Source organism: Pleurodeles waltl, chromosome 3_1 (assembly GCF_031143425.1).
Source record: "Pleurodeles waltl isolate 20211129_DDA chromosome 3_1, aPleWal1.hap1.20221129, whole genome shotgun sequence".
Classification (NCBI taxonomy): domain Eukaryota; kingdom Metazoa; phylum Chordata; class Amphibia; order Caudata; family Salamandridae; genus Pleurodeles; species Pleurodeles waltl.
Genome location: NC_090440.1, coordinates 72,447,437 through 72,735,794, shown reverse-complemented (window position 1 = coordinate 72,735,794; position 288,358 = coordinate 72,447,437).

Here is a 288,358-nt window from a genome sequence, read left to right as displayed (position 1 = left end):
ACTGCTTGGGGCACATACAAGCTCATCTTTAGGACTTAAATTGGTGAGTAAGAGGACATCCTACCTACATCTTAGGTCTTCCACTTCCCACAGCTGTGGGCTATCCTGGTAGAGTTTCACTCTAAGGAGGGTCACTGTTGGTGGCCCATCGCTGCCCTTGCCCCGAGAAACTTACCATGTCAAAAAGATTGAGAAAATGAGTGACAATTATTGTGAGATACTACACCCACCAAATCTTTCCAAAGAATCTGGAGACCACCTCAAACAGAGAACCTAGAAAAGTTCCCTGAGGCCCTCATTGACGATCAGTACTGCACAGTAAGTGAGGAGAAGCTCAAAACAAATCTTATCTTTTTCACCCACAGCACCTCTTCTTGGTTGGACATTTTCCTCAGTGAAATCAACTTTTTGCAAGTCGCAATTAGAGACTCGTAAAATGACATGTACAAATGTGTCTCAGACACATTTTGCGATTCCCAATGGGCACAGGCCTACCTCATCAATACTCATTAGGCAGGTCGCAGTTTGTGACCCGATCGGGAATGGCCGCACTCACAGGGATGAAGGCCTGCTGGGAACTGCAGACCACCATGTCTGTGACTGCTTTTAAATAAAACAGTTTTTTTTTTAATGCAGAAGCACTTCAAACAAAAAAAAAGAAAAGTTTTCTTTTAATTTTTCCAGAGTAGGCAGTGGTCCGTGGGACCACTACCTGCTCTGATAAAATATTTACGCATCCATTCACAAAGGGAATTGGGTCCCTCGGGACCCCTTCCCATTTGCAAATGGGTTACCACCAACTCGAAGTTGGTGGTAACTGCGAATGTTTTGCAACTGCATTCACGGTCGCAAAACATTCCTACGTGCCTGTGCATGGAAGGGATGCACTAAACACACCCTTTCGAAATACCGAATCGCAAAAGCAAAATGTGATTTGGTAAACACGTTACCGAGTCGCATTTTGCTTTGGTACATAGAAAAAAGCATTTTTCCGGTCGCAAACGGCCCGCTGGAAAAAAAATGCTTCGTACACCTGGCACTAAGGGCCAGATGTATCAAGGGTTTTTACCCATTCTGTGTCTATGGGAAAAAGTGTTCATACATATGGCCCTAAGTCTCTACACTGATTCTCTTTACTGACCCCCTAGTGCTGCTACTACATCTTACTCACCTAACTCTCATCCACTGATTATGAGTCCTAGACCCAATGTGACGCTCCTCATCAGTGGGCCAACACACCCTCTGAATAACCACCTGAGGACTCACCTCCCCTCAGGCCTCCTAAGATTATTAAGTACATCCCACACACTCTACTAGTCCGCACTGGACCATTTCTATAAGTTTTAATCTTTGTCTCCACCATCTGATGTCACTCATTGGTCAATCTCATGCAAGCCGTTGCCTTCTTTGCATTCCCCTACTCTTCACCCCTCCCCCCATGGTAACCACTCAAGTATCTGTACATCTTTTGAATGTCATCCATCTTTTCATTTATGTACTGCTAAAAAATAGTAAAGAACTAAAGATACAACTCTTTCAAAGAACACCGCATCACACCAAGTAAAAGTGTACTTCCATTCTCAGAAACCCAGCTTCTCCATTTACTTGTTGACTGCATCTTTCCTTTGATGTTGTACAGCACGCCACTAGCTTAACTCTTGGTTTCTCCTACACAAATTGCATTTACGTACACAAACCTGGCAAGCTCCTTCTCCATTTCTCATCAATGGTGTAACTATTTGGAGGTTCTGATGGCGACTGCTTGAAAGGAAAGTGTCCCCTGCATGTCTCTGGAGATCATGCTCCTGGCCCCAGGTTCTCCATAACCAGACCGTGGTGATATTTTACTTTTCAGCATTGTGACTGGAGGGCTGACAGTGGTGGCAGTAGCTGATCATATCGGCAGGACAGGTCTTATTACCTGTTGCCTGCACAGGAAGATTTGCCTGCTGGCCTTTTCAGTTTAAATATTGTCTGTCAGTGCCCTGCATGGAGATCCTTCTCTCTACCCATGTGGGACATGCATGGTGCATGTATGTTTTCACCTATATATGTGTACTAGAATGAGCATGAACCATATGTGCTGTGCTTCACTGTGGTAGGCCGGGAATCAATTCTGTATCTCCTGGGTCCCATTGGTGCTTAAAAGAAGGCTGGAGAAAGCCTATGTCATAACATGTGACTAGGAGGACTCTTCCAAAGGGCACCTGAGGCCATTTGTAGTGGACAAGACCCCAGGGCATGAAGAATAGAAAACCAGGTGGTCCTTTAGGACTATAGGGAGAGCCCTTGCTCCTTCAACTTCTATTCTTTCTTGAGAAGTGGTACGCCCTACAGTTTGAGAAGTAGCTGATTGAGGGAGCCTCTCTCTTTGTGCCTTTCGTCTTGACAGGGAGCTTCTCAGCTGCATCTCTCCTTCCTGCTGACACCAGGAGACAAACACCGTTGCTTGACCAATCTCGGAGGAATACAACAGAGCCTGGACCTGCCTCAAACCAATCTCTAAACTAGACCTGTAGTACACTACACTGCACTAGGAGCATCTCTTCTGACTGGCCTTTGGATGATTGTGAACAGTATCAACAATAGAATCACCTTCAAGCTCCTGACCCACACCTACAAGGCCCTACACGACGCCGGACCAGCCTACCTCAACCACAGTCTCTCCTTCTACACTCCCGCCAGACAACTCCGCTCCGCTGAACAGGCCCTCGCCAACATCCCCCGCATCTGGAAAACCACAGCCAGAGGATGATCCTTCTCCCACATCGCTGCCAAGACCTGGAAGACCCTCCCCATCAACCTTAGGCAGTCCCCCACCCTGTCACACTTCAGTCCCCCACTGATCCCCCACCTCCTACAGCGCTTTGAGACCCTCATGGGTGAGTAGCAGTGCTTTACAAATCACTAATTGATTGATTGGCCACGGAGGACCCTTTTGACCTATTAAGGTTAGACCAAACCAAAGTATGTACGTGACTCCTCCTTGAGGAGAATCTCATCCACAGTCTGAAGTTACTTTAAGTCTAGTAAGTACATCTGAAGGCTTAGTACAATAACAAGATTGTTACCATGATCTGCGGTTACTTCTGGCCTAAACTTGATCACTGCTGTGAGCACAGTTTCTTTGTTTCATTTTGGTTGGAGACTTGTATTTTGTCCCATGGAAGACCCATACAGTAAGTTCTATCCATTCCAAGAGTGAGAGGAGCATGATTCCCTCTTACCTATGCCCAGGCAGCTCTGCCTTCAATTACTGAGTACCTGAGCACATTATTAGAGACCAGAGACATCAGCAGAGCCGGTCTGGGCAAATTCAGAGCAATCTCATGCATGACCACCACACAGCCTGCTGTAGCAGGCCCCACATGAGGGCTAATCGTAGGTAGTACCATAAAAGATTAAGACAATGCAGGGCTTGGTCGGTCCTAAGGTTTGTGGTCCCAGGGCAGAATAGGAACATGCATGACCCCTCTAAGACGTGACATCACATCAAGGGACATCAATTGAACATTAATATTCTGGCTTTGTTAAAGCAAGTTTGCAAGAAACTACGTACATTGTGTGGATATCACTAAAATGGCTAAAAATATAAACAATAATCCTACAAAAATAAGTACATATATTTTAAAGTTATATTACATGGAAATACACTACATTAACCAAACTAGCTGAAAAAGCTAGGCCTAGGTCTGTCAAAAACTGATATGATTGCTACAATGTTCAGTAATTTGTTCCGGATTAGGGCAGATTGTCCTAGAACTATACAGTGGGACTTCAAGTGACTCCCCAGCCCCTCCTTCACGCTAGTGAAGCTCAAGTTAAGGCATATGGTTTTCAGCAGGCAGGGGGATTAACCCAAACAGATATATGCTATATCGGGTGAGTGACCTGCAAGAGCTACACCAAACAGGAAGCACATATTCAGAAAAATAGGAAGAGGAGACAGCGTCAATGTCTGACACAGGTGGGGAGGCTCATATATTGGCAGGCAGAAGCAGCAAAGGCTTGACCACACCTGCACACTGAGCGCCTAAACACAGCAAGGAGTCTCAAACTCCATTTCTAAGAGCAGCAAAAGCCTTCACTCACAAAGGTATACAGAAGAGATGCTAAAAGGGAAAACAGTTTGTGGCCAGGGGAAAAGGCTGCAAAGGTATACTGCAGCCGGCCAGTAAAGAGAAACAAAGCAACAAACAAAAGAGTCTACTATAGTAGACTCTTTGCAGTTTACAGCTATATGGAAATGAAATGTAGCAATGTGGAATAGGCTGATTAGGGAAAGTGGTGCTTTACTTGGAAAATAACACTGAAGTAATACAGTTTAAACAAATTTAATTCATATATCCTTAATATCTGAGAAGACAGTTGCCAAATTACAAAGGGACCAGAACCATGCTGCTCTACTCACATTTAGATTAATAAGTAATAGACAACGTGTGCCTGCCATTAGATAAATCCATTGGATCTTGGTTGAAGAGATAGTTGAATGCAAAACCATTTCCATCATCCACTAATCACTATAATCACTTCCCCGGTACCTAACCAAACATACTTGGTCTTCCAACCTCCAGTGGAAGATCTGCCTCCCAGAACCTATTGGCTACCTATTCGCATAGGCTCAGTGTTTGGCAAATCACTCCTGAGGTTAGGGATTATTTGTTGTGAGAGAAGTCTCAGATCATACTGTGCTTGCCCTGGCTGGTCCATAGTCGTTCTGCATATGACAATGAGCCGACTAGCTTTGTGAGGGATGTATGATGGAACAGCAACATACAATGCATGCCTTTACAATGCGGTAAGTACAATGCATGGCCATTACCATGCATGCATTTACCACAAAATGTTTTTACAATGCATATGCTTTTACCACAAATGTCTTTACCACAAACATTGCATGATAAAAACTAGAGGCAAGTATAACATACTATATATATATATATATATATATATATATATATATATATATATATATATATATATACACACACATACATGTATACAAAATATATATAGATTTCTCTCTATATGTGTGTATATATATATATATATATATATATATATATATATATATATATACACACACACAAACACCTTACCACCCAAAACCTATACCCACCCTAAAACCTAAACAACCCTTACCACCCCAAACTCCATACCCACCCTAAAACCTAAACACCCCTTACCACCCCAAATCCCACACCCACTCATAAACATAAAAATGCCCTTACCACCCCAGAATCCATACCCACACTAAAACCTAAACACCCCTTATGACCCCAAACCCAATACCCACCCTAAAACCTAAAAATACCCTTACCACCTCAAAACCCATGCCCAACCTAAAACCTAAAAAAAACCTTACCACCCCAAACCCATACCCACCCTAAAACCTAAAAATGCCCTTTTTACCTCAAAGGCCAAACCCATCCTAAAACCCAAAAATGCCCTTACCACCCCAAAACCCATACCCACCCTAAAACCTAAAAGTGCCCTTACCACCCCGAAAACCCATACCCACCCCAAAAACCTAAAAATGCCCTTACCACCCCAAAACCCACACTAAAACCTAAAACTAACCTTACCACCCCAAAACCCATGCCCACCCTAAAACCTAAAAATGCCCCTACCACCCCAAAACCCATACCCCCCTAAAACCTAAAAATGCCCTTACCACCTCAAAACCCATGCCCACCCTAAAATCTAAAAATGTCCTTACCACCCCAAAACCCATGCCCACCATAAAACCTAGAAATGCCCTTATCACCCCAAAACCCATACCCACCCTAAAATCTACAAATGCCCTTACCACCCCAAAACCCATACCCACCCTAAAACTTGAAAATGCAATTACCACCAATAACTGTTCTCCACCCTAAACTATATATATATATATATATATATATATATATATATATATATATATATACACACACATACACAGATATATATATATATATATATACACACATATATATCACTCAACCCACGTAATACTTAACTGTACTTACCTTTAAACCCTTTACCATGCATACACCTTTACCATTCATGCCTTTACAACGAAATTCGTTGTAAAGGTATATTCATGGTAAAGTCATGCATGGTAAAGCTATGAGTGGTAAAAACATAAGCGTTGTAAATGCATTGTGGTAAATGCATTTTGTTGCATTCACCGCAATGTAAGTGATGTTTCCCCTTTGACTCTGCTCACCAATCCTAAGACTATAGTGGCGTGTTGGGTTGTACACGAGCAGCCAACCCAACCCAAGCAAGGAGCCCACTTTAACCACGGTAATAAAGAAATCATCTCACAAAATGGCTTGGCCATTGGCCCACCAGTCAACTGCGGATTCTCTGCTTTTCAATACTTGAATCTAGCCCCTTCCTTGGGCCTTGCAACACCTAAGTCTTGCATGGTGAACTACTGTCCGTTATCACTTTGCAGGACACTTTGCACACACACAGATATTGTAAGACGCTTGTTGGGTATTGGGGAACATATTGGGCCATATTTATACTTTTTGACGCAAAACTGCGCTAACGCAGTTTTGCGTCAAAAAAATTAGCGCCGGCTAACGCCATTTCGAAGCGCCGTGCGGGCGTCAAATTTATACTTTGACGCACGGCGGCGCAACCAACAGGTGGGAGTCATTATTTCGTGACGCACACAGCGGCGTCAAGTCGTAAAGAAAACCAACGTTAACGCGACGCAAATGACTGTGGGTCGATTTACGACAGCGCAACCCGGAAAGCGTCGTTTATTTTGACGCAATTGCGTCAAATTTACCCGCGAAAACTGCCCTTTCAGCAGAGGAGAGCCAAAATGGATCCCAGATGGCACTACAGACCCCAGGAAGATGACAGCAGACCAGGAACCAGCCAGGATGATCCATACAGGAACCAGGACATTTTCAGAAAAAAAGAAAGTGTTGCTTCAGTGCAGAGGAGCAGGAAATCCTGGTTAAAGAGGTGACAGAACACCAGCACCAATTGTTCATCACCTCTAAATTGCCTATCAGTAGGAGAGAGGCCATATGGAAACAAATTGTGGACAAGATCAACAGTGTGGCTGAAGAACGCCGGACAGTCACCGAGTGTAAGAAACGCTGGCATGACTGCAAACGTAGGACAAAAGAAAAAATGGCCAGGAACAGGAAGGCAGCAATGCAGACTGGAGGGGGGAGTCCAGCACACCAGGAGGCCCTGGACCACATGGAGGAGATGGTCGCAGCCGTCATCCCTGAGGAGATCGTCACAGGGATTCAAGGACAGGACAGCTCAGACTACCACGAGACAATGCACATGCAGGGTAAGTCGCATGGGGAATTAAAATGCAATAATGATACATGCTACCGGAGGGGGGAATACCTACTACACAATGCATGTAAGTCTGCACATATATGAAGTGGCATGGGTAAAGGGGCACGGCAGGGGGGCATGCCCAGCACAGACTGAATATGGGGCACGACAAAATACAGCACCAACAACAGTCCCATGGGGCCATCCTGTAAGTACAACAATAGAGCCAAGGGAAAGCAGCGACAGGTGTGAAGGCCACTACGTCAAACTCACATCCAGGCACTTGTCTTTCAAAATCTATCCTACATCAACTAGGTTCTTATCAGTAATCCAGTAGCCAAAACAACAACTGCAATGTAACTGCCACAACAGTTGACAATAACACCTCTCATCTCTGTGCAGCTATAGTACCAAATGGCAGGAACCTCCCCATGGAACATAAATGCCTAAATTAGGGGGTGAGGATGACATCTGCAACTATTCATAGAAATAAGACAAAGGCACCAGTACACTCAAATGCCGAATTCCCATACTTGACACATACATAAGCCAAAGTAAACAGCAATAGGAGCCACACAGCACTAAGGACACACACATGCTGCATACGTCAGGGTCTCTCACGTGCCTGGCTAACAAGGCAACATCACTAATGTCATACTGCTCAGACAACAACATTGAGGAGTGGACACAGGCAACTGGTCACTGAAACACACCTGCACAGTCTGACAACCAAATAGGACCTTGATACAATAAACAGGCCAATCCAATTAAACACACATGACCCAACATCATCTCCAAACATCAACAATGTTTACATCCATACCACATCCTAACATTGACATGCATAGGAAATGCCACGTCACATGTACATTTCGGGCAATGTGAATAAGAAGTGTTTGGGGCAGGTCCTGAGAGGCAAGTGTGCTGGCAGGGCAATCACAACACCCACAGTCAGTTAAAGTGTAGTGTTGTAAGTGTAACGTATACTTTGCGCATTAGCTTCAGGCTTTAGGCCTTTGTGCACCTTGCCCTGAATGTACTTTTACGCATTTGCTCACATCTAAGAGCCTCAGAGCACTTTGCACTAAATGCTTTTTATTAGGCTTCCTATCAGTTAATTTAGCAAATACCCAGTCCTACGGTGTTGTTTATTAGTCAAATCACACTGTTTTGCCTACTTCAGCACAGGAGTTTGCCAGAACATATCCACTCTGTGCCCCAGTCAAGGATACAGTCTGGTACATTGCCGATAGACGTGGTAGGGGTTAAGATTTGGCATTCCTGCGTAGGGACACTTTGTCATCACGATGACATATTACTTATAAAATCACTTCCTTGTCCCAAGACACGCAAGAGGGAGTTTCCAAACAGAGAACCACAACTAGACGCTGCCTGCCTTGCTGCAAATGCAGAACCAGATCACAGGCCATTGCTCTGATATGAGGGATGATGTCTCCCCAGTGATTCAGACAGGCAAGCTCGAAGCTTAACATGCTGTGCTATAAATAGAACAAGCAGAGGGATAGTAGAAACAGTTAGGCACCATGATAGCTTTGTACTAATGTTTTACTCTCCTGCTGACTTTTTCAATTCTAACAGTTTGTATTGTTTTGGTTATTGTGGCTCACACCTAAATATCAACAAGTCAGTTGTACAATGAAATCATCATATAAAACAAATACTGTCTTTGTCATTTGTGTATGAGATCATACTGGAAAAGAGAGAATTGTGTAGGATCTGAGTGACCACGACTTCCCTGAGATGTTCCAAAGATGTCATGCGCTCGGATGTCTAATCATTCCTTTGCCGTGGGAGACCAGAGCCACTGCTAGTTAGCCAGAGCAAAAAGAAAGAATCAGGGTGACAGAGTTAATTACAAGTGTGTCAGACTTAGTCCCCCACACCATTAGCTATCCTGCTGCCTAGAAAGCCAGTAATCTCATGTCGGATAATGAGAGCCCACCCAACAAAATGTCTCTCCATAAGAATAGTTAAACACGGAGGGAGGAGTAGGACAAAAATATGCCTATTCGTAAATTTGTACAAAGCAACACCTAGAGGCAAATAGGCAGACAAGTCTGAAAGCTCTAAATCATACATGTGACACACAGGTGGGCCATAGGCCTACAACAATGGCCATATGAAGGACAGCAGATACCAAGACAAAAACAGAGCACAAAGTTAAGGCATCCAAAGGCTTGTATCTTATTGCAAAATTGTCACAACACAGACACACTAATTGTACCCTGTTTCATTGCAGAGGAACATGGATCTCCTGCCGATATGCCTGTCCCTGAGTTCCCTGATGACATGGATGTCGAGCCCATAAACATTCCACAGGAGACCATCCAAATGGTCCTTGAAAGCCTCCAAACCCCACCTTCAGTCACAAGGAGGAGCACAGAAGAAGCAGCCACCACAGTAGAACCACCCGCCACCCCAATTGTAATACCTGCCAGCTCCAACACAGCTGAGGACTCTGACAACACTGGAACCAGCTTCGAAAGAACCGTCGTTGGGGTACAGCGGGAGCTGGCCAAGGAGGTGCGGGTGGGGATGCAAACAATGGCAGCCAGCCTTGAGGGGGTGCGTTCGTGCATGATGTCTTCTGCTGATCAGGCAGCTGCTATGCAAGCCCTAACATCTCTCTTGCAGGAACTTGCCAAAACACAGAAGGAAATCAGCACAGCTGTCATCCAGTTGACACAACACCTCCAACTGCAATCCAGTCAACGTGTGCACGAATGCAACATTGAACCCCTCAGGGCCGACCTGGCTGCCTACCATCGTGATGTGGCTGCCATTCTCAAAAACCAGCAGGCCCTCCTTGCTGCAGTACTGCCCTTAAGAACTCCACAGGGAGCCGCCCCCGGGATGTCTGCCTCCATGTCTTCTAACACTGAGGTGTGTGTTGCCCCTTCACAACCAACAACAACAAGGACAAACCAGGCAACACACACATCAGAAGAAGAAGACATGGAACAGATCACATTCTCACAGAAGAGTACCCGGAAGCACTAGTCCCTGCACCATGGCCTACTTTGACCAAGGTCCTACGTTTTGTCAAATGCCAGTCTCACTACAACTACACTCAATGACTGTTCTGCAATCCACTGTATGACTTGTCCCCGTTGCCAGTGAATGTCTCTCTCCTACTATTTGCCAATTCCTGTCCCTCTGCACTGTCTGTGACATCACCCCAGCATGTCAGGAGCATCATCCACACCCCTTCTGTAGGATCACCATGTAAGAATGCACCAGAACGGACCCAGCAAACATGGTCAATGGACATTTTGCACTACAGCACCTATAAATAAATAGCACTTGCACACCTATTATGTCTCTGTGTTATTTCACACTTCAACTGTGCAGTACCTAACTCCAAAGTGCCTGTGCGGCAACCATGTAGATTGTCAATACTACTGTCCTGATATCATGTATTCTGAAACATCTGTGCAGTGGCCAGGATTGCATCATAGCCTTACCATACTGAGGAAAATAACTGATGAAGGGACTAACCACACACAATCATGCTGTGTTGGACAGAATGATGCACCATCTATAGCTATTCTAGACAACTAATGGGGGCTGAGAAATGTAGGCACCATGCAATACTAAAATAAGAAATTATGCTGCAAAATGTAAGAAAACATTAACAAATTACACTGCATCAATCACCCTTTCGGAGTATACTTCCATGAAGGAAAGTCATGCAGAATTAGTACACACATGATGTAGGTCAGCAATGAAAGCAACAAGACAAGAGTGTGAACAACTCCTCATCTACAAAGATCTCCCTGAACTTCACACTGCAGTCCGACCTATTAATTTACCCACAATAACAAGTCTGGAAGCACTCTTTGTGAAGTAGGATACATACCAACACAAAACCTTGGTGATCAATGCAAACTACCAATGGTGGGTCTCCCAAATGGTGGATACTTACCAAGTTAGCACACGGGTAGCTGGCATGTTAAACCTCAATTTCCTGGGGATGGCGAGCATAGGACACAAATGTCATACTAAAACATTCAGCTACACTGATGTCAAGGCCATGATAAAGTAGCACCTAACGCATCATGTAAAGGGTTAACTATATATTTATTACTATTGAGTAACACAAGAGGCAACTAAGGGAAAGGTAATACCTACACTAATCTAACCTGACTACTACTAACCCAGAACTGTCCCTAACTAACCTAAGCTAAACTTACTCTACACATGTAACGAAACGATCTAAACATCAACCCCCCACCCACCATTATGAGACAGGACACATGCAGGACAACACTTACTAACCTACACATATACTATACTATCCTAAACAATCATATATTTTTTTGGTGAATTGTTTTATATTTTTTATCTTTTTTTTTTTTTTTTTTTTTAATAAAAACAGGAATCCCAACATTGCCCCCCACCCACACAAAAAATAAAGATAGAAAGAATAAGGACCCCCCACCCTCTTCCCTAACACTAACTAAGCTAATTACGTATACTAACCTAATACTAATCCCCAAAACCCAACTATCAGTAGAAAATAGGAAAGAGGAGAGAGGGGAGGGGTAAAAGTTCTACAGGGCAAAAGTCCTACAGGTTCGCCCTCCGTAGGGTCCGCCTGATGGAGCTGACCCTTTTTTTGATATAGGCCACATCCTGGCTCAGGTTGTCCACCTTATTGACCAACTTGTCCAATTTTCTACTCAATGCCAGGAATGCGGCTGGGTCCACAGGAGGGGCTGATGTAGTTTGTGTGCCGGCCGAGGTTAAGCTTGTGCCAGGAGTTGACTGCCCACTGGACTGTCCTGGTTTTAGAACACGGCTGGGTCCAGGTCTGGAGGAAGAGCCAGGGTCCACTGTTCCCGACGTTGCTGGGGCCACTTGGTGAGACCTGGTGGATGTGGTGTTGGTGGCTGTTGTTGGCAATGTAGGCGGACCCTGTGGTGAGGCCCACCATGCCCGGAGGCCTGATCAGATTGATATTTGCGGGCCATCCTCCGGTACCCAGACTGCACCTGCAGGATGTGACTGTAGCGCATGGCACGCCTCTCAAATTGGTGTCGATCTGCGGCACTCATGTTTGCAGCTGTGAAGAGAAAAGGCAAATATTTTCCTTTGGAATTGCATTGGGTGGAATAGCACAATGGGTTATTTGTACATTACTAGAAATGTATTGGTTGCAGCAATTGTCACAACATAGTTCACTGAAAGGCTCAGAGGAAGTACATGTGAAGCCTGCATACATAAGGGCATCTCACACCTAGCATATCCATGTCTCAACATGATGGATGACATCACCCTAAACTACTCATCCAAATTATGCCTAAGGCATCTGACATTATGGCTACACATCTTCCGCATACTGACTTCACTACATATGTCACTCTATGTGATAACTATCACAATCCTCACTCAATGCCATTTGTAATTTGTTGTGTGCTAATATTGAACCCATGGGCCATAACCGAATGTGTACACTAGGGGCCAGATGTAGGAATATGGAAAATAGCGACTTGCAATTTGCTATGCAGAACGGTGTCTCCGACACCGTCTGCGAGTCGCTATGGGGTCGCTAAGACCCACCTCATGAACATCAATGAGGTGGGTCCCAATTTGCGCCCCCTTAGCGACTGTGGGCACTCACGGGGATGGAGGCCTGCTGGGAACAGCATACCTCCATGGCCGTGACTGCTTTTAAATGAAGCTGGTTATTTTTTCCCAAGTGTAGCCCGTTTAGCTGAAAGGAAAACGAGCTGCACTTAGAAAAAAAAACAAAGGCCCATATTTATACTTTTTTAGCGCTGCATTTGCGCCGCTTTTTGACGCAAAAACGGCACAAAACTACAAAATACAGCTGCATTTTGTAGGTTTGCGTGGTGTTTGCGTAAAAAAGCGGCGCAAACACGGCGCTAAAAAAGTATAAATAAGGGCCAAAATCTTTCGTTTTGGATTATTTCAGGGCAGGTAGTGGTACCTTGGACCACTGGCTGTTTTGAAAAATCTTTTTAGGTCCACTCACAAAGGGGAAGGGTTCCAATGGGGACCCCTTCCAGTTAGCAAGTGAGTTACCATCCACTTCAAGTGGATGGTAACTGCGACTCCCTTTGCGACCACGTACTCGGTTGCAAATGGAATTGCATACCACTGCGAGTCGCAAATAGGACGGGAAAACCCCTTCCTATTTGCGAGTCGGAAATGCATTTTGCAAGTATGTTCAGAATCACAAAATACATTTCTGCCTAGCAAACAGACGTTTGCGACTCACAAAGAGCAATTTATGCCCTAGGTTCTAAATCAAGTTGCTAAAGGTCACAAGTACGTGTAACATACTGGTTGCTACAGTCCTAGGTACCCTGTTTCCCATTAACATGGCAGTCTTTGAGGGTGGGGTGGGAAGAACAACCAACAATCCCATGTTCAATGCACACCCAGGAGTGTATAGAAAGGTCAACAAGTATGTGCCTTCACACACAACACCTATGAAGGGCTAGCAACACGTTGGAGTCAGCCAAACATTGTCACATCCAAGGTCCACACATGTCAAAATGCTCAGACTTAGGCCAACATCACATACTATCAGTGAGGCATGTTTTACAACACACACAGAGGAGCTAGAACACCCATTATCATGAGTGGCAGAACACCTAGGCCATTGCACTCAAGTCACACACACTTCTAGTTCACCTTGTGGAAGTACATGCCCCCGGAAGATCCAACCTACAGTGTACACAGTGCATCCTCAACTAGGAAGATGCACATTTCATCAAAGCCATTTGCCAAAGCTATCTGGGAGAATGTCAGTCTGATATGCAGACTCAGTTCAAGCCAAGTCCCAGAGCAAGTCTTACATTAACCAGTGTATTCCACATGACTCATCCCATTCCCCATTGCGGCCCAACTGGAATGACCTACAGCCCCTAAATCTGAGAGATGGCTAAGTATTGGTTTACAGAAACAGAAGTGATATTTGATATCCCACTAAAGCAACAATGCCAATGAACGGCCAGCGCATCAAATCATGAATTCTGTTGAACACACAGTAGTCCATCATGCATCACTAGCAAGCAATAAAAATAGCACTCAGGCCACACTCACTGTAGGTATCGGGGTCCTCAAAATGTGCCACCTCTCCCACGGTGTACGGTGCTGGTCCACCTGTAAAGCATGAAAGGAAGAATATACTCAGACTCGGTGCACTGACAAATAATTGCAGTTACTATGACACTGTGTGAATATGACATGGTAATGATACACTTTCCCACATGCTCATACTGCATGGATGAATTATTATTCAACATTAACATTGGATGAGTCTCCTGCTACAGTTACACACCCTACTACACACATGCAGTGGCCAGGACAGTCAGGTGTTGTCAAAGATACCCCTCCATTAGTATGCCCAAACAATAATGGCTTGCATACATCTCATCATGTGCATCCCAGAGAGACATCCAAAAGCTGGTTACTTGAGGACTGCATGACCCCTCACAATCAAACAGGCTAGGTGGACATTTTCAACACACAGCAACCAGACACAAATGTGACATATGTGTGGACAACATAGCTAACTTCATGTGACGTGAAGGCACCACACATTTATAGCATCATCATGGGTTTCCAATTTTCTGTCTAGCTATGGCGTTAACATATGTAGGTATGTTGTTTCTACATGACTTTCTCACTGGCCAATATGACCTGTAGAGTTCAAATAGAGGCATTAACGTGTCGCTTGTCTGACACAAATGCAACACTACATTACATACAGCTACAGGCATCTGGTATGTGTTGAAAACATGAGCCATCTGACTGCTAGCATTGGTCTTCCTACATATTGTGCAACAAATACACATTAGGGCCCATATTTATACTTTTGTAGCGCCGCATTTGCATCATTTTTTGACGCAGAGACGGCGCAAACTAGCAAAATACAATTCTATTTCGTAAGTTGGCGCCGTTTTTGCGTGAAAATGCAGCGCAAAATCGGGGATAGAAATGTATAAATATGGGCCTAGGTTTCCCTACCATTACACACAGTCAGCTACTTATCTAGCAGATTGGGTAACAATCATCACATGTCCCCACACAGATTTCTATTATTCACATGTAATTGATTTGTACTCACCAACATGGCCACCAATCCTGATTCCCAGGTGGTCGAGCAGGTCCTGCTCCCTGGATATGAGATCAGCCCAGCGGTGCTTTAATTGATGCTCATTCCGCATGCTCCCGTAGACCCGGACCAGGTGATGGCGCACCTTCCCCCACCGGACTTTCCGTGCCCGTGTGATACCCCTATATCACACGGCCTCCAGCCTCCAGCATGAGTGGGAGGAAATGGCAAACTAGCCAAATGAATCCCCCCAATTCCTCCTCACCCATCCTGGCAAGCCGAGGCCTACCTGACATATTAACAGAATTAAATGAGAAAAATGAAAACAAAAAGTAAAAGTGGGAAATGGGGAAAGGTAGAGTAGTGAAGGAAAAAGAAAAATAAGAAAAGTAGCCCAACTAACCCCAAAGTTATACTACCCAGAACAGACTCCCACAGACAATACAAACAAAAACAGGATTGTACAAAACTAGACTAAACTGACTGAGACAATATTAGGCAACAAGACTAGGATCACAAAAAGACAAATTACAAGGTACACAGGACACAAAAGCAGTTAAACACAGGACAACACCTTTCACACAACCACACAGTCTAGATAAATCTGAGACTGCAAAGTGAAAGTGAAAGTTAACTCCCAGTACAGATTTAGTAAACAGGATATCCTATTACATCACTTCCTGCATAAAATGGCCGCCGTTTTTATTTTCCCGTTATGCGCCATATTTTCACGCATACACAATGTGCGTCATTTTTTTTCACGCATAACATTGCACATAATGCAGAGTCAAAATTAATTTCTTCATGGTTCCCTTACATTATTGTGAGGCTGAGTTTACAGTTCTAGTGTAGAATTAATAAATTAATAAGGTACATGACATGTCCACCATATTGTCCATGTTGCGTCAAATTTACCACGCATGCAGCATGGGTGTCATATTTTTTCCACGTACAGTAGTGCACAGAATGCAGAGTCAAAAAATATGATATGAAAATTAATAAATTAATAAGGTACATGACATGTCCACCATATTGCCCATGTTGCGTCAAATTTACCACGCATACAGCATGGGCGTCATATTTTTTCCACGTACAGTAGTGCACAGAATGCAGAGTCAAAAAATAGGATATGAAAATTAATAAATTAATAAGGTACATGACATGTCCACCATATTGTCCATGTTGCGTCAAATTTACCACGCATACAGCATGGGCGTCATATTTCTTCCACGTACAGTAGTGCACAGAATGCAGAGTCAAAAAATATGATATGAAAATTAATAAATTAATAAGGTACATGACATGTCCACCATATTGTCCATGTTGCGTCAAATTTACCACGCATATAGCATGGGCGTCATATTTTTTCCACGTACAGTAGTGCACAGAATGCAGAGTCAAAAAATATTATATGAAAATTAATAAATTAATAAGGTACATGACATGTCCACCATATTGTCCATGTTGCGTCAAATTTACCACGCATACAGCATGGGCGTCATATTTTTTCCACGTACAGTAGTGCACAGAATGCAGAGTCAAAAAATATGATATGAAAATTAATAAATTAATAAGGTACATGACATGTCCACCATATTGTCCATGTTGCGTCAAATTTACCACGCATATAGCATGGGCGTCATATTTTTTCCACGTACAGGAGTGCACAGAATGCAGTCAAAAAATATGATATGAAAATTAATAAATTAATAAGGTACATGACATGTCCACCATATTGTCCATGTTGCGTCAAATTTACCACGCATACAGCATGGGCGTCATATTTTTTCCACGTACAGTAGTGCACAGAATGCAGAGTCAAAAAATATGATATGAAAATTAATAAATTAATAAGGTACATGACATGTCCACCATATTGTCCATGTTGCGTCAAATTTACACGCATATAGCATGGGCGTCATATTTTTTCCACGTACAGGAGTGCACAGAATGCAGTCAAAAAATATGATATGAAAATTAATAAATTAATAAGGTACATGACATGTCCACCATATTGTCCATGTTGCGTCAAATTTACCACGCATACAGCATGGGCGTCATATTTTTTCCACGTACAGTAGTGCACAGAATGCAGAGTCAAAAAATATGATATGAAAATTAATAAATTAATAAGGTACATGACATGTCCACCATATTGTCCATGTTGCGTCAAATTTACCACGCATATAGCATGGGCGTCATATTTTTTCCACGTACAGGAGTGCACAGGATGCAGAGTCAAAAAATATGATATGATAATTATAATTTCATGGCTAAATATGAGAAACATTTATGACAATTTATATTTGACTCTGCATTCTGTGCACTCCTGTACGTGAAAATATTATGACGCCCATGCTGTATGCGTGGAAATTTGAGGCATATTTAAATTATGTCTTCATTTTTTTAAGTTGGGGAAGGAGATTTGTCATGGCCAAACGGTGCTATGTGATACACATTTGTGGTTAGCTATGACACATGTCCCTTATTGGATGTATAGAAGGCATTCACACTGTAATATTTATGATACGTTAAAAATATGTATTAACCATATTTGTACACATATTTTGGGTAATTGCTGATGGCTATTTTGAAATGATGGATGGGATACCATGATGTATTCCTTCTCAAAAATGTGTCCACAAATATGACGGTAATGCTTTTATCTATAGTCCAAACAGGGATTGCAATAGTCACTTACAGTTTTTATGGGGCTAGCCATGTCCTATTATGATTTTGTGTTTCTGATTTTTGTTTTACTTTTGACATGTAGGCCACACATGTGCCTTATGCATGTGTTTAGTTCACAAGTACATGATTCTTGTATATTTGGGGGGCGGAAGAGGTGGACTTAGGCCCTCAGCACCCTAGGGTTTGCCCATCCAGATTAGCTAATGTATCCATGGCTTTTATTTATTCTGTTATGCAAAACCTGCAGCAGCAGGCTAATGTAAGGCCATATGGTATGAATCACTGTTAACCATTCATTCATCTCATTTGCCCATTTGACGTTTGCACTATTGATGATTTGGAGCAATCTGGCATACCATTTTCCAATCACTATGTTTGCAAAATCTCAGCGTTCCTCATGTGCTGATGACAAATAGATTGTTGATGTATGTGGCCCTTTATGCATTACCTGGTTTTGTGGCATGTTACATTCTTCCTGCTAGGTTCAAACTGGGACACTACTGTGATGGGCTGCTTTCAAATATTTGGTTGATTGGATGACATATGTTTATATGTGTGTGCGAATGTGGATCCACTATCACCTGTCTGGGTGTATGTTGTCACTGTAACTTCAAGGTCTCCTCATGAGTCAGTGGCAGCTAATGTTGTTCCAATTGGGTATTGTTCATATCAAAAACTTGAGAGAAGCCATTGAGGACATGGTCACGTACACATGGATGGTCCCACCCTGTCTCTGAACACGTGTGATGACACTTTCAAATGATCTACATTTTTGGGCTGGGTGAGAGACTGTCTCAGGTGTCTGGATCAGGCATGTGTCATTGCCACATTTGTACTCCTGTTGGCCTCTGTGGATGGTAATGTATCATGTAACATCCTACCCTCTGTGCATACATTTGTGATGTGTTTTTTTGGTGTGATGATTGTTATAGCATTCTTGCTCAATGAGACGACATTCTTCTTCAGCACATTCAAACTAAAGGTGGGCAGAAATGCATAGGCCAAAGCATGATGTGGTGTTTGTTATCTGTGTTTATTTACATTTGTGCAATAAGTGTTGTTATAAGAAATTATGAGAAAAAATTATTGACAAGCTGTTGGCGCCTACGCACTCCTGCTGCCGTGTTAGGTTGTTCCCCCTCCTGTTGCAGGCCAGCATCCTCCTCTTCGTCATCCTCAGGCATGTCTGGGTCTGGTTCAAGGAGGGGAATGTTCCTTTTTACACAAATATTGTGCAATATGGCACAAGTGAGTATGATCTTACAGACCATCTCTGGGGAATAGAGTAGGCTACCGCCAGTTATATCAAAGGCAGCGGAACCTTGACTTTAGGATCCCAAAGGTCCGCTCAACTATGCAGCGTGTCCTCTTGTGGGCGTCATTGTATGCCCGCTCTGCAGCAGTATTTGGGTTCCCAAATGGTGTCATTAGCCAAGGCTGGATGTCATACCCCTGATCAGCTGAAAGAAAAACACAGAATGGGATCAATTAGATGTAGGAGGCACTGTTGTACAGATCTTTGATGGCAGTAGTTGTCTTGTGTTGTCTGTGACTCTTTTGTGTACTAATGTGACAACCTATATTTGTAGGTGAGAACTTTTGCATGGAGTTTTTTTCCTTGGCTGAGCAAGTGTTTGTTGGCTAACCGTTTGTCAGCAGTATGTATTTGTTTTTTCAGTACAGTGTGCCCTCCCTAGCATTGTGACTTGTGATACAGGTGTCCGTGTGTCTTCACTGGGGGTGAGATGAGAGTTCCATGCAGAGTTGAAACATGAAAGTGTAGTTAACACGTTCATGTGAAAGTACCCAGGACATCCCATCCCTTAAAACTTATGCAATGTATTAGTGTACAGGTTATTGTGAGACTTCCAATTTGCAAGGTGACATTTAGGCAACCACACTCATTAATGTCTTCACATTAAGCTGTAGAGTAAATTCCAATGTGTGACAGGTTCAATGGTGACTTCAGAAACATGGCTAGTGATGTGAGGGCCTCAGTGTGTTCCTGGCTAGGTGTTGCTATTGTGGTGTATGTGTTGTTTGTCCTAGAGGGTTGCTGTGCAGTGTGTATATAAGTTGGATTTTTGTCCTTACCAACAAGTAGTCCATTGCCATACCGTCCATCCTGGAAGTGTTGGTTGATGGTGCTGTGACGGAAGATGAATGCGTCATGTACACTCCCAGGATATTTAGCCACAATGTTGCTGATCAATCCTTGGTGATCGACTATGGCCTGCACGTTGATGGAATGTGTGTGCTTCCTGTTGCGGTAGAGGTGTTCACTCGCAGCAGGTGGCACAAGGCGTACGTGTGTGCAGTCGATTGCACCAAGGACGTGCGGGAAGCCACTGATGGCGTAGAACCCCTGTTTTGTTTCCTGCTGCTTCTGCAGTGTGTTAGGGAAGCAGATGTGGAGGGGTGTCAGGCGAATGATGGCATCCAGTACTTTTGGCAGGAATGCAGAGAATGATGGTTGGGATATTCCACCAACCAGGGCACCAGTTGTCTAAAACGAGCCACTTGCCAGCAGGTGAAGTACGGCAAGCAGCTTTGTTTCTGTTGGGATAGTGCGGGGTGTCACTAAAGTGGGGGCCAACTGCTGTTCAATATTTGTCAGCAGCTGCTGAATGGCCTGCCAGTTCAACCGGTACCTCTGGATGATGTCCCGTTCCCTGAGGCCATGCAGGGTTGTTCTTGGGCGGAATATCCTCTCCTGTCTTCTGCGCTGCCTTTGGGGTCCCTGCTGTTGTTGTTGTAGCTGCTGTTGTTGCTGCTGGGCTCTGCGTCTGCGTGCACGCTGGTTTAGTATCACCTCCATGTCTCCCTGTTGCTGCTCTGCTGCTCTGCTGTTTGTTCTGTGTGTTCTGATTAAATACAGGTGTGTTTGCCCCATTTTAACGCCTGCCCTGACCCAGGCGTTAAATTTTGACGCTAATAGGGCTTTGCGTCATTTTTTTGCGCCGCCTCCCGCCCGGGAGTAATTTTTGCCCGGAAGCATAAATACGGCGCACGGCTGTGTGCGTCGTTTTTTGGACGGGAACGCCTACCCTGCATGTCATTAACGCAGGGCGGGTTGCCGCATCCAGAAAATGACGCACATAGCGGAATTTTCCCTTGCGCGGGCTCGGGCGTCAGTGTTTAAATATGGGGCAACGTTTGCGCTGATTGTGCGTCAAAATGTTTGACGCGCATTCGGCGCAAACGGAGTATAAATATGCCCCATTGTTTGGTATTTCATTCCATAACCTCTTGATCTAAATCAGTCCTTTTTAAGAGACATTGCTAGGCTGGCTGGATAAGGTGCTAATCTGATATAAATATTGTAACATATGGTATTTGAGCTCCAATAATTTTATCACTTCCTGGAATAAGCTTTGACTGCTCGCTGTTGTCACTTTGGAGAGACATGTTTCTAAATGGAATAACTCTTATACAAATGAAGTGGAAAAGTCAACTCTGAAACAACAGTCGTAGACAACGTAATCCTCCACAGATGCTGACAATTAATCACCTACTGCCCCAATCTCACAATATACTTCTGCTTTTTTCTTTGTACAGAAAAATATTGTGGGACATTGAAAAAAAGGCAATTAAGAGATGTCAGAAGATGCTGAGAAGTTTTGAGCCTGCTGAAGGTTTTTTGAGTAGAGAAACAATTTATTTTTTATTTTTGCATTGGTAGGAATAATGAGGAGTAAGATACTGCAAAGGGAGGCTAGGGCAGGGTCTATGATCTCTAGCGCCCCGGCCAGGACATGTGCAGGAAAGGGACTCATTGGGAGTGAGATTTAATACAAAGGTCAAGAAGTGTAATCGAGTACACAGCAGACACAATGAGGATTGTTCAAGATCACAACCCTTTGTGAAGCATGTTACATGCATTTCAAAACTGAGAAAATATTTTACATGAAAAATAAATAGGGAATTGCAAACTTCGACAGAAGGCTCAGTTGACTTAGCAGCACACACTGGTTCAACATTTTTACCTCTCTCCAGCCACTTACTTTTCTGATGATACTGCCCACTTGCATCCACATCTCTGTCTCCAGTCTCTATTTTCACCACATCTCTTGCCCAGCCTATCACGTACTCTAGCTGGTTCAGCCCCTTCTTATATCCACTTCAGCCCTGCATTATCTCCTCTTCACTTCTCATCTCTCCCCAAGCATCTTTCTTTCCCTCTTTGATTCTGCCATTTTTACATCTTCCCCCTCAATGGTCTAATCCTTTCCGGTGACCTTTCCACCCAGCCTTTCACAATGTCTTGTCTCAACTTTTTTGCTGGTTCTGCCCTCTTAACACCAATTTCTCCTTTTTTCCCAGCGTCTTCTTGCTAGTTCTGCCCCTCCTACATCCACATCATCCCTCCATAAGCAGCTCTTTATCTCTCCTCTTCCTTTAGCCTCTTACCTTATTTAATCTGTTCTATTCCTTTCCATGCATCTCACCCCTTCAACCCTCCCACTCTCTTAATGGTTTTTACATATTTGCACGGGTTCTGCCTCTCCTAACATTAATCTATTTTGCATGCTGTTATAGGAGGGCAGCCCACTGATAACTAGAGCCATAGGCCTGGCTCTGCTCAGCTCAAAGCCCTCTTGGAACTTCGAAACCCAAAATAAGCTAATCTTTCACAAGAGGTGATGTGGCCTAGTAGCTACACCTGCCCATTGTGCATCAAGGGTACATAAGCTTCAATCACAGCTTTGGTTCAGCATAATGTGCATCCAGACAAATATCTCTGCTGGAAAACAAGCACTCTTACGTCTATGGCCAAAGTTCATGCTATGTAAAACTGCCAAAAATACAATGTGAAACGTGCCTTTCACCCAGGCTCTAGTCTCATCCTCTAAGAATTAAAGATGAAGCACTAAACTTTAATGCCAAAAAGAAATATTTGTGTACTGGCTACACTGCACAGTGACAAACTGGAAAATCTAGGATCAATCCTGGCCCCTTGCTTGACTAAATTGTGTGATCCTAGGCAAATGCTTTATTTCACTGTCCTCCATTTTGTTCATGATCACACATCAGAGCTCATTCAAATATGTGCAGTCAGTGTGTGTGCTGTACAACACCTATAGTGTTTGATGTAATAAACTATATAATTTTGCTCTGTGTTTACTTAGAATGTAGCCCATATATAGGGTGCACATGAACCTTAACATCTCTGTTAGGGCCCATGGAAATATTCTATTTTGCCATTGCTGCATCTTCCTCATGCTTATGGGTTTGCCACATTTGCCACATAAACTATCTGCTTCATAACCTGCAGTATTTAAGAAGAAAATTTTGTTTCTAGCTCAAACAGATCAAACTTTACTAAAAATGCAGCAACGCTTGTTGCTGCACAGTGCAAGGCCCTTCACAAAGCTACCTAGTCATCTTTCTGTTGCTTTTAGCTGTGTTTGGATGAATGACAAAATAATGAGGTAATACTATCACAAAATGTGACTCGTTATGCCACAGAATTAGTAAACTCTGCCACCTAATTTTGTCTTTTCTTGCCACATAATTCCAGTGGTCCTGCTCTTAGTTCACTAATACCAGCAATTCTGCAGGTTTTTTTCTGTATTATTATGGATTTGCTGCATTTGTCACTAATCCATCTACTGTATAATCTGCTGAGTCTAACAATTTGTTTTTTGTTTCTAGCTCAAATAGACCAAAGTTACTAAAACCACAGCAACGTGGGCTTGCACGCACTAAAACGCTCTTTGCAAAGGTTAGCTGGTCATCTTTCAGTAGCTTTTTTCTGTATTTGACTGTTAAACTAGTACTAATGTGGTGAAATCTTTACCCAGACAGTATTACTGTGTAAATATTACAGAATAATGAGGTCATAATATTAAAAAATGTACAGCATAATTTGCCTTTTCTTGCCGCACAATTTAGTCACCCCTGCCACATAATTTGGTGCTTGGTAAAATCACATGAACAAAGGTAAAACGCTTCTGTGTGTTGAATGTGCTTTTTTGAATTTTGATGACACCTTGCCCCTTTTCTCCATCCAAAGTGAGTGATGGCCATTGGTGATGGGGTGTGATTTTTAGGTCAAGCATAGTAGTGTGCAAGCGCTGCTCTTCTCTGTATGTTGTCATCTATTCTGTGGGCTTTAACCACACCAATCTCACACCCATCACTTTCATTCGTTCCTGAGCCTGCCTTTCAAAAATCCCTTGATATCATTGGTAAATGCTTTACATTTGTCCCGCTTTGAGGCTGTTTTGTTACCGCCTTGGATACTGATCTTTTACATGGCTTATTGCTCGATAAGCAATGTACCTTAGTATGGCACCCTGTTCTTTCCTTTTGCCTTGCCACTTTGTTCTTTTGGCAGTATGTTGTTTGTTCCTCTTCCTTGTTTTCGGGCATCTCGCTGTTTCTTTGTGATCTCTGCCGGGGTCTTTTTTTTTTTTTTGCAGTTTTATGTAGCGTGAACTGGACACAAAGGTATTGGAGTGCTTTTTTTTTTTTTTGCTGTTTTATAGAGTGCAAACTTGACACAAAGGTATTACTGCGCTTTACAATAGGCACCAGTTACATTACACAAGAACACATTAATTTTGGGTAGCAAGGGGAGATTAAGTGATTTGCCCAGAATCACAGGATGTTGAGCCAGTGCTGAGACTCGAACTGTGTTCCCCAGCCCCAAAGTCGGCAGCTCTGGCCCTTACACTACATCCTGTCCCCTAGGGCTCTTTGTCTGGTGCGTGTTTGTGGCTGTCTGGGAACAATTCATTTTTTTAAATACAGTGCTTGGTAATACAGGTTCTACCATTTCATAGCACTGCAAAGCAGGTGCCATTTTAACAAAATCGCTATCATTCATTTGCATCAACCTTGCAGACATGATGAGGTGAAAAACCTATGTCAGGATTGTAATCTGTGACATTCTTGTTCTGTCATTTCGTATGTACTTTATTTTCAAATATTTTGAACACTGGCTTTTTCTACTTGCTGGAAATGCTTGCTTTCGGGCTGTGTCGTTATTCTCCTCGCTCAGAGAGGGGAGATGTCGGTGACCTCACAAGCTGATAGAGTGAATGGCTCATTTATAGAATGCAAGGTGACACAGGAATCAGTGCACTGCACAGCAGCTTTTTTATTTCATTTTTATGTTGCACTCTTATGTGCAATATACATACTATAGGTATATATTGAGTTTATTAGAACACTTTGTTGCATTTCATTATAGAACACGCATGTCCATTGAAGGACTGGGAAGGCAGGATCCATGCCAGGCTTGCAGGGTAACCACTATATAAATAAGTTCCATATAAATTATTTTTATATAATTTATCTTATTTGGGTATCAAGAAACTCTGACATGGTTCTGTATTCCTAAGAAAAACATACATGTGAATCCTTTTCATAGCCCCAAAAAATGCCAATGAACCAGCCCTGTGGGAGCCTCTCTGGGCACAAGTGGTCTAGGTGAAAAAACACTCTATTGTCCAAACACAGGCTTCTCGCTCTATTCTGAGTCCAGAAGGCAAGGCCAAGGCTTCAGATTTTGAGTAGCCACCCCAACAGAGATAATTCCCACTGAGAAACCATCAGCCAGTGCACAAATGTATGCACCAAAAAGACACTGTCAAGGCCCAGGAGATTCAGATACATGTGTCTGTTCTACAGGGTCCAGTCCTGAGCCGAGGGCTGACATGAGACTATTAACCCAAGGCAGTGCTTTAAATTAATATAAAAAAATTCATATAAAGAACCAGTCTTGTTGTATTTTCATTTAAAAAACTGACTGAAGGTCACAGATGTTGCACCTCTGGAACCCATCCTGTCAGCCCATCTACCACTGAAGCTCTGTTTCCCCAATCTGCACACATTCGAAGCCTCCTGTTCATTTAAGCTGCCTCTTCTGTTATTCTCCTTGTGTACAGTCCATATTCTTAAACGTTAGGTTGGTATTGCCAGTGTAGCGGAATAATTCCTTTAAAAGTGTAACACACAGAAATATATGGATGCCCCCTTTTCTTTTCCCCTAACTCTTTTGACCCCCTCACTCTCTGGGTTAGGTACCACAAAGGTGCCTCTCTGTGGTTTGTTTGGTGCTATGTAAGCAGGGGGAAGATGTGAGCATTCTGCAGCACACGTAGAAAGAGGAAAAGGCCTCTTGGGATAGCTTTTGTGCAGGAAGGTGCACCCTGCACAAAACCAATCCTGCATACAATGCAGGCACCGTTGCACGATGGTGCAAGGGTGCCTGTGTTGGTGCTAGGCCGCCAAAAGGGTGCCAGTGCAGGGGAAAGGACAGGAATGCGCACGTATTGGAGAAATACGGCTCATTCCTGCACTTTCCCTGTGACGCAGGGCAGTGGAGCAAGGTGACTTGCTACGCTGCCCTGTGCCACAAAGCCCATAAATATGGGCCTAAGGGGTTCATCTACAAAGAAATGATGTAGCGTGGCACTGCACGCCAGCTTGCGGTTCTGCGCTGCAGCATTTTGAAAGCGCAGGCATGCGTCGTATTTAGAGAAATACAACATATCCCTGTACTTTCCTCTGCACTGGAACACAAACTGCTGCCTAGCGCCAATGCAGGCACCCTTGCTCAATAGTGCAAGGGTGTCTGCATTGCAGGGATGATTGATTATGTGCAGGAAGGTGTCCCTTCCTGCACATAATCACTGATGGCATTTTCCTCTTTCTATGTGTTCTGCACACATAAAAAGAGGAAAAAACAGGGAGAAATAGTGTTATTTCTCCCTGTACCGCCACTTTAATGCCACCCATGAGGTGGCATAGGAATCTGAAGGGTTCCCAGCCATGTAAATCTGGGAATGGGTAAGGTTCCAGGGGTGTTGCGTGGGAACACCCACAGCAACACCAATGGAACGCCCCTTTCACATAGAGTTATGCATGAAAGGGGTCGAAAGCCACACAAGGTGGCTTTGCGTGGCCTTGTAAATATGTGCAGACACAGTGAGTCAAAAGAATTACCTCTAGGGGCTTGTAAATGAGGCCCTAAATGTGAGAAAAGACTGTTTTACACCTAAGGAACTAAACATTTTATACACTCCATTACAGAACATTGAAAAGACGTGGCTCCTTCGGTGGGCAAAAAGGTTTTCGCAAACATCATCACAAGTTGGAAACAGTTTGGTTTATCGATGTTTATCGATGTCCATGCAGGGATGGCCAAGATCTGATGCTGTGTGTTCAATGGGCTACCAGGATTTTATGCTCCCTGATGAAAGGATACATGTGAACCTGGGTGACTAGGAAAATCCGCCTCTGTCGCTGTGAGGTCTTGCAGCACGTGAGCACACGATCACCCTCTATGTAGGGCTGCTCACGTCTTCCTATATTCATTCAGGCAGTCACAGGTTATATCGGGGATAAATCGTTATCGCAGTGGCCTCAAACTGTGAAGCTGAGGGGATGTGAAGTCAAGGGTGGCAGGAGACTCTGGACAAGAGGAATGCTTAGGCTCCCATTATGAGTGACCTCTAAATTCTGATTGGACAACTAACAGCAGGAACTGGTCCTATTGGAATTGTGGCACATACTTATGGGCTTTTTGGTGCAGGGAAGCGCTGCAAATTCACCTTGCAGCACTGCCCTGCGTCACAGGGAAAGGACAGGAATGCGCCATGTTTATCCCGTACAGCATTCCTGTCCTTTCCCCATGTGCTGGCACCCTTTTGGCAGTCTAGCACCAACATAAGCACCCTTTCACCATGGTGCAAGGGTGCCTGCATTGCATGCAGGATTGTTTTTGTGCAGGAAGGGGCACCTTCCTGCACAAAAGCAATCCCGAGAGGCATTTTCCTCTTTCTATTTGAGCTGCAGAACGCAGCACAAAGAAAGAGGAAAAACCAGGAGAAATAAAGATATTTCTCCTTATTAGGCAGACTTAATATTTTGGCACATCCACAGGTTTACAAGTTCTTGTAAATCTGGGAGTGTATTAAAAACCATGGGAGCTGCGTGGGAGCACCCATGCAATGCCCATGGAACGCCTCTCTTGTGCAGATTAAGGCAACACAGCGATTTTCGTTGCCTTGCCTTATTCCATACTTTTGAAGCCATTCAAAGCCACGCAAAGTAGCTTTGCGTGGCTTCAAAAATACAAGTTGGTGGTTTGCACCACGTGGTGCAAGCATGGCGCAAACTGCTCATAAATCTGCCCCTAAGTTTTTTACTTTCATAAATTGGATTAGGCTGCTGAAAACATCTGAAACCTCTGTGTGAACGTCTGCGTAAAAATGAGAAACTACTGGGAGAATCCGCCACAGACTTAATATTTGCCCGCTGTTTCCTCATTTCCTATTGGATCCTCATCTGGGTCCAATACATAATGGGCAGGTTTTCCCCGACCTCCAAAGTTACCAGTACTCCTAGTATCAGTTACTACAAGGGAAAATCTAGCCCATCATAGGGGCCACTCAAAATAAGGAATGTAGGGCCTGATTTAGAGTTTGGCAGATTGAGTTACTCCATCACAAACGTGACGGAAATCCCGTCTGTCGCATTACAATTCAGTTCTATCCTATGGAAATCGTAATAGGGCGGGCAGGATATCCGTCACGTTTGTGACGGAGTAACCCGTCCGCCACAATGCTGACAAATCATAAGCTGAAAATCAGTGCTGTGATGTAATGAAGTAAAAGAAAGTGTCTGGGAGCCACAGTGAACAATCAGTAATGAATTTTGGCCATCATGTCATGGCTGGAGCCAGTGCTTAATTTGTGCTTGTTGTTTTGGGTGCTGAGCACCGGCACTTATTTTTGAGGGCCGGCACTTAGTCTTCTGCCTCAAGCATTTACTGCGAGCAAAAGACACATATGGGAAAGACGGAGGAAGAGAAAAACGAAAAAGCGTCATGATGAGAGAAAGCAGAAAGCTTCTAGAGTGAGCTGAAGGGGCAGGGAGTGGCTTTGTGTGGATTGAAGAGGCCGGAGATGGTAGCGGGATTATGCTGCCTCAGTATTCAATGTTCGTACATTTAATTGCAGCACCCGTGTGTTTAAAAGGAGGGCTTTGAGCACCGGCACCTTTTTGTTTACAAATTAAGCACTGGGCTGGAAGTAGGTGTGAAAGAAGTTTTGTGAATAGCCCCCAAGAACATCCTCTTCCCCGTATCACACTGTAAACATTGTTAGGATGTGAAGTCTACCAATATTTGTTATTACAGTGACAGCAGTGATGAAAAACTAGTTGCACATCCTATTGCAAGTGTGTGGCATTAGTAAAGAAAAACAAGCATTTGCAATGCAATGGGTCTTGCGTTTGCTCGAGTTAGAGCTATTAGCATTGTAAACTCCTAACCAGACTTTTCTTGCCACACAAATTGAAAATGAAAAATAATAGTTTCACATAAGCGAGCCGATTCGAAGTGCCACGAGAGCAGCATGAAGCAGCACACAAAAGGAAAAAGAAGTTCGCTCACAGTCAAACTTATCGGCAAAAGTGCAATTAGCCATGTAACAGGGGCGATGTCCAAATCGGTAACTAAACCCCCCCAAGGAGGGACAAAGGTAAAGCATTTACCAATGAAAAGAAAGGATTTTTGAAGGGCAAGCCCATGAACGAGTGATAGTGATGGGCGTGAGGTGGGAGTGGTTAAAAGCCCAGATACATAAAAACACGTCGGAAAAGCAGCGCTTGCGCGCTGCTATGCTTAAACTAAAAAACGATATCATAGCTACTGATATTAGATCTGAACTAATAAAGTAGTGGTGCTCTGAATAAACCAAAACACCCTGCTACCTTGGGATATGTGTGTGGGATCCCTAAATATTAAGGGTCCACTCCAAGCATGGGGAAAAGGGTGGCGCACCAATAGAATCAGTTACTAAAGTAATGATGAAGTAATTTGCTGCATCAATTTCAATGTATTTTTCTTCATCACAGTTGGCCACACTTATGTAGTTGTTGTGGAAGATAATACGATCAGGACAGCGACACGTGTTTCGTCCTTCAGACATTAGCAAGACTGCACTGTAGCAAACTGAAAAAAAATATATAGCGTACTCTACATATTTGTTTCTAAAGTAAAAATATAACATAATATTGTGCAACCGGTGTTACACTGATAACATGCCTATAAGGACACAATCATCTATGCCCTGGTTATTATTGATTACGACTGACTCCCTTTGCTATTATTTTTTCGTTTCTGTGAATAAGTGACCATTTACTCACTGTAAAACCTGCAGTTGTGGCTGTTTTACGGTCCTGTATACACATTATGGCATCTTTGCAAGCGTTTAGGTTTAACATTGAAGCAATATCATCACTGTTCTTGTATTTCCAGTGTTTTTTCTGACATGAGCCCTGTGTCCTTTTTTTAGGCACCATATATTCCGATAGCTTACCATGCCTAGCTCTATACGGTACGTCCGATCTTTATCAAAATATTGCCTTTGGACTGGAGCACGTTCACTCATACTCCTTTCAAATACTGCCTACATCATACCATTCCGCTTGGCAGATGAAGAGCCTCCTTTACAAGAATATGATGAATCGGCATCGATGTGTCAGATTTCTTGCACTGCCCTAAGATTCCCTACCGATGCCAGGGATGCAATGTATTTACAATACAGAGCTCTGTGGCTACGTTTCTCAAGATGGGTCAGAAAATCTGATGCATCTGTTGGCACTAAACACATGCATTGCTGGAGTAGCGATGTAAAAATGACGCTATGCCAGCAATACGAGGAGGCCCCTATTAGAAAAAAGCCCTGCGTCAATTTTACGCCTGCTGTAAAATTCAGACGCATTGAAGTCTCAGAATGATGCAGTGAAATGTTGTAAATTTCACTGCATCAGTTCGGCGGGCCTTTTTGCCTCGAAACGCCTACCTGCATACATTATACCTGGCACAGGTATAACATGACGCAGGGCTTTACAAACTGACGCACTGGGCCGAATGTGTTAGTTTGTAAATCTAGAGCAGTGCACTGCTAGCACGACCGCTACATTTAAAAAAATGACACAGCGGTGGTAAATGAGCCCCAAAATATTTAACATTGTACCAGTGTAAGTATATTTAACGTCCTGAAATGTTTTCACAACTATGATACCATTAAAATGGTCCGGAGACAAAAAAACTATTACTACTTCTCTTTTTTTCTGTGCTTCTGGTTTCTACATAAATAAATCAACAATATATATTTGTAACTGATTCTATGTGGGCTACAACCTTTTTCTCTAGTCTATCAATATGTGTTCTATCAGGTATTTCAGAGCACGTTTGAAGGGAAAACTGAAGATAGCTGTAGTGTCTGAACTGTTAAGGTTGTTTATACCTGAGAGTAGTGCATTGTCTTGTGCAACTCCTTCGTCCAGTCCAGGTAGTATAGCCAACAGCGCATTGCAGTTTGGGAGTTGTAGTTTTGCATTTAATATAATAATTGCTGGAAGAAAAATCCCAGCATGTAAAATATTGATCTTGATAAAAAAACATTGGCATGACAAGAGGTCGATTGCCATCTGGGTATTATAATGTGAAAAATTACAGCCAAGAATGGACGTCAATTTATGTCAAAATTCCTGCATGCCCTTTAAAGCCCTGTAGACATTCAGGTTCCTTTGCTTGGAGTTACCTTTAATTTCACATAATTTAGTGGAATAAAAAAAATAACACATTTTATTTTGGACTGTACTTTAAAAATATCAATGTGATCTCACTTGAAATGTTTGGCTTATTTGCTGCTTTGCACTGCATATATTTAGTGAATACATTTCAAATCAGTACCAAAAATCTGTTTTATTTTTGTTTCTTAAAGGAAGGACTCTCCAGCCCAACTAACATTTTTAGCTCGGTTGCAGAATGTAATATTTTGTAGAATATTTTGACAAAATATGTTTGTCATTTTCAGGGGTCCCAGTTTTAAAGCGATCATTGTTTTATGCCGTAAAGTCCATATGATACTAATCAAATAACAAAGGGCATGATTACAAGTTCACGACTAAGCTCCAAACTCGCACACTGATTGAATATTAGACTACACAGTGACCCGAATTACGAACTGTGATAACAGTCACTCCCTCACAATTTTCCCTTGACAGATATTAGCAGGGCAAACACACAGAAACTTATCACAAGGGAAAAGGCCAGAAAAAGGTGAAACATGCAGAATTCGGTTTGTTAAAAGTAGTTCTGCATGCTATGCTTCATTTCTCAGTTGAAACTCAGAGTAGGCGGTATTTACCACACCTGGTAAAAACCTCACTCTCTGGTGATAGTATTTACCTGCTGTGGGTGGCTCATACCTCATCCTGTTCTGGACAAGTCAGAACTAGTGTCTTAGGCCCATATGTATACTTTTTTTGCGTCGCAGTTGCGTCATTTTGTGACGCAAAAGCGGCGCATACTTAAAAAATATAGGTGGTCATTACAACCCTGGCGGTCAGTGTTAAAGCGGCGGTAAAACCGCCAACAGGCCGGTAGAAAAAAAAATAGAATTACGACCGTGGCGGAAACCGCCAACATAGACAGCCACTTTAACACTCCTACCGCCACAGCGGTACAGACAAACACCGCAGCGGTAACCGCCAACAGACAGGCGGAAGACAATGTACTGCCCACAGAATTACAACAGTCCAATCCGCCACCTTTTCCGGGGCGGATTCACTGCGAACAAAAACACGACGGAAACAGGACTTGGATGGGAAAACGCTCACCTCTACACACCCCACGAGGAACCAGGACGCCATGGAACCAGAGCTCCAGATTCTTCCAGCCTTTATCTTCCTCCTCCTCTACCAGGAACAACAAAGACGGCGGCGAAGACCACGGTGAGTACTGCACCTACAACACAGGGGAGGGGGGAGGGAAAAAACAGTGACACACTCGCGCAACACGCAAAACCCCCACCCTCACCCACGACAACACACACACTAATACATCATGATACATTACAGTTACACCCCCCAAACCCTCTTGGAAGAATGCAAAGACAAAAGAAAATTAGTCGAATGATTCTAACATATTCAAATACAGTAATCAAAAATATATACATATATAAAGATATTCACACTATAAACAAATATATACACCAAGAATACAAGTCCAAGGTATTCCACTATCATAGTCCGTGGACCACTGGGCCCAAAAGGCATGGGCAAGGCCCACACAAGATACCCGAACAAGACGGAGAGAACACTGCTGGGGTATCAGATAGAAAAAAACAGGCACCTCAGGGGGAAGGGAAGGAGGGGCACCTCAGCCGGATGAGTTCAAGACGCCAGATCCACGAGGGGGCTCCATGCCCACTGTTCAATCCTGGGGAGTCCAAAGCCACAGTCTCTCAAGTCTCTACAGTGGGTGGTTTGCCCACTGTTCAATCCTGGGGAGTGCAAAGCACCAGTCTCTCAAGTCTCTACAGTGGGTGGTTTGCCCACTGTTCCATCCTGGGGAGTGCAAAGCCACAGCCTCTCAAGTCTCTCCAGTGGGTGGTTTGCCCACTGCTGTATCCTGGGGAGTGCAAAGCCACAGTCTCTCAAGTCTCTCCAGTGGGTGGTTTGCCCACTGATGCATCCTGGGGAGTGCAAAGCCACAGTCTCTCAAGTGGATAACATTCTCCACTGGTTCTGGAGGGGGCTTTGTGCCCAGAGTGCTTCATCCTGCCAAGGACAGAGGTAGTAGATGCCTTTCTCCACTGGTTCTGGAGGGGGCTTTGTGCCCAGTGTGCTTCATCCTGCCAAGGACTGAGGTAGTGGATGTGATACTCCACTGGTTCTGGAGGGGGCTTTGTGCCCAGAGTGCTTCATCCTGCTCGTGGCGGCCTCAGTAGCGTCGGAATCTTTGGCACTCACTGGCCGGCGGTGCTTGTTGCGGCGGTGACCTGGTCAGCGGTGCTTGTGCGGCGGTGTCCTGGGCAGCGGTGCTGGTGGCGGCGGTGTCCTGGGCAGCGGGGCTGGTGGCGGTCTTGTCCGCCGTGCAGATTTTCCCAGACTTGCCGATTTTACTGTGCCCCTTCCCCACCTTGGATGGTGGCGCAGCTGTCTCCACACTCCCAACCGTACCCCTGGGAGCAGCTTTGGTGGCTGATTTCTTTCCTCTCTCCCGCCGGGCACTGGCCAACTTTTTGTGCTTTACAGGTGGGGGACTGTCCGTGCTCTGGCTCCTTGCCACACTGGCTGCCCTGCTGCCTGGCGCACTCCAGAAGCCAGTTACTACTGGCACCGCTGGTCCCGCAGATGTTGTGGCCGAGGTGCTAGGTTGGGACCTGGAGAGGCGGGCCCTAGGAGACTGAAGGGGTGGGGGAGGTGAGGGGAAGAGGTCAAGGTTGGACAGGAAAAGTTTTTGGGGAACACTGGGACGGGTAGATGGAGGGGGTTTGGGAGTGGAGGAAGAGGTAGTGGTTGTAGGAGGTGTACATTTGGTGACTTTGGGTGAAGGTGCATGGGCTGGAGGCTGTCGTGAGGTGGATGGCTGTTGGGTGGGTGTGTGGCTGCGTTTGTTTACCTTGGGAGGTGGGCTCACAGACACACTGGTAAAGGACACAGGGGATGTGTGAATGGTAGTGGGGGTGGTGACTGCACCTGAGCGGGGTGTGGTGGTGTGTGTGCTGGTGATGTAGTGCATGCAGGTGTGAGTGGAGACGAGACAGGGAGGGAGGAGGGAGACGAGGAGGAGCGGGACACAGTGGAGGCAGTGGATGTTGGTGTGTCTGCATGTGTATGATGCTTGCGTGAGTGCCTGTTGGATGTGTGGTGCTTATGTTTGCCAGAGCTTCCCTTGTGTGTTGAGGTGTGTGCATGCAGGTCTGATGGTGTGCTTGGGATAGGCTGAGGTACAGGGGTTTGGGTCTGGGTGGAGGAAGTTGGAGGGGGGAGGCTAGAGACAGGGACAATGGCTGCCATCAGTGCTGAGGCCAGAGTCTGAAAAGCTCACTGATGGGCTGCCTGGCCAGAATGAATGCCCTCCAGGTATGCATTGGTTTGTTGCAACTGCCTCTCTACACCCTGGATGGCATTCAAAATGGTAGACTGCCCAACAGTGAGGGACCTGAGGAGGTCAATGGCCTCCTCACTGAGGGCAGCAGGAGTTACAGGGGCAGGGGCTGAGGTGCCTGGGGCGAAGGAGATGCCCACCCTCCTGGGTGAGCGGGCATGGGACACACGCTGAGGGGCTGCTGGGAGGGCGGTGCTGGTAGGGGGGGTGGCGGCTGTACCTGTAGATGCGGGGGGCACAGATGGGCCCGCCACCGCAAGGGAGCTCCCATCAGAGGAGGAGTCCGTATCGCTGGTCTTAGCTCCTGTCCCCGCCGTGGAGCTCCCCTCGCCCTCCATCCCACTGGTGAATTCAGACTCCATTGTGTTGCCCTCCAGGGCCATGTGGGATGCAGCTCCCTCCTGCTCCGGTGCCACTGCTCCTCCGTCTGATGATGCTAATGCACACAAGAACAGGGAGACCACAAAAAGGGGGGGAGACAGAAGAAAGACATGTTCAGTGCATGCAATACCGCTACCGTTGGCGGACACTACAGACACAGAAGCCCCCTGCACTACGCCGTGCACTTGGAGTTCCCTAATCAATCCCAGAGACATGGGTTACAAGGCTATGCCCGATTGCTGCACACATGGATGTCACAGGAGCCTGACTAGGTGTAGTTGGCACTGTACACAGGTGGGGTGGGGTGCCACAGGGCCTGCCTTAAGAAGGGACCTTGCCTACTAAACTCGCCCTGGCCTAGGGGAACCCACAGCCCACCTCCCCAACCCAGACACCTCCAATACGCGCTGAATCAGCAGAATGAGAGTGTTATCACCCCCTTGTGGCTGCTGTGATGCCCTCAAGTGCCCATCCAACTCCGGGCATGCCACCGCCAGGATCCTGAGCATCTGGGGGGTCATGGTGCTACGGCACCCCTCCCACGTTGGGAGGCCATCCCCAGCTGGGCCTCCGCCGTCTTCTTGCTCCAGCGGCGAACGTCCTCCCATCTTTTCCGGCAGTGGGTGCTCCGTGGGTGCTCCGTCTGTGGTAGACCCCCAGGATGCGGACTTCCTTGGCGATGGCACGCCAAATGTCCTTCTTCTGGTGGGCGCTGACCTACAGGAATAGTACAGGGGAAAAGGAGAAGATATTACCGTCCCTACCCTTGCAATGACGCACATGCACTCACCGTCGTTTCATGCACGCTTCATTCTCACCCCCCCCTATCTTTCATCCACACCACGCCACACAGGCATTGCCCATACAGCATGCTCACAGTGTACTTACCTGTTTGTCTGGAGGACCGTAGAGTAGCGTGTACTGGGGGAGGACCCCATCCACTAGTTTCTCCAACTCCTCCGTGCTGAAGGCAGGGGCCCTTTCCCCAGACACACGAGCCATTGTCTCTTCCAGACTGAGGTCACAGCAGCACTTGCAGTGTAGGTCCTCTCCTGTCGAAGATCAGGTATCAAGAGAGATACCTCTTATATGAACAGAGAGAAAATGGCGGTCACGTCCGCGGCGGTGCGTACCGTCACTGCCGGCGTACATCGTCATTGGCTCCTGGGACCCATAGGGTCCAATGTTAACCAATGCAGGATTGCGCTGCGGTCTTCGACCGCCTACCGCGACGGTGTACAACGCCAGCGCAGTTACCTCATATCCCCTTGTCCCACTTTACAGGTCAGACAGCCGCCATTTCATGGGCCCACATGGCATTATTTTGGACTGCGTCACACATATCTAGGCCTTGCTTAAACACTAATACAGGCATATGTTGATTTGCTAATATTTTCCGATTAAGCTGTGTTTACGTACCTCAGAGTTGGTTGACTCCTCTGCTCGCTGTTCTCCTCCATAGGCACCGTCCGCTGGGGCATGTGAGGAGATGGCGGCATCCTCCGGTGTACAGGCCGCTGGTGGACCTGTTGTCAATGGAGGAGCGACATGTGATCATCACCTACAGACTTGATCGTACCACAATCCTGGAACTGTGTGCCCAGTTGGAGCCAGACCTGATGTCAGCTATCCGCCATCCCACAAGAATCCCCCCTCAAGTGCAGGTGCTATCAGTACTCCATTTCCTAGCAAGTGGGTCTTTTCAAACTACAGTGGCCATAGCATCAGGGATGTCCCAGCCTATGTTTTCCAACGTGTTGTCCAGAGTGTTGTCTGCCCTGTTGAAACACATGCAGAGCTACATCGTTTTCCCTCAGGTGGAGGATTTGCCTACAGTGAAAGGTGATTTCTATGCCCTGGGACATATCCCCAACATCATAGGTGCCATTGATGGGACACATGTGGCCTTGGTCCCCCCGCAGGAGTGAACAGGTATACAGAAACCGGAAGAGTTACCATTCGATGAATGTGCAGATGGTGTGTTTGGCAGACCAGTACATCTCCCATGTGAATGCCAAATTTCCGGTCTCAGTGCATGACGCTTACATTCTGAGGAAAAGCAGCATCCCTTATGTTATGGGGCAACTCCAGAGGCACCGTGTGTGGCTATTAGGTGACGACATGGGCCCAATACAGTGTGACTAGGTGTCTGGGTCTGGGGATGTCCCTATGAGTTAGTGTGTGTCTAACAGTTGTCCCTCGACATTTGCAGGTGACTCTGGTTACCCCAACCTGTCATGGCTACTGACCCCAGTGAGGAATCCCAGGACAAGGGCAGAGGAATGCTACAATGAGGCCCATGGGCGAACTAGGAGGATTATAGAGCGGACCTTCAGCCTCCTGAAGGCCAGGTTCCGGTACCTCCATATGACAGGTGGTTCCCTATTCTACTCACCAAAGAAGGTGTGCCAGATCATCGTGGCCTGCTGTATGCTTCACAACTTGGCTTTGCGATGACAGGTGCCTTTTCTGCTGGAGGATGGTCCAGATGGAGGTGTTGGGGCAGCTGTGGAGCCTGTGGACAGTGAAGACGAGGAAGCAGAAGAAGAGGACATAGACAACAGGAACACGGAGATCCTGCAATACTTCCAGTGAGACACAGGTAAGAAGACAACACTGCCTGCTACATCTGATTTAATTCTACCACCTCTCATCTGTCTGTCATTTTCACCGAGTGTATGGTCACTGAGTTGTCACTTTCCCTTACGATTTCACAGATGTGGGTCCCACTGTGTGACATCTGCTTTGTTTCCGCATGGACTAGAGCTGTGTGACCCAGGTATGTGGACATTACATTTGATATAACATTTTGCTACTGTTATTGCTAATACACACTTTCGAAAGCACAGACAGACTGCTGATTGTTTTGTGATTTCAGGGTGTTTATTTAAGTGCTCAATAGTGGAGGGGGTTGTAAAATGGTCAGGGGTGATGGTGGAGGAATGTCCATGGCAGAGTCCAGTCTATTAGTCTCACATGTGCATTGTCCTAAGGGGCATAGGAAGTGGAGCTAGGGCAGTTTAAGTATGGACAGGGTGACAAAGTGGGACAAAAGGATGACAATCAGGGTGGTCTCATTTCTTGGCGGGGGTCTTGGCATTGTTCTCTGTCTTTGTCCTGGATCTCAGGGACCGCTTCCGGGGTGGTTCTCCATCTGCAGGGGGTGGGGTGCTGGTGTGGTGGTCCTGTGGCGGTGCCTCCTGTCCACTAGCGCCGGCGGATGTGGTGGGCAGTTCATCGTCCAGGCTAGTGTCAGGGGCCCCTTGTTGTGCCACAGTGTCCCTCCTGGTGTTGACGAGTTCCTTCAGCACCCCTACAATGGTGCCCAGGGTGGAATTGATGGATTTGAGTTCCTCCCTGAAGCCCAAATACTGTTCCTCCTGCAGCCGCTGGGTCTCCTGAAACTTGGCCAGTACCGTTGCCATTGTCTCCTGGGAATGGTGGTAGGCTCTCATGATGTTGGAGAGGGCCTCGTGGAGAGTGGGTTCCTGGGCCTGTCCTCCCCCTGTTGCACAGCAGCCCTCCCAGTTCCCCTGTGTTCCTGTGCCTCTGTCCCCTGAACCGTGTGCCCACTGCCACTGCCCCCAGGTCCCTGTTGTTGTTGGGGTGGTGGGTTAGCCTGGGTTCCCTGTAGTGGTGTACACACTGCTGATTGACGTGTCCTGGGGACAGGGGTATGGGCCAGCTGGGTGGGTGCTGTGCTGGTGTTTCCAGAGGGGGGAAGCTGCTCTGTAGTGGCCTGTGCCAGTGTGAGGGGAACCGACTGTCCCGAGGTCCCAGATGGGCCGGGCTGGTCATCTTGATCCAGTTGGACAGAGCTGCTGTCATCACTGTGGGCCTCTTCTGTGGGTGGTGTGGACATATCTGGACCCTCCTGTCTGGTGACGTTGGGTAGGGGTCCTGCAGGGGTGTAAAGGCATGATTATTGCATCTGTGTGTGCCATGGTGTGCAATGGGTGGGTGACCGTGTACCCCAGTGCTTGCATTCCTGTGTAGGACCTTGTGTGATAATGGTTTAGGGGGGTGTATGGGTATGTGCAGTGGCCATGCTTTGGTGATGGGTGTCCATGCTTTGGTGTTACATGCAGGGCTTGGGTTTGGGATGTGTGGTTTGTGATATTGGGACATACGTGAGGAGTTGGAGAGATGGGGGTGAGGGCGAGGGTGGGGTTATGTGATAGCATGCAGGTGGGTGGGGGATGAAGTAGTTAAAGGTTTGACTTATCAGAGTCCATTCCTCCTGCTACTCCTGCGAGGCCCTCAGGATGCAGTATAGCCAAGACCTCCCATGTAGTGAGTTCTGGGGGAGGAGGTGGGGGTCCGCCGCCAGTCCTCTGAACCGCAAGGTGGTGTCTTGAGACCACGGAACGCACCTTCCCCCGTAGGTCGTTCCACCTCTTCCTGATGTCATCCCGTGTTCTTGGGTGCTGTCCCACTGTGTTGACCCTGTCCAAGATTCTTCGCCATAGCTCCATCTTCCTAGCTATGGTGGTGTGCTGCACCTGTGATCCGAATAGCTGTGGTTCTACCCGGATGATTTCCTCCACTATGACCCTGAGCTCCTCCTCAGAGAACCTGGGGTGTCTTTGCGGGGCCATGGGGTGGTGTGGGTGATGTGTGGGGTGGTGTGTGTTGTGATGTGTGGGGTGATATTAAGAGGTGTATTGTGTGAGGTGCTTGGATGTTGTGTGAGTGATGGTGTTGAGTGCCTGTGGATGCTAGTTTGTAGATGGTGGTGTCTCTCTCTCTGGCCTCATGTCGCAATTGTTGACGTAAGGGTTTGTGGGTGATGTGGGTGTGTGTTTTATATTGTATTGGGTGTGTGGGAGTGGAGTGTGTATGTGTCGCAGGTGTGTGTATTTCGATTTGTCCAATGTGGTAGTGTTTTGTAAATGTGTGTGTATTTTGAGTGCGGCGGTGTGTACCGCCAATGGAATACCGCGATTGAAAGACCACTGCGTGGATTCGTGGGTCGTGTTAGTGTGGGCGTATTCCTGTTGGCGTGACGGTGTTGGTTTTGTTATCGCCAGTTTATCACTGACCTTTGGTGTGGCGGACTTGTGTGGGTGTCTGGATTTTGGCGGATTCCGAGCTGTGGGTCATAATGACCGTCGCGGAATTCCGCGGCGGTGTGTTTCCGGTCTTCTGCACAACGGTAAGCGGCTTTTACTGCCAATGTTGTAATGACCCCCATAGTTGAATTTTGTGCGTTTGCGCCGTTTTTGCATCAAAAAATGACGCAAATGCGGCCCAAAAAAAGTATAAATATGGACCTCAGTATCCCCATGTACATTAAGAGCAATTGTGTTATGTATTAAAACTGTATGTATGTTTGTCCCAGATATATGTCTCTGCCCCATCAGCACATTCTGGTTTTTATAATCTGGTTTCAACCAGACTCTACCTCCAGTACTCTATGTTCTGCTGTAATTTGGTTCTACATAACTCTTAACAAATGCCTGAAATAAAATGCGAACATGTAGTCCAAAGTTTGCCAAATGCCTGAAATAAAATGATCTCACGCAGGATTCTTGTGTCACCTTGATGTCCGCACCTTCCCTTCTTCATCTTGGAGTTGGGTATTTGTGGAGTACTGTCCCTATTGTCCCTCTGCAGTTTCTACCCCTTTTTAAACAACAGGTATTACTACCAAAGTAAATGGCATTTAATATACTGTATGGTGATCCTTGGATTGCAGACTCGGCTCCATTGCTGGGTATGGAATTGATATCAGTCGTTTGCCTCTGTGACTGAAGTTACCCCAGCCCTTCTGTTTTTCATCATTAGTCAGCATTTCCGGTCAGGGTATCTTATGGTGTAGAGCAGCAGTGCTGTGCTGCTGGCCAGCAGCCTGATTTATCACTCATATGTTGGTGGTGTTTGAAAGAATGGTGTTTTCTGCTGTGATAGTTCCTATCATGGGCTGGTAATATTTCATGTTTCTGTCACCGGAAGTGGTTTACCAGCCCTGGTGTTTCCCATTCTTGGTGTGGAGTCCACCGCAGTATTAGAGGAAACAAGGCGCCTTGAAAACCCTGCGCCTTTTGTACATACCCTGAAAGAGTGAAAAGCCGCCAATGATATATGTTCAGCCCTGTGCACTGATTTAAAGGAGCGGTACATTCTGCATACCAGCACAGGCCGCCCCACAGAGTGTCTGTCTACAAGACTTGCATGTGGTTCAGTGCTCAGTTCTGGCCACAAGCAACTCCCACGTTCATCTTGTGGGCATCCCAAGGGCAGAACCCACAGCTAAGGAGTTGGATTGAAGAACAGTGGACATGGTCCTTACCTATCACACTGAACCCTGTACCCCCTACCTCTCTTCTGCGCGGTATTTGTGTACCATCCACAGTGCTCTGAACATGTAGATTTCATGATCATTCCTTCACCTTGTGCCTGGGTGAATGATGAAAGGGGAATGTAAGCACACCTAACAGCTCTATGGGCCCCAAACAAACTGCACTCTCCAGGTTTCCGCCTCCTGATCTTACATAGAGAGGTTTTTTCAGACAGACCACTGACTATCGTAACCTCTGAGGCTTTCAAAAAATGGACTGAAAATGTTGTTTCCATAAAAGATAACCCTGAGAGGACTCCTTCAGTTTATGACATATCATTTCTGTTTGTAAAAAACAATTACGTTTAAAAAAAATGTGTGTCGTGCACCGTGATGTTTATTTCACTTTATTGGCACTCACTTCGGCATGAGGGCAAGAGGTGGTCATATGAGCATAAAAAATAAATGTTCATTCAGGACCTGGAAAGAACAGGTTGATGTGATTTCTTTTGATGATGAATTGATATAAAGTTGATTACAGCTAAGATGTCCTGACTCACCAGATTCTGGTTTATCATCGAAAAATCACGGTGATGATTAAATCTGTTAAGACGACCCGGGGCATATTTAAGAGCCCCTTTCGCCACCTTAGCATTGCCATAGTGTCAATAGCTAAGGTAGCCTTTTCCCTGCAAAATATTTACAAATACATTGCGCCACTTTCTAACCCCCATGTGCCACATTATGCCTGTGCCAGGCATAATGTACGCAAGGGGAGTGTTCTGATCCCACGAGGCCCGCAAAAATGGCGCAGTGAAATTTAACAGAATTTCACTGCGCTATTTTTGGCGACACTTTTAATGTGTGGTCAGAGCAGGCGTTAAAATGACGCACCCATAGACACCTATGGGCCTCCTTGCATTTTGCTACACTAGCAACGTGCCACGGTAGTGTCAAAAGTTTTAACACTATTGTGCTAACGCCCACCATGGTGCGCTGTATTATAAATATGGCGCAACCATGGTGTCGTTAGCTGTTGATAGGGGGACAGTAAATATGGCGCATCGGCACTGATGCGTCACTTTTTCATAAATATGGACCATAACCTTATATCAGTTTCACAACTATGGACCGAGTGGAGCCTCTTCCAGGACAAAGCACTGGGCTGCCAGCAGGAAGTATAGTCCTTCACATGCACTTTGAAGAAGACGGTTACCACCCCTGCTGCATGGGCGAGTTGCTCTCAGTGCATTTAACCAGCAGGTTAAGAGGAGTGAGCTATGTCTGCCTACATCAGAGACATCTTAAGGATCTTGGGGGCCCTGGGACAAACGTATTTTGGGGGCCCTGTTCAGAAAAGCTTTGAACTTATGATCCAATTTCAGCTCGTTCACGCCCCCTTTGGAAAGGTCACTGACATTGCACAGGCACACTGGGCCAAATTCTAAATGTGTTTACATTTTATAGTCAGGGGTCCTGGAGTGTGTTTTCAATATTGTAACACAGCAGCAGCTTACTAATATGGCTGCAGATAATCTCTGAGGCATCCTTCAATTTCTCACATGTGAATTCATGTTTTGAACTAAAAGAAACATTTTTCCTCTGCAAAATGTCTGTAATGGACTCTCTTTTTTTTTTTGTTTTTTGTTTTTTATTTAATTTTTTGTTTTTATTTCAGGTTCCACCGAGATCACACAAAACAATACAATTCCATACTTTATCTTAGGTAACTTTTCCAATGATTTCCACAAAGATAGCTCTAAATGAATAGAATCAGGCTAAGTAACCACACAAATTCATTTAGTGATTTAGCCTAAAACAGATTATCCATGGTTCTCTAAAAAACATTTGCCCCAAAATAATTTCTTTTCTCTTTTCTCTTTCTTCTCTAATGAACTCCCACACATCATCCACATTAAAAATAAATTAAAGTGAAATGTGTTTAAAACAAGCTGTTTAGGAATTATTCAAGGTCATCAGTGCAAGATTCTCTGCACACCAGAGCTGGCTCTATCAGGGGGGCCCCTGAAAGGCTGGGGCCCTGGGCCAGAGTCCACTTTACCCATGCCTTAAAACGTCTCTGGTCTACATAGATGTGAGTAGTATGGCAAACTTCTTTCTGTAGGTGGAGACAGCATGGGACATACAGACCCTGAAGGCTGCCAGTGCTGATGCATACACAGAGAGCAGGGCCCTATTTATGTGGGACAGACCGGGAACAGAGTCTGCTCAGCGCCATATGGTTCAAGTGCAGCTTGGAACACTAAGTCCTGGGCCCTGTGCAGTGTCATCTTAAAGATTTTTTTAGATCCACTGAGTAAGACACATTTTGGGGCTCCCTGTTTGCAACAAAATGAAATGTACTCATTTTCACCTCATTCAGCCATCATGATTGGTGAGTTTGAGAGAGTTGAGGGAAAGACAGGGGAGGCATGTACAGAGAAAGAGGGGAGAGAGGTACAGAGAAAGAGGGGAGACAGGTACAGAGAAAGAGGGGAGACAGGTACAGAGAAAGGGGAGACAGGTACAGAGAAAGAGGGTATTCACTCATTTGTGAGGTAGAGAGAGATGAGACACAACAAAACAGAGATAGAGAAACTAGAGAAAGATGAGGTAGAAAGAAAGACGAGAGTTACAGAGAGAGGCACGGTAGGCAGCAGGAGGTACACAGTGGCAGACAGGGAGGTACAGAGGCACAGAGAGGTACGCGACGGGGTGCCCGCGGTCGCCAAGGCTGTTTGCACTGGCTATGGAACCGTGGATGGTGATTATGTGCAAGGACAAATAGGTGGAGTGTGGTGCTGTAAAGATGTAAACATTTAGGGAGCACATTTATCAAAGGTTTCGCATCACCCTTACGCCACACAAGGGGACACAGAGTGACGCCAACCTTAGAATGAGATTTATCAAGCCATACAAGGCCACCTTGCGTGGCCCTGCGTGGCTTGATAAATCTGGAGTAATGCGAGGCTGCACAAGTTGGTGCCCTGCACTACTCTGCCCCAGGGAGGGGTTCCATTGGCGGAGCATGAGTCTTTCCATGCACCCACTCAAGGCATTTGGCGCATTCCCAGATTTATCATGAGTGGTAGACCCGGGAATGCGTCCAAATGCTGCACCTTCCCAGGGGAGGCGTACCGAGGAGAAATATCCTTATTTCCCCTTACTTTTTCCTTTTCCGACAAGTGCACACATAGAAAGAGGAAAAAGCCTCAAAGGGCTGCTTTTCTGCAGGAAGGTGTCTCTTCCTGCACAGAAACAATCCTGCTTGCAATGCAGGCATCCTTGCGCCTTGGTGCGAGGGGGCCTGCGTTGGCACTAGGCAGCACACAGTGCACCCACGCTAGGAGAGGACAGGAATGAGCCATATAATGTCAATTATGAAGCATTCCTGCCCTCTCCCTTTCATGCGGTGCAGTGCGGCAAGGTGTCTTATTGCACTGTGTTGGGTGACATTTTGATAAATCTGCCCCTTAACACCTCTGTATGTGGATGAAGTGCTGGTTTATTTAAATAACCCAACAATAGATGTCAGCAGTTGGAGCAACTCAGACACATAAACAGATTATGTTAATAAAACCAAATCATTCTTGTGTCCCTCACATGAGAATTTATTGGGTGCCCAGAGCCGCAGCTCCCATTGCAATGGGCAAATACATCCTTTGGGTATCCTAGAATACAGGTATTTCTCAGACTCGAATGCACCCTGGAGGTTAACCTGGGGCTAGTGATTACAAATATTGATGGATCCATACAATTTTGGAACAAGCTCCCATTAGCAGAAAGTGGTCTTGTCCAAAATGTTAATCCTGCCCAGGCTCCTGTACCTGGTTGCGAATTGTTGGAATTAATTTGAAGCAGAGATAGGCATAAAATTGCACTCTCTATACTCCTACTGCCTACCTCAGTGGGAAGCTTCAACGTGCCTGAATTTGACAATTACTATGTGGCATGACAGCTGCAGTAGATATCTCGTTGGTATGGAGCTATGGAAGCAATAGCAGTGACCTGCTCCTTTGGAACTATTCTTGACCAACCCCCTGTCCCACTGATGTTGTGTTACAAGAGTCCTCTATGGATGCACTCTCCTCTGATGTTGGCAGCAGGACACTGTTGGAGGTTGTGCCTGCAGTGTGCAAAGGCAACAAGGCCCTCTTCACCTGCTATACCATTATGGTGGTATGATACATTTAAACAAAAAGCAACAAGGGCAAATGTATTGACCTAGTGAGAAGCAGCTCTTCACACCACAAGAACATTGAGGGTCATCAACCTAGGAAATTTGAGGAGATACTTGGATCTGAGGAGCTACCAGTGGGGCAATTCTTAACATATGGAGCCATAATGCATGATCAAAGCACTGAGGTGGTGTGACAGGAAGGAGCCTCCTGTGCACTTGGATCTACAGGGGTTACTAACACAAATAGGAAAGAGGGAAGAACCATGACCATGTTATACAGAGAAGTCATGGCACAACCTTAGATTAGTCTCACTTTGATAACAGATAGGTGGGTGGGACACAGATCTGTGCACATACTTTACTGATGGGAAATGGGAAAAGGTTCTGGAATACCCGGCATCCATTTCTAAGAATTCTAAATTTAATTTGACCCAGCACAAAGTTCTCCACAGAGCCGTAGAGAATGCACAGGATTAATCCAGAATCAAGAGGCATCTGTCCTAGGTCTAGTAGTGCAAACGCAGATTTGCTGCACGTGTTTATGTAAAATCAAGTAGAAATCATAAAAACAAAATTGATCTACTGACTGGAGCCAAGTGGGAAATAGGGGAAGCTATTTAAATATATCTGACAGACAGCAGCAGAGGCAGGGTAGCGTCGCCCCCCACCCACGCCTGGAGAGGCAAAACTTGAAAAATAAAATGATAATAAAACAGGTTTATTATTATTTTATTTTTCTTCATCTGCCCGAGTCTTGGGGTCGGGGTTATCATCCTGATGATAGGCATGGATGAGGAGTGGTGGCACAGGGCATGTGGGTTTGTCCAGCCAAACCGACATGCGCACTGAGATGTCTCCAACCCAGCTGTGTTGCTGAGTTAGAGACAGCAGTCCCCATGGGAGCGCAAATTAATCCCACTCAGGCCAATCCCGGCGCTTCTCTCATGCTGCCAGCAGCATAAAAGCAGCATCTGGATTGGCTGTGGGGGAATCTGTCCGTCTGTGCTGCAGTGGAGCCAGAGGAGCAGAAAAGCTGTGATGCAGCAGGAGGCAGGTAAGATTTGTTTTGGTATTGTTATTGTCACCATCCCCCACACCCGCCCCACCACTTTTCCCTGAAATCGTCCGCTACTGCCGACAGGAAGTGAGCACTCACTATTTCTCCTTAATTTTGGCATTCTGTAATTGACATCACTTAACTGTTTCCTGGAGAAAAAACATTTTCAAAGACCGCCTAAGCTGTGGGCGCCACAATACCGCCAGTGCTGGCGGTATGATTGCCATCCTAGTAGGAGTTTTCCACTGGGCCAGCGGATGAAAACAGCATTTCCGCCCGCTGGCCCAGCAGAAAACTCACCACAACATTGAAGCTGGCTCGTAATCGAGCTGGCAGCAATGTTGAGGTGTGTCGGGTGCAGCAGCACCCGTCGCGCATTTCACTGCCTGTAATTTGAGCAGTGTAATGCGCGATGGGCTGTGCATGGGGAACCCCCATGGGCCCCCCGACACCCTCATTCCGCCAGCCTTTCCATGGTGGTGTTTACCGCCATGGAAAGGCTGGCAGATGGGGACTTGTAATCCCCAGGGCAACACTGCCTGCAGCGCTGCCCTGGCGGATTACAACCACTGGGACCGCCAGGCTGCAGGCTGGCTGCAGCCTGCGGTGTCAGCGGTATGGCCGTGGCAGATCAGCCAGGGTCATAATGGGGCGGTCAGACCGCCCTGTCTGCGGCAGTCCGACAGCCATCGCGAGGCTGGCTTTTTTAAGACCGCTGGCCTCGTAATGAGGGCCTAAGTGATTTGCCTAGAAATGCACAATTTTAGGTAACCTGACGAGCTGGATTCAAAACCAGGTACCCTTTTCTACTTTGGCACTACTCTACATCTTCTTCCTTAGTTGATGTAATAAAAAAGGTTAAGAGTTGAAAATGCTCCCAAAGATCACCTTCGCCAATCCTTGTGAGAACTTAGATTCCTTTGATGTTTCTCCATAGGCATTATTTGCATCCTGATGTCTAGTGAGTAGACTGAATGCAAGTTATTGTGGTATGTAGGTATTATAGAGGGATTACACCTTGATTACTTGTCTCTCATTTAAGGTTCAAAGTATAATGTGATATATAACATAAATATTTATGTAGTTCTAAATAATGTGATGATTTAATTACCCCTTCGCTGCCAGGCCTTTTCTCCCTCAGGTGCCAGGCCTTCTTTTGGCTTCTGGAGCAGTTCACGCTTAGGCCCTCATAAGTTTTTGTCCACATAAGCTACCCACGCCAAATTTGCGTCCTTTTTTTCCAACATCCTAGGGATTCTACAGGTACCCAGAGTTTGTGGGTTTCCCTGGAGGAGACCAAGAAATTAGCCAAAATACAGCAAAAATATTGTTTTTAAAAAAAATGGGAAAAAGGGCTGCAGAAGAAGGCTTGTGTTTTTTTTTCTACTGAAAATGGCATCAACAAAGCGTTTGCGGTGATAAAATCACCATCTTCTCTGCTTTCAGGAACAGACAGACTTGAATCAGAAAACCACATTTTTCAACACAATTTTGGCATTTTACTGGGACATACTCCATTTTTACTATTTTTTGTGCTGTTAGCATCCTTCCAGTTAGTGACAGAAATGGGTGTGAAACCAATGCTGTATCCCAGACAGCTAAACATTTCTGAAAAGTAGATAACATTCTGAATTCACCAAGGGGTCATTTGTGTAGATCCTACAAGGTTTTCCTACAGAAAATAACAGCTGAAATAAAAAAATATTGAAAATGAGGTGAAAAAAAGCCATTTGTCTCCACATTTTACTCTGTAACTTTTTCCTGCCACGTCAGATTTTCAAAAGTAATATACCATTACGTCTGCTGGACTCTTCTGGTTGTGAGGCTATATTAGGCTTGTAGGTTCATCAAGAACATTAGGTTCCCAGAGCCAATAAAGGAGCTGCACCTTCCAATGGGGTTTCCTTATATACCTGGTATACAGCAATTCATTTGGTGAACTATAAAGAGTGAAAAATAGGTATCAAGGAAACCTTTGAAATTCCAAAATGGGCACAAGATAAGGTGTTGAGAAACAGTGGTTATTTGCACATCTTGGAATTCCGGGTGCCCATACTAGCATTTGAATTACGGGGCATTTCTCAAATAGACGTCTTTTTACACACTGTCTTACATTTGGAAGGAAAAAATGTAGGGAAAGACAAGGGGCAATAACACTTATTCTGCTATTCTGCGTTCCCCTAAGTCGCCCAATAAAAATGGTACCTCAATTGCGTGGGTTGTGTGGGTAGGCCTAATGCCCCCAACAGGAAACGCAACATGGACACATCACATTTTTACATTGAAAACTGACGTGTTTTTTGGAAAGTGCCTAGCTGTGGATTTTGATCTCTAGCTCAGCCAGCACGTATGGAAACTTACCAAACCTGTGCATTTTTTAAAACTGGACACCTAGGTGAATCCAAGATGGGGTGACTTGTGGGGCTCTCACTGGGTTATGCTACCCAGAATCCTTTGCAAACCTAAAAATTTGGCCCAAAAAGCACTTTTCCCTCACATTTCGGTGACAGAAAGTTCTAGAATCTGAGAGGAGCCACAAATTTCCTTCCACCCATCGTTCCCCCAAGTTTCCTGATAAAAATGGTGCCTCACTTGTATGGGTAGGCCTAGTACCCGCAACAGGAAATGCCTCAAAACACAACGTGGACACATCACATTTTCCCAAAGAAAACAGAGCAGTTTTTTTGGAAAGTGCCTAGCTGTGGATTTTGGCCTCTAGCTCAGCCGGCACCTACGGAAACCTACCAAACCTGTGCATTTTTTAAAACTACACACCTAGGGAATCCAAGATGGGGTGACTCGTGGGGCTCTCACCAGGTTCTGTTACCCAGAATCTTTTGCAAACCTCAAAAGTTGGCCAAAAAAACACCTTTTCCTCACATTTCGGTGATAGAAAGTTCTGGAATCTGAAAAGAGCCACAAATTTCCTTCCACGCAGCGTTCCCCCAAGTTTCCCGATAAGAATGGTACCTCACTTGTGTGGGTAGGCCTAGTGCCCGCAGCAGGAAATGCCTCAAAACACAACATGGACACATCACATTTTCCCAAGGAAAACAGAGTTGTTTTTTGGAAAGTGTCTAGCTGTTGATTTTGGCCTCAAGCTCAGCTGGCACCTAAGGAAACCTACCAAACCTGTGCATTTTTGAAAACTGGACACTTAACGGAATCCAAGATGGGGTGACTTGTGGGGCTCTCACTAGATTCTGTTACCCAGAATCCTTTGCAAACCTCAGAATTTGGCCAAAAAAACACTTTTCCCTCACATTTCGGTGACAGAAAGTTCTGGAATCTGAGAGGAGCCACAAATTTCCTTCCACCCAGCGTTCCCCCAAGTTTCCCGATAAAAATGGTACCTCACTTGTATGGGTAGGCCTAGTACCCGCAACAGGAAATGCCTCAAAACACAACGTGGACACATCACATTTTCCCAAAGAAAACAGAGCTGTTTTTTGGAAAGTGCCTAGCTGTGGATTTTGGCCTCTTGCTCAGCCGGCACATAAGGAAGCCTACCAAACCTGTGCATTTTTCAAAACTACACACCTAGGGATTCCAAGTTGGGGTGACTTGTGGGGCTCTCACCAGGTTCTGTTACCCAGAATCCTTTGCAAATCTCAAAAGTTGGCCAAAAAAACACCTTTTCCTCACATTTTGGTGATAGAAAGTTCTGGAATCTGAGAGGAGCCACAAATTTCCTTCTACGCAGCGTTCTCCCAAGTTTCCCGATAAAAATGGAACCTCACTTGTGTGGGTAGGCCTAGTGCCCGTAGCAGGAAATGCCTCAAAACACAACGTGGACACATCACATTTTCCCAAGGAAAACAGAGCTGTTTTTTGGAAAGTGCCTAGCTGTTGATTTTGGCCTCTAGCTCAGCCGGCATCTAAGGAAACCTACCAAACCTGGGCATTTTTTAAAACTAGACACTTAACGGAATCCAAGATGGGGTGACTTGTGGGGCTCTCACTAGATTCTGTTACCCAGAATCCTTTGCAAACCTCAGAATTTGCCCAAAAAACACTTTCCCCTCACATTTCGGTGACAGAAAGTTCTGGAATCTGAGAGGAGCCACAAATTTCCTTCCACCCAGCGTTCCCCCAAGTTTCCCGATAAAAATGGTACCTCACTTGTACGGGTAGGCCTAGTACTCGCAACAGGAAATGCCTCAAAACACAACGTGGACATATTACATTTTCCCAAAGAAAACAGAGCTGTTTTTTCGAAAGTGCCTAGCTGTGGATTTTGGCCTCTAGCTCAGCCGGCATCTAAGGAAACCTACCAAACCTGTGCATTTCTGAAAACTACACACCTAGGGAATCTAAGATGGGGTGACTTGTGGGGCTCTCACCAGGTTCTGTTACCCAGAATCTTTTGCAAATCTCAAAAGTTGGCCAAAAAACACCTTTTCCTCACATTTCGGTGATAGAAAGTTCTGGAATCTGAGAGGAGCCACAAATTTCCTTCCACCCAGCGTTCCCCCAAGTTTCCCTATAAAAATGGTACCTCACTTGTGTGGGTAGGCCTAGTGCCCGTAGCAGGAAATGTCTCAAAACACAACGTGGACACATCACATTTTCCCAAGGAAAACAGAGCTGTTTTTTGGAAAGTGCCTAGCTGTTGATTTTGGCCTCTAACTCAGCCGGCACCTAAGGAAACCTACCAAACCTGTGCACTTTTTAAAACTAGACACTTAACGGAATCCAAGATGGGGTGACTTGTGGGGCTCTCACTAGATTCTGTTACCCAGAATCCTTTGCAAACCTCAGAATTTGGCCCAAAAACACTTTTCCCTCACATTTCGGTGACAGAAAGTTTTGGAATCTGAGAGGAGCCACAAATTTCCTTCCACCCAGCGTTCCCCCAACTTTCCCGATAAAAATGGTACCTCACTTGTATGGGTAGGCCTAGTACCCGCAACAGGAAATGCCTCAAAACACAACGTGGACACATCACATTTTCCCAAAGAAAACAGAGCTGTTTTTTGGAAAGTGCCTAGCTGTGGATTTTGGCCTCTTGCTCAGCCGGCACCTAAGGAAGCCTACCAAACCTGTGCATTTTTCAAAACTACACACCTAGGGATTCCAAGATGGGGTGACTTGTGGGGCTCTCACCAGGTTCTGTTACCCAGAATCCTTTGCAAATCTCAAAAGTTGGCCAAAAAAACACCTTTTCCTCACATTTTGGTGATAGAAAGTTCTGGAATCTGAGAGGAGCCACAAATTTCCTTCTACGCAGCGTTCTCCCAAGTTTCCCGATAAAAATGGTACGTCACTTGTGTGGGTAGGCCTAGTGCTCGTAGCAGGAAATGCCTCAAAACACAACGTGGACACATCACATTTTCCCAAGGAAAACAGAGCTGTTTTTTGGAAAGTGCCTAGCTGTTGATTTTGGCCTCTAGCTCAGCCGGCATCTAAGGAAACCTACCAAACCTGGGCATTTTTTAAAACTAGACACTTAACGGAATCCAAGATGGGGTGACTTGTGGGGCTCTCACTAGATTCTGTTACCCAGAATCCTTTGCAAACCTCAGAATTTGGCCCAAAAAACACTTTCCCCTCACATTTCGGTGACAGAAAGTTCTGGAATCTGAGAGGAGCCACAAATTTCCTTCCACCCAGCGTTCCCCCAAGTTTCCCGATAAAAATGGTACCTCACTTGTACGGGTAGGCCTAGTACTCGCAACAGGAAATGCCTCAAAACACAACGTGGACATATCACATTTTCCCAAAGAAAACAGAGCTGTTTTTTTTAAAGTGCATAGCTGTGGATTTTGGCCTCTAGCTCAGCCGGCATCTAAGGAAACCTACCAAACCTGTGCATTTTTGAAAACTACACACCTAGGGAATCCAAGATGGGGTGACTTGTGGGGCTCTCACCAGGTTCTGTTACCCAGAATCTTTTGCAAATCTCAAAAGTTGGCCAAAAAACACCTTTTCCTCACATTTCGGTGATAGAAAGTTCTGGAATCTGAGAGGAGCCACAAATTTCCTTCCACCCAGCGTTCCCCCAAGTTTCCCTATAAAAATGGTACCTCACTTGTGTGGGTAGGCCTAGTGCCCGTAGCAGGAAATGCCTCAAAACACAACGTGGACACATCACATTTTCCCAAGGAAAACAGAGCTGTTTTTTGGAAAGTGCCTAGCTGTTGATTTTGGCCTCTAACTCAGCCGGCACCTAAGGAAACCTACCAAACCTGTGCACTTTTTAAAACTAGACACTTAACGGAATCCAAGATGGGGTGACTTGTGGGGCTCTCACTAGATTCTGTTACCCAGAATCCTTTGCAAACCTCAGAATTTGGCCCAAAAAACACTTTTCCCTCACATTTCGGTGACAGAAAGTTCTGGAATCTGAGAGGAGCCACAAATTTCCTTCCACCCAGCGTTCCCCCAAGTTTCCCGATAAAAATGGTACCTCACTTGTATGGGTAGGCCTAGTACTCGCAACAGGAAATGCCTCAAAACACAACGTGGACACATCACATTTTCCCAGAGAAAACAAAGCTGTTTCTTGGAAAGTGCCTAGCTGTGAATTTTGGCCTCTAGCTCAGCCGGCATCTAAGGAAACCTACCAAACCTGTGCATTTTTGAAAACTACACACCTAGGGAATCCAAGATGGGGTGACTTGTGGGGCTCTCACCAGGTTCTGTTACCCAGAATCTTTTGCAAATCTCAAAAGTTGGCCAAAAAACACCTTTTCCTCACATATCGGTGATAGAAAGTTCTGGAATCTGAGAGGAGCCACAAATGTCCTTCCACACAGCATTCTCCCAAGTTTCCCGATAAAAATGGTACCTCACTTGTGTGGGTAGGCCTAGTGCCCGCAGCAGGAAATGCCTCAAAACACAACATGGACATATCACATTTTCCCAAAGAAAACAGAGCTGTTTTTTGGAAAGTTCCTAGCTGTTGATTTTGGCCTCTAGCTCAGCCGGCACCTAAGGAAACCTACCAACCCTGTGCATTTTTGAAAACTAGACACTTAACGGAATCCAAGATGGGGTGACTTGTGGGGCTCTCACTAGATCCTGTTACCCAGAATCTTTTGCAAACCTCAGAATTTGGCCAAAAAACACTTTTCCCTCACATTTCGGTGACAGAAAGTTCTGGAATCTGAGAGGAGCCACAAATTTCCTTCCACACAGCGTTCCCCCAAGTCTCCTGATAAAAATGGTACCTCACTTGTGTGGGTAGGCCTAGTGCCCATAGCAGGAAATGCCTCAAAACACAACGTGGACACATCACATTTTCCCAAGGAAAACAGAGCTGTTTTTTGGAAAGTGCCTAGCTGTTGATTTTGGCCTCTAGCTCAGCCGGCACCTAAGGAAACCTACCAAACCTGGGCATTTTTTAAAACTAGACACTTAACGGAATCCAAGATGGGGTGACTTGTGGGGCTCTCACTAGATTCTGTTACCCAGAATCCTTTGCAAACCTCAGAATTTGGCCCAAAAAACACTTTCCCCTCACATTTCGGTGACAGAAAGTTCTGGAATCTGAGAGGAGCCACAAATTTCCTTCCACCCAGCGTTCCCCCAAGTTTCCCGATAAAAATGGTACCTCACTTGTACGGGTAGGCCTAGTACTCGCAACAGGAAATGCCTCAAAACACAACGTGGACATATCACATTTTCCCAAAGAAAACAGAGCTGTTTTTTCAAAAGTGCCTAGCTGTGGATTTTGGCCTCTAGCTCAGCCGGCATCTAAGGAAACCTACCAAACCTGTGCATTTTTGAAAACTACACACCTAGGGAATCCAAGATGGGGTGACTTGTGGGGCTCTCACCAGGTTCTGTTACCCAGAATCTTTTGCAAATCTCAAAAGTTGGCCAAAAAACACCTTTTCCTCACATTTCGGTGATAGAAAGTTCTGGAATCTGAGAGGAGCCACAAATTTCCTTCCACCCAGCGTTCCCCCAAGTTTCCCTATAAAAATGGTACCTCACTTGTGTGGGTAGGCCTAGTGCCCGTAGCAGGAAATGCCTCAAAACACAACGTGGACACATCACATTTTCCCAAGGAAAACAGAGCTGTTTTTTGGAAAGGGCCTAGCTGTTGATTTTGGCCTCTAACTCAGCCGGCACCTAAGGAAACCTACCAAACCTGTGCACGTTTTAAAACTAGACACTTAACGGAATCCAAGATGGGGTGACTTGTGGGGCTCTCACTAGATTCTGTTACCCAGAATCCTTTGCAAACCTCAGAATTTGGCTCAAAAAACACTTTTCCCTCACATTTCGGTGACAAAAAGTTCTGGAATCTGAGAGGAGCCACAAATTTCCTTCCACCCAGCGTTCCCCTAAGTTTCCCGATAAAATTGGTACCTCACTTGTACGGGTAGGCCTAGTACTCGCAACAGGAAATGCCTCAAAACACAACGTGGACACATCACATTTTCCCAGAGAAAACAAAGCTGTTTTTTGGAAAGTGCCTAGCTGTGGATTTTGGCCTCTAGCTCAGCCGGCATCTAAGGAAACCTACCAAACCTTTGCATTTTTGAAAACTACACACCTAGGGAATCCAAGATGGGGTGACTTGTGGGGCTCTCACCAGGTTCTGTTACCCAGAATCTTTTGCAAATCTCAAAAGTTGGCCAAAAAACACCTTTTCCTCACATTTCGGTGATAGAAAGTTCTGGAATCTGAGAGGAGCCACAAATGTCCTTCCACGCAGCATTCTCCCAAGTTTCCCGATAAAAATGGTACCTCACTTGTGTGGGTAGGCCTAGTGCCCGCTGCAGGAAATGCCTCAAAACACAACATGGACACATCACATTTTCCCAAGGAAAACAGAGCTGTTTTTTGGAAAGTGCCTAGCTGTTGATTTTGGCCTCTAGCTCAGCCGGCACCTAAGGAAACCTACCAAACCTGGGCATTTTTTAAAACTAGACACTTAACGGAATCCAAGATGGGGTGACTTGTGGGGCTCTCACTAGATTCTGTTACCCAGAATCCTTTGCAAACCTCAGAATTTGGCCCAAAAAACACTTTCCCCTCACATTTCGGTGACAGAAAGTTCTGGAATCTGAGAGGAGCCACAAATTTCCTTCCACCCAGCGTTCCCCCAAGTTTCCCGATAAAAATGGTACCTCACTTGTACGGGTAGGCCTAGTACTCGCAACAGGAAATGCCTCAAAACACAACGTGGACATATCACATTTTCCCAAAGAAAACAGAGCTGTTTTTTCAAAAGTGCCTAGCTGTGGATTTTGGCCTCTAGCTCAGCCGGCATCTAAGGAAACCTACCAAACCTGTGCATTTTTGAAAACTACACACCTAGGGAATCCAAGATGGGGTGACTTGTGGGGCTCTCACCAGGTTCTGTTACCCAGAATCTTTTGCAAATCTCAAAAGTTGGCCAAAAAACACCTTTTCCTCACATTTCGGTGATAGAAAGTTCTGGAATCTGAGAGGAGCCACAAATTTCCTTCCACCCAGCGTTCCCCCAAGTTTCCCTATAAAAATGGTACCTCACTTGTGTGGGTAGGCCTAGTGCCCGTAGCAGGAAATGCCTCAAAACACAACGTGGACACATCACATTTTCCCAAGGAAAACAGAGCTGTTTTTTGGAAAGGGCCTAGCTGTTGATTTTGGCCTCTAACTCAGCCGGCACCTAAGGAAACCTACCAAACCTGTGCACGTTTTAAAACTAGACACTTAACGGAATCCAAGATGGGGTGACTTGTGGGGCTCTCACTAGATTCTGTTACCCAGAATCCTTTGCAAACCTCAGAATTTGGCCCAAAAAACACTTTTCCCTCACATTTCGGTGACAAAAAGTTCTGGAATCTGAGAGGAGCCACAAATTTCCTTCCACCCAGCGTTCCCCTAAGTTTCCCGATAAAATTGGTACCTCACTTGTACGGGTAGGCCTAGTACTCGCAACAGGAAATGCCTCAAAACACAACGTGGACACATCACATTTTCCCAGAGAAAACAAAGCTGTTTTTTGGAAAGTGCCTAGCTGTGGATTTTGGCCTCTAGCTCAGCCGGCATCTAAGGAAACCTACCAAACCTTTGCATTTTTGAAAACTACACACCTAGGGAATCCAAGATGGGGTGACTTGTGGGGCTCTCACCAGGTTCTGTTACCCAGAATCTTTTGCAAATCTCAAAAGTTGGCCAAAAAACACCTTTTCCTCACATTTCGGTGATAGAAAGTTCTGGAATCTGAGAGGAGCCACAAATGTCCTTCCACGCAGCATTCTCCCAAGTTTCCCGATAAAAATGGTACCTCACTTGTGTGGGTAGGCCTAGTGCCCGCTGCAGGAAATGCCTCAAAACACAACATGGACACATCACATTTTCCCAAAGAAAACAGAGCTGTTTTTTGGAAAGTGCCTAGCTGTTGATTTTGGCCTCTAGCTCAGCCGGCACCTAAGGAAACCTACCAACCCTGTGCATTTTTGAAAACTAGACACTTAACGGAATCCAAGATGGGGTGACTTATGGGGCTCTCACTAGATCCTGTTACCCAGAATCTTTTGCAAACCTCAGAATTTGGCCAAAAAACACCTTTTCCTCACATTTCGGGGATAGAAAGTTCTGGAATCTGAGAGGTGCCACAAATGTCCTTCCACGCAGCATTCTCCCAAGTTTCCCGATAAAAATGGTACCTCACTTGTGTGGGTAGGCCTAGTGCCCGCAGCAGGAAATGCCTCAAAACACAACATGGACACATCACATTTTCCCAAAGAAAACAGAGCTGTTTTTTGGAAAGTGCCTAGCTGTTGATTTTGGCCTCTAGCTCAGCCGGCACCTAAGGAAACCTACCAACCCTGTGCATTTTTTAAAACTAGACACTTAACGGAATCCAAGATGGGGTGACTTGTGGGGCTCTCACTAGATCCTGTTACCCAGAATCTTTTGCAAACCTCAGAATTTGGCCAAAAAACACTTTTCCGTCACATTTCGGTGACAGAAAGTTCTAGAATCTGAGAGGAGCCACAAATTTCCTTCCACCCATCGTTCCCCCAAGTTTCCCGATAAAAATGGTGCCTCACTTGTATGGGTAGGCCTAGTACCCGCAACAGGAAATGCCTCAAAACACAACGTGGACACATCACATTTTCCCAAAGAAAACAGAGCTGTTTTTTTGGAAAGTGCCTAGCTGTGGATTTTGGCCTCTAGCTCAGCCGGCACCTACGGAAACCTACCAAACCTGTGCATTTTTCAAAACTACACACCTAGGGAATCCAAGATGGGGTGATTCGTGGGGCTCTCACCAGGTTCTGTTACCCAGAATCTTTTGCAAACCTCAAAAGTTGGCCAAAAAAACACCTTTTCCTCACATTTCGGTGATAGAAAGTTCTGGAATCTGAAAGGAGCCACAAATTTCCTTCCACGCAGCGTTCCCCCAAGTTTCCCGATAAGAATGGTACCTCACTTGTGTGGGTAGGCCTAGTGCCCGCAGCAGGAAATGCCTCAAAACACAACATGGACACATCACATTTTCCCAAGGAAAACAGAGTTGTTTTTTGGAAAGTGTCTAGCTGTTGATTTTGGCCTCAAGCTCAGCCGGCACCTAAGGAAACCTACCAAACCTGTGCATTTTTGAAAACTAGACACTTAACGGAATCCAAGATGGGGTGACTTGTGGGGCTCTCACTAGATTCTGTTACCCAGAATCCTTTGCAAACCTCAGAATTTGGCCCAAAAAACACTTTCCCCTCACATTTCGGTGACAGAAAGTTCTGGAATCTGAGAGGAGCCACAAATTTCCTTCCACCCAGCGTTCCCCCAAGATTCCCGATAAAAATGGTACCTCACTTGTACGGGTAGGCCTAGTACTCGCAACAGGAAATGCCTCAAAACACAATGTGGACATATCACATTTTCCAAAAGAAAACAGAGCTGTTTTTTCGAAAGTGCCTAGCTGTGGATTTTGGCCTCTAGCTCAGCCGGCATCTAAGGAAACCTACCAAACCTGTGCATTTTTGGAAACTACACACCTAGGGAATCCAAGATGGGGTGACTTGTGGGGCTCTCACCAGGTTCTGTTACCCAGAATCTTTTGCAAATCTCAAAAGTTGGCCAAAAAACACCTTTTCCTCACATTTCGGTGATAGAAAGTTCTGGAATCTGAGAGGAGCCACAAATTTCCTTCCACCCAGCGTTCCCCCAAGTTTCCCTATAAAAATGGTACCTCACTTGTGTGGGTAGGCCTAGTGCCCGTAGCAGGAAATGCCTCAAAACACAACGTGGACACATCACATTTTCCCAAGGAAAACAGAGCTGTTTTTTGGAAAGTGCCTAGCTGTTGATTTTGGCCTCTAACTCAGCCGGCACCTAAGGAAACCTACCAAACCTGTGCACTTTTTAAAACTAGACACTTAACGGAATCCAAGATGGGGTGACTTGTGGGGCTCTCACTAGATTCTGTTACCCAGAATCCTTTGCAAACCTCAGAATTTGGCCCAAAAAACACTTTTCCCTCACATTTCGGTGACAGAAAGTTCTGGAATCTGAGAGGAGCCACAAATTTCCTTCCACCCAGCGTTCCCCCAAGTTTCCCGATAAAATTGGTACCTCACTTGTACGGGTAGGCCTAGTACTCGCAACAGGAAATGCCTCAAAACACAACGTGGACACATCACATTTTCCCAGAGAAAACAAAGCTGTTTTTTGGAAAGTGCCTAGCTGTGGATTTTGGCCTCTAGCTCAGCCGGCATCTAAGGAAACCTACCAAACCTGTGCATTTTTGAAAACTACACACCTAGGGAATCCAAGATGGGGTGACTTGTGAGGCTCTCACCAGGTTCTGTTACCCAGAATCTTTTGCAAATCTCAAAAGTTGGCCAAAAACACCTTTTCCTCACATATCGGTGATAGAAAGTTCTGGAATCTGAGAGGAGCCACAAATGTCCTTCCACGCAGCATTCTCCCAAGTTTCCCGATAAAAATGGAACCTCACTTGTGTGGGTAGGCCTAGTGCCCGCAGCAGGAAATGCCTCAAAACACAACATGGACATATCACATTTTCCCAAAGAAAACAGAGCTGTTTTTTGGAAAGTTCCTAGCTGTTGATTTTGGCCTCTAGCTCAGCCGGCACCTAAGGAAACCTACCAACCCTGTGCATTTTTGAAAACTAGACACTTAACGGAATCCAAGATGGGGTGACTTGTGGGGCTCTCACTAGATCCTGTTACCCAGAATCTTTTGCAAACTTCAGAATTTGGCCAAAAAACACTTTTCCCTCACATTTCGGTGACAGAAAGTTCTGGAATCTGAGAGGAGCCACAAATTTCCTTCCACTCAGCGTTCCCCCAAGTCTCCTGATAAAAATGGTACCTCACTTGTGTGGGTAGGCCTAGTGCCCATAGCAGGAAATGCCTCAAAACACAACGTGGACACATCACATTTTCCCAAGGAAAACAGAGCTGTTTTTTGGAAAGTGCCTAGCTGTTGATTTTGGCCTCTAGCTCAGCCGGCACCTAAGGAAACCTACCAAACCTGGGCATTTTTTAAAACTAGACACTTAACGGAATCCAAGATGGGGTGACTTGTGGGGCTCTCACTAGATTCTGTTACCCAGAATCCTTTGCAAACCTCAGAATTTGGCCCAAAAAACACTTTCCCCTCACATTTCGGTGACAGAAAGTTCTGGAATCTGAGAGGAGCCACAAATTTCCTTCCACCCAGCGTTCCCCCAAGTTTCCCGATAAAAATGGTACCTCACTTGTACGGGTAGGCCTAGTACTCGCAACAGGAAATGCCTCAAAACACAACGTGGACATATCACATTTTCCCAAAGAAAACAGAGCTGTTTTTTCAAAAGTGCCTAGCTGTGGATTTTGGCCTCTAGCTCAGCCGGCATCTAAGGAAACCTACCAAACCTGTGCATTTTTGTAAACTACACACCTAGGGAATCCAAGATGGGGTGACTTGTGGGGCTCTCACCAGGTTCTGTTACCCAGAATCTTTTGCAAATCTCAAAAGTTGGCCAAAAAACACCTTTTCCTCACATTTCGGTGATAGAAAGTTCTGGAATCTGAGAGGAGCCACAAATTTCCTTCCACCCAGCGTTCCCCCAAGTTTCCCTATAAAAATGGTACCTCACTTGTGTGGGTAGGCCTAGTGCCCGTAGCAGGAAATGCCTCAAAACACAACGTGGACACATCACATTTTCCCAAGGAAAACAGAGCTGTTTTTTGGAAAGTGTCACGACTCACGTGCTGCTTGCGCCTGGAATTTGCAGATCTGGTGGCGTGAATCTTCAATGTTCGGCTTTGGCCCAAAAAGGGGCGACTCTTTCTGGTAGCCACGGTGCTGTAGGCAATGGAGACACCAAGAACAGACCGTGCCCTTCAGAAAGTAGCGCCAGAGGGAAAAACCCCTTCCAAGGGGAAAAACCTCCAAACAGGAAAAGTCCTGGAGAAAAACAAGAACAACAAACAGGAATCCAAAAGGAGCAAAAATCAGAAAATACAGAATGCTGAGTCCAAAACCAAAAGGCAAGGAAATCAGGAGCGAAGACACCAACTGAGCAGAAAGTGTTGCAGCGCAAGGAAAGAGAAAAAACACAGCCCTTATATACCAACAAACAGGAAGTGACCCACAGGAAGTAAAAGGACACCATCTTAGATAGGGAAACAATATATAGAACAGAATAGTAGAGGAACCATAGAGAATAGGGAACAAGGAATGCTGGGAAAGCACAGGAATCTGGGAAGGAGGAAAAGACATAAAGAAAGGCACACAACAGACTGCAAACAGAAGAAAGGACAAAGAAACGAAGAAAAACAGGTAAGAGGGTTCAGAGACCCCTGGGACAGTGAAAGGCAGAAGGAAGAACGAGGCCCCAAGCAAATCTGGGGCCTCGAAACGCGCAGGAGAGGCTGGGGCCGCGCCGCGTCTTAATAACGCGGTGCGCGGCCCGAGCCGAACGCCCGGTCGAAGTCGAGCTCTCGGCTCGCGCCGCACCGCGCGGCGCAACAGTAGGTCCCCCTCCCGAAGGCCCAGGTTTAAGAGGGAATAAACAGTGAAAGCGTTGAGTCAGGAGAGGAGCGTGAACGGAAGAGGCATCTTCCCATGAACATTCACTGAGAGGATAACCCTTCCAATGAATCAGATACTGAAGTCGTTTATGAAAAAGACGAGAGTCACAGATTTCCTGCACTTCATATTCAGGAGCATCATTCACAAGGACAGGAGGTGGACAAGGAAACTGACGTGAGTAAGGATCAGGCACATAAGGTTTAAGCTGAGAAACATGAAAAACCGGATGGATCTTCCATGTATGGGGTAAGTGAAGACGGACAGTGACAGGATTGACCAACTGGAGAATACGGAAAGGCCCATAGTAACGAGGTGTGAACTTGTTTTGAGAGAGACGTGAGGGCAAGAATTTGGAGGAGAGCCAGACTTTATCTTGCAGATGATAATTTGGATTGGTTGTACGTCTCTTGTCTGCAGCCTTCTTCATATACCTCTTGGTATGTAACAAATTAGATCGAATTAGTTTATGGAGTTGGAGAAGGCGTTTGGAGAAATAGTTAATAGCAGGTAGAGGAGAGTTGGATTGTGGAGAAGTAGGGAAAGAGGTAGGATGAAAACCATAGGAACAGAAAAAGGGAGTGACCTTGGAGGCACTATGGACTGAGTTATTGTAGGAAAATTCAGCTAAAGAGAGGTAAGTGCTCCAGTTACTTTGGGTAGAATTGCAAAAGCATCGAAGATATTGCTCTAGTCCTTGGTTCAGACGCTCAGTCTGTCCGTTGGTCTGAGGATGGAACCCTGAAGACAGGGCTCTATTCATATTCAGTGTTTTACAAAAATGCTTCCAAAATCGGGAGATGTACTGAGGTCCTCTATCAGAGATTATGGTATGTGGAAGTCCATGGAGACGGAAGACATGATCTATGAATATTTGACCTAGTTCTTGGGAAGTAGGCAGCTTTTTTAGGCCAGTGAAATGAGCCATCTTTGTGAAAGAATCCACTGTGACCATGATAACCCGGTTTCCTGCTGATGGTGGGAGCGAACACATAAAATCAGTAGAGATAGTATGCCATGGGGCCGATGGAACAGGCAAAGGTTGTAGTAATCCTGCCGGTCTGGTGTGAGGTATTTTGACTTGGGCACATATGGGACAGGCCTGAACGTATCTTTCCACATCCAGTTTCCAGGTAGGCCACCAAAAAAATCGTGAAAGTAATTCTTGTGTGGCTTTGATGCCTCTGTGACCAGCTACAGGGGAATCATGGCACATTTGTAATGCTTTCTTTTGCACCTTGTTTGTAGGGAGGAATATCAGGTCTTGGTAATAAAAATATCCTTGTTTCTTGTACAATAATGGTCTTAGTTCTTCTATGTCATGGTCCGATTGGTTGGCGTATTCTTGTTGTACTTCTTCCAAGAAAGACTGAGCCACTCCAATGATCTTACTGGGTTCTAGAAGATACTGGGATGAGGAAGGAGAACACTCTGGATATCGGCGAGACAGAGCATCAGCCAGAATGTTTTGGGATCCTGGAATATATGTAATATAAAAATCGTACTGACTGAAGAAAAAGGCCCAGCGGGCCTGACGACTATTCTGGCATACAAAATTTCTTAAACATTGTAAATTACGGTGGTCTGTCCTCACCTCAAATGGTTCGTTGGAACCCATCAGAAACTGCCTCCACTCAAGGCAGGCTGTTTTCAGAGCCAATAATTCCCTTTCAAGTACGGAATAATGTTGTTCAGCTGTGGAAAGGATATGAGACAAATAGAAAACAGGATGTTCAAGGCCATCATCCTCTTGTCGTTGGAGTAAGACAGCTCCGATGGCTCTCTCAGAAGCATCAGTTACTACTATAAATTGCTTGGTGGTATCTGGATGTCTTAAGATGGGGGCTTGGGTGAAGGCTCTCTTTAAGCTTTGAAAGGCTGCTTCAGCAGCCTCAGTCCAGACAAATCCCTTCTTTAAATTGTCCTTCTTTAAGGTGTGAGTTATGTGGCTAGTCTGACTGGCAAAGTCTAGAATGAATTGTCGATAGAAGTTTGCTAAACCTAGGAAACATTGTGTTTCTTTTATGGTAGAAGGAGAAGGCCACTCTAGGATAGCTTGTACCTTTTCTTGGTCCATAGCTATGCCGGTGGGACTTAAATGATAGCCCAGATATTTGACTTCCGTTATGTCGAACTCACATTTCTCTGGTTTGCAAAATAGTTGATGATCACGAAGTCTTTGAAGAACTTGTTTCACATGGGAAGTATGGAGTTCAGGATTTCTAGAATAAATAAGAATGTCATCTAGGTAGATCACGACTGTCTGATTAAGTAGGTCTGAAAACACTGAGTCCATAAATCTCTGGAAGATTGCCGGGGCGTTAGTAAGACCAAACGGCATAACCCTATATTCAAAATGGCCAAATGGGGTCCTGAATGCTGTCTTCCATTCGTCGCCTTCTCTTATGCGTAAAAGGTGGTAGGCTCCTCGTAAATCCAATTTAGTAAAACGTTGGGCCCCTCTGATTGCTTCCAGTATGTCCCTGATGAGAGGCAAAGGATAACGATCTTTAATGGTGATTTTATTCAGACCTCGAAAATCCAGGCACGGACGAAGATCCTTAGTCTTCTTGGGCACAAAAAAGAGAGGGGCCCCAGCCGGAGACGACGATGGAACAATAAGACCACTCTGTATATTTTCGTCCAGATACTCCTTTAGAACTTCCCTTTCGGGTTCCGTGAGGGAGTACATCCTCCCAAAAGGAACAATTGTGCCGGGTTCTAATGGAATTGCACAATCATATTCTCGATGTGGAGGTAGCACAGGTTTTGACGGTTTTTGGAAAATATCCTGAAACTCCAAATAGTGGTCTGGGACCCCTTGGACCGTATTAATGGACATACCAGTGGCACCTTCAGTAGCTAAGGATCTTTTCGGAGACCAATACTTGTCGGAAGTAAAACAGTTCTCGTGACAAAATTGCGAAGACAAAGAGACTGTCCGGGTAACCCAATTTATATATGGGTTATGTCTAATGAGCCACGGAATTCCAAGAATGATGGTATGGTTAGGGGACGTAATAAGATCGAAGGAGATGTGTTCTTGATGGTTTCCCACCTGTAGACTTAACATCAGGGTAGTGGTGTCTACAGGACCAGAGGATATCAAAGATCCATCCACAGTGTGTACCTGTTCGGGTACTTCTTTTGCTTGAGTAGGAACTAGGTTAGCAGCAGCCCATGTCTTGTCCATGTATATACCACTAGCACCACAGTCTAGTAATGCCATAGTCTTTTCTTGACGACCGTCAGGAAGTTGTAACAGGACAGGAAAGATGAACAAGGCAGTTGTATTGTCATTAAAGGAGCTGATGGAAGGTATAGCTGTAGATCCCGTCCCCTCCCTTCTTACAGAGGACGGGAGGTGGCGTTTCCCGAAGGTCTGGACGGACGTACTGGACAGGTACGGAGTATGTGACCAGCAGAACCACAATACAGGCACAACCCTCTCTTGCGTCTGTCTTCTCGTTCACTAGCAGAGAGCGGACCTCGGGTAGTATCCACCTGCATGGGTTCCCCTTCGATGTCTCTAGCAGGAGTGCGAGGTTCCTCGGAACGCTGTAGGTATGCACGGGAGCTACTTGGTTGGGTAAACCCTCTACTCCTTTTCTTTTCCGATCTCCGTTCCTGAAGACGATATTCGATGGACAGTGCTTGATCCATCAGGCCACGAAGATCTTCCGCTCTGGTAGAATGCACTAGTTCATCCTTTATTTCTTCTTTGAGTCCTCTACGAAATAATGTTACCAGAGTACATTCCACCCAAGTGGTCTCTGCCGCCAGCTGACGAAAACGGGTTATATATTGCAGGACGTCTTGGGAGCCTTGTTGGATGTCGCACAAGGCTTCTTCAGCGGAGGCTTCCAATCCAGGACGGCTAAACATTTGTTTGAAGCGACTCACAAAGGCGGAATAGTCTGACAATACAGGGTCGTCGGAGGACACCATCGGGGTTGCCCAGGCCAAGGCTGGGCCGGATAAGGCACTGATAAGATAACCCACCTTGGTCCTGTCGTGGGAGAATTGAGTAGGTCGGAAGGCGAAATACACCGTTAAAGCATCCAAGAACTCGCGAAGCTTGGTTGGTTCACCCGAGAAACAAGGGGTAGAAGCGGAGATTGTCGGAACATCACTGGTGCGGAGGGCCAAAGCCTGTCGTAACGCAGCATTTTCATTACGTAGTTGTTGCAACTCCTGGGCTTGTTGCTGAATCGTGGTTAACAGAGATTGCTCCGGATCTGCAGCAGCCGCCACTGTATTATCCATGGTGTTTGAGGACGTCGGAATGGTTAGGCGCTGCAATCTGTCACGACTCACGTGCTGCTTGCGCCTGGAATTTGCAGATCTGGTGGCGTGAATCTTCAATGTTCGGCTTTGGCCCAAAAAGGGGCGACTCTTTCTGGTAGCCACGGTGCTGTAGGCAATGGAGACACCAAGAACAGACCGTGCCCTTCAGAAAGTAGCGCCAGAGGGAAAAACCCCTTCCAAGGGGAAAAACCTCCAAACAGGAAAAGTCCTGGAGAAAAACAAGAACAACAAACAGGAATCCAAAAGGAGCAAAAATCAGAAAATACAGAATGCTGAGTCCAAAACCAAAAGGCAAGGAAATCAGGAGCGAAGACACCAACTGAGCAGAAAGTGTTGCAGCGCAAGGAAAGAGAAAAAACACAGCCCTTATATACCAACAAACAGGAAGTGACCCACAGGAAGTAAAAGGACACCATCTTAGATAGGGAAACAATATATAGAACAGAATAGTAGAGGAACCATAGAGAATAGGGAACAAGGAATGCTGGGAAAGCACAGGAATCTGGGAAGGAGGAAAAGACATAAAGAAAGGCACACAACAGACTGCAAACAGAAGAAAGGACAAAGAAACGAAGAAAAACAGGTAAGAGGGTTCAGAGACCCCTGGGACAGTGAAAGGCAGAAGGAAGAACGAGGCCCCAAGCAAATCTGGGGCCTCGAAACGCGCAGGAGAGGCTGGGGGCGCGCCGCGTCTTAATAACGCGGTGCGCGGCCCGAGCCGAACGCCCGGTCGAAGTCGAGCTCTCGGCTCGCGCCGCACCGCGCGGCGCGACAGAAAGGGCCTAGCTGTTGATTTTGGCCTCTAACTCAGCCGGCACCTAAGGAAACCTACCAAACCTGTGCACGTTTTAAAACTAGACACTTAACGGAATCCAAGATGGGGTGACTTGTGGGGCTCTCACTAGATTCTGTTACCCAGAATCCTTTGCAAACCTCAGAATTTGGCCCAAAAAACACTTTTCCCTCACATTTCGGTGACAAAAAGTTCTGGAATCTGAGAGGAGCCACAAATTTCCTTCCACCCAGCGTTCCCCTAAGTTTCCCGATAAAATTGGTACCTCACTTGTACGGGTAGGCCTAGTACTCGCAACAGGAAATGCCTCAAAACACAACGTGGACACATCACATTTTCCCAGAGAAAACAAAGCTGTTTTTTGGAAAGTGCCTAGCTGTGGATTTTGGCCTCTAGCTCAGCCGGCATCTAAGGAAACCTACCAAACCTTTGCATTTTTGAAAACTACACACCTAGGGAATCCAAGATGGGGTGACTTGTGGGGCTCTCACCAGGTTCTGTTACCCAGAATCTTTTGCAAATCTCAAAAGTTGGCCAAAAAACACCTTTTCCTCACATTTCGGTGATAGAAAGTTCTGGAATCTGAGAGGAGCCACAAATGTCCTTCCACGCAGCATTCTCCCAAGTTTCCCGATAAAAATGGTACCTCACTTGTGTGGGTAGGCCTAGTGCCCGCAGCAGGAAATGCCTCAAAACACAACATGGACACATCACATTTTCCCAAAGAAAACAGAGCTGTTTTTTGGAAAGTGCCTAGCTGTTGATTTTGGCCTCTAGCTCAGCCGGCACCTAAGGAAACCTACCAACCCTGTGCATTTTTGAAAACTAGACACTTAACGGAATCCAAGATGGGGTGACTTATGGGGCTCTCACTAGATCCTGTTACCCAGAATCTTTTGCAAACCTCAGAATTTGGCCAAAAAACACCTTTTCCTCACATTTCGGTGATAGAAAGTTCTGGAATCTGAGAGGAGCCACAAATGTCCTTCCACGCAGCATTCTCCCAAGTTTCCCGATAAAAATGGTACCTCACTTGTGTGGGTAGGCCTAGTGCCCGCAGCAGGAAATGCCTCAAAACACAACATGGACACATCACATTTTCCCAAAGAAAACAGAGCTGTTTTTTGGAAAGTGCCTAGCTGTTGATTTTGGCCTCTAGCTCAGCCGGCACTTAAGGAAACCTACCAACCCTGTGCATTTTTTAAAACTAGACACTTAACGGAATCCAAGATGGGGTGACTTGTGGGGCTCTCACTAGATCCTGTTACCCAGAATCTTTTGCAAACCTCAGAATTTGGCCAAAAAACACTTTTCCCTCACATTTCGGTGACAGAAAGTTCTAGAATCTGAGAGGAGCCACAAATTTCCTTCCACCCATCGTTCCCCCAAGTTTCCCGATAAAAATGGTGCCTCACTTGTATGGGTAGGCCTAGTACCCGCAACAGGAAATGCCTCAAAACACAACGTGGACACATCACATTTTCCCAAAGAAAACAGAGCTGTTTTTTTGGAAAGTGCCTAGCTGTGGATTTTGGCCTCTAGCTCAGCCGGCACCTACGGAAACCTACCAAACCTGTGCATTTTTCAAAACTACACACCTAGGGAATCCAAGATGGGGTGACTCGTGGGGCTCTCACCAGGTTCTGTTACCCAGAATCTTTTGCAAACCTCAAAAGTTGGCCAAAAAAACACCTTTTCCTCACATTTCGGTGATAGAAAGTTCTGGAATCTGAAAGGAGCCACAAATTTCCTTCCACGCAGTGTTCCCCCAAGTTTCCCGATAAGAATGGTACCTCACTTGTGTGGGTAGGCCTACTGCCCGCAGCAGGAAATGCCTCAAAACACAACATGGACACATCACATTTTCCCAAGGCAAACAGAGTTGTTTTTTGGAAAGTGTCTAGCTGTTGATTTTGGCCTCAAGCTCAGCCGGCACCTAAGGAAACCTACCAAACCTGTGCATTTTTGAAAACTAGACACTTAACGGAATCCAAGATGGGGTGACTTGTGGGGCTCTCACTAGATTCTGTTACCCAGAATCCTTTGCAAACCTCAGAATTTGGCCCAAAAAACACTTTCCCCTCACATTTCGGTGACAGAAAGTTCTGGAATCTGAGAGGAGCCACAAATTTCCTTCCACCCAGCGTTCCCCCAAGATTCCCGATAAAAATGGTACCTCACTTGTACGGGTAGGCCTAGTACTCGCAACAGGAAATGCCTCAAAACACAATGTGGACATATCACATTTTCCAAAAGAAAACAGAGCTGTTTTTTCGAAAGTGCCTAGCTGTGGATTTTGGCCTCTAGCTCAGCCGGCATCTAAGGAAACCTACCAAACCTGTGCATTTTTGAAAACTACACACCTAGGGAATCCAAGATGGGGTGACTTGTGGGGCTCTCACCAGGTTCTGTTACCCAGAATCTTTTGCAAATCTCAAAAGTTGGCCAAAAAACACCTTTTCCTCACATTTCGGTGATAGAAAGTTCTGGAATCTGAGAGGAGCCACAAATTTCCTTCCACCCAGCGTTCCCCCAAGTTTCCCTATAAAAATGGTACCTCACTTGTGTGGGTAGGCCTAGTGCCCGTAGCAGGAAATGCCTCAAAACACAACGTGGACACATCACATTTTCCCAAGGAAAACAGAGCTGTTTTTTGGAAAGTGCCTAGCTGTTGATTTTGGCCTCTAACGCAGCCGGCACCTAAGGAAACCTACCAAACCTGTGCACTTTTTAAAACTAGACACTTAACGGAATCCAAGATGGGGTGACTTGTGGGGCTCTCACTAGATTCTGTTACCCAGAATCCTTTGCAAACCTCAGAATTTGGCCCAAAAAACACTTTTCCCTCACATTTCGGTGACAGAAAGTTCTGGAATCTGAGAGGAGCCACAAATTTCCTTCCACCCAGCGTTCCCCCAAGTTTCCCGATAAAATTGGTACCTCACTTGTACGGGTAGGCCTAGTACTCGCAACAGGAAATGCCTCAAAACACAACGTGGACACATCACATTTTCCCAGAGAAAACAAAGCTGTTTTTTGGAAAGTGCCTAGCTGTGGATTTTGGCCTCTAGCTCAGCCGGCATCTAAGGAAACCTACCAAACCTGTGCATTTTTGAAAACTACACACCTAGGGAATCCAAGATGGGGTGACTTGTGGGGCTCTCACCAGGTTCTGTTACCCAGAATCTTTTGCAAATCTCAAAAGTTGGCCAAAAAACACCTTTTCCTCACATATCGGTGATAGAAAGTTCTGGAATCTGAGAGGAGCCACAAATGTCCTTCCACGCAGCATTCTCCCAAGTTTCCCGATAAAAATGGTACCTCACTTGTGTGGGTAGGCCTAGTGCCCGCAGCAGGAAATGCCTCAAAACACAACATGGACACATCACATTTTCCCAAAGAAAACAGAGCTGTTTTTTGGAAAGTTCCTAGCTGTTGATTTTGGCCTCTAGCTCAGCCGGCACCTAAGGAAACCTACCAACCCTGTGCATTTTTGAAAACTAGACACTTAACGGAATCCAAGATGGGGTGACTTGTGGGGCTCTCACTAGATCCTGTTACCCAGAATCTTTTGCAAACCTCAGAATTTGGCCAAAAAACACTTTTCCCTCACATTTCGGTGACAGAAAGTTCTGGAATCTGAGAGGAGCCACAAATTTCCTTCCACACAGCGTTCCCCCAAGTCTCCTGATAAAAATGGTACCTCACTTGTGTGGGTAGGCCTAGTGCCCGCAAAAGGAAATGCCTCAAAACACTATGTGGACACATCAAAATTATCAAAGTGGGACGATTTTGAGAGTTAGACAAGCTCTCACCGCCCAAATGTAAAACCAAAACCCAAAATAATAAAATGTCCTCTTGCTTGCTGTAGGATAAGATGTTTTAGTGTCCAGGGTAGAGATGAAAGACTATTACCCCCCTTCAGTTGGAGTGGGGGCATAACCATGCCAATACTGGTTGGTAGCCACCATCCCACAATTTTTTTTAATTTTTATTTCCTGGCATCTAGTAGGCTTTCTGCCTCCCTGGGGAGTAGATAGGGGGTAATTGCCCATCTGCCCACCGGTGGGCAGAATAGCTTTGGCCCCATTTATTTGGGGTGGGGGTAAAAAAATCTTCCCTGGTCTCTGGTGGGCTTTCTGCCCCCTTGGGGGCAGATGGGCCTTCCACAAATAGGCCAATCTCCCCCCAAGGGGAGCAGATATGGCCAACAGTAATATGCCCCCATCGGAAGTGAGCCTTGCCCAAGGGGCTGCCCCCCAAACAAAAAACACACACCATTCTTGCCTAAGTGATTTCTGCCCCCCCCCCCCCAGGGCAGATCGGCCTAATAGAAATAGGCCAATCTGCCCCCAAGGGGGGCAGAAATGGCCTAAAATAAATTTGCCCTCAGGGGAGCGACCCTTGACTAAGGGGTCGCTCCCCTGGCGTGAAATTGCAACAACAAAAAAATCCCTGGTACCTAGTGGTTTCTGCCCCCAACAGAAATGGCCTAAAATAAATTTGCCACCCAAATTTGCCTAAGGGGTCACTCCCCTTGCGTGAAATTGACACAAAAAAATACAAATCCCTGGTGTCTAGTGGTTTCTGCCCCCCTTTGGGCAGATTGGCCTAATAAAAATAGTCTGATCTTCCCCCAAGGGGGGCAGAAATTGCCTAAAAAGATTTTTTCCCCCAGGGGAGCGACCCTTGCCTAAGGGGTCGCTCCCCACGTGAAAAGAAAAAAAAAGATCCCTGGTGCCTAGAGGTTTCTGCCTCCCCTCGGGCAGATCGGCCTGGTTAAAATAGGCCGATCTGTCCCCAAGGGGGGGCAGAAGTGGCCTAAAATATATTTGCCCCCCAGGGAAGCGACCCTTGCCTAAGGGGTCACTCCCCTTCAGAGAAACTGCCAAAAAATAAATAAATCCCTGGTGTCTAATGGTTTCTGCCCTAATAAAAATAAGCTGATCTGCCCCCAAGGGGGGGCAGAAATGGCCTAAAAATAATTTGCCCCCCAGGGGAGAGACTCTTGCCTAAGGGGCCACTCCCCTTAGTCAGATATATATTTTAATAAAAACCTCCCTGGCTTTGCGATCGGGCAGCAGAAATGCTGAGAGAGACATCAAAGGAAAGGAAAGGCCTTTCCTTTTCTTTGATTCCTCTCCCGCCCCCACATCCCGGTCGGAAGAGAGATGCAACGCTGTACTTTCAGCGCAATGGGAGGTGACCTCTGATGAGTTAAGCAAGCGATTTGCGTGCTGACGTCATCAGACGTCACTGGGGGAGTGGAGGGCGAAGCGATTAACTTTCCATCCCCGCCCTGGGGCGTGGGTGGGAGGCTAGCACTCCCCTCCACGGGCTGGGTGCAGGACTAGCTGGTCTCGTCCCTGGCACATGGCAACCGTGGAAGGGGACGAGACCAGCTCACCCCAGGCACCCTAGTGATGCATCTCCTTTGTACCCATCAGGATGGAATAGAGATCATGGTCCAGGCACTGAGTACCTTTCATACTGCGGTATTTTCTATCATTTAAAATAGAATACGGAGGGGAGGTGCATCTTTTTTTTTCAGTCTTTGGCCCTACAATCCTTTCTGAAATAGCTATGCAGTTCTCTGACAGAAAAGCATCAATCTTGTAAATTACACCTATAATCCAGTTTCTGTTTGAAAGTTGCAAGTTGCAAGTTATTTCACAACAATACAGGTACCTGCCAAGGCCAGATTTGCACTGTCGCATTTTCTTTTTCTTTGAATGAAAGAGGGTTGGCTAAAGATGCCAACATTTAAATGTGCATATGCTGCACCAGAAATTCATTTCAGTAAATAATGTTGTTCGTCATGTTTATGAAGGAGCAGAAGCTGTGTAACAATTAGATTAAATATTGTTATGTTCAATATCAACAGCACAAGACACTGCTGCAGGATTAGAATGAGTGATATGTGGATAACCAGAGACCTGGGCATATACCCATGTATGTGGGGAGGTGTGAGCATGCCCGTGAACCTGCCGCCCCTCATACTGGAATACTGCATCTCCAGCTAGTTGGCACCACCTGCACCACCACTGAATAAGGAGCTCATGTTCCTCCATCTGAACAGATGACGATGATCTCTCATGGGGATGGAAGGTATAACTAGCAGTCTAGGGGAGTGCTTAGACCCTTTGTCTGCTGAGGGAACCATGACTGGAGACTGAGGCTGCTGAAGGAAATCTATTCTCCTGTATCCTTGAAGTTGACCTCCTCTCACAGGCTTCATGCTTCACACATCCATCCACTTAATTTAGGGTTTGCCTACTGCAATGAAGCCCGAAGAGATGGTAGCAGAAGGACCGACAGTGAACAACAGCTTTCTGCGTGATGTCCTGAAGAAGCAGGACACTGACACAAGTTATATCCAGTGACAGAGGTCCGCAGAGTGAAGGTAGCAGGAACTGACAGTATATTATATGTGCAGCAGATCCACCCCCACACAGTGCTTAGTTTGAAAAAAACATAAGTGCTGTTACTCTATATGTTTCTTTGCACCTGCAGCATTCACAACCAGCAGTACCAACAGTGGCAGTAATACCTACTAGGTCAAATGTGCAGGAATGTTTGCCTTAGCATCATTTCTTGCTGCTTGTTCACACGTCACTCATTCTGCCATCTCACGTTTCCCTAATTTTCTCTCCTATTACCATCTCAGTCACATTTTCCTTTCATTTCTTTTTCCTCTCTTTCGTCCCTCCTTATTGTCTTATATGTTCTCTCTCTTCTCTGTCACTATTCTCTATCTTGTCTCTGGGCTCTTTTTTCACAAATGTTTTCCTCAGTCCCTTCCCTTTCACTCTCACCCTCCCTCCTACCTTCTCCTCCTGACTCCTGATCAGTGAGAGAGGATGTCAGACGCTAACCACTCCCGCAGAGTAGGAGCTGGGGACTGGTATCTAAGTCCCCACAGACGTTCAGCTTTTACATTGCAGAAATGAATGGTGAAAGAGCTGAATTCTGACTGTGAACTGGCTCAACACAATCTATGGACCAACATGACTGTGTGTAGGGGCTCAGCTATGTATACAGGGACTCTGTTCTGGTTCAGTGCAAGAAATAAGCTCTCTGCAAAGAAATTTAACATTATATCTGGAGGAGCTCAGCTCCATCCCTGCACAGCCTCTGCTGTATCTGTTAAGGGCTCTGGACTATGTATGCAGAGACTCCGCTGCATTATTATGGCCAGAGCTGGCAACTTTGGAACTGAGGAACCAGGATCCAGTCTCGGCGCCGGCTCAACATCCCGTGATCCTAGGAAAATCCCTTAATCTGCCGATGCCTACAAACTGCATGTGACCTTGTATAATGTCACTGGTGCTCCTGCAAAGCACTCCATTACCTTCCAGTCGAGCTTGTTCTATATAAAACTGAAAAAGGTCAACTCTACCTGTGAATGTGCTCCACTCTTCAATAAGACAGGGTCTGATTAGGACAGAGACCTACTCTCTCTGCATGTGCAGGAACCATTTTTATTTGTGCAGGAACTCACTGATATGTTATAGAGGCATTCCTGCGCATTTCTGAAAGTGCAAGCAGCTTCAGTTTTGCATTTGTGGGAGCAGGAAAAAAGGAAATGGTATCTGGAGAGTATGGCTACAGGGACAGAGAGTGGTATGGAAGTATAAACAGTGCTGGAGCCCAGGTGACTGCCTATGGACAATGTGGTAAAAGTAAAAATACACTTCAGTACATAGAAAGTTAAAGGTGGACCTGGGCAGAAAAGCAAAAGACAAAGTACTAATGAACTCCATAGGGGAGCCACTGGCATTTAGGCAGGGGCCAGTGGGAGGGTGAGGTTGTGAACAATGACAGTTCTTGTCATCATATGTGAAAATTCAAACTTTCAGCAGGAGCCAGAGATTGGGCAACGAAGCCAGTGAAAACGGGACCACTATAAGGGCAGATGAATTCCGGATTAGGCTCTAATTATTACCCCATGGAGGAGTAGTGGAGCAGCGGTGTGGGTGATACAGTCACTATATTTTGGCTGTCAGTAGCTGCTTCTTAAACATTTTAGGAGATGGTTTAGCACCAAGGGACCAAGATGTGACCAGTTACTGAGGTACATCTTCCAAAGGTGCCATGGTTATCCAATTTTGGGCTGCTCTAGAATGGTTTAGGGTCCAGTTTACTGACTGACCCCAGGGGGCTACCCTGGTATTAGGAGGTGAATGAGTTCACCTTGATGAGTACTAAGTAGGGGTCATACAGGAAATATGGGGGTACCACATCACTATTTTGGGGGATGGAGCTTGAACAGCCAGCCTGATGGGTAACCAAGATTTTGAGAATTTCAGACAGAAAAGTTTATGTCAGGACTTGTATTGAATTAAATGTTCGATTTACATGATGTAAACATTTTGTGAAGTGTGTCAATATCAAGAAATGTTATTTGTGTATCCTTAGAAAAATAAATATGGCCCAAGAATTTTTAATCCTCAAAACCAAGTGTTGTGGCCTCAGGCTACTTCATTGCTTCAGAGAGCCCCTCAGTTGTGTTAATGTGAACTGTTGTTTCTGGATCCAAGCTTCTGCTTTAAAATCCCCTCTTCAGGCGGACATTCAGACAATGGGAGGTATTTGTACTGTGTCTCAGCTGAAGGTGCATTAACGGACAAGACTAATTTGCCAGGTTGAAGTTGGTATAGAGTAGAAGAAGGCAGAGTGAGCACCAGCTGCTGCGGCAGAAAGCTTTGGTAGGCGCAGTGCCAGGTGCTGTCTGTGCAAAGTGCCATGCAGATCCACTTCTTAGTCCATTGCATGTTTATCTAAGAAATACCCAGGGCGAGAGGCACACAGCGTTCTTTGAGGTGGAGTGTCTGAGGTCAGCACCCAGCAGCCCTTGATAAGTCGCAGTGGAATATGGCAAGCCATGTTTGTCCCTACAGTGGTGCACATGTTCCGCCCAACCCAAAGTGAGCTAAACTGCAATCACGAGGTAGAGAAGAACTGGGATGGGCTGCTCTCCTCTGCTGCCTTTGTACGGAGTGTTAGAGTAACTGCATGACTGTTAAAGTAACGGTGTGACATGACATTATTATCAAACCATCACCCTGATGCCAATACTGCCTAGCCGACTCACAGGCAACATCAACGCTTGGGCCATGGCTGGCCTTCCTTCTGGGACACAGCAGGAAGCCAGGCGTGTTTTGCTCAGAGACTGCCCACAGGACCATCTTCTCAAAGTCCCTCACCCCACTAATAAGGGCTGGTGCCACCTACCACCAACAACCAAAACAAAGTAACTGCTGCCCAGACCCATATTTCCCAAAATCACTTTGCATGTCTGGAGACAGTATTTGGAATTTCTAGAAGCAAAAACACAAGTGCCTGAGAATGCAAGATGCTGTTGGTGTAAAATTCTGGAATGCCTGATGGGCACTGAATCACTGCAATACCATTAAAAAAAGAAAAACATGTTCTCCACTTTTATTGCATTTCTATAGTGCTTGTCCCCCCCGTCAAGGGAAGTAAGCGCTATAGAAATTCAATTACATACAATTAGGGCCACTAGAATTATGTGACAAGGGAGGGCCAATTTATGCGGCACGGTTGAGTATATTATACTGCAATAAAATGCAAATTATGCAGCGTAATGTGAAACACTATTTCTTCATTATTTTGTCATTTTACACTTATTAGCTCTGTCTGGGCATTATTTGCACCTCGTTAGTACCAGAATAATACCCAAATAAAGCACTAAGCAACAAATAGGTGACCAGTCAAGGTTTGCAAAGAGTCTTCTACTGCCCAGTAACATGTGTTGCTGCGTATTTAGTAACTTTGAACTCTCTGAGGTAGAAGCAAATTTTATTTTTGTTTAAATCTACAGATTATGCAGCAGACGATGGATTATGTGGTGAATGCAGTACATCTATGGTTATGCAAAAAATGCAGCAGCCACACAATTGCATAATTTTAGCAGCCCTGCATACAATATAATTTGTCATTTGTACCTTCTTTGTCTGGAAGGACTCAGGTTAACAGTCAGGTTGGGAACAGGGTTAGGGCCAGACTGGGAACCCGAGGCAGCTCTGGCACATTTTGTCCGGCCCCCGTAGAGTATATAGCGAGCAAGCTTGGCTATTACAATGGGGCTTCCCCCCCCCCCCGGAAAAGTTGGGAAAAATGACAAAAACTGTGCATTCTAAGACACATTTTTCATTATATATTCAATTGTGTTGGAGCAGTTTACATGACACACACATACAGTGACAATGAATCATACGTTTTATATAGTGCCAACTCGGCCAAAGAGCTTTGGGGAGCTTGACATGAGCACCAGGTTCCATTATACAAGGTCTGATCATTTTTTTCCTGTCAAGGCACGGGCACAGCAAGTGATCTGCCCAGGATCACAGGGTGTTGCATCGCCTTCGGGACTGAAATCTGGTTCCCCAGTTACAAAGTGGTAACTCCAACCACTAGGACACATCTCCTTGGGATCCAGGTTCAAAATCTTGATTGGTCAGTTTAAGCTTTCATCCTTCTGCAGGTCATACAATTAGTGCCTTTGAGATGTGAAATAACAACACCGATTACATCTACTTTCTGGTAGGTGCTATATGCATGCACTGGCACGTGTGCTCCCACCCCCTAATTCTTGCAGTTGAGGAAGGGGAGGAGAACATGGGGCCTGCCTGGGAGAACGCGAGTGCCGGGCTCATTAATTTTTCATATTTCCCGGCTTTGCTTGTTTCTGCAGCTAAATTGCTCTGGGCGGAAATCCACTTCCTCGGCGCTGAGATGCACAGAATTGTGTGACCCTGGGTCACTCCTCCCAGGCTTCACCTGGAAGCACCAATGGAAAGACTGTTAGCAACAGAACTGCTGCTTGCACAAAATTGAATTTGCTTCGGTCAGGCCTTGAAATTGGACATGATTTAAGACTGGAGAAAGCGCTGCACCCAAGCATTTTGTCGGCAGCGCGTGCGCCTTCGTTCAAGTTCATGAAAGTGCTGCCCTCGCGAAAATATCCAGCTGGTCTGCTGAACACACCATAGCAGCTTTATTATTTATATAGCGCCTGACCAGTAAACTTCCTAATATCGAGCTGTCCCCCTTAGGGGGGTTCACCTCAGGCGCGGCGTCTCCGCTATGGCGGAGGAGCGTCGACCCCCCGCCAGTAGCAGCAGCTGCAAAACCTTTACCACAAAACGATAATAAACTAGATTTATCATCATTTTGTAGTAAAAGGCGCGGGCATTGGAGTGACGAGAACTGGGGAGGGGAGTGCACAGAACTCTCCCTCACTGCGCATGTATGTTTGGCCAGCCCGATCAGGCTGGCAAAGCACACTTGCGCACTGTGCTCTCTCCAGCCCGGCACTGTGTTGCCAGGCTGGAGAGAGGAGGCACAGGCTCTCAGTCTGCCTGGGAACACCCTGGCTGGGCGCTCCAAGCCAATCCGAATGCTGCTTTGAGCAGTGTCAGGATTGGCTGCAGGACAGGCTGGGAGCCTGTGCCTGCAGTACAGGAGAGGAGCGGCAAGGCAAGTTAGTCATTTAAAAAAAAAAACGTTTTTTAAAATTAATTCATCCCCTGCACCCTCCCACTGTGCCGCACCTCCCACTCCTTCCCCAACAAAGCCCACGAGCCACTCCTGCTTCATCTATAGGCAGATACAGTCAGGTGAATAGAGAATGCAGAATGGGTTGGGGCAGTGGTTCCCAACCTTTTGACTTCTGTGGACCACCTCTTTATCATTACTGGAACCTAGGGAACTCCAGGAACCCGCACTGAATCACTATTGGAATCCGGAGACCCCCACTAAGTCATTTGAGTTTTACTGAAAGCTGGGGACCTAATCTGTTAATATTATTTAATTCTCTAAGTAGTTGCAGACCCCTTGAGGAAGATTTGTGGATCCCCAGGGGTCCCCGGACCACAGGTTGGGAAACCCTGGGTTGGGGTGTAAGCAGTCACATGTTAAGCATGATTAGCATGCGGGGACATTGTGACTAGATGATGTCTGCATACATGTGCACCTAGGCACTGCAGATTCTGGCTTGGTAATACGTACTTTACTATGTAATATGGAGTGAAGCACGCAAACGTGCTTCACTGGTGCAGTGTAGAAAATAGGGTGGCAATGTCCTTTACCTTGCTATAGGAAAGTTAACATGACTCCACAGCCTATATTTATGAAGACTTTGCGTTGTTCTTACGTCACGCAAAGCAACACATTTATCTTGCCAAGAACAAGCAAAGAGAGCCTTTACAGCTAAATGCACTCTCGGCTTGTTCTTGGTCCAGATTAATTTACTGTGATGTACGGCACCTGAGTTGGAATTCCTTTATCACCTCCTGGAATAGACTTTAACTGCATGCTATTGCTTCCTTGGTCAAGACAAGTTTACAAACTGAGGGGCAGATTTCTGGCGAGTCCTTGTGCTGCATTAGTGTTTGTAACAGTGGGTCAGGTGATAATAAGGACTCTGAGGCTCGAGTGGGGTGATCACGTGAATTTATTTATAGTTCGTTATAGTCTTTAGCCTTATCAAGAGTGTAGAGGTGGTGTCCTTCTTCCTATAAAGTGTCCTTCCTGTCTTTTCCTCCTAGGTCCCCTCTTGACCGGCGAAGATGGTCTGCCGTTCTCCCCTCGCACCGGAAAAAGGAACAAAAGGGAAGGTAAGATAGGGTCATATATGTTACCAGATCCTAGTAGGGAGGGAGGGAGAGAGAGAGAGAGAGAGAGAGAGAGAGAGAGAGAGAGAGAGAGAGAGAGATATTATATTTTCTAGTTACCGTCCTTACTCCTCCTCACCTCCCTGTTCCCTCCTCCAAGCTGCTCTCCCCCTTCCCCCTGCACTGTCCCTCCCCTCTCCCCTTCTGCCGTTACCATCCCTATTTATATATAGGCTGTCCTTTAAAAAGGACCGTACCTTCGTCAGCCACGTCCCTCCTGGGGCGTGGTGGGCTGTAAGTGTGTCACCGGCTTTCTCCTTCCTTCCTTGCTCGGGTACTCCTCTGGGAACCACGCTGTTCCCGTGTCTCCTGTCGGCGTCCGATTTCTCTTCCCGGTCTCCTCTGGTTTCTGCGTTCTCCTCTCTCCCTGGTTCTTCTGCGTCTTCCTCCACCACCCCTCCTTGCAGTCCGTCCTCTCTTTTTGTGTCCCCGGGAACCCGGATGTCCGGGTTCTCGAGGGTGGTTCCGGCCTCGTCGTCCAGGCAATGGGGCAAGCTCGTCTTCTTTGTGGGCGCCGCGCGGGCAGCGCCAATCGAAGGCGCCCTGAGCCGGATTTATCGACAACCGGCTTCAGTGTTTTTTTTTTTACGCTAATGTGACCCAATGAGGCATGCATTGCGCCACTTCGTAACCCTTTGTGCTACAATATGCCTGCATCAGGCATAAAGTTTGCAAAGGGGGTATTCCCCCATTAGGGGAGGCCAAAGAAATGACACATCTAAGAGATTTCTTTGCATCATTTTTTGTCAGCACTTTTAACGCCTGCTTAGAGTAGGCGTTATAAGAAGGCACACCATTGTTTAAAATATTTGACGCTAATCCTGCAAAGCTCTGAACTAGCATCAATAATTTGGACACCTGTTCCCTAACTACCGCCATATCTTAGATACCGCGTACACATGGTGGTATTGGGGGGGGTGCTAAGGGGTGCAAGGAAACTGGCGCTGCACTGGGCGCAGAGACACTTTCCTTAAATCAGGCCCTGAGTAACCTTGTTCATCAAATGACAAATCCCAGTATTTGTCAGTTTATTTAAATGTGTACATTTTGTAGCAAATGCATGGTCGAAATGATTGCAGTAGGTATATTTAGATTTTCAAAGTTAAAATGTACATGTCACTCTGTGACCAGTTGTTTATTCAAATATTCAGGTTTTGCCATGATTCTGTAGTGAAACCCCTTAAAATGGCTCTGCCCTTCACAGCTGATATTAAGGGCCAGATTTACAAGGCCCTTGCGCCCCCGGGCACCACCAGGGTGCTATGGGCCACTACCATAGCACCCTAGTTTGCGCCACCTTGTGAACCCTTTGTGCCACATCATACATAATATATGCATGATGTATGCAAAGGGGGGCGTTCCCTCGTTAGAGGGTCACTAAAAATGGCACCATGGAATCTACAAGATTTCATGGCACAATTCCTAGCGTCATTTTTATCACCTGCTAAAAGCAGGCGCTAAAATGAGGCTCCCATTGATTTCCTTGGGCCTCTTAACACTATACTGGATTAGAGTAATTCTTTTATGCTAATCCAGTATAGCGTTACAATAGCATAACAAAAATGACGCTATTACGCCTAACATGCGCTATGGTGTGCCGTATAGTAAATACGGCGCTACCATGGTGGCGTTAGGGGATGCAAGGGGCCGCAAAAAAAGTGGTGCATCACTAGTGATGTGCCACTTTCTTGTAACTTTGGTTCTAAATGTCATTAATTTTTGCTTGCTTTGTCACACTGAATGTCGCACTGTGAAACATTAAAGCAGATTTAAATTTTCCGGCTGCAGTTCTATCATGGGCTCGGGCGGCAGTGGGTGCCATTTCGTGCCTTTCTGAATAATTACTTGGGGTCCCCTTTGGAAGATTCTTAAAGCTCATGGAAGACAGGCCTGGGCCAAGCAGGGACAAATAAATGAGGAATGATGGGCACTCTTCCATCAGCAAAAGAAGAACAGAACCCACATTGAAACCTAAGGCCAGCCAGTCTACAAGTTAATTTGAAGTTTTTGGGAAAATCCGCTGCCTCTTTCTTATGGTGGAAGTAATCCTGTCACTCAATATGGAATGTTAAAACTTTATTTTATTAACTCCAGGGGCCTCTTCAGTTATTGTTCTCTCTCAAGTCAGCAAACGACTGACCTCAGAGAGAAGCCCCACTGCACCACCCTTTCACACTCTAAAACATGTAAATGGAACTCACTATTTCAAGTAACATGTCCTATATACAACTTAAAATACAACACATCTTAAGATACAAGACTCTTCAAGGCCTGGGACAAGAGCTGGGCGGTGTTTGCTGCAGGTGCGGTGAGCAACACATCCAGAATATTTTATTGTAGACATTCCCCACTCAAGTGTTGGACTTACAAACTATTAGGGCCCCTTTCTGAGATCATCAGCCAAGGCAGCCTCATTGATATCAATATCAGATCCGTATTATAGATCATATTTAAGGCTTCTATTTTTCCGTGTTTACTGATAAAAATCAGATAAATACAATCAGAAAACTATCTAATTTCCTGTCTGCATTTATTTTTAAATATGGATAAAAACGGAAATTAGTTTGCTTTTTGAGTGATTGAAAATGCTGACTGCGAGGCCAAAGATGTGCGGATTGACCTGTAAGGGAGTCAAAAAGGAAAGTTTCCTAATGAGGCTTAAGCAGCTGTATGTTACACGTTTTCACACAAGTGTATTGGTTTCTCATTCTGGGTAGTCTTGTCCTTGAAATCGGTCAGGTGTTTGTGTATGAGTGTACATCTATTGGTTGAATAAATGTGGAAAAATACTCGTTTCTACGTACAATGGTTTTCTCAAATCCCAAAATAAATATGGATAAATACAGCTAAGATTATTAAAAAATAAATAGGGATAAATACAGACAGAAATGTCAAAAAAAGAAATACCATAAAACCGGGAGCCCTAATCATATTTGGAAGCGAACAGAAAGTTTATTGTTGTGGTTTCAGACTTTGCACTGCATTAATCCTCTAACAAAGGAAGCAGTTTTATGTGGAAGAGCTGTCATGTGTGCAGAAAAAGATAAATAGCTCGCGACCCTTGTGTGATCCTGGGCAAATCACTTTGTCTCCTCTTCCCTCAGTTTCTCAGGTCTCCCAAAACAGTGAGCTCTTAGAAACACTATTAACTTAATATAGATTGTTTGTACCATTTTACACAAATAACTAGCTTTTACCTAAAGAAAATGAACAGGTTGGCTAATGGAATGGTCCATTAGTGCCCACAACTGCTTCTACCAGAGCCCCCCATTCTTGACTGAAAAATCTGGGGGGGAAAATCTCATGACACTCTCTGTTATGCATATCAAGGCACATTTGGTGACATCACAACAAAGTTATGCATTGGCACATTAGTTCTATCAATCAAAATAGCTCGTGCTCGAATTGTAATGAAAAGGGCATACATAGGTAAGGCAACAGGAAGAAGCTAGAGGGGGTGTGGATAGTACCTGCATCTGGGGTTGTATCATGAATGGGTGCACTGGTGCAGAGCAGAGCTGGGGCCTGTTTCTAAGACAATGCACTGTCTCTTCCACTTAACTGTGAAATACTCTGTGTTAGTGCATGACAAGAGACAGTAAAGCTCAGAATCTGGGAGAAGCAACCACTGCTCCACATTTCCGAGCTGTTTTGCTATCTACAGTTTATACCCTAACTCAGTGGTTCCCAACCTTTTGACTTCTGTGGACCCCCATTTTATCATTACTGGAATCCAGGGACCCCCACTGAATCATTATTTGAATCTGGGGACCCCTCACTGAGTCATTACTGAAAGCTGGGGGCCTAATCTGTTAATATCATTTAATTTTCTAAGCAGTTGCGGACCCCCTTACGGAGCTTCGAGGACCCTCAGGGGTCCCCAAACCACTAGTTGGGAACCACTGCCCTAACTGTTACTTTCTAACTTAAACGTGCACACTTTTCACTGCAGTGTCTTAAAGACAAGCGCCTGGCCATAGTAGACAATTTAGATTTGTATAAAGGATGTTATGATCAACAATATTGATTGTCGGTGGAAGGACTGGGGGAAATCTCCATTGAGACATACATTCTAGATCAGCAAGTAAGGTCACCAGTCACTCCCTGACATTGGGCGCACCATAAACCAGTCCAGTTTCCCTTAAAGAAGCATTTGTCATCTAGAACTTTAACACTATTGGCTCAAATGAGATGGTGCCTGACTACAAATCCCAGCATGCACTAATGTGCTAAATGAAAGGCTATGACTGGGACAATGTGTCTGGAGTGACCAACCTTCTAATATCACTTTGTAGGACACTCAGCAATCAAAGGCACTTTGCCCGTGCAGATACACCAGCAGATGTCTGTTACGGTGTGAGAGTGACTATGAGTCTTTAATATTTGTGGTTTAATATAGCACAAACTCGACGGTATGGCATCACATTACATGAGCACCAGTTACATTACACAAGAACACATTCATACTTTTTGTAAACCTGGGGGGATTAAGGGATTTGCCCAGAATCTCAGTATCTTGAGATGACGCTGAGACTCAGACCTGGGTTCCCAGCTCACATAACAACTTTGAGCTGCATGGTACATTTTTGGGGTTTCACTACATAACCACCGCCTTTACATCAGGCCCTTTTCAAAGATATGGGGGCATATTTACAAGCGCCATCGGAGCGTCACTTTCTGTGACGATCCGGTGGCACTGTGCATTACGCATATTTACAAGGCGGCGCTAAGCCACTTTTTGTAGCTTAACTCCGCCTTGTAACTATGCCCCAGATGCAGTTTTCTGCTACAGAGGGGCGTGCAATGGGTGTTGCTGTGGTCGTTCCACTGCAACAACCATTGCTTTTGAAGCTGCCACATCTTTACAAGAAACTAACACCATTCTGCAGCACACATAGAACGAGCAAAAGGCCATGAATGGTTGTTTATGTGCAGGAAACTATCCCTTCTTGCACATAAACAATCATTCAAAAATGGCATTTGGTACTTCTATGTTTACTGCATTATACAGCACACATAGAAGTCGCAAATCACCACTGTAGATTGTTTATTGTGCGGGAAGGGACACCTTCCTGCGCATAAACAATCAATCCCCTCAAAGCAGAAACCCTTGCACTATGTGGAAGGATGCCTGCGTTGGGGCTAGGCAGCTAAATTTAACACCAGCGTAGGGGAAACACAGGGGTGCGCAGTACTCTTGTAAAGACGTCCAGACAAATCAACAACTTCACAGAACTGAAAAGACACCAAAACAAGACCCAAATCCAACTGAAATGGACTGTTCCACCCCACAAGACTCACCAATCACACTGCAGCTAAACCTGATCTACAACATACACGACCAAGACCCACACCCAACTGTCTTCAACCGTCTCAACTACCCCTTACCGACGACATTGGACAGTTCCACAACAGCGACAAAAACTAGTCATGATCCTAGTCAAACTCAAGTCCCTCATAATCCATAATCGTCAACGCCCAGCTCACCCACTACCTCGAAGACAACTCCATCCTAGACCCCTCCCAATCCGGATTCAGACGCAATCACAGCACCGAGACTGCGCTCCTCGCCGCCACACATGACATCAGACAGCAAATGGACAATGGCGAAACTTCAGCCCTCATCCTCCTAGACCTCTCCGCTGCCTTCGATACGGTCTGCCACCGCACCCTACTAACTCGGCTCCACGAAGCCGGAATACAAGACAAAGCCCTCAACTGGATCTCCTCATTCCTCTCCGGCAGAACCCAGAGAGTCCGACTCTCACCCTTCCACTCCGAAGCCACCAACCTCATCTGCGGCGTCCCCCAAGGCTCCTCGCTAAGCCCAAAGCTGTTCAACGTCTACATGCCACCCCTCGCACAACTGGCCTATCAGCACAACCTCAGCATCCTCTCCTACGCCAACGACACCCAGCTCATACTCTCCCTCACCAATGACCCACACACCGCCAAAGCCAACCTCCACGAGGGAATGAAATCCATCGCCGAGTGGATGAGAAACAGCCGCCTGAAATTAAACTCCGACAAGACGGAAGTCCTCATCCTCGGACGCACCCCCTCGGCCTGGGACGACTCCTGGTGGCCCACCGCGCTGGAACCCCCCCCTACTCCAGCCCACCACGCACGCAACCTCAGCTTCATCCTCGACTCCGCCCTCACCATGTCCAAACAGGTCAACGCAGTCTCCTCCTCCTGCTTCAACACCCTTCGCATGCTCCGTAGAATCTACAAGTGGATCCCGATGGAAACCAGAAAAACGGTGACCCAGGCCCTCGTCAGTAGCAGACTTGACTACGGCAACGCACTCTACACAGGCATCCCAGCAAAAGACATCCAACGACTCCAACGCATCCAGAACGCATACGCCCGCCTGATCCTCGACATACCCCGCCGATGCCACATCTCCCACTACCTGAAGGACCTCCACTGGCTCCCCGTGGACAAGAGGATCACCTTTAAACTCCTCACCCACGCGCACAAAGCACTGCACAACGCCGGACCCGCCTACCTGAACAGCAAACTCAACTTCTACGTCCCCTCCCGCCAACTCCGCTCTGCCAACCTCTCCCTCGCCATCGTTCCCCGATTCCAACACAAGACCTCCGGCGGCAGATCCTTCTCCTACCTCGCCACCAAGACCTGGAACTCCCTCCCGACCCCCCTGAGCCAGACCCACGACCTCCTCACCTTCAGGAGACTCCTCAAGATCTGGCTCTTCGACCAATAGCAGCTTCCCCCTCCCCCCCAGCGCCTTGAAACCCTAACGGGTACATAGCGCGCTTTATAAATTTAATGATTGATTGATTGATTGAATCCAGACACTACCTCTCTGACATCTCTCCAAATTAACTCATCGACCAATGGAGAGGAGCAAAGATTTGAAAAGATCCTATCAAATGAATCAGATATAACCAAAGGAGCCTAAAAGAACACCCCTCTGGAATTAAGACACTCACTGACTCCCAAATCGGTTTGACCAATACAGCACATAAAACGCCAACCACAACCCTCAGGAAGCCCACCAGTCATACACCTAGATCATTGTGTCAGACGATCTAAGAATTAAACACATCCCAAAGGAATCCCCAGGAAAGGCCCCATACAGTGACCTCAACCATCCACTGAACGGGCATGTAAGATCACATGCAATACGGCGAACACCAGTCTCAGAGAACACGGTATACAAAGATCACACACCCAGATCATTCCAGAGGGGAGACCAACAGACTGAGCCACACTTTATAGAATCCATGAGATGTGACATGCCCACAGATGCAATCTGACCACACACATACTGGCATGCCCAGCTAAGCAAGCTGGAACACAAGACTAAAAAAATTATTAAGGGATTAAATTTAGCAAATATGAACATCAGGGAAATCTCACTAGCTTTTCAAGCGATTAAGACATATGGTCAAGGCACATTAACCCCAAGGGATAACAACCTCTCTCATTCAACCACAAGCTATGTCACTCACCCTTGGCCATTCACAGCTGCCCCTCACAATGTTTTTTGGTCCTAGAAAGCACATAACCATCTAGCCACGACAGACTTCAAAGACTTGCTTCTATACTACAAGCATTCCTCACTGCAAATCTCACCCGACCTACAGCATAACGACTGCCGACATCAAGAAAAGATGCAGGCCACAGGAAAGAGACAAAATACAAACCACAACAACCTAATTGAGATCCCACTAACACTAAATCCTAATCCCTCATGCCTCTCTAAACCAACCCTAAAATACATGCTACCCAGTGCAGATCAGCGATCAAACATGCCACAGACATCGCCAAAACTATCCTCTATACCGAATTGGACATTCTATTTCTGACAGAAACCTTGCTAAATCAATGGTCTGCACCCATGCTTGACAGCCCTATTCCTCCAAACTACACCATTCAGCACCTTGACCTACAGCAAAAACAGGGAGGACGGATTGCAATCATTCGTAAGAATTCCCTACTAGTCAATACTTTAACAGTAGCGAGTCTCACATCCTGTGAAGACATGGGTGCGTAAATGTCCACAGCGAAAAATTCACTAGCCAAAGTACACCTCATTCACCACCTTCCAGGAGACAACAAACTGCTCATTGAATGTATAATGGAAACAATTACAATACACTCCATGCTATATAATGTCATTTTTCTTGGAGGCTTCAAACTTCACTGGAACAACGAGGATGATACGCAGGTCTTTACTCTAAAACATTTCCTCTCTAACTACAACTTTACCCAATCATGCACAAGCCCAACACATAACAAAGGATCAACGCTCACCCTTATCATATCCAGAGAAGGAGTGCTAACAATTGACTCAATCACACCTAGTGTCTGATCATCACCACCTAAATACGCACACACAGAGAACCAAAGGGCAAGAAACCAAACTGAATTGTTGGGTTAGAGACACCAAAAACATGGACAGGGTGGAACTGACCGAACTTTGCAAGAAAAACCTCACTCCTCCAACAGTAACCCAGAATGTTCTCAAATTAAACAAGCACTACAAGCAAACAATATCAAGAATGGATTCAATAGCTCCACTGAGTATCAAAAGACAAAACATAAAATCCTCCCACCCTTGGTACAATCAAAGCCTAAATGAGGAAAGGAGAAACCTTAGACACGCAGTACAAAGGTGGAGACAGGAACCCTCAACATTGCTTCTAATCAAACTACGAGAACGACGGAACAGCTACAATGCCGTACTTCAGATCCCAACTAGGCAAAGCAAGGAATCGCCTAAGGCTTCTGTTCGAAATTGTCAGCCAACAAACCAGGTCAAACAATGTAACCAGGATTAGCAATAACTCAGTGGAAAACTGTGAAGCGTTCTCTGCATTTTTCAATGAAAAAATCTAAAAATTGTGACCGACAAAGAACGATTATGAGCAACTATAGACAACGATCACCATTCCGATGATGAATCTCCATTTCCAGTGGAGAATCATAAAGTAAATCACCCTTCCAAGACCAAAAATCAAGCATTATGGAGTGAATTTGAAACACTAACTGAGGAGGAGATCCACAAGACAAAACAAGGGTCTATCCTGGACTGCCTGAAGACTGGGTAAGTGACATTCCTCTTGAAAAAAGTCTGAGCAGACCCTCGAACCCTGAGCAACTTTTTTCCAGTGTCAAATATTTCCTTTCTGGCCAAAATGTTCGAAAAATGTGTGCTCAATCAACTACATCAGCCATGTTCAATTCAACCTTTTTAACAAATTTCAATCAGAATTTAGACCGGGGCACAGCAGGGAATCAGCCATTGTTCACATAATGGATGACACCCTTAAGATGCTAGACAACAACGATTCCTGCCTACTCATCCTCCTAGACCTCTCATCGGCATTTGACACAGTCAATCGAAACAACCTACTAAAATTGTTAGAAAACAAAATGGGGCTCCTGGTTCGCATCCTCCTTACAAAACCACTTACAATGCCTCAAACTAGGCAACTCATTGTCAGCTACTTAGCAATGAGATGCGGAGTCCCACAGGGATCGACCATTTCCCCCACTCTCTTTAACCTATATATGGAGCCATAAACGGAAATCTTCAAACAATCGAACCTTGCATACCACATGCATGAAGACGACACACAATTATACTTCAAGGTATCCTGCCCAGAGGATGTCCATCTAAATAACACTCTAGTCAAAATCCAGTCCGAGCTATCTCAAAACAACCTCAAGCTGAACTCTCTGAAAACAGAATTACTACTTTTCTCCCCTGATAACAGCTAAACACACATCCAAGATTGGCTTAATTACCTAGACTCCCTCAACTGCAAACCTACCTTTATTGATTCCACTAAATCCCTTGGAAAAACACTAGACAAGAATCTGAACATGCCAGCATACATCGGTGCAGTGCGGTATTTCAACTCAAGCTACTGAAGAAAGTGACATCATTCCTGCCTCCTCCAGACTTCAAACTAGCAGCGCAATCATCAGTGGTCTCCAGACTAGAATATGGATGTGCGACCCTATGAGGTCTTCCCAAGTCGAGAACGGCTCTACTCAAAGTGATCCTCAATGCAGCAGCTAGACTGGTAAGAGGCACTAGACGCTTTGACTTCATTACCCCATCACAAAGGTCTCTCAATTGGCTCCCGCTCGAGGCCAGAACGCAACAGAAAATTGCTTGCCTTATGCATAAAGCCGTACATTATAACAAACCAAAGGTACCTGGCAGAAAAGATATCTCAGGAGATAGTCGCTCCCTCAGAAGCGCAAACTCTTTTAGGCTGGAACCCCCCCAGATTCAGAAAGCAAAAAATGTCCACACGCTCCTTTTCAGGATCGGCTCAGAGGATTTGGAATCAAACCCATCCACCCACATTTTCAAAAAAGAGGTGAAAAATATCCTAATGAACAGATTCCTCTCACAAAGTCCTGGTTAGCCTGTTTCCTTAAGTGCAATGGACGCCACATTGCACAAGCATTGTTTGCATTGGTACCTGAAGTTGAGCTCAGAGCAGACTCAGAAATCCATCTTGGAAAATCTATCCCAGCACTTCATAAATGAATGACAGACGTTTAATAATATTTACGTTGCAACATGCCATACCTTACTTGAAGGTTTTACTTTTGATCTATGTGTTCATTTTTATGTTAAAGTTTCTTTGTTTATGTTTTTCAATCACATGGACAGCACTCTGGTACCCTAGGGTCATGTTGATGCTTTTTTAAACACCCTAAACAAACAAACAAATACATAAATAAATAAAAATCTGTTTACCACCTCCTGAAATATACTTTAACTGCACCCTAGTGATTCCTTTGTCAAGACAGGTTTACAAAATGAGTAACCTGTTTATCAAATGCAATGAAATAGGCTTCACTGAAACATGAATGGGCAGTATATACCACAGAAACTGCCCAGTAATTACCTACTGCCCCCGAACACAGGGTCTTACAATCTACCTGTGGCTTTGACACATTGTATCAAAATGTTGGGGGAGCTTAGAAATAAGCTCAATGCAGGTAGAGACTGCTATAAACACATCTTGCCAGGACCCCTAAAAATGCGCACACTTTACTGGGAAGGGGCAGATAATGCAACTACATGTAGTCCAGTGGACACCTTTTAGTCATAGAACTAGGAAACTTAATGGATATTCCCCACTTTACCACCTTTCCTAAATATACCAGAAATAAGCACAGTTTTTCAATCTGGGCAGCGCCCACAACACATTGATCTTTGCCTGGGAAGGAGAGTCCCTTCGCCCTGCCATCCTATTAATTGCAACCCCAGTAAAGCTGTAGTGGATTTGTTGGAATCTGAGAAGGACACATTGGCCCTCATTCTAACCCTGGCGGTGTAACACCGCCAGGGCAGAGGGCAGAGGAAGCACCACCAACAGGCTGGCGGTGCTTCCTGGGCCATTCTGACCGCGGCGGTAACGGCGCGGTCAGAAAAGGGGAACCGGCGGTTTCCCGCCGGTTTTCCCCTGGCCCAGGGAATTCCGACCCCCTTACCGCCAGCCTGTTCCTGGCGGTTTTCACCGCCAGGAATAGGCTGGCGGTAACGGGTGTCGTGGGGCCCCTGGGGGCCCCTGCACTGCCCATGCCACAGGCATGGGCAGTGCAGGGGCCCCCTAACAGGGCCCCACCATGATTTTCACTGTCTTCTGAGCAGACAGTGAAAATCGCGACGGGTGCCACTGCACCCGTCGCACCCCTGCAACTCCGCCGGCTCCATTCGGAGCCGGCATCCTCGTTGCAGGGGCATTTCTGCTGGGCCGGCGGGCGCTCTTTTGGAGAGCGCCCGCCGGCCCAGCGGAAATGTAAGAATGGCGGCCGCGGTCATTTGTCAGCAGGACTTTGGCCGCCCGCCAAAGTCTGAATTAGGCCCTAAGTCACACTTGCTGCAACAGGGCCCTCTAATCAGCACATATAGCGACACCCTGCCAGGCAACCCCTGGAGACCCACATGGTCGCTCAAATGCAGTTGACGAGCATTTGTCTTGCTTGTCCTGGAAGCAGCAAAATGCTATATAATTTGCAGGCTGCAACGGAAATCAAATAGTGTGATTTTCAACGAGGAGATAGATACTTTTATTCCAACTTATGGGATCCATATTTAAGGGTTAAACAAACATCAATCACCCACTTAAGTGGCATGCTTTATCACTGGGTTCTGATCCTCGTTGGGTAGACCATGGAGTCAATTGTTCACAAGTTCTGATGTGTAGGAAATCTTAGCGGAGATGTTTTAAGGGGCGAGCGCAAAGTGCTCCGTCCCCTGTAGTAATCTCTCCTTTGGCTTCCAACCATGCCCATGTAACGTCAGTCACTTTCATTGGTTCGTGGGCTTGCCTTTTAAAATCCGCTTGCTTTCATACGTCATGCCTTTTCCGGTGTTTAGACCACCTATACAGCATCGGTAAATTACTAAAAACATACGAGGCTCGAACTTTTCAGCATTGTTTCCTGACTACTTTATCTGTTTATTTTCCACGCAGCGCGATCGTGCTGGGGTTTACATAGCGCGATCGCGCTCGTTTTTTCCGTTTTCAATTTCAGCACGATTGTGCTGCATTTTACATAGTGCGATCGCGCTGCATTTTTTTTACTTTTAATTTGTGTGGCAAGAAAAGTCCGGTTAGGAGTTTACAACGCTAATAGCTCTAACTCGAGCAAATGTGAGACCCGTTGCATTGAAAATGCTTGTTTTAAAGGGTATTCCAAAGATTTGGAAGGATACGCTAGCAAGGAAAGGCCCTCAAAAAACTAATAAAGCTACCTGAAGGAATAAATACCTACAAAGAAATAAAACTACCATAATCCAATAGTAATACGGCTAACTGGATATCCGTCAAGTTTGGGACAGAGTAACCCCATCCCCAAACTTGAAATCAGACCCCTTGTTATCTAGTATCCATTTCCATGCATAAATATGAACATGCAAGTGTTCTAGACTATTCTGCCCTCAGAGCCGGTGGCGTCCACGGAGTCTATCATGTATCCACACATGTCAACAAGCCTGTTTCGAGCAGAAGACCCACAGTCAATTTTTAAACCCCAAAATTGCTCTTTCTTAGTGGCCTCCTGCACAATGTAGGCTAGGCTTCAATATAAGTCAATGGACAAAATACATTCCCTCAATTCTTTTCCAGAAGCCCCCACCTTACAATTTTAAAAGGCTGGCATGTATGTGTATACTGTATAAAACACATGCACAAGTTATGTATGCTCAGGACCACTTTATCGTATGCGTATAAAAGACATGCACATGTTATGTATACTCAGGACCTCTTTATTCCATGCGTATAAAAGACACGCACGTGTTATGTATGCTCAGGACCACTTTATTGCATGGTTATAAAAGACATGCATGTGGTATGTATGCTCAGGACCACTTTATTGCAAGCGTATAAAAGACATGCACCTGTTATGTATACTCATAAAAGACATGCACCTGTTATGTATGCTCAGGACCACTTTATTGCATGCGTATAAAAGACATGCACCTGTTATATATGCTCAGGACCACTTCATTGCATGCGTATAAAAGACATGGACGTGGTATGTATGCTCAGGACCACTTTATTGCATGCGTATAAAAGACATGCACCTGTTATGTATGCTCAGGACCACTTTATTGCATGCGTATAAAAGACATGCACGTGGTATGTATGCTCAGGACCACTTTATTGCATGCGTATAAAAGACATGCACCTGTTAGGACCACTTTATTGCATGTGTTTAAAAGGCATGAACCTGTTATGTATGCTCAGGACCACTTTGTTGCATGCGTATAAAAGACACGCACGTGTTATGTGCGCTCAGGACCACTTTATTGCATGTGTATAAAAGACATGCACCTGTTAGGACCACTTTATTGCACGCGTATAAAAGACATGCACCTGTTAGGACCACTTTATTGCATGCGTATAAAAGACATGCACCTGTTATATATGCTCAGGACCACTTTATTGCATGTGTATAAAAGACATGCACCTGTTAGGACCACTTTATTGCACGCGTATAAAAGACATGCACCTGTTAGGACCACTTTATTGCATGCGTATAAAAGACATGCACCTGTTATATATGCTCAGGACCACTTTATTGCATGCGTATAAAAGACATGCACCTGTTATGTATGCTCTGGACCACTTTATTGCATGCGTATAAAAGACATGCACGTGGTATGTATGCTCAGGACCACTTTATTGCATGCGTATAAAAGACATGCACTGTTATGTATGCTCAGGACCACTTTATTGCATGCGTATAAAAGACATGCACCTGTTATGTATGCTCAGGACCACTTTTTTGCATGCGTATAAAAGACATGCACCTGTTATTTATGCTCAGGACCACTTTATTGCATGCGTATAAAAGACATGCACCTGTTATGTATGCGCAGGACCACTTTATTGCATGCGTATAAAAGACATGCACCTGTTATGTATGCTCAGGACCTCTTTATTGCATGCGTCCTTTGTTTATCGTTTTATTGCATTGCACAGTTACGCCGTGGTGTTTGCGTGCCTGTACGTGTCGTCTTGACGTCAGACGCTCCAGCCAAAGTAAGATAAAACAGACTTCCAGAGGACGCCAAGTTGGCTGTTTTATGTCATTCAAGGAGAAGCCAGCTCACTGCTTGGTGTTTGTAAGCTGAAACTGCCTGTTAGGCCTGCTGGATAAAAATAGGCGGCCAGCAAGCCGTGAGTAAGTGCTACGAGGGAATATATTCCATCAAGTCCCAGCTGTTCCGTGCTAAATATAGGCACACGTACCCTGCCGTCTCCAGTTTTGTAACAGGTACAAGAAACGGTGGTGTTGCTATTTTGAGAGCAGGGCCCATGTCATGAATTACCTTCGGATGGGAAATTCTGATGTTCATCTCCATGTGTTTCTTTCAACTCGGAGCCCTGATGTTTTTCCGTTGTATTGTGGAGTTTTATTATTCTTGCCTTCCGTGGATGTGAAATACGGGAGGTCCAGTGGAACAGAACATAGACTCTTCCGTGACAGTGACACCTTCAGGCGTGAAATAGGAAGATGCGTCAGCGCTGACACAAATACAGCTGCTGAGGCAACAAGCACTGGCAAAGCCAGTTTGTGTCGCTTTGCTAATGCTTCTTCAATGTAAATAGCAAAGATGGCCGTTCACTGCTCATTGCTATAGGCTTTGCTGGTCCTTGTACAGTTGTGGTACAAGCATTTGCCAAGCCAATAGTACTCGGCAAATATATTGAGACGATATTATGTATAGTTTGTACTCAGCTGCGAGCGCCGCAAATTTCGGGGTGGGGGAGGATTAAAGGGGAGCAGGGGCAATAAATAATAATTTAAAAAATCAATAATACCCTACTGGCTTGCATTCCTCTTCTGACAGTATCCCAGCATTCCTTGGGACACCAGCACAGGCTCCCCCACGCAATCCTGGTGCTGCTCTCATACTATACCTAGCATGAGAGCAGCGCCAGGACTGGTGTGAGCATCCTCGGCTGCCGCTCAGACACTGCGTTGGAGTCTGTGCAGTTTCTCCAACCCGGCTGTGTAACACAGCCAGGCTGGAGAAACCTAAGTGCGCATGTCAGTTTGGCCAGCCTAAGACAGACGGCCAAACTAACATGCGCACTTAGAACACTAACTCCACTCCCCCTCCACCCTCCTCCCATGGACCAGCCCCGCCCACCCTTCACACGCTGGCTCAGCTGAGCCAGCAGCTGAAAAATATCACAAAATATTGTTTCATTTTTCAGCTTCTGGCTCTTAGCCAGTGGGGCGATGCTCCTTCCCTATTGCGAAGGACCCCCTCCCCCCGTTTGTACTGTTTCAAGATGGCTATCATGTTGCAAAGAGCAGAGGAGTGAAGCATGGAAGAGAGCTGAAGGGGGCTGGGAAGTGGAAGCAAGTTGCAGAGATGATGAATCCTTCTTTCTAGGGAAGTGGTTCCCAACCTTTTGACTCCTGTACATGTTCTTTGCAGCAAGCATATTAACCATCTGCGCTACCTCAGATGAGTCAAAACTGCCACTAGATAAAACTACCATATCTCTCCAGCAGGTACATTAATCACGAGTTATCTTGACGCTCTTGTTTTTGCCAAAAAGTTGCTGGATGTACAATAAATTTTGCAGTGCTTTTGAAATTGCTGCACAAATTAAGTAACAAATATAAAAACACGCATGTGTTTCTCTCGAGAGGGCCCCCGTTGTAGAAGTGCCCTCCTGCCAGCCAAGGCCTGCGGACCCACAGGGAATGTGTCACGGACCCCTGAAGGTCCGCAGTCCACAGTTTGGGAACTGCTGTTCTAGGGTAAAAGATCAAAAACCAGGCACGTCCATCAAATGCACAATGATGTCTAATGCACCAGGAACAGGGTTGCTACCTGGATGTTTTTTTAATGTCCCAGCTGGTACAAAAATAAGCGAAATCACCTAAAGCCAGTATTTCTAAGCCTTATCTGTACTCACTGTAAACAGCAACTATAAATAGAAAACAATTTTAAATGTAATTTAGAGCTGAGTTAACAAACCATGGCTAATAATTCAAGGAAACAAATGCAAAAAGTAATGTTACAAATAAACACATACTTTTTTCTTTAATGCATAATGTAGTAACATGCCTAAGCCTTTGCAGACTCTTAAAAGAACAACAAATGGCTGGTATATTTCTCTTAGAAATTAAGTAGCTCTACTCAGGAAATATGCAAAAGGAAAAATAGTTCTCTGATGTCAACAGTAGAAGGAAACATCCATCCAATCTTACAAGTTTTGGCAAGGCCTATAGGTTTGGCTTTAATGTGCAGCACCATACACTCTCCTAGGTACACCGCTTATCCTACAGTTACGTGGGCAGAGTATTTTACCTCTGGAGTACTGGGAGTAATAGCGAGAACTAAAAACGAGCATCTGCCTGCTCTGGTGTGATGAAACATGGGCATAATCAAGAGTACAAGAGAATATGAGCAAAGTACATGAGTCTGCACATCTGCATGAAGTAGAGAATGGCCGGACAGGTCTTGCAGACCATGAAGAATGTCTTAAAACCGGACATTTGTTGCCTGGTAACCCGTGGAGGCAGTCCAATTGTGATTTATCAGAAGCACACCAAGATTAGATATTTAGGTAAGCTGAGGAGGACTGGATGCATGTAGCTGCCTGGATAACAACCTCCTCCCTTCAAGTAAGAGGAAAGTGAGAATTTTACTTAAGCTTTTTGAAACAAAGTACCAACCATCTTGTGGATATAGACAAAATAACAAATTAAAGCAACCGAAGGATGTAAATAGAGGCAAAAAACTCTACAACGTGCACAGTGATTCTTAATAAAGCAATGTTCAGCGCTTTTACTTTAAAAATAATAAACAGAACCAAACTCTAAACATAAAAGTGCAAATGTGTACAGTGAAAAGGAGACCTCTCTATCACCAACCGAACTGGAGTTCAGTGTCAGAAGGGCCATTATTGTTAAACAATGCATATAACCTCCCTAGTGTGTTCCACAAAGAGTTCACAAAGGGAAGTTGTGGGAATGTTTGGTATCTCCTCTCCTTTCCATTTTCTGTCTTGGTTCGTTCTTGTAGAATATTTATGTCCAAGGTGAAACTGTGAATGTCAGAACACAGGGGATTTCATGGACCGTGGAACTACTCTGTACTGTGGCTGGAGTTTCTCTCCTTAATCAAAGAAGAAGCCGTGTTTTCTATTCCTGCCTTCATTTTGGGTCCAACTTCACAGACGTTTTCCCTGTTGTAGTTTTCATAAGGTGCTCAATTTAATGCCCTTTCCTGTTGCGTTTGTCAAAGACTTCACTGTGTAAAACCTGACTGAGGCACAGCAGTCCTGGGCTGACTCAGGAATGCGTTGTGGACTTGGAACTCAGAGCTGCACAAAAAACACAGACGACACACAACAAATCAATCGCCAACCAAAGCTTTTTCATTAAAAATTAAATGAGCTTTAATACACACCTAACGAAATACTATACTCATAATGACAAATAGGTACAAGATTTATAGTGTAACTGCAAATTGAAACTCCCCCTGGAGAGGGCTTACAGATTTACAAGGGTGTGATCATCACGTACCCTAAGGACAATACACAGGGGGGAGCTTTCCCTGTAATTGTCATCTGCTTCCATCATCTGTGAGGTATTATGTGGCAAGTTGCACACAAGGAGGCTTTAATTCCAAAGTCAGCTATGCTACTATATGTTCCTGCTAGAAACTATGATCTTTTTCACAACCAAAATAGTTAAGACATCTGTATGAAGTAGAGAATGTCAGAACAGGACTTGTGCACCATGAAGAATGTCTTAACTCTGGAACTGTGTATTCCCCGGTAAGCTGTGGAGGCAGTCCAACTGTGATTTAACAGAAGCACACCAAGATTAGATATTTCGGTGAGCCGAGGAAGACTGAGTATGTATAGCTGTCCGGATTATCAACCTTCTCCCTTCAGGTGAGAGTAGAGTAAATATTGTCAAGTCATTAACACTGTAAAATGAGAGGGAGTTGACAATGTAAATCCTTCTACTGTTGTGTCTGTTCGATAGGGACAACTATAAAGCCTCTTCCTATGGGTTATTTGTCCAGAAGTTCACCCTGTTAAACCACTTTTTGTTGCATTACTCAGAGTAATGTAATACCCATTTCTATTTTAATTGCCAAAGATTTAGCAATCGAAAGCCCCTTCCTTTCTCTTGCTTTTTCTTACAAAAATGGATTATGTGCACTTGCATTGTCACGTAGGCTTTCATTATTCTAATGAGACTACTGGATTTTGAGCTGCAAAATCGCCTGCGGTGTGGGAGACTGAGTCTGACCCACTGCAGGTGGCACCTGTCGACCCAATCCGGGTTTTGTTCCGGCCAGCTAGCAGTGCCTCATCTCTACCCAAGGGCAGGGATGACTGGGCAGCCGAGCGCATGACATAATTGATTCCTCAGGGAAACCGTGGTCACTCAGGTCTCATCCTTTTCTCTCGGTTACATTGGTCTCACTTACAAAATGACAAAACAGAGGCAGTCTGTGTTTCAATAAGATTTTAATGAAGCGACTGCATCTTAGATAGCAAAGCATGTGCTGCAAAAACCAGGACGATACAGCCTGACAAGATTAAAATTGTAACAAGGATAGTAAAGCATTGAAATAACGCTACCATATTGTCACTAGAGTCAATAGACTAATTCCTACTTAGGCTATAATAGAGCACAGCGTGTTAAGCTCTAACTCTGCCCTTCAGGTTCCCCTGGGAAGACATCATCCCCCAAACCTGAGCAAAGGCCTGAAGTCTGCATGAGCAGCTGTAGCGAAGTGTTCAGCAGTCAGCATATAGTCGTGGTTCTTTGGCTAGAATCTCCCTCTAACGTGTAAGGGACAGGGAAGTGTTTTTAAAATAAAACAGCTGATGTTCTTAGAAAATGTCCCTACGTAGGGATGTGTGTTTTCTATGAATGTCAGAGACAAAACTTGTACCACGTTCACCGGCAACCTATCTTACTGCAGTCTTGGAAGAAGCACAGAGTGAACAAGAATGTCTTGTTTGAGAATATAGGCCCTCATTACAACCCTGGCGGTCGGCGTAGAAGTGGCGGTAATACTGCAAACAGGCCAGCGGTAAAAAAAATGACATTACAAGCATGGCGGTTACCGCCATGCCAAACCGCCACTTCTACACTCCGACCGCCAGGGTGGTAACGACCGCTGGGTTGGAGACTTCAGTCTCCAGCCCGGCAGCCGTTACTAGACCGCCGGCGGTATCACGACCCCGTATACCGCCATGTATTTCGTAGGGTTCTGTACCGCCACGCAATCCATGGCAGTAGGCACTATCAGTGCCAGGGAATTCGTTCCCTGGCACTGATAGGGGTCAGCCCCACCCTCCTCTCCTCTCCCAAGAGTCCTCCCCCCAAACCCATGACCCCCCTTCCACCCCCAAAAGGTGGCAGGACCCCCCTCCCCAACCCCCCCAACATTGACACACCCCCCCTACACGCACACTCACACAACTACTACACATACACGCTGACATACATGCACACATACACACAACGCCCCCCACCCCCCTCCCCTAACGGACAATCACCTTACCTTGTCCGGTGATCCTCCGGGAGGGAACGGGATCCATGGGGGCTGCTCCGCTGCCAGCTCCCCGTCACCAGAACACCGCCACACTGAATCCTGGGACGTGATTCGTTGGGCAGTGTTCTGATGACGTGGCGGTGGAGGTGGAGCAGCCTCCACTTCACCGCCGACCGCCAGTATGGCTGATTGCGGCTCTCCGTCCGAAAAAGGGCAGAGGGCTGCCAGCAGTCATAATACGCTGGGCTGAAGACCACCTGCACTGGCGGTCTTCAGCCCGGCGGTACCTTGGCGGTCTTGGAAAAAGACCGCCGAGGTCCAAATGAGGGCCATAGTGCTGGCCTAGGCAAAAACAGTTAGATATAAAGAAATAAACAAGACCGTAAAAATGGCTATTGTAACAATAATAAAGCGAAGATGAATAAAATATATCTAGGTTTAAGTGCACAGCGGCAGGCCTAGTGTGCTAAAATAACGTGCATGGAGCTATGACTAAAATGGCTACACAACAGTATCTCTGTCCAGTGCTCAGCTTTCAATGCCACTATGTTATCTACGCTATCCTGTACATCAGAGGGTAACACCTTTTTCACCACATTATAAAATAATACAGCATCTCCTCCTGTTACCTCCCAACCCTGAGCTACTTCTTGGGTCCATTTCTCTTTCATCCTGTTAAGGAACTGAGTGGGATCCTCACTTGGCTGCATTGATTGAGTCATGAGAGATCCAATATTTGGCCTATCAGGATATATTTTCCTCAGCTGAGCCCAAACCACTGTCCTTTCCAAATTAAATGGAGATCTATGATATCTAGTTTCAGTGAGGGCAATGTTTCTAACTCCAGCCTTTTGAAAAACACTGTCTGCTTCATCTCCTATAGGAGAGCTAAGCAGACTCTTTATGTCCCTTGCTGCTAAGCTAATACCTGCAGTTTGTTTTGCAAGAGCTCTAATCCATTTCGCTGCTTACTCTGTAAGCAGTGGTAACAATTTTCAGTGGTTTTCCTTGTCCATTTGTGGCCGTGGAACATAATGAGGTGCCCCAGGCCCCTTGCATATTGGGGCATCTGATGCAGGGGAGTGGTAGAACGCTGGGGATTATGCTGTCTAGCACAATTCTGCCATAAAGTGAACACTTCTGCATGTAGTGATAATCCCACTCTGGATTTCCCTCACCATAAAGAATGCAATCCTCTGCATTCGCCATATCTTGTGGATCAAGGGACCCTTCTTGTGGCCATGGACTCATCTGGGAAGCTAATCGTTCAGTCAAATCTACTGAATTTTCTCCATATAGCACAACATTGTACCAGCTATTTTCTCCTTCACAACTATCTCAAAAGGGGTGAGATCTGTGCTACACAAAACTGATTTGCTTCAGTGGCCTATCCTGTTGTGTTAATTGTCCTGTAGCCTCACCGTATCCCATCCCTGGGTCTGGATGGCCACCTGTCCCCTGAAATCACAATTGCGCAAGCTCTGTAATTCGAGTTTTCCTAACTCTGGAAAACATCTCCTGTTCTCCCTCTACAATTCAATACAATCAGATAATCCCCTTTCGCTTTTTTGTTTGATCCCAATCAATAAGGGGTTTATCTTGAATACCAACATCATAGGTAGAGTGCCTAGCTTTTGTGGGTTGAAGCAGTTCACCCATACTATCCACATGCTTATGTATGGACTCTATCCTATTTGTTATTTTCCCAAAATCTACCTGAATCAGCCCTGAAAAGTCATTGTGACATTCCTCTCTCCTCACTTCCCTTGCATCTCCCCTACTCTCACTTCACGATAAGCACTCTTGAACACTGTTACATTCCCCTTCTCTTTTTGCCAAGGTGATAGACTTCTTGGGATACTGGCCATCGAGCCATACTAGCTGTCCTGACGTGCCATACTAGCTGTCCTGTCCTGTTACTAGGCTAACATCATCTGCATCTCTTTGTTGTTAGGTAGACAGTTGTCCCCTAACTACCTTTCCTGTTGCTTCTCTTCTCTGCAACAAATGCTATGTTTCTGATAAGACATGTGACTAGTCATCATTATCTCCTGAACTTTGTTCTTTGCTTTTGTTCTCTGGGGGAGAGACTGAGTCTAAGTGCAGGCTGAACTGTGCTTCTGGTAGTCCTGAAAACTGGGAGTCACTTAGTTTTGCTGGCTGCCAAGGTCTGCTTGCATGTTTTGGCTTTGGCATTTGTGGAACATTAGGGTTAACTTGTTAAGATCGTGAAAGGGTCTCAGTTTCGAGGTTCTCAAATCCCACTGCGGCTTCTTGTAACTTCACCAGTGGATAAATACTAGCTACCTTAGGAGAGGCATTCATAGGATCATATGGAGGTGAGGAAACAGACGGGATACTAGTGGTATCAATTTTGAGGAGTAGATAGATTTTTCACAAAACATTTGCCATAATGCTAAAGTAGTTTCTTTCTTCTATAATTTGGCTCCTACATAGTTACTCCTAAGGTATGTAACAATATCCTCAATTTTTCTATCATCAAATGTCCCTTCTTTTGGCCACTGATACGTATGTTTTTGGGTGGTTTGAAACCATTCTAAACAATATTGTTGTACTTTTTTCTGATTATTTGGAGAAAAAAAACCTTTTGCATATGTGCTAAGGGAATCTCCATGATTACTTGTCTTTCCAATACTTCTAAATTTAACCTTTTTGTCTATCTGGTCAAATACTACTCCTCTTTTAAAATTTTGCACAAATATTGTTAAAAGCAGGAAAATGTAGCAATTTTTGTCCTTGTCAATTATGCAATGCACATTGTTTTTTATTTTTAAAACCTTTATTTAGTTCTCGAATCAACTTACAATCTTATAGTGTTCGACAATGATATAAATGCGGCAAGATATCAATCTGGTTTTAAAGCTTATACATTTCACCCGGTGGTATCACCAATATACATTCAAATAATAACTTTCAGAGCAAAACATTCTGACATAGGGGGGGTTAACATACCCCAGATTGTCACATCTCAGCTGTGTCCCGCCGGGGTCCAAACTAGTTTTATCCAACAATTCCTTAAGCACAGATCTTAACAATCATACAATTAGGCGACCCTATCTCGGTCCTCTATATAGCCTCGTATATCTCTTTTCTGACATCCTCTAGGTAATTCCGTGGAGTTCTCTTATCCCACTCACTCCTGCGTACCCGCATCAGCCTCCTCCAGTTGCCCGCATCCTCGCCAAGTATGCCTGGTATGGCCCCCATATGTCTTGAGGACGGCTGCTGCTGGGAAGGAGTTCACTATATATATCAGACTGCGTGTTACAGTACGGCATGTCTCGTAACGATGCCTGTACTGTCGGTAGTGGGCCCCTCATTGATCCCATAGCCACACTAAGCTTGGCTAGCAGTAACGCAATGGCTGCCAACTGTCTAATTTTGTTTGGTAATCCTGATCCTATCCCAGTAGCTCCAGCATTGGGTCTGGTTCTAGCTTTTCCCCCACTATGTCGCTAAGCACCTCGAACACTGTCTGACAGTACCTGTCTATTCCTGGACGAGGCCACGCCATATGTAATAACCCAGCATTGAGCTCGGGGAACCTAGGGCATGCAGCGCTGTCTCGGATTCCATACCTATGTAATTTAGCTGGTGTGTGATAAACTCGATTAATGTATTTGAAAAGTAGTAATCTATGACTGCTACTCAGGGATATAGTTTTTGTCACCGAACAGCAGTACCTCCATCTATAAGTGTCCCCAGATTTCCCTGCCTTGCAAGTCAGGCCCTTGTCACGTGTGGTCTGCGTGCTTCTCGGATGCATAAATGTGGATATTGAATGTTGTGGTGCAGACATTTGGATAAGCAAGGTCAGAGCCGGTATGATTGATGGTTCAAGTTTTTCTTCACCCACCAATTCTCTCAATGTGCGTCGTACCCTATAGAAGTAAAAACGCATAAGTGGGGTGACCCGGGACTCACCTGTTGCTATATCCTCCAAGTCCAATAATTTCCCCTCCTTGAAAAGGTCTCCTATTGTAGTGATACCCAGCTCTTTGAGCGCCTTCAGTGCTCCCCATTCCTGCGAGATAGGGAACTATTTACACCGAGACAGGGGTATTTGGGATGTATACAACGGTGATCCCGCTTTTCTATCTAGCGTCTTGCGCCATGCATAAAGCGTAACATTTAGTGAATCTAATACACCATAGTGTCTAGTCGGAGGACCAAACAGAAATCTCTGCAATGTATAGGGGGCTGCAGCTCCTCGTTCTGTTCACACTGTGGCAAATCATGCGCATCATGCACCCAGTAGTGAGCGTATTGTGGCTGTGTGCCACCTTGTAATATGCCTCCAAATCAGGGGCATTAAGGCCTCCCATATCATAAGGAAGGGTTAAGATCTTCTATCCCACACTAGGCTGTGTGTCCGCCCATGCAAAACGTATCATCAGCGCTCTCAGCTTATCGAACACCGCACATGTGAGTATCATCGGAATATTTAAAAAAAGGAACAGGAAGCGTGGCAAGACTACTTTATTCATTATTGCCACTTATCCAGCGAGTAAAAGCTGTAAACAAATCCAATGCTCCACCAGGTCTGCCAAGCGCTGTATTGCCGTGCCACATTGTAGGAAGTTGGCTCTGTATGTACTATTTCAAAGTAAGAAATACCATGCACAGAGTCCAAGGGTTCCTCTTAGAGGTAAGATAGTGGCGAAAAGAGATAATTCTAATGCTCTATTTTGTGGTAGTGTGGTCGAGCAGTAGGCTTATCAGAGGGTAGTGTTAAGCATTTGATGTACACACACAGGCAATAAATGAGGAACCCACACTCAAAGACAATTCCAGGCCAATAGGTTTTTATATAGAAAAATATATTTTCTTAGTTTATTTTAAGAACCACAAGTTCAAGATTTACAAACAATACTTTAAATTAAAGGTATTTCACTCAGGTATCTTAGGAACTTTGAATCTTCACAATAGCATGTACAGTTTTGGCAAAAATTGCAATAAGCTATTTTAAAATTGGACACAGTGCAAAATTCAACAGTTCCTGGGGGAGGTAAGTATTTGTTAGGTTCACAGGTAAGTAAAGCACTTACAAGGTTCAAAGTTGGTTCCAAGGTAGCCCACCGTTGGGGGTTCAGGGCAACCCCAAAGTTACCACACCAGCAGCTCAGGGCCGGTCAGGTGCAGAGGTCAAAGTAGTGCCCAAAACACATAGGCTTCAATGGAAATAGGGGTGCCCTGGTTCCAGTCTGCCAGCAGGTAAGTACCCGCGACTTCGGAGGGCAGACCAGGGGGGTTTTGTAGGGCACCGGAGGGGACACAAGTAGGCACAGAAAGCACACCCTCAGCGGCACAGGGGCGGCCGGGTGCAGAGTGCAAACTGGCGTCGGGTTTGCAATAGAGATCAATGGGAGACCTGGGGTCTCTTCAGCGATGCAGGCAGACAAGGGGGGGGTGGTTCTCGGGGTAGCCACCACCTGGGCTAGGAAGAGGGCTGCCTGGGGGTCGCTCCTGCACTGGAGGTCAGATCCTTCAGGTCCTGGGGGCTGCGGGTGCAGTGTGTTTCCCAGGCGTCGGGTTCTTTGAAGCAGGAAGTCGCGGTCAGGGGGAGCCTCTGGATTCCCTCTGCAGGCGTCGCTGTGGGGGCTCAGGGGGGTCAACTCTGGCTACTCACGGGCTCGCAGTCGCTGGGGAGTCCTCCCTGTAGAGTTAGTTTTCCGCAGGTCGAGCCGGGGGCGTCGGGTGCAGAGTGGAAAGTCTCACGCTTTCGGCCGGAAATGTGTGGTCTTTAAAAGTTGCTTCTTTGTTGCAAAGATGCAGTTCTGTGGAACAGGGCCGCTGTCCTCAGGAGTTTCTTGGTCCTTTTAGATGCAGGGTAGTCCTCTGAGGCTTCAGAGGTCGCTGGACCCTGGGGGACGCGTCGCTGTTGCAGTTTTTCTTGAAGTGGGGAGACAGGCCAGTAGGGCTGGGGCCAAAGCAGTTGGTGTCTCCGTCTTCTCTGCAGGGCTTCAGGTCAGCAGTCCTTCTTCGTCTTCAGGTTGCAGGAATCTAACTTCCTCGGTTCTGGGAGCCCCTAAATACTCAATTTAGGGGTGTGTTTAGGTCTGGGAGGGCAGTAGCCAATGGCTACTGTCCTTGAGGGTGGCTACACCCTCTTTGTGCCTCCTCCCTGAGGGGAGGGGGGCACATCCCTATTCCTATTAGTGGAATCCTCCAAAATCAAGATGGAGGATTTCTAAAGGCAGGAGTCACCTCAGCTCAGGACACCTTAGGGGCTGTCCTGACTGGTGGGTGACTCCTCCTTGTTTTTCTCATTATCTCCCCTGGACTTGCCGCCAAAAGTGGGGGCTGTGTCCAAGGAGCGGGCATCTCCACTAGCTGGAGTGCCCTGAGGCATTGTAACACGAAGCCTGAGCCCTTGAGGCTCACTGCTAGGTGTTACAGTTCCTGCAGGGGGGAGGTGTGAAGCACCTCCACCCAGAGCAGGCTTTTGTTTCTGTCCTCAGAGAGCACAAAGGCCCTCACCACATGGGGTCAGAAACTTGTCTCTCAGCAGCAGGCTGGCACAGTCCTACACTGAACAATTGGGTAAAATACAGGGGGCATCTCTAAGATGCCCTCTGTGTGCATTTTTTAATAAATCCAATACTGGCATCATTATGGGTTTATTATTCTGAGAAGTTTGATACCAAACTTCCCAGTATTCAGTGTAGCCATTATGGAGCTGTGGGGTTCGTTTTTGACAAACTCCCAGACCATGGGGGTGATTCTCACCCTGGCGGGCGGCGGAGGCCGCCCGCCAGAGTACCCCCCTCCAGAATACCGCACCGCGGTCATTAGACCGCTGCGGGTATTCTGGGTTTTACACTGGGCTGGCGGGCGACCGCCAAAAGGCCGCCCGCCAGCCCAGTGTAAAACAACCTTCCCACGAGGACGCCGGCTCCGAATGGAGCCGGCGGAGTGGGAAGGTGCGACGGGTGCAGTGACACTCGTCGCGAATTTCACTGTCTGCAATGCAGACAGTGAAATTCATTGTGGGGCCCTCTTACGGGGGCCCCTGCAGTGCCCATGCCATTGGCATGGGCACTGCAGGGGCCCCCAGGTGCCCCACGACACCCCATACCGCCATCCTGTTCCTGGCGGGCGAACCGCCAGGAACAGGATGGCGGTATGGGGTGTCTGAATCCCCATGGCGGCGCAGCGAGCTGCGCCGCCATGGAGGATTCAGAAGGGCAGCGGAAAACCGGCGGGAGACCGCCGGTTTTCCACTTCTGACCGCGGCCGAACCGCCGCGGTCAGAATGCCCTGCGGGGCACCGCCAGCCTGTTGGCGGTGCCCCCGTCATTTTAGCCCTGGCGGTCGACGACCGCCAGGGTTAGAATGACCCCCCATATACTTAATATGGCCAGAACTGTACTTACAATGTCTAAGAATAGACTTAGAAACTGTAGGGGTATATTGCTCATGCAGCTATGCCCTCACCTGTGGTATAGTGCACCTTGCCTTAGCGCTGTAAGGCCTGCTAGAGGGGTGACTTACCTATGCCACAGGCAGTAATTTGTGTGCATGGCATCCTGAGAGGGATGCCATGTCGACTTTGCCTTTTTCTCCCCACCAACACACACAATCTGCAATGTCAGTGTGCATGTGTTTGGTGAGGGGTCCCTTAGGGTGGCACAACATATGCTGCAGCCCTTAGGGACCTTCCCTGGTCACAGGGCCCTTGGTACCACTGGTACCTTTTACAAGGGACTTATCTGTGTGCTAGGGATGTGCCAATTGTGGAAACAATGGTACATTTTAAGGGAAAGAACACTGGTGCTGGGGCCTAGTTAGCAGGGTCCCAGCACCCTTCTCAGTCAAGTCAGCATCAGTATCAGGCAAAAAGTGGGGAGTAACTGCAACAGGGAGCCATTTCCTTACACACATTTTCCTGAAGAAGTATTGCTGGGTCCGTGTGTACGCGGATCCCTAGATATCGCACAGCGTCCTCTGTCCACTGTAGTGGGTATTCAGTAGGTATTGGCGTTGTAACTGATGTAAGCGGGAACACCATCGACTTGTCCCAATTCATCTGGAGGCCTGCATGTCCCCCAAACAACACTACTTCCCTCAGTACTGGCATCAAGTTGCAATCAGGGTCCCTGACATACAATAAGGTGTCGGCAGCATAAGTTGATATTAGGAGGTTGTAATGCGGGAATCGCACCCCCTGTGGGAGTGATATTCTCTAGTTGCGCATGCCAATGGCTTGGCAACCAAGGCATACAGCAAGGGGGACAGCGGGCATCCCTGTCTAGTCCCCCTTTCTATTTTGACTGAATCAAAGGATTTCTGTGCAACGAGAAAAAATTTCAACGCCTTTGTTTCTTGATCTAGCTGCTGCATGGCCCCAAACAGTGTACGGAGGCTATATGTCAAATTCCACCCTGGTACAAAACCTGCCTGGTCCACACCCACCACTACAGGCTATAAAGGCGCGAGTCGGTTGGCCAGAATTTTTGCATATAATTTCATGTCAACATTCATGAGTGAGAGTGGTCTATAAGAGGAGCATTGCTCTGGTGGTCTTCCCGAATTCAGTAGCACTACCTCTCGCATAGTAGGCGGCATGCAGCCATCTGCTGCCATTCCTTCAAAGAGAGTAGCCAGATGTGGTCTGCGTATATCTTGGTAGGCCTTATAAAAGGCCACAATGAGACCATCGGTACCCAGTGCTCTACCCATTGGCATACAATTTAGGGCTTCTCTAATTTCCCTAGGCTGCAGCGGTGCCATTAATCTCTGCCTGTGCTCTACCGTAAGCCACTTCATAGTGATGGGTCAGGTTATCCATCACCGCCTCCTCTTGGTATTCCAAGTGCAAACTTTACAGATCTGTGTAATGTCTACAAAAGCACTCCACCACCTATCCGGGTTCCCGCAGAATCAGCCCGTTTTCATCCTGGATCTGTAATAAAGTACTGCACTCTCGTTTAGGGCTCATTAGTGCTGCCAACGTAGCCCCCGGGCGCTCGCCCTCACCACTGCATATTTCCCGAGATGTGTCACCTCACTCTGGGCCACCTCCTGGAACTCCCTGATATATGGATTGATACTACTCATGACAGTCATGTCACCCCCAGACTCAAGCTGTCGCTCCAAGCCTGCTCTCTCCTTTCTAAGCTTTGAAGCTGACCACGAAGAGCCTTCAATATCCTGGCGTGTTTTGTTATTGTGACTCCCCTAACATACACTTTAAAGGCCTCCCAAACCATGGCAAATTTGGGGGCTGTACCTATGTTCAACTTGAAGAATCCCACTATATCTTTCCCCAGTTCCTCCCGAAACACAGCATCTAGGAGCGAATTTGCCAGGAAGCGCCAGGGAAATGCAGTTGGAGGCTTTAAGTGCAAACATACTCCATAATGATTAGGGAGAGATCTGAGTACGAGTGCGGCAAAACCTCGCAGCTTTGGACCCGAGGGGCCAAACAGCGTGAGAGCAACCAATAATCTGTTTGTGTGTGTATGTCATAAGCTGAGGAATAGTGCGTATACCCAGGAGCCCCTGGACATTGATGGCGCCACACATCCAGCGGCCCTTCCCGATGCAATATCTCATATATAGCACATGCCGATGCTGAGGGTTTCCTTTGGGGACCCTTAGATCTATTCTGGTCTGGGTTAAGTACACAATTAAGATCTCCACCCCATACCTGTGGCAAGTCGCCCCATTGCTGCAATTTGGAGGCAAGTGTATGATAAACAATTTGGGTCGTTGTGATTTGGCCTGTATACTCCCACTAAAAGTATCTCTAAGTCTTCTATTGTACATTTGGTTATAACAAATCTGCCTCCCGAATCAGCATAGACCCTGTGAAGCCGTACTCCCTACCCTTTCCTAGACCAGACGAGGACTCCCCTGGTGTGTGATGTAAACCCCGCTTCACATACCTGTCCTTGCATCCTGCACTGTGTGAGAACCCCACTACTCAGGGGCAAATGCGTTTCTTGTAGGATAGCTACATCCACTTTATGTCTGTGGAAGTAAACCATCACCTTTCGTAGTTTACTGTTGTCATTAAGACTGCGCACATTCCATGTGAGCAGCCGAAGTGGGTTTGGTCCAGTGGGAGGTGCAGTATGCGTATGCCCCCCATTAGTTTGTGTCTTGTTGTAACCCAGGACTCATAAGGTTAGTTCGAACCAAGTGTACAGTGCAAGTATAGATATCTGCCATCAAACATTGACCGCCCCATTTAGTCTGCTTCCCTCCCTCCACCCACATCATATTCCCCAACTCCCCCCATCTTATCCCTCCCCAATGCTCAGCAAACCTGTTAACAAACCCTCTAAGTTCAGCACAAAAGGGGGCAGAAGTTGCCCAGACTTCCCACTTTCTCACTTGTGCAGTGTCAGCCAAAAAGTTACATTTTACCATATTGTGCATCGAGAGTGTAAAAGCTATACAATATATTGAAGCCTATGCGTCAGCGAAATTAGTTCAGTAGACTGATGTAGAAGCAAGCATAGTGTCTGTCTTAACTCATCTCCATGCAATGTAATCTTAACCCCCCCATAGTCTTTGTTGGTTGTCCTCAGATCCAGTCTTTGCATAGCACCTCAATTTATTCCCCTCACCTTCTCCTTACTGCTTACCACCAGCAAATCGTACAACTTCTGCGCATATGCCAGTACACCATCCGTGAGCCCTCGGCCTTACTTGGACTTCTGCAACTGCGGGCAGTGCGGGAGGGAAGAGTGCTGTTATCAACTGTTACCCCTTCTCCTGCTGCGTCACTCCACGTCGTCCATCTCTGTGTCCCTGTCTTGGTTATCTTTTTTTGGCGATTTCCTCCGAGCTGTAGCTGTCTATCGGTGGGCTATGAATAGTTGGAGCTTCTAGGGGTCGGTAAAGCAGTGTGGTTTCCCATCCAGCATCACCCTTAGCCGGGCGGGGTAAAGCATACTATAGTCTATCCGTAGCTCTCGCAATCTTCGCTTCCCCTGTTGGAATAGACATCGCGCCTCTTGGAACCTGTTGCGTGAAATCCGGGTAGAGTGCTATCGCCGCACCTTCATAGTGCAGGGTGCCCAGTTTCTGTGCCTCCTGCAGTGCCATGTCTGTATCCCTGTAAATAAGGAGTCGTGCCACGATCGGGTGTGGCAGGAAGGGGGAAAGGGCCGGGACCGGTCGCGGTCCCAGCGCGCAGTGTGCCTGTTCGACCACGAACATAGATGAAAACGTTTAACGGCCTAGGGCATAAGTGAGTAGTTGTTCCACATAGCGTTCCATATTGTCTATATTGGTCAACTCCGCAACTCCCACAATCCTTACATTATTACGCTGTGACCAGGCCTCCAAGTCTTCAGCTTTGGCATGTAGTGTGCGCAAAAGTTTGTCCATTTTCCAATGTTCGCCGCTCTACCTGATCAAGGCGCATGCTTGCAAATTAGTTTGGTCATACGATCCATGTGAAAAGTTAAAGCATCGATTTCTCCATCAATTTTTGTCAAACTTTGCTGCACGGACATCAATATCTGTTTTATGTCCGCTTCTGTCTCCATCTCCACACTCCCCTCATCACACACGGGATCCCGCACTGAGGACCCCCATTCTCTGGCCCTGGGGTCTTACTCTGGTCAAATTGGAACTTTGACTGCATTTTATCAATTTTCCCCATATTGACAAAGTCCTATTTCCTCACAGTACCAGGCCCCTGTATTGGTGCTCGTCTCGTTCCAGGTTGCTCTCAGCCTCTGGCCTCCTCTCCATATTCTCTTGACGCAGTCCACACTTGCTTCAGCCAACTGTCAGCGTAGTGCCCAGGGCCACCTCCCTTATTGTTAGTGCCAACTGGGTCCAGCAGAAAAGCCATGCACATGGATCCATAGTCCTAACCTTGCAAAGCAAGGTGTACCCCCAGGTCCCCACGGCCGTGCTCACAGCGCGAAGACCTGTCTCTGTGTTCCCATTAGGACCGCCAGTCCACGCTCTACTTCAATCTTGGCATCTGCCAGGCTGCACAACGTCATATACGCCGCCCGTATTGTAGCCCAGGTTCCGATGATGCTGCGCCTCTCACTATCAGTATCACGGGCCAAAACACAGCAGAACACTTGCCATCCCCAAGGGCAGCTGCTGTGTTACTCAGAGTTGCTGCTCGGCGATGAAGTTCTGTGCCCAGCAGTGCTGCGCCGTCCCAGTGACCAAACTCACCCAGGAAGCTCTGTATCCTGCAGTCCTCGCCCTGCTCTTCACCTGGGAGTCTGCACTCACCACTAGCCACCAGCTCACACAACTCACCGCTGTGCCTCTTCCCCAGAAGAGGGTCAACTCCTCAAGGCGCGGCCTCTGTCTTCGCCCGAGTGGTGCTCGTCATTCCTGCAGGCCGTTTCTCAGACCGAGCCATTGCCGCATCACCTCTTGGTTCTCCACCCGAGTGCCAGAATCTCTTTAGGGGCCACCAGCTCGTGAGTTTCCCCGGCAAGCTCTTCCTGCGGGTCTTCCTGCAGGTCAGGAACAACCCCGCAAGGGCCGTCTGATACTTCCACAGCTTCGGTAGGCCTCCCCTCAGCTCCCAAAGCCGCTGCTGTGGTGCTGAAGCAATTTCTCAGGAGATATTGAGTAGCGGTCGTGCCAGGGGTTCCCGCTAATGTCCCTGGGATTGTGCATGCACGCTTGTGATGCCAGGATTGTGTTGGATTTTTATTTGGCCAAGGAGCTCTCAGCCTACGCAGCCATTTTCAGTTGTGACAAGCTCTGCCCCCGTGCAATGCACATTTAAAGAACACTTTGCAACAACATCATACAGTGGCCACTTTTCATTCATACACACACGCACTCACCATCGGCATTTGAAAAACACTTCAACTACTTCCTAACATATGAATCACCACTTTTTCAATCAATCATTTGTATAGCGTGGCGCTGTCACCCATGGGGTTATCTGGGCGCTGGGCTGCGATGTGTCTTTCGATGAGCCAGGTCTTGAGCCTCTTCTGAAGTCTGCCAGTGAGGGAGATGCTCGGAGGAGGAGGTCATTCCGAGCCTTGGCAGCAATGTAGGAAAAAGAGCAGCCACTGCTGCTGCGCTGGATTCTGTGTGTGTGTGCGAGGGCCGGAGAGGAGGAGCGCAGGTGTCCGGTGGGTTGATGGAAGTGTAGAGGGTGGTTGATGTAGTTCGGTCCTTGATCGTGTAGGGCTTTTTAGGCGTGTGTGAGGAGCTTGAAATGAAATCTCTTCTGGATGGGGTGCCAGTGAAGGTTTCTGAGGAGGGGGTGATGTGGGTGCCCCTGGGAAGGTCCAGGATATTCTGTATTGCCTGGAGTCTCTTTGGGAGCTAGAACAGAGGTCTTCAAACTTTTTGAATGCGGGACCCCCCTCTCAAAACTTTTAGGTGTAAGCACACCCTCCTGACAGAAATTTCTAGAACCTGGTACCCCTCATCATCAACAATCATAAACGTCCCCGATTCCCACAGCAGATAATTTTTATGGTGAGGAAATACTATTAAACAGAGTATAGCAAGCCAAAGGTCAGTGAATGTGGGTGTGTGGCTAAAAACAAAGGTCCTAATTTATGCGGAATTGGCGTAGGGCAGTGCCGCTAGTCTTCTTGCTACACTGCCCTATGCCAATATAAAAGGGCAGGAATGGACTGTATTTATGAAATACAGTGCATTCCTGTCCTTTCCCCCTGCACTGGTGCACAAATTGCTGCCTAGCGCCACCGAAGGCTGGATTGTTTTTGTGCAGGAAGGTGTACCTTCCTGCGCAAAAACAATCCTGAGAGGCATTTTTCTCTTTCTATATGTGTGGCAGAATGCAACACACATGGAAAGAGGAAAAAACTAGGAGAAATTAAAACATTTTTCCTAATTATGCCTTGTGCCGGGTTGAACATCACTGATACGGCACAGCCGTACCCTGGGGGCATCATCAACTCCGGACAGGTTAACGCGGATATAGGTGCCCCGGCAGCTGTAGCGTCGCGCATTAAGCGCTCCCGCGCGGCTACATAAATAAACACGCTTGGAGCCAGGTGCGTGTTAACTACCTTTATTCATCACTCACAGTTCCCGACTGCTTTCCCGCTCTTCTCCTCCTCCCTTTATGCCCTTCCCCTCCCGTCACTGGTGCAGACCACCTTGCCCTCGCTCAGTAGGGGTCTCCCTTCGGACCCCCCTCTCCTATCGCTCGCTTTGGTGTTGACCACATCCGTTGTCAACACTACATCCCTCCCCAACGGGGAAGAGATGAAAATTTTAAACATTTTTTTAAACTAAAAATAATCGTTAGCTGAGACAACTCAAAACCTCTACCATTGTAAGTATGTACGACTCTGATCATAACAGTATGAAACAGTGATCAGTCACATGCGAAGTCCGCATACCGCCGTGAAGGCCCAGGATTGTGCCGTAGTGAGTATCTCTTTGCGCCCGACCGCCCTGATGTCTGTGTTTCTCCTCTGCTTGGTTCGGACGCTTCTGCTTCAGTTGCTTGTGCTTGTCTTTGTTCTGTCGTTGGTCTGTTTCTTGGTTGTTCTTGACCGAGTCCTGGTCCATCTGGGGCGATGCTCCAATCGTTTGGTTCTACGTCTGACTCGGTTCTTGTCTCTCGGCTGGGTGTCTGTGGTGTTAGACGCTTGAAGAAAGCTACGTTCCTGGTTACTTGTTCTTGACCTCTCTGGGCTGTCACCATCGTGCCTTTTATGGTGACCACCGTCCATGGTTTAACTTCGAAAGGTAGTCGGAACTTGCTGGCTGGATGGCGGTCTTTCACTAGCACTGTGTCTCCCACTTGCAACGTTGTGTGCTTGGCTCCTCGTTTCTGGGAGGCATACTTGTTCGTGGCATTCCTCCTAGTTGTTGATTTGCTGGCTGGTTGTGTGCTTGCTGCCCAGGAGGGGTGATGTGGGATGGCATCTACTACTGTCCTGCCGAAACAGAGCCGGCTGGGCGTGACCCCTGTGGTGGCATGTGGTGTTACTCTGTATTCCCTCAGGAACACATATATTGCTCTCTCAATGTCTCTGGCTTCTGCCACGGCTATTCGGATAACTTTATTGAGTGTCCTCACAAACCTCTCTACCTCGCCGTTCGCTTGTGGCCATCGTGGGGTGATGCGCCTGTGTTTTGTGTTTGTGGATTCCAGGAACTGTGCCCACTCGCGGCTGTTGAACGGGGGTCCGTTGTCTGTGCGAATTTCGCTGAAAAAACCGTGGGTGGCCATGATTTTTTCTACTTTGGGAATGACTACTTGTGCTGACGTTGATTTTACTACTTCCACCTCTGGATACCGTGAAAAATCGTCTATCATAATGAGCATGTGCGACCCGTCTGGTAGGTGGCCAAAATCGGCACTCACTCTCTGCCATGGTGCTGTCGGGTCTTGTTCAGTTATGATGGGCGCAGGGGGATCTGGGTTTCCACTGGCTTGGCAGGCCATGCACTTTTGGACTGTGTCTTCCACTAGTTTGTCTATACCTGGAAACCAAACTTTGTTCCTGATGCGGGTTTTGGATTTGACAACCCCTTGATGTGCTTCGTGTGCCAACGATACTACTCTGTCGGTGAGGCTGGATGGTATGACTAGACGGAGTCCCCTGAGCAGGCAGCCTTCGTTGCTTACTGACAGTTCTTGGCGCACGTTGAATAGTGCGTGCAAACAAGCTTGAGCTTGTTGCGTGCGGAATGAGTCTGGTCTTTGGAGGGCTCTCCATTCTCCTGAGCGGGTTGCCGCTATGGCCAGTTGTAGACACTCGTCTTGCTTTGTTGCTTCCACTACCTCTTGGAGCGGTATGGGTGCTGGTCGTGCTCTTTCTACTATCAGCCTCACATATTCTTCTGTGTCTTTGGCTTCCTCTATTTCTTTCGGGGTGGCTGGGCGTGCGTGCCTGGATAGGAAATCCGCTGGGTTCCTCGTTCCGGGCTGATATGTGAGCGCGAAGTCATACTCTTGTAATTGCAGGATCCACTTTTCAATTCGCGGGGGTGGTTTGGATGACGACCCTTTGAATAGTGGAAGTAGTGGTTTGTGGTCTGTCACTACTGAGAATGACTTCCCATAAAGGTACAGGTGGAAGTGTCGGCATCCCCAGTGGATGGCGATGGCTTCCCTTTCGATTTGGGAGTACCTTTGTTCCGTGGGTGTGAGCGTGCGGCTTGCGAACGCGATGGGGGCCCATTCGCCACAGTCTTGTTGTTGTCCCAGCACTGCTCCTAGCCCTGTGGGGCTTGCATCAACTACGAGTTGTGACTGTCGTCGGGGGTCGAAAAATGCTAGAGTGGTGTCCGCTGAGAGCGCTTCTTTGGTGGCCTGGAATGCGGTCTCTTGCTCTTTCTCCCACGCCCACGGGTGTGCGGATTGTGTGAGCTTTCTCAGGGGCGCTGTGATGTCGGCCAGATTTTTCATGAATCTCCCACAATATGTGACCATTCCCAAAAAACTCCTTACCCCTGTGACTGTCGTTGGTGCTGGGGCGTCTTGGATGTCTTTGACCTTCTGTGGGTCCGGTCCGACTCCTTGCTTTGAGAATCGGTATCCGAAGAAGGAGATTTCTTCTTTGAGGAACTCACACTTGTCTCTGTGGAGTGTCAACCCTTTGGTCTGAAGTCTCACGAAAACAGCTCGTAGTCGTTTCATGTGCAGTTCGATGGTCGGGGCATGGACTAAAATGTCGTCACTGACGTTTAATACTCCTGGGAGGCCATGTAGGACATCCTTGATTACTTTCTGGAAGATTTCCGCAGCACTGGATATGCCAAAGTTCAATCTTTTGTAGCGCCATAGGCCGTTGTGTGTGGAAAATGTGGTGATGGGCCTCGAGTCGGGGTGCAGCATGATCTGGTGGTATCCCGATCGGAGGTCCATTTTTGAGAACCAACAGGACCCTGTCAATTCGCTCAGGATGTCATCGATTGTGGGGGTGAGGTGGCGCTCTCGTTTTATTGCGAGATTTGGTACACGCATGTCCACACAAATTCTGACCGCGTCGGGTTGTTTTGCCTTCTTTGCGACCACGATCGGGGACACCCATGGTGTTGGCCCTGTGACCCTTTCGATGATTCCTGCGTGTTCCAGCATGTGAAGTTCTTGTTCCACCTTGGGGCGGAGGTGGAAGGCAACTCGGCGGTGTCTTAGTGCTGTTGGGGTGACCGATTCGTCAATGTGGAGTCGTAGAGGGGGCTCTTTGAGGCACCCAATTCCGTCAAAAAGGGTCTGGAACTCTTTTGTGAGTTGGAGTAAGGTATGTGCATGTATGCTGAAAGCAAAATGTACCAGTTCGAGGTCCTGGGCCGTTTGGCAACCCAGGAGGAACCCTGTCCCGTCTTTTGATACATATATTTTCGTAGGTTTAGTGGCGTCGTTATGGCTGACTTCGGTGGTAAATGTCCCTGCTATGTTTAGCGGTTGGCTGTGTCCGAACGCGAACACTTGGACGTTTGTGGGTCTTAGCGGTGGCCGTGGTTTGGGTAGGGTGTCGTACACATCTGAGGCCATTAGGTTTATTGACGCTCCGGTATCCACCAATGCTGGTACTTGCATGCCTTGGAGTGTGATTGTGCACGTGGGGAGTCGCCGGCCTTTTATGGTGTGTATAATGTGTACCACTTGCGATTCGTTGTCGGTGTCGCTCTCTGAGTCGGGGTCCCAGGTGGTGTTCACCCGTTTGATTGTGGTTTTAGGGGCTGCCGGGTGCTGTTTTGGAGTTGACCTGCACACTTTCGCGAAATGATTCATCTTCCCACACGCACTGCACATTGTCCCCCACGCTGGGCAGGTCGTTGGGTGTGGCGCTGGTCCTCCGCACCATTTGCACTTCCTGCTTTTGGGTTTGTCTTTGTATGTTTCTTTTCGTCGCGTGGACTCCTTTGTCACCGCATTTGCTGTTTCCACGTTCGGTTGGGCTGTTGAGGGCTGTTCCATATGTGCTGCGCGAGCTCGTGCTAGCTCTTGTGATCGTCCTAGCGTTAGTATGTCTTTCATCGTCATATTAGGCTGTTGTAATATGCGTTCTCTGAGTTTTGATGACGAGCAGCCTTGGATGAACTGGGCTCTGACTTCGTCGTTTTCATCAGGCAGTGTGCAGGTGCTCGCCAACTCTTTTAGTCTGGTGTAGAACACGTCCACTGACTCATCAGTAATCTGTCTAGCCTGGCGCAAAAGAAACCTTTCGTAGTCTGCGTTTGCATACGGTTCGAAATGTGCCGTGATTGCTGCCTTTAGAGTGTCGTACGTGCGAGGTGTGGCCTCGGTGACGGTCTTGAAGATTTTGTGAATGTCTGCTCCCCCTATATGGAGAAGGAGTGGTCTTTTTCTTTCTGCCTGTATGCCCAGAGCTTCGAAGTACGTTTCTAGGCGTTCCACCCAGACTTTCCATTTTGCTGCTTGGGTGGGGGGGGCACCTGTGACTTGAAATGGCTCTATGGGTGGTATTCCGGCCATGCTGGCTAGCGGGGTGTTGCAGGGGGTGTTATGCACTGCCTGCTTTATCTTTTGACTTTTGCGCCAGTGTCCTTTTTGTACTGCCAGTGTGAAAGTTCAGGAAAAATTTTCTTTTTTAAAAGAGAGTGAGGAGAAAACGTGCTTTGAGATTCTCCCTTTTTTTTTTTTTTTTTTTTTTTTTGTGGTAGAGATTTATTTCTGCTCGTTTCTGACTTTTTTGCAGAGCAGCGCAGCGGGTGTTTGGGGCTTGGTGTTGCTGTAGGGCTTCCAGGCACGTGCGCGGTGATTTATAGTGCAGAGTTGTGCAGCGGAGCGTTCGAGCGTCGCTCTGAGCGTCTCACCTGGTGTGCTGCCTGTTCACCGATTACGCTCTGGGCCTGCAGGAGGACGTCTCTGCGGCCGGCGCGCGGCTCGTTGTGGGCTGTGAGACGCGTGTTCTTCTGTGCGGCAAATCGCGTCTCTGTTGGCGTCCGGCAGCGCCGTGCCGACGCGTCTCTGCGGCTTCAAGAAAACTCCTCGAACAGCGGCGAAACCCAGCGGGGGAGAGGTTTCTCACGGCGGTGAGAGTTTTCTTTGTTTTTTTTTTTTTTTTTTTTTGTTGATCGCAGTCCCGGAGAACGGAGCTCTTGGTGCGGGCCAAATTCTCCTAGGGTCGAGGCAGGTGGGTATCGTTAGTACCCTCGTCGCCAATTGTAGCATCGCGCATTAAGCGCTCCCGCGCGGCTACATAAATAAACACGCTTGGAGCCAGGTGCGTGTTAACTACCTTTATTCATCGCTCACAGTTCCCGACTGCTTTCCCGCTCTTCTCCTCCTCCCTTTATGCCCTTCCCCTCCCGTCACTGGTGCAGACCACCTTGCCCTCGCTCAGTAGGGGTCTCCCTTCGGACCCCCCTCTCCTATCGCTCGCTTTGGTGTTGACCACATCCGTTGTCAACACTACAGCAGCCAATCCTGTACTGAACCCAGAAGAAGGAGGGGTTTTTAAACCCTTGACGTCCACACCAAAGGGGAGCAACGGATTTCCCCGAGACCGACAGCGGAACGAAGAGGAAGCAACAGCGGAACGGAGAGGAGGAGAAGACGACCGGGACCAACAGCAGAACGGGGAGGAGGAGACGACACGGAAAAATCCAGATGAAGGCGACAGCAGCACCACAACCCTCACGATGCCCGGTGGGACGGACAGGAGGCGACGAGGCGAACAGACCGGCCACGCTTAGGGAAGAGTGTGGCCTAGTCAAGTATGGTCCTTTTAACAGGACGAGGGAGTCGGAAATAACGGGAACATTGGGAGGAGGTTTTTTTTTTCCTTACACTGTATTTGTTTTTAGGGGTTTTTGTTTTCCTTTTGTGTTTCCTGGTGTGTGTAAAGGGGTGTGGGGAAGAAGCGGTGAAGGAGAAAAGAGGGAATGAAATAAATACACTAAGTGAACAATACATATGTTAGTTTAGACCTGTTAAGGTTTTATTTTGGACCCCCCCCCATTCTCACAGGCAACAGGAAGAGCAATTAAACCGAGCAGCATATATATATTTTTGGTAAGGTGGGAAAAACAAACAGAGAGGAGACTGAACGAGAAGCCAGAAAGAGAAACAGGGAAAACAGGAGAGAACCAACGGAGCAGAGAGAGAAAGAGAGGAAAGTCAGCCAAGAAAAACAAAATACTGGAAGGAAATGACAACATAAAAAGGGAAAGAGAAAGCCAGCAAGAAAAGGAGAAAGAAAAGTCAAAAGAGGGGGAGAGCAAGACAGACCAGACAAAAGGGAGAGAAAAGAGAAAACATAGCAGTAGTAATACTTACCAGCCAAGACCAACATTATATTCTTCTTTCCTTCCATGCGCCTCCCGAGTCACCGTCTGGGAACAGAAGAATAAAGAGTGTGAAGACCGCATCAGAACACAGAGAAGAAAAGACAAAAGAAAGAGAACGACGAGAAGAAAAGGAATTGTTGAACTGTGACTCACTTACTTACTTATTTACGTTAAAATTAATAAACCTCATCTACTACAGTGACCCTGTTACATGCCTGCTCTGGAGAGGCATAATATTTTGGCACTGCTCCAGTTTACGTGATTTTGTCTGTCAGGGGCAGCGTCAAAACCCATGGGTGTTGCGTGGGAGCACCCACCACAACGCCCATGGAACGCCTCCTTGACGCAAAGTAAAGCAACACAGCGGCTTGCGCTGCTTTGCCTTGCTCCATATCTATGAGGCCATGCAGAGCCATGCAGGGTGGCTTTGCGTCGCCTCACAGGTATGATTGAGAGGCTAGTGCCGCTGGAGCGTCAAAAAGAGTGAAGCTCCAGGGGGGGCAAGCCTCTAATAAATAAGCCCCAAAATATTCTGTACGTATTTTCATGTCTTTCACCGTCAGGTAGCTACATATAAAATAACAGCGAGCTTAAATGAAAAATAAATAAAAGAAAGTTGTTACTTATTGGGAAATGCACTGTAGTGCATTATGAAACCTCTATTAGTTAATACACTGCAGAGTGACTTGTGTATTTTTAGTGCCATGAGGTCACAGCCTGTGACAGAAAGCACTGTGATTATGTAAGGCATTATTTAATACTTGTATTACACACAGTATAAGATAAGCCACTACAAAAAGGTTTAAGATAAAAGGGTGCTTCCAAATTGTAGATTTAAGTAATGCCAGACATATGCAATACCATTTTTTAATAGCTGTCCCTTCAACACCTCCAGGTGAAGTGAGCACTATGTAAATACAATTACAATTAAAAGCACACACTTTACAGCGCAGTTGTTAACTCTTTACACTACCACTCAAAAATAATAAATGTTTGTCATCACAAAGCTTTGAGTGACTCAATCATTTAAAGCCAGAACCAGCATCTTTTACAGTTACGATTACCCTTTACATTTGCAGATCTACTCGTAGCGCCATATTTGCATTTAATTCAGGAAGCAGGTGCTCTGATCGGACAGACGAAGTGAGGCTGGGGGAATGCAAGACCCCCTGCCCGGGACTCCAGGGCCCCCCGGGGGGTCACGACCCACAGATTGAAGACCTCTGAGCTAGGAGGACATGCTGGGGTAGATAGTTACCGTAGTTGGGGAGGCTGGTGATGAAGTCCAGGGTGACAGTTTTTCTGGTGTTAGCTTTTACCCATCTGAAAATTCTGTGGAGCATGCGGGGGGTATGGAAGCAGGAGGAGGCGTCTGCTTTAATCTGCTGAGTCATAGTGAGTTTACTGTTGAGGATGATGCCACGGTAGCGCACGTGGTCTGTAGGAGTAGGAGTAGGTCCGAGTTTGGCTGTGGGATCTAACGATGTTGGCCAGGGAGGTCATGTAGGTACTGAACAATGTGGGGTAGGGATGAACCTTTGGGCATGGCGCAGATGATGCATTTAGGTGCGGAGGTGACAGAGGGTAGTCGGATGCTGTTACTGCATCCTGTTAGGAAGAAGGTGATCCATTTGAGGGCATCATTTTGTATTCCGATGCTGTGGAGTCTGTTGATGAGGGTGTGGTGGGAGACAGTGTCGAACATGGCTGATAGGTGGAGGAGGATTAGGGCGGCAGTTTCTCCGCGGTTGAGGAGTACTCTGATGTTGTCAGTAGTGGCGATGAGTGCAGTGTTGGTGCTGTGCTTGGAACGAAAACCTGATTGGGAGGTTGTTATTTTCGAAGTAGCTAGTGAGCTGCTGATTAACGGCATTCTCAAATACTGTGGCTGGGTACGGGAGTAGAGAGATGGGTCGGTAATTCTTGAGTTCATTGGGGTTGGCGAGGGTTTTTTCAGGAGGGGTTCGATTTCCGCATGTTTCCATTTGTCCAGAAAAACTGTAAAGGTGATGGAGGTGTTGGGGATGCTGGTGAGGTTGGTTCCCAGGTTGAGCAGGTGGTGGGTTCATGGTTAGGTGGGTGGCCCGGTGTGAATGGGTGACATGATGGCCGAGATGGATTGAGTGGTCAGTGGTGCCCTCTTGGAGATTGTACTATTGGTGTGCACTGGGGGGGTGGAGAGAGCTGAGGTTGTAGAACGTGGGTTGGGGGTTGAAGTAGTTCTAAATGGTGGCAATTTTGCAGTGGAAGTAGAGGGTGTTGCAGAGTTCTTGGGAGAAGTGGCTGGTGTTCTCTGTGGCTGCTGGGTTGAAGTATTCTTGACTATTCTGAAAAGTTGTTTTGTGTGGTTGGATGCTGAGTCGATGCAGGTCATGATGGCTGCTCTCTTGGCCTCCTTGAGTTGTCAGTGGTAGTTGCTGAAGGCTGCTTTGTGGGCGGTTCTATTGGAAGGATTCTTGGTGGATCGTCAATGTTTCTCAAGTTTGTAGCAGCTGTGCTTGGTAGCTCTGAGCTCCGAAGTGTACCAGCTGGTGTTTCTTGGGTTTTTGTTGATTCTGACTAGTTTCAGCGGGGCAACTAAGTTGGTGCATTCGGTGATCCAGGTGGATAAGTTTAGGATGGCCTGGTCAAGGTCGGATGAGGCCTTGGGTTTGGATGAGCCAAGGGCCTGCGTCCACAGTGATTCTGTTACTCTGCTACAGCTGCGGTAGTCGCCTCTGTCGTTCTTGGTGGTGGTGTGTTGAGCCTCAGTGATGGTGAAGTGGACGATGCTGTGGTCAGACCAGGAGAGTTCTGTGATGTGGCTGAGTTGTACTCTGCCGCTGGAGGTGAAGAGAGGATCGAGAGCGTATCCGGTTTTGTGAGTGTGTACGTTGACCAGATGGGTGAGGCCTATATTGCTCATGTTCTCGAGGAGGGTGGTGGAGTTGGCATCAATGGGGTCGTCGATGTGGAAATTGAGATTACCGTGTAGAATGTAGTGGTTGGAGACAATGACTAGTGGTGCGATTATGTTGGGGATGACGTCACAGAAGTCCGGTTAAGCTCCTGGGGTCTGCATACGAGGGTGCATCTTAAGGTAGTTTTGGCATCTGTTTGTGGCTGGAAATTGATGTGTTCCACGAGGAGTGAGGTGTCATTGCTGGTGGCGATGCATCGAATGCTGTTCTTGAAAATTATGGGGATGCCCGCTGTGTTTATTGGTGTGGTCTCAGTGTATGATCTTGTAGCCGTCTGGTGCTACAGTGATAATTTTGGATGGGTTTAGCCAGGTTTCGGTGAAGAAGGCCACAACTGGTGAGAGGGAGGTGATGGTGTCCCAGATTTCCGTGGCCTGTTTGCAGAGGGATCCGGCATTGAGCACGATACATCAGAGTGGTACCAGGTTGGCTATGGCCTTCCGGGTGGGGGTGGTGCAGAGTACTGTGTGGGCTGGTCGCTCAGTGTTGCAGGAGAAGCATCAGCATTGGCAGGTGAAGGGTCCTTTGGTTGCACGAGGGGATGCAGTGCAGCAGTAGTTGTGGTGCCCAGGATTCATGGCTCTGAGCTCCTCGGGGGAGTACTGGTGAGTGGCTGGAGTGCTGGGCGTGGTCCAGGCGCTGACGGACACAGATGGGCTTGCCTTTGGCACGCCTGCTCTGTGCCTGCTGCGCGGCCACGCTGCAGCCTCCATTAAGTAGGTCCTGGGGGAGGGCGGGCGGTGGGTTCTAGGAGTTGAGAGGTGGGAAAAGGCAGGAAGGGGATGGAAGGGGCGGGAGAGTGAGGCAAAAAAAGAGACAATAAAAAGGAAGATAAGAAGAAATAAGAAAAAAGAGGCAGAAACTAGCGCAATAGGCAATAAGGCAGAGGGAGGCACACGGAGCAGCAAAGGGCACAATGAGCAGCAGAAGGGAAAGGGGGCATAGAGGAGAGGAAACTGCATGGAGCACAAGGGGCAACAGAAATGGAAAACGGCATAGAGAGGAGAGGAAAAAAATGAGTGAAAAGAGGCAATAGGGCAAGAGAGCTAAGTGGAGGAGGCGGACGCAGGGTGGCAGTGTCGGGACACCATTCACAAGGGGAGCCGGTGCCAGGACCTGCTCAATGGGGTCGCGCTGCGGCCTCCATTAAGTAGGTCCTGGGGTGAGGGAGGGTTGGTGGGAGGAGGGAAAAGACGGGAAGTGGGCAGGAGGGGAGGGGAAGCAGGAGAGCGAGGTGAAAAAAGAGACAGTAAAGAGATTATAAGAAGAAATGAGGAAAAATAGGCAAAAATGAGCGCAATAGGCAGTAAGGCGGGGAGGCACATGGTGCAGCAAAGGGCACAATGAGCAGCAGAAGGGGGAAAAGGGCACAGAGGGTAGAGTAGAGGAAATGGCATGGAGCAAGGAGCACAAGGGGCATCAGAAATGGAAAACGGCATAGAGAGGAAAAAATTTGTGAAAAGAGGCAATAGGGCAAGAGAGCTAAGTAGAGGAGGCGGGTGCAGGTCGGCAGTGTCAGGAGAACTGTCACAATGAGAGCTGGTGCAAGGACCAGTGCTAACTCGAACTCTCTAACTCTAAACAGTAAATACAATTGGCAACCCTGAGTCACTTACCTCCGTGCTTACAGAGGATAACATTTTCAAACCATGCATCCGCCGGACCATGGAATGAGTTCTACACATTAGGTCCAGGGTAGTAATTTGAGTGTTCACATTGCACTTGGAGGTAAATTTTAGCGACATCAGCCTTTCAGCTGACCCTCTGTGTCAAATACTAGAACACATATTGGCATCCCCTAATTTTGAATTACCCACATTGACTACGCCCAACTCGTCATTGGTAAAACAAGTTAACCGGTTATGCAGCGCTGAACTACTTTTAATTAATCAACGGTAATCTACTCTAAATGGTAAATGCAACTTGTCACCCATGGTAATTTTTCTATGCGCTCAGAGAAGATAACCTTTTCAAACCATGTGTCTCTTAGACCATGGAATAACTTCTGGACATTAGGTCCAGGGTAATAATTTGAGTGTTCAGATCGTATTTGTACCAACATCAGCTTCTCAGCTGTCCCTCTATGACAAACATTGGAACACATATTTGGCGCCTTTCAAACTCAAATTACCCACATTGACCACTTCCAGCTTGTCGCTGGGAATAACAAGCGAACCAGTTATGTAGCGCCTTTCCTGATATTGTGCAACACTTGATACCCTTATGTCTCTTATAACCTTATATCTCCTTATCTGATATATCTACATCTGTGTTTAGCATTGCCAAGGGAAATAAGTCATATAATATATACAAAAATATGGAAAGCAGTCTCCATTGCCCTCATCTTAAAAGACAGAAATCCCCAGAATCTTCCCCAACCCATGTGCACAGGCAGAACTTCAGAAACCACAGCGCCTGCTTAACCCATCAAAGGTGCGCAGTCATCTATGCATCAGAGGATAGGTGGTCTTCTGAAGTCAGCAGTCAGGTGGGAACAAAAGGGACCTCCTTTGCTGGCTCCCCAATCGTTGCAGGACAATTCAAAAACTTAGAAAATGGAAAAAGACAGGCTCCTTTTTGGCAATGTAAAGACAGATCTTTGCTATCACAACAGAGAGCTTGACCCTCCTCACACAGGCAGACAGCTTCTTATTTACAAAACCACAAATGCTTTATTACAGAACGTCAAACAACGAATTACTACATAGTTATACATTAGTAGTGGAAAAACATCATGCCACCTGTGATCCTAAACTTTAACCTAAATAACCCCAAAACCCAATTCTGACCTAATCCCCTAAACATTCTTCATTGTAGTGTTACTAATGCTTGGCATACTAGCCATTCTTTGTTCATGAATGTATGCATACTTGTGGTAAATACAGCTTAAATAACATGTGTGCTTTATCATTGTGAACCTAAGACCTCTGTATAGTCTGAACTGATTAGATTTCCTGCACCCATTGTCTACAATCTATTTAAAAACACAAAGTATGTGCCAGTGAGCCTGTGTGTTAATATCGTAAATTCCTTCATGCTTACTAAACACAAGTTGGCCTTTAACTGCAACCCTTTCAATTTACTTATTCTATTATGCCCTCAAATGAACTCTTCACCTTATTCCAGTCATTATTAGATTTGGGCCTATAATGCTCTTTCACTACGTATAACTGTGTAGCACTTTCTGTCGGCATCTGTTGTAGCGTTATGTTTTCATATTCATATTTCACATTTCCTACAACAGTACTGTAACTAGCACACACCTAAATATCATACTCAAAACTACAAATATTTTAAAGGTTTCAAGTGGATTTGCAACTTAAAACTCTCCTAAAGGTGCCTCCCAGAATGTAAATCATGTGCTTTAAAGAAATATTACAGCTGGGAACTAACATTTAATTGCAAAATGCTTTATTACAACACATAAAGCTGCTCATGATCAATATGATTAGGCCTGCGGGCTTTGTCACGTTATTCCTACTGTGTAATGAAAGGCCTACTTCCCGTCACCACATTTAAAAATGAAGAAATCAAGCCTGTTAGTTTTAACATGAACATAAACATGACCTTGTAGTCTCTGCCTGTAGAGACCCATCAAATATTTTAGGCAAAGCCAAAGTACAGATTAATATGAACATAAAGGGGATGATTAGGCGTTTGGCAGACGGAAATACATATATATATTACCTACTGCCGGTTGCCAGTAGGTAGTTATAGTTAGGGCCTCATTATGAGGTCAGACCGCCAGTGTTGCTCCAGCAGCACCGGAAAGCATGATGGTGTGGTGGAGATCGTAATCCACCAGAGCAGCGCTGCATGTTTCACCGCCACGAAAAGGCTGCCAGGGAACAGGTGCATGGGAGCACATGCACTTGGTATGAGCAGTGCAGGGGTCCCCATGTCCAGAACCTTCGCAATGTTCACTGTCTGGTGTGCAGATAGTGACACTGTGATGGTGCTGGTGCACCCTGTGGGCTACAGCATTGCCGCTGACTCGATTACGAGCCGGAGACAATGCTGTAGCCCGTTGAAACCTAGCCTAACAGGAAACTCTTAATGGGTCCGGTCGGGAGGTAGCCAGTGTGGTGGCAACCTCCCCGTCGGATGTTCGGCAGATGGTGCAAACCGTCTGCCGAACTCCTAATCAGGCCCCTAGTTTCCATAGGAAGAGAATTTTTTGTTTTGCCAATAATTTTGGTGCCGCTTGCCGAATCTTCACAAAATTTTCAAAATGTATACTTTGCTCAGTTCAGCTGCTATCCATTGAGCGGGGGCTGATAAAAAGGGGGGTCCTAAAACGCATTTTCCTCATTCATTGTCCCATAGGGTCTTTAGACATGCCTACAGCCCAAACTACTGAACGGAATTACATCACATTTGGCAGAAAGCTAGATCTTGGTACGCAGATTGCGTGTTTTGTGATTTGGTGTAATTCCGTTCAGTAGTTTCTGAGATATTAGAGTTTTAAAAATATAGATATATAGGGACACAGATCCTCTGCGGATCTGGAGCTGTGGATCCGGATTTGCAGATCCGGAGGTAAAGCAAAGCCCTGACTGGCTATCCGCAACCTGACAGAAAAGTTGCGGCCACCATTCTGTTTGTCGCATCAGCTGGTGGGGTGGGAAAGTATGTGCACAAACACATAAGGGGTCAGGATACACCCACTGCATCTAACCTCATGCTGCGCATGGCTGAACGCCATGCGCAGCTTGGGTCTGTGTGCATGCAGGAGGGTTGCTCGGTGGGTTTGACCATTGGCGCTGATTATATTTACATATGTGCATGCAAAAAAAAACATTAAAATTCACTGAAAAAAACAAAGGTTACCGGGACGTTATAGTTAGGTTCTGAATTTACTCGGACAAAACCATTGAAATTCAGGAGTTATAGTTATGTTAGGTCAAGTAACTATAACTTGCGCCCTTAGGTAACTATAACTTGCTCCTTCGCCATGCACATCTAATTACTCCACATATTACATCATTGATGAAGCCTTCTGTGGCATCTTGATATGACCACTGCAACATTTATAATAACTTTATTGAGGAGAAAACTGTGCATGGCGGGGGCACAAGTTATAGTTACCTTAGAGCGCAAGTTATTGTTACTTGGCTTGACTATTACTGCTGAATTTCAATGGTTTTGTGTGAGTAAATTCAGAACCTAACTACAACGTCTCTGTAACTATATATATATATATAAAATTAATTAACTGAATTATATTTTAATAAAAACTGTTACATTTATGTTTTAATTTAAAAAGGTTTTTAAAATATGTTCAATTAATTTTGTACATATCTTTTAATAATGTTTAATACATAATAAAATATATATTTTTTCTACTTTAGGTGGATTTTTAAAATTTAAACTTTAGAAAAATATTTTAATTCAATATTTACTTTAATATAATACATTAAAAATTATTACATTTTAAATTAGGGTTTTAATACTTTAACATTTTTATATGGTTCTACAACTGAATTATATTTTAGTAAAAACTAATGTTACATTTCTGTTTTAATTTAAAAAGGTTATTAAAATATGTTAAATTAAAATACAAAATGTTTTATATTTAGATAATTTGTTTAATGTTCAATCAGTTGTCTGAGTGTGAGTACATTGCTGTAGTAGCTTTAGAAGTGCTGTATGTGAATAGAAATAGACTTACCCTTGTGGGTTGGTGCACATCCATCCATGAACCCTCTTTGCTCCTCCATTAACTGCTCCCATTTTATAGTGAGAAGTACCCATTTTTCAACCACTTCCCTCTATCCGTCCCACATTTAAAACTAAAACATATACTTACGTGCACGGAGACTCCACAGTTGGGGGTTGACTGCACAGAAAAAGATTGGGGAAGTGGGAGCAGAGCCAACACATGTAGGTTTGTGAATAGCATTTACTAGAACGCTATTGTAGTATTACTAAACGTACTATAAAATAGTTTGTGAATAGGCCCGAGTATATCCATGACACCAGAGGGTCTGACGAACGTAACGGTATAGCATGTTTGTGAATCTGGCAAAAAACTACAGCTCTAGACTTAGGGCCTCATTATGACTTTGGCGGTCGGACCAGCCGACCGCCAAAGCTGCGGGGAGGAGGCTGCTGTCATGCCGGCAGCCTCCCCCCCAGTTGTGTTATGATGTTTCCACCGGGCTGACCTTAACGGAGCCGTGGTCAATGCCGTGGCACAACAGCACCCTCGGAATGCGCACTGTCTACATAGGAGACAGTACACATTCTGAGGGTGCTGGAAGGGGGGCCCCTGCACTGCCCCCCCCGTTGCCCCCAGCACTGGCTTTCCGCCAGACTTTTCATGGCAGGGACCCCGCAATGAAAAGGCTAACAGAAAGAGGACTTGTGATCAGCGCAGCAGCGTTGAACTCAGCACTGCCATGGCTGACCAAAACTCCAACCGCTGCCACCCCATCAGGATCCGTGATCCCTTGGTGGTCCAACCATCAGGGTCGTAATCTGGTGGTCAGACCACATGGTGGTCAGACCACCGCACTGGTGGTGGTGCGACCACCAGGGTTGTAATCTGGCGGTTAGACCACAAGGATGGTCACACTCCTGGCATGGGAAGTGCAGGGGGCCCCTTGCCGTCACCCTCGGAATGCACACTGTGTGCTATCCCTTAAGTAAGCTGAGGCCAATGCTGATTAGTCACCCATTTTTATATATATTTACTTTCTTTCATTACTTTGATTTCAAAGATTAGTTTCCTTGGGTTGGGAAAACCATGAGCATTCTACAAAAATAACCCATTGCTGAATTTTTTATTTAGTCTACTTTTCAGAAATGTGTATCTTTCTTGGTTCACCCATTGGTTTCAAACCTGATTCCACTACAACTGCAAACGGGAAGATACCAAAAAACATAAGAAAATTCAACTACTACTTAGATAAAACTGGTAAAAGATGTGCTTGTCCATGAAAGCTGGGATAATGTTGATTGTGTGTTGATGTCATTTTTAGACTATGCTTCATTGCACAGAACTTTTTTCAATTGAAAACAAATTGCTATATTTTTTCTCTGTTTTCTGGTTTCCTTCCAGGAGAATCCACAAACCCTGGATATCTTCAGAAAAAGGGCATATATTTGGCCTAGACACCTTTTGTAGAACAAATAATATGAAGACTTAGGAATGAAGTGCCCGAATTTCAAAAGAGGGCTCAGCATTGTGGAGGGCAAGGCCGCGGTGGGATGTCGGGAAGCCTCAGCAGTTAAGGGGTTAAAGGCATTTGAATATGTATGTACGTAATAGTATTTGTATAGTTGGAGCATAATTGAACGCTGAGAACTGAGTGTAAGTCCGGAGCACACACTACTAATGTGAACTACATAACTATTTTAGACACTGGAGAGTGACTGCTGCCTTCTCACCACACTATGAGAAGACTCAGTTTGCTGAATGAATAGTCTCCTCAGCCCCTCAAATAAAATGCTTTATCCTCCATAATGGGGTCTCTTCACGTCTCTCTCTATGTATGTTCTTGCACGTGACATGTTGTGTGCTTGTGTTGTGTGTTATATGTTTTGGAGTCTACGTGCACGTAAAAAAGGGTCCTGTGCAAGGACTCAATGACTGCAGCACAAGATGGAAATTTCACTTCGGACTGACTTAGGGCCTCATTACGAGTGGCTTCTTTCTTGAGATGGGGCCAATAACCCCACTTACATGCCCCATCAGAATTATGACATCTGTAGTAAACACTGCAAAGCTCTGCATTTTCACTTAAAAATGCACCCAAAATCTGTGGGTAAAAGTGTGGCCCAAAATGAGGAATAACCAGGGGGGCTCAGACCTGGAATTAGCGAGTCTTCCAATAATCCCTCATTTATTAGTGGACTTTTAGGGTCAAACTCGTAATGAGCCGGATTTTTTCCCGCCCCCAGAAGTACTGGCATCAGAAACTCTAGGAGTTAGACAAATATGGGCCATTTACCAGGGCACTCGTAGTGACGGCCTTAGTGTACATAGAAACCTGTTTAGAGCCCCTCTTCGTCCTGTGTTGACATCTTGGATGGTTGAGGCAATGAAATGTTCATCCCCCCTCCTTCCAGGAGAGATATGCCCAGATATTCAAAGCAACAGCTACTCCGAATACCTGCACTTTATATTTCTGACCCACCTTGCTCTGTACATCAGTGGCCTTCCTTTTTGATGTTGGGCAAGGATCTATCTGGAAACGGAAAAGACGCTGCGGGCCTGATTTAGAAAAGGAACCCAAATCATAATTGTCTGATAACCAGTGGTACATATGGAGGACATTGCAGTACAACTGCTTATTTAGAGACTTAGAAGTTACCACCCTTCTCTACATCAGGCCTGGTGTCCCTTCAGTGCACACACATATTTTAATTGTTAGGTGTTGGCTCCAATCCCTTGACCTGAGGAAGATGTGTCTTGCTTGCCAACATATACAAAAAAACACTAATTAAAGTTTTAATTTGAAAAATGAGAAATATTATCAAGCTTGTCATGAAATGCTAAGGCATGGGTACTCGCAAATATGTTCCCAGGGACCACAGAATTTGATCTGAGGGCCGCATTGCTACCAGCAGGGTGGCAGTCGTGGTTTGGTGGTAAGGTGGGTTTAAGGGAAGTGAGGCATATACATCTAGGGCCTCATTAGAAGTTCGTCGGATGGGAAGACCTGTCCGCCGAACTACCGATGTGGAGGTTGCCGCCTTACTGGCGACTTCCCCGTCTTCCCTATTACAACTTCCCACTGGGTTGATGGGAGGAAACCAAGGTTTTTGCCCGTCAGCCCAGAGGGAAAGTGTCGGCAGCACAGTGCGCATTACGAGGGTGCTGTGCAGGGGCCTCCCTGTGGCTCCCTGCAGCTGTTCTCCACCAGCCTTTTCATGGCAGTGAAACCGACATGAAAAGGCTGCTGGAGAACAAGGTCACCTTCAGCAGGGCGGCGCTGACTTCAGCGTTGCCCTCGACGATTACGACCTGCACCACCGTCAGCCAGTCGGGAACATTGTTCCTGGCAGAGATGGCGATCGTTTGGCATTCCGACCGCCATACTCTTAATTTGGCAGTCGGACCCCCAAATTGGCAGCAGACCTGACCACTACAGTGAGTCTGGCGGTCTGTTGACCGCTAGACTCATGATGAGGCCCCTAGTGCCTGAATTGCACAATGTGAAACCAAAATTTTTGGATTAATCCGGCTTCTCCACTTAACCAAACTCTGTGATCCTAGGCAATTGTTTTATTTCACTTCTTCACAAACAGGGGTAGCTTCAGGGGGGGCATTTGGGGTGTTACATCCCCCAAATAAATGTTTTTTCCAGTAAATAGTTGGGTGCAGTTGCTTTCAGTCGGACACGGTGAGATGTCTGTTGCATTTCACCTGGTATTTTCACGTGCACATGCAGACAAAAGTACACACAGACACACTCTCTCTCCCTCTCCACTCTAATTTGAAGTTATTGAAAAATGTTGGTTATTTAACAAAATATTTTGTTTTCAGTACTGCTAACAATTCACACTGCTCTCCCTTTCACTCCCTATTAAGCCCCCTTCATGTGCTGCGTCTCATATAATGATTAACATGATATGCCAGCGTGTATGCTGGGAAATCTGAAGCACACCCCCCACCCCTCCAGTTTACTGACCAAGCTACGCCCCTGTTCGCATATGAGGACCTTGAAATACGTGGCTTAAGGATGCGTGCTGTACAAAACTTTCTCCTGTGTTTGATTTAATAAACTGTATGTTGTTCATGCATAACCCAGGCCCCAAAGAGAGTATATAACAACTCACTTGCAGGGTTAGTACACTATTGGCATTGTTATCAAGGGGGTGGGGCAAGAATGAATTCTCAATGCATGTTTGTAAACTAACACTCTAAAGAAATACTTCTCAGAGCACTGATAATCTGATGTACTAAGGTGAAACAGCTCTCCATGTTAATGAAATACACTATTTAAATTATTAATAGACTTTATCATACTTTTAAGTGCAGTGGTGCAGGGCATCCTAGTTACTTCCTTTCTTTAATTTCAATTATCGTTTAAATAAATGCTTGTCTGTTTATTAAACATCGTTTTAATGTTAGTGCGGAGTCAGTAAACAGCAGCCCAGTGCTCCTCTTGATCAGGAGGCTGCATGTAAAGGTCAGGAGGGCCGCATTCTGAGTATCACTGTGCTAAGGTATGGAAAACACCAGTAAAAAAGGCAAAAGGTACTCAATCCTGTTACTACTAACGGGTAACATTAGGTTTATCTGAAAGAAACTCCTTTGCTAACTAAAAACTTGGGATAGCTATTGGTCATATATTTCCAATCAGAGCTAGTGTTGCTATAGTTAGAGGGATAAAAGACTGGTTAGTTTGATGTATAGACTCCTCAACTACATGATTAAGATTAATTCTCCCATGATCCTCTGCTGCTCTGCATCTCCTTGGCGTCCTGGTCTGAATGAGTCTGCGTTGCCCTTTATTGGACCTTTCATTTTCCAGGTGTGGGTCAGCGTTTGGTTGTGTAGGTTAGACTGGTGAATCCCAGATAAAGAGCTGAGAATATTAAGTTTCAGTAGGTGAGAAGTAAGGTGGCTGGGTTGGAGAATCAGGAAAACCATCCAGAACAATAAACATTTGTGGTTCAGGTTAACAGGAGGTGTTTTGGGAATTGGGGAGCTAGGCCAGGTTGCTATTTCCATCGTTGACAACTTACCTGACCTTCACTGCTCACCCTTCTTCAGGTGTATGCAGGGGCGAAGCTTCAGGGGGGTGCTTGGGGTGTTACACCCCCCTAATAAATGTATTTTGTGATAAATAGTTGGGTCTGGGTGCTTTTAGTCGAGTATTGTAAGTCATCAGTCGGATTTCAGCAGGTATTTCTACATACACAGAAAGAACACACACACTGTGTGAAAGTCCTCAAAAATATTGGCTATTTTACCAAATATTGTATTTTCTCTCTTAGTACTTCTACTAAACCACATTCCTCTCCCTTTCCACTGCCCCTTAGGCACCACTGTGCACCCTGCTTGTATTTACACATTATATAGCGGGCTGATTGTCGGAAAATTTGAAGATCACCCCCACCCAGCCAACCCCCAGCCCCCAGCCCTAATCTTACTGACCAAGATACGCGCCTGTGCTTATTGGTTAGTTCCTCTTTCTGCACTTGAAGAGCCATATCCTTGATAGGGAATGTTTATCAAAGAAAATCAGTGTTGGTTTGATGCTGTCCCTACACAGGGCTAGGCCTGTATGAAAAGTGGGTGGTATGTGTCAGAGGCAGGCATTCCTGAAAGTGTGTTTATCCCTACAGCCTTGGAGGCACCGTCTCTTGGGTACACCCCTAGTCAGACCCCCCATGATATCACGATTTCGCAATTTAGCAACAAAAAAAAATCGCAAAATGTGTACTTTAGTGGAAATCCTGCGATTTTTACAAAAGTGCCTGCAAAATTTGTGGGTAAAAAAAATAACATGGGGTTGCCCCTCTCTGTACTGGGTCTGAGCTGCCCCTGAGCCAGTAAAGGGAGGGTGGGCAAGAGGCTAGCCGGCAGCAGAGGTGTTAACTTCCTCCGGTGCCTGCCTTTGAAATGCACAGAGCTCCCTCCAGTGCAATTAGCCTGCAGCCCCTATATTTCCATTGTGTGCACCCTGCAGACTCCACAGACCATTGAGAGGCTCTCCTGCTCTCCACCCTCCACTGCAGTCCTCTCCCTAGGAACCACCTCTGGTCTCCTGTTAAACCCTAGCCCCCAACCCCCAGATGTCTTTTTTTTGCATTTGCATTTGCTACATGCTCCCAACTTTCACCCCAGCCCCACACACTGTCTGATGCCAGGAATAGCTGGTTTCGAACTGTAATCCGCTTTCTTTGGCATCGTCGAGGCGCTGTGCCCAAGGTCACAGACCGTGACACAGCACAGTCTCCACCTGTGACACGGTACAGGCCTTCCAGTATTTTTGTGGCAGGTACACTTTTGACCACCAGAAAAATACCGCAACTTTTGAGGTTTTGGGCCGCAAATTTCCTATTTTGGCTGGAAAATGTGCCCTCCAAAACCGCAAAACCAGGGAGGGGGGAGGGGGGGGGACATTGTATGTCGTAGCACCAGTCACAGAACAAAGCTTCGGCGCTCTCTTCTACATGCTCCAGGTCTGATGACAAGTGCTTGGGAGTCTTCTGATTAAACAAAGGCCCATCTGCCAGCACCTCATCAAAACACATCCCCCCACCATGAGACGGAGCTTTAGACCCACTCAAGGCATGGTTTCTGTCGACCTCGGGAGCGCCGCTGCACCCAGGGCCGTGGTAAACAGGAGGTGACCTAAAAAGGTGACCGTGGAGTCTCTCCGCGGAGTGCTTGAGATTAGCGCTGCCAATTAGCGCGCCTTATCCCTTCCGCCTGCGAGAGAGGTCGGCGCGGGCCAGCTGGCAGGGTCGCTTCCCTCTTCGAGCTGTCGAATCATAGATCGCAGGTTACTTTTCTGAGCACCAGGCCTTCCTCCGGATGCAGGACAGCGTGCGTCCATAGCTGCCAAGGCTTTAAACTGCTTATGAGTGACATTTCTCTGGTTTCGGTGTGCGTGAGTGACATTCGGCCGCCAATGCGTGACACTTTCTTGCAAGAAAATTTACGTTCTCTCTCTTTGGCACAGGGGAGATTTTAATAACCATGTACCTCCTTCACTCACTTTCAAATAAAATGGTGAGTGCAGCTGGCGCACGTGGCCATTGATTTGTGCACTCTGCAGATAGGCCAAGGCTTGGATGAGCATGGAGTTTGAATGCCTGTAAAGCTCATTGACAGGCGCTGTGAAAAACGTGCACCTCTTTCAACTCCAACCCTGAAGCTTTAAATCTCAGTCATGTGCAATCACCCACAACCTGAGGTCACCCAGATATCGAGAGGCGATTTAGTTCATATCGTTGGTATAAAGAATTATATGGTATTATGAAAAATATGAAAAGTAAACGGGGACTCAGGCTGAATTGCTGACCTAGGGCCTGATTTAGAACTTGGCGGATAGTTTACTCCCTCACAACGGTGTTGGATGTCCCGTCCGCCGAAATCTCATTGTAACCTATGGGATTTAGATTTCGGTGGACGGGACATCGTCACCGTTGTGACGGAGTAACCCGTCCACTAAATTCTAAATCAGGCCCTTAGATTACCTGAAGGGTTTACTGTCGCTTTTGGAAACCTGAGAGCCTCGCTGGGTAAGTTCCTGCTGCATTCTGGGAGCACTGACCGGGCTTCAGCTCCGTCACTGCTCTCCTCAGTAAGAATTTTATGGGTCCAAACCAGTTACCATGGAATCCTGAGTAAACTCTTCTCTGGGATTGCTTCACATTGTCTCGGGCAGTTTAAACAATCGAGCGCACCAGCACTGGCTTTACACAAGCGGCGCTGAGATCAGAGTGGAGACCTGCCAATTGCCACGCATTTAGGGTTAAGTGCTTCGAGCAATGAAGTGAAGCCGCTAGTGCAGGGGAAATGCACTAAAATGCGTTAAATTAACCCTAGATGCGTGGCACTTGGCAGGGCAGCTTGAGGCAGAGGCAAGGGGGCTGCTAGTGCCTCTGGAGCGACTGTACTGAGGGTAGGCGAGACGTGCAGCAAACCTCACGCAGAACCCCCTTTTGGCAAGGTGCTGGCAAAGGATGTGCCGGGGGGAGCTACTAGTATGACAAGGGTCGAAGTAGTGAAGCATTTGGTGACAACCACTCTCTGCCTGCACAAACCAGTTATGAGTCCAGAACAACCAAAGCAGGTACCTTCCACAGTGGACACCACTAATAATTCTAAAGCCACAACGCTACCATTGGTGTCACCTCCCTCGTGCCCCTCCACCGTCAACAGCCGCAGCCAACAAAACCAGATACTGCCCACTCACCCTGGAAACAGCAATGTTCCTGTTTGCATTCCACGTTTCACTTACTCTTGCATTCCCGAAGAGCAGAGTAACATCGTCAACAAAATTATGCCCAGTCAAACCCAAAAAAGTGTCACACATTTGCAGGTCACACTCTCACACGAAACACTGCTTGGTTAGTTTCAGGGGGTTAATTTTGGGAACCCTTTCTGTTGGATAAAGCCCTGCACAGCTTCCTAGCCAGTAACTTTGGTGAGGACTGAAAACTCCATTGTTGTACCGCATTTCACCTGTTGATATAAACATGCTCATCTTCAGGTGCATGCATGTTCCATCACTCTCGCTCACTCTCATATCCCGGAGTCTTCTCTTTCCTATTCTTAGGTTCTGAAGCTCCTTCTCATTCATGGGGATCCTCAGTGTCCAATGACCTACAGGTCTACAGAGGGTCAAATTCACCCTTAGGTCTAACTTCTAATCTTTTTGAAGGACCTGAGTGCTCTGATCCCCCTAAGACAGTGAGGTTCTTCCACATCATCAGTTATTTCTAAAACTACCCACTCATCCTCAGGACCCTTAAACTCATTTCCACTCTTTGGCCCTCTGAAACTCCTGCTCAGACTCACATCCCTGAGGATACTGCTTATATAAGGAACCCAGTTTCTGCTTACCTTTAGATGTCCTTGCAATCCTGTTCACACCCTGGTGTCTTGGAACCCTGCTCAGCATCAGTTCCTCTTACATCCCTGTTAACCGATAGGCCGAGTGTCTGTTGCTCACTCCTACCTGGAGGCTGGATCAGTTTATGGTGTACACCTACTGTGTAGCACCCTACACTGAGTCCAGGCAACCCTTAGTGATAGCGTTTAGATGTCCAGATAGCAAAAGCTCTCTAGGGGTAGCTGTGGTGAGCAGCTAAAGCTTATCCAGGAGGAGTGCAAAGCACTTGAAATACCACAATAGTCAGTCAGTACACAAGAAAGAACCACACCAGGTGTTGCAAAAATAAAGTATTCTTTATTACAACACTAGGACAATACTGGCATTGGTATATCTCCACTTTGAGATATCAACACACAAAATATACACTTAGAAACAAACAGGAAAGGCATAGAAATGCATGGGACCCTATTGGGTGGGAGGGAAGTGGGGACAAACCATATACTAAGAAAGTGGTATAAGAATGGAGGTGCCCAACGAAGATAAGTGTGTTAGAATCCCAGGGGCTGAGGGAGTAAGAAATTACCCAAGGTAAGTATCAGAAATCCCACGAGTGCAGAGGTGTTATCGAGCCGGATGTCCTATAGGCTAACACAGGACCGCATGGTTGGATTTTTATGGATCCAGGACCCATCCCAGTGGGCCCTGAGTAAACCAGTTGGCACAAAGAAGGTTGGAGAGTGCCCCCCATCTGTGGATACCCAGAAGACCGGAGTACCTATACCAGGGAGCCCAGGTGCATAGGGGTGAAGTGGCGTTGGAAACCCTTGCTGAAGTCAATGGAAGCCTTGATTGTCTAGCTGTTGTCGCGACCCAGGGACCAGGTCGGTGGAACCGAAGGGTGAATTCCAAACATGAAGAACCTGAAAAAGAAGGGGACAGTGTCCAGACCACTCGGAGATGTCCAGGCGGTGCAGGTGGCAACGCTCACCTGTTGGTGGTGAAGTTCCTGCAGGATGGTGAAGGAAGAAGTCCAGCTGCGGAGTCCAGGGGATGGAGGAGATCCTTGGAGTCACCCACAGGCTGTCCCACGTCAGTCGTCGGATTGCAGGAGGGTCAGTGGCCAGCAGGGCCACCAACAAGCCTTGGCAAATGCAAATAGCTCATGCAAGGAAGATTGTAGTTTTTTGGGGACCAGCAAGGTCCTAGTGACTCGAGCCTTGGAGGGTAGTTAGGGCTGGCATTCAGCAGGAAGGAAAGCCAGCCGGAGTCGGAGAAGCTCCCACGAGTGACCCACTGGCAGCAGGCATAGGGAGTTGCAGAGAGCCTCTGCATCACAACAAAACAGGAGTTCCACGTCGCAGGAGCTGCAGAGTGGAAGTTGATCTTTGAGTTGCAGAGTGCTGGAGGCTGGGGCTTCTTGGAGCCTGAAGATCTCCCGGAGGAAGAGTCAGCAAGCCTTGGCAAGAGCAACAGTCACTGTGCACAGGGGTTCCATCCCAGTGGCTACAGCAAGGGCCCGCCGTCTACCAGGTTGGTCAGAAGACAAGGGGGACAAAGAGAGGACCAAAGAACTACCACCTGTAAGCAGAGCCTTTTCATTGTCTGTAGGACAGCAGGACCCACCATCTGGTCGTTGTCATCTTGAGGTGCCTGCGGATGCAGGGGAGTGACTCCTTCACTCTAAGGGAGATTCCTTTTTGATTCTTGGATGCAAACAGAGTCCTTGTGACCCTGGAGGATGCACAGCCATGAATGTTGCAGAAATCTTGCAGGAGCTGGAGAAAAAATGTTGCAGTGGGAGCCCTCCCAACTGGATGCAATCTTGTTCCAATTCCAAAAGCAGACCAGCAGTGGTTCGGAGGCCCAAAGCAGAAGATGTCTTGCAGAGAGTTCCTTGTAGCGTCTTGCTCAACAAATCAGAGGACCCACCCTCAGGAGAGCCCCAAGTAACTCTAAAAGGGGGTTGGTCATTCTCTGTAGTTACTCAGCTACCAGAAGGGGTCAAGGACATCATCTATCTGGCCTAACCAGTCAGATGCTCCCAGGGGCCTCTGCCTACCTTATTTTCAAAATGGCAGAATCAACCGGCCACCTGGCAGAGCTCTGTGCACCTCCCTAGGGGAGGAGCTGGAAGTGAGGGGACTCCTCTGTCCTTTGTGTGGTTTCACACAAGACTGATGCAAACCAGACTATGCAGGGAGGGCACCAAATGTGCCCTTCAAAGCAGTCTGGTTGTTCTCCCCAGCCCAGAGACACCTATTTCAAAGGGAGAGGTGGTCACACCTCCCCCTTGGAGGAAATTTTTTCTTCTGCCTTCCCCTGCTTGAGTTAGGCTCATCAGCAGGAGGGCAGAACAGTGTCTAGGGTCGGCAGCAGTGTGGGCTGGTAGCCAGACCCTGTAAGGCTGCACAGGCAGAACTGGGGGATCCTCTAAGGAACCCCTAGAGTGCATGGGGTCTTGCAGCTAGCACTGGAATTGGTGTATTTGCATGATTCCAACATGTTTGATATCAAACTTGCCTAGGTTCGGAGAAGCCACTATGTAGTTGGACCACTCTTGTTGACCAGTGTCCACTACATACCTTAAGATGGCTTACCCACACTTGCAAAGCCCAGGTAATAGAGTCTGGGGGTTGTAGGGGTACCCTGCTCATGCAGGAGTACCCTCACACTTAGGGACATGCACCCGACCCTTGGGCTGAAGGGGCCTACGAGAGGGGTGACTTACAGAGTCCAAGCCTTATATGAAGTGAAAGATGCATGCACCATTTCATGCAAGCTGCAATGGCAGGCCTGCAGACACAGGCTTCCATGGGTGGCATAATAAACGCTGAAGCCCATGGAAGACCCCTGGTGTACCAACGCCCTTGGTACCTAAGTACCATATACTAGGAACTTAGATGGGTGCACCAGTATGCCAATTGTGGGGTGTAATATTATACCAGCAACCAAAGTTAGAGGAGATAGCACAGACATTGGGGTCCTGATTAGTAGGATCCAAATGTACCACAGTTTTATCACACTGACACAAGGCAAAATAAAATGGGGGTAGCTATGTCAGAAAGATGCTACTTTCCTACACTGATTATCCTCAGGTCAGTGAAGACCATGTTCGCCATAAGATTCCCTGAGGCTTCTGTTTACTTCCAGCATTCCTGGTGTTCTACATAAACACAAATCCTGAGGTTTCCACTCACCACTAGATTTTCAAACCTGCTACTGACCTCTAAACCGAACAGACTTCCTCTCACTCTTTGGTTTTCAATTAAGGTCCAGCTCAATTTAGGTCCCCAAGGCTAAAGCTTATGGTCAGACTCCAAGACTCTGGCCTCAATCTTAGTTCCAAGAGGCTCCTGCTAACTCTTAGTTCCAAGCTCACCCTGATGAACCTCAAGTTCCGTAATACCCATCATTCTAGGCTTCCTGAAGCTTCTGTTCGCATTCAGTCCTTGAGGCGATTGCTCAGCTCAAATACCTTCCCTTTTCTGTCCCTGAAGTTCCTGCTCACATTGTTGATCACTGACCTTCCTGGTCAATCACATGTCTCCAAACTCCATGCTGATCCTTTTTGCTCGAAGACTCTTTGTGGTCTCCAGGTTTACCTTTGCTCACTTCCCAAGTGTTGACTGAAATGTTATCCCGTTGAAAGAGAATACCTTCTACTCATCATCAAATGCAGCAGGACCTCAGGCTGTTTGTTCTCTCTGCAGGGACTAAGAGATCAGATATCTTCTGTCATCTGCCCCTCCTACTTGGCTGCCTGCAATTCGAAGCTTCCCAAGACTCCTTTTGAAATAAATGGAATCACTCTGAGTGGGGGCAAAATCAAGACTGGCTGCTTATCCATTTTGAAGGACTGAAGCCAACTACACAGAAACCACTACTTACAGTCAGACATACTAGAAAGCGAAACAATTGAAAATCAGTACAACATATTACCCAGGGCAGATGGATTACACTCAACAAACGTACAAAAACACTGAATGATATAAGTTTATGTTGCAGAAAGGTCTTTACAAACCTTAGGTCACAGTTTGGACTCTGACAGGGTCAACTCGTCCTTTCAAGACCTAAAAATGTTAGCATTGCACTGGCAATAGAAATATGCAGGTAGTAAAGATTATTGTAGCTAAGCAGCTGTGTGTCATATGTATCCAAGAGTGAAACTCCATTAAACCATATATTTAGAATGCAATGCTCCAGTGGCATAACAGAAAATGATAGGGCCAAGCCCTGCAAAATGTGGTGAGGACCTCTAAATCTTCCATATCCCAGATAGTTATAGTCTTGGACTAAATAAGAGCCCCCTGAAGAGTGGTGCATACCCTCCTACCAGCCCTCGTGTCGCAGGAACTGCAGGGCCCTGCATTACTCCCTTGCATTGCTTTCTTGGTTTAAAAAAAAAGTGCTAATGTGACTTGCATGGCATGGGGACAGCTAGCAGCTATGAAAGAGAGTGAACCCTGACATGACCTCTGGTCATCCCTCTTGCTATGCCTTCAGTCTCTCTTTGAAGTTCTCCATGGCAAGATTCTTCTGAATTATCAAGGTAAGACGTCTCGAGAATGAGGCAGAGAAGCCAGGTCTTGCTAGCCTAAAGAAGCTCTTTCAACAAACAGTATGTTTTGGAAGAAGAGCAAGACATACCTTTTGTCTTTGACCTTGTACAGAGCTCCACTGCCTTTTGGCCAGATTCGAGATACTGAAATAACATATGCATACATACTGACCGTATAATCACTGATTGGTAAGAAAGGGTTAGTTTTCAAATAATGAGGGAGATCTCCATCCACACCGTTGCCTGGCAGGTTGACGTGCGGCACTACAAGGTAATGGGGTTAGTGCACACTGGTCATGTTAGGCATTTCTAATTGTGCTCTTTGTTCCCTATAAACTGAAATGTTGAAATAAAAACTGCACAGAAACTGGGATTACAATAACATTAAGTCCTTCATTTTATAGGGTTCCAACCAGTCCGTCCTAGGATCAACTCATGAAGTGCTGCCGCTTGCATTCCTCCTTAAACAATTTATTTAAAAGCTCAGCTTGGAAAGGGCTTAGTTGTGTCCAGAGAAGTAAGGACACCCAGAGCTCAGGGCCGGTGCACCCCACAGGCTACAGGAACGCTAGCTGGGCTCCTTGACCAAAGCGTAGTGCCTTCAATGCCCCCCACCACTTCCTCTTGCGAAGTGAGCATGAACTTTGCTGCTCAGAAGCGACGTCTCCCAAGGCAAAGCCTTCCTGTCGCTCAGTAGGCCGGGGTAGAAGGCAGTGCAGCAAATGTAACTGCACAGGCTGGCTCATAGTCATTCTGTATGTGACAATGGGCCGGCAGACAGAATGACAATGGGATGGTCGACAGTCTGTTCTTGTGGGGAAGGGGCTGCTGCACGTGAGTTCAGAGGGGCAACACCAGAGAGCCCCAATATTGACAAGTAGGAGGACAAAAATGGCTGACATCTGGCCTCAGCCACTGGGTCACGGGCACCGGCCGAATGCCTGCCTTTCCAATCCGACCCTGCCTAAGAGTATTTGTTTTTTTTTCTGGATGTTGTGTTTCTGTTGTCTTTTGTCTTGCAGCATATTTCTCATTTATAGTGTCTATGCTATGTTATGCAGATTTGTAGAGCGCACTATCATCCGGGAGGGTATTCTGACACTGAGCAGGTGTGAGTCTAGCTAAATCTTGGAACTAGTGGGACTACTAGAAAAGCCGGGTCTTCAGTTTCTAGCAGAGTTGAGGAGGAGCGAGGAGGCGGCTCTGATGTGTAGTGGGAACTCGTTCCACACTTTAAGTGCAATGTATGGGAAGGTTTGACCGGATCTGATTTTACATGTGTGTGGGATGTGTGCAAGTACGAGTCCAGACGAGCAGAGATAGGTTCATGAGAGCGGTGCAATTGTTGAGGTATGCTGGACCAGTGTTATATACTGCCCGGAAATTGCCTTGCATAGTTTGAAGAATAACTCCTGTGTAGCTGTGTGAGATATCCTTGACAGAACAAAGATATCATGTGTACAGAATATCATGTCAAAAATATCAAGGATCAAAATATCAAGAAGGTAAGCGCAAAGAGATAAGTATAGATTTACTACTCCGAACTCCACATGTATGTACCTTGAAGATATTTATATTGTCAAGGTACATGTATGTGGAGTTATGTATAGTAAAAATTTGCTTATGTATAGAAACTTACATTCACATTATTTTTGTTTCTGATATTCTGTCTAAACACCTGTGTGAGTTCAGTTTGTGGGTGGGGCCTGACAGAGCTGTGAAGCTGAGGACCAATGCAGTGCGATTTTCTTGCAGTGCAGTAAAAGGATTTAGAATACCTGCTCATCTAATCCTTACTGCACATGACAAATCCATGTGGCGAAAGGCGGATGACCTGAAAATTTGCATACTCGTCAAGTCACGAGGGGCCTGATTTAGACGTTGGTGGTAACCGTCCTGCCGTCACTTTGTCATTGGATTTCCTGCCCGCTGGCTTGACGGTCCGCTCGCCTTGTTTAGATGCTGGCGGGACCGTCGATGAAAGACCACCACAGTCCCGACGACTCCGCCAGGCTTGGGATCCTGCATCAACAGAGTATTGGGAAACAGTGACTGGTGGCGGGACTGCAAGCAGATCTGCCTTCCTGCCCGGCCGACTGAGGGGAGAATACCTCCAACCCAAAGCTGGTGGACTGGGGAGAAGGGGTGAAAACCCTCCTGCTGTTCTCTCATTTTCTTTTAACTTTTCAACAGGCACATGACTGGAGACTCCTGCCAATGCTGCTGACCCTTGAGCATGAATGACACCGACCCTGTCGTCGCTGAACACGAAGGTGACCGGTACATGGTACATGTACACAAAGGGGTGACGCTTTACTGTCGAACGTGGCCCACCGTTAACATACATGTAAGTATGTTTTTTTGGGGGATGGGGAGTTTGGAATATGTGTTGACATAGGTTGTCGCATACATTGTATTCAACTCACCTAAATCAACACATATCCAGTAGGACACGCCCCCTCCATCTCTAAACTGCCGCCATCACACCGCCGGTACAGCGGGACTTCTAAATCAGGTCGGCGGTACACTGTCAGCCTGACGGCGGTAGAGTCCAGTCTGCCAGCAACGGGTAACCGCCGCCACAGCGGTTTGTTTCTCAACTGCTTGCATCTAAATACTGCGGGCGGGAGACTGCCAACGTGAGTCTTTTCGGGCCCTCCGCGGACATATCTTTTCAGTAATACTGCCAACATCTAAATCAGGCCCAAGATTCTTTACCAGTCGACATGCTCTGCACTACCGTGCAAACATAGAATATTTCCAGGTTCAAATATAGGGAAACATCTACAACTGTTCTCACAAGTCCACTTTCAAACACCTTTCAGTGGCTCCTTGAGTGCCACAGTTTGATACGGCTCAGGGTTCACGTTATGGGAGTACGTAGCAGCTCACATCTGTGAGCTCCTTGGTTTCCACTCAAGGTCAAGGCCACCTGGCACATCCTTGCTCATGTGTAAATGTCTACTTCTGAACGCTTCTTCCTATCTACCCAGAATTTGGTGAACTGGAGCCTTATACCTCATATGCTTAACAACGTGTCAGTATTATTGTAAATTATGCTCACTAAAAAAACCCATAGCAGGTTCCAAGATTTCCCATAAAATAGCAACACGAAGATTAACATGAAGATTAAATGCTCTGCCTCCTCCCAATGATAGACCTGTCTTCCTCTCCACAAGCCTCTCAAGGAACTTCTGGCCACATCCAAGGTTCAAGGATTCCTACACTAATACCTCTCCTCCCACAGTGAGGTTCCTGCCCCCTTCTTGGTCTTTTATGGCCATTGCCACATGACCCTAAAATGCTACATTAGGTATGGTTCAGTGGCAGGGTTGCTTTTGGCCAAACTGTCCCTGTCCAATAGGACGAAAATATTAACAGCTCGGTTAATTAGTGGACTGTGACCTACAACAACTCTGTAGGCACAAATGTACATTTCATCACTATTTAATGGTCACATCTCAGGAGAATCCGCTGCAACCACTCCTGTTTTATCAGCTTATGGCGCTGTGCATATTGTGATGTCCATAAGAAGGGGCCAGTTAGCAGCTATGCTATATGCTCCCTTCTTCTTCAGTGCCTGCTGACAGCTCATTGATGCAACAATAAAGATAATAGCCCCTGGTAAATGAGTAGTGGATTGAGGTGTGTGAAACTGGTAACCCAGTGATACCAACAAGGCAACTGAAACCTTTTTCCTTGACCATTGCTTTCAGAGCTGCTGGCCCTGCAAATAAGGCAGTCTTATCATCTGAAATTGTCTCTATTTTTCTAAATGGGTTTATAATTTTTTTGTTTTGTGTTCTTTACTTTAAAATAGTTGAGATTGCTTGGACTCACTTTACTCTGGGAATTGCCTGCTGTTTGTGCCTTAGTCACCAGGGTTTAATCAAAGATTCTTGCAGACCTGCCTTGTGACCTAACGAGATTATGTTTATTAAGTTGGTAGGGGTTAACCACTCTCAAAGTAATAAACCAGTTTCTGACATCAGAGTAAAATAATTCTTGAACTGAACCAGAATGTGCATAGTTGACAGTAGCAATGCTTTCAAGTCATGCTGTGTTTTTAATGCAGCAGTAAACTCTCAAAAACGACTTAATTATTAATATATTTTGGAGACTATCCGTAAAATCTGGGTTACGAGCAATGGGGGTTATTTAGAGTTTGACCGATGCATTTTGTCAGCCAAAATTGAAGAATGCATGTCTTGAGAAATTGGACATGGTAAGATTTTGTAGAAGCTGCTGCATTAAAATATTCAATATGCTTTTGGTATGAAATAGCCAAACGATTTAGGCATGACTGGCATAACAATTCTTTTGTAGTATATAGAGATCCTAAAGAAGTGGTTAATCACTTCAGTTGTGTAAAGTTACAGAAATGGATATTATTAAATTCTGCCACAGTGTACTAGAGAATGGGACACATGGATTGCTTCCCTTGAATGATTTAACAGTCAGTATTAGCCCTTTCCAAATTAGGGCAATTTTATCCATGTCATTGTAGGAAAGACCCAAGACCCTGTAGTGCCTGTGTGAGTTGGAATTATGGGGATCCCAGGGAGCCCCAATATCCTTTATTGCTGACTGTGCCAAAATTATATTTAACAGGAATTATTTTTATCTGAAGATCTTTTTTCGCAGAAATTCAGGGTAATATAATGAAAGCTACCCCTACCCCAGGTTTGGCCATTCTCTTTGTGTGTCATTTTGAAGATGAAAGTGTTTGTCATCCAATCATTTTTCAAAAGAGAAGAGTATCAATACGATTAATTGATAATGTTTTAATGACATGGCAAGCAAATGAGAATGAATTATCATTGTCTTAAATCCAAAAGTACTGAGTTATGCTTAGCCTTTTGTTATGGTAAGGAGGAGATCAATTCTTGCTCAAATATTAACATAGACAATGATGAACTGTATACTTTTCTACATAGAAAACCCACAGAGATAAATAGTCTTCTGAAATATAATAACTTTCATCTTCATAGTCTGTGGGACAGTTTGCTTTACGGGCCGTTTTTAAGGGTTCATAGAAACTGCACCTAAAAGCTGACTATTCCCCTGAACTGAAAAACTATTACTAGAGGTTTCACAAAATTTCCAGTTAGATATTATTTGTAAAGAGCTTAATATTACAACCGTGACTTCTTAACTGTAATGGAGAAACTCTCTGTGTCTGAGACGGTATGTGTGTTGGCATTCGGTAGTATCAGCAATCCTATTAAAGCAATTGTGTTGAAAAACCAGCCCTGTTTGAGCAATGTGGAAGGCATGGTTGATGCCCCAGTGGTTGCCTTTTATAAACCTGTTAATCTATCTGAATGCCCAGTGAAGGTAAATGAAGAATCTTCTATAACCTTCTCTTTTCCTGAGTTGTGGTATGTAGGACCAGTACAAGGGTAGTTTAAATATGGTCATTGTGCTGCTTGTGCAAGTGCAGGTAATTGTAAATCGTTTAAGTGAGGTACAAGGAATTTCTTTTTTCAGGTTCATACCCTATTTAATTCGAAGAATGTTATGCACAGGATAAAATGTCCATGTGGAGTTCATTATATGGGTAAAACAACCCAAACAATTCGTAGGATAATATTTGAGGAACAAATTAGGATGTGGTTTCAGGGGGTGCATGCTCCTCTGGTTAAACACTTTGTAACTTTGAATCACAAGGAATCAGGCATGGTGTAGTTTCTTATTTGATGTTGTAAGAGAATACAAGAGACAGATGAATTTTGAATCCTAAATAAATGTATCTGGAAGCTTGACGCTGTAAAGTGTGGACTTAGGGGGTTATTACAACTTTGGAGGAGGTGTTAATCCATCCCAAAAGTGACGGTAAAGTGACGGATATACCACCAGCCGTATTACGAGTCCATTATATCCTATGGAACTCGTAATACGGCTGGTGGTATATCCATCACTTTACCGTCACTTTTGGGACGGATTAACACCTCCTCCAAAGTTGTAATAACCCCCTTAATCTTGTAGTGAGATGGATGGCATTAGCAGTGCTATAAAGTACTCCTCATCCATACAAAGGGCCTAATTATGAGTTTTGTGGACGGGAACACCTGTCTGCCAATTTCCCGACAGGGTGGCTGCCACCGTAGTGGCGACCACTCTGCCAGACCTATTACGAGTTTTCCGCCCATCAGCCTAGTAGGACACTGGTGGCAGCATTGTCTCCGGCTCGAAATTGAGCTGGCGACAATGCTGTCACCACAGGGAGCACCAGCACCCTCGCAATGTTCACTCTCTGTACAGCAGACAATGAACATTGCGAGGGTGCAGTGCAGGGCCCCCCTGTGGCCCCCTGCACCTGTTGTCCACCAGCCTTTTCATGGCAGTAAAACAGTCATGAAGAGGCTGGCGGAGAACGAGGTCGTAATCAGCAGGGCGGCGGTGCATGCAGCGTTGCCCTGGCTGATTGTGATCTCTGCCACCGCCAGCCCGTCTGGATCACTGATCCCAGCGGAGACGGTGGTACTCTCCAGGGGTGGCGGTCGGACCACCACAGCAGCGGCGTTCCTGACCGCCAGCCTCGTAATGAGGCCCATAGTGCTGGTTTAGGGATTATAATTAAATTGCTTTTACTTGAAATTGTGCTAATTCTATTCTGCTTTACTGATATTCCAATTTTAAATTGTACTTTGTGCGATCTAAAGTGATCTATTTATGTATTCTCTTAAAGGTGCACTTTTGAGTTGGTGTGTTTCATTTTTATTGAAGTGTTTTGAAGCAGGCAATCTGATTCTTTTTCATTCTCTTTTTTCTTTGATTGTTGTTGTCTCTTTTCTTATGCACAGACTGTGCTGACCCATTTTTTTGATCTACGCATTCTTTGACCTGTTCATGTTGTGATATTGTATTATTCGTGTTTTATTTTCAGTAATTACTTTTCATGATGTAATAAAGGCTTGGCTACTACGTGAACTCGCTCTAGGTGTGTTGTGACAATAGATCCAATATAGGGAACTAGGCATTTATTGCTGTCTGTTGGTGTTGTTAGTAATTAACATTCTCTCTTTTCTTTCCCTTTAGGAAGTAAATCTGTATTCATGGCTAGAGCTGTTGATTTAATAAATTACATTTTCAACTCAGCATTGTAGATGTGGATTACAAGGATATCTATCCTTTATAGGTGAGTTGTCCCAGGGGCATTAGTACTCAGGGCCGGCTTTAGCAATGGTGGTGCCCTGTGAGACAGCATTTTTTGGTGCCCCCTAAACCATGACCACCTCCTTGGATTCATTCACTTCTGGCCCTGAGACTCCCTCCATCCCAGGCATCAGCGTCCGTGTCACAAGGCCTGCCGGAGAAGGCACAGCACTTTTCTGCCTTTCACAGAGAGCACCAGAGAGTGCGCGCCTCGTCTGCGCTTCAGCAACTTTCGGCAGTTTGGCTGTGCCTTTCCTCCTTCACAGTCCTCTCGGATAGGGGCAGTAGCCTGCGACGGAGGGGCCCACGGCCACGGTGGCAGCAGGGGTGCTCACCACACACTCCCTGCTGGCAGGTACAGAGATCCTGAAGGAAATGGATTATAGCACTCACCTTGCGCTGTGAATGAGCAAGGAGCTACACATAGCGCTCACCACACGCTAGTGCAAATGATAAAGGGGAGCGCCCCTCACATGCCAAGACTGCAGTGCAGCCAGGGAGCAGAGACAGTGCTCCCCAGGTGCTGGGTCCCACAGAGGCGCTCAGGGGGACACAAAGGCAGGCGGCAGTGGACAGGGAGACCAGCACCCAACAGGCAGGTAGGGGCGATCACCACAAGCAGTCCAGCAAAGCCAGTCCAGTTCAAGCCTAGGGGGGAGCTGGTCAGCAGGGCAACAAACAGAAAAGCGATCCTGATGAGTCCTTTGTGCCACCTAGCAGACACTAGGCGGCAGGGCAACAAACAGAAGGGCAGACCAGATGAGTCCTCTGTGCAGTCCAGTAGCCTATCTGGCAGGCGTTCAGTCCCAGTTCCAAAAGTGCTCTAAAAATTGGAGGACAGCCCCCTGTACTTATACTAATTTTATGCAGCTTCCACAAAAGTGGGCGAGGGGGTTCGAACCAGTACTTACTGGTTCCAGGGATGTCCCCCTTCTCCTCCAGCACTGGCTGCAGACATCAGCTGGGGTAAACAAACTCTGTGTGAGGCCAGGGCACAGCCTTTACAGATGCAGGTGTGCCTCGTCTCTACTTCTCCCAGCCAAGGAAAACCATTCGATATGCAAATGCACTCTTGTGACACCTCTACCCTCCCTGCATGCCGGCTGTTTGCACAAAGCCCAGCTGTCACTCTGGCCCAGAAGTGGATTGGAGTCAAGCTGCAAAACACCAGAGTCATAAGTACAGAGAAATTCTTCCTTTCTAAAAGTGATATTACTATAATGATAATAAAAAATCCACCTACATCAGTAAGCAGCATTTCTCACTACCATTACAACCATACCAAACATGCCTACGCCACTCCTCATAGTTCAGAAAATACCACTTAGACATGTGTTAGGGCACTTCCAATGCAATCCTATGAGAGGAGCAGAGCTCACAGTAGGGAGGAACCAAATAGGCTGTTTGTCACTACTAGGACAGGCCACACAACCAGGCATGTGTCCTACCTCTTTCCTACACAGCACACTGCCCATAGGGCTACCTAGGGCCTACCTTAGGGGTGACTTAAGTGGAGTAAAAAGGGAGTTCAGGCCTTGGGAAGTAATTGGACTCACCAAGTCAATGTGCCAGTAACTGCACACGGAGGCTCTGAGGGTGCAAGCCTGAGACAGGTTTGAAGGGCTAATTCTGTGGGTGGTGCAAGCCGCGCTGCAGGCCCACTAGTAGCATTTATTTTACAGGCCCTGTGTATAGGGATACCACTGTAAAAAGGACTTGCAGGTAAATTAAATGCACCAATTAGGTGTAAGCCACTTATACCAAGTTTAGAAGGGAGAACACATGCACTTTAGCACTGATCAGCAGTGGCAGTTTTCAGAGTCCTAAAGTCAACAAAAAGGGGTCAGAAAAAATAGGAGGAAGGCAAAAAGTTTGGGGATGACCTTGTAAAAAAGGGCCATGTCCAACACAGCCCCCCACCAGCCTAAAGCCAGGGGAGACCAATCAATATCTTGATGGGCTTTCCTGCTTGGGGTGATAGAACATGGACCCTGGTTCGCAACTGTGGGGGCAAGTTCCAGTTCTACGCCAATCTGAACCCAGTTGGATCCCTCTGTCTATGCTTCCCAGACAACCTAAGCTAACCTAGGGGGCCTCCCTAGTTGTCTGTGGCCACAGCCAGGCCCCAGGCCATCCAGGGGCCTCTGGTCCCTGAAATCTCTCTGAGTGGGGGGCGGAAGCCCTAGGTGCAAGGCCTCATCTCTACTCCACTTCCCACCAGTTCAGGGGTTCTACCCTGCCACTGGTCCCCCAGTCTAGGTTCTGCACCCATAGACTGGACAGGGGTCAGGGGTGAGACTTTCCTCCCCTGCCCCTCCTTCTGAGGTTCGTACCCTCTTTTTGGGAGTGGTATCACCAGAATCCAGAGCTGGCAAGGTGCAAGTGTCAGTCGTCCTGCTCAGCTCTCCTACCAGCTCGGTGGAGCTACCCTGTAACTGGTCTTCCAACCCAGGGTCTGCATGCTTCCCTCTAGAGTTCTGCACCCTCCCAGCAGGAGTGGTACCCCTAGAAGACAATACGGTAGGGACGCTGGTGACAGTTGTCTCTACCCCCAGGTCAAGGGGTATTCCCTGGAAGTGGAAGTTAGGGGAGAGTCCTCTGTCTCTCTCTCAAACCTCTCAATCTTGGCTTCTGCACCCCCATTGTGGAGTGGTACTGCCAGACAGTAGAACTGGTTGGATGCTGCTTCCAGTTGCCCCCCAAGTTCTCCTGACACTAGGGGATCCCCCTCAGTGGATAGTCTCCCAATACGAACTAAGTTCCCTCCCTGGGGCCCCCTCTGGGTACTCTCCAGGGTCTGGGGCTGGGCATGTGACAATCTAGAACCTGCACCCCCCACTAGGGGACCTGTCTGAATTACTCTGAACCTCCCCCACCCTCAGCTGGGGAGAACCCGAGCCACTTTCCTTAGGATCACTCCCAAGTGCCTTACCAGATCCTCTGACACTCAGCCAGAAGTCTGCCTCCTTTGCAAGTTCCCTGGGGTCAGAGAACTTACACTCCAACACGTGTTGGCGTAGCCCTGAAAAACAACAATGGAACATGTGCTCTCTGACAATCAGATTGAACAGCCCTTCAAAATTGTTTGCTGTGCTACCCTTCACCCAACCTTCCAGTGCCATGCAGCAATCCTCCACAAACTCCCTCCAAGACTGATGAGACAGTTTCCTACTGCCCCTGAACCTCAACCTGTAGTCTTCAGGGGTGAAGCCATACTTCTTTATCACCGCCTCCTTCATTGGAGGATACTCCTGCCTGTCACTCCCTTCCAGGGCCACTAGGGCATCCCTCCCCTCCTCAGGAATGTAGCTCTCCAGGCCAATCCCCAAATCCTTCCCAGGGATCCTGCGCACTACCAGAGCCTGTTCATACTCCCTCAGCCACGGTTGTATGTCCTTCCCCCTTTTTGAACCCAGGCACCATGTCTGTGGGCATGTGGGGATTGTCCCTGACACTACATTTACAATTGCTGCCACCACTGGACTCCACCTGCAGTGCTGGTGAGTACAGAATTGTCAGTCTGCGCTCAAAGGAGAGTCTTTTCCTAGCAAAGGCCCTTTCAGCCTCTGCCATCCTCTCCTGGACTAAGGCCCTTTCTACCTCTGCCCTTCGCTCCTCAACAGACAGTTGCGCTAGCTGCAATCTCAGGTCCCTCTCTTCCCGCCTATCTCTGAGCTCCTCAGTCAACAGGGAATGGGAGATGACACTGATCCTAGGTCTGGACCCAACAAGGGATTCCCTATCTATGGGGTTCTCTCGTTCTACTGACGTCCCTGTCTAGTCATCTTCTCCCTCTGGTTCAAACTCTTCAAGGTCACTGTCCTTCTGGGGTGTGAACTGGGAACCTTCCCACTCAGAGTCCTCACAAATCTTGGGGTCCTCCTCAGGGTCTTCCTCAAAGCCACTACCCCCTGGTTCTCTGTGAAGGTTGTTACCCAGTGTCCCCCTTCAAAATTAAAGAGGACTCTCTGAAGGTCCGCTATATCGGCTTCCCCACTTACGGGTATGCCCCTCTCCCTGCAGAATCCCTTTAACTCCCCCTCATTGTAGAACAACAGGTTGTCAGAGTCAAAGGTAGGTTCTATTTTGACAAAGTAAAACACAAGTGTAAAACTACAAGAGTCCCAAGTGCAAGAGCTGACACCGGAAATAAAAATGACCAAATGAGAGAATCAGGAGAAAAAACAAACGTGTAATGGTCTAAGTAAAGTTTGCAGTGCAATAATGAGTCACAATACTATTGTGCAAGCGCAAGTCCTATCCTCACCGCTGATCACCAGTATTAGAAATGGGTCTCCTGGTTGGCTAAGGTATGTACCTTAGCCAAGCAGAACCTACCCAATCTAGACAGGGCAAGTCAGATACACAACATAGGCTAACCTGTGCTCACCCCCTGGTAGCTTGGCTTACAGCAGGCAGACTAAACTTAAAAGGCAGTGTGTAAAGTATTTGTGCAATTTATCCCCACAGTGACCTCTGCATGCACCACAAAAAGGACTCCACACAGGGTTATAGAAAAATACGCAGAATCTTTATATTTTGAGGTATGTGCAAAAGTAACAGTAATCCATTTAGCAATAATCTTTCAGGTATGATTGAGATGAATCAATAAGAAAGTACAGTTTACTTAGCAGTGCTCAAGGTGAAAGCAACAGTCACCTGTTTGATAGTAATCTGGCAATACTCCTAGAAATGCAATAATAATTTAGAAACAGCAGTGCCCTAGGATAAGCACCGCGGTGGGATCGCACCATTACAGGGTTGTATAGAAAATTGTTGGGGCGCTTATTCCTGGGATAATACAGTAATGTTTTCCCCGGTTGCTCTCTCCCTCACTCGAGTGGTCGGAAAAGGTTATCGATGAAGTCCGGCTCCTGCCCAGACTTGGCAGACAAAAACAAACATTGGCTAAAGAAAAAGAAAAATCACTATGACGGGGCCAGCACTGGCCGTGTCATGGTGGCTTTTTTTTTTACTATAAGGCATGTTGCACAGCAGCCCTTGTTGCTATGCAACATGTAAAAAATACAGCGCCAGGGGTGTGGGCGTTACACAGCACAAGGGAGGAGTGTGGGAAACACATTGTTGAGTGGGAGGAGGTTGGGGTCTGGGGGGGGGAGGTTGTGTGCAACAACAACCAGTGTGTGGTCACACGGGGGTGGGTGGCACCTCAGAGAGTGGCTGACAGTGAGGACAAGGGGCATTTGTTTAAAACAAGGGCCAGCGGAAGGTGACGCAGGGGAGGTTGACAACACGGAGAGCGGGGCGGGGGGCTTGTTTCAAACAATGGCCAGCTGAAGGTGACATGGGGAGGGTAACACCACAAAGGACGGATGTGAAGGAGAGGAGAATAACTGCTTGCAGATGCAAGAACTCTTTAAGAGTGCATGCTGGTAAGTAAAAAAAAAAACAGAGTACCTGCAGGAGCCTGCTGGCTGGTGGAAGGACACTGGCCGCATGAAGCAGTACTTGGCCCATGCTCCACAGCATGGACAAGGACTCCAAAATCCATGAGGAAGCCACAGGCAATGAGGAGCCATGCACCTATAGGAAACAAGGAAACAAGAGTGATGTTGGAGCCAACTAGCGCTAAGTAAAGAGAGATAATGGGCGGCCTCTAAACCTGTTTTAAGATTTTTTTAAAATTTTATTTACAAGAGATTTTGCAAGCCCTGTGCAGGTGAAAGCTAATACATGTTAAAGCAGGAAAGTGGTTAGAATTTTTCTGGCTTTTAAAAACTGCATTAGGAAGGAAATGGCCACTGCCTGCTATGCTTGGCCTGGGTCTATTTTATCTTGCTATTCCCATTGCACTGATAGACAAGCCAGACATTTGAGACGAGTGTGGCACGAGCTGTGCCTGGTTCACCTACTTGTACTTCTGACTTTTTGTGTGCTTTTGTGAAAGTGTGTGTGTGTCTGTCTGCAATATGGGGGTATATGTGTGTGTGCAGGTTTATTCATGTAGGCATGTACCTGTATGCCTGTGCCAAAGGCATCTTCCTGTCTCAGGGATGTTGGCTCAAGGGGATAATGCTCCAGCTGGAGATGTGTGAGTTGGAGGAAGACGTTTGCACTACTGCCAGCTTCTTAACAAACATTGGTAAAACCAATAGGTCGGGCCTTAATGCATTGACGAATGTAAACACAGGCATTCACACATCAGGTTTGAATGATTTGTATGCACAAATGTTGTCTATCACGGTAAAGCCTGTTGTACTGGTTTTGCCAATGCTGAGAAAAGTAACAACAAATATTGCTTTCTATGCAGAATGCATATAGGAGAAACCAGCGTAGTTGAATTAATTGTTCAGATTTAGAATAATCCATCATGCATTCAAACGGAAGCACTACCTGGACTGCAGAATAATACATCCCTAGCAGAAAGCATGCCCTGAAGTGTAATACTGCTCTAACTGGAGCCAAGCCAAAGCCCACTGCATGCATATTTTAAAGAATTGCTAAACATATGTCACCCAGACAGCTGCTCTGACAAGCCAGACTTAAAAAGAGACGTCTACCTTACATGGATAGGCCTTTATCAGGAAACAATTAGTATTGTCAGACTCTAATATTTGGTGTATTTTGACATTCATTGACACACTAGTTTGGGGGTGGTTTAGAATATGTGCAAATGTATGTAATATATGGTGTTTCTATAGAGCAAACCTAGACAAAAGGCATTGGCCCACTGTACACAGTCAGAGACAAGCAGAAAGTCAACAAGTAATAGCAGAGGAAGTTGGGTTGTAGATGGTTAATGCATTCGGTAGTGTGTTCTTTATTTATGTGAGTCTTCAGTGCCTTCCTAAATTAGAGCGGTGTTGGGGCAGACCTGATGAATATGAGGATGTTCTTCCAGATCCTGGGTGCATAGTTGGAAAAGGCCTGCTGCCTTGTTTCTTTCACACTTCTTAGTCTGCACTCTGGTGGTGTCCTGCCTGCTGGAGTGCCGAGCACTAGCAGAGAGGGTGAGCTTTTCTGCAAGATAAGGAATGTGCTGGCTGTGATGACTTTGTAAATGATATTGATGTTGAAGGATGCATAGAGAGCACAAATGCAAGGGGCGTCTTGGCACTGAATATCACTTGCAGAAACTGAAAGGAGGTCTGTGGCAAAAACCAAAGCATTAATAAATCCTGCATTGAGAAAAGGAACCTAAAATAACCATTGCTAACTATGGACAGGACAAAAGCCACGTTTTAAGCTGTTTTCTGAAGGTAAGAAGATTAGACTGATGTCTTAGACGTTTTGGTAGATTATTCCATAGCTGAGCTGTAAAGCTCCTGCCACTCCATTTATTTGTTCACAAGGATCTTGAAGAGATGGTGGACCGTAACGTTCTTCTTGCAAAATACCTCCTAAGTCTTCCCATCAAATAAACTGGGCACTCTCCATGCAAGGATTTATGGACTATGCATAATGTCTTAAGCCTTACTCTTTTATTAACAGGAAGCCAGTGAAGTTTCTACAATGCCTCTGTCACTGGTTTGAATTTCGGGATTCTCATAAGCAGATGAGCTGCTGCATTCTGAAGACTTTGTAGTTTTTTTCAAAGACTGCTGATGTATAGTCAAATACAGTGCATTATAATAATCAAGCCTTGGCAGAATTAGAGCGGTAATTACAGATTTTTGAAATTCGAATGGTATATAAGGAAGCACCTTCTTTAGCATCCTCAACAATAAAAAACAGGCAGAGGTCAGTTTGTTAATCTGCGCCCTAAAGGTCAAACTGGAATCGAATAAAATACCTGAATTTTTAACTGATGGTACTGGCGAGGGCGGAGAACCACGTTCCTAGGGCCACCAAGCTTGATCCCAACAGATGCACTCTTTGCCAAAAAGAAGAATTTCTGTTTTTGCAGAATTTAACATCAGGCAATTCGTGTTCATCCAAGACCCAATGGCTCCCATACAGTCTTTAAAGCGGCCTGCAGTTTTCCCCTCATTTTTCATGAGGGGGGACCACAATTTGTGTATCATCTGCATAAGCCACTGGACTAACGCCGAAAGAACGAATCAGTTGGGTAAGAGGTGCCACATAGATGTGAAAAAGAGTGAGATTCAAGGACGAGCCTTGAGGAACCCCACATGGCAACGTAAAAGTCGTAGACTCAGATTCCTCAAGAGCAAACGTCTGTTCCCCGCCCGAGAGGAATGAGAGAAACAACTCTAATGCAGTGCCATCCAGACCAATCTCTGCCAAACGTGCTAATGTACCGCCATGATTTACAGTGTCAAATGCAACCGATAAATCCAACAGGATCATCGCTACCTTACCAACACTGTTAGGAACGTTCCTCAGCTCCTTGGTAGCTACAACCAAAGCTGCCTCTGTACTATGATCAGGCCTAAAGCTGAATTGAGCTGAATCAAGGATATCATTCTCTTCCAGAAATTTAGAGAGTATGATATTCATATATGTCTCCAGAATTTTTGGGAAAAAGGTAAGCAAGATATTGGCTGGTAATTGTAAACGTCTTTTCCATCTAGCGTTGACTTCGTCAACAACGGAAGAATAGAAGCTTTTTTTCCATTCTGAGGTAAAAGCATGCGAGTTTAAGATGTTATTTAAAAATTTGGTGAGGGGAGGAGTCACCACCTCCACCACTTCTTGGATAATTTTAGGGGGACACGGATCAAAAGCCATACCAGATTTCGTTTGACGGATAAGATCAGAATCTGTTTCCTCATTAAGATAGGGAAAATTGCTCAAAATGTTTTTATCTGGAGTGTTGCTAATAGGTGTAGAATCTGGAGCTAAAAGGCTGCCCTTGGAATGTAGTCTACCATAGATCTCCTCTACCTGATTTAAAAAAAAAAGAATCTGCTAATTGGTCACAAAATGCCTGAGAGGGAATCACAGTGGAGTTTACCAAAGGATTAGAAAGAATCTGAACCGTATTAAAATGATTCCTCTGGTTTTTGAAGATGGTACGGGCCAGCAAGGGGAGCCAATCGAGTTCTATAAGGAAGGAAAGGGGAATGTGAAAAATCTGATGAAATGTGTGAAAATGGTTTTCAGTGCATTTAACACTATTTGTGCTTTAAAATAAAAGTATTGCATTTTGTGCCTTTTTGTACCAGAGCACAAGCAAAAAGCTGGTGCCAATTTTGCAGCAATATTTGAGGGACTTTGAGATAAAAGGCAGAAACAATGCTTGCGCATTTATCTCTGTGTTTGCAGGCATGACAGAAACGAGGAACCAGGGAAATCAGTATTTTGATTCACAATTATTCCCTGTATTTCATAGTTAGACTCCCCCTGCATTCAGCGGGCAGAGTCCATGAGTGCCATTAAGGGATAGAATGGATTGTTAGGGTTCCAGAAAGTGTACCATCAAGGGATGGCTAGGGTTTTTAGGGCCAGATGTCTACAAAATTGATCGCATTTATCAGCCCACAATCCTGCAACCGAACTTAGGGCCAGATGTAGCAAGTCGGCAATTTGAGACTTGCAGATTGCGAGTCCCTGCGACTCGCAATTTGCAAGTCGCAAATTGCTATGCAGTACGGTGTCTCAGACACCGACTGCGACTCGCAATGGGGTCGCAATGACCCACCTCATGAATATTCATGAGGTGGGTCGCAAATTGCGGCCCCATTGCGAGTATAGGCACTCGCTAACATGGAGGCCTGCTGTCGTCAGCAGACCTCCATGTTCGCGACCTGCTTTTCAATAAAGCAGTTTTTTTTTTTTGAAGTGTAGCCCGTTTTCCTAACAGGAAAACGAGCTGCACTTCAAAAAAACCTAAACCTTTAGTTTGGTTTTATATGGGGTCCAGTCACAAACTGGAAGGGGTCCCATGGGGACCCCTTCCAATTTGCGAGTGGGTTACCATCCACTTGAAGTGGATGGTAACTGCGACTCCATTTGCGACCGCGTAGGCGGTCGCAAATGGAATTGCATCCCACTGCGAGTCGCAAATAGGAAGGGAACACCCCTTCCTATTTGCGAGTCGGAAATGCATTTTGCGAGTCGGAGCCGACTCGCAAAATGCATTTCTGAATGGCAAAGTAGCTTTTGCGCCTCGCAAACGGCGATTTTCGCCGTTTGCGAGGCGCAAACACTTTGCTACATCTGGCCCATAATCCGCAATTAAAAGACCCAGTATATTCATATTATCATTTGAACAAACATCATCTTTGCTTTTATTTCCTTCTTTTTTTATACATATCAGTGTTTATCATAGCATCAATTGCTGCATTTCTACATTTAAGAAATCACACATGTACATTGAACAACACAAAAATAGAACAAGCGTAATCAGAAATATCATCATAATTCAGAGTATTACCAATAAGTCGTAGAAAAATCCTCAAAAACCCATTTGTCCCCTCTTTCTGACGCTCACCTTTAACACACCATTCATACCATTAATCACACACTTTCCAACTCCCAGTTTGAAAAAGACATCATGCACCCATCTCAAACGAGAGGGAGTCCGATCTCCTTTCTCCTGCTGTAGTGGTGTCGTCAAACTGGGTTTAATCAGGACTTCAAAATATTATGTTATTAAAAACTTGCAGGACAAAATCGGTAATCTAAGATAAAAAAAACTAATGGGTCATTTTTTTTATCACTAGTGAACATTGCTTCTGACAATTTATTTATTAAACAAAAGAGTACGTAGCTTTAGGTCTGCGATTTCCTAATAGCTAATTTTTGCGATTCGCTATTAGGAACCCGCAAACTGCTATGTATGACAGTGTGTTTAATACTGTTTGTGATTCCCAAATGAGTCGCAAGGGACCTGCCTCATTAACATTCATGAGGCAGGTCGCAATTTGTGACCCGTTTGGGAGTGGCCGCACTCACAGAGATGGTGGCCTGCTGAGGTCAGCAGACCACAATGTAGGAGGCTGCTTTTTAAATAAAACTGTTTTTTTAAATGCAGCCTTAAAGGGAAACAGGATGCATTACTGCTTGCTCTGAAAATGTTAGCACCCCAATTCACAAAGGGGAAGGGGTTCCTTTGAGGGCCCCCTCCCGTTTGCAAATGGGTTTCCACCAATTTGAAACTGGTGGTAACTGCATTTGTTTTGAGACTGTATTCCAGGTTGCAAAACATTCATGCATCACCCTGCGAGTTGCAATTAGGAAGGGATGACCTTGGCACCCCCTTCCTAATAGCAAGTTACAAACTAATTTTGCGATTTGGTAATAGGTTACCGAATCGCAAAATAGTGTTTTGTAAATAGGGAAATGCTTTTTGTTTGGTTGCAAATGGCCCGAATCAGGCTATTTGGGACCAATAAAAAGCTGCATACATGTGGCCCTCAGTGCTCAGTGATAGGTAGCAATTGTAAGGGGTTCGTAGGGTCAGGAAATGGTAGCGTTAGGAGGGTAGTGCTAAGCGGTAGCAATGGGCTTTAGGGTTCAGGGAAGGATAGAATTAAAGGACAGTAAATGGTTTTAGGGTTCAGGGAGGTGTAGTCTGGAGTTTTTAGGGCTAAGGGAGCAATAGCATTAAGGTGTAGTTTTTAAGGGTTTAACCACTGTTTAGTGGTAGCAAGGGGTTTTTAGAAGGGAAGGAGGGGTAGCATTAAGATGTAGTAAAGGATTTTTAGGGTTCAAGGAAGGGTATGATTAAGGGATATTAGGGGGCACATTAGAGTTTAGGAAAGGATAGGGTGCGGGTAGCAAGGAGTTTGTAGGGCCAGGAAAGAGTAGCATTAAGGAGTTTTTAGGGTTCAAGGAAGGGTAGCATTAAGGGGCCATGAGAGGGTTCCAGGGTTCAGGGAAAGGTTAGAATTAAGTGATAGTAAAGTTTTCGGATTCAGAAATGGGTACAGTTAAGGAATAGCAACAGGGTTTTGGGGTTCATGGGTGTGTAGTGTTAAGTGGTAGTAAGGAGTTGGTAGGACTCAGGGAATGGTAACACTAAAGCATAGTAAGGAGTTTGTAGGCTTTAGGAATGGCAGCGTAAGGGATTCATAGGGAGCATTGATAGGTAGTGTTAAGGAGCATCAAGGTGTTTAGGGCTGAGGTAAGGGTGGCATTAAGGGATAGTAAAGAATTTTTAGGATTAAGAGTTGACTTGCATTAAGCGGGACTGTAACTCTTTAAGATTGAGGGATGGGTAGCATGAATGGATAATACGTTTTTAAAGAGTTCAGGAAGTGTAGGGGTAATGGGTAATAAGGATTTTTAAAAGGTTGATGGATAGCTAACATTAAGGATAGTAAAAGTTTTTAGGGTCCGTGCAAGGGTTGCATTAAATAGTATCAAGCGTTTTTAAAGGTTCAGATAATGGGTAGCATTAAGGGATAGTAAGGGTTGTTAGGGTTCAGGGAAGGATAGTGTTAAGGAGTAGTAAGGGGATTTTAGGGTTCAAGGAACATAGGCCCTCATTATGATCATGGCGGTTCGGCCCGCCAGCCGGCATGGCGGGCCGAACCGCCATATAATGCACATGTTGACGGCCATCAGCAGCAGCCGTCACCCACCGCCAGGCTCCCGCCATCAGGCAGCCTGGCGGCGGGATGAAACGCCATCAGCCAGGGTAGCTGCGCTACCCTGCGGATAATGTTTCATTTCCCACCAGCCTTTTCCTGGCGGGATATCCCGTCAGGAAAAGGCTGGCGGAGGGGGTTCCACGGGGGGGCACCCCTGGGGGCCCCTGCACTGCCCATGCACTTTGCATGGGCAGTGCAGGGGCCCCGGTGCAGAGCCCCGTCGCGCAGGTCACTGCCCGATTTTCGGGCAGTGATCTGCGCGACGGGTGCAACTGCCGCACAGAGGCATTGGCGACGGCTCCATGTGGAGCCGCCGTCAATGTCCTGGCCAAGCCTTTCTGTGGGCTGGCGGGCAGAAACAATGTTTCCGCCCACCGGCTCTCAGAAAAGTTCATAATCTGGCCAGCGGGGTTCGGGGTTGCTGGCGGTCAGTGTTTTGACCGCCAGCATGACCACGGCGGTTGTTTCCGCCGTGTTCATAATGACCACCATAGTGTTAAGGGATAGTTAGGATTTTCAGGATTCAGGTATGAGTAATATTAAGGGATAGTTAGGAGTTTCTGTTATTCAGGGGTTGATAGTTTAAGAGGGTTGTAGGGTTCAGAGAAGGGTAGCATTGATGATAAGGGTTTTGCGGTTCAAGGAAAGGTTGCATTAAGGAGTGGTAAGGAGTTTTTAGGGTTCAGGAAAGGGTAGTGTAACGGGGTAGTAATATCTGATTCAGGGAAGGGTAGAGTTAAGGGTTACTATGGAATTTTAGGGTTTGGGAAAGGGTGGTTGTAAGGAATAATAAGGGCATTTAGGGTTTACGGATGGATCAGCCAATCAGATGGTATTTCTGCAGCGCAGCTTATCACTCGTGAGGGTATCTGGGTGCTGGGCTTAGTCAGAAAGCCAGGTGTTTGGTCTCTTCCTAAAGTCCATCAGCGAGGGTGATGTTTGTAGGTGGGGGGCCGTACCTGGTCTTGGTGGTGAGGTGGGAAAAGCAGCGTCCTCCACAGTAGCTGTGGTGGATGTGAGGTTTCTGTGCCATGGCGAGGGTGCCAGAGTAAAGGTTCAGGCGGTGGTTCATGTGTGCTGGTCCTTGGTCCTAGAGGGCTTTGTAGGCGTGTCAGTAGTTTGAATTGGCATCTTTTCTGGGCGGGGAGCCAGTGGAGGTTCCTCAGGGTCAGTTTGAACAGGGTGTGGATCAATCTGGCCACCAAATTCTGTATTGTCTTGACTCTTCTCATGAGTTCGGTGGTGGCTCCTGCATACAGTGCGTTGCCGTAGTCGAGGTGGCTGGTGATTAGAGCTTGCAAGGCTGTTTTTCTGGTGCTTGTGAGTAGCCATTTGAAGATTCTTTGGAGTATGTGGTGGGGGTGGAAGCAACCTAAGGAGGATGTGTTGATCTGTCATTTCATGGTGAGTTTGCTGATGCCGAGGTTGTGGGCGTGGTCTTTGGTGTAGGGGTGGATCTGAGTTCAGTGGTCCACCAGGTCTTATTCCAGAGGAAGGTATGGTTGCCAAAGATCAGCCCCTCAACCTTGTCCATGTTGAGCTTCATATAGTTTTCCTTCATCCATTCTGTGGCGTTCTTCATGCAGTTGTGGAAGTTGATCTTCATTGTGGTGGGGTCAGCTAGAGTGAGAGGTGCCTGCAGAGTAAGATATGATGTTGATATTGTAGGTTCTGACAATGTTGGCTAGAGGAGTCATGTGGGGCTGAGGGATGAACCTTGGGGAAACACTGCAGATAGTGCTCTTGGTTTTTGAGGTGAAGGGGGAGATGGATTCTCTGCATGTGTTCCGAGAGGAATGATGCAATCCATCTGAGTGCATCTCCTTTGATTCCAAACTGGTGCAGTCTCTTGATGAGTGTGTGGTGGAAGAGGTCAAGAAGGATCAGGGCAGCCAAATCTCCTCTGTCGAGTAGGGTGTGGATGTCATCCGTGGCAGTGATCAGGATAGTCCTGGTGGTGTGGTTGGCTCAGAAACTGGATTGGGAGCAGTTTAATATGTTGTTTCTCGCCAGGTGTTCGGTGAGCTGATGGTTGATGGCCTTCTCTAGAACTGTGGTGGGAAATAGAAGCAGCGGGATGGGGCGGTAGTTCTGGAGATCGGTTGGGGTCTGTGACGGTTTCTTGAGGAGAGGTCTGACCTCTGTATTTCCATGCTTCAGGAAAGGTGACTGTGGCGATGGATGCGTTGAGGATGGTGGTGAGATGGTGGCTGATCTCGTTGATTCCTAGGTTGAAGAGGTGGTGGGGGCAGAGGTTGCTGGGTGCAACTGAGTGGATGGAGTTCATTATGGCTGTGGTGTCCGATGTGGTGAGCTGTTCACATGCAGTGATATGTTGTTCGGGTGAGGCTTCCATAAGAGCGGGGAGGCTGAGGAGGTCAGTAGGTTGGGGCTTGAAGTTCCTGTAGATGGTGGATATCTTGTTGTGGAAGTGATTTTCTAGGGCTTTGCAGAGTTCCTGTGAGGGAGGGATTGAGTTGTCAGTGGCTGTTGGGCAGGAGAACTCTTGATGATGGTGAAGAGTTCCTTGCTGTGGTTGACTCTAGTCCCGATGCAGTTTGCCAGGGCATCCTTTTTGCATATTTTGAGTTGTTGGTGGTATTTGTTGAGGGCTGACTTGAGGGTGGCTTGGTCTGTTTTGTCTCTGCTGGTGCACCATCTTCTCTTTAGTTGTTTGGAGCTGCGTTTAATTGTGCTGAGATCTGGAGTGTACCAGCTGGTTTGTTCAGTGTACCTCTGAGTTTTTGCTGGTTTGATGAGGACAACTCGGTTGGCGGCATTGGTGATCCAGATGTTGACATTCTCGACTGCCACTTTCAAGTTGGTTGCAGCGTTGGACTGGGTGGTATTGGGGCATCTGTCCATTGGTTTTCAGTCACTTTGCTCCAGATGCAGAAGGAGGTCTTTGGAGGGTTGGGGGTGGTGTAAGGTGGTCCTGTGATGGTGAAGTGGACGTCGGTCCAGGTGAGTTCCGTGATATGGCTGTATTTGACTCTGTTGCTGGACGTGAAGATAGGGTCCAGTGTGTGTCCTGCTCTGTGTGTGGGGTCTGTGACGAACTGGGTGAGGCCAATGTTGTCCATTCATTCCAAGAGGTTGGGGTCATCCAGGTGGAAATTGAGGTCTCCAAGGAAGATGTAGTGGTTTGATTTGATGGCGAGCGGGGTGATGAAGTCTGTAATTGTGTTGCAGAGGTCATTCTGTGGTCTGTAGGCAAGGGAGCCTTTGACTGTAGTTTTGTTGTCTGTGTGGAGTTGGAAATTCAAGTGTTCCATGACCGGTGTGGTTTTGTCGTCGGTGGTGGGGAAGAAGATTGAATCTTTGTGGATGATGGCGATGCTGCCTCCGTGTTAGTTGGTGCAGTCCCGCTCTTTCATCTTGTAACCTTTGGTTGTGGTGGTGGGGTTGTGGTGGCGATGAGGGGTTGAACCATGTCTCAGTGATGACACTTTGGGGTGAGGGTGGAAATGGTGTCCCAGACATCAGTGGCATGTTTGCAGAGTGATCTTGTACTGATAAGGAGGCACCAGAGTCATTCCGGGCTGGTGTCATCCGGCAGGGTGGGGTCGTATGGTTTTCTGTGTGGGCTGGTGGTCCTAGGTTGCAGTTGAAGAGATAGCGGTGGCAGGTGAACAATCCTGTTGAAGAGCCAGAGATGCGAGGCAGAAGTAGTTGCGTCTTCTGGGATCCAGGGCTCGAAGATCTGCAGAAAAGTACTTGTGGGTAGCTGGAGAGGCAGGGTTCCTGGTGCTGGGCGCGTCTAAGTTGTAGTAGGGTTTTTAGGGTTCAGGGAAGGGGAGCTTTATGGGATAGTATGTTTTTTTGTTTGGTTCAGGGATGTGTAGGTATTGTCATGTCAGGCGACTTCTTGTCTGTGATACTTTGAGGTCCGACAGTTCAGAAGATGCCCTATGAAGCCCACAACTCAGCTGTGGCCGCTGCAAATCTCAAGGGTGGGGTGGGGAGGGACAACGGGGATGGGAGAAATAATAATGTTTTTTTAAACGTACCCGTTCCCGATGCCTTTCTCCTCTTCTCTTCTTGTGCCCCAGCATTCTCTGGGACACCAGCACTGGCTCCCCAGCAATCCTGGAGCTGCTCTCATCCGAAACCTAGCACGAGAGTAGTGTCAGGATTGGTCTGAGTGGCTTTGTCTGCCGCTCAGACAGCGCACTGGAGCCTGTACAGTTTCTCCAATCTGTAACACATCCAGGTTGAAGAAACCTAGGTGCGCATGTGTGTTTCGGCAACCTGAGACGCGGCCAAACACACATGCGCACTTACTGCACAGACTCCAGTTCCCCTCCCAGGATCCAGCCCTGCCCCTCCCCGCACATGCTGCTGGCTGATCCAGGAGCTGAAAAAAATAAAACGATAATTAAATATTGTTTTATTTTACAGCTGCTTGCTCTTAGCCGGGGGGGTGACGTTCCTCCACCATTGCGGAGGAGCCGCCCCTGCCACAACTGTCTGCATGAGTCCCTCACCTGAGTCTGTTTCCTCTCATAATCGTTGGCACTTGGCAGCTGCTTCTTCTCACTTCAAATCCAAAATATCAATCACCTGCCCCAGGGTTTGCATCTGCCTTTTAAAGTGATTCCGCAGCTAGTACACTTCAGGGTTTCTTTTCTTTATTTTTTCCGTCATAGCTGTTCATCCCTTGCTTTCTTCCTGACTTTCCCAACCATTATGATGTCATTTCTTGTTCCTACTCTTTTAATCTCCAAAGGCCTCAGTCTAATTGGAAGGAGCACTGCAACAAAATGTGGTACTTGTTTTTTTCCCTCACTCCTCCATTTGCACATCCAGTCTCTTCGTTCTTGATCAGGAGAAAAAACAAACGTGTAATGGTCTAAGTGAAATTTGCAGTGCAATAATGAGTCACAATACTATTGCGCAAGCGCAAGTCCTATCCTCACCGCTGATCACCAGTGTTAGAAATGGGGCTCCTGGTTGGCTAGGGTATGTACCTTAGCCAAGTAGAACCCACCCAATCAAGACAGGGCAAGTCAGATACACAACATAGGCTAACCTGTGCTCACCCCCTGGTAGCTTTGCGTACAGCAGGCAGACTAAACTTAAAAGGCAGTGTGTAAAGTATTTGTGCAATTTATCCCCACAGTGACCTCTCTGCATGCACCACAAAAAGGACTCCACACAGGGTTATAGAAAAATACGTAGAATCTTTATATTTTGAGGTATGTGCAAAAGTAACAGTAATCCATTTAGCAATAATCTTTCAGGTATGATTGAGATGAATCAATAAGAAAGTACAGTTTACTTAGCAGTGCTCAAGGTGAAAGCAACAGTCACCTGTTTGATAGTAATCTGGCAATACTCCTAGAAATGCAATAATAATTTAGAAACAGCAGTGCCCTAGGATAAGCACTGCGGTGGGATCGCACCATTACAGGGTTGTATAGAAAATCGTTGGGGCGCTTCTGCCTGGGGTAATACAGGAATCTTTTCCCCGGTCGCTCTCTCCCTCACTCGAGTGGTCGGAAAAGGTTATCGATGAAGTCCGGCTCCTGCCCAGGCTTGGCAGACAAAAACAAACATTGGCTAAAGAAAAAGAAAAATCACCATGACGGGCCCAGCACTTGCCGTGTCATGGTGGCTTTTTTTTTTACTATAAGGCATGTTGCATAGCTGCCCTTGATGCTATGCAACATGTAAAAAATACAGCGCCAGGGGTGTGGGCGTTACACAGCACAAGGGAGGAGTGTGGGAAACACATTGTAGAGTGGGAGGAGGTTGGGGTCTTGGGGGTGGGGGGTTATGTGCAACAACAACCAGCGCGTGGTCACACAGGGGTGGGTGGCACCTAAGAGAGTGGCTGACAGTGAGGACAAGGGGCATTTGTTTAAAACAAGGGCCAGCGGAAGGTGACGCAGGGGAGGTTGACAACACGGAGAGCGGGGCGGGGGGCTTGTTTCAAACAATGGCCAGCTGAAGGTGACATGGGGAGGGTAACACCACAAAGGACGGATGTGAAGGAGAGGAGAATAACTGCTTGCAGATGCAAGAACTCTTTAAGAGTGCATGCTGGTAAGTAAAAAAAAAAAACAGAGTACCTGCAGGAGCCTGCTGGCTGGTGGAAGGACACTGGCCGCATGAAGCAGTACTTGGCCCATGCTCCACAGCATGGACAAGGACTCCAAAATCCATGAGGAAGCCACAGGCAATGAGGAGCCATGCACCTATAGGAAACAAGGAAACAAGAGTGATGTTGGAGCCAACTAGTGCTAAGTAAAGAGAGATAATGGGCGGCCTCTAAACCTGTTTTAAGATTTTTATCTTATTTTATTTACAAGAGATTTTGCAAGCCCTGTGCAGGTGAAAGCTAATACATGTTAAAGCAGGAAAGTGGTTAAAATGTTTCTGGCTTTTAAAAACTGCATTAGGAAGGAAATGGCCACTGCCTGCTATGCTTGGCCTGGGTCTATTTTATCTTGCTATTCCCATTGCACTGATAGCCAAGCCAGACATTCGAGACAAGTGTGGCACGAGCTGTGCCTGGTTCACCCACTTGTACTTCTGAATTTTTGTGTGCTTTTGTGAAAGTGTGTGTGTGTCTGTCTGCAATATGGGGGTATATGTGTGTGTGTGTGTGTGCAGGTTTATTCATGTAGGCATGTACTTGTATGCCTGCGCCAAAGGCATCTTCCTGTCTCAGGGAAGTTGCTCAAGGGGTTACTGCTCCAGCTGGAAATGTGTGAGTTGGAGAAAGAGGTTTGCACTACTGCCAGCTTCTTAACAAGCATTGGTAAAACCAATAGGTTGGGCCTTACTGCATTGACGAATGTAAACACAGGCATTCAAATCAGGTTTGAATGATTTGAATGCACAAATGTTGTCTATCACAATAAAGCCTGTCCTACTGGTTTTGCCAATGCTGAGAAAAAGTATCATCAAATATTGCTTTCTATGTAGAATGCATATAGGAGAAACCAGCGTAGTTGAATTAATTGTTCAGATTTAGAATAATCCATCATGCATTCTAACGGAAGCACCACCTGGATGGCAGAATAATACATCCCTAGCAGAAAGCATGCCCTGAAGTGTAATACTGCTCTAGCTGGAGCCAAGCCAAAGCCCACTGCATGCATATTTTAAAGAATTGCTAAACATATGTCATCCAGACAGCTGCTCTGACAAGCCAGACTTAAAAAGAGACGTCTACCTTACATGGATAGGCCTTTATCAGGAAACAATTAGTATTGTCAGACTCTAATATTTGGTGTATTTTGTCATTCATTGACACACTAGTTTGGGGGTGGTTTAGAATATGTGCAAATGCATGTAATATATGGTGTTTCTATAGAGCAAACCTAGACAAAAGGCATTGGCCCACTGTACACAGTCAGAGACAAGCAGAAAGTCAACAAGTAATAGCAGAGGAAGTTGGGTTGTGGATGGTTAATGCATTCGGTAGTGTGTTCTTTATTGATGTGAGTCTTCAGTGCCTTCCTAAATTAGAGCGGTGTTGGGGCAGACCTGATGAATATGAGGATGTTCTTCCAGATCCTGGGTGCATAGTTGGAAAAGGCCTGCTGCCTTGTTTCTTTCACACTTCTTAGTCTGCACTCTGGTGGTGTCCTGCCTGCTGGAGTGCCGAGCACTAGCAGAGAGGGTGAGCTTTTCTGCAAGATAAGGAGGGTGCTGGCTGTGATGACTTTGTAAATGATATTGATGTTGAACGATGCATAGAGAGCACAAATGCAAGGGGCGTCTTGGCACTAAATATCACTTGCGGCAACTGAAAGAAGGTCTGTGGCAAAAACCAAAGCATTAATAAATCCTGCATTGAGAAAAGGAACCTAAAATAACCATTGCAAACTATGGACAGGACAAAAGCCACGTTTTAAGCTGTTTTCTGAAGGTAAGAAGATTAGACTGATGTCTTAGACGTTTTGGTAGATTATTCCATAGCTGAGCTGTAAAGCTCCTGCCACTCCATTTTTTTGTTCACAAGGATCTTGAAGAGTTGGTGGACCGTAACGTTCTTCTTGCAAAATACCTCCTAAGTCTTCCCATCAAATAAACTGGGCACTCTCCATGCAAGGATTTATGGACTATGCATAATGTCTTAAGCCTTACTCTTTTATTAACAGGAAGCCAGTGAAGTTTCTACAATGCCTCTGTCACTGGTTTGAATTTCGGGATTCTCATAAGCAGATGAGCTGCTGCTTTCTGAAGACTTTGTAGTTTTTTTCAAAGACTGCTGATGTATAGTCAAATACAGTGCATTATAATAATCAAGCCTTGGCAGAATTAGAGCGGTAATTACAGATTTTTGAAATTCGAATGGTATATAAGGAAGCACCTTCTTTAGTATCCTCAACAATAAAAAAACAGGCAGAGGTCAGTTTGTTAATCTGCGCCCTAAAGGTCAAACTGGAATCGAATAAAATTCCTGAATTTTTAACTGATGGTACTGGCGAGGGCGGAGAACCACGTTCCTAGGGCCACCAAGCTTGATCCCAACAGATGCACTCTTTGCCAAAAAGAAGAATTTCTGTTTTTGCAGAATTTAACATCAGGCAATTCGTGTTCATCCAAGACCCAATGGCTCCCATACAGTCTTTAAAGCGGCCTGCAGTTTTCCCCTCATTTTTCATGAGGGGGGACCACAATTTGTGTATCATCTGCATAAGCCACTGGACTAACGCCGAAAGAACGAATCAGTTGGGTAAGAGGTGCCACATAGATATGAAAAAGAGTGAGATTCAAGGACGAGCCTTGAGGAACCCCACATGGCAACGTAAAAGTCGTAGACTCAGATTCCTCAAGAGCAAACGTCTGTTCCCTGCCCGAGAGGAATGAGAGAAACAACTCCAATGCAGTGCCATCCAGACCAATCTCTGCCAAACGTGCTAATGTACCGCCATGATTTACAGTGTCAAATGCAACCGATAAATCCAACAGGATCATCGCTGCCTTACCAACACTGTTAGGAACGTTCCTCAGCTCCTTGGTAGCTACAACCAAAGCTGCCTCGGTACTATGATTAGGCCTAAAGCTGAATTGAGCTGAATCAAGGATATCATTCTCTTCCAGAAATTTAGAGAGTATGATATTCATATATGTCTCCAGAATTTTTGGGAAAAAGGTAAGCAAGGTATTGGCTGGTAATTGTAAACGTCTTTTCCATCTAGCGTTGACTTCGTCAACAACGGAAGAATAGAAGCTTTTTTTCCATTCTGAGGGAAAAGCATGCGAGTTTAAGATGTTATTTAAAAATTTGGTGAGGGGAGGAGTCACCACCTCCACCACTTCTTGGATAATTTTAGGGGGACACAGATCAAAAGGCATACCAGATTTCGTTTGACGGATAAGATCAGAATCTGTTTCCTCATTAAGATAGGGAAAATTGCTCAAAATGTTTTTATCTGGAGTGTTGCTAATAGGTGTAGAATCTGGAGCTAAAAGGCTGCCCTTGGAATGTAGTCTACCATAGATATCCTCTACCTGATTTAAAAAAAAAAGAATCTGCTAATTGGTCACAAAATGCCTGAGAGGGAATCACAGTGGAATTTACCAAAGGATTAGAAAGAATCTGAACCGTATTAAAATGATTCCTCTCGTTTTTGAAGATGGTACGGGCCAGCAAGGGGAGCCAATCGAGTTCTATAAGGAAGGAAAGGGGAATGTGAAAAATCTGATGAAATGTGTGAAAATGGTTTTCAGTGCATTTAACACTATTTGTGCTTTAAAATAAAAGTATTGCATTTTGTGCCTTTTTGTACCAGAGCACAAGCAAAAAGCTGGTGCCAATTTTCCAGCAATATTTGAGGGACTTTGAGATAAAAGGCAGAAACAATGCTTGCGCATTTATCTCTGTGTTTGCAGGCATGACAGAAACGAGGAACCAGGGAAATCAGTATTTTGATTCACAATTATTCCCTGTATTTCATAGTTAGACTCCCCCTGCATTCAGCGGGCAGAGTCCATGAGTGCCATTAAGGGATAGAATGGATTGTTAGGGTTCCAGAAAGTGTACCATCAAGGGATGGCTAGGGTTTTTAGGGCCAGATGTCTACAAAATTGATCGCATTTATCAGCCCACAATCCTGCAACCGAACTTAGGGCCAGATGTAGCAAGTCGGCAATTTGAGACTTGCAGATTGCGAGTCCCTGCGACTCGCAATTTGCAAGTCGCAAATTGCTATGCAGTACGGTGTCTCAGACACCGACTGCGACTCGCAATGGGGTCGCAATGACCCACCTCATGAATATTCATGAGGTGGGTCGCAAATTGCGGCCCCATTGCGAGTATAGGCACTCGCTAACATGGAGGCCTGCTGTCGTCGGCAGACCTCCATGTTCGCGACCTGCTTTTCAATAAAGCAGTTTTTTTTTTTTGAAGTGTAGCCCGTTTTCCTAACAGGAAAACGAGCTGCACTTCAAAAAAACCTAAACCTTTAGTTTGGTTTTTTTTCAGGGCAGGGAGTGGTCCCTTGGACCACTCCCTGCCCTGAAAAAATAATATGGGGTCCAGTTACAAACTGGAAGGGGTCCCATGGGGACCCCTTCCAATTTGCGAGTGGGTTACCATCCACTTGAAGTGGATGGTAACTGCGACTCCATTTGCGACCGCGTAGGCGGTCGCAAATGGAATTGCATCCCACTGCGAGTCGCAAATAGGAAGGGAACACCCCTTCCTATTTGCGAGTCGGAAATGCATTTTGCGAGTCGGAGCCGACTCGCAAAATGCATTTCTGAATGGCAAAGTAGCTTTTGCGCCTCGCAAACGGCGATTTTCGCCGTTTGCGAGGCGCAAACACTTTGCTACATCTGGCCCATAATCCGCAATTAAAAGACCCAGTATATTCATATTATCATTTGAACAAACATCATCTTTGCTTTTATTTCCTTCTTTTTTTATACATATCAGTGTTTATCATAGCATCAATTGCTGCATTTCTACATTTAAGAAATCACACATGTACATTGAACAACACAAAAATAGAACAAGCGTAATCAGAAATATCATCATAATTCAGAGTATTACCAATAAGTCGTAGAAAAATCCTCAAAAACCCATTTGTCCCCTCTTTCTGACGCTCACCTTTAACACACCATTCATACCATTAATCACACACTTTCCAACTCCCAGTTTGAAAAAGACATCATGCACCCATCTCAAACGAGAGGGAGTCCGATCTCCTTTCTCCTGCTGTAGTGGTGTCGTCAAACTGGGTTTAATCAGGACTTCAAAATATTATGTTATTAAAAACTCGCAGGACAAAATCGGTAATCTAAGATAAAAAAAACTAATGGGTCATTTTTTTTATCACTAGTGAACATTGCTTCTGACAATTTATTTATTAAACAAAAGAGTACGTAGCTTTAGGTCTGCGATTTCCTAATAGCTAATTTTTGCGATTCGCTATTAGGAACCCGCAAACTGCTATGTATGACAGTGTGTTTAATACTGTTTGTGATTCCCAAATGAGTCGCAAGGGACCTGCCTCATTAACATTCATGAGGCAGGTCGCAATTTGTGACCCGTTTGGGAGTGGCCGCACTCACAGAGATGGTGGCCTGCTGAGGTCAGCAGACCACAATGTAGGAGGCTGCTTTTTAAATAAAACTGTTTTTTTAAATGCAGCCTTAAAGGGAAACAGGATGCATTACTGCTTGCTCTGAAAATGTTAGCACCCCAATTCACAAAGGGGAAGGGGTTCCTTTGAGGGCCCCCTCCCGTTTGCAAATGGGTTTCCACCAATTTGAAACTGGTGGTAACTGCATTTGTTTTGAGACTGTATTCCAGGTTGCAAAACATTCATGCATCACCCTGCGAGTTGCAATTAGGAAGGGATGACCTTGGCACCCCCTTCCTAATAGCAAGTTACAAACTAATTTTGCGATTTGGTAATAGGTTACCGAATCGCAAAATAGTGTTTTGTAAATAGGGAAATGCTTTTTGTTTGGTTGCAAATGGCCCGAATCAGGCTATTTGGGACCAATAAAAAGCTGCATACATGTGGCCCTCAGTGCTCAGTGATAGGTAGCAATTGTAAGGGGTTCGTAGGGTCAGGAAATGGTAGCGTTAGGAGGGTAGTGCTAAGCGGTAGCAATGGGCTTTAGGGTTCAGGGAAGGATAGAATTAAAGGACAGTAAATGGTTTTAGGGTTCAGGGAGGTGTAGTCTGGAGTTTTTAGGGCTAAGGGAGCAATAGCATTAAGGTGTAGTTTTTAAGGGTTCAACCAGGGGTTTTTAGGAGGGAAGGAGGAGTAGCATTAAGATGTAGTAAAGGATTTTTAGGGTTCAAGGAAGGGTATGATTAAGGGATATTAGGGGGCACATTAGAGTTTAGGAAAGGATAGGGTGCGGGTAGCAAGGAGTTTGTAGGGCCAGGAAAGAGTAGCATTAAGGAGTTTTCAGGGTTCAAGGAAGGGTAGCATTAAGGGGCCATGAGAGGGTTCCAGGGTTCAGGGAAAGGTTAGAATTAAGTGATAGTAAAGTTTTCGGATTCAGAAATGGGTACAGTTAAGGAATAGCAACAGGGTTTTGGGGTTCATGGGTGTGTAGTGTTAAGTGGTAGTAAGGAGTTGGTAGGACTCAGGCAATGGTAACACTAAAGCATAGTAAGGAGTTTGTAGGCTTTAGGAATGGCAGCGTAAGGGATTCATAGGGAGCATTGATAGGTAGTGTTAAGGAGCATCAAGGTGTTTAGGGATGAGGTAAGGGTGGCATTAAGGGATAGTAAAGAATTTTTAGGATCAAGAGATGACTTGCATTAAGCGGGACTGTAACTCTTTAAGGTTGAGGGATGGGTAGCATGAATGGATAATACGTTTTTAAAGAGTTCAGGAAGTGTAGGGCTAATGGGTAATAAGGATTTTTAAAAGGTTGATGGATAGCTAACATAAAGGGTAGTAAGGGTTTTTAGGGTCCATGCAAGGGTTGCATTAAATAGTATCAAGCGTTTTTAAAGGTTCAGGTAATGGGTAGCATTAAGGGATAGTAAGGGTTGTTAGGGTTCAGGGATGGATAGTGTTAAGGAGTAGTAAGGGGATTTTAGAGTTCAAGGAACATAGGCCCTTATTATGATCATTGCGGTTCGGCCCACCAGCCGGCATGGCGGGCCGAACCGCCATATAATGCACATGTTGACGGCCGCCAGCAGCATGTTGACGGCCGCCAGCAGCAGCCATCACCCACCGCCAGGCTCCCGCCATCAGGCAGCCTGGCGGCGGGATGAAACACCACGGGGGGCACCCCTGGGGGCCCCTGCACTGCCCATGCAATTTGCATGGGCAGTGCAGGGGCACCGGTGCAGAGCCCCGTCGCTCAGGTCACTGCCCGATTTGCACCTGCCGCACAGAGGCATTGGCGGCGGCTCCATGTGGAGCCGCCGTCAATGTCCTGGCCGAGCCTTTCTGTGGGCCGGCGGGCAGAAACAATGTTTCCGCCCACCGGCTCTCAGAAAAGTTCATAATCTGGCCAGCGGGGTTCCGGGGTTGCTGGCGGTCAGTGTTTTGACCGCCAGCATGAACACGGCGGTTGTTTCCGCCGTGTTCATAATGACCACCATAGTGTTAAGGGATAGTTAGGATTTTCAGGATTCAGGTATGATTAATATTAAGGGATAGTTAGGAGTTTCTGTTATTCAGGGGTTGATAGTTTTAAGAGAGTTGTAGGGTTCAGAGAAGGGTAGCATTGATGATAAGGGTTTTGCGGTTCAAGGAAAGGTTGCATTAAGGAGTGGTAAAGAGTTTTTAGGGTTCAGGAAAGGGTAGTGTAACGGGGTAGTAATATCTGATTCAGGGAAGGGTAGAGTTAAGGGTTACTATGGAATGTTAGGGTTTGGGAAAGGGTGGTTGTAAGGAATAATAAGGGCATTTAGGGTTTACGGATGTTTCAGCCAATCAGATGGTATTTCTGCAGCGCAGCTTATCACTCGTGAGGGTATCTGGGCGCTGGGCTTAGTCAGAAAGCCAGGTGTTTGGTCTCTTCCTGAAGTCCATCAGCGAGGGTGATGTTTGTAGGTGGGGGGCCGTACCTGGTCTTGGTGGTGAGGTGGGAAAAGCAGCGTCCTCCACAGTAGCTGTGGTGGATGTGAGGTTTCTGTGCCATGGCGAGGGTGCCAGAGTAAAGGTTCAGGCGGTGGTTCATGTATGCTGGTCCTTGGTCCTAGAGGGCTTTGTAGGCGTGTCAGTAGTTTGAATTGGCATCTTTTCTGGGCGGGGAGCCAGTGGAGGTTCCTCAGGGTCAGTTTGAACTGGTTGTGGATCAATCTGGCCACCAAATTCTGTATCGTCTTGACTCTTCTCATGAGATCGGTGGTGGCTCCTGCATACAGTGCGTTGCCGTAGTCGAGGTGGCTGGTGATTAGAGCTTGCAAGGCTGTTTTTCTGGTGCTTGTGAGTAGCCATTTGAAGATTCTTTGGAGTATGTGGTGGGGGTGGAAGCAACCTAAGGAGGATGTGTTGATCTGTCATTTCATGGTGAGTTTGCTGATGCCGAGGTTGTGGGCGTGGTCTTTGGTGTAGGGGTGGATCTGAGTTCAGTGGTCCACCAGGTGTTGTTCCAGAGGAAGGTATGGTTGCCAAAGATCAGCCCCTCAACCTTGTCCGTGTTGAGCTTCACATAGTTTTCCTTCATCCATTCTGTGGCGTTCTTCATGCAGTTGTGGAAGTTGATCTTCATTGTGGTGGGGTCAGCTAGAGTGAGAGGGGCCTGCAGAGTAAGATATGATGTTGATATTGTAGGTTCTGACAATGTTGGCTAGAGGAGTCATGTGGGGCTGAGGGATGAACCTTGGGGAAACACTGCAGATAGTGCTCTTGGTTTTTGAGGTGAAGGGGGAGATGGATTCTCTGCATGTGTTCCGAGAGGAATGATGCAATCCATCTGAGTGCATCTCCTTTGATTCCAAACTGGTGCAGTCTCTTGATGAGTGTGTGGTGGAAGAGGTCGAGAAGGATCAGGGCAGCCAAATCTCCTCTGTCGAGTAGGGTGTGGATGTCATCCGTGGCAGTGATCAGGATAGTCCTGGTGGTGTGGTTGGCTCAGAAACTGGATTCGGAGCAGTTTAATATGTTGTTTCTCGCCAGGTGTTCGGTGAGCTGATGGTTGATGGCCTTCTCTAGAACTGTGGTGGGAAATAGAAGCAGCGGGATGGGGCGGTAGTTCTGGAGATCGGTTGGGGTCTGTGACGGTTTCTTGAGGAGAGGTCTGACCTCTGTATTTCCATGCCTCAGGAAAGGTGACTGTGGCGATGGATGCGTTGAGGATGGTGGTGAGATGGTGGCTGATCTTGTTGATTCCTAGGTTGAAGAGGTGGGGGGGGGCAGAGGTTGCTGGGTGCAACTGAGTGGATGGAGTTCATTATGGCTGTGGTGTCCGATGTGGTGAGCTGTTCACATGCAGTGATATGTTGTTCGGGTGAGGCTTCCATAAGAGTGGGGAGGCTGAGGAGGTCAGTAGGTTGGGGCTTGAAGTTCCTGTAGATGGTGGATATCTTGTTGTGGAAGTGATTTTCTAGGGCTTTTCAGAGTTCCTGTGAGGGAGGGATTGAGTTGTCAGTGGCTGTTGGGCAGGAGAACTCTTGATGATGGTGAAGAGTTCCTTGGTGTGGTTGACTCTAGTCTCGATGCAGTCTGCCAGGGCATCCTTTTTGCATATTTTGAGTTGTTGGTGGTATTTGTTGAGGGCTGACTTGAGGGTGGCTTGGTCTGTTTTGTCTCTGCTGGTGCACCATCTTCTCTTTAGTTGTTTGGAGCTGCGTTTAATTGTGCTGAGATCTTGAGTGTACCAGCTGGTTTGTTCAGTGTACCTCTGAGTTTTTGCTGGTTTGATTAGGACAACTCGTTGGCGGCATTGGTGATCCAGATGTTGACATTCTCGACTGCCACTTTCAAGTTGGTTGCAGCGTTGGACTGGGTGGTATTGGGGCATCTGTCCATTGGTTTTGAGTCACTTTGCTCCAGATGCAGAAGGAGGTCTTTGGAGGGTTGGGGGTGGTGTAAGGTGGTCCTGTGATGGTGAAGTGGACGTCGGTCCAGGTGAGTTCCGTGATATGGCTGTATTTGACTCTGTTGCTGGACATGAAGATAGGGTCCAGTGTGTGTCCTGCTCTGTATGTGGGGTCTGTGACGAATTGGGTGAGGCCAATGTTGTCCATTCATTCCAAGAGGTTGGGGTCATCCAGGTGGAAATTGAGGTCTCCAAGGAAGATGTAGTGGTTTGATTTGATGGCGAGCGGGGTGATGAAGTCTGTAATTATGTTGCAGAGGTCATTCTGTGGTCTGTAGGCAAGGGAGCCTTCGACTGTAGTTTTGTTGTCTGTGTGGAGTTGGAAATTCAAGTGTTCCATGACCGGTGTGGTTTCGTCGTCGGTGGTGGGGAAGCAGATTGAATCTTTGTGGATGATGGCGATGCTGCCTCCGTGTTAGTTGGTGCAGTCCCGCTCTTTCATCTTGTAACCTTTGGGTGTGGTGGTGGGGTTGTGGTGGCGATGAGGGGTTGAACCATGTCTCTGTGATGACACTTCGGGGTGAGGGTGGAAATGGTGTCCCAGACATCAGTGGCATGTTTGCAGAGTGATCTTGTACTGATAAGGAGGCACCAGAGTCATTCCGGGCTGGTGTCATCCGGCAGGGTGGGGTCGTATGGTTTTCTGTGTGGGCTGGTGGTCCTAGGTTGCAGTTGAAGAGATAGCGGTGGCAGGTGAACAATCCTGTTGAAGAGCCAGAGATGCGAGGCAGAAGTAGTTGCGTCGTCTGGGATCCAGGGCTCGAAGATCTGCAGAAGAGTACTTGTGGGTAGCTGGAGAGGCAGGGTTCCTGGTGCTGGGCGCGTTTAAGTTGTAGTAGAGTTTTTAGGGTTCAGGGAAGGGGAGCTTTATGGGATAGTATGTTTTTTTGTTTGGTTCAGGGATGTGTAGGTATTGTCATGTCTGCGACTTCTTGTCTGTGATACTTTATGAGGTCCGACAGTTCAGAAGATGCCATATGAAGCCCACAACTCAGCTGTGGCCGCTGCAAATCTCAAGGGTGGGGTGGGGAGGGACAACGGGGATGGGAGAAATAATAATGTTTTTTTAAACATACCCGTTCCCGATGCCTTTCTCCTCTTCTCTTCTTGTGCCCCAGCATTCTCTGGGACACCAGCACTGGCTCCCCAGCAATCCTGGAGCTGCTCTCATCCAAAACCTAGCACAAAAGTAGTGCCAGGATTGGTCTGAGCGGCTTTGTCTCCCGCTCAGACAGCGCACTGGAGCCTGTGCAGTTTCTCCAATGTGTAACACATCCAGGTTGAAGAAACCTAGGTGCGCATGTGTGTTTGGCCAACCTGAGACGCGGCCAAATACACATGCGCACTTACTGCACAGACTCCAGTTCCCCTCCCAGGGTCCAGCCCTGCCCCTTCCCGCACATGCTGCTGGCTGATCCAGGAGCTGTAAAATAAAACGATAATGAAATATTGTTTTATTTTACAGCTGCTGGCTCTTAGCCGGGGGGTGGGGTGGGGGGGGGGGAGAGGTGACATTACTCCACCATTGCGGAGGAGCCGCCCCTGCCACAACTGTCTGCATGAGTCCCTCACCTGAGTCTGTTTCCTCTCATAATCGTTGGCACTTGGCAGCTGCTTCTTCTCACTTCAAATCCAACATGTCAATCACCTGCCCCAGGGTTTGCATCTGCCTTTTAAAGTGATTCCGCAGCTAGTACACTTCAGGGTTTCTTTTCTTTATTCTTTCCGTCATAGCTGTTCATCCCTTGCTTTCTTCCTGACTTTCCCAACCATTATGAAGTCATTTCTTGTTCCTACTCTTTTAATCTCTAAAGGCCTCAGTATAATTGGAAGGAGCACTGCAACAAAATGTGGTACTTGTTTTTTTCCCTCACTCCTCCATTTGCACATCCAGTCTCTTCGTTCTTGGGTCTTCCTCGCCTTGATTCCTGGCTGGTAGTTCCTCAAGCCCTTGGAGGCCAGAATCTGGATCACAGGTAAGTGTCCAGCCCTGAACAGGTGTAAGACGTGGTCAGGTTTTTTAGAGTTCCAGAACACGTAGCATTAAGGGGTACTAAGGATTTTTATGGTTCATGGTAGGGTAGCATTAAAGGATAGCAAGGTTTTTTAGGGTTCAGGAATGAGTAGCATTAGGGGATAGTATGGTTTTTAGGGTTTAGGGAAAGGTAGCGTTGGGATAGTGTTCTGTAATGGATACACTTAAGAGTTGTAAGAGGTTTTTAGGGTTCAAAGAAGTGTAGCTTTAAGGGGTAGTTAAGGTCTCATGGTTCAGGGATCAGTATCATTAAGGGATAGTAAGGGTTTGTAGTGTTTAAGGAAAGGCAGCAGTAAGGGGTTTGTAGGGTTCTGGGAAGGGTAGCATTAAGGGGTAGTAAGGACTTTTTAAGGCTCACGGAATGGTAACATTAAGGGAGTAGTAAAGGTTTTTGGGGTTAATAGGTGGGCAGGTGTGAGGGGTGGTTAGGATCTTCTTAGGGTTCAGAGATAGGTAGCATTAAGGGCAGTAAGACTTTTTAGGGTTGCCGGTAGGGTAACGTTAAGGAGTAGTAAAGGTTTTTTTAGGCTTCGGGAATGTTAGAATTAACATCTAGTAACATCTTTAGGCTTCAGGAAAGAGCATTAAGTGATAGAAGCGGTTTCTAGGTTTTAAAGAAAGGATAGTGTTAAGTGGTAGTTATGGTTTTTAGGGTTTGAAGATCAGTAGCATTACAGGAGTGTAAGAATTTGTAGGGTACAGGGACGGGTAGCATTAAAGGGTATAAAGCATTCAGAGAATGGTAGTGATATTGAGTAGTTGGGATTTTTTAGGGTTCATAAAAGGGTAGTGTTAAGGAGTTGTAAGATTGTTAGGGTTCAGGAAAAGTTAGCGTTAAGGTGTAGTATGGTGGTTTTAGACTTCATGGAAGGGTAAATGTAATCTGTGTTAAGGGTTTTTAGGGTTCAGAGATGAGTAGCATTAGGGACAGTAACAGGTTTTTAGGGTTTGGAGAAAGATAGCTTTAAGTTGGAGTAAGGGTTTTTAGGGTTCACAGAAGGTTAACACTAATGGTAGAAAGGAGTTTTTAAGGTTCAGGGAATGGTAATGTCTTAGGGGGTAGTAAGAGGTTCTTAAGGTTCAGGGAAGAGTAGCGGTTAGAGCACTGAGGGGAATTTAGGATTCAGGAAAGGGTAGCATTAAATTGTAGTAAGGGTTGTTTAAAGTTCAAGAAATATCAGCATTAACTGGTAGCAAGGAGTTTTCATGGTTCAGGAAATGGTAGTGTTAAGGAGCAAAAAGGTTTTTTTTAGGATTCAGGGAAGGGTAATTCAAAATATATTTTTTAAATTAAATAATACATTAAAATTAATAATTAATTTAACTTTTGGGAGCAGGGGAGCATAAAGGAAGGTCTTCCAGCCCATAAATCTTTAAACTGGAAATTAGAAAGAAAAAACACTATTCTCTAATGTTAAGGTATCTCTGAAGCAGATGATGGAAACTGAAGAGGGGAGATGACTCAGACTGAAATACAGCAACAAATTCCTCCCGACTGCCATCCTCCCATCTGTGCTACTGCCTGAGACACACATAAGGATTTAATTATCTAGGTGACATATAGCATTGCAGTGGCATGGGTTTGACCTAAAGGTCAAACTCTGTTGTAAAACAATAGCTAGATTTGATAGACAACTGGATCACTGCTTGATTAACCAATGATTACACCTCCTGGAGGGTAAGCACTTTCTCTGTGGAAGCAAACGACTTCTACTAAATCAAAACATGTCCCTCTGTCCACCAACATGTGGGAGGAGTCAAAGCCCCTCTCTATAGTACCCCTGAACGCTCTTGGTTGATCACATAAGGTCTAGCGGCAGCTGCAAAAAGGAGCCAGTTCAGTGAAGCTGCCACCTCTGAATGCTCTCTGTACCACTGTGACTTGTTTATTATTAGCCCCAGCAGTGAATCTCAATACAAACATCAGAGTCATCTTAGAAACAAGCACTCACAATCCCAGAAGACCAGGTTTTTAATGTGCAGAACCCTGCTCACCACTCGCACTACATTTACTCAGCCACGCTGCTTACCATGCATGCACACAGGCAACACACACCACACTTAGGAAGACACATCCCTCACCCCGCAGTCACATTCCGCAGCCTACACCAAGAGGTGCACTGCTCTCCAGCTGTCCATACATTCACATGTGCACACTTCTTACAGTATATTCACAAGACACAGTGGCTCATGGCACATTTCTACATGCAAAGTCCTCACTCTGCCCTCACACATTTCGTCACCCTCCGCTCCTATACACACTCCCATCACACTCTACACTCATACAGACACTCCTCTCACACTCTACACTCATACAGGCACTCCCCTCACACTCTACACTCATACAGGCACTCCCCTCACACTCCTCACTCATATAGGCACTCCCCTCACACTCTACACTCATACAGGCACTCCCCTCCCACTACACTCATACAGACACTCCCAGCACACGCTACACTCATACAGACACTCTCCTCATACTATACACTCATACAGGCACTCCCCTCACACTCTACACTCATACAGGCACTCCCATCACACTCTACACTCATACAGACACTCCTCTCACACTCTACACTCATACAGGCACTCCCCTCACACTCTACACTCATACAGGCACTCCCCTCACACTCCTCACTCATATAGGCACTCCCCTCACACTCTACACTCATACAGGCACTCCCCTCCCACTACACTCATACAGACACTCCCAGCACACGCTACACTCATACAGACACTCTCCTCATACTATACACTCATACAGGCACTCCCCTCACACTCTACACTCATACAGGCACTCCCATCACACTCTACACTCATACAGACACTCGCCTCACACTCTACACTCATACAGACACTCACCTCACACTCTACACTCATACAGGCACTCCCCTCACACTCTACACTCATACAGGCACTCCCCTCACTCTACATTCATTCAGACACTCCCCTCACACTCTACACTCATACAGGCACTCCCCTCACACTCTACACTCATACAGGCACTCCGCTCACACTCTACACTCATACAGGCACTCCCCTCACACTCTACACTCATACAGGCACTCCCCTCACACTCCTCACTCATATAGGCACTCCCCTCACACTCTACACTCATACAGGCACTCCCTTCCCACTACACTCATACAGACACTCCCAGCACACGCTACACTCATACAGACACTCTCCTCATACTATACACTCATACAGGCACTCCCCTCACACTCTACACTCATACAGGCACTCCCATCAGACTCTACACTCATACAGACACTCACCTCACACTCTACACTCAATACAGGCACTCCCCCCACACTCTACACTCATACAGGCACTCCCCTCACACTCTACATTCATTCAGACACTCCCCTCACACTCTACACTCATACAGGCACTCCCCTCACACTCTACACTCATACAGACACTCCCTTCAAACTATACACTCATACAGGCACTCCCCTCACACTCTACATTCATTCAGACACTCCCCTCACACTCTACACTCATACAGGCACTCCCCTCACACTCTACACTCATACAGACACTCCCTTCAAACTATACACTCATACAGGCACTCCCCTCACACTCTACACACATAGACATACCCCTCACACTCTACACTCATACAGACACTCCCCTCACACTCTACACTCATACAGGCACTCCCCTCACACTCTACACTCATACAGACACTACCCTCACACTCCTCACTCATACAGGCACTCCCCTCACACTCTACACTCATACAGACACTCACCTAACACTCTACACTCATACAGGCACTCCCCTCACACTCTACACTCATACAGGCACTCCCCTCACTCTACATTCATTCAGACACTCCCCTCACACTCTACACTCATACAGGCACTCACCTCACACTCTACACTCATACAGACACTCACCTCACACTCTACACTCATACAGGCACTCCCCTCACACTCTACACTCATACAGGCACTCCCCTCACTCTACATTCATTCAGACACTCCCCTCACACTCTACACTCATACAGGCACTCCCCTCACACTCTACACTCATACAGGCACTCCGCTCACACTCTACACTCATACAGGCACTCCCCTCACACTCTACACTCATACAGGCACTCCCCTCACACTCCTCACTCATATAGGCACTCCCCTCACACTCTACACTCATACAGGCACTCCCTTCCCACTACACTCATACAGACACTCCCAGCACACGCTACACTCATACAGACACTCTCCTCATACTATACACTCATACAGGCACTCCCCTCACACTCTACACTCATACAGGCACTCCCATCAGACTCTACACTCATACAGACACTCACCTCACACTCTACACTCAATACAGGCACTCCCCCCACACTCTACACTCATACAGGCACTCCCCTCACACTCTACATTCATTCAGACACTCCCCTCACACTCTACACTCATACAGGCACTCCCCTCACACTCTACACTCATACAGACACTCCCTTCAAACTATACACTCATACAGGCACTCCCCTCACACTCTACATTCATTCAGACACTCCCCTCACACTCTACACTCATACAGGCACTCCCCTCACACTCTACACTCATACAGACACTCCCTTCAAACTATACACTCATACAGGCACTCCCCTCACACTCTACACTCATAGACATACCCCTCACACTCTACACTCATACAGACACTCCCCTCACACTCTACACTCATACAGGCACTCCCCTCACACTCTACACTCATATAGACACTACCCTCACACTCCTCACTCATACAGGCACTCCCCTCACACTCTACACTCAAACAGGCACTCCGCTCACACTCTACACTCATACAGACACTCCCTTCACACTCATACAGGCACTCCCCTCACACTCTACACTCATACAAACACTCCCCTCATACTCTACACTCATACAGACATTCCCCTCACACTCTACACTCATACAGGCACTCCTCTCACACTCTACACTCATACAGATACTCCACTCATACAGACACTCCCCTCACACTCTACACTCATACAGGCACTCCCCTCACACTCTACACCCATACAGGCACTCCTCTCACACTCTACACTCATACAGACACTCCCCTCACACTCTACACTCATACAGACACTACACTCACACTCTACCCTCATACAGGCACTCCCCTCACACTCTACCCTCATACAGACACTCCCCTCACACTCTACACTCATACAGACACTCCCCTCACACTCTACACTCATACAGGCACTCCCCTCATGCTATACACTCATACAGACACTCCCCTCACACTCTACACTCATACAGGCACTCCCCTCACACTCTACACTCATACAGACACTCCCCTCACACTCTACACTCATACAGGCACTCCCCTCACACTCTACACTCATACAGGCACTCCCCTCACACTCTACACTCATACAGACACTCCCCTCACACTCTACACTCATACAGGCACTCCTTTCACTCTGCAGTAATATATACTGAAACCATGCACTAAGGTATATTACTCACCTTGCAATCATGCAGGCACACTAATTATTCTAATTGACACTGGCACATTGCTCAGTCTACACTCACACAGGCACCACTCCTTGTTAACTCACTAAGTCACACCTCCCACCCAGCGCTCACTAAGGTACACCCCTCGCCCTGCAGTTACGCAGCTACAACCATATTCATAGAGGCACAACTGATAATACACTCGTATTCATACACACCTCGCCCCTGCACTAATACAATCACTCCACTCACCCTGCACTCACAATATACACTGAAAGGCAGCACTGAGGGACATTTCTCACACTGCACTTGTACAGACACTCCCATGGCAACATGCACTCTCACAAATACTCTTCTCTTCTCTCTCCCTGAACTGATACACTACCTTGCACAAGTGCTGACACACCCTCACACAATCCACTCGTAGACTCTCCCCTCACACTGTACCTTCAGACACTCATAAATCGTGTACTCAGATGCATTACTCTACATCATCACTCACAAAGGCCCACTCCTCTTCTTTCAGTGACACAGGCACCTTCCCCACCGCCCTACAGTCACACAGGTACATGCCTTCCTCTGCAGTCACACAAGCACACCTTGAACTCACAGTTGTCAAGATTAGGAGTGATGAGGGGAAGGCTGATTGGCAACTCCTCCACCCGAACTAAGTCGATTACTTCAAACCCAATCGGGAAGTTGCATGTGAAAATATAATTAATGTTGTCCATCCTGAAGAAGAAAAACATCTTCCCACATTGTTATTTACATTTGAAACCAAGGGGGTGCAACTCAAAATCACAAACAGCGCTTCACCTCACACTGCACTCACATACACACCGAAACCATACATACTACTCAACCTGTACTCACACAGGCGCACCTTACCTTCTCTCATTCATGCACAGTGCTCCTCCTGCACTCGCACTGGCACGCCACTCACCGTGCACACCATCGCCTCACACTGCCCTCACAACAGGCACCGACATATTGCACCTTAGTGCATTGCAGTCACGCAGGCATACGGTAAATCCTCATTGATCCATATGCACTGGTCACCCCGCACTCATACAGACTGCATACAGAAAGCCACACCCTGCACTCACTCAGGCAGACACCACACCCTGCATTCACACAGGCAGACGCCACACCCTGGGCTCACACAGGCAGACGCCACACCCTGGGCTCACACAGGCAGACGCCACACCCTGGGCTCACAGAGGCAGACGCCACACCCTGGGCTCACAGAGGCAGACGCCACACCCTGGGCTCACAGAGGCAGACGCCACACCCTGGGCTCACACAGGCAGACGCCACACCCTGGGCTCACAGAGGCAGACGCCACACCCTGGGCTCACACAGGCAGACGCCACACCCTGGGCTCACACAGGCAGACGCCACACCCTGGGCTCACAGAGGCAGACGCCACACCCTGGGCTCACACAGGCAGACGCCACACCCTGGGCTCACACAGGCAGACGCCACACCCTGGGCTCACAGAGGCAGACGCCACACCCTGGGCTCACACAGGCAGACGCCACACCCTGGGCACACAGAGGCAGACGCCACACCCTGCGATCACAGAGGCAGACGCCACACCCCACACCCTGCGCTCACACAGGCAGACGCCACACCCTGCGCTCACACTGGCAGACGCCACACCCCACAACCTGCGCTCACACTGGCAGATGCCACACCCCACACCCTGCGCTCACACTGGCAGACACCACACCCCACACCCTGCGCTCACACTGGCAGACGCCACACCCCACACCCTGCGCTCACACTGGCAGATGCCACACCCTGCACTCACACTGGCAGACGCCACACCCTGCACGCACACTGGCAGATGCCACACCCTGCACTCACACATGGCATTGGCCTGGGTCATACCCAATGATGTGCGGTATCTTCATCACCAGTAGTCATAAGCTACAATATGTGGACTTCGGCCCCCTGGTACCTCTAGTAACTATACTATGCAGTACTATACTATACTTTACTAGCTACCCGACGGCTTCCCAGCACAGAGGCAGACGCCACACCCTGGGCTCACACAGGCAGACGCCACACCCTGGGCTCACAGAGGCAGACGCCACACCCTGGGCTCACACAGGCAGACGCCACACCCTGGGCTCACAGAGGCAGACGCCACACCCTGGGCTCACACAGGCAGACGCCACACCCTGGGCTCACACAGGCAGACGCCACACCCTGGGCTCACAGAGGCAGACGCCACACCCTGGGCTCACACAGGCAGACGCCACACCCTGGGCTCACACAGGCAGACGCCACACCCTGGGCTCACAGAGGCAGACGCCACACCCTGGGCTCACACAGGCAGACGCCACACCCTGGGCTCACACAGGCAGACGCCACACCCTGGGCTCACACAGGCAGACGCCACACCCTGGGCTCACAGAGGCAGACGCCACACCCTGGGCTCACACAGGCAGACGCCACACCCTGGGCACACAGAGGCAGACGCCACACCCTGCGATCACAGAGGCAGACGCCACACCCCACACCCTGCGCTCACACAGGCAGACGCCACACCCTGCGCTCACACTGGCAGACGCCACACCCCACAACCTGCGCTCACACTGGCAGATGCCACACCCCACACCCTGCGCTCACACTGGCAGACACCACACCCCACACCCTGCGCTCACACTGGCAGACGCCACACCCCACACCCTGCGCTCACACTGGCAGATGCCACACCCTGCACTCACACTGGCAGACGCCACACCCTGCACGCACACTGGCAGATGCCACACCCTGCACTCACACATGGCATTGGCCTGGGTCATACCCAATGATGTGCGGTATCTTCATCACCAGTAGTCATAAGCTACAATATGTGGACTTCGGCCCTCTGGTACCTCTAGTAACTATACTATGCAGTACTATACTATACTTTACTAGCTACCCGACGGCTTCCCAGCACAGAGGCAGACGCCACACCCTGCGCTCACAGAAGCAGACGCCACACCCCACACCCTGCGCTCACACAGGCAGACGCCACACCCCACACCCTGCGCTCACACTGGCAGACGCCACACCCCACACCCTGCGCTAACACTGGCAGACGCCACACCCCACACCCTGCGCTCACACAGGCAGACGCCACACCCCACACCCTGCGCTCACACTGGCAGACGCCACACCCCACACCCTGCGCTAACACTGGCAGACGCCACACCCCACACCCTGCGCTCACACTGGCAGACGCCATACCCCACACCCTGCGCTAACACTGGCAGACGCCACACCCCACACCCTGCGCTCACACTGGCAGATGCCACACCCTGCGCTCACACTGGCAGATGCCACACCCCACACCCAGCGCTCACACTGGCAGACGCCACACCCTGCGCTCACACTGGCAGACGCCACACCCTGCCCTCACACTGGCAGACGCCACACCCTGAGCTCACACTGGCAGACGCCACACCCTGCACGCACACTGGCAGATGCCACACCCTGCACTCACACATGGCATTGGCCTGGGTCACACCCAATGATGTGCGGTATCTTCATCACCAGTAGTCATAAGCTACAATATGTGGCCTTCGGCCCTCTGGTACCTCTAGTAACTATACTATGCAGTACTATACTATACTTTACTAGCTACCCAACGGCTTCCCAGCACCGAGTGAGTCCTAGTGAGCACGCAAAATGCAGGGACAGTATATAGCTAATGTTCCTGGGGCTATCACCAGGTTCGCTCATTCGTTTCATATCTCAAATCCAGGGGCATTAAATTCTAGCGCTTCGGGATCAGTAGCGCTTTGGGCTCAGATGCGAGAAGGATCTGCCTCCCCATCTGACCCTTTGGATTCATGGCACTTTAAGTAGTTGTGCCTTGGAAGCTCATAAGGTCCTACGCAGAGTGTATGGTACCAGGAGGCCCTTTATGGCAAATTTCCATGTGTGCCGAAGTGCCTTAAACTTGATTCTCTCCTCCATAGATCGCCAGTGCATTTTTTACAGAGAAGTGCCGGGTAGCTTGAAGATTATCCTTGCAGCTGTGTTCTGGTCTTACTGGGGTCTCTTTATTACCTATTTAGGTGAGTCCAAATACAAGGAGTTCTCATAGCCCAGACTGTTCTCCACGTTTGTATGGGTAAAAGGTCTAAGATTTTATGCAATATTCTGATCATGCCAAAACAGGATGCTGTTAATTTCTTTACCTGGCCTCCATGGATAACGAGCTATCCAGCCACATGCCTAGGCTCTTTGTGGAATGTGGCCATCCGATACCTGTTTGCAGCATTGGTTTGTTTCCTAGGATTATCAGCTTTATCTCCATTCAACTCAAGTGAACAATTTGCCATTCAACTTGCCACTTTTTTCAATCAGAGGGCTAGTTGTTATTGTGAAAAGGGAGACCATCAGTTGGGTGTCATCAGCGTAGGAAATAATCAACACTCCAAATTCCCTCTCTATATCTGCCAAGGAGCGTAAAAGTGTGGGGCTCAAAGTGTTTTGGGGGACCCCACAGTTTGGAGGAAAGACATCAGAATAACAAGGGGTTCCCAGATTAGACACGACCTTTCTTTCATAAATGAGTAGAGCCAGTTCAGTGCTCCATCTTTAATTCCTATTTCACTCATCCTGAGCATCAGGGTCTCATGGTCCACTGTGTCAAAAGCTGCACTCAGGTCAAGGAGAATGATAGCTGCAGTACCTCCTTTGTCTAGGAGTATTTTCAACTCTTCTGTTACGGCTAATAGCGCGCTTTCTGTACTATGTTGTGGGCGGAAACCAGTCTGGGTGGGGATGAGAAGCTAGTTCTCCTCCAAATATAGTGAAAGGGTTTGGTTAATATGTTTTTCCAGTACCTTACCCTTAACTGGAAGCAAGGAGATGGGTCTGTAGTTGCCGGGACATGAAGGGGCAGAGGGTTGAGAGATGTGCCCATGGGGTACTGGATACAGGTTGTAGCCTTAGAGGCTTCACTACAATCACTCCAAAAATACCTGTACCGACTTCACAGTCCTTTCCAGTGGTTTTTGCATTTAGTAATTCTATATGGGAATCTTAACATTAAATGTAACTTTTAAGACTCTCTCATAACTACCTTCCCCACTGACCAACCATCTTTCAGTCTTTGCCTGCATTGATGAGCCTGCCACCCTCGCTATACAACTGTTACCACATCACAGGTGTGATGGGGTGTGGTAGGGGGGCCATGCCTTGCAGAATGCACAAGTCTTAAGGGTTTAGCCCACAGTAGATTATCCATTCCAGATGTGTTTTTTCATTTTTTCATTCCAGGATGTGGAGTCATTATTATCCCATTATTAAATCGGAGCTACGAGCCCCAGAATTCAATGGAAAATTCTAAACTGAGTGAACTACCCACGCATACACCTGTGAACATTGACAGAACTGTTTTGGGCAAGTCACAAAACAAGAGATACCAAGTTTCTCAGGTCCATGCCCGAGTAGCTTATCCAGTCCAGGTTTGGTTTTGTGTTGTGGGAATTGTAGACCTGTTTTGGTAATGGGATAAGCAAGAGTTCAGTTTCAGAATGAAAAGCAAAAAGTTTTTGTGGATAAGTGAGTCACGAATGGACATCGGAAATTTGAGAGCTCAGCCCTAAACCATTTCCCAACACGGGAGCATACAAATGAATTGTGCAGTGGCCCAGGAGTCTAAGGGGCTGAGAAGTTCTCTGAACCATGATAATTGCAGTCTGTTGCTTTCCAATTGCCTGCTCTAGGGCCCAAGGCACCCCTCTTACACCGATGTACCCAAGTCACAGAGATGGGGGACAAAACGGTCCCCCAGTGAGTAGCTTGTTGGGGCCAGGATTTTTATTTTTCATTTTTGGGATCTGTGTTCTATTCTTAATGCCATTATTCAATGAAAAGTACAAGTCCCATAATTCAAGAAAAATCTTGAACCTGATGATCTATTTACGTTTAAAACATTTAGAGCTGTGTCCCTGAGGCATTAAACTTTTTGGATCGTGGGGATGGGCTGACGTGATTCGAGGAGAAGAGCTTCTGAAGAAGCTTGAGTCCAGCGGCGGTTGCGGCAGGCAGGGGTAGGGCATGGGGGCGTGGTGGGGGTAATAAAAAAAGATATTTTTTTAAAAAAATTACCTTCACAGATGCCGCCAGCTGCCTCGCACACCTCTTCTGATGTCCCAGCATTCACTGAAACACATGCACAGACTCCCCAGCAATCCTGGCGCTGCTCTCATGCTAAACCTAGCCTGAGAGCATTGCCAGGATTGGTCTGAGCGGCTTGGCCTGCCGCTCAGACACTGCATGGGCGTCTGTGCAGTTTCTCCAACCCGGATGGAGAAACCTAAATGTGTAGGAGTGTTTGGCCAGCCTAAGACGGCCGGCTAAACACACATGCGCACTTAAAGTGCACAGACTCCACTACCTCTCCCCTGTGCTGCCCCCCGTGGCCCAGCCCCGCTCCTCCCTGCACTTGTTGCTGGCTGAGCCAGCAGCTGTAAAATAAAACGATAATTAAATATTGTTTTATTTTACAGCTCCTGGCTCTTAGCTTGAGTCTCTATGTCAAAACAGCTTCACAGTTTATAGGGGGCACCAGGGAGGCATTAAGAATCTGTCCTGACTCACTCCTGGATCAGTCACAGGAACCAAACAGGTGAAGTGGGGAAGGTAAACTGCTGACTGCACAGAGGGAGTTCTCCATGTGGACAATGCTGGCACAGCCGCCCTCACCTATGACCTGAAGGATTCTGAAGAGAACTGAAGACTTCCCCGCCAAGCCTGAAACCCAAGCAGACTGCAGCTCAGGCTACAGTGGCCTTGGCTAGCTTCCCAATGCCCTGCTTGCCTAGGAGGAATGCAGCACTAAGAAGCCTAGGGTTTTAGTGGCCCAACCACCGACCAGGCCAACACCTCAATGTCCCAAGCCTCTGCCTACTTCCCAGGCCAGAAGCAGAGACCCAGCTCCATGTTCTGATGAGTCTCCAGCCTTCTGCTCTTAATGAAGTAGCAAGGGCCAGGTTTGAACCAATGTTTTGATCAATGTTATTGGTCCTACTGGCTTTAAAACCTTTCAATCGTGACAAATTTCTCCAAAAATGAACCGTCTGATACTAACCAAGCAATGTTTCGCAAAAGTTCATGATCCACAAATGTGGGCCACATTTTTCCGGGGTCCTCAATTATTTTCTTGGTCCCAATCCGAGACTTTCCCAGACGCCTCCCTCTTCACACCTATTCCCTCAATCTGGAGAAAACAAAACAAGTTTGAGTGAAACTGATTAAATATTCACTGCGAAGAGCGAACGAGTCAGAAACAGCCGGTGCTTTCCAATTCAAAAAAACAATATTCGGCCTGGAACAGACTGCTTCAGTGGAAAGGGGCAAAAAGCCAGCTCCGATCATGTCTGTCACAAAATAATTCACATTTGGAAATTGCCGAGTTCTCCCGCTGCGCTCCCGCACATCTGTAAGAATGTCCCCGCCGGCCCTGCGGCTGCGCACGGAATGACAATGAACGCTATTCGGAGTTTTTACACTGGATTCAGGAGAAAGGGGCTTACATTTTTTTTGGGCTGTTTTATATAGCGCAAACTCGACCCGAACGTATTGGAGCGCTTCACATGAGCACCACTTACGTCACACAAGGACATATTCATTGGTATGCACAGGTGTGTGAACCCTCGGTTCTGCGCGAGGCACTTGGGCGGGCGCGCGCACTCCTAGGCCGCCGCGGGTGCCCACAGATCACCTTGGGCTTTCACTGACTCCTTGGAAGGCCCCCTTTGATCTCTGCCATCCTGCAGCCCAGCGGGTGCCTGCTCCTTGCTGGTCTTTTTAATAGACCACAGTGCTGATTAAGTACAGCAGTAACTCAGGACATTTCAGGAAAGAGGTCTATGCCTTCCTTTTTTATAGAGATTTATGAATTGTACTTGTATTTATATAGCACTCACTAAAAGTATTACTGGTGGATCAGTATAGAGAAATATGAGTACAGTATTAGTACTGGTGTAGAGAAACGTGAGTTAATTCAAGCTGTGGACATGTGTGTCTGTTAACACCACCTATTGCTGCCCGGCGTCCTCTGAGCCTGACTGCCTCTGGGTGTTCAAGGCCCTCCTCCACCTGCAGGCCCCCACCTGCACCTCACCCCTGGTGGTCAGTGGTGGCCTTCTGTCTCTCTCCTGCCTTTTTGCCTTTCTTTCCTTTAATTAACTCTTTTCTGCCTCTTTTCGCTCTTTTTGCCTCATTTGCCCTTTTGCCCCGCTTTTCGCCTCCTTCGGCGATCCTAGCGCTTCTCCTACTGCTGCTGCCCCTGCGGCCCCACCCCCCTCCCAGCACCGTGTTTTGGAAGTTGAGCAACCTCTCCTTATAGTGGCTGCTGTGTGGCCGTGCAGGTGGAGTGCCAAAGGCAAGACCGTCCGCGCCTAGACCGCCCCACGGACCCTGGTTCCCACACCTTCCATCGATACGACGCCTGCACGACCTCAATACCAGAGGCTCCACTGCCTACCACTGCACCTCACCCAAGAACACACACAGCCCGTTCTCCAGCCGCAACTGCACCTTCATCTGTCCTCGCACACTAATACCCCCCTCCGCTGGAACACCTGGACACTTCAGATGTATACTACTCAACACTCGCTCCCTCATCAAGCACGCAATATAAGTTTGGGATCTCCTCGACTCCATCGCCCCAACGTCGCCTTCTTCACAGAGATTTCGATTACCACCTCCTCTTCACCGGACATCACCACTGCTATCCCCGACAGCTACAAGATCATACACCAAGACCGTGTCAACCGACCAGGAGGAGGTTTTACCATTGTTCACTAAAACTCACTCTGCCTCATGCGTCGATGTCAAGGCCCCCGTCGCCAAACACCTGTACTTTCAGATCCAGACAAATCCAAACACCACCCTCTGTGGCACCCTCATCCACAGACCCCCCGTACCCTACCCACCCTTCAACGAAGCCCTGGCCGATTTCATCGTTCCCCCATGCCCTCGCCTCAATGGACCTCCCACTAGCACCACCACGGATTACAACCACCAACTGATCATGAACCAGAGGACCTTCCTCACCCAGAAGCCACCCTGAAGCTCATAAATCCCATCCACTCTGGGGCACCGTCGGACCCATGCCCCACCATATCTTCAATCAAGCCGGCGCCATCATCGCATCTGAACTTTGCCATACCATCAACCACTCCATCGAGACCGCCACCTTCCTGGACGTCTTGAAACATGCAGAGATGAATCCCCTACTGAAGAATCCCCGCAAACCCAACAGAGGTGAAAAACTATAGACCAATCTCACTGCCCCCTTTTCCAGCCAAGGTAATTGAAAAAGCGATCAACGCACAGCTCACCAAGTTCAACAAGACCACCCACATCCTTGACTCCTCTCAATCCGGATTCAGGAGCAACTACAGCACCAAAACCGCACTCCTAGCAGCCACAGATGACATCCGCACCCTACTGGGCCATGACGAAACAGCTGCCCTCATCCTCCTCAACCTCTCTGCCGCTTTCAAAACCATCTCCCACACCACCTTGTGCACCAGACTACATGACGCCAGCATCCGTGGCAAAGCCCTGGAGTGGATCCTCTCCTTCCTCACTGGCCAAACCAAGAGAGTCAGGCACCTTTCACTTCGAAGCCGATGGAAACCAGATGCAGAGTTCCCCAAGGCCCCTCCTTGAGCCCCACCCTCTTCAATGTCTACATGACCGTGCTCGCAGAGACCTTAAGACGCCATAGGCTCAACATCCTCTCATACGATGACGACACACAGCTCATTTTCTTCCTCACCGAAGAACCATCAACAGCCAAAAAGAACTTTCACTTCGGAATAAAGGCAGTCACCAACTGGATGAGAGACAACTGCATCAACCTCAAGTTGGACAAGACAGAGATCCTCATTCTGGGCCCATCTCCTACCGACCACAATGCAACTTCAGCATCATTCTCAACTAGTCACTGTCCATGGCCCACCAAGTCAATGCTGTCTCATCCTCATTCTTCCACACTCTCCGCCTGCTCCGGAAGATCGTCAAGTGGATCCCCATTGATGCAAGAAGAACAGTCACCCAGGCACTCTTCAGCAATAAACTCAACAACTGCAACACATTCTATGCCGGAATCAACAAGAAACTCCAAACAAGACTCCAGAGAATACAGAATGCCGGTGCCAGACTGATCCTGGACATGCCTGCCACAGCCACATCTCTGCCCACCTAAGAGGTCAACACTGGCTCCCCGTCAACAAACGCATCACTTTCAAACTCCTGACACACACGTACAAGGCCCTTCACAACATCGGACCTGCCTACCTCACCCACCGCCTTGCCTTCTACACACCCTCGAGGCAACGCCGCTCTGCCCAACTGGCCCTCGCCACTATCCCCAGGATCTGGAAGAACTGGAGGGCGTTCCTTCTCCTACCTCGCCGCGCAGACCTGGAACACGATGCCGCTCCACCTCAGGCAGTCCCCCTTACTGGCTCAGTTCAGTAAGGACCTCAAGACCTGGCTCTTCAAATGATCTGCATCCCCCAGCCAACGCCTTAAGACCCTCCGGGTGACAAGTCACGCTCTATAAATGTTGATTGATTGATTGGTTAATTGGATTGAATAGAATAATGAAGGGATAGAAGAGGAAGAATCCAGAAGTGTTAATTGGGAGATCATAGTAGTAAGATGAATTTTGGGGTGAGTAAATGAGAGATGGAGGAGGGAAGAGTCTGTAGAAAGGGATAGGGAGATCATAGTAGTAAAATGGGGTTTGGGGGGAGTAAATGAGAGTTGGAGGAGGGAAGAGTCTGTAGAAAGGGATTATAAGGGTCATAGTAGTAAAATGGGGTTTGGGATGGATCCAAGGAGAGATAAATGAGGGAGAATTTACTAGGCTTGTTTGGGAGATCATAGTCATAAACTGAGGTTTGGGGTGAGCCAGTAGGGGTAGAGGAGGGAAGAGTCTAAGAGGTTTATTATGGGGAGTATATCAGTATAATGAGGTTTGGGATGAGTTAGAGAATGGAGATAGAAGATAGCATGAGAGAGGTATAGGGTGACACAGAGTAGTGCATTGGAGAGTGTGAAGTTTGTTTAGTCTTTTGCAGTTTGACTAAACCAATAAATATGTAGATACATGAATACATAGAAAGGTAATATATGTATTAGGAAGATAATATATTGAGATTTAAAGCTGTACTATATAAACACATACTTTCAAGTGTTGCAGTATTTGAAGGTAATTTATTTGTGTACTTTTTTATAACATTTTGTTATCTTTTCCTCAATATTTCTGGAGTGGAATGGTTGTAGATAATAGTTATGATAATATTTACTTATTACGATAGATAAATAAAACAGACTCGTAAGCATCTAATCAAACAACTTATAAGGAAAGTATGCAATGATATATGAATAGTTTAAAGCAATATATACATTTGTTAAGCAGGCTTAAAGAGTATGTATATATTGTAAGAAAAAAATTGTAAATATACATATTTGTACAAAGAAATACACACATCTAGATATATAAAAATAATCAATTATAAATGTTTACATACACAGGAATATGCTGTACATTGCTCTTTAAGTACGGTGATTGTGTAGGAAAGAGACAACTCTTAAGTAGTCTTCTGAAAATAAGATAGTTTTCCATGGATCTTATATTTGAGGGTAATGAGTTCCATAGTTTGGCTGCTTGAACAGAGAACGATGTACCACCTATTGTCTTTTTCTTTTTAGGTGGGGGTGTGAGGTGAGGTGCTAAACTTGAGCAGATGCTCCTTTGTTGAATGTATTTGGTGATTTTATTCCTGATGAAAAGCGGTCCTGTTCCATGTATTGTTTTGTGGGTGATACAAAGGAGCTTGAAGGTGGATCTTCTGACAACCGGTAACCAATGTAAGGCCCTCAATGCAGAGAAGATGTGGGCTTGTGGCTTTACATGTAGGAGTAGTCTGGCAGTTGTAGTCTTTTCATAATAGACAGAGGGGTAGAGGCCATTGGCATAATCCAGTTTAGACAGTACAAGAGAGATAGTAGCCTGGACATTGTGTGGGAATCAGAGGTGGGGGAAGATGCGTCACAGAGTTTTCATGGCGATGAAGCTCGATCTTGCTAATTTGTCCACTTTGGCATTCATTGGTAACTTGGAGTCCAGGGTAATTCCAAGGTTTCTTACTTCCTTAGATACTTGAGGAGGTGGTACCAGATCATCAGGCCAGATGCAGAGTGGGTCATAATTTTTCCAATCGCCATATGTGAGTTGTTCCATTTTGGAAGCATTCAGTTGGAGATGGCTCTATATCATCTTATGATCAACGGCTGTGAGGCAACTGAAGAGCTGTGAGTTTCCAGTGTCTTTGGGGCTCTCCAGTTTACGGAGTATTTGTGTGTCATCTGCATATTTGTAGCATGAGAGCCGAAAGTCATTGCTCATTGTGGGAATGACTTCATGTAGACGTTGAAAAGCATGGGTGAGATGACTGAGTCTTGAGGGACCCCTGCTTTTGTGAAGTACGGTTTGGATGAGAAAGGGGAATTATGTGTGACATTTGTTCTGTTTTGAACGCAAGATGTGATCTAGTCAAGAGCAGTCCCCTCTATGTCGGCTTGGTAAAGTCTTTGTATTAGGGTGTCAAAGGCAGCTGAGAGGTCCAAGAGAAGTAGTGCGATAACTCCATTGTGGTCTACTGTGTTTTTAAAGTTCATCCCAAATGGCGATGACGGCAGATTCTGCGCCTCTTCGGACAGAATTCACGTCGGTAGTCTGAAAGTGTGGAGTTATCTTCAATTAATTGTGACATCTGGGTGAAAGATGCTCTTTTTATCAGTGTGCACAGGAAAGGTCCGTTTGTAATCAGTCTGCAGTTGTTGGGGTCATGGGGGTCGAGGTTTGTTTTCCTCAATAACGGGCATATGTATACCGTTTTTAAGTCTTCTGGAAAGATTCTCATAGTTAAATAATTATTGATGATTCTTCTTACTGGTATGGCAGCAGGGGTAGATAAAAGAATGTTCTTGAAGATGTGTGTTGGACAAGGGTGAGAAGGGCAGCCGGAAGGCCTGCTTGCTTTGACCAGATCCATAAATTTACTTTGTGATATGTGTTTGAAGGAATACAGAGACTGGGTTGTCTTACTCTTGGAGGGGCATTCTGGAAACCGGTTTTTGCTTGTGGTTTTCCTTTGTTTTGAATAGGAGTCCAATGTGTCTGCTTTGGTTGTGTAATGATTTGCCAGTTTTTTAATTCTTGAGTAATGGGATGAGTTCCTTCCGTGCATTTAGATATAGAAAATTTGGTGTTAATGCCAACAGTGCGTCCATTGCCTATGATGTCATTTCCTTTTAATTAAATTTTATTACAGAGTTCAACATGTCAAGTTTTATCACTTTACTGTATCACTGTGTCATCACAGTCCCTTGTTCTAGGGAAGGAAGTCGAGCCAGAGGTTCATGGTGTGGACACTAATTGCAAGGGGTGGGATTAATTTTTTTTTTTTAAAGAGAATGTCTGCATAAGAAAGACTCCACCCTAACACAGTATGGAGTCTAGTAAGTGCTTCCTCCATGTAAGGAATATTATTGGCACATTATTAGCTGCACCAAACATACTCAAACGTCCATCAGCGTGCTCTGGTTTCCGGCGCACTCCTTCAGTTTCCCTCAAATTTGCACCTCTTCTCAATGCACCACCCGAGATGCAAATCTTAGTTCTCAGGAAAATCTCATCCACCCCTTCGAAGCTGCCATAAGTGACGCCGGACATGCGTAGAGATCTCTTTAAACCTTGAAGCAGACACTTTCACTTTATGTGTCGAAATCTAATAGCACCTACTTCTGTAATAGTGCAAACTCTTAATCCAGTGTCAGTTTTGTTGTATCTTCTGTTCTTCTAGAACTAAATAGGGGTTTTGCGTAGCACGTTGGTGCTCCTAGCTACTATATGACCATCATGCATGGAGAGTTTTAGTGGAAATAACTCAGTAATGGTGCTTGTATAGCTTGAACCACAGAGCGCTGAACTGTGGGCTTGGTCCTAGGGTACAATTCATGGTCAGGGACAGAGAAGCAGGTGGTAGATGGATTCCTAGTATGTGAGTGGGAGAAGGTGTAATGGTCCTGGAACAGATGGGTCGTCAGCTTCTTCCTGAATTGTTAGGGGGTGGATGCAGGTTGGATGTCTGTGAGGATGTAGTTCCATATTGTGGGATCCTAGATGGAGAAAGCTTGCCTTCTGTTTTTTTACTTTAATGCACTTCTGATGACCTTGTAGATGATGCAATAGTCCTTTTTGAAACAACTCTTTTTGAAAAGATTTGCAATATACAGTCTTGGTTTGAAAGTCTAAAAAGATAGTACAGCAATATACTTTCTTATATTTTAATAAGAGGGATGTGGAAACGTGTGGCGATAGTAAGGCAGGGTAGAATGGTGGAGGGTGCGGTAAGTATGAAGAAGAAGAAAAGGAATGGGGGTCGTGGTAATAAAAAGAGTTCAAGAGCATGAGAACTTAAGAAGATGGATCAAGACGATCAATTCAAGCAAAGAGTATAATTCAGAAAAGGATATTATTACAACGTCATAAAGACATTACTGGTCAATATCAATATGTGTCAAGATGGTGCTCTCTCTCAGCATCCTGGATCTGGATAAACACTTCACTGGGTAGAGAAAAATGATCTCCATCTGTGGTCAACAATACTGGGCTTGAACTGAAGTAAGTGGATTGTCTTCATGGCGTGTCAGCAGGTTCATAATTTCTAAAAAAAACATTTTTTTTGTGTTTCAGAGGTCTGTTGATTTCAACCTCCTCAAAATATGGGCTTTTCAAACTGAAAGTAACATGGAGACCCACCTCCTCTTGTGATTTGTCAAGTTGTTGATAGCCGACATATTGTGCAGCACAAAAAGTGAGAGAGGTGGTTCAAAGTCATAACCACTAGTGGCCTTCATACTGTCTCAGGCCTCGGACCAATACAACTCTACCCAAATTCAGGACCTGAGTATATGTAGCTTTACACCTCCAGCATTGTGAGCCAGGGCTGTTTCCCATAGTATTGTTTTACTGGTAGGATTTTGAAAGTTGGTTGTTCCAGTAGGCATGTGATGCTTGTTTAGTTGGTCTAGAACTCAGCATGTTGATTAGAATACTGCAAAGGCGAGAGACCTCACCCCTAAGCTCACCTAATTTCTTGAAGACAGTAAATATTGGGGAGCATAGCAGAGTATAAGTTTCAGGTCCCATGCAGTGTTCCAGGCATTCTACCAATGGGATGAGGATTCATTTTGATACTTTGACTGCACTTTAGGAAAGGTTTTTAGGTAAATGTCTTGTAACATGACCTAAAGAGTGCAGATGCCCAAGGGGAGCATTCATTCCAATAGACTGGTTTCATAGTAACATAATTTCTAGCATTGTTCTGTGATAATGTATTAGAGTGGAACTATTTTGATACCTTAAGCTGTCTACAGGCAAAGCTCCACACATTGACCATCAAGTGTAAACTTGGGTTTACGGATTTCAGCGTAGTATCGTCCAGTTTGTAGAGCATATCCGTTCCTTAGACAGTGAGTCAGCAGTTTCTCTTCTATACTGAGCCAGATTGGCTTGATCTTCACGTTGGAGAAAGGTGCTCCAGCTGTAAGAGTTAACAATCCTCTTAAATTGTGTATATTCATGCTTGGGCGGGGCAGACCACAAGACGCTCTAGATGCTTGAGCTTAAAAACTATTTTCTCAGCCGTGCATCTACACACATACATGATTAGAAACAGATGTCGATGTTCTGGAACTTAGAACTAAGGAACTATAGACACAGCACTGACTAGACTGACTTTAAACTGAGGGGTCCCCTCTCTTGCTCTCCCAGGGCCAGAGGTATAGCAGTGACCACCTCTTCGCATTTGCTGCAGGTTTGTCAGGCAGGGGCTTCAAGTTGTCCATCACCATCTCCACTAGGCCCCCTTTCACTAGTATTCCCACATATTTAATATGTTTATGGACAAATGTGAAGGGATAGCTGCCGAAAGCTGCACTCATAGTGCTACATAGGTGGGACTGCAATTTTGCTCCAGCTGACTTGGTAGCTGGAGAAGGCAGAGAAGTCAGATATCTCACTCCGCAGTCACATCACACCACACCTGAAGGAGCTCCACTGGCTACACTTACACAAACAAGCACAATTCAAACTCCTCATCCACACTTTCATGGCACTACATAACACTGGCCCAGCACACCTCAACAATCTCATATGCTTTCATAAATCTTCCACACACCTCCGCTCGTCTGGACTTCTAATTTCACATCTTCCAGCATATGGAAAAATGTATTTGGTTTTGAGCCTTCTACTACATCACTCCTACAGCGTGGAATGACTTGCTGCTACACATCGGGGCCTCCTCCTCACTTCTTGAATTCCACAAGAAGCTAAAGACCTAACTTTTCGAGTAGTTCCACTTGGCTATAAGTTTGGATAGACTCTCACCTGCTCAGCACCAGGATACCCTCCCGGCAGCGTCGCCCCGCCAGCAGCAGCCGCTGCAAACCTTTAACAACAAAAGAATAATAAACTAGATTATTATCCTTTCGTCATTAATGGGATGGGGCCAATGGGATGATGGGGACAAGGGAGTGCACTGTGCACTCCCCTAAGTGCACATTTATGTTTGGCCGGTCGTCTCAGGCCAGCCAAACACACATGCGCACTGTGCTCTCTCCAGCCCGGCACTGGGTTGTCGGGCTAGAGAGAAAAGGCACAGGCTCCCAGTCTGCCTGGGATCACCCTGGCTAGGTGCTCCAGCCAATCCTAACTCTGCTCTGAGCAGCGTCAGGATTAGCCGCAGGGTGGGCTGGGAACCTGTGCCTGCTGAGGGGACGGACGAGCAGCGACGCGGCGCGCAGGTACTTTTTTTTTTTTGTTTACTATTTTTATATTATTAATATTAAATCTATTTTTACCTTTATATACTACCTTGACAATATTTTATTAGCTGTTTTAGCTGATATTTTCGAAACCAATATTTTAGAACTCAATATTCTGCTGTACAATGCTAACGTGAGCAGTATATTGTCATCATACAACATGACACTCTGCCTGTCGTCATGGGTGTTTATGCCTCTTACCCCTATGGATTGCCTAATAACAGCCGTCAGTAGTTCCAGAGCAAGGAGAATGAGCATGTGCAAGAACAGCAAACCATGCCTCATGCTTCTCTAGACTTTGAATTATGTAAATGAGGATCCATCATAGTTAATCTGAGTGACAGGGTCTGAATATAGCTATTTCACCTTGGTGATGAAGTTGATGTCCATCCCCATGCAACATGGTTGAACACATTCTCTATGTCCAGATAAAACACCAGTGTTTCATCAGGACCGTGGCTCAAAATATATTTTTTTATAAATTATTACACAGAGGTGGAAGGTTTGATTCAGTTTTTTTCTCACTTTTATTTCACTCCTCAGGGTTCGAGCCTGGCCTACTTTGGCTACCTGTTAGTTTGAGGCCTACCCGACAGCACAGCTGTCTGGTTTGTAACAATATCTTGGGGACATTTGGAAAGCTTCCTTGGGAATGCATTTAGCCCATTGCTTACCATTGGCTTTGTGGGTTGTAACTCACATTTGTTTGCTTGCTATGTACTGGTTTTATTTATTCTAGGCTGTCCAGCTTTGGTTCGTTCCTTCCCGTGCCCTAACCCTATTTTCTGTATTTGTCCACCAGTAATGTCTTTCTGTAAATAAGCCTTCAAATCCTGTTCTCATCTTGTCACATTTGATGTGCATTCAAAGACAGAGGTCAAATGACATGCACTGCCGTTCAGTGATCTTTGTGTTTACTTTTCTTTCTCTAATTTCAAAGTGAGAAGCTTTATGTGACACTCATGCTACTCGAGGTGTGCTGTACGATGTGATTTTGTTTTCTAGCACAAAACAACATTTAAATGTCTGCAAATGAACTGTGCAGCTATTTCTGAATGTGGAAAGCACAAATGAATCAGATTTTTTGATAATTCTGAAGTGTGATGGAAATAAATATTCTAATACAATCAAAAACAAATCAATACACTAGGTGATGCCGTTTACACACATTGTTTGTGCACTTTATACCTTTATCAATAAAACTGTATGTCTGTGAAAATGTAATGGTCATTTCAATTGAAGATGTGTTGTCTGTAATGGCAGTGTGTTACCACACCATACATACTCTACTTTATCCCACTTCACTCCACTCTACCCTGTACCACTCTACGCCACTCTACTCTGCACCACTCCACACTATGCCACTGCACACTGCATCACAGCAAGCTACTCAGCACCACTCCACTCTACGCCACTTCACTCAGTGCCTCTCTAATCTACTCTATGCTGATGCACTCTAGCGCACACTGCATGAATGAATGAATGAATGAAATGGGACTTTTAAAGTGCACGACTGCTTCATCGAGTGTCCTGGGTCTGTGCTCTTAGTCAACAGTGATAAACAATGTGATCGGACAGACTTGTTGGAAGAGCATCGTCTTCAGCTTTTTCTTAAACAGGGCGGTTGCTGCGACCGAGTGTAGCTTCAATGGAATTTTATTCCAAACCATAGGTCCAAGATAGAAGGGTCTTCCATCCATTCTCCTGCGACAGATCGTAGGGATCTTTGCCAGGAAGCACTGGGATGACTGCAAGTTTCTGGAAGGGACATAGAAATTGACTCTGGCCGTAAGGTAACCTGCAACATAATGGTGCAGTGCTCTGTGGACTAGGTCTAGTGTTTCAAAGTGAATTCCCTTCTTTATCGGACGCCAGTGGAGGGCCTGCAAGTGCGGAGACACGTGTTCTAGGTGCAGGTTAGGAGAATGCAGGCTGCTCTACTTTGGGCCACTTGAAGCTTGTTAAGCAAATAGTCTGGGAGTCTTAGATATAGGGCATTTCCCTAGTCCTTTCTTACAGAAAAGGAAAGAAAGTGTAGAAAGTTTTGTATTGTCCGCAGAAGCCCAAAACAAGTTCCGATCACCAACATACTCTGTGGCTGAAAAGAAAGATCCTTGTCAATTTTAATGCCCAAGTTCTTAACTATTCCACCCTGGGCCTGGATAAGAGGCATGTTTGGGCTACAGGATCTCCCAATCTTGCAGACTGGGGCCAAAGAATAGTATTTCGGTCTTATTTGCGTTTCATTTGAACTGATGTGCAGTCATCCAGTGAAAAACAGAGGCAGGCAGGACTTACAGCACTCTCCCGCAATCTCCTCTCCCTTCTCAAATGTGAACCGCAGATGGGTGTCCTATGCATATGTAATCACGCTGGCCCCCAAGGCCTCAGCCAGCTTTGCTAAAGGGGTAAGGTTTGCATTACACAGAGTGGGGCTGAGGCCTCACACTGTCTGCTCAAATGTTCCAAAGGAATATGGGTAACCCATACTTCCTTCTCCCCTTAAAAAGGAAGCTAACCAGTCTAAATCCAATACCCAATACCGATGACTTGAAGGGATGCTAGGAGCATGGAGTGAGGGACCGTATCGAAGGTCGCTGACAAATCTACCAAAATCAGAATGGCCTTCCCTCACCGGGTCTAGACTAGTTCTATTATGTTCTGTACTGAAGTCTGGCCTAAAGCCAGACTGGCTGGGGTGGAGCAGCTTGTTAGTTTCAAAGTACTGAGATAGCTGTTGATTAACAAATTTTCCAGTCCCTTGGTCAATGCTGGCAGTAGAGAGATTGGCCTATAATTGGATTGCTCCGTGGGGTCAGCTGCAGGCTTTTTTAGGAGGGGCAGGATTGTAGCCTGCTTCCATGATGCCAGGACTGTTGCCGAAGACAGCGAGGCATTGAGCACCCTGTTGACCAGTGGACTAATAAAGGCTGCACCTATCACTAATAGCTTAGGGGGACAGGGATCCGCTGGCAATCTTGATTTGAGGACCCGCGAGGCTCCCAATGATTTATCCAGATGGATAGGTTGAAAATGTAAGTGCGGCCCTGGTAGAGGAAACCGCGCTAGAGCCAACTGCCTCCCGCTGACCTCTCTGGCTGGCTTCCTGAAGCAAAGCTGGCAAGAATAGCTGTGATCTTATCACAGAAATAAGAGGTCATCTGGTTGCACCATTCTAATGTGGGTTGTTGCAGAGGAGTGCAACCCCCAGGAGACATAAACGTTTGACGACTCTGAAGATTTCCCTGGATTTATTACCTGCCTCCTCTATCCTCTCCTCAAAGTATGTTTTTTTTTTGCTGTCCTGATCTCTGCATAGTATTATTTTAGGGCAGCTTTATAGATGACTTTGTATTCGGCCCTGTCATTTTTCCTCCATCGCCTCTCTAGAATTTTACAATATTTCTTCAGGGACCAGAGATTATCTTTGAACTAGGGTTCGGAAGGTTTATTTCTGCAGGGGGTGCGAGAGCAGATCGGGGCTAGTTTATTGGAGGTAGTTTGAATCCAGTGTCCAATGTGCAGGCGTCTTCTTCCACTCGACGAGAGAGAGAGAGAGAGAGAGAGAGAGAGAGAGAAAGAGAGAAAACTATCTTCCAGAGGGCCAACAAGTTCCGACAGACGGATTTTATGAAATGCTCTGATTATCAATGGAATTTTATTCACCAGGGGTTGGGATCTTACCACAATAGGCCAGAAAAGTGTGATTACATAATGGTCTATCCTGACCTACTATGCACCACTGCACTCTACCCCAATCCACTTTAATCTACTCTGCACCACTGTACTCTGCGCCACTTCACTCTACTCTGAAACAATCTACTCTGTGCCACTGCACTCTACACCACTGTATTCCACTCTGCGCCATTCCACTCTGCACCATTCCACTCTGCACTTCTGCAGTCTATCCTGCACCACTCCACTGCACTCTAACCCTCTGCATTCTACGCCACTCTATTCTTCGACGCTGCACTCTGCCAGAGCACTCTATACCTCTGCACTTCCACCACCACACTTTACGCCACTTTACTCAAAACCAATGTACTCTGTCACTGCACTCTACACCAATTTTTTCTACACCATTTTTTTCTGCACCACTGCACCGTATGCCACTATGCCCTACTCTGCAATACTCTACTTCACCGCACTCAAAGCACTGTACTCTACAAACTTGCACTCTAAATCATTTCTACTCTGCATGACTCTACGCCACTGCACTCTACTCTACAACACTCTACTCCACTATGTGCAACACCCACTATGCCACTGCACTCTGCTCTATGCCACTACATGATATACTCTATGCCACTGCACTCCACAGCACTCTACTCCACTCTGACACTGTACTCTACTTTACGTCACTTAAGTCTTTTCCCTTCAAGGCTATGATACTCTCCTCCCTCCACAGCACTCTACACCACTCCAGTCTGTGCCAACTCTACTGTATGACTCTCTACGCCACAAGATAACACTCCACTCCACTCTACACTGCTTTACAACACTCCACTCTCCGCTACCCCACTAACTTTTAGCCATGCTGAACAGCATCTGCACATGCAGGGGCGTAGCTTGGTCAGTAAGATTGGAGGGGAGGTGTGTGCTTCAGATTTTCCAATAATCAAACTAGCATATTATATTAAAATATATTATAGCACAAGCAGGGGGCATGAGCGGGGCCTAATGAGCAGTGGAAAGGGAGAGGAATGCAGATTGGTAGGAGTACGAAGCGAAAGAAAGCATACAATATTTTGTAAAGTAACTGACATTTTTGAGGACTTTCAAAACAGAGAGATAGTGTGTGTGCATTTTTGCTTGTGTGTATGTAAAGATTCCTGGTGAAATCTGACAGACATGTCACCATGCCCGACTGAAAGCCCCTGTCCCCAACCATTTATCAGGCAATACATTTATTAGTGGGGTGTAACACCCCAAACACCCTGTCACAATTTTCGCCCCGATACCATGGCTAAAACATATTGACAATTCCAATGGCTCTTGCATAGGCGAGACGTACTGGCTTTGCCAATGCTTGATAACAACTGCTGCCTCTCAGTTGTAGCCAGATATACAGACCTCACCATTCTTCCTGTTGCTAAAGATCCTGCGGCCTCAAAGGCACAGGCTGTGCAGGTCCTTCAAGGTGGGTGTTATGAATTTGTATTTTTTTCAGTCCTTTGATCACCGGTTGGTGGTGTGGAGCATGCAGAGCATCGGCGTGAGCTTGCAGTCGAGCAAGCTCCCAACTGACAGATCTAACAACAAAGAACAGCACCTGCCCTGATACACTCTGGAGGTTTAGACTCAGAAGTAGCCTGCCTTTGATGGAAGTAGACAAGAAACCAAGCGCAGCAACAACAAGGCAGTGCTCTTTCAAAGAGACTAAGAAAGTCGCTGTCAGCGTCTCTGCTCTGCATCCAGCGTACCGTAGGGGTTCGCATGAGAAGGCTGGTGCACGACTCCAACGCAGCCCCACATCCTCCTTGTGACTGCTGTTGCTTCCTCTCCATGCCTGTTTGCAGCCACCTGTCCCATGAAGAAACCTGTTGCAGCAGGCTTTTGTGCTGTAGCTTATCACTGGTGAGTCAGTGACTTTAAGGAACATGGGCTATTTAAAAAAAAGTTCCCTTTCTGAAAGCAAGCACAGGGATGGCTGTCTGCGACACCTTGCGGATTGCCATCCCTGTGTTTGTAGTCAATCACATGGTGTTGCAAATTATTACTCATTAAGCAAGTTTTCTGCAACCTCATGCAATTAGAGATTTTGCAATTGGGGTTGGTGTGGGGACCAAGCCCAATTTTTATCGACTCCCAAATTTACTTTAGACAGTCCAGCTCCATGACTCTTCTCGTTGATCTAGCAGTAAGAGACTGCTACCCTCCCCATCAATAACACAAATTTGACAGACTAAAAGAAACTTGGCCCACTTGTGAACTAAATTCTAAAGCGAAATTAATTTTTTAAGGCTTAATACGTGATCATTAATAAAATCAGTACAGAGAAAATAGTTTGCCATGAACCCTCCGGTACAAAATACAGAATCACAAATCATAACAAAAAAACTACTTAGTCAATAATAATTTTCCTAAAATCTAAGGCCCATATTTATACTTTTTTAGCGCCGCATTTGCGCTGCTTTTTGACGCAAAAGCAGCGCAAACTTACAAAATACAATTGCATTTTGTAAGTTTGCGCCGCTTCTGCGTAAAACTATGACGCAAATGCGGCGCTAAAAAGGTATAAATAGGGGCCTAAGTGTCAAACTCAGACACTGACAGCACTCTAAGTGAGAAAAAAAATCTCAAAATAATTAGACAGGTTGAGAGGAAAATGAAAAATTGCCCAAATCTTTCGAAACCAAGGGTTTTTATGAACAAATTGTGCATATTAATTAATAAAACTGCAAATTGAACATGGCATGCTCATCGTTATGTCACAATGGCAAACCGAAAACATTTTCGTAAATCCACCCTCACCCATTTCTTAAATTAAGAAACATCTGCTTGCTTCCACAGCAACTGCGCTCTGGAGATGTACAGTGCAATACGAAACATATTCTTAACAACACCTCATAGAATTATGTTCTCCTGCACACATGCAACAGAACTGGCATCGGAAATCCTTCAAAATGATGCCTCAGGTGCAGGACAGAAGGTTTCATTCTCAGTATATGCTTTCTAACACTACAATGTATTTCCCTCATGGTGGTCTGTGGTTCGCGGAAACTGTGGGTACAGAAGGCTCCCAGCAAGTAGCTGATTGGGAGGTCTTGTGAGCAGGAGCAAAGGGAGAAGAACATCAGAAACGGCATCCATTTTAAAATAATGGTGTCTTGCACGAAAATGTGGCATCAGTATACTATATTATTAATCACACTTCTAAATTAGGTAATTATATTGTTTGAAGTGCAAAGTCATTAGTTCACCGGTTACAATCACATGCACCATTTACAATTACTAATTCGCACAAATAATTTGCAATCTAAAATTACACATAACAAAAAGTTTCATATTAGTTCACTGGTTCATTGCTTTAAATGGGCAGGTACTCACGATTGCTGAGTACCTGTGCTTTTTAAATTTAAAGGGAAAGTACCTGCACTTCTCTGCAGGGGTGCAATACTTTTAATGGGGAGTAACAAACAGGGATTCTGGGGCAGTGAGTACCTGCACTCTTCTCTTTCAATTTCAAGTACTGCAGAGATTGCATGAAAAATTCAAGACCGGTAGCAAAAATAACCTGGAGGTCACCTCGTATCCCAAGGTCAATGTTGCTTCTTGGACACCTGTCCTCAATTGTGGATCAGTCGCACATCTCTCCCCAATCCTGAGCAACTGTCACAAGTTCAGGAAAAAACGAAAAACAATAAACTTTAAGCCCCAACTGCTTAGCCTCGGTTTATAGGAGCATGAATCTGAAAGCAGCTGAAATCGCTTATTATGTATCACTTGGCTGGCGCCAGCACAAATAGCACCAAGAGGTGATTTAATTTACAATGTGCGCTATAAAAACAACAATAAAAATGGAAATGTTCAGAAATAAGTGCATTCCTGTCCTGCAGAAATAAGTAGCACGTATTTTCTAATTCCATGATGATTCTACACACAATTAGAGTTGATTAGAGCAGAAACAGTGGGACCACAGAGAAGGCTCGTGGGGGAAACTAAGAAGAAAAGAGAAAACAGCATCTTTTGTTCACAAGAGATCTCCAGGATGAATCACCTTAATAAAGGCTACAGAGATAATCTACATGTGGAGCTGTATCCAGCATCTCCATCACCACTTGGCATCTGGTACCCGCAGTGATGTTAGATGCTCATGTACACGAACAGAATGCAAGAAGCCAGTTTTATCTCTGTGGCGCTGCAGGAAGACGAGGAGGCGTGATTAAGTCTTAATTACAAAATAAAGCTTTACACGGAACACGGTTTTGTTGCCCAAACCACTTCTGTTGTTCTTGTGCATTATGTCACCGCGGTGCAGGCATTACTTTTTTCATTGTATTCATCTCTCTCTTCCGCTCGAGTGAAAAAAATAAATTGCTTTATGAAGGGCTGGAACAGACTTACTAGCAATAATAATGACTAAGGTGGTCATTACAACCCTGGCGGACGGTGTTAAAGCGGCGGTAAGACCGCCAACAGGCCGGCTGAAAAAAAAATGGAATTACGACCGTGGCGTAAACCGCCAACAAAGACAGCAACTTTAACACTCCGACCGCCACGGCGGTACAAACAAACAGCGCGGCGGTCACCGCCAACAGACAGACGGAGGACAATGTACCGCCCACAGTATCACAACCTACCAATCCGCCACCTTTTCCGGGGCGGATTCACTGCAAACAAAAACACGGCAGATACAGGACTTCGAAGGGAAAACGCTCACCTCTACACACCCCACGAGGAACCAGGACGCCATGGAACCAGAGCTCCACATTTTCCCTGCCCTTATCTTCTTGCTCCTCTACCAGGAGCACGAACGCCGGCGGCGAAGACCACGGTGAGTACTGCACCTACGACACAGGGGAGGGGGGAGGGAAAAAACAGGGACACACACACACTAATACAGCATGACACATTACAGTTACACCCCCCAAACCCTCTGGAAGAATGCAAAGACAAAAGGAAATGAGTGTAACCATTGTAATATATGAAAATCCAGTACGCAAAAATATATATACACTATTAACAAATATATACACCAAGAATAGTAGTCCAGGTATTGCTCCATTGAAGTCCGTGGACACTGGGCCCACACGGCATGGGCGAGGCCCACTCCCAACACCCAAACATGACGGAGAGAACACTGCAGGGGCTTCAGATAGCAATAAAACAGGCACCTCAGGGGGAAGGGAAAGGGGGGGCACCTCAGCCGGTTGAGTGCACAACGCCAAATCCACGAGGGGGCCACATGCCCACTGTGCCATCCTGGGGAGTGCAAAGCCACAGTCTCTCAAGTCTCTACAGTGGGTGGTTTGCCCACTGTTCAATCCTGGGGAGTGCAAAGCCACAGTCTCTCAAGTCTCTACAGTGGGCGGTTTGCCCACTGTTCAATCCTGGGGAGTGCAAAGCTACAGTCTCTCAAGTGGATAACAGTCTCCACTGGTTCTGGAGGGGGCTTTGTGCCCAGAGTGCTTCATCCTGCCAAGGACAGAGGTAGTGGATGCCTTTCTCCACTGGTTCTGGAGGGGGCTTTGTGCCCAGAGTGCTTCATCCTGCCCGTGGCGGACACAGTAGCGTCAGTGCCCTTGGCGCTCATGAGCCAGCGGTGCTTGTGGCGGTGGTGTCCTGTTCAGCGGTGCTTGGGGCGGCGGTGTCCTTGGCAGCGGTGCTTGTGGTGGCGGTGTCCTGTTCAGCGGCGCTTGTGGCGGCGGTGTCCTTGGCAGCGGTGCTTGTGGCGGCGGTTTCCTGTTCAGCGGTGCTTGTGGCGGCGGTGTACTGTTCAGCGGTGCTTGTTGCGGCGAGGTCCTTGGCAGCGACTCCGCTGCTGGCAGTTCTGTCTGGCCCAGCAACTCAGCTGCTGGCGGTCCTGTCTGGCCCAGCGACTCAGCTGCTGGCGGTCCTGTCTGGCCCTGCGGGGCTGGTGCTGGCGGTCCTTTCTGGCCCTGCGGGGCTAGTGGTCCTTTCTGGCCCTGCGGGCTGGTGCTGGCGGTCCTGTCTGGCCCAGCGGGGATGATGGCGGTGGCCTCCTGGGCAGCGGGGATGATGGTTGGCCTCCTGGGCAGTGGGGATGATGGTGGTGGCCTCCTGGGCAGCGGGGATGATGGCGGTGGCCTCCTGGGCAGCTGGGATGATGGCGGTCTTCTCCGCTGTGCTGCTCTTCCCAGACTTGCTGAGTTTCTTGTGCCCCTTCCCCACCTTGGAAGGTGTCGCAGCTGAATCCACACTCCCACCTGTACCCCTGGCATTGGTGGCTGGAGTCTTCCCCCTCTCCCGCCGGGCACTGGCCAACATTTGATGCTTGGCAGGTGGGGGACTGTCCGTGCTGTGGCTCCGTGCCACACTGGCTGCCCTGCTGCCTGGTGCACTCCTGAATCCGGTGACTACTGGCACCACTGGTCCCGGAGATTTTGTGGCTGAGGTGCTAGGTTGGGACCTGGAGCTTCGGGCCCTAGGAGACTGACAGGGTGGGAGAGGTGAGGGAAAGAGGTCAAGGGTGGACAGGAAAAGTTTCTTGGGAACACTGGGACGGGTAGCTGGAGGGGGTTTGGGAGTGGAGGAAGAGGTTGTGGTTGTAGGAGGTGTTCGTTTGGTGACTTTGGGTGAAGGTGCATGTGCTGGAGGCTGTCGTGAGGTGGATGGCTGTTGGGTGGGTATGTGCCTGCGTTTGTGTATCTTGGGAGGGGGCGTCACAGACACACTGGGAGAGGACACAGGGGACGTGTGAATGGTAGTGGGGGTGGTGACTGCAGGTGAGCAGGGTGTGGTGGTGTGTGTGCTGGTGATGGAAGTAGTGGCTGTAGATGTAGTGCATGCAGGTGTGAGTGGAGACGAGACTGGGAGGGAGACGAGGAGGATGGGGACACAGTGGAGGCAGTGGATGTTGGTGTGTCTGCATGTGTGTGATGGTTGCGTGAGTGCCTGTGGGATGTGTGGTGCTTATGTTTGCCAGAGCTTCCCTTGTGTGTTGATGTGTGTGCATGCTGGTCTGATGGTGTGCTTGGGGTAGGCTGAGGTATAGGGGTGTGGGTCTGGGTGGAGGTAGTTGGAGGGGGGAGGCTAGAGACAGGGACAATAGCTGCCATCAGTGCTGAGGCCAGAGTCTGAAAAGCTCACTGAAGGGCTGCCTGACCAGAATGAATGCCCTCCAGGAATGCACTTGTTTGTTGCAACTGCCTCTCTACACCCTGGATGGCATTCAAAATGGTAGACTGCCCAACAGTGAGCGACCTGAGGAGGTCAATGGCCTCCTCACTGTGGGCAGCAGGGGTGACTGGGGCAGGGCCTGAGGTGCCTGGGGCGAAGGTGATGCCCACCCTCCTGGGTGAGAGGGCACGGGGCAAAGGCTGAGGGGCTGCTGGGATGGCGGGCTGGTAGGGGGGTTGGCGGCTGTACCTGTAGATGGGGGGGGCACAGATGTGGCCGCCACCACAAGGGAGCTCCCATCAGAGAATGAGTCCGTATCACTGGTCTCAGCTCCAGTCTCCGCCGTGGAGCTCCCCTCGCCCTCCGTCCCACTGGTGAATTCTGAGTCCGTAGTCTCGCCCTCCTGAGCCATGTGGGATGCAGCTCCCTCCTGCTCCAGTGCCACTGCTCCTCCGCCTGATGATGCTAATGCACACAAGAACAGGGAGACCACAAAAAGGGGGGGACGACAGAAGAAAGACATGTTGAGTGCATGCATTACCGCTACCATTGGCATACACAACAGACACAGAAGCCCCCTGCACTACGCCGCGCACTTGGGGTCCACTGTTCAATCCCTGGGACATGGCCTACAAGGCTAGGGCCAACATCTGCACGCATGGATGTCACAGGAGCCTGACTAGGTGTAGTTGGCACTGTACACAGGTGGGGTGGGGTGCCACAGGGTCTGCCAGATGAAGGGGACCTAACTAGCACACTCGCCCTGGCCTAGGGAAACCCACAGCCCACCTCCCCAACCCAGACACCTCCACTGCGCGCTGAATCAGCTGAATGGGAGTGCACTCACCCCCTTGTGGCTGCTGTAATGCCCTCAGGCGCCCATCCAACTCCGGGCACGTCACTGCCAGGATCCTGAACATCAGGGGGGTCATGGTGCGACAGGCACCCCTCCCACGTTGGGAGGCCATCCCCAGCTGGGCCTCCGCCGTCTTCTTGCTCCAGCGGCGAATGTCCTCCCATCTCTTACGGCAGTGGGTGCTCCGTCTGTGATAGGCCCCCAGGGTCCGGACGTCCTTGGCGATGGCACTCCAAACATCCTTCTTCTGGTGGGCGCTGACCTACAGGAATTGTATAGGGGAAAAAGAAAAGTTATGACCAACTGCACCGTCACAGTCATCGGCCCCCATCCCTACCCTTGCCATGTGGCACATGCACTCACCGTTGTTTCATGCACGCCTCAATCCCCCCCCCCATCTTTCATCCACCCCACTCCACACAGGCATAGCCCATACAGCATGCTCCCAGTGTACTAACCTGTTTGTCTGGAGGACTGTAGAGTAGCGTGTACTGGGGGAGGACCCCAACCACGAGTTTCTTCAACTCCTCCGATGTGAAGGCAGGGGCCCTTTCCCCAGATGCACGAGCCATTGTCTCTTCCAGACTGAGGTCACAGCAGCACTTGCAGTGTAGGTCCTCTCCTGTCGAAGATCAGGTATCGAGTGATTGAACAGATAGAAAATGGCAGTCACGTCCGCAGCGGTGCGTACCGTCACCGCCGGCGTACATCGTCATTGGCTCCTGGGACCCATAGGGTCCACTGTTAACCAATGCAGAATTGCACCGCGGTCTTCGACCGCCTACCGTGACGGTGTACAACGCCAGCGCAGTTACCTCACATCCCAGTGTCCCACTTTACAGGTCAGGCAGCCACCATTTCAGGGGCCGGCATGGCTTAATTTTTAACTGCGTCACACATCAACACTCGTACATGCAAATTTCGGATTATTAATCGTGTTCTGTGTAAGCTGTGTGTATGTACCTCCGAGTTGTTTGACTCTGTGTTCGCTGTTGTCCTTCATAGGCAGCGTCCGCTGGGACATGTGAGGAGATGGCGGCATCCTCCGGTGTACAGACCGCTGGTGGACCTGTCAACAATGGAGGAAAGACATGTGATCATCACCTACAGGTCTGATCGTGCCACAATCCTGGAACTGTGTGCCCAGTTGGAGCCAGACCTGATGTCAGCTATCCGCCATCCCACAGGAATCCCACCTCTAGTGCAGGTGCTGTCAGTACTCCATTTCCTTGCAAGTGGGTCATTTCAAACAACAGTGGCCATAGCATCAGGGATGTCCCAGCCTATGTTTTCCAACGTGTTGTCCAGAGTGTTGTCTGCCCTGCTGAAACACATGCGGAGCTACATCGTTTTCCCTCAGGTGGAGGATTTGCCTACAGTGAAAGGTGATTTCTATGCCCTGGGACATATCCCCAGTATCATAGGTGCCATTGATGGGACACATTTTGCTTTGGTACCCCCCGCAGGAGTGAACAGGTGTACAGAAACCGGAAGAGTTATCATTCGATGAATGTGCAGATGGTGTGTTTGGCCGACCAGTACATCTCCCATGTTAATGCCAAATTCCCTGGCTCAGTGCTTGACGCTTACATCCTGAGGAATAGCAGCATCCCTTATGTGATGGGTCAACTCCAGAGGCACCGTGTGTGGCTATTAGGTGAGCACCTGGAATCAAGTCAGTGGGAATGGTTGTCTGGGTCTGGGGATATCCCTACAGGTTAGTGTGTGTCTAACAGTTGTCCCTCCATATTTGCAGGTGACTCTGGTTACCCCAACCTGTCATGGCTACTGACCCCAGTGAGGAATCCCAGGACAAGGGCAGAGAAACGCTACAATGAGGCCCATGGGCGAACTCGGAGGATTATAGAGCGGACCTTCGGCCTCCTGAAGGCCAGGTTCAGGTGCCTCCATATGACAGGTGGATCCCTATTTTACTCACCAAAGAAGGTGTGCCAGATCATCATGGCCTGCTGCATGCTTCACAACTTAGCTTGCGACGACAGGTGCCTTTTCTGCAGGAGGATGGTCCAGATGGAGGTTTTGTGGCAGCTGTTGAGCCTGTGGACAGTGAAGACGAGGAAGCAGAAGAAGAGGACATCGACAACAGGAACTCGGTGATCCTGCAATACTTCCAGTGAGACACAGGTAAGAATACAAACCTGCCTACTACATGTACTTTAACACTACTACCTCTCTACTGTCTGTCGTTTTCACCCAGTGTATGGTCACTGAGTTGTCACTTTCCCTTACGATTACACAGATGTGGGTCCCACTGTGTGACATCTGCTTTGTTTCCTCATGGACTAGAGCTGTGTGACATAGGTATGTTGAAATTACAATTGAAAGAGCATTTTGACACTGTAATTGCTAATACACTAATTCAAAATCACAGACAGACTCCAGATTGTTTTGTGCTTTAAGGGTGTTTATTTAAGTGCTAAATAGTGGAGGGGGTTGCAAAATGGTGAGGGGTGATGGTGGAGGAATGTCCATGGCAGAGTCCAGTCTATTAGTCTCACAGGTGCATTGTCAAAAGGGGCATAGGAAGTGGAGCTGGGGCAGTTTAAGGATGGACAGGGTGACAAGGTGGGACAAAAGGATGACAATCAGGGCGGTCTAATTTCTTGGCAGGGGTCTTGGCATCGTTCTCTGTCTTTGTCCTCGATCACAGGGACCGTTTGCGGGGTGGTTTTTCCTCTGCAGTGGGGGGGTGCTGGTGTGGTGGTCCTGTGGCGGTGCCTCCTGTCCACTAGCGCCGGCGGAGGTGGTGGGCAGTTCATCGTCCAGGCTAGTGTCAGGGGCCCCTTGTTGTGCCACAGTGTCCCTCCTGGTGTTGAGGACTTCCTTCAGCACCCCTACGATGGTTCCCAGGGTGTAGTTGATGGATCTGAGTTCCTCCCTAAACCCCAAATACTGTTCCTCCTGCAGCCGCTGGGTCTCCTGAAAGTTGGCCAGTACTGTTGCCATCGTCTCCTGGGAATGATGGTAGGCTCCCATGATGTTGGAGAGGGCCTCGTGGAGAGTGGGTTCCCTGGGCCTGTCCTCCCCCTGTCGCACAGCAGCCCTCCCAGTTCCCCTGTGTTCCTGTGCCTCTGTCCTCTGGACCGGGTGCCCACTGCCCCCAGGTCCCTGTTGTTGTTGGGGTGGTGGGTTAGCCTGGGTTCGCTGTAGTGGTGGACACACTGCTGATTGACGTGTCCTGGGGACAGAGGTATGGACCCGCTGGGTGGGTGCTGTGCTGGTGTTTCCAGAGGGGGGAAGCTCTGTGGTGGGCTGTGCCAGTGTGTGGGGAACCGACTGTCCCGAGGTCCCAGATGGGCCGGGCTGGTCATCTAGATCCAGTTCAACAGAGCTGCTGTCATCACTGTGGGCCTCTTCTGTTGGTGGTGTGGACATGTGTGGACCCTCCTGTCCGGTGACGTTGGGTAGGGGTCTTGCAGGGGTATAAAAGGATGTTTATTGCATCTGTGTGTGCCATGGTGTGCAACGGGTGGGTGACTGTGTACCCCAGTGCTTTGATTCCTGTGTGAGACCGTGTGTGGTGGTGGTTTAGGGGGCTGTATGGGTATGTGCAGTGGCCATGCATTGGTGATGGGTGTCCATGCTTTGGTGTTGCATGCAGGGCTTGGTGTTGGGATGTGTGGTTTGAGATAATGGGACATTTGTGAGGAGTTGGAGTGATGGGGGTGAGGGCGAGGGTGGGGGTATGTGATAGCATGCAGGTAGGGTGGGGGATGTAATAGTTAAGATTTGACTTACCAGAGTCCATTCCTCCATCTACTCCTGTGAGGCCCTCAGGATGCTGAATCGCCAAGACTTGCTCCTCCCATGTTGTTAGTTGTGGGGGAGGAGGTGGGGGTCCCCCGCCAGTCCGCTGAACCGCAAGGTGGTGTCTTGAGACCACGGAACGCACCTTCCCCCGTAGGTCGTTCCACCTCTTACTGATGTCATCCCTTGTTCTTGGGTGCTGTCCCACTGCGTTGACCCTGTCCACTATTCTTTGCCATAGCTCCAGCTTCCTAGCTTATGGAGGTGTGCTGCACTTGTGATCCGAATAGCTGTGGCTCTACCCGGATGATTTCCTCCACCATGACCCTGAGCTCCTCCTCAGAGAACCTGGGGTGTCTTTGCCGTGCCATGGGGTGGAGTGGGTGATGTGTGGGTGGTGTGTGTAGTGATAAGTGGGGTGATATTTAGTGGTGTGTTGTGTGAAGTGCGTGGAAGTTATGTGGGTGATGGTATTGTGTGCCTGTGGATGCTTGGTAGTAGTTTGTAGTGTCTCTCTCTGTGCTTCGTTCTCAGTTGTTGTCGTAGGGGTTTGTGGGTGATGTGGGTGTGTGTTTTATATTGTACTGGGTGTGTGGGAGTGGTGTGTGTATGTGTATCAGGTGTGTGTATTTCGATTTGTCCAATGTGGCAGTGTTTCGTAAATGTGTGTGTATTTTGAGCGCGGCGGTGTGTACCGCCAATGGAATACCGCGGTTAAAAGACCGCCGCGTGGATTCGTGGGTCGTGATAGTGTGGGCGTATTTCTGTTGGCGTGACGGTGGAGGTTTTGTTTTCGCCAGTTTATCACTGACCTTTGGTGTGGCGGACTTCTGTGGGTGTCTCAATTTTGGCGGATTCCAAGCAGTGGGTCGTAATTGCTGTGGCGGAATTCCGCGGCCGCAGCGGTGTGTTGGCGGTCTTCTGCACGGCAGTAAGCGGCTTTTACCGCTAATGTTGTAATGAGGGCCTAAGTGTAGCAGGGTTTGGGATCCCTCCCATTGTCTTCTGTGCAGGTTACATGTACGACCAGATGTCCACTTCCTGTTCCAGGGCAGTGGTTATAGAAGGGGTGTCAGTAGTATAAAAAGATACCCTGCATCAAACTGAAACATGGGTATACCTTGGATAATATGACAGGTGTTCATATCCCTTTTCCACCCCACTCCAGCCCTCTAGTCCCCACAAGTCCCATCTCAAAGGTGACATCTTCCATGCCCCAATCTAGATGTCCCATCCTCGAAGTGACCTCGCCCACAGACCCTGACCCGGAAGTGATGACACCAACTGATCATGATCCGGAAGTGATGTCACCCACTGACCATGGATTGAAATGACATCACCCACGGTGCCTGACTTATAAGGCCTTCCCTAGAAGTGGTGCAGCCATGAACACCTCCTAGGACATGAGCAGAAATGACGCAGTAGGAAGTGGTATCAACTTCTGGATTCACTCAGGGAACAAAGCACCCTCCAAACTGTTCTGTCATGCAATGCCCAGGGCGTGAGTCCAATATTCTGGGTGTTATGGGTCTAATCACACCCGCCATTCAACATATCCCATCATAACTCCCCTTTGAGTGTTTTTTCAGTGATCCTTCTGACAAATGGACTACAGTTGAGGTACATGGTCTACTTCTATGGACCATGTGGGAGGTTGTGGCATTTATTCAGTCTGAGGTTGCAAGCTGAGGGCTGTGTGAGCACTGTACCCTCCTAAGGGGTCTCCAGTGCTCCACTCAATGTGCATTTTCCATATATAGCACAGAAAAGAACATCCCCTCTTCCCAAGAATCACATGGTTGTGGATTGTGATGGGGGTTGGCTAGCGTTTCTTGTTCTGGCTTTGTGGTTTGCTTTTGAGTTGTGTTATTGGTGTTGTGTTGTAGTACTTTTTCCATTATTTTACTATGTTACCTCTATAATGGACACAAAATAGACCCACAATGATATCAACAGATACATGACAAACAATTTTTGAAGGCACATATTGAGAGCTTAATAATTTCAAACCGGTCTTAATCATTTCGATCCCCTTCCTGCAGACTGTAAACCCTCTATTCACACTCTATAATGTGCAAAGTAACCGTCAAAATATCTCTTTAAAGCCCTCCTGACACCTATTTGTAACACTAGTTTCTCAAAAACTACCAAAGCAAGGAAAGGCAGACCTTGAGTGAAGCTCTAGTTCCAGGACAAATTTTGTGTAAATCTGCATTTTTTACTGTGAGGGAAAGCAAAGTTTCCTATGAGAGTTAATATGGAAAATGTTTATATTTATTACCCCTCGAATCTACCTGAATGAAATTTAACATGCCCAAATTTAAGGCCTCATTATGAGTTTGAACCCCTTGAACGCCATGTTGGCGGTGGCGGTCCGACCGCCATGGTCTGGTGGAGTAGACCGCCGTATTACATGTTTGGCAGTCGTAGAAACAGAAGGCATCACCCCCAAGGTCACCCAGAAGCACAAACAGGCCGGTGGAACCTGTGTTTCCGCTGGACTCATTACAAGGTTGCACACCGCCAATGTGACCGTGGCAGTCCAACCACCACATATCAGACAGTGGAAACGGATCCTATAAAGGGAGACACTCACCTGCATACAGCTTCACACGTCCGGAGCTTCCATGGAGCAATTCGCAAACTTCATGCTCACCAAAAGACAGCAAAATCAACACCACCGTGGACAACACCAACCGTAAGTACACACACCTACCTGTATCGTTAACCTTAAAAACAGCTTGTTGTGCCAGCAAACACATCTTAGGGGGGGAAGCCACGGGCTGCAGGTACAGGTCTAAAACCACACATACTCACTGACATAAAGCAACACGGACACCTACACACTCAAAATACACACACTTTGCCCAGCACACTCACACTGAACTGCAACAATACACAAATACACATGGCCACACAGCTCAGGCACAGGGACAATGAAGGCTACACAGAAATGTCACAGACAGCAACAACACACCCACATCACATATACAAATACTAATCACATACTCACATTCAACATTGGCCAGGGACTGTCCACACATATAAACAGCCCTGAAATGGACATACACACATCACACCACAATAGAAGCACAATGGCATTCATAACAGACAGAGAGACAAATAGACAAAATAAACAAAGTGCACCATACCAGCAAAACCTGCACAGTTGGGATGTGAGCATCAGGAGCATGCATGGAAGGAGGCACTGGGAAGCGTGGCAGGTTGAACAGGGCCCTCAAACAACATGCACACAGGAAATGGCCCTACATGGATCTCAGGGACAATCAATAACAAGACCAGTTGTCATGCACAGCTACACAATGGGGAAGGGCAAGTCAACAAAGCCTATACAACTCCTACACCATGAGACATACCTCTACAAGAACTAGCTGCAAGGGACACACACCTAAATGGACACATGCACACCCAAATTCAAAGCAACCTAGCACAACTGAACATACTCCATTTTGTAATAACAAATCTCAAGAATACACATGTATACAATAGCCACATCAGGGGGACAAGTCTAACACCATACATGCCTACATTGGAAAACGCAAATAGAAATACCATACCAAACAGTACACAATGCCATGAAACTAACATTGCATTTACACACATACATACCTAACATACAACATATATCCTTCCCTTGGGGGACAACAACACTGCACACAAACTCGCATACTGTAGACAATAGCACATAGAGCCGCAAGCACACACAAACACACACAACTGGAGGCACACAACCAAAGTCACTCAGGAACAATATCAAACTAGGAAAGGAATTGCAGGACAAAGGTATACCCAACAAAATCAACTCTTTGGGTTTAATGCCAAAACAGTAATGGCAAAATCAACATCCAAAGGCCATTGGCCAGTCAAATAAATGTCCAAATCATGGCACACTGTTGTGCCTAAACTTGACTCCTCACTGCCATGTAACCTCCACAGTAAGGGGCATCAAGGGGACAGGCAGGCACCTCAGGGATTATCCTGGGGTGGGAGGGCAGATGGGGGCGGGGATCGGATTTGGGAGGAAGGGTTGGACTTTCTGGGTGTGGAGCAGGGGTGGAAGAACAGGGGTAAGGTCTAGTTCACAAAGGAAACGTTTTTTGGACACACAGGGGGGTCATCAGAAGGGGGTCGAGATTTGGAGGTTGAGGGAATGGTCATCTGACGTGTAGTTGTGGAAGTCTTGAGTGTGTGCTAATGGAGGTATGCCTGTGTGTGGTGGGTGGCTGTTGGGTGGGTGAGTGAAAGCGTTTATGTGTCTTGGGCTTAGGGGTGGTGGAGGTGCTGAGGGATGGTGTGGTGGGTGGGTGGCTGTCTGTTGTCTGCAGGTATGGTGAATGTGCTGGATGAAGGTGGGTTAGTAGTTGTGGTGTCTGCGGGCCAACTGGGTGGGGAGCAACAGGGTGGGCAATGATAGAACGGAGGGTGGCGGACAAGGATGGTACTGGGGGTGGGGGTCATTGATGGGTCCGCCACCACTAGGGAGAGGCCACTGGAGGAGGAATCCGATTATGATGAAGTATTTTCAGTCTCCCCCATGGCACTCCCCTTGCCCTCCAGACCACTGGGTCCCTCTGTTTCGGTGGTATCTTGACCCGATGTCCTGTGGCCAGATGCTTCTCCACTCGGCTGTGTCCCATCTCATTTGCTTGCCGGTGCTGATGTTGCAAAAAGAGAGAGAAATAGGATCACAACACGTACCTGATAACACTTCAATCACAAACCTGAGTGACAAAGAGTACCATCACGTCAAGTAGGCCCCAGCAAAAACATACACTTAAGTTGCACATAAATGTGCCCTAACATATGCTTACATGCCATCTGGACTTCCCAAAGTTACCCACAAGAAAATCAGGATGTCAGACTACTTCAATTGCATGGATGAAGTCTGGCAAACCCTACAACCATACTACAACTAGGTGACCTCCCCATTCCCAATACTGTACCACATCACAGAGTGTACCATGATCTATATCTTGTTCATCTGTGAGTTCACAGGCAGATGTACATTGAAATATGGACACTGGCCTGGTTCTTGGAGTTACAGGGACCGTCCCTCTCCGTATATACAGTCATGTTACTTCAAGATATACACACAATATACATGGGTCATCCTCTCAGGTGAGTACAGCTCAATTGCAAGTTCACATATAGGGATACTTGAACAGATGTACAGTGGGTTGATGTTTTGCATTGGGTATACAGTGCCTCCTGACGTTAGCATTGCTGTCAGTGCCTGTCGTACACACAGACTATACACATGCCATCTCTCAGGTGAGTACAGTTTAATGGTTGAGTAGAGGGAGAGGGTTTTAGTTGCAGAGGACAGTGTTGTAGCTGAGTATAGTGAGAGGAGCAGTGCCCCCGCCCTTAGCATTGCTGTCAGTGCCAGTTGTACACACAGACTATCCATATGCCATCCTCCTAGGTTAGTACAGTTTAATGGTTGAGTAGAGGGAGAAGGGTCATACCAATCAATCAATCAATTTTTGTAAAGCGTAGCTACTCACCCGTGAGGGTCTCAAGGCGCTGGTCATAGTGGCAGAGGACAGTGTTGTGGTTGAGTAGAGTGCGAGTAGCAGTGCCTCCTGGCCTTAGTATTCCTGTCAGTGCCTTTCCTACACGCAGATTATACAGATGCCATCCTCTCAGGTGAGTGCACTCCAGTGTGAAGTTTGAACTAAATGTAAATTTTGAGTAGGCTACACTGTTCTAGTTTTAGTAATGTTGGAACAGTGCCTGCTGGGCATTGTAGTGAGGTCAATTCCTGTATTACACCCACTATACAAAGATGTAGTTACCCCAGGTGATTCTACTCACATGTTGGAGGCCAGATAGGGGCTCTATGGACAGGTGGACACTGGACTGTTGAGTGGGGAGACAGTGAAGGTGGCAGAATGTGAGCATGCATGCCAATACATCTTTGTGCCATTTTTATTGTTGTGACTTACCCGACTCCACTCCCTCAGGTATTCCAGTCAAGCCCTCAAAATGCAGGATGGCCTTCTCCTCCCATGATGTGAGCTGTAAGGTAGGAGGTGGAGGCCCACCGCTAGTCTTCCGGAGCTGCAGCGGATGCCTGGATGCCATGGAACGTATCGTCCCCCTGAGATCATTCCACCTCTTCCTGATGTCGTCCTTTGTGCGCGAGGTGGTGCTAACAGCGTTCATTCTGTCCACTATCCTTTGCCACATTTCCATTTTCCTTGCAATTCTTGCACTACAGTGTACCAAGGTACTACCTCGGGAGTACCACAGTACCAAAAATAAATACAAAACAAATAAATAAATATGTTAAAAAATGTGAAATACATTGTAGGGTACTATGGTGTATTTTCCACTTTTAACATATTTAAATCTTCACTAAAAAGTCTATGGAGTATCACAGTGACACCTAAAAATTACCACCCTAATTAAAATGTTTTTTTTTTAAATGTACAGTTCTCCCTAAACGGCTTTAAAAATATATTGAAAATTAAAAATACATTCCTCTACTATTAACAATTTAATAAAGTGGTAATAAGTAGGGAATAATTATAAAACCTACTGCTTACCTAGATCTAAGACCCTAACCCAGAACCCAGCGAAATGCAGAACACAGACAAAGACCCTCATTATGTCCATACCGCCACATTATGTGATTGGCGAGTTGGCTGCAGCCTACCCGCCACTTCTCCATTCATACCGCCATGGCGGTATGAGCCATCGGGCTGGAGATGTCTATTTCCAGCCCGGCAGCTGGCACAGTACCACCCATGGCATTATGAGCTGGCCTACCACTATGGTTTTCGCGGTGTTAGCAACGCCACGAAAACCATGGTGGTAGGCCCTTCCGGTGACAGGGAATTCCTTCCCTGTCACTGGTAGGCAGCTCCCCCACACCCTCCCAACACTCACCTGATGCTCCCACCCCCCTCCATCCAAACTCACCCCCCCACCTCCTCCGATCCACTCACTCACCCCCCACCCCTCTGATCCACTCACTCACCTCCCACCCCCCATACACGCACACACCCGCAGACACGCACACACCACACAACTGACCCCACAGCCACACATGACCCCCCACCTCCACTACAGTCACAGCGCCCCTCACCCCACACCCCCCCTCCCTGCATACACGCACACAGACACCCACATTCACCAAGAATACACACATTCACTTACACTGGCATACATGCATTCATATACGCACTGACAAACATGCATACATACACACACTGGCATACATGCATACATACACACACTGACATACATGCATACATACACTGGCATACATGCATACTACCAGACATACTCACAATCATTCTTACACACAATCACACTGACATGCAGACATGCACTCTCTTCACCATTCTTACACGCATTCACTCACACGCATACAACCATGCATACAACACAACACTCACACATTCATGCACACACTCAGACACACACACAACATATCCCACCCCCTCCCCTGCCAGACACCCGACTTACCTTGTCCGGCGAGGAGGTCATCCAGCAGGGAACGGGAAAGGGCACTGCTACCGCCAGGAGTGCCCCTTCCCGTTCAGAACACCGCCAGGCCGTATTACTGGTCATAATATGGCTGGCGGCGTTCTTCTGGCGTGGCGGTGCTGGTGGTAGCAGCGCCAGGTTAGTACCTTCCGCCACAATGAACACTGCCGGAATTCCGCCCTTATTGTGGTGGAAGTCAGGCAGTCCTCATAATATGGTGGATGGATGGTAGCCGCGGGTGTGGATGTTGGCGGCCGTCACTGCTGAGGTAGGCGGTATTTACCGCCAATGTTAAAATGAGGGCCATAGTGTTTTTCTGTGCCACTTTTTGAAGCCGCATGCTCAATACTCACTGTTTCAAAATAATTAGAGAACACTTTTCTGTGTTACATTTCCAAACAACATTTTCTCTTTTAGATATGCAGAACATTTTTTCCGGATATTTGAAGATTTTTATTTTTTATTCTGAAGGGCTCTAGCTGTTTCCTTGAATTATTACACGCTGAAGCCGCTACTTTGGATGCCCTATGATGTGATAGAACCCGTTGTGGAGAGGTGGAGGCTTCCGGTCAGTTACCCTTGGTAAGTTCAGGTGTGCGATGGACATTCTTAAGTAATTGTGCTACTTCACTGTTGCATTGACGAAGCAACATCCAGTGTCTCTCAGGTAGGTCGTTTCTCAAAAGCATTAATGAGTACCACTAGTTGTACTACAGCAGTACTGACATGGCACTGGTGTTCCCAAATTTTATCAATACATTCATTCTAAAAATAGCATCATTTCTAGATATCAAGTGCAATCGCATGTCGCTGTTTTCATATGCACGTGCACCGTGTTTTGTTCAGTGTTCTGTTTATCTAGGTGCTCTGCAATGCAAATATTGTACGATTTATGATATATTTCATGTAGTTTAAAAAGTCTGTGTGAAGTGGTGCAACTAAACTTTGCACAGCAGCAAAGACTGTCTCCTGTATGTTGGAGTCCTGTATAATGTCACTTTTTGAGCACTGCATGGTTGGAAAGGTTGAAGGGTGAGCCTGCTGTGATCCATGGTGTACCTGCTATAGAGGAGCCTGAATATTGCAGTCACATTCTGCCTATAGCATAGGCAGGACTCATGGGGGGCATCACCTCCTAGGCAGGCTATGTGGGTTAGGGCCTAGGAGCATCAGCATTCCAGATCTGGATCAGTGGGTGATGTCATTTCAGGGACAGGGTCCATGGGTGCTGTCACTTGTGGGCAAAGGTGATAGAAGTCTGAGTGCAGGTTTCTGGCTGATGTCGCTTCTGGGAGGGACTGTTGGTGAGGTTGCTTTCAGTGGGGATAGTAACATCACCATGGTCCATGAGTGACATCATTTCCAGGTCAGGGGCCTGGGTGATATTATTTCCAGGAAAGGACTTTTGGTGTGGAAATGGAGTGTGCACATTTGCACAACAGAAAAACTACTCCCACTATTTGAGTTTGATGGAGGGTATCTCGTTATACTACTAGTGTGTAGTGTAGTTCCAGGAGGACCATATTTTCAGGTCATCCACACAAGATAGATTGACATACTGTGTCTCTTAATGTCTTTCATGTATTCTGAACAACTGGTCTATACTCATTATTCCTGGAAATGTCATTGAATACCCTTGTTTTAGACCATTTTTAGGTCGAGCGCACAAGCGCTTTGACCTGTTGTAAGTATTGTGGGCTTTTAACCACGCCCACCTCACGCCCATCACTTTCATTCGTTCGTGAACTTGCCTTTCAAAAATCACTTGATGTCATTGGTAAATGCTTTACATTTGTCCCGCCTTGGGCGGTTTGAATACCGCCATGGACACCAACCATCTTACAGGGAAAACTGCACAATTGACAATATACTTCTGTGTGGGCGAACTACTTTTTTTCTTTTGTCTGTGCTTCGTGGCTGCCAAACTCGATCGTGGGATCGTTCTTATATTATATGCACACTGATCTGCTTAGTACACATTCTTTGCAGCAGGCATATTAACCCTGTTCGTTACCTTATGATGACTCCAAGCTTCCACTAGACAAAAGTACGTTATCCCTCCAGAAAAAAGAAATTGTCAGAGTTATTTTGATATTTTTACATGCACTTTGTGGTTTGCCTAGTACATGTTCTTTGCAGTAGGCATATTAACCATGTGCGCTACCTTATGATGACTCCAAGCTACCACTAGACAAAAATATGTTCTCTCTCCAAAAGAACATAAATTGCCAGAGTTATTTTGACATTTTTACACCATATGCATTCTGATCTTCTTAGTACACATTCTTTGGAGCACACATATTCATTCTGGAACTCATAGTTTTATTTTTATAATGTGATATAAGCTGGAAACCAGTCATGGGAGTAGAATTCATAGAGTTGTCCAGCTCCCTAATTCGATGCGAGATTCGCTCATTTAGTTTATTTTTCAGCTTTGCATTCTGGGACTTGTAGTTTTATTTTTATAACGTGATACAAGCTGCGAATACAAAGCAGAAACCTGACTAGATGAACTACACACGTTTGAGTCTGTGAAACATGAGATGCGTGTGTGTGTGTGCGTATGTGTATTTATTAAACTAACCTTGAGGAGAGCTTACATTTGATTATGCTGTATAATGGTCAATATTTTATAATTATTATTTCAGTTCAAGACTGACTGAGCAACATTAATATCATGTGAGGTGGCTCTCCTCAAGCGTGTGAAAAAATCATGGGCATTTTGTTTGTCTTCCCGACTGCCATAAAGGGACAGTGATCCAGTAAGCACGCATTCTTGGAATACAACTCTTTTTTCATTGCCCCGCGGGCAATGGTGCCTGTACCAACTGCCAGGTAAATATGTTTTGTATCTGGGAGTAGTTTGTGTTTTAAGGTCCTTGTTTAAAAAATATTCCAGTAGACCTACTAGCCCTTTAGTTATATGCAGGGCCAGTGAAATTATGTGGCAGAAAGGACCAAAATATGTGGCGGGTTGACCAATTAATGTGGCAAAAAAGTCTAGCTATGCATTTACAGAGCCAATAGCTCCAACTCAAGTAAGTGTGAGACCTATTGCATTGCAAATGCTTATTGTTTTCTGCAGCCTTCCTCTCTGCCTTCCACTTGGTCTTGATTTGCTTGTACTATCACGCAACCCCAATGCAGAACAAACTCACTGGTCACACCTGTGTACAACAACAGCTAACTCATTATTCATGTCCTCCTTTCTTACCCAAAAGAAAAGAAACTCGTTTTAGGTCTGTGCTAGTGCAGCGTTGTACTAGTTTTATCTGATGAAAGGAAATTTAACCCACATGCGACACAGAAAGAGCTGCATCTCAGTCCGGAGATGCTGAATTGGTCTCAGTGTCTGTGAGAAAGTAGCCTCTTTCTAGCCTGGTTACCCCCACTTTTGGCCTGTTTGTGAGTATGTGTCAGGGTGTTTTCACTGTCTCACTGGGATCCTGATAGCCAGGGCCCAGCGCTCATAGTGAAAACCCTATGTTGTCATTATGATTGTTATGTGTCACTGGGACCCTGCTAGCCAGAACCCCAGTGCTCATACGTTTGTGGCCTATATGTGTTTCCTGTGTGATGCCTAACTGTCTCACTGAGGGTCTGCTAACCAGAACCTCAGTGGTTATGCTCTCTCTGCTTTCCAAATTTGTCACTAACAGGCTAGTGACTAAATCTACCAATTCACAATGGCATACTGGTACACCCATATAATTCCCTAGTATATGGTACTGAGATACCCAGGGTATTGGGGTTCCAGGAGATCCCTATGGGCTGCAGCATTTATTTTGCCACCCATAGGGTGCTCTGACAATTCTTACACAGGCCTGCCATTGCAGCCTGCGTGAAATAACGTCCACGTTATTTCACAGCCATTTACCACTGCACTTAAGTAACTTATAAGTCACCTGGTGAAGGTTGGGTGCAAAGTTAGTTAGTGTGTGGGCACCCTGGCACTAGCCAAGGTGCCCCCACATCGTTCAGGGCAAATTCCCTGGACTTTGTGAGTGCGGGGACACCATTACATTGTGCACTATACATAAGTCACTACCTATGTATAGCGTCACAATGGTAACTCCAAACATGGCCATGTAACATGTCTAAGATCATGGAATTGTCACCCCAATGCCATTGTGGCATTGGGGTGACAATTCCATGATCCCCCGGGTCTCTAGCATAGTACCCGGGTACTGCCAAACTGCCTTTCCGGGGTCTCCACTGCAGCTGCTGCTGCTGCCAACCCCTCAGACAGGTTTCTGCCCTCCTGGGATCCAGGCAGCCCTGGCCCAGGAAGGCAGAACAAAGGACTTCCTCTGAGAGAGGGTGTAACACCCTCTCCCTTTGGAAATAGGTGTGAGGGCTGGGGAGGAGTAGCCTCCCCCAGCCTCTGGAAATGCTTTGATGGGCACAGATGGTGCCCATCTCTGCATAAGCCAGTCGACACCGGTTCAGGCATCCCCCTGCCCTGCTCTGGCGCAAAACTGGACAAAGGAAAGGGGAGTGACCACTCCCCTGACCTGCACCTCCCAGGGGAGGTGCCCAGAGCTCCTCCAGTGTGTCCCAGACCTCTGCCATCTTGGAAACAGAGGTGTTGGGGGCACACTGGACTGCTCTGAGTGGCCAGTGCCAGCAGGTGACATCAGAGGCTCCTTCTGATAGGCTCTTACCTCTCTTGGTAGCCAATCCTCCTTCCTAGGTAGCCAACCCTCCTTTTCTGGCTATTTAGGGTCTCTGCTTTGGGGATTTCACCAGATAACGAATGCAAGAGCTCATCAGAGTTCCTCTGCATCTCCCTCTTCACCTTCTACCAAAGGATCGACCGCTGACTGCTCAGGACGCCTGCAAAACTGCAACAAAGTAGCAAGACGACTACTAGCAACCTTGTATCGCTTCATCCTGATGGCTTTCTTGACTGTTTCCAGGTGGTGCATGCTCTGGGTAGCCTGCCTCCTCCCTGCACCAGGAGCTCTGAAGAAATCTCCCGTGGGTCGACTGAATCTTCCCCCTGCTAACACAGGCACCAAAAGACTGCATCACTGGTCCTCTGGGTCCCCTCTCATCCTGACGAGCGTGGTCCCTGGAACTCAGCAACTCTGGCCAAGTGACTCCCACAGTCCAGTGACTCTTCAGTCCAAGTTTGGTGAAGGTAAGTCTTTGCCTTCCCACACTAGACTGCATTGCTGGGTACTGCATGATTTGCAGCTGCTCCGGCTCCTGTGCACTCGTCCAGGATTTCCTTCGTGCACAGCCAAGCCTGGGTCCCCGACACTCCTTCGTGCAGTGCACAATCTTCTGAGTTGTCCTCTGGCGTCGTGGGACTCCCTTTTGTGACTTCGGGTGGACTCCAGTTCACTTTTCTTCCAAGTGCCTGTTCAGGTACTTCTGCGGGTGCTGCCTGCTTCTGTGAGGACTCCCTGCATTGCTGGGCGCCCACTCTGTCTCCTCCTCCAAGTGGCGACAACCTGGTCCCTCCTGGGCCACAGCAACACCCAAAAACCTCTACCGCAACCCTTGCAGCTAGCAAGGCTTGTTTGCGGGCTTTCTGCGTGGGAACGCCTCTGCAAGCTTCATCGCGATGTGGGATATCCGTCCTCCAAAAGAGAAGTCCCTAGCTCTCTTCTTTCTTGCAAAACTCCAAGCTTCTTCCATCTGGTGGCAGCTTCCTTGCACCCTCAGCTGGCATTTCCTGGGCTCCTGCCCACTCTCGACACTGTCGCGACTATTGGACTTGGTCCCCTTGTCTTACAGGTACTCAGGTCCGGAAATCCACTGTTGTTGCATTGCTGGTGTTTGTTCTTCCTGCAGAACCCCCCTATCACAACTTCTGTGCTCTCTGGGGGTAGTAGGTGCACTTTACACCTACCTTTCAGGGTCTTGGGGTAGGCTATTTTTCTAACCCTCACTGTTTTCTTACAGTCCCAGCGACCCTCTACAAGCTCACATACGTTTGGGGTCCATTCGTGGTTCGCATTCCACTTCTGGAGTATATGGTTTGTGTTGCCCCTATACCTATGTGCTCCTATTGCAATCTACTATAATTCTACACTGCTTGCATTACTTTCCTTGCTATTACCTGCATAATTTTGGTTTGCGTACATATATCTTATGTATATGTCTTATCCTCATACTGAGGGTACTCACTTATAATTTTGGCATATTGTCATAAAAATAAAGTACCTTTATTTTTAGTACTTCTGTGTATTGAGTTTTCTTATGATATTGTGCATATGACACCAGTGGTATAGTAGGAGCTTTACATGTCTCCTAGTTCAGCCTAAGCTGCTTTGCCATAGCTACCTTCTATCAGCCTTAGCTACTAGAAACACCTCTTCTACACTAATAAGGGATAACTGGACCTGGCACAAGGTGTTAGTACCTCTGGTACCCACTACAAGCCAGGCCAGCCTCCTACAGTGTCTGATCCTTGTTAGTGGCAAATGCGTCCAATGTGAGAAAAGGCATCTTTTTGACATGGTTAGCCCCCACTTTTTGCCTGATGTTTGTTGTAGCCTAGAAGTTGTAGTGCCCAGGGCCCCTGCTAATCAGGTTCCCTGGGCCAGAGCTCTCTCCTTAAAATTCTTGTGATGCATTGGCACAATTGCATACACCCTCAACTACCACTATAAGTCCCTAGTAAATGGGTACCTAGGTGCCCAGGGCAAGGGGTACTATGAGTAGGCCCTTGAGAGCAGCAGAACTGACTGTGCCACCCTCCACGTCCATGCATCCAGATGACCCAGCACTGCCATTGCAGGCTGTGTCCTGGTGCAAACCTAAAACACAAACTTGACTTGGCACCCTGTGCGCCCTGTCCACCATACACTGCATTTACTATGGGTGAGACACTCCTCTGGCAGGCCTTACAGTCCTAAGGCAGGTTGCTCCATATTATATGTGAGGGCATAGCTGCATGAGCAATATGCCCCCAGTGTGTCCTTGCCTAACTCAGCTACATGATGGCCACTCTGAACCCTGTTTTGTTTGGTATCAAACAACTCAGAATGATAAATCCAAACTGGTACCAGTCTTGGATTTATCCTTAAAAGTACCCAGGGGTCACCTTAGAGGTGCCCCCTGAAAAAGCTAACTATCCTGGCATGGTTGCTGACAGGTTCTATCCAGCCTGCCACCTCCACACAGCCACTATACAAACCTTGGGAGAGAGCCCTGACCCTCTGCTTTGTAAAACAGTGCCCTTCCTGGGTGGAGGAGCTAACACTCCCTCCGTCAGGAATGTGCACTGACCTGGCAGTGAGCTTCAAAGGGCTGACCGCCCTTGAAACTCGACCACCAGGCCTGCTGCTAGCAACAGATGGCCTCCCCCTTTGCAGAACTCCAATTTTGGCAGGAGCAAAGGCAAGAAACCACACAAAGTGTAGGAGGAGTGGCTCCACCTGGCATGCACTACCCCTAAGGTGTTGCCTGTGAGGTGGACCCTCCATTTCATTTCCCTCCATCTTAGATGGAAGGAAAATAGTCAATTAGTGTTAGGGGATTGACCCTTCCCACAGGAAGTGGTCACTATAGTGGGTGTAGCCACCCAAAGGTAATTGTCCCGTTGGACGCTACCAGGTTCCCCCTAAAATGCCCACTAAATTCTGTATTTAGTGGGCGTTCCTGGACCAAGGGATTGGATTCGAAGGACACAAGAGAAGACCAGCAGAAAGAAGATCCAAGGCACGAGAACTGTGGACCAGCTGCACAAAGAAAAGGTGGCAAACCCTCCCTGCTGCAACCAAGTCCTCACAATCACCGCTGCAGAGGAGCTGGACACTGGACTGACATCAAGAAACCCAGAACCTCTAGGCTTCACCAATCGCTCAAGAACTCCCTCCAGAGTGAAGGTACCACTCTGCAACAAACCAAGAACCAGCAACCCAGGTAGGGTCACTTCACTGACCAGCCGATATCTCCTAAACCGGAAGTCACAGCCATACCCGACGACACACCGATGACCACGTGGACAAACCCTGCAAGTGTGCCACGGTTGGTGGCACTGCACCCTCCAGTGGCCAAACCATACTAATACCCTGGGTAGTGGTCAGCTGACATCGGACACCAAGAAAACTCGCCCAGAGCTGAAAAGGGACCAGGAGGAAGCCCTAGTCGAGGGACTACAGGAACACCCCTGACCCACCCCGGACCTTCAGCTAAAGTGCCCCTGTTGTCCTGTAAGACCTTCAAAAAGACCTACATCCAGATCCAAAGGGCTCCTTTACTCACAGCCTCTGGCTCACCTATTCGCTCTGCACCCAGCCGCCCTGTGCCCTGCAACGAAGGACCAGCTGTGCCCCAAGGGTCCCTCACCCCTTGCGACCTCAAAACTCCAAGTGGACCCTCAGGCACCACCTTTAAATCTGCAAGAACAGACCATTTACAAGTGGTCCCCCTCAGTGGCCCTGCACTAGCTCCAAGAGACTTTCCACCGTTGCTTCTGTCGAACTTCTCCAGCTGGCACATTGTGCCCACCGACGACCTCAACCAACCTGCAGAAGCGGAGCTTGGTAAACCAACTGTGTGATTTTATGTGCACTTTTAAAGTGACTGCCTATTGATTCATATGGTGCGTAATTACACACAGAAAGACTGCATTTATTAAAACTTCAAAAATCCATATCTTAAAAAGTACTTAACCAATTTTGATAATCTTGGTCTTACAATTTATATAAAAATCTGACGTATTTTTATAAATTGAGCTCAAGTTATTCCTTTGAATGATTGATACTGTGAGATCAACAAATGCTTTGCACTTCTCCAAGATTGGCCTAACTGCTCGACCAAGCTAGTTTTTACCCCTGGAAACCAACGTGCGGTTGCCTGGACCCCCTACATAGTGTGCCTAGTTTTGCACAGTACATAGAGGGCCAGCCTCCTACATCCACTCCATCTGGGTACCAGGTGAGTCACAGGTAGATGGAGTCTCATTCCCTGTTTATGGCAACTGGAGCCCTCAATGCTTGTAGGATTTATTCCTCTTACCCTCTTGGAAGGGGCTGAGAACATACCATAAGTAAATATATATAAACATGAACATACTTTGCTAAATCCTGGATTAATTAATTTAATTGCAACCAATATTTTTACCATGTCCTTTATTTAATTAATTAATAGTATTTGTAAATTTGTATATTACATTACATTATTGTGTGCAATGTTGTTAATTCCTACATGTGGTTTTCAGTCCAATTTACATTTCGTCAGATTGAGAGTTCCTGAAATAGGGTTTTCTTCAGAGCATTGCCATTATTGAAGTTTTCTCCATAATGGTATTCGTCAGACTAAGGGAGAACCAATGTAATTTTAATCCAGAAGAGTTTGCTCAGCATTTCATCATTTAATAAAGGATTGAAGCAGAGGCTGTAAGGTGACTAGAAATGACAGCCTGTACTTTTGGCCATTTTCTCTTTGTAGTTTATCTGATAGTGCAATGGGCCGAACTTAGAATACTGAATAGTGGATATTTTAAGCTAGGAATCCTGGACAGTTGATTTGGTTTACAGCTAGTTCTTTTAAGAAGGTACTTTATGACTGCACTAGTAATCTTTACAGGCGTTGGGCCTAAGGTCTGCAGCGTCTTTAGGCAGGGGAGCATTGGCAGCCTCACTCAGTCTCACTTGGTCTCACTAAATAATGCGGTCTCACTCATTCCACTCTATCCCACTCTGTCTCACTCAGTCGCACTCTTTCTCCCTCATTCTGAATTACTCAGTCTTACTCAGTCTCACACAGGGTAACACTCAGTTACACTCAGTCATTCTCCCTCACTTGCTCACATTCATTCTCACACATACTCGTCCTTACTGTCACTCATTCTCACTCGCTCTGACTCATTCCTTCACTGACACACTCTCTCACTTTAACTCACACAGTCACTCAGATAAGCTCACGGTGCTGGGATTTCACCAGCTCTGAACAGTCTCTCTGATGGCACCTGTATCAGCAATCAAACAATGTCACTAGCTGCCTCAATTTGTTGCTGGACCCAATGGGTCTCCATTTTATTTCTATCATATCAATAGTAATAATTATTCACTCTTGATACAGTAAAAATGGACCACAAAACAAGGAGGGTGTGGTGTAGCTGTGGAGCCCATAAAGGAGAGCCGCCACCGGTCAAAGGACACCTATCTATCAAATCAATCCATCAACTCAATCATCCATCCTTTCAATTATCCATCCTGCCTTCACCCATCCATTCATCTATCCAATCATCCACCCAATCTTTCACTCATCTATCCACCCTTTCATTCCATCTGTCCATCTTTTCACTCCATCCATCCATCATCCTGCCTTTGGCTCATCCATCTATCCACATTTTCACCCAACCATCTATCCTTACACCCATCCATTCACCTTTTGTCCCATCCATCCATCCATTCATAGATCACTCCATTTACCCTTTCACTCACTCATCCATCTATTCATCCATCCATAAATTCACCCTTTCACTCATTCATCCATCCAACCTGCCTTTCACTCATCCATTTCTTGTTTTACTCATCCATCTTTACAAACATCCTTTCATTAATTACATTCTTTGCATTCTAATTCAGCATTCCCTCTCTAATGATGTCATTGCTGTAGCTTGTGCCTTCAGGTCGAAGAAAACCTCACCCTGCTGGCGCTTGTGCAGTAGAACATCTGCAACGTTCACTAGAGTTTAGAGCAGTGATTTATTTTCAGCTGCTCTGCATTTGTGTCCCTGTTCTTGTCTCCCCCCAAGGGTGGCAGAGCAACGCCCCTTTTGCCCATGAACACCAGTCAGGGGAGGGGCTTGTCATGAGTGGCCTGGCCATTCTTCCTAAAATTTTGTGGAGGCTTTGATTTTGAATTTGATTCCAAACTTTGGGCCTCATTTAGGAGGCCCGTGGTGCAGGGTGGTGTGCGCCATCCTGCACCACTGGGAATGGGCAGAAATGCACCATATCTGCAAGATACAGTGTATTTCTGCCCCCCCCCCCCCCCCCCCCTGCGCTGGTGCACAAATTGCTGCCTAGCACCAATGCTGGCCATGGTGCAAGGATGCCTGCATTGCAGGGATGATTGTTTTTGTGCAAGAAGGGACAGCTTCCTGCACAAAAACCATCACCAGAGGTGTTTCCTTTTTCTATGTATGCAGCACACATAGAAAGAGATAAAAATGAGGAAAAATAAAGATATTTCTGCTCGTTGCATCATTCGTATGCCACCCCTGAGTTGGCGTAAGAATCTGATGCATTCCCAGACTTGTAAATCTGGGAATGAGTCAGATTCCTTCGGTTTCCATGGCTGTTGCGTGGGAACACCCCAAGCAACACCCATTGAACGCCCCTTGCACACAGTGTTATGCGTGAAAGGGGTCCATAATTATAACGCCATGCGTGGCCTTGTAAATATGGGCTGGAACACTGCGCCACCGGAGCGTATACAATAAAGACAGCCTTGCAAACGAGGCCCTTGGGTCTTTCACTGGATTTCGCACACCTTTTTTGAGAATGGTTAGTTTGCAAAAATGTGCCTGCTGGTATGCTGTGTGTCTCCAGCTTTTTAATTTCTCATTTAACAGATGGCTTTTCGGTCCCCTTATTGCTTCCATCTGCACTGTGAACTGCACATGGACTTTTTAGCTCTGGTTCTTAGCCTAGGTAGGACACTGTCCGGACCGTGTCGGTGCCAGAATGACCTAACACCTGACTTTGTGTCTCCCTATTCACTCTCTGCTGGGTTTGGATTTATGGGGTGTTGATTTGATCCTAATCTCTATTAAGGAGTTTTCAAGACTTCCCACCTCATAGTGGGATTTCAGTTGGACTAGGAGAAGGTTTCCATTTTCAGGCAGTTTTCTTTTAACGGTGGGAACCGAATCCAGCTCTGGCCACCCAGTTTTCCTTTCTCGTCGGAGGAAGGGATATCCCAATGAGCTGAATCTGTGTCTCTTAGAGTGGTGATGGGCAGGTCAAGAGTCTGACAAGGCCCCAGACTGAATGTTGCTAATTTGAGGACCAAAATAGTATGATAGTGACAATCTGTTATTTTACCTGCTAGGCTTATGACCAACCAAACTCTTTTTGTGGGGCGCTAGACTCTGGTTACTTTGGACGCCTTCTATATTCCTCCTGAGTTGGGAGCAGGAATTGTAAGGCCAAAGAAAATCTTGCTTGTGCATGTGATCCTTCATGGTTTTAGACTTATATGTGTTTTAGGCCAGAGCTACCCTGGATTTTGCAAGTATTCTTTTCTGAGGAGGGAACTTGTTGATTGCCCCTTTAGTGACTCTTGCCTACTCTTTGCCCCCTGCTGCTCTTGGAGCTGAAGTGATAGATTCTGATCCTTTTGGGCTCCTGTGGTTCTTCCTGATGGTCATGAAGTGTGGGGTGTTGGGTTTCTGTGAGTGCTCCCTGTCAAGTTGGGAGTTTGTTGGTTAATCTGTGGTCAATGGGGTTCCTTCTTATGCTGTCTGCTGGCATTGAGCCATGAGATGTTAGACTCTGGTTGCTTTGTTTTTCACGAGTACGTCCTGATGGACATGGAGGATGGAGAGTTAGGCTATAGTTACTTTGGTTTCTGTGAGAGCTGCTTGCTGAGACAGCAGCTTGGTCAGCCTGGTTCCTTCTTATGCTCTCTGCTGAGCTGGAGTTTGGGTGTTATACTCTTGTGACTTTGGTTTCCCCTGGTACGTCCTGCTAGGAATTGGAAGTTGAGGTGTCAGGGTGTGTTCCCTAGGGTTCTATGAGTGCTACCTGCTGAGTCAGGTGCCTTTAAATGAATCCTTGTTCTATCTGGTTTCCTATTATCCCCTTTGCTATGCTTGATAACTGAGGGGGTTGAACCTGGTTTGTTTTGTATTCCTCTTGTACTCCATGCTGGAAATACAGTGTGTGGTGTCAAGTTAAAGTCACTCTGGCTTCTATGAGCTCTACCTGCTGTTGCATCGTTCTGGTGCGCATAAAGTAGTACTCATACTTTTACATATTCTTACGTGCCTTTGAGAATTTGCTCCAAAATATCTACAATGGGATAATTTAGGGACTGTTTATATACAAGAAGCACAAATTGAAAGGACTGTGCCCTCTTTGCACTTTTACTAATAGGGAGTTGGGCATTTTTGGGGCTAATTCACAAAGGCCTGTAAAATTACGTAAAAGAGTCCTTCTGTTGTACTGCTTCCCATACAATGCTTTTTTTACTCAACTTCTGTGGGGTTTTGTTTAGGATAACTAAGAACATTGTTAAAATTGTGATATTTTTTAAATTAGTAATTCAGCAATATGGTGACTGCAAAACTACTTGTTATTGATACAGATTATCTGGAAACCTGATGTTTAAGATTTCCACCTACACATCATTAACCTCTATTTTCTCCATGGACTGATAACGCCATCTGGCATTATTTTGCATATTTTGTTGTATTGTTAATACCTCAACTGTTTGTGACTTTGGTTCTTAAGAATTGTGACTTGTTATTGTTTTGATTTTAATTTTAATCACACAAAAAATGTGCATTATATAAATATATACATTTGGATACAAGTTCATTATTATCATTAGGAAGTAACTAACAAACACAGGAATACTCACAATGATAAGGTGACTTGTGAGTGATTCCCACGTGTAACTTACTTTTCCACTTTTTAAGTAAATTTACAACTTTTGATTATTCACATAATAAGAGTGTAAAGTTCCTCAAAGGTGTAGACTTACATGATCCCACCCCCAAAAAAGGGGGTAGAGCCATATTTACAAGTGGTAAGTTATTACTGCCAAAAATGAAACCGTTGTAAGTCACACATGGTCAACCACTGATAATACAATACCCTCACATCGAAAACAATGAAATTAGAGCCTTAAAGTGAAACCCCATAAGAAATAATATTAAATTAAACTACCTAAAATACTTAAAATATAAAGATGACTGAATATAAATATATATAAAAATACTACATATTTATTATTGAACTATAAAATATTTTATTATCCTTTTATATTTTAAAAATCAATGAAACAATACATTCTAATAAAATATCATTATATTAATTCTAAATAATTTTATACATCCCTTTTGATTAGTATTAATGCATAATAAACAGTTTTTTTTTTACTTTAGACACAAATTAATTTTTTATTTTAAACATCAGAAAAATAAATTTTAATTATTATATTTAAATTATCAGTGCAGCGTCAGGGTTGGCTGGGAGCGCCCAGCCAGGGTGGTCCCAGGCAGACTGGGAGCCTGTGCAGGCTCTCTCCAGCCCGGCAACTGTGTTGTCCCTTCCTTGTGAAAGGTTTGCAGGTTCTGCTGCTGGCGGGGGCAACGCTCCTCCGCCCAAACAGAGGAGCCACCACTGCAACTGACAAAGCACTAGTGGGGTCAGTGCACAGACTGCACACCGCCTCACACTGCCGCACACCGCCTCACACTGCCGCACACCGCCTCACACTGCCGCACACTTTACACGGCTGCCAGGCACAGCGCATCGCTACAGAGGAGGCTCTTGGATGCGCCCACGCACACTTATTTATGGCCATGTGGTAAATCTGCGGTAATACATGTGGTAATAAAAATGGCGGAAGGTGCTACCTCCTTGGTTATAGGAATGGGGTGCCCATAAATCAAGAGTGACCTCACCAAAGGTTTTTGCATTAATGTGTACGTTGCCAGGGGTGCCAAAGGCGCAGTTGTGCTCAAATTCTATGTTCACAGGAAGTGCCTTGAACCGGAAGGGGTTGTTGCTCTTGCACAGGTAGAACTGGAGACGGTGTAGAACTTGTGTGTAGGGAGCAGGGTGGGACAAATAGGGTCTTCAAATGCCGCTTTTCAAAAGATTTCCAGGCCGAACTACATTTGATTCGTGCTCTTGAAAGGATGCTCCTAGCCTTTGACACGTCACACGGGGGGCCTTTCCCCTCCCCTTCAGTACACACCAGGCCAGACCGAGAGGAAGAGGCAAAGGATTTAAACAAGCGCGAAGAGCATCTCTCTGCTGCCAAGGGCCCGCAGGCGGTCGCTGCTCTTGTTATTACAGATGAGAAGGTTTGTTTTCAGAGTTTCCCCAGCCGGGGACAACATGTCTCATGATCAGACGGTGCTATGGCTCGGGGGGTCAAACAGCTCCCAGCACGAGGCGTTTGAAGAACCCACCTGCATCCTCAGCAGGCCCAGGCTGGCACCGGGTGAGGTTGGGGGATCCGAGACAGGAATGTTGTGCAGCACCGAGAGACGCCATGTCAAGAAAGAAAGAAATGAGAACGAACAGTGGCATCAGACTGAGGCCCAAAAGTTCAACAGCTCAGGAGTTTGCTGTAATGGCACATGAGGGGAACGAAATTTGGGCCCAATCCAATGGTGGATTTGTAGGCGACAGGCCAGTTTTTTGTGTGAAGGCAGATAAGGCTTGGGCAGAGTCTAGCCCATAGGTCCTCGCAAACATTTTCCCAGGGGCCAAAATGTTAGGTCTGTGATGTGACAGAGGGCCATATTGATGCCAGTAGTGTGTCAGGGGGTTGGGAGGTTGTTTGGGGAGCTTGGCGGTAAGGTGAGTGTATGGTAAGGGAAGCATAGTCATCCAGTGGCTGAATTGCACAATCTGAAAGCTGAAAACCTGGGATTAATCCTGGCTTCCACACTTTATTAAATTGTGTGATCCTAGGCAATTGTTTTATTTCACTTTCCCTCCTTTTTCTTCACATATGAGAGGCCCTCGAAATACATGGCTTCAAGATGGGTGATTTAGAAAACCTCCACCTGTGTTCAATTTAGTAAACTATAATGGTGATAATGTATAATCAGAGCCCATGCCACCGATAGAGTGAACATAATAGCTAACTTCCCTCTTAGTTCACTATTGGCATTAACGTCAGGGAGGGGAAAAGAATGTGTTTCTAAATTAAAGTTTGAAAACTTTCACTTTAAAAAAAAATATTTCTCAACGCACTGATATAATCTGATGTACTAAGGCAAAACGGTTCTGCATGTTAATAAAATGCACTTTTTGAATTTTGAAGGGACTTTGGCCCTCATCACGACTTTGGTGGTATTTTCCGAAAACCGCTGTGCCGGTGGCCGCCGCAATACTGCTGCGGCTGCGGTAATCCGCCCGCACTAATATGACTCACAAAAACAAAATCACCAGAATACAGCCACAAATCCCACACCGCCAGGCTGAACGATGGTGGGAGAGAGGCGGTAGCACCAGCCACAGCACCACGCCAAAAACAGACCGCCCACCATAATACAACCCACAAATCAGCACAACGGTTGAAGCGCAGCGGTAAGCCAATGGGGGTGCAGACCACCAGAGTCAAAAAGGAACCTCCACAACAACACCACACCACATAGGCCAATTCAAATACCCCACACCTGATACACATATACACACCACTCCCCCCCCAGACACCACCATAAAATACCCACCCACACAACCCACAACCCTTTGCTACTACAAACAATTAGGAGACATTTGACGGCTACCCAGTTGTACGCACTGCACACACACATCACAGCCACCTGCACAACCCTCACGTAACACACTGTACATTACACATTTACAAACACACACCTCACCATCACTATGTCACCACAAAGGCATCCCCGTTTCACAGAAGATGACTTGCGGACAGTGGTGGACGAAATCATCAGGGTAGAGCCACAGCTATTTGGTGCACAGATCCAGCAGACATCCGTAGCCAGGAAGATGGAGATGTGGCAACAGATCTTCGAGAAGGTGAACTCAGTGGGAAGGCATCCACGCACAAGGCACCACATGCAGAAGAGGTGGAACGACCTGAGGGGGAAGGTCAGATCCATGGCAGCCAGGCACCAAATTGTGATCATGAAGACTGGCGGTGGGCCCCCTCCTCCCTCCCTCGAGCTGACATCATGGGAGGAGAAGGTCTTGGCAATCCTGCATCCTGAGGGTCTCAGTGGAATCCCCAGAGGACTGGAGACTGGTAAGTCACCTACAGTCATCTTATCATCAGTATACCTGTATTGCATGTCCCCATCCCCTGCATGCCCACCCAACCCCACCAATCCAAACGTCTGCACTCACAAATTCACCTAATGCATGTTCAGCATGAAACACTATGAATCCCACAGTGCATCATTCTTTATCAACCTAACAATGCACACACCCCTCACCTAGGTAGCCCTGCAGACTGCAGCATGCCAAATAGCACTCACTTAGCAGCCTATGTCAAACAGATGCCAATAACAATCCCTGTCATCCACAGGTACCACTGATAATGTCACCTGTCAGCAGGTGCCGCGAACACCCAGTCCTCCACCAGAGGAGGACCCCAGTGATGACAGTGACACAGAATGTCTGGGACTGGATGACCTCCCTGGCTCATCCAGCACCTCTGGGCAGTCTCCCTCCACTAGCCTCACCCAGGCCACGATAGAGCCCCCCACTACTGTAACAGCCACAACAGCAGTCACCCAACGGCACCAAACCAGTGTCCCCAGGCCACGTCAATCAATGGTGTGCCCACCTGTACAGGGGCCTGAGTCAGCACCCACCTCTCAAGATGATGAAGGTCCTGGTGTGAGTGGAAGTGGGCACACTGTGCGGGGGACACAGGGAGTTAGGTCCAGTGGGAGGGCATCTGTGGGGCGCAAAGGGTGGGGCAACCCAGGGAGCCACTTGCTCAGGAGACCATTGCACAAGTCCTGGGAGCATTCCACCAATCCCAGGACAAGATTGGCCAGATAGTCACCATGTTGGGCGAACACCAAGGGCTGCAAACCCAGTACCACCAGGAGGCCATGCAGGAGTGGCAGGAACACAATGCCACCATGGCCTCCATCAAAGGGTTCATGGCAGAATTAATATCTGTCCTGCATGAATCCTCCACCCACCACCAGGCCCCTTCCAGTAGCCACAGTCCTGAGCAGCCCTCTACATCTCCTGCAGCTACTGGGATGATGGCCCTGCCTGAGGACTCACAAGCCACAGCTGACCCTCCCCCGGTAGATGAGGAACCCCCACGCAAACGTGGACGCAGACCCAGACATCCTATAGGGACTGGAGCCAAGACCAACCCCACTGCCAGAAAATAAGCCTCTCCGGAACTGTCTCCCTTGTGTGACACAGAGACACCTTGGAGACTGACTACTGCCATATCCCCATTACCTATCACTCTTGGAAACTGGAACTGTGCTACTGAATGCTTGGACTAACAACCTGATGATTTCTTACAACATTGCCCCACTCCTTAGCACCAACCCATCCTATTGGAAACACAATTAATATACTTTAACACAACAATTGGTTTTGTGTGTTCAATAAGTGACAATGAACAAACAATAATGTGTAGTGTTCAAGTGTTGTGCGAAAAGTTAAATCTGTGAAGTCATTGTTCATATAGCTCGTTGTCAGATGCTCAGTGTCAATGTCAGCATATCTCTGGGTCCACAGGTAGCAGAGAGGGAAGGGAACTCAGCATCCAGCGACAGTACTCTATTATGATAGATCACCATAGCAAAGCAATATCACATGCACCTGCAATAGTAAGTGTCAAATAACATACCTATTAACAACAACACAAGGAGGATTTTTTTGAACAACACTGAACACATCACACGATTCCTGTCTTGGAGACGTGACACATAAGTGAAATGCTGTCTATCACAATTAACAGCGTGCTATCCTCCACTGATAGTATGTCAAAACTGAGAAATGAAATCTGGGTAAAATGGACCATGAGGTGATGTATGAGGACAGCTGTGAAGAAGGTACATTCAATTGTCACTTCCATATAATTCACATAATATTTAGCACATAAGGTATTTGGATAGTTTAGTGAAATAAATTCATACAGACTGACAATAGCAATGGCAGTAGTACTATAGCCCATTAATACCTACCTATCAGGTACACAGTACTGCTGTACCGAACTCAGACATGACACTGCTCACATCACAGAGTGATTCCAAATAACAGCCATCCTGTAGTTCAGCATGAGAAGTGGTATATTGAGATAGAAACCTACCAGAATGTCACTGGATGTATTGCTGGATGAGCTGAGTTCTTGTGACAACATCATCCTCGTCCCCATCTTCGTCACTGTCCACTGCTCCCTCTACTGCTACCGGTAGGTCCTTAACACCCTCCACTTCCAGCAATGGCACATGCCTCCTTAGTGCAAAATTGTGTAGCATGCAGCAGGCCACCACAATCTGGCACACCTTCTGAGGTGAGTAGAGCAGTGAACCTCCAGACGTGCAAACACCGGAACCTCGCCTTCAGAAGCCTGAATGTCCGCTCAATGGCCCTTCTCGTCCTCCCATGAGCCTCATTGTACCGATTCTCCAGCCCGGTCCTTAGATTTCTCACCGGTGTCAGTAGCCAGGACAGATTAGGATACCCTGAATCACCTGTAGATAGTGGAAACAACTATTACAATCCTGCTATGTTCAGAGTGGAAAGTGTGGGCTTGTGGTCACAGTGATTGTACACACACTCACTAACGAGGAAGCCTCTCTCCCTCTGTAGGTGCGTCATCATATGTGGGACATAGCTGTTCCTGGGGAATCATGTACAGAGCCAGGAAACATAGCTGTCACCTGTGAGATATATAGGTCTGCTAAACAGACCATCTGCACATTAATAGAATGATAGCTCTTCCTATTCCTATACACTTGCTCGTTGTCCCTGGGTGGTACCAATGGAATATGGGTACCACTTATGGCCCCATTATATGGGGGATATGCCCCATTGCATAGTATGGGGAATGGCTGTAGGTTGTCGTATGGCTGGCAGCAGATCTGACTCCAACTGGCTACACAGTTCCATGATAGTTGCACGGTTGAGACAATAGGCGAGTATGATGTGTCTGTCATCCATGGTGGCACGGTCAACCAGGGGCCGGTACACAGATGCACGTCTCTGCCTCCACAGCGGTCGGTATCTAGGTTTAGGAAACAACAGAGGTGTGAGCACAATTGCACTTCTTTGGTCCCATTTTGTGACAATATATCGCCAATATGCATCACACCTGAAAACAGGTACCTGACTCGGACCTGGAAATCTGATGCGAGGCTGTTCCAAAATTGCAGTGAGCTCATTCCGCCGGCATATGTCATCATAGCGGTACGCAGTCGTAACCACAGTGCAACTCCCCATTGGTTAACATTGTTGTCTATGGGAAACAGGGTCCAATGATGATGACCGCCGGCGGTGACGGTGCAGACCACCGCAGCCGTGACCACCATTTTCTAAAGCCTCTCTCACTTGACTCCAGACTCTCCAGCCAACCAGACCTCCACTGCGTGTGCTGCTGTGTCCTGCTCCTGGAAGCCACAATGGCGCATGCAACAGGGGAGAGGGCCCCTGCCTTCACACAGAAAGAACTCCAGAAACTTATGGATGGGGTCCTACCCGTGTACACACAGCTGTTTGGGGCTCCAGAACAGTAGGTATGTTGCATATTAGTGTATTTGTAGCAACATGGTTATGTGCGGATGATAGTGTGTGTATGCTGCATACCCTGTGGAGGGTGATGTATCAGACACTCATGCAGGATTAGGAAGTGTAGGAGTCATATCATGGATGGATGTGTACGTATACTGTTTGTGGTCCTATCATATTTCTACATAATGTGTCAATATGACTGTGGCCTTCTTACTGTGTCTCCCATCCAGGTCAGCGCCCGTCAGAAAAAATCCATGTGGAAAGCCATTGCCAAGGAAGTGCAGACCCTGGGGGTCCATAGCCGGCGGAGCACCCACTACAGGAAGCAATGGGAGAACCTGAGACGTTGGGCCCGGAAGATTGAGGTGGCCAAGTTGGGGGTGGCCTCCCAACGAGGAAGGGGTGCCCGTTTGACCTTGATCCCCCTAATGGCTCGCAAACTGGCGGTGGCGTACCCGGAGTTGGGGGCAACACAGCAGCCACAAGGGGTGAGTAACAGAGTGAAGTTCTTGGGTAATTTCACTCTGAATGGAAAGGATGAGTGTGATGGACAAAGGTAGATGTATAGTGTACATATGATAGGGAATGTAGCTAGGATATTTGTGTAAAATGTGTGTAGGCATGCTAGATTGGTAGTGTATGTACCTAAGGATGCCAGGCATGTGTAAATTTGTACTATCTGGGATTGGACTGGGGGAAAGTGACAGTCATGTACAGTTCCGATCATGAAAAGTTGGGTCTGTGTGGGCATACACAGGATCAGATTGCAAGGTTGTTACTCAGGGATTCCCTTAGCATAGCTCTAATCTGTATTCATAGAGGCATTCCAGTATGCAGCAGATCCTGAGATGTGCTGTCGAACTGTGATGGTTGTGCTCACTTAATTCTGGGTAGCTATTTGGGAGTGTTGATGAATGTGTAATGTAGTAGCTGTTGCATACCTGTAATTGCTATGCTTGTGGCAAAAACTGTGTTGATATGTGCTTGATGTGTAGATATTGACCCTATACTCCCTTTCATGCTCTCCCGCCCTCCCTCCTTGTCCTCTTCCTTTATGTGCATTAGCATCAGCAGGCAAAGGAGTAGGGGCACCAGCGAGTGGGGAGGCTGCAGCCCACGGGACCTAGGAGGCCGAGAGCACAGACGCCGAGGGGACCACTGGGTTGGAGGGCGAGGGGAGCGCCACTGGGGAGACAGGAACTGCAACATCTGACTCTGATTCCTCCTCCGATGGAAGCTCCCTGGTGGTGGCGGACCCTTCTGGGACCATCCCAGCAACAGCCTTGTCCGCCGTCCCCCTTACCAGCACCGCCCTTCCAGTAGCTCCCTGCCCAGGTGCCTGCTCACCCAGGATTGTGGGCATATCCTTCGCCGCAGCAACCTCAGCCCCTGCCCTAGTCAGCCCTGTTGCCCTCAATGTGGAGGCTATTGACCTCCTGAGATCCATCTCTGTGGAGCAGTCAACCATTGTCAATGCCGTCCCAGGCCTGGCATCCCAGATGCAACAAACCAGTGCCTACCTGGAAGGCATTCACAGTGCCTTGGCTGGCCTACAGAGATCATTTCAGGCTCTGGCCTCCTCATTGACAGAAGCTAGTGTCCCTAGTACTTCCATCCTCCTTCCAGCTACCTGTTCCCAATCCTAGATCCCTCTCTCCTCACCCATTCAACCCACACATTCAAACAGGCATTCACCCAAAGCAACAGACAAGGAATGCAAAGACACACACAGGCACCACAAGACACACCACAGGCATTCACACACTCAACACTCACCCACTCACCCACCTTCTGCCTTAAAGTCACATCACCACTCACACCTGCCAGCACTGCATCCTCATTCCCGGATCCTGCCACTGCTTCTGTTTTGCCCACAGCCCAGTCACCACAACAGCAGACATGCGCCCCCATACACCACATCCGCACTCACCACACCCACCATCACGACCACGTGCAACACACCCACCTTCCTTGCAGACACCACCCAACATACATTCACATGACCTGTTTGTCCTCTCCCACCCTCTCTTCCCCCTCCCAAAACACATAAACGCTCACACTCACACTCAACATTCCTCCACCTCACACATGCACACTATGCATACACCTGCATCCATATCAGCACACCTACATGTCCTACAAGCACTCCCTCTACCTCCACTCCCAGACCTGTATCGCAGACCATCCCCCGTTTTCTTAGAAAGCTTTTCCTTGCCCACCTTGATCTGTTCCCTAATACTGTCCCACCCCGTGTTGCCCCTCGCCGTCATGGTTCCATCCCCACACCCACATCCAGTCCCTCTGTCTCCAAATCCTCCCATGACCCCCCTTCTGTTTCCAGTGCCCTTCCCCCACCAAAAAGCCTCCCCCTGGACCTATGGCTGAGTCCAAACAGCCTCCTCCTCAGTCAAGAACAAAAGTTGTCCACCCACTCCCACCCAAAACCAAGGCCAAGGCCTGCCCTACAAAAAAAAAGGCCAAGGAACCCCCTCCCAAAACATCAGACAAGAACCCCCCCCTCCCAAGCTAAAGCCAAAGGACCCCCTACCCAAACCTAAACCTCCGCCACCAACCCCACCCACTTGGTGCTGCCTGCCCCATTGATGTCCCTACCCTGTGGAGGCCATGAGGCTGTCAGGAGTCAAGTTGGGGCAATTGCCTGGCCCTGTGTGCCTGTGGGCAATTTGGACAGGTCTATGGCCCCCTTTTGTAAATGGTTCGACCAGTGTCCTTTCCAATTACAACTGCCCAACAGACCACGTTGGTGTCAATTTGCAACATTTGTCGTGCCTTTCTCAGTACATGGTAGATGTACAAATGTGTTTGGATGCTGTTCACTTAGCATATGTGTGCATTGTGTCTGTATGGCTGCAATGGCTGGATCCATGACTTGGACAGAGTAAGTATTGTTATGGATATGGATTGGTATGTCTGTGTATGCTTGGTTGTGGTATTTGTGTGGTTGTGTTTTGTGATGTATGTGTGGAGGTATGAGTGTGTTGTGTGTCCATGATGTGCGTATGTTCCCTTTGCATGGATGTCTGTACATTCAGAATTGGTTGTGTTCAATTAATTCTGTTCTATGCAGGTTGTGCTGACATTTTGCTGGCCCTGTCTGTTAGAGGATTAGGGTGCCTGCATTACATTTTGTGGCCTATTGAGTGGGATTGCTGTGGGTGGTTGTATGTGAAGTTCTGTTGTGATGTTTTTCGCCTGGGTGTATGTTTGACGTGTGTGTTGGTTGTGTGTGTGTGTGGCGTGTGTGTGTATCGGTAAGGGTGTTGTATTGAGTGTGTGAGAGTTGCAGTCCGTGCCAGGTGTGTGTGTGATGGATACATGTGTGACTCTCCTCTTCCCTCCATTGTGTGCTAGGTGGGTGTATTTACCGATGGCGTCTTCGTCGGCGTTGCTGGTCCTTTAGGAGGATGGTGTAGAAGAGCGCTGGGAAGACTTGTATCCCTGGAGGTGAGTGCCTCCTTCTTTCAGTTCATTTCCACCAGCTTTTGGTGGCGTTCTTACTGCCCCGGAAATTGTGGTGGTTTGCTGACTCATTATAGGGTGGGCGCTACTGTGCTTTCCGCCGGCCCGGAGATGGCTACCACCGTCGGCGGCGGTCATACCGCACTGGCGGTACTGGTCGGCTACTGGCTGTGTTGCAGCCTGGCTGATGAAGGGTGATACCCTGAAACCAGTCCCAGGATGCTTGTTTCCAGTCCAGGGAGGACCTGACTTGGCAGTTCGGGCTGGACTGTTCCCATGAGGAACAGGATCAAGACTGATTTGCATATGGCTGGGTCCAAATTGGGGTGGCATGGTGAGCAAAAGAACGATGGATTAAACTCAGATTTGTGACTGGGGGTGAGTGTTTGCATTGTTCAGCACTCCGTCCATCATCCTTTTGTGTTGCTGTGTTGCAGTGGTATCACAGCCAGTGTCGTTATTTGGTGTTTTGCCCCGCCAGCTTGGCGATGGTATGACTGCCACCTCCGGCATGGCAGTACCATGGCTGCCAAAGTCGTGATGAGGGCCTTTACCATATTTTTACATGTTTGCTGCAAGCAGTCTTTAAAAAGGAAGGTGTTCCTAGTTAAATGTTGAAGGACACTCTAGTAACTTCCTTTCTCTGAGCTTATTTTGCCTCACGTTAACACTGCCATGGAAAGGCTGGCGGTAAGGGGAGTCGCGGGGGCCCTGGGGGCCCCTGCACTGCCCATGCACTTGGCATGGGCAGCGCAGGGGCCCTCAGGTGCAGCCCCATCACGATTTTCACTGTCTGCCTGGCAGACAGTGAAAAGCACGACAGGTGCTGCTGCTCCCGCCACACCGCCACATTGCCGCCGGCTCCATTAGGAGCCGGCTGCAATGTTACGCCTGACACCCCTGCTGGGCCGGCGGGCGGAAACTCTGTTTCCACCTCGGGGATGTCCAAATGCGGCCTCGTCCGACCGCCAAGGTTGAAATGAGGGCCTAAATGATTTGCCCAGAATCACAGGACATTGGGCCAATGCTGAGGCTTGAACCTGGATCCCCAGCACCGAAGGGGTGGTCACTCTGACAGCTGCACTACATCCTGTCCCCTGATGCTCACATTTTCTCATGGTACATCATAGATAATTGGGGAAGATGACTTTTAGGTTGTAATATTTCCTTAGGTGACATGATTTGCTATTGCACCTGTAATCATGTGTATACTTGTATTTTGAGCAAAGTATTTAGTTGTGTGTGTATTAAAATAAGTTTCCTTTTCCTTTTTAAAACAAAAAGCAGTGGACATTGATTTGTTGTGTTATTTTATGTATTGCTTGTGTTATTTGTATGTATTGCTTGGTTCTGAGTTTATATACCAAAACACCTCCCCGAGTCAGCCTGAGATTGTTCTGCTCATTACCCTAAGAATCAGGGTTCACTTTGTGAACTCTTTCACTGATGCACAAGGAAGCGGGCTTGCATGTGAAATTTCTGACAAATGTAAGAGGAAAGAGGTTTACATTAAGAACTCTGTAGCAGTAACAATGGGAAAAACTTCCCATTGTGAACTCCTTGACGAAAACCTTAGGGAGGGGCTATTCATTGTTTAACACTAAGAGGCCTTCTGACACAGTTCGCTTCTTTAGGTGGTGCTAGTGAGGTCTTGTATTCATTGTGTACTTTATAATTTTATGTTTCGTATTTATCTGTGTGTAAATTGAAGTACTTAAAAAAACTAAAAACACAGCATATTGATTTATTGAGTTGTACTTTGTGGAATTATTTAATGTTTGTTTAACCCCTTTAGTTGCTTTAATTAATTATTTTCACTTTTTATACTTTTTAACTATGCTGTTGGCACACAATTCGTGAACTAAAATGGTAGTTATGCTGACTTTCCCCTTAAACTTTGGGATTGTTGAATGATTAATAGCCTTTTAGTTCTAGGGAATCAACCTTAAACCTAGACCTCTTTTGAGTTGTCATTGGCATTCAGCTCATCCCCTGCCCCTGTTCAGTGACCAGAGTGTTTTGTACCAATCAACACTGACCTGTCCTTCTGACCTAGTGTCAATAAAATCACTGATTCACATTACTACATTTTGAAGAACTTTGAGGAAAATTCTTACTTGTCTCCATGTTGAAGAGGGGAGGTTGGAATATAGGAATACAGTCTTCCATGGCTAACCCAAATATCTGTCACCTTCAGTTTGTGCATAAAGCATCTGTCACATCTGTTACAGCTTGCTTCTGTTTAATCCCAGATGGCCTTCCTCTACAGGTTAGCAGTAAATAAGCATTTTTGTTTAGGCACCTTGCATGGTGCAAAAGGCACTTGTCCTGAGAATTTCAGCTCTCAGCTTTAGGTCCTAAGTGTCCTCCCACATGCTTTATTAATTTTCTCATGTACTCTTGGTTATGTCCATGTTCCTTCGAACCATAGCGGCCATATTCCTAGTACCACAGAGGTAAAAGACTCTGCCCATATAAGTGCAGGGTGAGCAGAGTGAGTGCAAGACCTATTAGCATTGCCAGTGTTTGTTTTTGAACAAACTAAGCACTTAGAGATGACTGCACAGGAGATGGGGTGAGCTTTCATTGAGTTTCCTGATTATTTGCAGTACCGTGAATCAATTTGGGTAATTTAGCATTGGTTGTAAAAATGGATGCAAAAATCCAGCCACTCAATCACGGACTGCACCTCATTCCAGACACATTTTTTCACCCAATTTACAGTTTAGCTCCAAGATGGAGAATAACGTGCAAACAATAATCGTGCCTATTGCTGTGCATTTTTCATGATTTGAACTTACATAGAGCTGGTGATAAAGTTGAGCCCAAACCCACAATTCGAGCTCAGCTTTCCATCCGCACTCTTCCCAGGTAATAGGCACAGAGATGATTGGCAGCTGTTTTTTTCTACGTGCAGGTTCTACGTCAGGCGCGTAGGGCCTGATTTAGAGTTTGTCAGACAGGGTACTCCAAGACGAAGCCAATAGAATAAACTGTTCACCAAACCCTCAGTCCACACGCCTCATTTAGAGTCAGGCAGACCGTAAGCATTGCATCGACTGAGCCCTCATTGGATCCATCGATGGAATACTTCCTCAACGGCCTGACAGGGTAGGGGCCATCAGAGGATGGACGTTACACTATCCACTCCATTTAGGGTGGATAGTGAAAAGTATTTTATTCCTAGCCATTGTCTCTAGGAAAAGCCTTGTGGTAATGGACAGGAAAAAAATAATGACCCCCACATCCTAGATGAAAACTACCAGTGTGTGGGACCATTAGTGGGTATGTTTTGGGAAAACAAAGTGCTTTTGAAAAGTTTGATGGCTATTTCTGTCAATGTAGAAAGTTGTCCACAGGGGCATTGGACAACTCTAATTTTGGTGGGTACAGGTCCCTTGGGACGGCTGAGGTAGTGTCCTCCTCATCCCAATGGAGTAAAAACCCTTGGACAAGCTATAAATCAAAGCCTTCAGGACAGATTTACAAGGCCCTAGAGTCACCTTGCGCCACATTAGCGTCATTTTTTTTACGCTAATGTGGCTCAACGTGGCAAAAATCGCCACGCCACATTTACAAAGTGGCACAATGCATGCATTGCTCCACTTTGCAACCCCTTGCGCCACATTAAGCCTGAGCCAGGCATAATGTAATCAAGGGGGGCATTCCGGCGTTAGAAGGCCCACAGAAATGGTGCAATGATATCTGCAAGATGTCATTGTACCATTTTTTGCATCATTTTTAACGCCTGCTCAAAGCAGGTGTTAAAAGGAAGCACACATTGAAGTCAATGACCCTCTTTGCACTTTGCATCGAAATTTTTGATGCTAGTGAGGCAAAGCTCCACAATAGCGTCAATAATTTTGACGCTATTGGCCTAATGTGCACCATGGTGCAACGTATTGTAAATACGGCGCACCCATGGTGTCGTTAGGTGGTGGTGGTGGTGGGGGGGTGCACAAGAAATTGGTGAATCAGTACTGATGCACCAGATTCTTGTCAATCTGGGCCTTAGTCTTTTCTTTTAGGTGTAACTTGTGCTGGATGATTTGTACAATTGCATTGTATTGCAGTTGGAAGGATATAGTTCTTCATACTGTGCAAATGGACATTTTACCACTAGCCACGGCATGTTGTCTACAGAGTTCAAGTAACTCGCAAAAAGGGGCACTGTACACACAGCAACGGTTTACTGTCTGGGAGTATACCCCAGAGTGCATGGAGGAGCCATAGAAACGGGCAATAAAATTTGCCATAGTATATTCCCTGAGGAGTCAACCAGAGAACAGTCAAGGAGGAACCCAGAGTAATGGAGTATTATACAATTGGCAATCTTATGTGCTCTGATTGTCCCAGGAGCAGCAGAGGAGCAACCCATAGGATGTGCTGGGTACAACCAGCCACAGCATATGCTCTGAAGAGTGACAAGACCAGCCATTACGAAACTAGCCAGGGTACATGCTCTTAGAAGTCCGCCCAGGAGCAGCAAAGAAAATCCCATAGGAGTGGGCAGTGTAACAAGGCGTACTATATTCTCTGTCCCGTCCGGAGTGCCAAAGGGGCAACCCATAGGAATGAGCATTTTCACTCGAAGACAAAGGACCTGATAACGAATTCAGCGGATGCTTTTGCACGTCTGCCGAACTTCCAACGATAAGGTTGCCAACATAGTGCCTACCTCCCCGCCAGGCCCATTACGAGTTTCCCACTAGGTCGGCCGCTCAGAAACCTGAATCGTAATCAAGCCGGCAGCAATGCTGTAGGATGCAGGGTGCACCAACAGCCTCGCAATGTTCACTATCTGCAATTCATTCAGAAATTTGTGAAATGGCAAAAGTGAGAGGTAGCTAGTCATCGAGGGACAGGGGAGCTTTACAATAAAAATTGGTTGTAAGACCTTTCAGTGTGGACCCTCACCGGTGCATGCTTGAGTCGGAAATAGCTGTCATTATGTTTTTTTAACTTTTTACTGATCTTCCCACATTGTTCCCCTCCTCCTTTTATCTGTTTTCCCATCCACCACCATTTATTTCTTCCCCTGGCTGCCAACCTTCCACTCAGCTCTTTTAATCTCTCCTTCTGAGGCAGAGCTGGGTTAATGTGGTCACTCTTTTTTAAGGTTGCAGCCTACCAGACAGCACATGGGGACATGCTAAAAGCTTTCCTAGGAATGCATTCCGCCCGTTGCTTACCATTAGCTTTCTGTTTTGTTACTCACAGTTGCTTACTTTCTTATCACTGGCTCTATTTGTTTTAGCCTGTCCTGCATGTATTTGTCCTTTTCTGTGGATCATAGCCTTTTTACCACGTCTCTGATTGGCTCCTTCTGTTCTTCAATGAGTGCTTGCTTTTCGAGCACACTTTTTTTTCCCTGAAGCACTCCATTGGAGGGCATGTTTTATCCAGCTGCCTCCTGGTATGTTTTTTACCCGCGCCCCCACCCCATGTTGCCCCAAAACACAATGGGGCATATTTAATGCCACATTAGCATCGTATTTTGACACTAATGTGTTGTTAGAAGGCCAAAAACATCACGTCATATTTACAAAGTGGCGCAGTGCTTGCTTTGCAACACTTTGTAGCACTTTGTGCTATATTATGCCTGCGCCAGGCATAATGTATGAAAAAAAGGGGACGTTCCCCCGTTAGGGGGGATGAAAAAATGGCACAAGGAAATCTAACAGATTTCTTTGGGTCATTTCTTTTGGCACTTTTAACGCCTGCTCAGAGCAGGTGTTAAAAGGGGGCATACCATTGCATACAATGGGCCCCTATGTACTGTGCAGGAGTAGCGCCAGTATGTTGGCGATACTCCTGCATAGTACATCAATAGTGTAAAAAAAACAATTATGCTATTGCCCCCTAACCTGTGCTATGTTGCGCCGTATTTTAAATACAGTGCACATATGGTGGAGGTAGGGGGGCGCTATGCCCCAATGTGCTTCTGTAGAACTTCCTCACTCCCCAGGTTACTGTCTTGCCAGAGTGCCTCCGTGCCCCCAACCCACACCTGGATTGCTTAATCTTGCCTCTGTACTTCTGATTTGTTTTAAATATAAAGCGCAAACTCAGCCAAGGAACATTGGAACAGTTTATATAAGAACCAGTTACATTACACAAGGTCACATTAATTTATTAAAGTATACACAAAATGATAGTCGCTTGAATTAATCTCAGCCGCTAGAAATTACTCAGGGTTGCATACCAGTCCATTGTTATTCTGCACACCATGCCTCCTCGGTTTGGACCCAGACATATGCAAATAAGTCTTGACTCTGCTCCAATAGGAATCTTCAAGCAGCCACAAGTTACTAGTTACTAGTGACTGAGGTTGATAGAAGCATTCCATTCATCACTTTTCCTACCCTATTTGGGATGGGTATGTCAGACGTGGGTCCCGAGCACACCGTGCCATTAGAACCAAGCTATACCCAACTGATGAGTACTAATTAGGGTCCTGGTTTGCTTGTGTTCCAGTTCGGGAGGACCTGGCCTCGCAGTTCTGGCTGGATAGTTCTGACTAGAGCAGGGTTGAGAATGATATGCATATGGTTCGGTCTAAACTGTGGTGGCATATTGTGCAAAATAATGATGGACTGGGATACAGCCTGAGTAATTACCAGTGATTGACAGTAATTCAGGTATTCTATCCATCACTTTTTAATCTACACTTTAGTCTGTCACCCTCAGTGGGATGGGTTTGCCCAGACGTGGGTTCCATACACACTGTGTCACTGGAACCAAACAATAATGGCTGATGAGCCCTAATTAGGAATAAACCAGTCTTATGTTGCTTGGGTCCTTCTTGGTATAAAACTCTGTAGTGATCGTGGGCCTCTGCACATCTCTGAAACTGACTAATACCTAATACCCAAGAGGCTTTTCTTGTGTATTAACTGACGTCGATGAGTTACTGCCTGCAAAAGACATCTCCCATGTAAACAGGTACCACCTGTATTTCCAGTTTAGAATATGTCTCTGGTGACCCACACTTGTAACACATGAACTCAAGGAAATAAATGGACAGTCCATTTGTAGTAGATAAGTCCTGAAGACTGTCTCACAATGTAGTTTAGGAAGCCCAACTACCAGGTGTCAAAGGTGGAAGTCATTGTTAAAGTTCTCCAGCCTATAGAGAGCATGGTGGTTCAGAATCATATCTGACATCAACTTGACAAACTTTATGATGGTGGAATGCTAGAGCTGGAAAGGAGGTGGCTCAAAACTGACTGTCTTGTGGTGTTGTATTACAGTGCTGTGTAAGGAGCCATTCAACTCAGGCTCTGGTATTTGCCTCTCAACTTCGGGCAGAGTTTGTTCCAAGAACTATGAACCTGACTTAGGGTTTGATGGATGTACTAGAGTCGACCATACTCCATATGCCAAATTCAGAGAGGATTGCTGGCCTAGTGGTCATCGCTATACAATGAAAGGAACCACTATGATCATTGCAGTTTCTTTCAGTGTACAATGGGACAGATTTATCATAGGGCTGTGTTGCCCTTTCATCACACTAGGTACACAAGGGCAACGCACTGCTAAAGTCAGAGTTAACAAGCACTGCAAGGCCACCTTGCATGCTTGGTGTATCTGGAGTAATGCAAGGCAGGCAAGTTACTACCTTGAGTTTCTCTGCACCAGGAAGGCATTCCATGGGTGGAGTGCAGGTGTTCCCATGCATCCACCCATGGATTTTAGATTATTCCCAGATTTACCATGCACGGTAGACCTGGGAATGCATCAAAAGGAAAAAGCCTATGAGGATTGTTTTTGTGCTTGATGGTGCCCCTTGCTGCACCAAACCAATCCTGCCTATAACACAGGCACCCTTGCACCGCAGTGCAAGGGTACTTCAATTGGCACAAGGCAGCACATTGTGCACTGGAGCAAGGAGAGGACAGGAATGCGCCATGTAATGTTAAATGTTGCACATTCCTGCCCTCTCCCTTTCACTCCGGACAGTGCAGCAAAGTGTCTTGCTGCATTGCATTGTGTGAAAGTTTGATAAATCTATGCCTAAATGTTTGGTGAACAACTGTCCACCAAACTTTTTATATTTTTTTTTCCAGAAACAAACTACCAAAGTGGGATTGTATTTCTGATTAACGAAAAAACTATTGACCCCCACACCTTGAAAGTTTTCTCTCATTTAGTTGGGGGGGGGGGGGTCGTAGTTGTTTGTTTTCCTGTCCCCCAGGGTTTATCCTGATGGTTATGGACAGGAAAAAGAGTTATTACATCATCTGCCCTAATAAACAGGCTGAGCGGTGTAATGCCCTTCCTCCAAAGGGCCCTACTTTACCTGTTGACCAAAGTATTCTGTAGCCAGAGCCAACAGGGGCTTCATTGATAGAATATCTAAGGTCCCCTGGCTGGCAAACTGAGGGTGTTGTGGGCAGTGTACTCTGTCGTATCTGCAACAGAATAACCTGTCTGCCAAACTATAGATTGGGCCAATGTGAAATTATGTAGGTCCTGGCCTAGCTTTATAGGAAATACTTTGTACTTGTCTTAGTGTGAGCATTTCCTCTACTCTCAAAATCACCAGACCTTAAATTATCTAAAAATTTACAGTATTTAAAAATACAATCATACTACTTTTTTGTTAAAGAAAAATGAGCATTGTGACAGTGATGAAAAAGCTGATTTCCCTGTAACACACAATTTCGCTTGATCAAAGAGTTAGCAACTCAGCCACATAACATTACAGGGAACAATGTTTTGTCCATGCTTTTGTTTCAATATCCAAGTAAACACATGCTATTCAATATGTTAACTAAAACTAATCTGTAAAGTATGCTAAGTATCTAATGTAACTGCCTGGGACCAAAAAAAAACACAAATCTTTCCAGAAACAATTTGAGTGAAAAAGATTGAGTTTCAGTCACAGAAAGATTGTCAGCAAAAGGACGATATATCACTCCTGTATGCATGCATGTATGTATATGGTATTTCGATAGCACAAACCTAGCCAAAAGGCAGCAACCACTGTACAGAGTCAAACAAGAGCATAATGTGAATGAGTAATAGGAAGTTGAGCTGTTAAAGGGTAATTCAGTGTTACTTAGTGTTCTTTAAAGAGGTATGTCTTGAACTCTTTATTAAATTGGAGCAACACTGAAATGGTCCTGATGGATAAGGGGATGTTGTTCCAGATCCTGATTGCATAGATGGCTATGGCCTGCTGTCTTGTTGTTTTATTTTTATATGTGTTAGTCTGCAGTCTAAAGGTATCCTGGCCATGGGTGTGCCAAGAACCACCAAAGACAGTCAACTTGTCGGCAAGATAAGAAGGGTGGTGGTTGTGATGACTGTAGCATCTTCCCCAGCCCGGGAACACATAAATGACCACGCCACACACAGAGTTCAATAACACACGTCTTTATCCCTCAGCATACCATCACACACTGCTGTCGGTTCACATCATAACTTTTGATAACTACACCCTAGCACCTCCCAACAGTTACGTACTTCCTTTAGTGAGACTGCCTAGAATGGCAAGGGTCCTAGCGCACATAATCTAATGACACTACATCTCCCCCTGTTAAATAAAAAAGTACAAACAACAGCCACATTATATCTCTTCAATAAGTCTTCAAGATGTTCGCACTGGTCACCTAGACTGGGTGGTATGAGGTGGTTGGGAGGCACTCTGATTGGGCGTCAGTGGCACCAGCTCTAGTGCTGGATCTGGAGTGTTAGGCAGGACCACCTTGTTCATAGCTGTAGGACCTGATGAATGCAGAGGCAGGTGCTCAAGATTGGAGGAGTCCTGACTGATGGTCTGTCTGGGACGATGTGTCATCACCATGTGCCCTTTGCACGTCACCACCCTCAGAGGATCAATAACAAATGGGGTATCTGTTTTCCTTGTTTTTTTTGTTTGACCAGGACCCAGTCACCTTCATCAAAGACTGTTTTCTGAGCTCGTCGGCTCCATTTGGCACTTTCGAGAAGAGTCGGTGACACGAACCCTGTCAACATCCAAAGTTCGGACTACCATCTACTGCGGCGGTTCGGTTTTGATGGCTCTCCTGAATAACAAGGTGGCAGGACTCTCACCAGTTGTGGGGTGAGGAGCTGAATGATAAGCACGTAGGGCTTTTTACACAGGGCCTGGTTTATCTTGATTCCCTCCATTGACACTTGTAGAAGTACCCTTTTGAGGGTACTCATGAATCATTTGAAGACGCCATTGGCTTGTGGCCACAGGGGTGTAGTCTTTTGATGCTTGACATTTATTCTGACTAAAAACTCCTCAGATTCTTTGTTATTGAATGGCAGACCATTGTCAAATGTAAGAATGGTGGGTGTAGGAAAGTGCCCCTTTCTGACATGGGCCCCTTCACTTTTTGCCTGGTACATGATGCAATTTTGACAGAAAGTGTGCTGGGTTCTTGCTATCCAGACCCCCAGTGCCAGATCTCTTTTCCTAAAACTTTGCAATTATTCCCCAATTGGCAATACATTTGCACCCCCTGTGAGTCCCTAGTAAATGGTACCCCTTGTACCTAGGGCATGGGTACAATAGAGGGTCCCCAAGGGCTGCAGCCTGCATTGTGCCACCCTCAGTGACCCCTCACCTAGCACATGCAGACTGCCATTGCAGGCTGCGTGTCTTGGTGCAGCTAAAAGTGAAAATACAAGCTGGCAAACAGCCTGTGTGCCCTGTCCCCTAACACTGTGTGCAACACATGAAAGTCACCTCTACAGCAGGTCTTACAGCCCTAAGGTGGGGTGCATTATATTACACGTAAGGGCATAGCCAATGCTGTGTCTTTGTCGATTCTTAGACACAGTGAGTTAACAGGAAAGCCATTGTGAGAACATGTGCTGGACACTGGTCAATATGGGTTTCCCAGTTACATGAAGGCTCCACTGAAAATAGGGATGTTTGGTATCAAACATCTCATATTATTGAAACCTCACTGATGACAGTGATAGATTTATTAATACATGCAGCCTGAGGGCCCCTTAAAGGTACCCCTGAAAACTTACCAACTACAGGACTGACTAGTTTTAGCCAGCCTGCCACCACCAGACATGCTTCTGACTCCCAAGGGTGACAGCCTTTGCTCTCGGGCAGTCTGCAGCAAAGCCTACTCTGGGAGAGGGGTTTACACAGCCCACCCAACAGGATAACCTGCACATCTGCATTCCAAGGCAGGGGGCTTCAGAGAAGCCCACAGCCCTTGGTATGCAGATCTGGCTTCACTCAAAGGAGAGATGCCGAACCCCTCACCACAGGGTCATTTGGCACCTGGACAGGCGGGACGTTTAGTATTCAAAGAGGTTTGTCCAGCCCTCAGGTCAGTCCCACCCCTAAGGTGCGCTGCCTGATATGGACACAACATTTGGAAATCTGCCATCTTGGTGTTCACAGCCTTAGAGACACTGGGACAGGGTTATGCTCACGTCCCACAGGAAGTGGTCATATAGGGGATGTATTGACCCCACAGGTAAGTAGCACATTGGCTACTACCCTATACACCCTGAAACGCCCCTAAATTCAGTAAACATATTCCTGCAGACCTACGAAGAACACCACTCCAGAGCCGCAAAAGCAAAGACTGAGAAAGAAGCACATGATTTGGCCCCAGCCCTGCTGGCCTGTCTGCTGCTTCCATCGAATTGCGCCAAAGTTGTCTCGTCCTGCTGCTGTTGTGCCTCAAAAAGCCTAGGAGGTACAACAGCCTCCAAAGCCTGGGAGCCTGCCTTCAACAAAGACCCAGGAACTCCAGTGGAGCAGTGGAGATGCATCCCTGTATTTTGCAGGCACCCCAAGAAAACTGCGAGGACTCTGGACCACTGAAAACCCAGCATCTTAAAGAACCACTGCACACGTGCCGCACAGCCTGAGTTGATGTGGACCAAAGGTGCCAGCATTGTCCCTCAGCCCTCCAGAGACAAAGCCCACCTTGGACTTTACCACAGTCGACTCACCAATCCGGCTTGCAGCCTCTGGATGCAAGCCCCTTCAACTGCAACTCCTCCGGTGAAGAAAATCCAACACCTCAAGACACCTCGGCACCCATCGCCCTTGCCCTATGGAGAAGAGGTCCTAAGGTGTCCCCACGTCCCCGAGCATCTCAAGACTGGAACCCACCTGTTGGGTTCCCTTGACTGGACTCCATGTCCAAACTTTCAGCCTCTTTGTAACCGGACCGATCCCCATTGACCAACATTGGGCACCCAACGCCGTACTACACTTCTGCACCCAACCGATCCAGTGGCCCGGTGGGACCTGTTGTGTGGCCTTGCCCAAGAACCTTAAGTCCAGGAGATTGTGTGTGTATTTGCAGATGTCTCACACTCCTCTCTGATAAGCCTAAGGCTGCTCGATCACACTACTCACTAAAAAAGCACCTTGGGGTTGCTAGAGCAAGCCCCTGTCCACCAGTAAGGGAACCCCTGTACTCTGAACAATATATCTCATTTTGAGCTTCCTACTGCGGGCATACCCCATGCTGCCAAGATGTTGTTGAGCCACTCAATTTCCTTGTCTTGGGTTGTTCAGAATAACTCCTCTACTAAAGGAAAGAGTGAATACTCATCAATGACTACCATGAGATGATGTATGTTCCCTAAGGGCCCAAAAAAATCAGCTGTAACTCTTTCCCAAGCCTGTGCAGGAAGGTCAGACATTGTCAGTGAATGCTGCGTCACTTGGGTGGAAAGGCAGTTGCAAGGTTGACACTTTTAGTAACTTCTCAACTCGCTCAGCTAAGCGCAGGAACCACACTCTGTCTCTTGGGGCTCTTTTGGTGGCTACTATGCCACAATGTCCTTCATGAGCTACTTCAATGACTTGCTGTCTGAGGCTCTCAAGTATGACAATTCTAGAGCCTCTCAATACAACAACTTCCTTGGTTACGGACAGTTCATCTTGAAACTCAACATCGTCAGCAAAAGGTTGAGTGTTCCTTATCCACGACTGAGTTAAAATGATGTCTCTAAGGGTTAGCATGTTTTTATCGGCATTAGTAGCAGCAATAATCTGTTCAATGGATATGGCTGCTGGCACACTGGACCTCATAATGAAGTAAATGTACTCCTCAGCCATTTTGTATGTCGTACCGTGATGATGTAGTGGTACTTGTGAAAAGTAATCAGCAGGGTTGTGATCTTTACCTTGCTTGTGTACAATTGCTTAGTCGTACTCATGCAGTGGTAACCCCACCTCTCAGTGCGAGGGGGCATCTTGGTGTTTGGGTTTCCAAAAATGGCAGTGCTTGGTGGTATGGTGAAACGTTTTCTGTGCAGAAAAACATGAAAATGTTCGCAGGCCCACACTACAGCCAAACTCTCCTTCTCTGTTTGGGAATAGGCACGTTCTGTGGCAGACGGGCTTCGACTGGCATAGACCATAATGTGTCTCTGAGCATTTGCATGACCATTATGTTGAGCAAGGATTCATCCCAGCGCCACCGGACTCACATCAGCTGTGATCTCAGTATGTAACTTGGGGACAAAATAGACCATCTTGGTTGCATTCTCAATCAAGTTTTATTCTTTTGAAGCTTTGATCGCATTCAGGAGACCACTGGAAAGGGACATTTTGTTTTGTCAAGACTCTCAGTGGAGCAATCACTGTAGCAATGTCACAAACATACCTTGAGCAATAGCAGGCCATGCCCAAGAAAGATCTTAGCATGGTGACATCTTGTGGGGGGAAGTAGCTGACAGAGCTTTCACTCTATCCAGGACGGGAGTCATTCCTGCATCATAAAATATGTGCCCAAAGGCTACATTTTTTGTGAAACTCACACTTTGCTGCTTTCAGAGTTAGCAGGTAACTAGCACACCCATGTAAGAGACTTGTCATGTTTCTCTTGCGTTGCTCCACATACCAGTATGTCATCACTGTAATTAACAGCAAGCATGCGTGACAGGCTGAATTATTTGACATATAACCTCTAGAAATATTTCAGCAGCTGATAACTCCAAAACTTAAACTTCTATATCTGAACAAACCAACATGCGTTGAAAAGGTAGTGATGTACCTGCAGTTCTCTTCCAACTTGAGTTGATGGTATCCCTTGCTCAGGCCAAGACTGGAGAATCTCTTAGCACCATTCAGCTGCATGATCATGTCTGCAGTGTGTGGAGCAGGATTTTTTTCTCTGTCAAGTGCTTCGTTGACCTGGCGCATATCAACACAGATACACACTGCACCTCCACTTTCCCTTTTTGGCACCAACACTATGGGCGAAACTCATGGCATAGGGCCAGAGAAGCACTCAATGATGTCATGCCTCAACAGCATTTCTAGTTCTTTTGCAACAGCTTCTTGCAAGTGGAAAGTAACTCAACGGTACCGCTGGGCAACCGGGCGAATATCCTCATTAATGTGAAGTCACACTTTCATTGTCTTGAGCCTTCCTAGGCCATGGAACAACAACAGAAACTGGCTTCTAATTTCAGATTGAGTATGAAGGTTATAATTGAGAGATATCAGTCCCATGTCAGCAGAAGTGGTAAAACTCAATAGGCATGCACTAGACAAGGTTTCTCCGTGAACATCAATTGACACTTGCAATGATACTTCTTTATGTCACCCTGTAGCGAAGAATGAACCTTGGCTCTACAACGGTTTTGGAGGCAGCCCAGGTGTATACATTTGTGTTTGATATATTGAGGCGTAGTACATGAGACTGACTGTTAAACTTCTCAAATGGCATGATGTTAATCAACGCACCGCTGTCTATGACAAAGCTTATGTGGCAACCGTTAACTTTTATTGTAATCATGGGGCAGTGTCCAAATGAATTCAGTTCTTTCATGTGAGGTGTGCCCCTGTCTTTTCTTCTTCCTTGCAGGTGGCTAAACTGACATGCACCTGTCGTTCTTCGGTCAACATCTTCATGGCACATCCATCTTCATTGGCGCTTGATAATGACATTGAGGAGCCTGTATGGGAAGAGCTTGATGTCGATCGACTTTGTCAGGTTTCTAGTTGTCTCAACTGTGGCTGTGTTTTGGCCTTGTGAGTGTGGCTAGAATTCTTCTGGAACCTTTTGGCATCCATTTTCTCTTCTTGCTGTGACACATCACTTTGCAGAATGTTACGAAGTGGTTTTCTTTCCCACAAACGTTGCATGTCTGTCCTAAGACTGGACGTTTACCTTCATGCGGAAATGGTAAACCACATCGGAAACACCTTTTTCTTCTTTAAAGACATTGACTGGTGTTCATTTACCTTGTACTTGTGGTTGCTTTTCATGACTAATGCTGATTCATTTTTCGCCATTCCAGTTTCCATATCAGCAGCTTGCCAGTCTGCTCTTTCATCGACTCTTGCAGCCATTAGTATTTTCTCTAGACTGAGCGTCTCTCTCAACATCGTCTTCTGAAATACAGCTTTCGAGGCGTATGGCTTCTTCACCATTAAATTCACTACAATTGCAGTGTTTGATAGGCACACTGAGTCTTTCAACACTCAACTATCGTTTCACCAGCTTGCTGTCTCGCTTGATTGAAGATGTACCTTTCATAGTCCACATTCAGCATTGGATTGAACTTGGAACCCTATGTTTATCTGATCTGACAGCAAGATATTGCATCAGTTTGTGATATTTTCTTCAGCACTTCTTTTACTCCATCACTGGCAAGGTTCTTTAAATACTTAATGATTTTTTATCATTTGCTTCTTCAAAGGCAACTAGGAAGTTATTGAAGGTCTCGATCCACAGTCTATTTAGCATCAATATTTTGACTTTTGGCGGTGTTGGTTTCATAAACACAGTTGCATCGTAACAGTACATGCTGTTCAAATGGCTGCTGCTGTTCATGTGGACCTGTACCTTCTGCAAGCACCAGCCGTGTATTCTCACTTAAGTCATCGCGCCTAAACTGAAATTGTATATCGTCGTCTTCTTTCTTGATGGTGGATAGCTGTTCCGTTTCTCGTACTTGATCATCGTTACGTTTAGCTTTTTGCATCGTATCTGATTGTCTCTGCCTTTAGTGTTTTGTTTTGTATCAATGATGGCTTTGTGTTATGGCGCGCCACAGTATTTCTTCTTTCAGCCTTACCAAGGGATTCTGGTAGGCTTTTCAAATGCTCTCTTCCACAGGGCCTTCCATTTCTTTGAGGGTTGTATATGGGCTGGAGCTGAACTTTGACTCCACGCACACCAGCTTCAAATTTATTATTGTGGATTTAGGTGCATGTGGCACACACAAGCAGTCTGATGTATCATTGCAAACTCATCCGAAGAGCAGTTTTAATTCTTCGGGGCACAGATCCCCTACTAGTCACCAGTTGTAGCATCCTCCCCAGCCCGGGAGCATGTAAATGACCATACCGCACACTGAACTTGTTAACAGACATCTTTATTCCTCAGCATATAATCACATGCTGCTGTCAGATCACGTCATAAGCACTGATAACCACATCCCCTAGCACCTCCCAACAGTTATATACTTCCTCTAGTGAGTCTGCATAGAACCGTGAGGGTCCTAGCACACATCATCTCAGGACCCTACGATGGCTTTGCAAGTGATCACCTGATTTTGAAGGTGGTGGAGCCAGGAAATGGAGTCCCATTAGGATTGGGGATGTATGACCATATTTCGTTATGATGAGGTGTATAAAAAGCCTCTCAGTGGTGCAATTGTGGGGTCTGGGAAGTCATGGAATAGGGAGTTATTACCATCCAGATACAAGAATATGGAAGCTTGAACAGCATTTCAGAAGTCGATTTCTTCAGAGACAGTTTGGCTTTCTTTAGAAGAGAGAGCTGGTACCAGACTGTTTTTGTTTTTTTGACAATGTGTTCCCTTAGGGTGAGTTTGGTGTCCAGGGTAAATCTAAGGGACGTTGCATTCGGTGAAAGTTGTGGTTTGAAGCCATAAAACTGAATGTTCATGTCATTGAGCCAGGTTTGTGCTGGATCTTGTTTGTTGTTCCTGGCAAATCACAGGAATTCTGTCTTATTTGGGTTGAGGTTCAGATAGATGCTGGACATCCAGGTCTGGATTGATGTGCAAACAATGTTTGAGGAATGAAGCAGAGGATACTTTGAGTAGAGTTGTGTGCAATCTGCATATTGGTGAATCTTTATGCTGTTATCTGTGAGCAGAGAACCAGGTGGCTCCATGGAAAAATTGAAGATGAGAGGAGACGGTATACAACATCGGGAGACTCCTGCAAACTACTTGGATACCCATGTGCTCTTCAAACATCAAACTCAAATGCAAGAAAGATAGGGCACCTGTGTACATGTTAATATCACTGCCCTGCTTAATTTAACACACAGAGCTATTTCAAGAGAAGTCCCACGCCTCAACGGAGACTATAACTATAAAGTCATTGGAAGAAGAACAAGCATTTGCAATGCAATGGGTCTCGCATTTGCTCGAGTTAGAGCAATTAGCGTTGTAAACTCCTAAACGGACATTTCTTGCCACATAAATTAAAAGAAAAAAACCTGAGCGCAACCGCGATATGTAAAACCCAGCGCAATTGCGCTGCATGGAAAATAAAAAGATAAGGTAGTGCAGAAACCAGGCTGAAAACATGGAGCCTCGTATATGTTTTCAGTAGTTTACCGGTGTGCTCAAGGAGGGCTAAACACCGGAAAAGGCATGAGGTATGCATGCCTTTCACTAATGGAATCAAGCGGATTTTAAAAGGCAAGCCCACGAACTAATGAAAGCGACAGGCTTGACATGGGCGTTGTTAAAAGCCCAAAGAGAGATTACAACCGTGACAGAGCGCTTGTGCGCTCTGCCCTAAAAACACATGTTTCACATGGGATTCATAACCACACTGTTTATCATTTGTTACAAACCTGCATAGGGGCAGGGGAGAGAGAGCGTGGACTTGGTCGTCTTTCAGTCAGTCCTAAAGGGTTAGACGTTTGACCCAATTCGGGCTCTATCCAGCCTTGGCTTGCTCCCTGATACTTGAGAGGCCAACACTGCAGGGGCCTGCAAGGTTGTTTTGATACCCCTTGCTTCCTGTAAAGACAGCCTCTCCTTTGCTCTGACCCTGTTGCATAGTGAAACTTAAGGGGGCCCCCCTGCATAAAACGTGTATGGGGCCCAATAACCCGTGGGCTCAGTTAAGGGCCTGTCATCCGTGCACAGTGTACTGTGCTGAGGGGTCTCCCTGGACCTTACTGCCCAAGCATCACTGGGACTGTGGGGACCTTTGTTACGCTACTACTCCGATGAGGAAAAGAAAGGGCCGGCAATAGGCCTGCGCACTGAACAGCGTGGCCCAAAACAAGCCAGCATCTCCAAATGCCATTATTGAATGTATATCGGTTCCGAGGCCTTCCCGTTCGACATCTCTTTAATATGTAAATATACCGCCACACAGAAGTTAAAACTACGATGTGATTGCAAAAGCAACAGCGAAGGCCAAGTAATTCAGGCTTTGTTACTCTGCTGTGGGGTGTAAAAACAGGCTGCAATTAAGCAAGGTCCCGAGCGCGTTATTAGCCGTTCCCAAAACACCTTTCAGTCATTTGTTTTTATGACATTTCAGTCCGGCCTCCTCGTTCCGCTTGGCGTCGGGGGCTCGTGATGTTACCGCCCTGGAGCAGGCTCTGGTGCAGCCGGAAGCGGGCCCAAGACCGCGTGGCGCGAACATCCAGCACCGCCAGGGGGAAATAGGCGGGAAACTTGGCAAGGCCGATCCGGACCTGTGAATGAGGCACAAACAAGCCATCTCGGCGATGCCTCGTGTATGGCTTGCGACTCCGGTATTCACGAAAACAAGAGCTCTCAGGCGTCGACGATTAAAAGGGACATTCAAAATAAATGCCGGTGGTCCGAGTGTCCCTTCCCTTTGTAAAGATATCCATGCGCGCCTAATAAACGTGCCACAGCCTGTTACAGGGCTTCATTCTGTCTAATTTAAAATAATATACATGCAAAATCGTATTATAACCAGAGCCAGTGCCGGCTCTACGGCGGTGCGTCCGGTGCCACCGCACCGGATGCTGACTTCGGGTGGGGGCGCCGGGTTTGCAAGTATGTTATGATTTGAAAAGCACCTGCTGCAGCGTTTCCTTGCCTCCAGCAGTTTTCAGGCAACAATAAAAATGTCAAGCTAACTCTGTTGATTAATGTTCTGCCTGGAGGGGGGGGAAGTTTTGAAGGGCATTGTTAAAGGGTGGTAGTGAGGCAATCCGTGGCGGAGGTGGTCATGGGGGGGACAACAAATATTGTTGCACAGGGCGCCACCAATGCTAAGGCCAGCCTTAACCAGAGCCGGCCAGTACTAAGAAAGTGCCCTGGGCAGTAGGGTGACCATATTTTTAAAGCCAAAAACCGAGATGCTTCCCAAAAAAAAATAGACGAAGGACTAATTAAACATGTTACAAGGAGCACAGAATAATAGTGATCATCAGTATAGAAACACAGACGAGGCAAGAGGGGAATAAATAAAAAGTCAGTTTTAATACCCAGCATATTTAAATATCTCTATAACAACAGCTGCTAGCTAGTACTGCTTTGCAACACAAAAAAACATGCCTTCACTGTTTGAACTCGACCCTCACTGAAAAAACGGACCTGACGCAAAATTGCAGAAATCTGCTAGGACAGCTGGTGGAAACCCGGGACTGTCTCGGCAAATGCGGGACACCTGGTCACCCTGCTGGACGGACCAAATATGGTGCCATTCCCAGCCCTGCCAAGATTCCCAGGTCCATGCTCTAGGTGCTGCTCTAGTCCAGGGTATTTCTTTGAATTCTGGGACTTGTAGTCCTGCCTGTTACATTATAAAAGAAGACTACAAGTCCCAGAATTCAAAGGAAAAAAACCTGGACTGGAGCAGCATATCATGCATGAACCTTGGACTCTTGGCAGCTATGCTTCCCTCATCTTTTTCCCTTATGCTCTCCTCTGCCTCTCCTCTAAGCGCTTTAATTATAAAAAGTGAGCAACGTTATTTATGCAGGACATGGAAAAAAAGTACAGGCACTGGCGGCCTGGAACACAAATAAATTATTAAATGAAATGTTGTAGGTAAGGACATTGTGCCCCTCTTAAATTACCACAGGAAGGATGGGCAACTCAATAACCCCTCGGGATCCTGGGTATTAGTAATCTAAACGGCATATTGCTAGCAAGGGGATCATTTGTAAAATTATTGATGCATAATTTAACTGGTTGTCAAATGAAATTCATCAAAATACCTGCGAAATCGATCAATCATTACAATCTATGCAGTAAGTGAAAGGGAAATCAGACGTACACAAAGAAATGCAACCAAAATACTTATATTGTATGGTAAAACAAGAATCAAAAAACCAACAAACATTCATGTACATCAAATCAGAAATCCGTTAAAACATCATAGATTAATGCATGTAAGGTCCACTCTCTTGATAACTGGAATAAGTATTTTGTATAAATCCATCAATCCAGAGCTCCAGTGGCACAACGTCGATGTTTCGGCCTCTAATGTCACAAGAACGTGAGACCATCCTCAGGTACATGAATGTTAATGGGCTTTCGTGATGACCCCCAGTGATAAATAGATAATAAAATAATTGTAAACAAGAAGACACAATTAATAAAAGTACGTCTGTATGTGAATATTGGTGCCCGTGTTGCACTGCAAAGTGAAGATATTTAAAAAAGTGATTATCCATGTGAAAAAAGTTAAAGAAAGTGATCTGCTAATATATTCTCATTTAATGTGAAGGGATACCAATGATTAAGGTATACCTGCATATAGCTGGTATTAGTTAACTTGTACACATTTTTCATAGTAAGCTACAGATATGAGTACATGTGAAAAACCCGAGATTAAAATACATCGTAGAATCTTCAAATACATCAAGAGATTGAATGCTCTTGAAAAGGCCCATTTACCAGAGTAGGTGAATCAGGTAAGGGTAAATTAATATATAGTCAGGCCTGCGATTGAGAAGTTACTAAAGTGGACTAGGAAAGTAAAACCAACCAAATGTTAAGTCATTCCTAAGGGAATGCAAATATTTATGCTCATATATATCAACTAATTTGTCATACTTCCACTGAACTCTCTAGTACAGTGTTTCCAAACGTTTTGACTTCTGTGGACCCCCACTTTATCATTACTGAAACCCGGAGACCCCCACTGAATCATTATTAGAATCCGGGGATCCCCACTGAATCATTACTGAAAGCTGGGGACCTAATCTGTTAATATTATTTAATTTACTCAGCAGTCGTGGATCCCCTCAGGAGGCTTCGGGGACCCCCAGGGTTCCCTGGACCACAGGTTGGGAACCACTGCTCTAGTGGTAACATTCCGCTGTCACCTCGAGTACCGGCATAAAAAAAGGTTGCCGAGCGAGCCATGTTGTTTATAGACACTTAAAGGGCACGCCACACAGAGTGCTCAAGAGCTGGGCCATCAACAATGGCGGCCATATTAGGTGGAGTTAAAGATGTAAACTAATTTGAACAGACTACTTGTCCAGTCATTAGAATCAAGGCGTGTGTTGATGTGGAAGAATGTTCATCACCTATGAATAACTCAATTAAAATAATTTATCCAACTACCTGTATATCCAGCCCTGTCCTAAACACTTAAGGAAAACAAAATCAGTTTGTGGCAACTAGACCGTCAACAATGGCATACCCCTCTTAAATTAGGCGCCCAGGGCCTTTTCCCAGCTTGCTCATGCCTAAAGCTGGCCCTGTATATGACACCCATACAGACCTTGGGCCTGTATATCATGCCTTCGCGCTAAAGAATAAGACCCAGTGAAATGACAAGAACTCTTGCTCCTAGGCCAGTGCCAACTGATCCACGCAAATGGTGGGGATTACCTAAAGGGTACATTTCAGCGTCAGCAGCAGTGGAATTTATGAAGCAAGGCGCTACTTGAAGAGATGAGCCTTCAAAAAACGACCAGTGATGGTTCTTGAGGGTTAGTGCATGGATGGTGGTTCACTCATGGGCCCATAGGGTCTTTAAACCTGTGGTGGGTCACTGCTCACAGAGGCAACAGGAGCACCATGCTTATAGTGACTGATAGTTTCTGGGGCCAGCTTACGGAAAGTGCTCGCTTGCAACACCTGTGAAGTTTCATAGTTTGTGTTGAGTTGGTTAAATTCTCTCTTGTAAAGCTTCTGCAGGCTCATATCTTGTTCTGGGTGGTTGCTCTCAAAGCAGATAAGAGGTGCATAACCCCTAATAGGTGCTTGCATCAAAGCTTCTGAGGACTCCTAGCTCCTGGTGTGTGCTACCTTTCAAGGCTGTGGTGCATTCACAGCTGCAGGTGAAGAGGTTCACAGTTGGTGTTGTGATAGGTGCCTTTTTGCATCCAAGTTAGTGAGTGCTCATTGCTCGTGATGGGTAGATATTTGCTCATCAGCAGTTTGCACTGACGAGGCCTCAAAGCACGAAGTGGCTCTTAGCTATTACTCTGGAAGGAGCACCTAATTTGGTTTGTGCTTGCTCCTGAGGCAGATTCCTTTTCATCGCTCATGTCGGTGGCTCGTTGTCAGGGCTGATGGTGGATAGTTGATCACGTAAGTGCATGCTTACTGATAGCACCTTTCAGGTTATTGCGTTTACAATGTGAGTTCTGGCTTTCGAGTCTGGAAGTGACTCAAATCTTGCAATGAGTATATGTATTCAAGGCTGGTGGTACATAGCTTGTGGTGAGTGCATGACGAAGCTGGCAGTCGTTCAGGCCGTGGCGTGTGCATGGTCTCCAGACTGGAGGTTTCTCAGAACTACAGACAGGTGCCTTCTCTTGAGTCTGGCTGAGATGGCAGAGCTAAGATAGTGGATAGTTATCCCTTGCGATCAATGCTGATACCCATGGTGTGAACTTACTTTAGAGGCACACTGGCCTTCTAACATGTGGTCGGTGGTCGGGATGAGGAGAAGCTCAAAGAACATTGTGGTGGTAGTTTGCCATCAAGGCTGAAAGTTGTTTGTAGTTCATGCTGGGGCCCAGCTCTCAAGGTTGGCATGGGTTCCTGGATGCTGGTGCTGGCTCTCACGTCTAGCAATGGGACATGTCTTTCTCAGAAGCAGGGGGCAACAGAATTGAAGAAAAATACTACTTTCTGAGGTCTATAAAAATAGTACTTTAGGACTAATAGAATAAATATTTGGGCCTGAAATAAGCATTTCAGCCAAATGAAAGGGCCACTTTGGGATCAATACACAGTGTAGAATTAATTGACAAAAGTTGTTCTAAGTTCTTTTTTAAAAATAAAAAACAAAACTAAAACAGTTTATGCTTCACTAACACTTTTAAGGCTGTCATTACGAGTTGCCAGGATTGATATCCCTGGAAGAATATCTCTTCGGGCAACAACATGTTTTCTTATGTGACCTGGCCTAGATTTATCGAGTCCTCAAACTCCAGACCCAATAATTCCCATCCCAGACTTGTGAGGAGCTGATTCTCGTCCTCATACTTGGGCATGTGAGAAGCAGAACACCTCCCCACAGCTGGCTGAGGTGACAGAAACACTGGGAATAGAGATCTGGGCAATAACTGGAACTACTATTAAAAGTGAGTAATGCATTAATACTCAAAGCAGTCTGAACACACCCAAATTTACAAGGACACATTTTTCCAGGTGAGGTCTGATGGAAATCTGCCTTCTGAAAACAGCTTGGAGTTGGGGACATTTTTGTGGTATTTGGAGTAATAGCTCTGATATTCTCATTATTTCCCACACCATAAAGAAAAACTCAAAATACCAAAATAATTCTGCACCTTGCAATTACTGATTCCCGTTCGTCAAGAAAAAATTGATTCTATGATGTGGATCTCTGTGTGTTTAGAACAATATACCTTTTGTATGTTTAGAGTAGTAAGCAGTTTGAGGAGGGAAATGAGTGGCTACTCTCTTAAATCTCACACTTGCTACTTCTCGAAAATGTGTAACACGCCTACCTTATACTCAAAGAATATTGGGATTTTCAGATAGTGTTAAGTTGCCTCTTCAAACAGTAGCATAAATGACTATTTAATGGCTATGATGACTTGGTACAGCACGTGGCATGTGTATCACTGCCTGGCCTCAAGGACAGTTCGGATTGGCAGGCTCCAGTAAAATCTTCTGAGTTTAAAATGTCTTATTGCAAGGCAAGTGCTCGCTCAAGTGCAACATTGCATGACCAATGAGAGCCATTTAACATCCTATAAAAAGGATTTATTTTATGTACACAGCTTGCCTTTGGTGGATATCTGTGCAGCTGTTCTCAACTATGTAATTGCTGCAATTGCTATAAGGCGAAAATATGCACTTTAGCTGATTTTTTAATTTATTAGCTTGTTTTGAGGCGGGAGCCTCCTTTTTTGGTTATTTGTTTTAGCTATGTATTTATGTATTTCTAGGGACCCTAAGGCGCGGTTTCGATGAACCGTTGAGAAGGCATGACAGTATTAATTGTTGATGGTTTTATCTTTGATGTATTTTATATTTCTGAGCACTTTTATGGTCATACATTGGCCGAATAAAGCTTTTTGACTGACTGACTGGCATTAGCAGTATAGTCTTAGTCAAAAGATTTTAGAGCACGGGCAATAACTTAAAAGGGTATGCTAACTTTATGTCGTAATTAAGCACCAAGCAAAGGGCACTAGTGAACTGCATCAGGCAGCCAGGTCTTTAAAGAGTTTCGGTAGGGAAAATGGTCGTTGAGAAAAATGAAGCATCAAAGGAAGGGAGTTCCTATGTCTGAACCCATAAAGAATAACATTTGCAGAGCTGGGGGACCAACACCACATAGGTATAATTCACTTTGATGATTGATTATATAATAGAAGCCTGGAGAATAGACCTAAAGATCCTATGGATCAAACCAAAGACAGCATCCTTCTAACCACACACCCTACACGTTGTAGCATGCTACACATTTGTACAAGTGCCTCAGTGCCCCACATAGGGCTAATAAGCGCTATATAAATGATGCCAAATGGTACATTATAGTGACACTTAGTTTAAGCCCGAGGAGAATGTTGATTGGCTGCGGAGTTCCGGCAGACACAGGCTATGGATACTAAGTTGAGTGCTTGTATGAATCAGAGTGCAGGCACTTTTAGTTATAGAGATGCCTGCAGCGCTGCACATGCGAACCAAGTGCAAGGAAACTAGAGATGGAGGTAGTAATGATGAGTAGAGGAAGACTACATTTATGAACACTAAAGCTTGTGAGAGTTAAACTAGTGAGTTTTTCTTTAAAAGTGCACTTGCCCTGTAGACACATAGGGCAGCCATCTTTTTTATCACACCTGGTTGAAACAGGGTGCCATGAAAACTGAACCCACCAGATTCATATCACAGGTCAAACCTGTCGATATTCTTTGGGAGAAAATTGGCCAATAAATAAAGAGACATACAGATGTTGATGTAGTAGCCACTGAAATTGTCATGTTATCTCTCCATTTTAGGAGCAAAACTCACAATAGAAGATAATAACCATATACAATAAATCCTGTACACATCATTATCATTTCCCATAAAACAGCGGCAAGGATGGTGATCCGTTTTGTGATTCGACACCTATAGTGCCTACTATCTGTATGACTGCCCTCTGTGCCCTAGAGAGGGAAGAGTGGATGTTGTAAACGATGGGCCAAACAGAGGGCGAAATAGTGGGGGGAAACTTTTCTTGTCCAACTGACAACACCCCAGTGGCATAAATGTGTAAGTATTCTCCTGAGTTTTTGGGAACAGGGGGATTGTCACAGGAAAAGTTGGTATCTTTGTGTCATGTTTGGAATAGGTGTACTGTTGATAAGCCTGGGTAACAATTTCCTGATGATGGTACTTTTGATCTTGAAAAATTGAGATATTTGTGGCATAATGAGGCTTCACGCAGACTTGATAAATCTGTTATTGCTAGTTTGTAGGACACTAACGAAAGGCTTGATACAAAATTGCAGGACTGAAAACGAGAGACTAAGGGGTGGTGGTGGTGATGTCAGCTCACCTTCACGGGTTGACCACCCTCATAGAATGAGGACATACTGGATTCCTACGCGGGAATCCGCCCCATCCTCCCCAAATTCACTCACAGGCGCTAGGGGGGCCAACCGAATGTTCAGCCAGCAACCAACCCAGTCACCAATGGGTCCCAGGGAGGAAGGTGAGGTACATTATGAGGGCAAGGAGGAAAGGTAGGATGAAGATACTCTTGATACCGGAGATGAGGGAATGGTTTTGATAAATAGGAAATTGCTGCTAAAAGGGAAAGGCTCATTGGAAAGTGGGGTCAAGCCAGTAAAACTCGCAACCCTTAGGGCATACCCACCGGCAGCTGAGGGGAGCGCACCATGCTAGTTCATGTTCCATAGACCACTTCTGACCTCAACCACTAGCAGCAGACTTTCCCAAAGTTTCAACAGGACTCTTGTGATTTCATTAGGTGGTGTCAGACATTTTGTAGCACACACAACCCAAATTGGGCAGATGTTGAAATGATGTTAGACCCTTTTCTTACCCCAGCTGAGAAACAAGCAGTGGTTTCCCAAACAGCTAAGGCTCACAACACTGACAATACTGCACAGTTGTGGCCCGCATAGGAACCCCTCTGGAACATGCAAGCAACAGACATTGCCCAGTTGGGCATCTTGAGAAATGCCAGGAGGGTCCTCATGCGGGCAATGGAAGAGGTGGGAAAACCACAAGTGAATTGGACTAGAATTGAATCATGAATACAGGGGGTAAATGAACACTCAGCTGATTTTGCTTCTAGAGTACTGGATACACAAAGAGCACACAGGGGAGTAAACCCAGACTCTGTGGTCTCTGCCCCCTTAGTGGTCAGAGTCTACTTCCCTACATTAGAAGGTACATTGGGGAACATAGCGTGGGGTGGCCATGTATGGGACTTCCGCAGGTCATCGCCATATCAGCTCACCTGTGGCAGAGAAAGCAGACAGATAAGTTGAAGGAGGAGGATAAGGTGGGTAAGGTCCTTGCACTTCATTTTAAAAACCTGAAAGACACACTAGAGGGGATGGAGTGCAGACAGAGGGGCCCAGTTGGTAGAGAAAGACCGAGTGGTCCAGGACAATGGAAACCCAGCCCAGAGGATGAGTGTAGGTATTGCCATGGGAAGTGACACAGGGTGTGGTCCTGCCCCAAGAAAAGAAATAGGGACAATAGTTCTGATGTACCACAACCCCAGTGCGATCAGCCCCAACGGCAACAGTTTGTGGGCCCACATTTCCCTCACCCCAGAAGTTCAAATGCCATGTACCCCTTTAGCTCCTGACGGTCTTCCCGTCCCCTCAGGTACCTAGCACCGTGATGCCCTGTTATGTGTTGGACCCTAAGGACTCTTAGGTTACCGTCATTATTGATGGATGTCCCTATGAAATGCTGGTCAACACTGGAGCACTGTTGAACTCTTTGGGGGAGGGGCAAATAATGCCTTCAAATGTAAACACCACTGTCCAGGGCTTTGCTGCTGCCCCCATAGGTCTCCCACTATCTGAACCTCTTTCTGTCTCTTTTGACCCCATCAAAGATACACACATTTCAACTCAGCCCACAAGCCGCAGATAACATGTTGGACCATGATCTCCTCTGTAAAATGAGAGCCACAATTAATTGTGACCCTAAAGGAATATACCCTTTTCTCCCAAGTGATAAGATGCACAGCCTTTGTTCTATACTGGTGGCCAAGTCATCTGAAGATAATGGACTTAGCATACCTTCCCATTTGGAGAGTGCGCCTGTTTATTTATGGTCTACCTACCCAAAAGAAGATGGATTACTGAAATCTGCCCATCCTGTCCAGATTACCTATTGTACTGATCAGCCATTCCCCTGCAAACCACAGTACCCTCTCCCCATGGAAGCCATTAAGGGCATAACCCTACCATCGAGTCTCTCCTGCAAGAGGGCATTTTGGTTCCTTGTAGTTAACCATGTTCCACCCCTATACTTCCAGTGAAAAGGCCAAAACTCTTACCAGACCGCTCCCCTCAGTACCGTTTTGTCCAAGACCTTAGGGCAGTGAACAAATTTGTCATCCCCCGCACTTCCCAATCCGGCTGCTATTCTTACCACCATTCCCGCAAGTGCTACCCCCTTTACTGTGGTGGACCTTTGTTGTGCATTCTTTTCCATCCGAGCACACCCTGATTCTCATTTCTTATTTGCATTCACCTTTGAGGGCCGTCAGCTTTCTTGGACAAGTCTCCCCATGGGGTATTCCGAGAGTCCAACCGTCTTTTCCCAGATATTGATAGATTTGCAAGATATTGAGATGCCACAGGGCTCTGTCCTGACACAGAACCTGAACGATTTTTTGTTGTCCAGTGTCTCTGCTGAAGTGTGCCCTTTCTGATACCCTTGCCTTTCTTGCTGAGCTTGCTAAGCAGGGCCACAGAGCGTCACTCTCCAAGCGTCAGTTTAGCTTTCCTGAGGTCAGATATCTAGGTCATGTCATCTCCTGTGCTTCCAGCTCCATGACTCCTACCCGAGTGCAAGCAGTACTCACCATTCCCAAGCCTGTCAGCAAGTGCACCAATTTATAGGTGCTGCTGGATATGGTCAGTTGTGGATCCAAAACTTTACTGTGATTGCTAAACCACTGTTTTCACTGATCGCTAAGAGCGCCCCAGACCTACTACAGTGGACGCCTTTAGGGGAGGAGGCCTTTACTGCCCTTAAGCAAGCCCTGGCCTCTACCCCTGCTTTGGGTCGACCTGATTACAAAAAGCCAATCATACTGTACCACCGTGAGCTCCAGGGAGTGGCCTCTGGCGTCCGTACACAGCCCTTTTCGGATAAACAAAGACCAGTGGGCTACTATTCTGCCCTTCTGGATCCTGTGGCCCAGGGCATGCCAACGTGCCTTCGCCCAGTCGCTTCAGCAGCCTACCCTTGTGGAGCGAGTGGCTGATATTTTCCTGGGACATCCATTGACACTTGCAGTGCCACATGCAGTTGCAGCACTGCTTTTCTGCTCTAGTACCCAGCATTTTTCAGTCCAGCACCAAACCCACTATAAACAGGCTCTTCTTAGAGACATAATCCTCACAATAGTTAGGTGTACCACCCTCCACCCCGCCACTCTTCTCCCCACTGTGGAGGGTGGAGAACAGCATGATTGCACCTAAGTCGTGGCCATCACTGCTACTCCACTTCCAGACGTCACTGATACACCAGTGCCCAATGCAGACTCTATTCTCTACACTGATGGTTCTGTTCTGTGGGACCACTTTGGTGCTCTATGTGTTGGCTACGCGGTATGCTCTAAATCCACTATACTAGAGGCCGCTGCCCTCCCACAAGCCCACAGTGCTCAAGTTGCAGAACTGGTTTCCCTCACTAAAGCGTGTGAGTTGTCTGCTGTAACTCGGGTCACTATTCAAACTGATTCACGTTATGCTTTTAATATCTGCCATGCTACTGGTTAGCTATGGAAGATGAGAGGGTTTCTCACGTCCTCTGGTTCCACTACTTCTCATGCTATACTTATTAAAGCTCTGCTTGATGCTATTCACCTCCCCACAGAAATTGCAGTTGTCCACTGTTGTGCCCACACTAGAGAACAGTCAGATATAGCTGTGGTAACGCCCAAGTAGATGCCGCTGCATGCCATGCTGCATTGCAGGGGACTGCTGACACTTTTCCTTTCTTAGGTGCTTTGCAGAATTCCCTATCTCATTCTGTCTCTGACCTGCTTGCAATGCAACAGAAGGACACAACTAAGCGTTTTGGACATCCTAGGGCTGTACCCTTTGCAATTATATGTTCCTTATGACAGTAGACCAACCATTACTTCTGTTTTTCAATGACAGCTGGCACATACATTTCATTCAATGTCACACATGTGCAAGGGGGAATTGCAAATGATATACTGAAAGATTGGTATGCCCCCGGTATACACCACATAGCGAAGGAAGTGACCCGCAACTGCATCACATGTGGGAGGAATAACCCAGGAGGGGCATTAAGACAGCAAGAGGAGGGTGCAAGGCAGTGGGCAGAATGGCCAAAGCAGCATCTTTAGATTGACCTTATGGACCTACCACCCTCACAAAGCTACAAGCACGTGCTAGTGATGGTGGGTAAAATATTGGGGTGGCCAGAGGCCTGCCCGCGCAGCAAAGCAGATACAATACCTACTTCAAAAAAGCTCATGTTTGAAGTTATCCCCAGTTGTGGGGTACCAGAATCCACAGACTCAGATAACAGCCCTCATTGTGTAGCTCAAGCATTTAAATACATTCTTAAGTGTCTAGGGATTTCTCAGAGTCTGCACACTTCTTATCACTCCAATCTTCAGGAGCGGTTGAGAAGGTAAATGGGCAGATCAAGAATAAACTGGCCAAAATTTGTCAAGAGACAGGACTCAAATGGCCAGAAGGTCCTTATGAACATTAGACTCAGCCCCAGTAAGAAGCATGGTCTAACACTGTATGAAATTCTTTTTGGAAGACCATTTCCACACCGGGAGCGCTTTAGACTGCCATATGTTTCTGTAATGGGTCGGTAGGAGGCCCTGGTGCAGTATTGCCGAAGGATGCAGAGGGCTCTGCCCAAATATCATGATCTTGCTAAAAGTGCTCCACCTCTCCCTCTTGTAGTCCCTGCTTACGAACTACAGCCGGGGAACTGGGTCAGCGTAAGGGAGCTCAGAAGGAAAGGCTGCCTCGAGCCAAGGTGGAGTGCACCCTGCCAGGTTCTACTAACCCCCACTACGATCAAAGTGGATGCAGATCTAACCTGGGTTCATCTATCACATGTTAAAAGGAGTCTACCGCCACCAGATGCTGTTGATTGAAGTCTAGACAACAAAATCTCGAAAAGGGGTGTTGGTCTGCACCTTCTGAAAACTAGACTGAAGGGAACACCACAGGGCAGGTCTGGGAAGCTGCCCCAGAAACGGGCAGAAAGGGCACCTCATGGCAGGTCTGAGAAACTGTCTCAGAAACAGACGTCTATAAACCAGGCGGAGAAGTAGATGACAGCTAATTTATTGCAATTCTACTCCACCAGAACACGTTGTAGTAAAGACTGTACATTCAATAGAACTTGTGATAATAAGACATAAGAATTGACTCTTTTCATATGCATAATTACTGATATAACAAAGTATAATCAAAAATAAGGTGGCAGGAATGTGTCCCCCTGAGGAGCCTGATGATTATCTGTGTTACCCCCAGAAGCCAGCATTGCACTCCTTGATCAAGGTTCATGAACAGCTTGCTAAAATTCTGAGTCTCAAGAACTGTTGGTTAAGTCAACAACTGTTCAGGTATCCTGGGCACCCCACAGGGCTATATGCCATACCCGTGGGGATGGAAGAATAGAAGGAAGGTGAAGTGTGCCATGTACCAGACGTCACCTGGACGTGTGCTGTGGCACAGATGTGTGGCAGCCCCACTGCAACTTGAAATCTAATGTCCAGAGTTGCCCCCTCTCCTGGAGAAAGCAGTACCCAAGACAAGTTTGCTTTGTGCTTCCAACATCAGTCGCTGGACGCAATCCAGAGGCCCAGCACCTGGGAAACTTAGAGGAGGATGAGTGTCTTAAGCTACTGGAGTTTGGCGTTGTCACAGGGAACTGGGATATGAAGGGGAAGGAGTTACAGAGTAGAAACTGGACCCTTGTGACCCGGTCACGGAGCCTCAACTACACAGTCCATTATTGGAACCTGACTATAGAAGAGGATACTGTGCCGGTGACCCCTGAGGGGTCCATATATGATCCCTTGATTGAGGCCCTGAGTTCAATTACTACCTCTTCACAAATAGTCTCCAGACTCCTGGAGTTCCCGCTCTGGACAGCCCGATGTTCATACGCTTCCCCTTGGATGAATGTCACTGGCTTGAAAATCACCTGGAGAGACTACAGGTGAAGTAGCAGCTTCTGTCATGATGTGCCAGAAGGGGTAGGCCTCCCTGCTAGAGAGTATTATGAGACGGACACCCAAGTGGATTTTGTATGTGGTAATAGGGCCTATAAGGTGATCCCCTGGGACTGCAAGGGAACGTGCTCTTTCCTTACACCCATTATCACAGTGGTGCCATGTGTAGCAGCTCATGAACCTATGAATTTGGGGAGCTTTGCACACCGTTACAAAAGAGGTACACCTATGCTGAAGGCAAGACAGAATGTGTTTTTTAAACTTCTCTGTATGTATGTCCCTGGATTTGGGATATATGACCTAGAACAAGCTGTAGTTAATATTTCTGCAGAGTTGGCCATTGCCTTCAATGCCACCAGGGATGCTATTCGAGGACTGCAGGCAGAAGTAAACTCTGTAGCCTCCAGGATGGTGCAGAACAGATTGGCACTTGATTTATTAACGTCAGGAGAGGAGGTTTGCAGACTCACCAGTGGAAGTTGTTGCTACTGTTGGAAATGGCCCTTTTTGCAGCGTCATCCCGAGTCTTATTGCCTCTTTCCTCCTATTTTTTCTGACCTGTTTTTGTTGGCTTTAGGACTCTGGGCACTTTACTACTGCTAACCAGTGCTAAAGTGCATATGCTCTCTGTGTAAAGTGTACTGTTCATTGGTGTTTCCATGATTGACATATTTGATTTACTGGTATGTCCCTAGTAAAATGCACTAGAGAATCCCAGGGCCTGTAAATCAAATGTTATTAGTGGGCCTGCAGTACTGGTTATGCCACCCACAGTAGTAGCCCTGTAAACATGACTCATACCTGACACTGCAGCGTCTGTGTGCGCAGTTTTAAACTTCCAATTCGACTTGGCAAGTGTACCCACTTGCCAGGCCTAAACCGTCCCTTTTACTACATGTAAGACACCCCTAAGGTAGGCCCTAGGTAGCCCCAAGGGCAGGGTGCAGTGTATGTTTAAGGTATGACATATACCAGTGTGTTTTATATGTCCTAACAGTGAAATACTGCCAAATTCGGTTTTCACTGTGTAGAGCCTATCTCTCTCATAGGTTAACATGGGGGCTGCCTTTAAATATCCTTAAAGCACAGATTCCATTTGAGAGCAGATAAAAATGTGGAGTTTGGGGTCTCTGAACTCACAATTTAAAAATACATCTTTTAGTGAAGTTGTTTTTTAAATTGTCTGTTTGAAAATGCCACTTTTAAGAAAGTATGCATTTTCTTGCTTAAACCGTTCTGTGACTCTGCCTGTTTGTGGATTGTCTGTCTGGGTCAGTTTGACAGTTGGGCTGTTTTGCACCTCTCTAGACAGTGACACAAAAGGGGGTGGGGTGTAGCCTGCATATCCTGAATAGCCATCTGAGCTAGAGAGTAGGGATGAGTGGTCGTTCACACCTGAAAGGACTGTGCCTGCCCTCACACAATGCAGTCTCTGACCCCCCTGGTGTGCGTCTGGGACCTGGCCTGGACAAGGAAGGATCTTGCAAACTTGAGACTTTGCTTTGAAGTTTGCAAACTTCAAAGGCAGAACTGGATATAAGAAGACGACCCAAAACCCCAGCCCTTTAGAATCTTTCTGGAATCAAGAGGAACCTCTGCCCAGGAGAAGAGCTAAAGAACTGAAGGAGGAGTACTGTCCCTTTACTGTGTTGCTTTGCTAGACTGGCCTGCAGTTGCCGCTTCTGCCTGAAAAGAGTGCAAAGGGTGAACTTTGCTGTGTGTCCTGTTTGAGAAAATTCTCCAAGGGCTTGGAGTAGAGCTTGCCTCCTGTTGGAAGTCTCAGGGACACCAAAGACTTCAGTATCCTCGACCTGCAGCACTAGGAACTGTTTGTTTTGTGCTGTTCAAGAGGAGAAACCACTGTGACGCCGCCAACGATGCCGCTGGCCTGCACCGTGACATGCCAACGCCACACGGAGTCGGATTGCCCTGGTTCGCACTGTGACCCTGGTCTCCCCGACGCCGTCATCGGCGACTTCACCGAGCCGCTGCTCACACTGCGACCTGTGGGCCCCGCACTCTGGCCTGGCCTGCTGACACCACAGCCTGGGCATCCCCAACGACGATGCTCCTGCTGACACCGGCACCAGCACCATCGACTCCTGTGTCGTCACCAGGCATTCTGCATGCACCGTGGCCTGTGGACACCGCTCGGAGGGTCACGAAGCACCATCCCGTCCCACACGGCTGGCTTGGGCCTACCGACGACAGCGCTTCAGCAACGACGGCGCCGCTGCCTGCACCCTGACCTGTGGACACCGCATGTTGCACTGCCCCGCTTCACACCGCAGCCCTGGTCTCACCAACGCCACTGGATGCCGCTACCGAGCCGCTGCCTGCACCATGACCTGTGAGCACCGCACGTCGCATTGTCCCGCTTCGCACTGCAGCCCCGACGTCATCCACGCCGATGCACCTGACTTCATCAGCCTGGAGTTCGATCTGCAGTGCGTGTGACCTCAAGGGCGAGACGACTCTTGCACCAATTCCGGAACCAACACCGTGACGTCAGTGATGCCGCTCTCCGGAGCTCACCGCGAGGATCACGACACCCTGCAAATCCAAGGTACTGTTTTCGGGTCTTCCCGACACCGTAGCTGGCTCGCAAAGCTGCAGCCGGCCTAAACTGTTGGTTTTGCTGATCACGACGCCGTGATAGCCATAGGTGGAGCTATCGACTTCAAGGAACTGCATTTTTGAGTAAATCTTGCAGAATTCATATTTTTATTACTGTATGTTGGATTTTTATAGTATTTGGTCTTGTTTTATATAGATAAATATTGGCTATTTTTCTAAAACTGGTGTGGTGTCCTTTTGTAGTGTTTTCACTTATTACTGTGTGTTATGTGCAAATGCTTTACACATTGCTTCTGAGATAAGCCTGACTGCTCATGCCAAGCTACCAAGGGGGTGAGCAGGGGTTATCTGAGCGGGTATCTCCCTTAGCCTGACTAGAGTGAGGGTCCCTACTTGGACAGTGTGCAAACCGACTGCCAACTAGAAACCCCATTTCTAACAGCTACTATATCAACAGATCTGGAAACGTGGAACCGATATAACTAGAATAAAGGGAGCTGTGGAGGTATTCACAAAGGGCGGCCAGGGAAACCTTGAGGGCCTAGATTTTTCAAGGTTGTGGTCAGGGCTGCCCACAGGGTGGATAAAGAAGGTGGTGATAGCATTGTCATAGTCATCATCCTAGGATTGTGCCTATTACAATGTTGTTGTTCTTTGCTACAGCAGCTCTGCGGACAAGGTTTATTCACTCCATTGTCAGCCATGGTATTGCCACCAACAGAGCATGAGATGGCTTAGATGTATCAAAGGATGCAGGAGGACAAAGATCATGAAACGCAAGAAATAAATGGACTGATGTCAATAAACGTGTAGGTGTGAGCCATCAGGCACACAGGATCCTTTGGCTCAAAGGCGGGAACTGAGAGGGAAAATTAAATGAACTATCAAATTCCTGTGTATTAAGCATCTTAATAAAAAATATTGATATCTGAATTTGCCTTGGAGTGCTGGCCTCTGGGTTGGGAAAGGTGACTGGATTATGACGGATTTCAAAGTAGAACTGACTCCCATAATGCCAATTCCTCCCCCCATTCAGGAGCACTGCTGCAGATGGCAATCAAAAGCAGTTTTGAGATATATATATATATATATATGTTTAGTTTTAAAAATGTGTAGATAATGAATAAATAATAGTTATTATATTATTATAATCATATTAAAATAAATTTGTTGTTTAAAATTAAATAAAACTTCTTAAATATTTGTTAAATCAAAAATAATTTAGATCATTTTGATACAGAACTTTTAATAAATCTTAATACATTAAAATAAAATGTATTTATGTACTTTATTAACTATATAATACACATTAAGTTAAGATGCAGTAACATTTTATTTTATTAGTTTTAGGTTTAAAATACATATTTTTTAATTATTTACGATGCAGGAACATTTCATTTTATTAGATCTAGCTTTAAAATACATTTTTCATTATTTTACATTAATATGTTATATTAAAATATTTGAAAACATTGTTTGTAAAGATGAATAAACTTTAATATTTCCCTAAACTGTTCCATAGGGACATCTCTGCCACAGTGGCAGAGATCTCTACTTATGCTACTTATGTTATGCTACTTAAGTTACAAGTAATTTAACACTTACAAATCCAGGTGTAGGAGCCTCTACTATCAGGTGGAGGTATGTAACTCTGTACCTAGGAATAACTTTACTGAAATAGTGTTTATTATCTTGGATTTGGGAGGAAGGGTGGAGGGAACAGGGGAAGGGCAAGTGAAAAAGGAAAATCTTCTTAGGAACACTGGGACGGTCTCCAGAAGGGGGTTGGGGATTTGGAGGTTGAGGGAGTGGTTGTCTGGTGTGTGGCTGCAGATGTCTTGGGTGTGTGCGTGTGTGAGGTATACCTCTGTTTGAGTAGTGTCTGTTGTGTTTATGAATGTGGGCATTCGTGTGTCTGGGGGCTGGGAGGTGGAGGTGCTGGGTGATGGAGTGGTAGACATGTGTGTGTCTGTTGGGGTGGTGTCTATGGGTATGCTGGATGTTGTGGATGTTTGTGTGTCTGTTGGGGTGGTGTCTGTGGATGTGCTGGATGTTGTAGATGTTTGTGTGTCTGTTGTTGTGGTGGGAGTGGGTATGCTGGATGCTGTGGATATTTGTGTGTCTGTTGAGGTGGTGTCTGCGGAAATGCTGGATGTGGTGGATGTTTGTGTGTCTTTTCAGGTGATGTCTGCGGGTATGATGATGTGGTTGTTGTGTCTGTGTGTGTTGTGCTGGTGCCTGCAGGTATGGTGGGTGTGGTGGGTGTGGTGGATGTGTCACTGGCTGTTGTAGTGGTGTTTGTGGGTATGCCTGATGTGGTGTGTGGGTCAGTGGGGATGGTGGGGGTGTCTGGTAAAATGGTGGCTGATGTCATGTTTGTGGGTGTATGTTGAGTGCCTGAGTACTGTGTCTGTCTTGTGGTGTTTGTGTCAATGTGTGCTGCTTGTGTGTGTTGAGTTGGGTGCACGTGGATGTGTCTGTGTACTTGAGACAGGTAGGAGATGAGAGGATTTGGATTGGGAAGAGGGAGGTGAAGGGTGGCTGGCTGCCGTCAGTGAAGAGGCTAGAGCCTGAGAAGATCTCTGTAGGCCAGACATGGTACTATGAATGTATTCCTTCCAGGAAAGCATGGGTCTGCTTAAGTTGACTGGCCAACCCCTGGATGGCATTCACAATGGCACTCTGCCCCACAGAGATACTCCTCAGGAGGTCAATAGCTTTCTCACTCAGGACAGCAGGGCTAACAAGGGCTGTGGTGGAGGTGCCTGCGGCAAACAAGACACTCACCTCTTTGGGTGAATGGGTACCATGGCCAACAGGATTGGGAGCAACAGGGAGGGTGGCAATAGAACTGGAGATGACGGACAAAGATGGTACAGGAGTAGGTCCTGATGGATCCACCACCAATAGGGAGTGGCCACTGGAAGTAGAATCCAATGACGATCCTGTCTCCTCAGTGGTACTTCCCTCACCCTGTGGGCCATTGGACCCCTCCATGTCAGTGGTGTTATGGCTGGAGATACTGTAGCCAGATGCTTCCCCACTTGGTTGTGCCCTGTTTTTTTCACTCGGCTGGGTTGATACTGCAGATACAAAGAGGAAAAGGGTCACCAAGTTTTCATGTGATAAGTAGGCCAAACCCCCTGTAGCACAAACCCCTTGACTGCCAGTTTACAGAGAAGGGACTGTCTGTAGTTGAGGTAGTATGTATGTCCATATGTTCATGGTGTTTGAGCTTCTATTTATGGTTCATTATTGAAAAGCCTTTATTATTATGGCGAGCGCTGCAAATAAACATTTTAAGGTTACACTGCACTATTGACTGTGGTTCCAGTAAAAAACAAGAGTCTACACACATGTGAAAACGTTAACAATTTGAGGCTAAGTATAATGCTCCCAGAATGCTCTCTAATTAGATGCAAATATTTGCAGAAGCTTGTAAGCAATAGCGATGATTCTTTGCTTTCAAAATAAAATGTTTAAAAAAAAATGCAAATAGGAAAATAATGTTTTGCTACTATGAAATTAGGTGCTATTTCTTTGAAGCGTCATTTAGTAAAATGTGTTGTAGCATGCTAGTATTTCCCAAAAATATTCCTAATGGGAAATCATTGCAACCATTTTCAACAAGACTATGAGAAGCATGAAAATAAAAAAGCACTGGCAAAGCCAACCGATCCAACATTTGTTGTGAATCTTTTGGTTTCCTCAATGTATGCCTTGTTTTACATTACTTTTGTAACACTTTATTGTTGTGGGAGATGCCAGACCCTCACCATTGTAATGAACAATAGCAAAAAGAAACAAAAAGTTTTTGGTCTCAAAAAGCACACATTGTAACCAGTGGTATAACAAAGGCCCCAGAGCCCCTGCAGTGTGGGGACCCCTCAAGTAGCCCACCTCAGCCAGCACCCGCCCTGAGTGAGTCTGGAGCCCCTCCATGTTCTTTGTATAGGGGCCCCCTCCAGTTTTGTTACGCCACTGATGCAACAGTAGTTCCTTGCACTGGAAAAAAAAAAATTGTGTGTCAATATGGTCCTTGCAGAACAGCAGAATGTGATCACTCACAGTAAAGCCAGCCAAAAGATAGAGAGAGAAATAAAATTTTAATAAAAACAAAATGTATTGGTTAACACCAGACCTAATTAGGGACCCAATTCTTTAAAAAGCCAAAAAAGGGCACCCATGCTATATGTCTTTGATTTAGTGGCTTTCATGAATTTACAAGAACTGACAGAAGTAGACCAGGAAATCGTACTCCTAGAAAATAGTTGCATGTGTATATTTGCTCATGCAAAAATCTATTGAGCATTTACAAGTTCACGTTGACTCCAACCACTTTTTTCCCGAGCCTGGAAGAACTTCTACTTCTGCCATTGTCAGGAGTAAATTTCCAACCTTTCTCAGTTAATAGAAAAGTTTAGAGAAGAGCTAGGGAACATCCTTAAAACATGCAAGTTAGTAGGTTTGCAGACTCAGTTATTCCAGCCCTGCAACTATTGCTTACTGCTTTCTCCTACCCCTGTACGTAGATCTGCGGAAAGGTGTAGCAAACTTAGGAAATTGCTATAGTAGGGATTGAAATTGCAAGTATTCAATTTCTACTATAGAAGTATCCTTAGCATGACCAGAGAGGCTATTATCAGAGCTCATACATAATGGGAGTGCTGACATAATTTGTTGCCGCACTACATGGCACCAAAGGGACAAGTGGATTTTTTACAGCTCAAGTAGATTTAAGAAGCAACCTGTCCCATGGAAAGTATTAAAGTCCACACCCCTGCCTCATTTACCTGTTGTCAGACAGTAGTAGGCCAGTGCCAACTTCATTCCCACAGACCCTACAGAAGGTTATGCAGACATCTATTTGTCACATACACAATAACACAACATTAAGAAACGATGCTCCGAAAAGCTGCCATGTTGCTGACAACGGTACAGTGGCTTGGAGAAGGTGACATGGAAATACTCCAGTCACACTGGAAACATATCAACAATGCACACTTCACCATGTGAAAGTTGTCCTAATGTAGTCATGGAGGTAGTACTAATGTTGCTCAGATATGCTACACATTTGCCAT